At 33.3% G+C, this 235,256-nt stretch overlaps 33 protein-coding genes, 2 long non-coding RNA genes and 1 other non-coding gene across 68 annotated transcripts; 20 read left to right on the plus strand and 16 right to left on the minus strand.

Annotated features, from left to right (window-relative positions):
* Positions 1-2,573: 2,573 nt before the first annotated feature.
* LOC103493690 (protein BIG GRAIN 1-like B) lies at positions 2,574-3,872 on the minus strand. The gene has a single exon (XM_008454549.3). The coding sequence runs from the start codon at positions 3,870-3,872 to the stop codon at positions 2,574-2,576; it is 1,299 nt and encodes a 432-aa protein (XP_008452771.1).
* Positions 3,873-12,862: 8,990 nt separating this feature from the next.
* On the minus strand, positions 12,863-17,378 carry LOC103493689 (omega-amidase, chloroplastic). Its single transcript, XM_008454548.3, has 10 exons — positions 17,048-17,378; positions 16,843-16,959; positions 16,490-16,714; positions 15,818-15,911; positions 15,611-15,685; positions 14,974-15,052; positions 14,229-14,244; positions 13,577-13,657; positions 13,303-13,385; positions 12,863-13,219 (listed from the first exon to the last, which is right to left on the minus strand). The coding sequence occupies exons 1-10, from the start codon at positions 17,330-17,332 to the stop codon at positions 13,141-13,143; spliced, it is 1,134 nt and encodes a 377-aa protein (XP_008452770.3). The 5' UTR covers positions 17,333-17,378; the 3' UTR covers positions 12,863-13,140.
* Positions 17,379-19,687: 2,309 nt separating this feature from the next.
* On the plus strand, positions 19,688-23,018 carry LOC103493899 (uncharacterized). Of its 3 annotated transcripts, XM_051087837.1 has the most exons (8): positions 19,688-19,853; positions 19,967-20,116; positions 20,206-20,372; positions 20,849-20,904; positions 21,328-21,652; positions 21,736-22,001; positions 22,124-22,306; positions 22,608-23,018. In XM_051087837.1, the coding sequence occupies exons 3-8, from the start codon at positions 20,261-20,263 to the stop codon at positions 22,929-22,931; spliced, it is 1,266 nt and encodes a 421-aa protein (XP_050943794.1). In that variant the 5' UTR covers positions 19,688-19,853; positions 19,967-20,116; positions 20,206-20,260; the 3' UTR covers positions 22,932-23,018. The 3 variants fall into 3 exon arrangements, with proteins under 3 accessions (XP_050943794.1, XP_050943795.1, XP_050943796.1); XM_051087838.1 differs by having other exon boundaries at positions 19,691-20,116; positions 21,736-21,992; XM_051087839.1 differs by lacking the exon at positions 20,849-20,904 and having other exon boundaries at positions 19,695-20,116; positions 21,323-21,652.
* LOC103493688 (uncharacterized) lies at positions 20,966-27,361 on the minus strand. Of its 3 annotated transcripts, XM_051087841.1 has the most exons (6): positions 25,332-27,361; positions 24,713-24,972; positions 23,846-24,139; positions 23,256-23,438; positions 21,759-22,809; positions 20,966-21,645 (listed from the first exon to the last, which is right to left on the minus strand). In XM_051087841.1, exon 1 carries the CDS (start codon positions 26,481-26,483, stop codon positions 25,428-25,430), a length of 1,056 nt encoding a protein of 351 aa, XP_050943798.1. In that variant the 5' UTR covers positions 26,484-27,361; the 3' UTR covers positions 20,966-21,645; positions 21,759-22,809; positions 23,256-23,438; positions 23,846-24,139; positions 24,713-24,972; positions 25,332-25,427. The 3 variants fall into 3 exon arrangements, with proteins under 3 accessions (XP_050943798.1, XP_016901314.1, XP_050943797.1); XM_017045825.2 differs by lacking the exon at positions 24,713-24,972 and having other exon boundaries at positions 25,332-27,360; XM_051087840.1 differs by lacking the exons at positions 23,256-23,438; positions 24,713-24,972 and having other exon boundaries at positions 25,332-27,360.
* Positions 27,362-28,480: 1,119 nt separating this feature from the next.
* LOC103493687 (17.3 kDa class II heat shock protein-like) lies at positions 28,481-29,166 on the plus strand. Its single transcript, XM_008454546.3, has one exon. It carries the CDS (start codon positions 28,511-28,513, stop codon positions 28,982-28,984), a length of 474 nt encoding a protein of 157 aa, XP_008452768.1. The 5' UTR covers positions 28,481-28,510; the 3' UTR covers positions 28,985-29,166.
* A 1,139-nt stretch (positions 29,167-30,305) lies between these two features.
* Positions 30,306-31,345, plus strand: LOC103493686 (17.1 kDa class II heat shock protein-like). Its single transcript, XM_008454545.3, has one exon. The coding sequence runs from the start codon at positions 30,420-30,422 to the stop codon at positions 31,143-31,145; it is 726 nt and encodes a 241-aa protein (XP_008452767.3). The 5' UTR covers positions 30,306-30,419; the 3' UTR covers positions 31,146-31,345.
* Positions 31,346-31,638: 293 nt separating this feature from the next.
* On the minus strand, positions 31,639-36,227 carry LOC103493685 (25S rRNA (cytosine-C(5))-methyltransferase NSUN5). 2 transcript variants are annotated; one of them, XM_008454543.3, is made up of 13 exons: positions 35,941-36,227; positions 35,523-35,581; positions 35,278-35,328; positions 34,552-34,690; positions 34,375-34,460; positions 33,916-34,014; positions 33,755-33,808; positions 33,531-33,675; positions 33,240-33,295; positions 32,832-32,919; positions 32,645-32,725; positions 32,085-32,246; positions 31,639-31,980 (listed from the first exon to the last, which is right to left on the minus strand). In XM_008454543.3, exons 1-13 carry the CDS (start codon positions 36,185-36,187, stop codon positions 31,724-31,726), a joined length of 1,524 nt encoding a protein of 507 aa, XP_008452765.2. In that variant the 5' UTR covers positions 36,188-36,227; the 3' UTR covers positions 31,639-31,723. The 2 variants fall into 2 exon arrangements, with proteins under 2 accessions (XP_008452765.2, XP_008452764.2); XM_008454542.3 differs by having other exon boundaries at positions 33,240-33,301; positions 35,941-36,226.
* A 2,371-nt stretch (positions 36,228-38,598) lies between these two features.
* On the plus strand, positions 38,599-51,342 carry LOC107990275 (aminopeptidase M1-like). Its single transcript, XM_051087842.1, has 20 exons — positions 38,599-38,903; positions 39,421-39,566; positions 40,364-40,466; positions 41,039-41,225; positions 41,301-41,394; positions 41,475-41,625; positions 41,749-41,853; positions 41,940-42,056; positions 42,199-42,312; positions 42,404-42,586; positions 42,721-43,024; positions 43,096-43,217; positions 43,304-43,401; positions 44,106-44,281; positions 49,011-49,127; positions 49,211-49,278; positions 49,358-49,432; positions 49,859-49,936; positions 50,051-50,276; positions 50,919-51,342. Exons 1-19 carry the CDS (start codon positions 38,688-38,690, stop codon positions 50,234-50,236), a joined length of 2,640 nt encoding a protein of 879 aa, XP_050943799.1. The 5' UTR covers positions 38,599-38,687; the 3' UTR covers positions 50,237-50,276; positions 50,919-51,342.
* Positions 51,343-52,267: 925 nt separating this feature from the next.
* Positions 52,268-57,764, plus strand: LOC103493681 ((S)-coclaurine N-methyltransferase-like). Of its 2 annotated transcripts, XM_051087843.1 has the most exons (9): positions 52,274-52,647; positions 52,760-52,868; positions 53,573-53,797; positions 53,923-54,025; positions 54,109-54,219; positions 54,357-54,440; positions 55,984-56,042; positions 56,243-56,478; positions 57,089-57,764. In XM_051087843.1, exons 1-8 carry the CDS (start codon positions 52,461-52,463, stop codon positions 56,433-56,435), a joined length of 1,071 nt encoding a protein of 356 aa, XP_050943800.1. In that variant the 5' UTR covers positions 52,274-52,460; the 3' UTR covers positions 56,436-56,478; positions 57,089-57,764. The 2 variants fall into 2 exon arrangements, with proteins under 2 accessions (XP_050943801.1, XP_050943800.1); XM_051087844.1 differs by lacking the exons at positions 55,984-56,042; positions 56,243-56,478; positions 57,089-57,764 and adding an exon at positions 54,530-55,163 and having other exon boundaries at positions 52,268-52,647; positions 54,357-54,498.
* On the minus strand, positions 56,678-59,401 carry LOC103493682 (serine/threonine-protein kinase CBK1-like). Of its 3 annotated transcripts, none has more exons than XM_008454538.3 (7): positions 59,178-59,401; positions 58,829-58,913; positions 58,234-58,322; positions 58,017-58,101; positions 57,674-57,809; positions 57,158-57,205; positions 56,678-56,960 (listed from the first exon to the last, which is right to left on the minus strand). In XM_008454538.3, the coding sequence occupies exons 4-7, from the start codon at positions 58,080-58,082 to the stop codon at positions 56,740-56,742; spliced, it is 471 nt and encodes a 156-aa protein (XP_008452760.1). In that variant the 5' UTR covers positions 58,083-58,101; positions 58,234-58,322; positions 58,829-58,913; positions 59,178-59,401; the 3' UTR covers positions 56,678-56,739. The 3 variants fall into 3 exon arrangements, with proteins under 3 accessions (XP_008452760.1, XP_050943804.1, XP_050943803.1); XM_051087847.1 differs by having other exon boundaries at positions 58,822-58,913; positions 59,178-59,385; XM_051087846.1 differs by lacking the exons at positions 58,829-58,913; positions 59,178-59,401 and having other exon boundaries at positions 58,234-58,747.
* A 1,561-nt stretch (positions 59,402-60,962) lies between these two features.
* Positions 60,963-65,518, plus strand: LOC103493684 ((S)-coclaurine N-methyltransferase). The gene is made up of 8 exons (XM_051087845.1): positions 60,963-61,455; positions 61,569-61,677; positions 62,382-62,606; positions 62,719-62,818; positions 62,901-63,011; positions 63,142-63,225; positions 64,785-64,843; positions 65,060-65,518. Exons 1-8 carry the CDS (start codon positions 61,269-61,271, stop codon positions 65,250-65,252), a joined length of 1,068 nt encoding a protein of 355 aa, XP_050943802.1. The 5' UTR covers positions 60,963-61,268; the 3' UTR covers positions 65,253-65,518.
* A 2,449-nt stretch (positions 65,519-67,967) lies between these two features.
* Positions 67,968-74,906, plus strand: LOC103493679 (aminopeptidase M1). The gene is made up of 19 exons (XM_017045804.2): positions 67,968-68,246; positions 68,752-68,897; positions 69,534-69,636; positions 70,124-70,310; positions 70,385-70,478; positions 70,559-70,712; positions 70,839-70,943; positions 71,031-71,147; positions 71,302-71,415; positions 71,508-71,690; positions 71,824-72,127; positions 72,199-72,320; positions 72,407-72,504; positions 73,230-73,407; positions 73,500-73,614; positions 73,699-73,766; positions 73,854-73,928; positions 74,298-74,375; positions 74,490-74,906. Exons 1-19 carry the CDS (start codon positions 68,031-68,033, stop codon positions 74,673-74,675), a joined length of 2,643 nt encoding a protein of 880 aa, XP_016901293.2. The 5' UTR covers positions 67,968-68,030; the 3' UTR covers positions 74,676-74,906.
* Positions 74,907-76,253: 1,347 nt separating this feature from the next.
* LOC103493678 (uncharacterized) lies at positions 76,254-82,007 on the minus strand. 6 transcript variants are annotated; one of them, XM_051087850.1, is made up of 14 exons: positions 81,593-82,006; positions 80,751-80,925; positions 80,569-80,652; positions 80,011-80,252; positions 79,632-79,857; positions 79,091-79,170; positions 78,483-78,567; positions 78,143-78,274; positions 77,984-78,052; positions 77,512-77,559; positions 77,228-77,306; positions 77,075-77,119; positions 76,863-76,962; positions 76,254-76,784 (listed from the first exon to the last, which is right to left on the minus strand). In XM_051087850.1, exons 1-13 carry the CDS (start codon positions 81,733-81,735, stop codon positions 76,871-76,873), a joined length of 1,500 nt encoding a protein of 499 aa, XP_050943807.1. In that variant the 5' UTR covers positions 81,736-82,006; the 3' UTR covers positions 76,254-76,784; positions 76,863-76,870. The 6 variants fall into 6 exon arrangements, with proteins under 6 accessions (XP_050943807.1, XP_008452751.2, XP_008452752.2 ...); XM_008454529.3 differs by having other exon boundaries at positions 77,939-78,052; positions 81,593-82,005; XM_008454530.3 differs by having other exon boundaries at positions 76,254-76,962; positions 81,593-82,005.
* Positions 82,008-86,559: 4,552 nt separating this feature from the next.
* Positions 86,560-89,117, plus strand: LOC103493677 (RNA-binding protein 2-like). Of its 2 annotated transcripts, none has more exons than XM_008454526.3 (6): positions 86,560-86,744; positions 87,330-87,451; positions 87,520-87,844; positions 88,089-88,150; positions 88,367-88,448; positions 88,667-89,117. In XM_008454526.3, exons 1-6 carry the CDS (start codon positions 86,699-86,701, stop codon positions 88,765-88,767), a joined length of 738 nt encoding a protein of 245 aa, XP_008452748.1. In that variant the 5' UTR covers positions 86,560-86,698; the 3' UTR covers positions 88,768-89,117. The 2 variants fall into 2 exon arrangements, with proteins under 2 accessions (XP_008452748.1, XP_008452749.1); XM_008454527.3 differs by having other exon boundaries at positions 87,333-87,451.
* Positions 89,118-90,592: 1,475 nt separating this feature from the next.
* Positions 90,593-92,585, minus strand: LOC103493676 (protein ANTAGONIST OF LIKE HETEROCHROMATIN PROTEIN 1). The gene has a single exon (XM_008454525.3). It carries the CDS (start codon positions 92,299-92,301, stop codon positions 90,814-90,816), a length of 1,488 nt encoding a protein of 495 aa, XP_008452747.1. The 5' UTR covers positions 92,302-92,585; the 3' UTR covers positions 90,593-90,813.
* A 6,499-nt stretch (positions 92,586-99,084) lies between these two features.
* Positions 99,085-104,743, minus strand: LOC103493675 (peptidyl-prolyl cis-trans isomerase CYP57). 5 transcript variants are annotated; one of them, XR_007822574.1, is made up of 12 exons: positions 104,403-104,743; positions 103,816-103,994; positions 103,642-103,740; positions 103,390-103,496; positions 103,156-103,297; positions 102,668-102,887; positions 101,976-102,015; positions 101,145-101,340; positions 100,721-100,858; positions 99,974-100,332; positions 99,715-99,772; positions 99,085-99,639 (listed from the first exon to the last, which is right to left on the minus strand). XR_007822574.1 is itself a non-coding variant. In XM_008454524.3 (10 exons), exons 1-10 carry the CDS (start codon positions 104,620-104,622, stop codon positions 100,192-100,194), a joined length of 1,482 nt encoding a protein of 493 aa, XP_008452746.1. In that variant the 5' UTR covers positions 104,623-104,743; the 3' UTR covers positions 99,747-100,191. The 5 variants fall into 5 exon arrangements, 2 of the variants coding, with proteins under 2 accessions (XP_008452746.1, XP_008452743.1); XR_538498.3 differs by having other exon boundaries at positions 101,145-101,343; positions 104,403-104,742; XR_538499.3 differs by lacking the exon at positions 99,715-99,772 and having other exon boundaries at positions 101,145-101,343; positions 104,403-104,742.
* A 4,050-nt stretch (positions 104,744-108,793) lies between these two features.
* Positions 108,794-114,349, plus strand: LOC103493674 (conserved oligomeric Golgi complex subunit 8). Its single transcript, XM_008454520.3, has 12 exons — positions 108,794-109,118; positions 109,279-109,431; positions 110,209-110,357; positions 110,982-111,059; positions 111,154-111,247; positions 111,331-111,405; positions 111,524-111,820; positions 112,630-112,697; positions 112,796-112,850; positions 112,986-113,124; positions 113,450-113,634; positions 113,727-114,349. Exons 1-12 carry the CDS (start codon positions 108,993-108,995, stop codon positions 114,018-114,020), a joined length of 1,713 nt encoding a protein of 570 aa, XP_008452742.2. The 5' UTR covers positions 108,794-108,992; the 3' UTR covers positions 114,021-114,349.
* Positions 114,350-114,863: 514 nt separating this feature from the next.
* LOC103493673 (uncharacterized) lies at positions 114,864-119,946 on the plus strand. Of its 2 annotated transcripts, none has more exons than XM_008454519.3 (13): positions 114,864-115,040; positions 115,551-115,666; positions 115,738-115,799; positions 116,091-116,141; positions 116,242-116,268; positions 116,616-116,720; positions 116,903-117,010; positions 117,185-117,256; positions 117,608-117,658; positions 117,954-118,016; positions 118,100-118,224; positions 118,752-118,953; positions 119,097-119,946. In XM_008454519.3, the coding sequence occupies exons 2-13, from the start codon at positions 115,567-115,569 to the stop codon at positions 119,799-119,801; spliced, it is 1,671 nt and encodes a 556-aa protein (XP_008452741.2). In that variant the 5' UTR covers positions 114,864-115,040; positions 115,551-115,566; the 3' UTR covers positions 119,802-119,946. The 2 variants fall into 2 exon arrangements, with proteins under 2 accessions (XP_008452741.2, XP_016901356.2); XM_017045867.2 differs by lacking the exon at positions 114,864-115,040 and adding an exon at positions 115,071-115,370.
* Positions 119,947-122,597: 2,651 nt separating this feature from the next.
* Positions 122,598-122,703, minus strand: MIR156A (microRNA MIR156a). The gene has a single exon (NR_120690.1). It is a non-coding gene; the product is annotated as a microRNA MIR156a (primary transcript).
* Positions 122,704-133,114: 10,411 nt separating this feature from the next.
* LOC103493672 (uncharacterized) lies at positions 133,115-134,840 on the minus strand. Its single transcript, XR_538495.3, has 2 exons — positions 134,154-134,840; positions 133,115-133,351 (listed from the first exon to the last, which is right to left on the minus strand). It is a non-coding gene; the product is annotated as an uncharacterized LOC103493672 (long non-coding RNA).
* A 1,023-nt stretch (positions 134,841-135,863) lies between these two features.
* On the plus strand, positions 135,864-139,060 carry LOC103493671 (probable magnesium transporter NIPA9). 2 transcript variants are annotated; one of them, XR_538493.3, is made up of 10 exons: positions 135,864-136,122; positions 136,385-136,483; positions 136,888-137,017; positions 137,202-137,290; positions 137,471-137,527; positions 137,616-137,674; positions 138,044-138,164; positions 138,283-138,431; positions 138,537-138,828; positions 138,933-139,060. XR_538493.3 is itself a non-coding variant. In XM_008454518.3 (9 exons), the coding sequence occupies exons 1-9, from the start codon at positions 136,012-136,014 to the stop codon at positions 138,754-138,756; spliced, it is 1,035 nt and encodes a 344-aa protein (XP_008452740.1). In that variant the 5' UTR covers positions 135,864-136,011; the 3' UTR covers positions 138,757-139,060. The 2 variants fall into 2 exon arrangements, 1 of the variants encoding a protein (XP_008452740.1); XM_008454518.3 differs by having other exon boundaries at positions 138,537-139,060.
* Positions 139,061-142,584: 3,524 nt separating this feature from the next.
* LOC103493670 (cytokinin riboside 5'-monophosphate phosphoribohydrolase LOG8) lies at positions 142,585-145,151 on the minus strand. The gene is made up of 7 exons (XM_008454515.3): positions 144,334-145,151; positions 144,072-144,169; positions 143,918-143,948; positions 143,645-143,744; positions 143,422-143,492; positions 143,184-143,327; positions 142,585-142,842 (listed from the first exon to the last, which is right to left on the minus strand). Exons 1-7 carry the CDS (start codon positions 144,445-144,447, stop codon positions 142,750-142,752), a joined length of 651 nt encoding a protein of 216 aa, XP_008452737.1. The 5' UTR covers positions 144,448-145,151; the 3' UTR covers positions 142,585-142,749.
* Positions 145,152-149,779: 4,628 nt separating this feature from the next.
* LOC103493669 (protein IQ-DOMAIN 6) lies at positions 149,780-152,305 on the plus strand. Its single transcript, XM_008454514.3, has 5 exons — positions 149,780-150,231; positions 150,329-150,577; positions 150,789-151,016; positions 151,102-151,215; positions 151,316-152,305. Exons 1-5 carry the CDS (start codon positions 150,166-150,168, stop codon positions 151,994-151,996), a joined length of 1,338 nt encoding a protein of 445 aa, XP_008452736.1. The 5' UTR covers positions 149,780-150,165; the 3' UTR covers positions 151,997-152,305.
* Positions 152,306-152,449: 144 nt separating this feature from the next.
* LOC103493668 (cytochrome P450 711A1) lies at positions 152,450-155,352 on the minus strand. Its single transcript, XM_008454513.3, has 5 exons — positions 154,688-155,352; positions 154,042-154,194; positions 153,186-153,966; positions 152,999-153,094; positions 152,450-152,896 (listed from the first exon to the last, which is right to left on the minus strand). The coding sequence occupies exons 1-5, from the start codon at positions 154,921-154,923 to the stop codon at positions 152,567-152,569; spliced, it is 1,596 nt and encodes a 531-aa protein (XP_008452735.1). The 5' UTR covers positions 154,924-155,352; the 3' UTR covers positions 152,450-152,566.
* A 9,262-nt stretch (positions 155,353-164,614) lies between these two features.
* Positions 164,615-165,582, plus strand: LOC103493666 (glutaredoxin-C6). The gene has a single exon (XM_008454512.3). It carries the CDS (start codon positions 164,758-164,760, stop codon positions 165,163-165,165), a length of 408 nt encoding a protein of 135 aa, XP_008452734.2. The 5' UTR covers positions 164,615-164,757; the 3' UTR covers positions 165,166-165,582.
* A 2,937-nt stretch (positions 165,583-168,519) lies between these two features.
* Positions 168,520-171,925, minus strand: LOC103493665 (beta-fructofuranosidase, insoluble isoenzyme CWINV1-like). 2 transcript variants are annotated; one of them, XM_008454510.3, is made up of 7 exons: positions 171,550-171,925; positions 171,402-171,410; positions 170,434-171,284; positions 170,183-170,341; positions 169,804-170,048; positions 169,624-169,714; positions 168,520-169,165 (listed from the first exon to the last, which is right to left on the minus strand). In XM_008454510.3, exons 1-7 carry the CDS (start codon positions 171,674-171,676, stop codon positions 168,953-168,955), a joined length of 1,695 nt encoding a protein of 564 aa, XP_008452732.2. In that variant the 5' UTR covers positions 171,677-171,925; the 3' UTR covers positions 168,520-168,952. The 2 variants fall into 2 exon arrangements, with proteins under 2 accessions (XP_008452732.2, XP_008452733.2); XM_008454511.3 differs by lacking the exon at positions 171,402-171,410.
* Positions 171,926-176,723: 4,798 nt separating this feature from the next.
* On the plus strand, positions 176,724-179,615 carry LOC103493664 (zinc finger protein MAGPIE-like). 4 transcript variants are annotated; one of them, XM_008454508.3, is made up of 4 exons: positions 176,724-177,280; positions 177,572-177,816; positions 177,921-178,317; positions 178,864-179,615. In XM_008454508.3, the coding sequence occupies exons 2-4, from the start codon at positions 177,603-177,605 to the stop codon at positions 179,474-179,476; spliced, it is 1,224 nt and encodes a 407-aa protein (XP_008452730.2). In that variant the 5' UTR covers positions 176,724-177,280; positions 177,572-177,602; the 3' UTR covers positions 179,477-179,615. The 4 variants fall into 4 exon arrangements, with proteins under 4 accessions (XP_008452730.2, XP_008452731.2, XP_050943808.1 ...); XM_008454509.3 differs by having other exon boundaries at positions 177,097-177,273; XM_051087851.1 differs by having other exon boundaries at positions 177,102-177,280; positions 177,561-177,816.
* A 1,995-nt stretch (positions 179,616-181,610) lies between these two features.
* LOC103493658 (ATP-dependent zinc metalloprotease FTSH 4, mitochondrial) lies at positions 181,611-186,341 on the plus strand. The gene is made up of 7 exons (XM_008454498.3): positions 181,611-182,020; positions 182,428-182,521; positions 182,713-182,976; positions 183,290-183,526; positions 183,615-183,739; positions 184,020-184,496; positions 185,132-186,341. Exons 1-7 carry the CDS (start codon positions 181,994-181,996, stop codon positions 186,062-186,064), a joined length of 2,157 nt encoding a protein of 718 aa, XP_008452720.2. The 5' UTR covers positions 181,611-181,993; the 3' UTR covers positions 186,065-186,341.
* Positions 186,342-186,676: 335 nt separating this feature from the next.
* LOC103493659 (uncharacterized) lies at positions 186,677-189,763 on the plus strand. 3 transcript variants are annotated; one of them, XM_051087853.1, is made up of 8 exons: positions 186,677-187,072; positions 187,199-187,243; positions 187,443-187,561; positions 187,881-187,963; positions 188,670-188,791; positions 188,951-189,115; positions 189,226-189,281; positions 189,400-189,565. In XM_051087853.1, coding segments are annotated over exons 2-8 (576 nt in total). In that variant the 5' UTR covers positions 186,677-187,072; positions 187,199-187,242; the 3' UTR covers positions 189,430-189,565. The 3 variants fall into 3 exon arrangements, with proteins under 3 accessions (XP_050943810.1, XP_008452721.2, XP_008452722.2); XM_008454499.3 differs by having other exon boundaries at positions 186,690-187,072; positions 189,226-189,319; positions 189,400-189,763; XM_008454500.3 differs by having other exon boundaries at positions 186,690-187,072; positions 187,443-187,481; positions 189,226-189,319; positions 189,400-189,763.
* A 429-nt stretch (positions 189,764-190,192) lies between these two features.
* LOC103493661 (UDP-sulfoquinovose synthase, chloroplastic) lies at positions 190,193-193,286 on the minus strand. Its single transcript, XM_008454503.2, has 3 exons — positions 192,968-193,286; positions 190,857-191,942; positions 190,193-190,714 (listed from the first exon to the last, which is right to left on the minus strand). Exons 2-3 carry the CDS (start codon positions 191,904-191,906, stop codon positions 190,313-190,315), a joined length of 1,452 nt encoding a protein of 483 aa, XP_008452725.2. The 5' UTR covers positions 191,907-191,942; positions 192,968-193,286; the 3' UTR covers positions 190,193-190,312.
* Positions 193,287-195,919: 2,633 nt separating this feature from the next.
* LOC103493662 (NDR1/HIN1-like protein 6) lies at positions 195,920-197,051 on the minus strand. The gene has a single exon (XM_008454504.3). It carries the CDS (start codon positions 196,887-196,889, stop codon positions 196,116-196,118), a length of 774 nt encoding a protein of 257 aa, XP_008452726.1. The 5' UTR covers positions 196,890-197,051; the 3' UTR covers positions 195,920-196,115.
* A 6,160-nt stretch (positions 197,052-203,211) lies between these two features.
* On the minus strand, positions 203,212-205,140 carry LOC103493663 (pathogen-associated molecular patterns-induced protein A70). Of its 2 annotated transcripts, none has more exons than XM_008454507.3 (2): positions 203,886-205,140; positions 203,212-203,662 (listed from the first exon to the last, which is right to left on the minus strand). In XM_008454507.3, the coding sequence occupies exon 1, from the start codon at positions 205,022-205,024 to the stop codon at positions 203,891-203,893; it is 1,134 nt and encodes a 377-aa protein (XP_008452729.2). In that variant the 5' UTR covers positions 205,025-205,140; the 3' UTR covers positions 203,212-203,662; positions 203,886-203,890. The 2 variants fall into 2 exon arrangements, with proteins under 2 accessions (XP_008452729.2, XP_008452727.2); XM_008454505.3 differs by having other exon boundaries at positions 203,212-203,424; positions 203,886-205,135.
* A 7,584-nt stretch (positions 205,141-212,724) lies between these two features.
* On the plus strand, positions 212,725-215,103 carry LOC103493657 (GATA transcription factor 21-like). The gene is made up of 3 exons (XM_008454497.3): positions 212,725-213,100; positions 213,363-213,863; positions 214,559-215,103. The coding sequence occupies exons 1-3, from the start codon at positions 212,834-212,836 to the stop codon at positions 215,030-215,032; spliced, it is 1,242 nt and encodes a 413-aa protein (XP_008452719.1). The 5' UTR covers positions 212,725-212,833; the 3' UTR covers positions 215,033-215,103.
* Positions 215,104-216,088: 985 nt separating this feature from the next.
* On the plus strand, positions 216,089-219,303 carry LOC103493656 (uncharacterized). Of its 6 annotated transcripts, XR_007822579.1 has the most exons (5): positions 216,096-216,213; positions 217,319-217,708; positions 217,811-217,908; positions 218,496-218,686; positions 219,002-219,303. It is a non-coding gene; the product is annotated as an uncharacterized LOC103493656 (long non-coding RNA). The 6 variants fall into 6 exon arrangements; XR_007822576.1 differs by having other exon boundaries at positions 216,089-216,213; positions 217,319-217,908; XR_007822578.1 differs by having other exon boundaries at positions 216,089-216,213; positions 217,811-218,686.
* Positions 219,304-220,894: 1,591 nt separating this feature from the next.
* On the plus strand, positions 220,895-230,665 carry LOC103493655 (serine/threonine-protein kinase EDR1). The gene is made up of 13 exons (XM_008454494.3): positions 220,895-221,841; positions 223,290-223,730; positions 223,942-224,045; positions 224,976-226,099; positions 226,779-226,819; positions 227,039-227,107; positions 227,815-227,915; positions 228,600-228,678; positions 228,753-228,851; positions 228,944-229,012; positions 229,152-229,201; positions 229,295-229,471; positions 230,001-230,665. The coding sequence occupies exons 1-13, from the start codon at positions 221,386-221,388 to the stop codon at positions 230,101-230,103; spliced, it is 2,913 nt and encodes a 970-aa protein (XP_008452716.1). The 5' UTR covers positions 220,895-221,385; the 3' UTR covers positions 230,104-230,665.
* A 253-nt stretch (positions 230,666-230,918) lies between these two features.
* Positions 230,919-232,370, plus strand: LOC103493654 (uncharacterized protein ycf36). Its single transcript, XM_008454493.3, has 4 exons — positions 230,919-231,613; positions 231,712-231,740; positions 231,832-231,888; positions 231,974-232,370. The coding sequence occupies exons 1-4, from the start codon at positions 231,130-231,132 to the stop codon at positions 232,214-232,216; spliced, it is 813 nt and encodes a 270-aa protein (XP_008452715.1). The 5' UTR covers positions 230,919-231,129; the 3' UTR covers positions 232,217-232,370.
* The last annotated feature ends 2,886 nt before the right edge of the window (positions 232,371-235,256 follow it).

Below are 235,256 nucleotides of genomic sequence, written 5' to 3' on the forward strand. Positions count from 1 at the left end.
AATTATTATTATCAATTTTGTATAAATGACTTAAAACTCAACTTTTTACCTAAGAAAGTTCAAAATCACCATAAAAAATTGAAATGAAATATATGTAATTTTTAAAAACAAAAACTAAAAACTAAAATACTTATCATTTAACCACATTTTAATTTTACAATGCAAATAAACAAAATAAAAATAAATAAATAAATAAAATATTATTTATATATATTAATAATATGTAGGATAAGAAAATGGAAGAAATATTTTAGTTTGTGGGGATGTGATGTTTGAAAAGTATGGTTGAAGATTTTGGTTTGCAAATCACAACAAAGAAGATTAAAAAAATTGAAATCCAAATTGCTGTCCAAAGTTGTTAATATAAAGGAATTAAATTAATTACTTGTTGTATAATTTAATTTAATTTAGGAATAATGGGGAAGGGGTGGTTTGTTGAAAAAACAAACTAATGATTGAAATATGATTGTTAATTTTATAATAATCCTACACGTTTGTGAAATTAATTAGTAATTAAATTAGGTGAGATTAATGAGTTTTTAATAAACTTGGAAGGAATCCAACCTCCCCTTCATGGAATTTAGACTTCTTCTCTCCTCCCCTTTGCCTGCTTTTTGTGATTACAAGGTCTAAATAATATATATAATATATATATATATATACATTTTTTTTCTTCAAGTGTAATGTTTCATTGTTGTAATAAAAAGAAAATTAGTTTGTATTCTTTTAATAATCTTTAAAACTTTTATTTGTTTATTACAATTTATTTGTTGATTGTTTTGAAAAACTTTTTTTTTTTTTATAAAAAAAGTAATCACAAATTTTATTTTCTAACATAAGACATCTTTGTTATTTACATAATTTTGTGACTAAATTTAAGGATTATTAAAAAAAAATATGAATTAAAATGATTAGTTATAATTAAATTTGAGATGTATAAATATATAAAAAAAATATAAATTAAAAAAAATCATAAAAATAGAAAAATTGACAAAATATTTACTTTTAATAAATTTTATTTTCTAATTATTTTTTCAATGCAAATAGTTTGTTTTTCTTTTTGAAAAAATCCCAAAACCGCCCCCACAATTGCATATTTATATTAGGAAAAAGAATGCATTAATTATTTAACTTTATGAAAATCAATGAGAATGAACACATATGTTACGAAGACAGACATTAATTTTACGAGAACTTTAATTAGAAAAATCAAGAAAACATTGATTTTGACGGATAATTATGGACATAAAAAGTATAAAATCAATAAATTTAAAAACTAAAATTAAACTAGTAAATAAATACCTATTATTCATACCAATAACATTCCAGCTTGAAATTTTGCAAATGAATCTCTCATATTTATGTTAAAAAAGATATAGAAATATGGATAAATTTAATACCATGCTTTAGTATAATAGTATTGGTGTGTTATATTTTTGGAAAAAGAAAAAGGGAGAGAAGATGTTTGATTGGGATGGGGAAGGAAGTAGCAAGAGGGGCCAACACCATTAGAAATTGCAGACAAAATTAAAACACTCCCAACCCAAAAAAATCAATAATAATAATAACAATAATAATAATAATAATAATAATAATAATAATAATAATAATAATAAATTTTAAAAAATAAAAATAAGAAAAGAAAAGTTTGAAAATCTTTTACTTTCTCTGTTCCCATGGGGATGAAGATCTGCCTTTGCCTTTACCATCACATTCTCTTTCTTTGTCTCTCATTTTTCCTTTTCCTTTTTCCCTTTCCATTAAATTTCAATTTTGTTTCTTTTCTCCTTTTGAAATATCATTTTAGTTACTCTACTAGTTTTTCCCTTTCAATAAATCTAAAATTTAATATATATACACGATTTATTTTTTTGATAAACTTTTTGTTTTTTATTATCATATTGCATTGTATGATTATATTTAAAATTCATTACGATAAAATTAAACAAATTTCATTTTGCTTTTGAAAGATATCTATTATCAAATACAAAAATAGTAATAACATTTTGGACTAAATTTGTGAATTGATTTTTGATTTTTTAACTCTCTTCCTATTCCATATGTAATTTTGTTAATGTAATTTGTCCGTAACCTTAGTTGAGATGCGAATAAGATGTCGGGACACACAAGAAAATGATTTATTTTAAAAAAAAATCTCTGTAAATTTCTACTATTCGACTCATCTTCCTTTCGCTTCCATCAAAATCAAAGTGTCAAAAGAGTTATCCTCACAATCTTTCTTTTTCAGATTATTTTTTTAACGTTCCCACACGCTTTCCTCCTACTGTGTTTCCTTTTTCTTTCCATACGTTTCCAAATCCTCTCCTCAGTAACACAAAAATATTTCATCAAAATTACCATTTCAGTTTTCACATATTAAAATAATTTCATCCTAAACCCTAAGAAAAAAAAAAGAATATAAATTAATTGCCCAAGAAAGAACGAACGAACGAACGAACAGACAAACAAACAAACACATCAATCACTATAACAAATTTTATGGCCGAATCATTGTAATAATAATAATAATGATAATAAATAACCTATTATTCACTAATCGAATTAAAACCTAATTAGCAATGGCGGATTGCTCGATTTGTATCCACACGAGTGGTTGATTCGTACACCGGAAGTTCTTCACGGTACCGATTGCCGCAGCCGCCGCTCATTTCCCTCAGATGATCTAGTTCAAACAGATCTGAACTTGAACAACTGGCTGTTTCGTCGTCTTCTTCCGACAGATCATTGTCCGGGTGGTGAAAATTTCTAATCAGGAAATCGTTTTTCTTCCTCATTTGTTGTTGATAATCTGTTGTATTTTTTCTGCTTGTTGATTCTGTGGTTTCGGCTTTGTTCTTGATTTGGAATTTTGGATCTTCTTCTTCGTATAAGGATTTGTGTCCGCAAGGTCTACAATATTCGTCTACGATTGTACTTACTGGATAGAATCGGACTGTTCTTCTATCGGCATTGCGTAGTTTTTCGCTAGAGCATGGTGAGTTTTTGCTTAGACATGATCTGGAAAACGATGCGGCGGAAGAACAAGTGGAAGTTTGGCCGGATTTTGATTTTCTTTCTGAGTTTGGATCTTCAGAGACGGTGGTTGATGATACGGAGTTTCCTGTCTTCTTTGGTGTTCCTGCGGTGAAGATTGAATTGAGAAAACTTGAGAGACGTCCTCCTGGTGAAATCGGTTGCTTCACCTTCTTTAAATTAGTGTAAATCTTCAACGCCCTAGATTTTGATTTAATCATGGCGTTCTCGTCGAAACCTCGTGATTTCTCTTTGTTTTCAACGAATTGATTACTCTGTTTGGACTGTGGCTTCTCTCTACTCTGTCTTTGCTTTGCCTCCGTCTTCTCCGGCGGTGGAGCCGAGACGCTGGTTCGAATCGGCTTCGGCCTGAACTTTGCAAAACAAGACGGCGTCAACGATTTCGAACCATACATTGATTCAGTATCTGAAGATGAAAATCCGCCGAAACTAGAATCGGAAGAACTTGAAGTTGAACTAAAGAACAGAACGTCTTCTTCCCGATCATGCTGATACAACTGAAATTTTATCTCACCTTCCGTCAGAGATCGCCTCCTTTGAGCACTCACTTTTTCAGCAACCTTCTTCTCGATCCATCTCTCAATCAACAAAGCACGATGTAGACTCGCAATCTCCTCATCTTCAACATCATTCTGCGCTTTCCCAATCACTTTACCTTGTTTCTTCAACACCTTCTGTCTATAAAACTTCAATTCTCCACTTCTCTTATCACCTCCATCATCAATCGAACGATAAATTTCATCAAGCAAACTCGAAGAAAATGACTGTCCATTACCACATCCTCCACTCCTAAACCTCTCACCACTTCTCACACTCATGATTCCAAAAAAAAAAAAAATCCAATCAGGCAAACACAAACGCGAAATGATGATAATAAAGGAGAGAAAAACGACAATGGCGGAATGCTCCGTCACAGTATAATATCAGAGAAGAAGTAGTGTTTGAAGCTGTGTTTCATCTCTTTCTTGTCTCCTTCTGAAGGTTCAAAAGCTGCCATGGAAGATGACAGAAACTGTTCGAAAAAGAAAAAAAGAAAAAACTAATTACACATAATCGGATCAACACTACTTTTCTTCAGAATCCAAATTCTCAAGAATTTTGCTGAATCGAAGATGAACAGAGAAAAGAAAAGAAAAGAAAAAGAAAAGCGGTTGGGGTTGTAGTGTAGTAGAGAGAGAGAGAGAGAGAGAGAGAATAAGGTAAGGGTTAAGGTAAGGGAAGAAGAATAAGGCACGCTTGAACTGAAGGTGGAAGAAGGAACAGGAAAGAGAGACTTTATAAGGATCCTCACGCGCATGCTTTTTCTAATTATTTTTTTTTAAAAAAATAATTTTAAAGTATTCTTAATTTAATGACGTGGCATTGCTAAATTTACTATTCTGTCCTCCCTCCTCACTTTTGCTTTTCTTTTGTTTCTTTTGTAATGCAAAATTTTTAAAGGCTTTAGTTTAATCCTTCCTCCCTCCCTCCCTAACATTTCGAGTTTATGAGAGCCGTTGATTGGGCTTTGATCGCGGGATGTAATAACGGCTGATTTTTTTTAAAAAGGAAATTAATCGACATTCGAGGCTAATACTGAAATTTTAAACTCCTATGATTAGGTGTACTTTTCTTTTTTCTTTTCTTTTTCTCCCCCTCTTTAATTAAATAAAAATAAGTGAACTCAATTATTTTCTTAGTCGGTAAATATGTTCCTATTTTGATATTATAAAAATTAAAAAATAAATAAAATCTATTAAATTTTCTTTAGAATAATCGCAAATGTAACAATTATATTCAAAATAATTAAGTATATAACAACATTATAAAAAAATTGTAAATATAGCAAAGTCCGTCAAAATCTATTTATGATAGTAGTCTATGATACACTATGTAGTAAATGTTGGTCTATCACTGATAAAGCATAGGACATACTTTTATAAACTATTGTACTAATCGATTATTTACCCAAAACACCTCTAATGAATTTATTAAATATAAAGAGATATTTGAGAGGTATTTAGAAAATAGTTAAAGTTATTTTTAAGTTTAATTTTAAATATGTTTTTAATCATTAGAAAGCAATTTTCGATAATACGAGGGTTGTAATTAAATGTGAAATTAATTATTAGAATGATTTTAAGTGAGAAAAATATATTTGAGAGTGAATAAAAAGGAATTTAAACTATATCAAAAATCACTTTAAAAAATGTTTTATAAACATGTCATACTAAGATGCCATAAATGAAATTTGGACTTTTCTTTCTTTCCCCTCCCCTCTCTAGCCTACTAAATAAGTGAATTCAATTTTCTTTTAGCCAGTAAATTGACATGACACTTACGTTTATCTGATAGATATGTCGTATTGAGTTCTTGTTACTTCAATATTTGTACACGTGAAACTCATACGAGTTTATCCTCTATTCAATCTTAGTTGTGGTGATAGAGGCAAACATGGAGGGCTAAAACATTAGCTACGTTGTTCTCTTGTTGCTTAAACGTTGAATGTTGTCAACTATATTTAGTCACGACTCATTTTTTATCTTGAGTTTGTGATACTATTTAAAATTGACCTAAGAATCTCAATATCTAAACACTCAATCCTCTTTCCAATCAAAGAAGACAATCTGAGTATCAGTTCATTAGATTAATGTAAATATCTTTAACCAACAAGTAAAAAATACATCACTTTTCACTTCTAAACAAATTATTATTAGTCAAACCATATTCATTTCATTTATGACTTCCTTACACTAACATTAGTGTCATGTCGAAACACCGTCACTACAAGAAAATGGAGCTTTCCCGACGCCGAAAAGGACGTCGGGAATAAGGGCTTTCCCGACGCCGTCAACAACGCGTCGGGAGATGCGTCGGGAAAACAATCTTTCCCGACGTACCACGAAGACGTCGGCAAGAATACGTCAGGAAAAGGGTAAATTAATTTTAAAAAACGAACTATTCCCGACGCCGTGAATAGTGCGTCGGGAGCGGCGTCGGGAATAAGGGTTTTTCCCGACGCCGCATGAGACGTCGGGAAAAGTGTGTAATTTACAGAACCGAAACCGAGAGGGGAAATTAAGAAAGGAGAAGAAGTTGTCGCGATTTTCGTCGCCCTTCCGCCGTTGTTCCGCCGCCGTCCGTCGCCGCCCTCCCTCGCCGTTGTCCCTCGCCGCCGTTTTCCACTTTAGGTAAGTGGAATATGAAAATTTATTTAGTTTAAGTTTATGTTTTAGGGTTTTTTTTTATGAAAATTAGTTTAGGATTTTCTTTTGAAATAGATTTTTGTTTGTTAAATGTATTTTTGTATAGAGTGTGTGTAATTTGTGGTTGAATTGAAATTGAAATTTGAAATTTGAATGGTTTAGGATTTTTGTTTTAGAAAATTGAATTGGGGGGGGGGGGGGGAGGGGTTTATAGTTAAATGAAATCTAGAGGTTCACGCTTATGTTCGCTCGATCTAGAGATCTTTATGCCCAGAAAGAGTAAAGAACCATGACCTTACTAGTTTGCCGATGTAGTCGCTTGTGTTCTTCTTCGCCCCTCTCGGACCGGACCCCTATGAAAGTCGACCTTACTAGAAAAATGGATTTTCTCCGCAGTCCTTCGAAGTAAATAAATCCAGTTCGCATCTAATTTCAAGCCCAACGACATACCCAATCGATCGAACTCAAACTTCGAAGATGCGAGGAAGTCAATAGAGTAGAAGGATAGGGATAGATGCGAGGGAGAATGAAATTTTGCGCGCGAAGCTAGGTTGTTTTGCCGTTGGGTGTAAACGAAAGAAAAAAAAACGAAAGAAAAAAAAACTAAAAGATTTTAGGGTCGAACTCTTGACTTAAATGTCTATTAGAACATTACCAATTAGGCGTGCATAAATATTTAGTGTTAAAATTTATTTTTAATAAACTAAACAATATAGCTGATCCAATTGTCATTCCCAAATTCAATTCCATTGCAATCTTCAACAGCATAACGTTATCTTTCGAGCTTCATATCTCCATCAATACTAACTCAATTTATGCATATAACCACTTGATTTGATGCGTTTTTTTTTACGATCTTTACATCTATAATCATAACCGTAGCATTTTATTAGCGTATCTTGACCTTGAATTCCCTTCAAAATTTCGTAAAACCAAGTCAAAACTTTGAAAGACCATAACTTTGAGCATAGTTGTCCGAATTGCGCAAATTTTTTTATCTTCTCCAAGTTCCTCTATTGTGCTAATTTTTTTTATCTTCTTTCTTTTATATGTAGAAACAATACAAGGACATGAAAAATTAGGTGTGGCGGGTACCCATATGTGGCTACAGTCCATGTTCGAACCAAGCGCATGTAAACGTCGAGCGGGGATAGAGAGCGATATGTGCGGTCGAGGTGGGGGATGGGCTTTCTTGGATAATGCTTGCACCTCGTTGCGGGCGTGTTCTCGGCATGCTTTCCTCTATTCATTATGTTTATGTTTTTTTCTAAGCATATGCACCTCGTTGGGAGACTTTTCATTATGTTTATGTTTTTTCTATTTTGAGAACTATATTTTGTTGTAGTTAACTTATTCGTATTATTAATTTTAATTCTATTTTTTTTAATTTGTGTTTGTATATTTATTAATTTATTTTAATTTAATCCAAAACGTCGCGAAATTTTTTTGAGCAATCCGAACATAATTGTGAATGTTTGAGCAACATATTATAAGGAAAAAAGTAAAAATAAAACATTTAAAAAAATATATAAAAAAGATTTCCCGACATTCATTACGTCGGGAAAAAAATGTTGGAAAAGAGGTTTTCCCGACGCATCTCCCGACGTCGGGAAAACCTTTCCCGACGCCGTGTTGGTACGGCGTCGGGAAAGCCTCTCGCGACGCATTTCTCCCGACATTCTTCCCGACGCCGTTTTGTACGTCGGGATATCCTTTCCTGACGTACTTTGCATTTTCGCCGACGTATTTGTGCGTCGGGAGTACCCCGTCTCTTGTAGTGCGTTATTGTTGGAGGAAAGTTATCCGCTAACAATATATCATAGCCTGAAAAATTAAAGGCTTCATAAACTAACTAGTACTATGCATTCTCACCGTCAACAATTGGTATCAATATTATGTTTGAACAAAGCTATTTTTAGTACAAAATAATGTTCATCATAATTTTAGTTGTTTAAGTAGGTAGCTATTTAGCCTATAATACATGAGAGGTGCAAATAACTTTAGCAAAGTTAATGTATTGTTTGTACATTGTACCATATTGTTAACCACCGTATTAAAAATAAAGGCAACAAACATTTGTCAGCCCAAATTTTCAAGCATCATTGATTGACAAAAGGAAACAGCTTCTGAGCGTCGGTTGTGTAATAATAATACTACTACTCAACCACTTGATTCTAAAGCTAATTACAAAGGACAAGGGTACTTGTTTTTAGAAAAAGAAAACTCATGATAATTGCAATTATAATATAATTACACCGTGTTTGGTGCATGTACTGTGATAAATCACAATGTAATCTAAAACCCATATTTAGATCGAGCGTTTTAGGTTCGATATGTAATATAAAACTCATTCTATTCCAACAGTTTTCAACTAATCAATCTTCTTTTTCGTTCCATCTTTGATTATTCTCGCAATTCAGCACTTCTCTTCTGATCCTCGATAGTTTTATTTACATTTCAACTCACCAGACTCCTCCAAGTGTTGAAATGTAGTAAAAGTTAAACCCCACGTGATAAAAATTGAACCGGGCAAAACTTATATAATTAAAAATTCGAGTAGTTTTTGCAAATTGCCCTAAAAAAAAGTAAGTATGTTTGAGATTTTGAATCAAATCACCAAGATTAGATTCCTCAAATCTTTGAAAATTAGCTTATACCTTAAAATGAATTTCAAGGGAAAGAAAGCTTGAAAGTTGTTTAACTTAAACAGCTTTTTTCCATCATCATAAAAGTGTTCAACAAGCGTTGGAAGAAGCCATCTCATTCTTTTGTATTTTTCACATTTTCCATAAATAAAAGTGAAAATTTGTTTCTAGCTTTTGTTATTCACTAATAATTCTGTTCCATTTCATTTTATTCTGCAGTATACACTTTTGAACTGTTTGTTGATATGAAAATTTTAGGAAAGGAAAACTTTTTCTTCCCATTTCATTTGGATCTTTCTACTTTAAAACGTTAATGAACATGAAGGGCAAAAACAAGAATGGAATTAGATTTTAATAAAGTTGAAGGGGATTAAAGCAAAAAAATATTTCAAAATATGGATGATGAAAAATAGGGTAAAAAAAAAAAAAAAAAAAAAGAAGACTGTAAAAGCTTGTTTAATAAAGGAAATGAGTAAACAAAAACAATTGATAAAGAAGGCATAAATGTGAATAGAGACTATAGTAATGAGTCACAAACACAATGGTTCAAAAAAGGTAAAGTGGGATGGTAATTGTAATGCAACCCCTTATTGCATTGAGGAAAGTAAGCATCAATGATTAAGCAAAACCAAAAAAAAAAAAAAAAAAAAAAAAAAAAAAAAAACAAACAAACAAACAAAGGCTGTAAAGGGAAGGCAATTCAGGGTCTTTATTATAAATAGAAGGAATATGAGACCCCAAATTGCAAAATGTAAAACAAAAAACCACCACACAAAATGTGAAAGGAAGTGTGTCCCCATAATCCTTGCCAAAAGCACATGATTTCAACATCTGGTTTGCAAGATGTTAATGCATTTCAAGACAAAACATATATATATATATATATATCTATATCTATATATATGTATAATAATAAAATAATGAATGAGTAAAAGAAGAAGGGCAACATAGAAAGAAAGCTGCACCATCAATTGGTCTCCCCTTCAGTTCTAGATTGGTTTTTTTCTTTCTTTTTTGGGAAAAATTACTTTGTGACCACTAGAATTTAGGCCTAGTTTATTAGGTATGGTATTGTGTGTTTTTAAAAGGTTACAACTTTACTTTGGAAATTTGATTTCCATTCCAATTTTATCTCTAACTTTCAATATTTTCACTTTTAACCTTAAATTTTAAGGAAATAATTGTAACTGACAAGAATTATAATTAATCAAGTTTCACTATCTTTCATAAGTCATAACTCTGAAAATTAAGTTCAAAAAGTATAAATCTTAAAAACTAAAAATCAAATTGAAACAAAACTCAAATAAAATAAAAACATTTTGAAACTTAAAAACTAAAATTATGTGACCTGAATACCAAATGAAAACTAAAATTTCCCTTTTTTTTTTTTTAAATTGCTGAAGGATGGGGGGGGGGGGGGGGGGGGGAATGGAAAATGAGGGTTCTGTTAGAGACAGAAAGCTAAACAATAATCCCAAAGAAAATAGTTAATAAGATCAAAGAGAAATGGACATATGTAATTAATGGGATATTTGTCCTTGCCTGTGAAGGTGGGGAGGGGCTGCCAAATATTGCTCAATACAGACCAAATAATATATTGTCGTGCAGAGACCCAGCAGGTCCCTTGCTCTCAATTGAATGAATAAATGAATAACAATAATAATAATAATAATAACTAAATAGAGAGCTTCTCAAAGTGAGACCCACAACCCTTCAGCTGAGTTCTTAATTTTTGTGTATTACTTGCTTTTTATTTATTTATTATAGTCTTTGTTTCAAACAAAATAAAGAAAGAGTAGAGAGGGAATGTCTTTATTTTGATGCCTTTAAAGATTCATCAAGCCATCATTTCTGTATCTTCTTAGACATTTGTGGTTAGCCTTTTGACTAGAGCTTATAAAAGTGGGTTTAATTTTATTCACAATTGAACATGAAAAAGAAAGTTAAGTTACCATGGTTTGGACCTGAAATTTTGATGGGTTAAAAAGGGCAATAATTGTATCAAAATTTTATACCTAAGGTCAAATAGTAAAAAATAAAGGTGGGGGGAATGCTTCTCCATGGGTTATAGAATGGACATTAGAAGAGTGGGAGTGTAAAAATCCTTTACTGCTAGAGGTAAAGTTATAGAAATATCCTTTCATTGTCTTTTATTCTTCTAAGAAACAAACTAGTATTCAAGTAAAACAAACAACCTTAAAGTTATAGAAATGCCCTTCCATTGTCTTTTCTTCTTCTTCTTCTTTTTCCTTTTTCTTTTCTTTTCTTTTTTTTTTTTTTGGGGGGGGGGGGGGGGGGGGGGGGTTAAGGGGATTTTGTTCTTTATTCAAATTTTCTATAAGAACTTATTTTGATTTCAACACTAAAGTGTTTCCTAGCATTTATAGAAAATCTTATCTAAGATTTCTATTAAATGTAAAACATAGATTTAAGATGAAGATGAATTCCAATTGAGTTCAAAGCACCCCAATTAAAGCCTATTTGGTACCATTTCTGTTTTTGTTTTTTGGTTTTTAATATTATGCTTATAAACACAACTCCTATTATGTGGATTTCTTTGCTCTATTGCCTACTTTTTACAAAGTCTTTTAAAATCCAACTCAAATTTTAAAAACCAAAAGTGGTTTTAAGAATATGAGTTTGTTTCTAGAGTTTACCTAAAAGTTCCAGTGATTCCTAGAGAAAGACGCAAATAACGGTAAATGGTAAAGAATCTATGAGAAAATAAGCAAATAAAAACACAAAGAATAAAGGTTCAGAAAACAACCAAGTAAATACTAAATTCCAAGGGCCATCATGCCCATTACCTTTGGGTTTCCATACGGCTTAATGGCCCACCCAAGGATTGCAAAGTCTTTATTGTTGATATGTCTAAAAAAGATTAGTCTCAACAGACAAGTAAGATAATTAGAGTTCATATTAGTCTCATTAAAGCAATCGATCATCACCTGCATAAGCTGTGTCAGACTCATTTGTTAGAAAGATTCAACCTCACTTTAGACATGTTTCTCCTTTTGAATTCATTAAAACCTGGTCTTGAAGGTTAATCATCAAAATTTCAGAGAGAGTTAAAAGGGCATCACTACAAAACTCAGAATGTTATTGAACTAAATGATGAATATTGCAATTACTAAATGATGAATATTGTAATTGATCTAACATGGTTACACTTCTTTTTTTTCTAATATTCGTGAGTGTCCGGACCAGCTTATGCGCACCTTGACTAGTCTCATGGGACAACCCCTCTAACCCTAAACATTTACGTGTTATGGAAACTTGTAGGAAATTAACTCCTAGGTAGGTGACCACTAGGAATTGAATCTATAACCTCTTGGCTATTAAGACTATGTCTCTTTTTTACCATTAAGCAAACTCATGATGGTTAATACGGTTACACTTAAACTTATTGATGTACCGTATAGTGGGTGGGACTGTGTGATAACCTTTGCACATTGTTCACCATAGAATCTAGGGTTAGAACCTGCCTCCCCTTCCTCTCCCAAATGATTAAACGAACTTCTTAGTGGCTCTATCTACAACATGGTCCGACATATTATCTATGTGGGATGGGTTTTCCTTTATCTCTGAAAAAAGTAACAAATCCGGGATCAAATACAAGTATACTAAAGTACGGATTGGGATGAGAGCTTAGATTTAAAAAAGAAAAAGAAGGAAAGAAAGAAAGAAAAAGAAAAAGGAAAAAGGGGTGCCATAGTTTGGCTTAAAAGGGGTGGTAGATGGTGGAGATCCCAAGAAAGGGTTGGGATCGGAGACAGCGTCCAAAGAAAGGCTCTATTCCCAACAAAAGCCAAAGAAATAAAGACTATGAACTAGAACGCATTTGGCTAATCTATTCTTTTTCTTTCTGTCTCTGTTGAAGGCCTTGACGAATGACAGTGGCAAAGCTGTCTAGGTATGGATAAAATAGTTCTTTCCTTTCCTTTAGGCTTTACTAACCCCAGTTTCCACAATTTAAAATGGAGGGTAATACAGGTCCTACATAAACCTTTATTAAATCAAAGTTATTCCAGTAGTTCAGTAAATCATACAGATGTGGAACATTACTCATCAGCACAATTGAACTTTAACTGGGAGCTGCCTGTTAGCGCCAAGCCACAGCAGTACAGCACCAACAGTTGTAATCTGGACTCGCAGTAATTCAAAACAAGTAGGGACGGAGCAGTAGCGGAAAGTTAATTTACTCTAATCCGATGAAATTTTAAGCAAAGGAGAGTTCAAAGCAGTCCTTGCGCCTTTCATTCGGATTTCAACCTCTGAACATCTACCAACTGGTAAAGGTCACCACGCCTTTGTTTCAGAAGCGGTAGGTTAGTCCTGAATATAGTTTTAACACACTATCAATCAGAAAGTTGAATAATGTGAAAAACACTTCTTAAAAGGTTTGAAAGATGGATCACCTTCTAAGCTCTATGAAGGAATAATCAATCTCAGATATGACTATTGCTTCATCATGTTCCGTTGTAGCTAGCACTTCCCCAAACTGCAAGAAGCATTATACTGTAATGATTTTGTGGAAAAGAATACATGATAAAGCTAAAACAAAAGGCACATTTCGTCCATGAATAGAGTTGAGACATTCCAAAAGTGACCAATTGAAATACAGATATATAATGGCTTCAGTTGCATAACATAATTGAATTATGGCAAAGCTGAACTTCAGCATCAACTCACCGGCCCAACAAGGGTTGAGTGGCCCCAAGCTACATAACTAGCATCAGCATTTCGAGCAGGTGAACACGTTGCCACATACAACTGAACAACAAAAGTATTAAATGTAAGATTGTTCTGTTCACAGACAAGATGGAAAGATTCTTCCTTGTGTTTTTGGAGACTATACTACATTCAATGATGTTAAGTGCAACCATTTACTACGCATAAATACTGCAACTGCAAGACTGCAGCACAAATTGAACAGTGAGCAAGTATTTCTGAAGAACCGCATTATTAACTTCATGCAGGTTGTGCTTTGCGACTCCCTTTTGATGGTTTTTTTGGGGGGTATGCTCTCGTACATTTCTCATTTTTCTTAAAGGAAGTTATTTTTTTCTTTTTAATGAAAAAGATTGTATTATTATTACTATTATTATTACTATTATTATTATTATTATTATTATTATTATTATTATTATTATTATTGTTCATTATTTTAAAACTATGTAGTATCATGGTCAAAGAAATTCATCTACACAACCTCCTTCAACCAAAAAGAAAAATAGCCACACAACCAATCATGTCATATCAATGTCATTTTTTCTTCTTCAATATTGATGATGTGTTCGTGCATAACACGAGCAACAAGAAAAACTGAAGACTTGTCGCATACCTGATTATCTACAGCCCTGCACAAAACATTAACGCAAAAATATCAGTTATTGCAATCAAGTATTTCAATAAGCTACAGCCCTACAATGGAGTAAGCAATTTTATGCTCTTCCACATTTGAGTGTATCACTAATTACATGGGTCAAGATGTTAAAGAGTTCAGACTATTATTCACTATTCATGAGATTACATGGTAATCCTCTTAGTAAAAACAGAGGAAGAAATAACAGAAAATATAACAAAATAACAGAATACAAACAGAGTAACTGATTTACAAGTAAAACAATTTCTAATCGTCTAGAAGATGTCGTAGAGTAGACCCAAAAAAATATCTAAAGGAGAATAGACTGAAAGAATCAGATTATACAGTGGTCACAAAGTAATGAAAGTTAAAAAAATGTTTCCCCTTTTTCTTAAAGGTAACAATGGTTTTAGGGTTTTATGCCTGATCGTGTAGGGGATGGAAAAGGCTTTGGCTCATAAAAGATGACTCTTATCAATAGGACAACCCAATACCTCAGGTCCCAACATACTCCTGTACACAGAACTGTTTGTGGTTGTAGTCAATATTTCCCAGAAGGACTTGTTTCGTATTTTTAGGCATCAGATGCAGAGTCCCAACTAAAACTCACCCATCTTGGAGATCAAACCATCTCTACCCTACTTATCATGTTCACAACATCAAGACATGCCAGCAAACATTAGCAACAAAACGTGAAGGCAGAAATTTAGACAGAAGCTTTTACCTTGAACGCTGCAATAACTCCCAGTGCAATGGTCCAGTAGTCATGTTAAATGCCCCAGGATAGCAAATCAAGTGAGCACCTGATGTTAGGAATTTCTACGTGTCAAGCACCAGAACATGGCTCTATTGAGACAGCCAACATTAAAATTAAAACGAACATGATTGATTTTGTGTGGGACCACAACAATCTATGGGCTGTCTGATGAGTTAAGGTATACCATCAGATTTACATGTTAAAGATGCATCTTTTATCAGATCATATTTATCATGGAAAATTATGTACACACAATTTGTCTCTGCTCTAACAAAATGCAACACAAGAGATCCATAACTAACATAGATACTGAAAAGTCAAGTCCTCATAAACCATATCTGCTAATATGATAGATAGAAGCACAATTTTTAAAGAAAGGAATATTGTGGTAGAATATATAATTCACTGTATAGGATTAATCATGTCACAAGGAATAAAATATATAAAAAGAGGGAGAGCCACAGCTTTTGTCATACTGTAAATGATTCATACAGTATATGCAATAATCTGAAGTGCTAATGAAGGTGATCCTCAGTACGGAAAAGACATGATGTACATAGGAGACTGGAAAATTAGGAAAATAAACAGAAATAGAAGGACAAACCTCTTGCAGCATACATCATTGCTAGTTCTGGAAAACGGATGTCATAACAGATTCCTATGCCAATACGTCCAACTTCTGAATGAGCCAGCAAATAGTTAGTTTCTAAACACCATAGTCACTAAAAGAATGAGTGTAATTGCAGTTAAGCTTAAATGTCAGTTACACTTACAACCACCACCTTGAAGAGTAAAAGAACCACAAACCGACCTGTGTCTACAACAGTAGGAGTTTCACCCGCTGCAATGGTCTTGGACTCAATAAAAGTGATCTTTCCTGGGATATCAATATCAAAAAGATGAATCTGCAGATGAAAATGACACAATAAACTCGTGAGCGACGAGTTAAACAAAAAAAAAACCATCCTTCAAACAAATTTGATTAATCTAAACAACAAATTTGTTCTCTTGTAGAACACTTGAAGCATTTAGTAACCATTTTAAATCCATCTCCTAACACAAAATAAAAACTCGAAAGATGTTTCACAAGACAAACTGAGGAACACCCTAAAAGTGGAGATTTTAAGTTTTCTAGTGGATGCCAACTATGAACTCTTTAGTCTTTTCAGCATTATCGAGTTAGAAAAAGATGCATCAGTTTTATGAATAACAAGTCTTAAATCACCAATTGATAAAAAAAGAAAAAACTTAAGCTGATGAGTTAAAGTAAATTTAATATTATATCATCTAACACCAATATGTAAACATCAAATAAGTGAAACTACTAGGAAAGGAACACATTAAAAGTTTCACACTAAATAAACGAAGTACTCCATCAAGGTTTCCACACCCACAATCAAATGAGGAAATATTTCTAATGCCTCATTGAATGCTAGTATTCCATCACGGGATTTAAAAATCATGTATATATATAGTTTTGTACCTTCCTGTGTTTAGCTTTCAGCTTTCCGTCAGTACCAAAAACACAAGAAGAATTATAAAGTTCATCCCCCGAGCGCTCTACAATTGAGCCGCCGACTATTGTGACTTTTAAACGGCGAGAAACTTCCGACAGCATGGCTGTTGAAGGGGAGGCATCACCACCGGCTTCAATGTCCTCGGCATAAAGTGGTAAGCAATCATGTGAATAAGGACAATTCCATATTTCCTGTCACAGAAATATAGGACAGTAGAAAAAATCACGAGCAGAACAGGAAGCCTTAAACCACTGAAATACCACCAGGAAAGCTTAAATTACACCAAACTAACAATAACTTCAAAAACCTAAGAACGCACCGGCAATACAACAAGCTGGGCACCTTTTTCCACAGCCTCCTCAATGGCCTTACGAGCATGTTCAATATTCCTTTGCTTATCAGCCGTCACCGCCAATTGACATAGCGCGATTTTAAACTACGTCGAAACAAGCCAGAAATATCGACGCTCACATTAATTAACGAAACATAACCGAGCTGAGAATGAGTCAAGTTTACAAACTGACCTTTGTTACGGGAGGGATCGACAACGGAAGTGCCGGTGGAGATCTAGCTTGCTCGGGATTGAAGGATGATGCCATACTTGCCGAGGACTTGATGGAGTGGAAACGAAACTTATGGTGCAGGGTGATAAAATTGGCGTCTCCGCCGCCGCCGCCGCCGCCAGTGGATGAGACCGGAAAGCGAGACGGTAGAAGAAGGGAAGGCTGCCGGAAAATGGAGCGGGAGAGTGAGGATTGATGGAGATTGAAATTTCTGGAGCTTATCAATGAAGAAATGGCTGCTTTCATTTCAGTCTCTTGAGAATTTTGTTTTATACCAATCGAAGCTATTGATTGAAGATGATACGTCAGACAGTTTCCGAGTGGGTTTACCATTTGTAATTTCGAGACTAACACGACGTCGTTTCGATGATCAGTGTAACGACGTCGTTTCGAAAGTTGTTTTTCCTTTTAATTTAAGAAGATCAGTTGGTATATATTGAATCGGAGTAATGTTAAATTACCAATTTGAGAACCTAATGAACATTTTAGTAACTATGATTTTATAGACTATATTATAGTTTAACATCGTTTGCACTACACACTAATACATTATTTATAATCTCTAATCGCAAAACTTGATTAGGTCGAGAGTTTTTGCACATATAACCTTATAAACCATACAAAGGAATTATTAGGTTTTTCAAAACAAAGTTAAAATGTGTCCGTTGTGAGAAAAAAATTGAACCAAATTCCATTTAAACCGTACGTTGTAGTAAATATATCAAATTATTCATTGAACGGATGATACAATATTGTTATTCTAGACTTGGCCTCACCGAATCACTCCACGCAACCTTTGGAAGAAAAAAAAACCGCCCGCCCGGCGACCAACGGTAATAAACCACCTCCCGCGCTTAAACAAATTGTTAACTATAACCCTTCACTCGAAATTCTTCTTCTCTTCCAATGCAAAAACTCCACCAATGGCAGATTCAGGGAACGGCGAGTTCCCGTCGTGGAAATTCCATCGGAATTACCCTTTATTCACCGACGACATACTCAATTTCATGGCCCAAATCAAGCCCACCGCCGCTGAATTAATGGCCAAATCCCCCGCTGCAGACCAAAGTTTACTACCACCCACTTCCACTTCCGGTGAAGCCACCTCCGCCGCTGACGTGGATTATTGGAATTCTACTGTGGGACCCTCCGATAGTAGTAATTACTATTTCTTCTCCGGCGAAACTAGTCGTTGGGAATGTCAAGAACAACAAAATTTTCAAATTCCGGGTTATTACTACGGCGATGGCGGCGATGACGACCGCGGTGTTTACAATATGCAACTTCCTATTGCGCCTGAGAGTAATACGTTTCAACCTATAACCTGTAGTTGCTGCCTTGTTCTTAGAGAAATCATTCATACCAATGGTTGGTTACTATCATACGATCATATGCTATACTCCCTTCTTCACATTCCCAGTTTATTATAATTATGTAACAATTTGTTTTTGTTTTTTAAATATGTATTTTTTTTAATTTATTTTATGATATGATTGAAATTGTATGCAAAAACACACCGGAAGGATTAAGAATAAGTTATAGATCGATTAGACTCAAATAAGTTGTAAAGCATAAAAACGGTAAGAAAAAAGATTAGATTGATGACCATAAGAACACGATGAGTTTTGTATTACCAATAAGACCCAAAATAGTTAACTCAAACATGTGTTTGGATTTACATGACAATGCAAACTCATTCCATTAAGAGCTCCTTCAACACCCGTAGAAGCAAATTAGCCTTATTACATGTCCAAACTTTTCTTAGTAATATTTTATCTACATAAAAATTAAGATACGAACGTTGTGCCCTTATTTTAGGTCTTCAATTTCTATTCAATTCACTCTTAGGCAAGAGTTGAAATATTTATGTATAGAAATTTTTTGTATGTATTTGAAGTGGTGTGTAAATATACTACGGTAGGTATCAACACAAGAAAGCTAGAGATCCATGGAAGATTCGGAATATTGTGGCATGCAATTCTAGAAGAAAACTTCCCCATCCTCGGAGGCACCAACTCTTCGAGCTTCACCCAATACAAAATGTTCGAGTAAGTTTGATCATTTTCTTTTTCTTCATAAGATAAGTAAATTATAGATTTATTTGAAAATGTTAGAATATAAACTAAAACATAAAAATTGAATGGAAATTCAGCTTGTCGAAGAAAAGTACAGAAGAAGTGAAGAGGTTCATGATGCAACATTATTTGAACCAAATGGTTGAGGAGTACTCGGCTCTTCCAGAACCATTATCTGATTTTTATGATATTTTGTGTATTGGATTGGATTGGAACGATGATGACGCCCCTCTCGTATCCCACCCCCAACCACTCTCATCCTATCCAGGTTTATCTTTATTCTTACTTTTTTTTTAGGCTTTTTTAAATGGCTTTCTAGTCCTTTTGTTTTCATTCTAGAAATCTTTTGTGTATATTTGGTAAAATTTATTATTTTGGAGTTTCAAATTTTATTTAGGTTTTTTGGAATGTTTTTTAGTGGAATATATAAATCAAAATATTTAAATAAAAGTACTTAAAAATGGAAACTAAGTATTACACGTGTCAAATTGCTATTTGATATTGTGTGATGAAGAATTAAGCATAATTCTCTTTAGAACTCAAACTTTGCTTTTACTTGAGTGGCAGAGGGAGGAGAGGAATCCGATGGAGAAGAAGAGAGAGAAGAACAAATCCAAATGGAACAACAATCACATCCGCCGCCGGAATTTGGGGGTCGCCGTCGAGTTCCCCAAACACCTCTAGCAAGACAGGTCTGTAGAAACGAAATAGAAAAATACATCACATCATGGTTGCTCATAGAAACAGAGTAAAACAGAGTGACTCTGTTTTTCCTTTTCTTTTTTTCAAATCTCAATCGGAACAGAGACAAAGAGCTGGAAGAATGACGGTGAACGATTTGAAAGAATATCTTCACCTTCCGATCAGCGAGGCAGCGAAGAAGATGAACCTTTGTCTCACAGTCGTCAAGAAAATCTGCCGCCGGAGTGGGCTCCGCCGCTGGCCTTACAGGAAGGTCCTTTTTCTTTATCTTCTTCTATTTTTCTCCCCCAAATGTTTTCGTTATTTACGGGATTTTCATAGAAAATTGGAATGGGTTATTAGGTGAAGAGTTATCAGAGGAAAATGGGAGCTTTAGGGACGAGATTGAGATCGAGAGATGCAGAGACGAGGGCCAGAGCTGAGGCTGAAATGGAAAGGCTTCGCCAAGAATTGGCTCAGTTTTGTGCCGGAATTGTACCTGATTAAAACGCCGACGTTTTTGTTCATTTGTGAGATTATTTTTTATTTTTTGAAAGGTCTATTTGAGGAATTTTTAGGTGACGAACTCAAATAGAAAAAGAAATAACTAACATTAAGAATTTTGGTATCATGTATTTCTTTCCTGAGACATTATAATTTATTGAAATTTAGTTAGTAAGAGCCTGTCAATTATATCTATTCTTTTAGGAAGGAGAAAGGGACGTTAGTCTTTGGGTAGTTTTTCATGTAAATCCTTCTTTATTTTGTTGTTGGATCTCTCGTCCATTAGGACATTAGAAAGTCTCTGTTTTGTATGTGGTTGGAAGGACTAAAATTCTAAAGAAATTTGTTAAGTTTGCTTGGTTATTGTGAACCCCATCGATAGACTTGTTAGGAGGAGAGTCTCGCTTGTTAGGCCTTTTTGTTAGCATTTCTTTGAAATTGGCTAGTATGCATGGACTATGTAGAGCTCTTATCTATCAAGGTTTGATGTTAGTTTTACTAGGCAAAGGAGCGTTTGTGGGAGGATCGAAGAAGAACTTCCTCCTCCATCCTTCGCCGGTTAGTTTGCAATTTATGAGAATGTTGATAAAACTATTAATAAATAATGATATCCACTAAATACACAATTATGCTTATATATATTTAACATAGAGTAAGATCCTTGGTTTAGTCGATTAAGCATATTATTTTAGTATGTTGGAATCTGTGATTAACTACAAACCAAATCCAATTATAAATTGATACAGATCCTAAGTAGTAATAAAGTAATTGAAAATAGCCAAATTCCTAGGCGTAAAGTCCTAAAATCCCACACCCTTGAGATGTTCGAAACATATTCAAGAAATATTCAGATCCGATGCCACCACCATTTTCTTGAATTTAAGCTCAACAATATGCAGTCAATATCAAATTCACACTGATCTTTCAAAATCCTAAAAGATGAGTAATCTTCAAACGGTTGTTTGTGTTAAAAAAGTGAAGCAAGAAGCCATGGAGGATTGGGACGAGACGATGCCGTTACCTGGAGATGTAATTGAAGGGGTTGCAGAAGGCGATAATGATGAGCTGTTTGTTTCGGCCAAGGCCAAGGCTGATCTTAGTTCGCAGCTGGGCAGGATCAACCAGCAGTTCGAAGTTGTGTGGTTGAAGGTGAAGCGTGGAGATGCCACACTTAAGCTTCGAGCACGCATCATTCAAGAGAAGGCATCAATTTTGCAAAGAAAATTCACCATTCGAGCGGCAACTGATGATCGACATGTTGCAGTACTAGGGGATCTCACCCTAGACCAGTGCTCTGAACTGCAGGGTGAGTAGGTTTTACTCCATTGTTATATATAAATACAAGATAACAATTCGAATTGAGAAAATAACTAGAGTTTGATGTTGCAGAAATGAGTAGAAGAATATCAAACCTGAATGGTGGAGAATTTAACAGAAGAGGTGTGAAGTATGAATGGAGCAAGAAACTCGACCAGAATCTTCCTGATCATCGTTCGTCAATCATAAGCTCCATCCTGTTCATGCCATTGAAAGGCGAGCACTCCCTGGAGGCCACGACTAGCCGGTGTATGGCCTGGTTTTGTGCTGCAGTTTCTTCAGGAGCACCTCTGGTGTTTGTCAATATTCAATCGGAACAGATAGTTAATGTAACTCAAGTAATAAGCATATCGGTTTGATCTTTGTAGACCTTAATTCCAGTTGCTCCTTCACATCCCATATCCAAACCAGATGTCGAATCTCACTTGTTAGTTTTGTTATACATTTTTTTCACATGCAGAAGAAAAATAGGAACACAGGAAAAGAATCATGGTGGAGCAAGCAACAAAACAACACTCCAAACCTGCGGGTTGTGCATGGAATAAGGCTATGGTTTCTGCCTGGCGTATCAGAAGTTGGACTTGAAATGATTCCTGCACCGGGGGATGTTCGTTTCGGGATGGATATACAAAGAACTGAAGAGGTAACTATCGACCCAATTTGTAGCATTTTTGTTTTTGGTTTCAACTCCTTTGCTTCATAGTTCAGTTCTATGAAGAAATGAGAAACTAAAAACAGTAATAATACTGAAACAATCACATTTTATTGAGAACACCAAATGAGAAACAAGAAATAGGAACCATAAACATCACTATAAAAGCAAGGCATAATTAACTTTTTCAATCCAAGACATTAAATTTAAGAAGAGAAAGCTTGTATTATTGAAGAAATCCGAAGAGTCCTCAAGAAAAACTTGAGATCTGATGGATGGTGTTTCGATGCAGGGTTTCATCTGTGTCAGTTCGGTGACAAAAGGTTCTGCGGCTGACCGATGTGGGCTTGGCAGCCTCTTGGAAGAGGCAAAGTCAACCAACTATCTCCTGTTGATTTCCCGATTAGAAGGAAAGAGCGTAATCCCATCAAATGTAAGCTCTACTGGGCTAATTCACTGCTGCGACCAAGCCGAGATAAGAAGCACTCTTGTTTCTGCAATGGACAGAATGGATAGTGTTAGACTCCATATCATGGCTTTGCCTGATAGTTCTGATGCTCAAGCAAATGAAAAACCTCTAAGCTTCAAACAACCGGAAAATTTGTCCCTTAAATGAACCTCACAAGAATTCTAACATTCAACATATATAATGTGAACCTTTCAATGAATGAATATGCATGTAAAAACAGGTCGCATTTAAGAATGGTGTAATTTTTTTTTCGCCTTCTCAAAAACAAAATTTTGTTTTTTCATATAGGAACAGGTTTGAAGGTTTGTTTTAGTAATAATGAGTACATACCAACTCAAAAGCAGAGTAAACAAGTTCTTAGTAATGCAGATCAAGACGAATCATTCCTGAGATATAATCTCACAGCTAACAATCTCAATCAACAAGTCACAGACAAGAAATTACACTAAAAAGAGAGAGAGAAAGACCAACCAAAAAAACATCAGGCTGATTTCGACAAAGTCAAACTGAAGCATAAAGAGACCAAGAAACTAAGATCGTTGCCTTTCTCCAACAAAAACAGCAGGGCATTCACGTCTCATAAAGGCACCAGCTTGTAACATATAGAATAGGCTTGTTACTAGACTCCTCCAAATGAGACTACTTTACACAATCCTAATGAACAGAAATTCAATGAGCAAACATAGTATATAAGAGAAAGTATAGCATCAACCAAGACGTGAATTGAACATATATTTGCCACACCAGACAACCTAGTTTTCTAAATATTTAGCAAATAGACTCTGAACAATCCACACTCACATGAAAGATCCTCCAAAGAATAAATGGATACATTCTCAGCTCCTTGGTTAAATACATGGTCTCATGCAAACATCCTCTTTACAAACATTCAAACACGCACATTCCATTTTTGCTTGACCGATGTGACATTAATGAAAATAAGCAAAACCCTTGAATCAAACATAATAATTTCAAATTATATTTCTCTCATTTAGACTTCAAATTCTCAGAGTAAGTATAAAAGGTTAGGAAGAATAAAAGACATGAAGATGAAAGTTCACCTGTTGAGAGCTGTGTGTAGGCCTCCAACACTTCCTTTTTAAGTTTTATTTCCTGTCTGTTGTTACATCCACTTCACAGTAATTGTATCTTTGCAAAACTAAAGTTAGCACACCCTTAAAACTGAAGGATCTTGGCGTTTCTGAATTGGATAAAACTGGTGGCCTTAATTACTTTTAGGCTGACCCTTCGTTGCTTGCTTAGAGAGGATTCAATTGAAACACTTCATTATCGCTTACTGGGTAGACTAAATCATCAAAGCAGAGCACAGACCTTAGTTTTTCGTTATGTTCCCCCTGAAAATGAAAGGAGAGAAGAACTAACTAAAAGAAGTAATGAGTATCAATTTGTAACAATAGTAACGAATATAATTACAGAACATTAAACACGAGTAGTTAACGTTAACACTGCAGGACAAGATGTTGGAAGGAAGATCAACAGAAATTTAGCTTCTAAGATGTTCGTGATTAAACTCCTTGTTCTCGGACACTATTAAATTATAGGAAACAGAAATTTTAACCACAAAGGATTAGTAGTCACGACGAACTATCAAGGAAATCCAAGCCAGTGTTGAATCCATATAAATCTGATACTTTGGATCGTTTGGTGATTTCACTTCTGGACTTGGACAATTTCTTTTTTAAATTTAAATCCACTTGTGTTTCTTTCTTTTAAAAAGAGTGAAAAAGAACATTTCTCATATCCATACTACCTAAACTGTTTCTAACTGGCAACACATGAAAAAAGAATACCCATGGGGAGAGTCCAATAAACATCAAATTCATAAGGCAGTATGGGAACAGACAGACATTGAGGAAATAAGTAATGGGATTCTCACTTTAGAAGATGTTAAATTCAAAGAAACTTACGGATTCTGCTAATTCTACATCACCTAGGGGTGACCAAAATGCAAGGGCTTGTAATGCTTGAAAATTTAAGTTCCTCTTGATCTTCAGAGAGAAATTTTAATGACTTCTAATCATTATTACTCCAGGAACCGATCTTAGAGTGAATGACGCCTACCAATGTAAACGTAACAGTGGGGTAGGCCATGAGCACGAGGAGATGGTTGTCAAAGAGTTCCTCGCCCAAAGTCAATGTGAATAACAAGCCAATATTTTGAAAGTTTCTATATGAAAGAGGATTAATTTCAGAATTTAAAGTTTAGGAGTTGAAATACTAAAAGAACGATCAAAGAAAAATCTACAAATTTGAATTATCTTGAATTTCATCGTTGAAAAGCAACAGTCTGCAAGTGAGATAGGCCTAGTAGAAGATTATATTTCTTGGAATCATAAAATAAAATACAAATCATTGATAACTACTTTATATTAGCCCAAACGTTTGTACAAGGGAAATGAAAGGAAAAATGAATTGCCTTATTGATAAGGTATAAGCGGTACAAGTTTTCATGCCATATTCAGTATGACCTGGAACAAAGTGTAACCAACAACAGGGGAATTACTAAAGTAAAAGGAAAGGGCATACATTATCTGCCTCAAGGAAAATATCCAAACCATTGTAGTCTATGGTCAGAAAATGGCAATCATGTAACTTGCATTGTTTCCTTTTGTATATCTGTCATCATCCTCTGCTCAAACAATCTTGGTTCTTAGTAGACAGCCGTTTAAGAAACTCGTAGGTTGTGATCATGGTGGTTGCCGACATCGCCATTGAAGCCCACCTTGGTCCAAGCCCTCTATAACAAGCATTCAGTCCACCTTCCTTCATCAAGTTCCGTATGGTCTGCAATGCCGTTAGAGGGCGTCTTTGGCCATTTTCTTCTCCATCCAAAACTTGTAATCTAGTCTTGATGGTATCAAGTGGCATTGTTATGATAGCAGAAACTCCACTAGCCAAGGCTGCACTCAACCCTTGAACTGCCACTGTTGCCTTAGAATCTGTTTTAAACCCATAGCCACCATTAATACAACCTTCATCCTTCTTACTTGCATAGTATCCCAGACCACTCCAAATGAGTCGGTGAGCTACAGAGTAAGAAGTCCACCAAACTGCATTTGATGGAGCATATGTCAATATAGAAATCCCAAATCCCCTATATAATCCTCGCAAACCATCAGCATTTATGATTTTTCTAAATGCGTCGATACCATTTCTATAGACACAAGAATTACGATTAGAAACGTTGTTTTTAGCACTGATATTGCAGCCCTGAACCATTAGTCTTTGGCTTACAACATCTATTGGAGTCCAAACCAATTGAGCAGCCATGGCTGAGCTCAACCCTGCAGCAGCATTAGCTATAGCCATGGCTGTGGTGTCTGAAAAGCCTAGCTTAATCGTTGCACTTCCAACGCCACTCTTGGTAATTTCAAGAGCCCCCATGTAAAAGGCCCGAGCTGGGATAGTTCCCATTAAAGAGGTTCCAAACCCTCTGTAAAACCCTCTTAAGCCTTCATGACGCATGATAGAATATGACATTTTAAAGCATGATACCTTGGTAGATGAAACCTGAAGTCGAGTTTTCAAAACAACAATAGGATAAAGGGCTGTTGATACACCTGAAAATAAAGCAGCACCCAGAAAAAAGAATTTGGATTTGTCTAACATATCCCAATCAATCTCTGCTGGAATATGAATTTCAGAGGTTGATTCATCCTCAGCTGCATCCAGGCTCATCTTAGCCAGTTCTAAAACTGAATCACAAACCACCCCGGAAACCAGACACCCGCTTTCCTTCTCCAAACTATGTAATAACAGTTCCTACCTCGCCTAACAGAACTAACTCATGAAAACAAAAACAAAAACACTTCAAAAATGAAATCTAGAAAAAACCCAAATGAGAAGTGTCGTAGAAACGAAGAGGGGAGATCAGAAACTGAACTGCAAGACACGATAACAGCAATAATTGGAGTAATAATGTTTTCCTTTGGTAATAGATTCTGAGATTGGACTTATCTCACCATGAAATCCAATACGATCATGGGGTTTCTTCTCACAAGTTACAATCCCAACAAAGCAAAGGAGAGAAACAATGAAATCAGGTGATTTCGACAACAAAATATCACAAACCCAAATACAGAAAAACTCCTTAATTGGAAAAGAGAAAAACCCAGAAAGCAGAGTGGAAGTTTGAGAGCGGAAATGGAGGCGAAGGAAGTGAAATAAAGAGCTCAAGAAGGAAGAAAAGACAAGATTTATGGAGGTTCGCGAGGGTTTTGAGGATCGAGGAGGGTGGACACGTGTCCATCACCATGTCGAGGTCATTTTTAGACATTAGCCTCTTTTAAGGATGAACCCAAAAGCCAAAAACTCCATAATTCTGTGGGTTATCTATTCGGGTATTTGGTTTCTTCTGTTGCCATTGTCACTTCCAAGTTAACACTTCCTATAAAAATTCTTTAGTGATACCCATCAGAAATCAGATCCAAAGTTTTCATTTTTTCTATTGCTTCTCTGCAAAATTTGATTGAGATTCCATTTTTGATGTGGTGAAGAACCAGAGTCCGGCAACAAAATCAAATCAGCACATAGTTTTTTTCTCTGACACAATGATAATCTCCCCATTTTTCATCACTTCCGTACGGTTATGTTAAAAAGGTGACCAATTGGAATGTTGACGGCTTCAATTTTTCTCAATTTGTTTGCAAATCCATGGTCGGTTTCAGTGAGACTCAAGGGAAACCATTGGCTCATTGATTTTGGTTTGGGTCCACACTTTCAGAACATATTACGGAGAGAAAAGAATAGGGGAGCGTTTCTTAAGAGAAATGGAATTCTGTGGGCTACTAACCAACAAATATTGGGCCGGTAATACCTCGGGCCCATTTCTAACTGACCCATTCTTTAGGCCTGATATGAAGGCGTTTTTGGGCCATGGGTATTTGTTGGGTTAAGCTTGAAGGGTCCACACGTCGGAGAAATACTTTCTGACGGCTAATGCCACGTCGTTCCAGGCCCAGTGCCACGTTGAGGTACTTTAAGCCACGTATGACATACGTGGCATCTTGTAAGAGATAAAATTCACAGAAAGCTTTTTTGTTTGCAGTGTTGGCACATTAAAATCCATCATCCTACCTGAAATAATTTAAATTATCTTGTAACACTTCTGCTTTTTCTTTTCTTTTTTTTTTTTAATTAAGGCAAATATTTAAAATTTTAACCCAATTGTAAAACAAAAATTACATTTTTTTTTTCTCAAAAAAATTTACATTGTGTTTAAAATATTCATAAAATGTAAATAAGTTGAGAGTGAAATCAAAGTGGTGTTGAGGGAGTCTCCTCTTGTCTAACTCGACCCAATTTGATTACCAAATGAAATATTATTATTATTGTAGTGTTGTTATTATTTATTTAAGTTCAATGGTGGATAGATTTTGATTTTAAATTGAACATGAATAAAAAGAAAAAGGATGAGTACTAATGTTTAATTTCTAAAACTAAATGATTATCTTGATTCTAGTAGTGTTACATTTTAGATTAATCTTTATACATATCAAATAAAGTATTTCTTTACATTTTTTTCAGCTTCTTCCAACATCTCATTTTCCCTTTTTTTTTTTTTTTTTGTCGTTTCTTCATTATCCAATTTAAATTCCAACTATAACCCCATTTAATTCCAAATGAATGAAAAATTAAATTAACCCTTTATATTATTATATATACACATCAAAACCCCATTCCAAAATAAACACAAACCAAAAAAGATGGATGTAGCCAAAATGGGATTCGACCCATTATTTCTAAACGCCCTCCACGACCTTCTGGACTTCTCCGACGAGCCAGGGCAGAGCAGCCACCATGCGCCGTCACGAGCGTACCTGAGGGACGCAAAGGCGATGGCAGCAACTCCAGCAGACGTGGTGGAATATCCAAACTCTTACCAATTCACCATCGACATGCCTGGCCTGAAATCAGACCAAATAAAGGTGAAAGTAGAGGATGGCCAATTGGTTGTGAGCGGGGAGAGGAAGAGGGAAAGTGAGAAAGTTAAGGAAGGGAAGTTCGTGAGAATGGAGAGGAGACTTGGAAAATATTTGAAGAAATTTGAGCTGCCGGAAACCGCCGACACTGACAAAATATCGGCGGCGTACCAGGACGGAGTGCTATCGGTCACGGTGGAGAAGAAGCCACCGCCGGAGCCCAAAAAGGCTAAAACTATCGAGATTCATGTGGCCTGAGGATTGTTTCTTTGGGTTTTGTTATGTAATGTAATAGTAATGCAGCTTTGGCACGTTTTTATGTTTCTTTGCTTTTGAGGTTTGTGTGTATTTTGGTTTGTTGTCTTTGTCTAGTGGCGTATCTAAAAATTTACCGTCAACTCTTTAAACCTATACTAAATAAATTTTGTAATTTGTGTTAATTGGTCTAAATTTGGAAAGATGGGGATGTACATAAAAATGCATTCTACGTTCTACTACGTTTAGAGTTGTCAACTTTTTAAGGTTTTTCTTTTTATCAACTTCTACATTCAAATATGCCATCAACAGTGATAACGATTGGAAAGGTTTAATTGTGATTGTACAATAAATATTAAGTAGGAAATTAATAGGAAGATATAATTCAAATGTGGTATTAACGGTGAGAATGATTGGAAAGGTATCGTTGTAATTCGAAAAAAGTCTAATTGTATTACTTGTATTGTTATACTATTTTTTGTTACAATAAATTTTAAATATGAAACATGTAGATATGAACTTTTGTTGATTGATTAAAGAAAAAAAAACCAATCAATTATTAATTAATTACGAAGAAAAACTCAACTTTCGACTTTGATTTCGTGTGATGAGACGTAATCTACTATGACCTTAAAAAGAGTGTATGTGAAATACCATTATCACACACACAGTTCTAATTTAAGTGTTTACAAAGGTTAGTATTTATCACACAGAGTTCAATATGTTTTCTATAACTTAACATATAATAAAGGTTAAAATACCATTTGATCCCTATATGTTATCCTATCCAAGAAATGATTTTAACTTACTGAAATTATTTTATTTTATGTTTGATGACAATTGAAAAAGAAAATAATGACAATTGAACAATTGAAAAAGGAAATAATGATAAATGAAAAGGAAAAAGATGTATTAATTGAAAATGATAAAATTAATTTTATAATTTACTATAAGAAATAAAATTAGTTATATAATTTACTGTGAAGATTAGAAAATGATAAGATTGATTATATAATTTACTTCAAAATTCATAAATATATTGATTGAAAGTTAGAAAATAATAAGATTAATTATATGATTCACATTCATTGAAAATTAGAAAATTATAAGATTAATCATATAATTTTCTTTGCAATCACGTGTTTAAATTTGGAAAATAATAGGATTAATCATATAATTTACTTTTAAATCTTGAAATATTAGGTTATTCTGATTGGAAAAGTTTTCAAAATAAAAACAAATAATTTTAAAATAGAGAACCAAAAGTTACATATTAACTTTGAAATTTAAAAACTCTCAATCCCGAAGGAAAAAAGAAACTATTATTAGAAAAACAAATTAAAAGTTTTCTTCTAATTTTTCCTTCTCTTCGTAATATTCTCAAGTGAGAAGGACTTTATTGTCATTTGGTTCTCCGTCACCTTCCAGAACTCATACGATGAATGCGACAGAAGCTACTGGAACCTCCTTCTTCCAACTCTTCTCAACACTTCCAGAAAATTCCTCCTCCCATTCATTCCTTATTCACTCTCTCATTCACAACATCTATAAAATCCAACCAACCTTTCGCCATTTGCAACAACAAAAATCAGCTCTTCCGTTTACAAGAACGACTTCCATAACCAAAATTTCCTTTCCTACAAGCATTTCTAATTCCTTAAAAGACTCCAAAATTTCTCCACCTATCAAGAGAAAAATGGATTTCAGAATCATGGGCCTAGAGTCACCAATCTTCTCCACCCTCCAGCACGTGATGGACCTCGCCGACGAGGCCGATAAGTCTTTCAGCACACCTACCAGGGCTTACGTTCGGGACGCCAAGGCTATGGCAGCAACTCCAGCCGACGTCAAGGAGTATCCGAATTCCTATGTTTTCGTCGTTGACATGCCGGGGTTAAAGGTCGGTGACATCCAGGTTCAGGTTGAGGATGACAATGTGCTACTGATAAGTGGGGAGAGGAAGAGGGAGGAGGAGAAAGAAGCTAAGTATGTGAGGATGGAGAGGAGAGTTGGCAAGTTAATGAGGAAATTTGTGTTGCCGGAAAATGCCAACATTGATGCCATATCGGCGGTTTGTCAGGATGGTGTGCTCACTGTGACTGTGCAAAAGTTGCCACCACCTCAGCCTAAGAAGCCCAAGATCGTTGAGGTCAAGGTCAATTGATGGGGCTAGGACTATCGGGAATTCCTACTTCCTATCTTTGGATCACGAGTTTTCAGAATTTGGCACATGTTGTTTACTTTTTCTTCTTTCTTTTTCTTTTTTGGTGGCGTTTTCTATTGTAATGACTGTTATGTGGAGGTTAAGTGTGTAATCTGTGTTGATGGTTTATGTTAATGAATATATTAAGGTTTTATCAGAAATCTCTACCGTTGCTGTTATATAATATGATTTTTCCCCCTCCTCTTGGGTTGGTGTCGTATAAAATATGCAACAATTAATCAATCAGCCGCAAAGCAATATTCTAACAATGAAAATTTAGAGTCGAATTGTAATGTAACTTCCACTAACCTGAGGAGAGATGAGGGGAGTTGAGATATTTTTAAATCGCCAATCGTTCCAACTGGTTCCAAAAGCGCTTGTGGTGGAGTATCTTCACCAATTTAAAGATCTGCGATGCACTGGAAAGGTTATGATATGACACATTGCTATCAGATTAATGAAGTCCTCCTTTTACTTGAAACTGAAGCCAACCATTGATTTTACTATGTTTAGTTTTGAAAAAAAATCAAGTTATCGATCTAGTTTTGGATGGAGTGGTTCTTTCTCCATCGTGTCCTTGTCGAAAGTGCATACTGATACAACCGCAGTTTAGAGATCTTAGTAGGAGGGCATGCTAAAGCCCGATTGTTACGGACATCTCCACTACGATATCTTGAGCTTTTATCTATGTTTAAACTTCGGGGAAATGGGTTCGTCGTGTTCTGCTTCTTCTTAAATAGAGCTATGAAGAACCCTTCTTTGTCTTCAACAGGATCGGTTCGGAGTAAGTGGTTAGCTGCATAATGAGAAATTATTCATGAATATTTAGTTGTGCAATGAAGTTATAGCTAAATTGAAGTGGGTGAGTTTGAAAAACACAAATAATTTGTTGACACTTACCGCCGGCGAACACTGGGAGACCTCGTCGCTGCCACTGTGGGAACGGAGTATCTAGTTGAAAACCATGTGATTCAGCAAGAGGTAATAGTGACTGGACGACATCTTCATTTTCAATTTGATGAATGGAACAAGTGCTGTAAACAATTCTCTCTACGGCTGGAACTGCAATGAGATGATATCGGAGGTGTGGATTTCAATTATCAAGGGACGTTCAAGGATCAGGCAATGTAATGTTTATTTGAACGGGTAGAGTAAAATATCACAATATATTGTACAAGTACAAAGTGGAAGTTGAGACTGAGAGGCGAGGAAGGAAAGGACAGGGTAGTCCTTAAACCCTTCGAACATCAAGAACATGTGGATATTTTCTAATGTTCTTCAGTATATTATATCTATTTTGTTCTTAGCTCTATTCCCCAAATAATTATATAAACATATATATATATATACACATACATACATACATACATATATATATATATATATATATATATATATATATATAAAGAAAAAAAGGAGAAAGGAGAAAGAAAAGAAATAAACGACGGAATGTAACTCACAGGAAAATGCATGTGCAAGAGCCTTTCTCTGAAAGGCAGCGAGTTTGTTTAGTCGTTCAAGGTCATCTCCAGAGGTTGTCCCTGCAAAATTCATGACGATATAGTAGAGGTAGCAATCAATAACCAGAAGAAGATAGAGCAGATAATGGATTATGGATGTTGCAATCAAGACAAGGCTAAGAATTACCTTCAACATGTGACGGGAGCAAATGATCTAATCTGACAGCCGCAGTTCCAGATCCAGAGCAGGAAGGATCCAAAAGAATGGCACGGACCTTAAAATATCAATGGTGGATGACATCAAGAACATAACATTTTCCGGCTGAACATCAGTACGCTGTGGCAAAAGATTAGGCTTTTTGTCTACCGACCCAAGCAAATTAGAAATCACCAAGCATTCTAATCTCTAAGCAATAATAGCTATGGTTATTACTTCCATCGTTCTGGGGCAATGGGATTGGCCGATCCAATCCATCTAAGAGATCAGGATTTTTTTTTTAAGGAAGGGGGTAACTATGATTATAGTTGCATGCATGCAATAGCTTTAGTTATTTATGAAGAAAAGATGATCAATGTGGAGCTGAACAAAACTTACTTTGGATAACGAAGGATCTTTTGGACTAAGCTTGAGGAAATCCCCATGCAAAACGTCTATAACTTGCACCATTAAGGTTAATCAAAGTAACATGTAAGTTAGGACAATAGCTGGTAATGGCATAAATGAGATCATCGCCTTACTGTCAGTTTTCAATTCATTAAAATGGCAACCTCACGTGCAAGGCGACTAATCCAAATAGAGAAAATAATCACATAAGATTCCAGATAGATAGAGAGTTGTTGTATGGTATCAACAATACGGGCAGACAAAACTATCCAAGAAGGATACTAGAAGCGCCAGATAGTTTGATAGTATGTTGTAAGCGTTTGACCCTGCTTTCATTCAGTTCACATGCAATGACCCTTCCTTTTCCATTCATGAGAGAGGCAAGGTGGACAGTTTTGTTACCCGGTGCTGAACATGCATCAAGGACCTTCAATAATACAAACCATTAAAATGGAAACTATTAACACCAGAGAAATTACAGTAAATACAGGTAGATATGATCTTACTTCCCATCCTGGCTTGGGATCAAGTGCTACTGCAACCATGGAACTAGCCTTCCCCTACGAACATTAGTACTCTATTGTTATACAATAAAAAGAAAAAACAGCTACCTTTGGCCTTAAACATATGCTTCTTGGCAATGGACTGAACAAAACTAGATACTTACTTGTAAGAAGATACTTCCATCTGCAACCAGAGGATGATCATGTAAGTCACTGCCTGGGGGAAGTATCAAGAGGTCAGGAACCATATCATCCTTCTGAACCTGTTTGAAATGATAACCGGCACCATTTAGGAATTCTTCGCGAGTGTCATAATGGAATCGATCCTTACCAATAACAAAACACATAACAAATTCTATCCCTACATCCATATTATGAATTTTTTAGAAGGACTAACGGGGCTAGGAGGTACTTAGAACAGTTGATCATTTATATGTACAAAATGATGAAGTGTGCAATTCGTGAAGATAATCCCATTGTGGCTATTGAAATTTAGTCATTTGCAACGTGGGCGTATTGAGCTGTGAAATCCCTAGTCCTGGTTTCGAAAACCATTGTGGCTATTGAATTCTACTCTACTGGCATACACATCAATAATAATTGAGAAAGATGTTGGAACTCACTGGATATCTTTTGCCTAATTCTTTTATTGCTGTGTGAACATCCATCTTCAAAGTATTCACGCGAATAAAACGGGGCCTTGAAACACCTGAATTGATGATTATGTCTTCATAACTGAGTAGGCTTAATAACTAAGTTAGAGGAAACCCGCATAGAACAGACTTATACATAACTCTCACCAGGATCATCATCACCACGAGTTATTAAATCTTCAATACTGTTTGCTTTTTTCTTCGACAAAAGCTGTGTAACAGCAGATTGTAAAGCACTTTGCTGCCGCATGAGAAACTTCTCTGCATCGCCAGCTAGATGAGCTTTCTACGCACAGTTTCCATAAAATAATACCAATCATCACCAAATGTAAAATAGCAAGCTACAGCAATCTCAATAGACTAGCAGAAGCTTCTGCATATTCATTAACACTTTCTTGTAACGATAACTTATCTAAGTATTTTCTACTGCAAGCTTATTCTAAAGTCTAAACGTCTCACCAAAGGAAAAAAATCCTTCATTTATGAACTACATGATCGGGCCTCCAAACTCCTACTGGATCCAGTAGGCAGTAACTCTTGATGATAAAAAATTAGTTCAAACTCAAAACCACGCTCATCTATTTTCAGTACAACAGTTTGGGGTGGAGATTTAAACATTTGACCTCTTGATCAAGAGTGTGTCTTGTGTTAGTTAAGCTATCTTCATGCTGGCAAATTACACCCATATGTAGATTATTGAAAGTAGACAAAACTAATTTCAAGTAAATAACTTTTAGAATGTCCAAATATTCGATGTAATTTATTAAATACTCCTCTCCCTTGTTTAACTATCATAAAGCATCTTCAGAGTCGATCTTTTAAAAGGATAAACCAACGTCGTCTTGAGGTAAGATGAATGTGTGAATAACATACCTGGCCTAGGAGGATATCATACATGATTACATAAATTAATTCCTTCTGCCTCTGCAAAAATATCAGGATAGCGTTACGCATGTTTGGAGTAAGTGAGAGAACTATCCGGAAAGAATTAGCCCGAACTTGAGAAACAAATGAATTACAGAGGATCTCGAGAAACATGAATAACAGAGGATCATGGTAAGAGAATAACTGTCATCTGACCAAATCCAAGAGCAGCTATAAAGAAAATGCAAGAGTACCTTCCATTTGTTGCTCAATAAATCAGCAGCCTCAAGTACGTCCTTGATCACAGGGAGGTCTAACAACGCAACAAAAGCAAGAGAACTCAGAAAGCTACAAAATGAACCTTAATAATTATGCTAAATCACTGCAAACATCACCTGAGGACCGAGGGAAGCTAACTAGTAATAACCTAGCTTATCAAAGAATCATTCATATCAAAATACATGGAATTCCAAATTTCCACATAATTCATTGTTATGTTATCCATTTAGCTCGTTGCAGAGATAAAAACTGCCGCATAACAATATTAAACATCTAATATCCAAACGCCAAGCAAGATGTTCAACTTAAACCAATAGTCTCATTGACATCCACACGAGAATCCGTTTGAAAGACACTTCCCGCGAAAAAAAAAAATCTTTGTTCAGAACTTACATTTGAGAGTCTTGCAAACAAGAGCGAATGTGCCCTTCTTATTCCGAACAGATGGAGCATAAACGAGTGACTTGATGGAGGCTATGGCTCGACGTTGAGCGTCTCCCTCGAGAACACGCCGCAATATCTTCGCCGCCTCTCTCCTAGCGAAGTATGCCGAACGGTCGGCGTTGCTCATCTTCCGATTTTCTGATTTGTAGGCGGCTCTCGACGGCGATACCTTGGTTCTGTTGTTAACGCGCCCCATGGCTTCTTAGCAGCCACCTCGTCCGAACTACCTCCGGCCGATAGTCGATATTTATGAATGGTCATTGACCCAAGTCGTATTGCGAAACGACATCGTATCATATGACATGCGCTAAACCCCGTTAGAACTCTTTGGTTTTTCAAATTAATCGTACAAAGTGATAGATTTGGCGATGAGTGATTTACGATGGTCGAGTATTGTTGGGAATCAAAATAACCAGCATTTGAAGTAAGACGACTATTATAGTCATGGTATAAATTCTATCTTAGTGGTAGATTTTTATAGTTGGTATTATTATAAAATGTGTTTCGATGAAGATTATTATAATCTGAACAAAGGGTTGGTGAAGAAACGTACCCTTTCATATTATCGATTTTTATATTTTAATATTAATTTTAAAGTATCATATTGCATTATATATTAAATAATGTTTAAATTTATATAATAAATCTATGGTTATAGTGAAGTGATTATTATAATATGGTTTTGACCGTTCTTTATGTGTTCTTAAATTGATTTTATTAAATACTGTTAATTATTATATATAATTAATAAATTTTGCTTCAAACTTGGTTTGGTACATAAAAAGAATCTTCAAACTTGTTAATTACGATGTTTATTTCGTAAATTTAACTTCGATCTTATTTTTTCACTATCATTCTTTTCCATGCATATATATTGTACATGACATTTTTTTTTTCTTAAAATAGTTTTATTAAACCTTGTAGTTAGGATATTCATTTCATAAATTTAACTTCAATCTTCATTTTTCACTACTATGTTTTACCATACATATATATAGTATCTGAAATACACATTTTTTTCTTAACTTTATATCACTGAATCTCATTAACTTTAATCATAATTTAATACTTCCTAGGTTTTTCATTACTCTTTTTTGTCATGCATATATATGCTACATTAACATAATATAAATAACTCCTTGAGGTTCGTTAGATCATTTTTCTTTTGGTTCAATACTACAAAAATTGGATTACGTGACATTGATGTAATGTCAAGTAACAGTGTACTAGTATGTTAAGTAATGTCAAGTACTCATCTTTGAGGTATATCATTTGATCCCAAAACAACATTAAGTAAGATAGTTTTGAAAATAATTATATTTAAAAATATCTCCAACAAGTTTAATCTCCATATTTAGTAAAAAAAGTTATCTTTGAGATATTCATCAATCTATGTAAGAATTATTATAACATTTTCATCAAATGTTCCAAGATTTAATTTTCTTCCTTAACTTCATGATTTCCATAAATTGAACCACCATAACTTGTATTACACAGAGATTAACCGAGGAAAGACGGTGGAACAGACGAAACAGCCAGTCAAAGGCGAGTAATGATGTCGATGGAATGATTAACGTTGAGCCACATGGATAAGCTTGGAGATAAAACGATGGCTTCTATTAAAAATGGAGAAGTATAAAATTAATAATAAAAAGTTGAATGCAAAATTCCAATTAAAATTATTGGTGCATTTTGTAATTATGGAATATACTCTATATGGATTTGATGTGTCAAATTGAAGGGTTAAAAGTTTATACCATACATAACACGATAAAGTGAACAAAGCTTACTGTATTAGTTAATTGCATTGGCTTAGAGAATTGTCTTTTTTAATACAGCATCGTGGCCATCGTTGGATTTAGTGTATGCTTAGTGGTTCGAGCACCCCTAAACTTTATGCTATTTGTCACTCCCTAAACTTTATATTATTTATAAATTATATATACAAAGATCTGAAATAATACTAATACCAATGATTAGTATAGTGGTAAAATCGTCATCCAACATCTTTTAAGTTCAAGACCTAAAATATATTTTTAAGATAGAAGGTTTTGTTAATGTCATGATGTAATTAATATATACATCATATAGTTGTGGTAAAAAAGGGTTAAAAAATTATTAATTTTTTTTAATAATGTATGTATTTTTTGAAAATAATTTCAAAAATAGGATAGAAGGTGAAATATTGGAACTCGTGGACCTACATTTTCTTTTCTCACGTTATTTTGTATATATATATTTAATATTTAATATATATAGCAAAGTCCTGGTACACGACTTAGCCTAAATTGTTGTTAATAGTTTACGTTCTACCTATTTTTGACATTATTTTTAAAAAATATATTATTAAAAGAAAATATTCAAAAATTCTTTACTCAATGAAAAAAAGAAAGCTCTTTTTTTTTTCTTAAGGTCGAAAAAAGATGTCAGCTTCGGATTGAAATCATCTATGAAAATTTAAAATCAATCCCTAGGAAAAGGACAAGAAGAGTCTCCAAAGCATAGATCTTTGAGAAACCAATGTAAGATTGATACTCTAAGAGGACATTGCTAACTTTTTCTAACATAAAAGTTTCCAAATTATGTATAAAAGAAAAAACATTTCGTGTTCCTTATTAATCTTATAAATAGCTGGTTCATCTTCTTTGAGCTTCAGTGTTTGGATTTTCCACTTCAATTTTCCGATTCTTTCACCAATGGATCAATTCAAAGGTCAACCTCGGCTCCCGAAATTTGCCGTTCCGAAACGATACGATATCTACCTCAAACCAGACCTTTGCCTTTGCAAATTCTCTGGTTCTGTTGGAATCGACATCGATGTCCTTTCCGATACTCGATTTTTAGTTCTCAATGCCGCCGACCTTCTTGTTCATGTTGCTTCTGTCTCCTTCACCAACTGGAACTCCTCCAAGGTATCGAGTCTCTCTTTCTTTGTTCACTCTGAGACTCCGTTTTTTGAGCGTTTGGAGGATTTTAAGTGAGGGAACTGACGTAGATTCTTCGATGCATGTTTTCGATTTTGCTCTTCATTTGTTTCTACAAGATTATTGTCCATTTTCAGCTCTTGTGATGGAATTGGATTTTCACGGTGTTAAATTTCGGAGTGAATGATCGAGTCTGAACTTTCTGCTGTGTTTTAGTTTTTGAAATTTCAAGGTGACTGATGATGGTTCTTGTTGCCTTTGAGCATTTCGAAATTAGTATCTGGAATGTTGCCTTCGCTGGTTAATGGGTCACATAAAACCTTTCCAACTGTCTTGACGACTAAAAGTTATGTGAACAGAAGTTCAACATGTTTTCTAATGACAAGTGATTAGCAGCCGTGTGTTTCCTATGAAACTTTGTAATTTTGTTTATGCATTGTCGATTTTATCTGAAACTGTTTGGAAATAGTTTTGACGCTTCTTTGACGAACAATTGCTGGTGCAGGTTATCCAGCCTTCAAGCATTCAAGCGTGTGAAGTGAGCCAGATTTTAGTTTTGGAGTTTGCAGAGACGCTACCATTTGGGTTAGGAACATTGCGGATGGACTTCGAAGGAATCTTGAATGATAATATGAAAGGATTCTATAGAAGGTAATTTGGTTGCATGTGAGAGTAAGAACTATGGATAGAAATGAAAAAGAAAAAAATTGTTGAGATGAAAATGTTGGGTCTGTATTGAATAATTTGATTGCTTGATGCACACTGAAATATGTTAATGGAAAAGGTGTTAGCACCGGCGGATTTATTATAGGCCCGGGGCCTAAGCCGCCCTCAATTTTATCGTCTTTATATAATATATATAACGAAAACTAGTTATTTTTTAATATTTGTAGGTAGCTTAGTGGTTGCCCTTTTTGTTTGCCCTCTTCCAACCCAAGTTCAAATCTTACTTATGTAAGTTATTTTCTAGATTTTTCTTTTTTCCCCAAATTACAATCCTTCGATTCCCACCTAAGAAATAGAGCTCCCCTCAATAAATTTTCTAAATCTGCCACTGGGTGTTAGTGTTACTGGTTCCTTTAATAAGTTTCAACTCACCCAAAACTTGATATATAGTGATCATAAAACTAGCCCAAGCTGTAGGAAAACTAAAGGGATAGTACTTCTCTTCTCTTACAATAATTTATCAAATTTTTCATAGGATGAAGAAGGTGTTAGAATTCCTAATGTTCAAAATAAGAAACTGGTTAAGATTTTATTGTATTTTAAAGTTTTTTCCTTATGCGGTGCTTCAAAATTGAGCAGTGGCTTTCTGTGTGTTGAATCACACTCCTCCCGACTTGCGTGGAATAATTTTCTTCTGTTGCCTCAATTTCTTAACAATAGAAACTGATTATTGTGAATCTTTTTGAACTTGAATGATAAGGATTTTTCTTTTCGTTCACCAGCACTTACGAGTACAACGGTCAGAAGAAAAACATGGCTGTTACACAATTTCAACCAGTTGATGCTAGGCGTTGCTTCCCTTGCTGGGATGAACCTGCTTTTAAGGTGTTAGCATCTCACTTTCCATCCCCTTCCCCATCTCACTAAAATATTTAAATCGCCTTTATTTCTTCCACTAAGTAACTCTAGAAGGGACTACTCTGGCACCATGCTGAATTGACATGGAAATATGATATCTAGTCTATGTTTTTGTTTCTTCGAAGAATTATTTATTTATTGGCTATCAAGTTGGATAGAAGATTCAAAATGGAGGAATCATTTTGTGAAGCTTGATATTGTTAGAAGTGAAAAGCATGTAGTCCAGGAAATAGATTTCACATTTATAAAAGCTCAATATTAATTGCATTTTCTAACAATATTTGAGTTGTAGAAAATTTCATCCATCAAAGGAGTTGTTCCTTTTATAACTTCTAACACGATAAATAATAATACATATTGAAATAAATTCAAGACTAGTTTTGACCTATAATATAAATTAAGAACTATTTGGAACTATTTTAATAATACGGAGAAATTGTGAAAAGCGAGTGGCAGGAATGATGTTTAAACCTTTAGCTTATTTCTACCCAATTGACCTGCTAAGTCATTGCTTTAATCCATTCACTATTGATAAACAGGCTACATTCAAGATCATGTTAGATGTACCATCTGAACTAATTGCACTTTCCAATATGCCAATTGTTGAAGAAAAAGTGAACGGCGATTTGAAGACGGTTTCATATCTAGAATCACCAATTATGTCCACATATTTGGTGGCCATTGTTGTTGGTTTATTTGATTATGTGGAAGATCATACAACTGATGGTAAAATCATAAATCAGAATTTCTTATGCATACTAAGGGCACTGTTAGTAATAGAATGAATTTACATCTTAGAAGGGGTCAAAGTTCGTGTATACTGTCAGGTTGGAAAGGCAAATCAAGGAAAATTTGCATTAGATGTTGCTGTTAAAACCCTTGACCTATACAAGGAGTATGTTAATTCACACGGTATTATTTCATCCTGTTAAGATACTTTCTTTATCTACATGAACAATTGTGCAATTTCTGCAGATATTTTGCTGTGCCATACTCTCTGCCAAAACTCGACATGATTGCAATTCCTGACTTTCCTGGGGCCATGGAAAACTATGGTTTAGTTACCTATGGTGAGACTGCTTTACTTTATGATGATCAGCACTCAGCAGCTGCTAACAAACAGAGGGTGATCAGCATATCCGACATTTTCAAAAGCATACTTTACGTTCATAATTTAAATTAGAGTGTTGCAGACTCTAATTCCCTGATTTTTTTTTTCATTTTTTTCTTCTATTTTCTCATTGTTAAGGTGGCAATTGTCGTAGCTCATGAACTTGCGCACCAATGGTTTGGTAACCTTGTAACTATGGAGTGGTGGACAGATTTGTGGCTGAATGAGGGATTTGCAACATGGGTATTCCACTTTCATTATGTTTTCTTGATTTTTAACCTGAAGATGGAGAAATGCTAGTTGATATTCATTTTATCTCATTTGTGTAGGTGAGTTATTTAGCAACTGATAACTTGTTTCCAGAGTGGAAAGTATGGAATCAATTTCTGGAAGAATCAAACCATGGTCTTACTTTGGATGGGCTGGCTGAATCACATCCAATTGAGGTACATGTGTTACTGAAAGCGGGCAGCCATGACCTTTTCCTTTTCCATGATCACTTCATTTTTTTTTTCAGTATACTGGCTGTCTTAATTAATGACTGTTGTAATTAGTTGTTCAATTTAAAGAAGCATATTTTTCGTTCAGGTTGAGATAAATCATGCCAGTGAGGTTGATGAAATATTTGATGCAATTAGCTATGGAAAAGGTGCATCTGTTATTCGAATGCTACAGAGCTATCTTGGTGCGGACTGTTTTCAGGTTGTTTAGTGATTCTATTTCTTATCTAAAAATTGAATCATTTTGTGCCTATTAATCCAACCCATTGGACTGGGCTATATGACTTGATCAGAAATCATTGGCTTCGTACATAAAAAGGCACAGTTGCACAAATACAAAGACTGAAGACTTATGGGCTGCTCTAGAGGAGGGATCTGGTGAACCCGTGAACAACTTAGTGAGTTCCTGGACCAAGCAACAAGGTTATCCAGTTGTCACGGTCAAAGTGAAAGATGAGAAATTGGTGTTTGAGCAGGTCTCTCTTTGTTTGTTTGTTTCATTTGATCAAATTAATTTATGAATTGATTATTCTTAGTTTTAACATTCAAAGTTTTCATTTCATTTCGTAATTAACTCTTGAGGGTTTTTCATTGACATTGCAATTGACAGTCAAGATTTTTGTCGAGTGGTTCCTCTGGAGAGGGGCAATGGATTGTTCCCATAACATTGTGCTGTGGCTCCTATGATGGGCGCAAAAATTTTCTGCTGCAAACAGAGACAGAATCTGTAGACATCAAGGAGTTCCTTGGTTGCTCCATCGGCAAATGCTGTGGTGGAAATGATAAATACTGTGATTGGATAAAGCTTAATGTAGATCCGACTGGTTTTTACCGGGTGAAATATGATGAAGATCTTGCAGCTAAGCTTAGAAATGCTATAGAGAAAAAGCATTTGACTCCAACGGACAGATTTGGTAACTAACTTTTTTAGGTTCCACATTTTGATGGTAGTAACAAGGAGTAGCTAAGGTTATTCTTTCAACAGGTATTTTGGATGATGCATTTGCCCTGTCTATGGCTTGCCAGCAATCAGTTACCTCTTTGCTTACCTTGATGGGTTCTTATAGAGAAGAACTTGACTATACTGTGTTATCGAATTTGATCAGTGTAATGTTTTCACCTAGACTTCTTTTTTCCTCTTGCCGCTTTTATAATCATACTTAGAGAGCTTATTCTTGGCAATTCTTTTATAGATAAGCTACAAACTTGAAAGAATTGCAGCCGATGCAGTTCCTGAGTTGCTGAACAACCTAAGACAATTTTTCACCAACATTTTCCAATTTGCAGCAGAGTAAGATATTTCGTTTGTTTTCCTTTCATTCTTCGTAATCATCTATGCAGGATTTTTTGGCCAGGACTTAAATGATATTTTTGCATAACCCAAGTATGTTGTCATTAGTTATGATAGATATTATTTTATAGTTGAGTATTTGTATGAGATGCGGGCATTATTTTTTGGCGTTTAGAATATAGCATAGCACTGTTGAAGCTTTAGCTTGATCTATTAAATGATGTGCTTTCTTGCCAGCCCAAAAAACTTTGGGTGCTTCTGGAAATCTAAGTGACCCCATTGCTTAGCTTGGAGTTTCTGGATCCATCTTAATTTGTGATTTTCCCCCCCTAAATCTTTTGAACTGGCCAAGTTATTGTCAGTTGATTTGAACCATTAAATCTGGAAGACCAGACAGGAGACATTGGCTTAATTTCCCAAATTATTAGCCTCTACAACTTTATTGTGGTGATATTAAAATTAATGGGTTCAACGTAAACCATTGGGCCGTTCGTGTTGTGGTCAAAAGGGTAAGGCTTACTACTAAGATCTTTTGAAGTCATGATTTAGAAATATTGCAGTCATATCCTTGAAATATTAAAAATCTTTTGAGCGTTTCATTGCCTGCTGTGTACAAATACAAACTACATAAAAGTGATGTTCAACGTAAATTGTCTTGCACTATTTGTAGTTTTTTTTATTTACACGTTCAAATTAATTTGCAGGAAACTTGGTTGGGTCCCCAAACCAGGCGAAAGCCATCTTGATGCAACGTTGAGAGGAGAAATTTTGACTGCTCTTGCTCTGTTTGGTCATGAACAAACAATCAAAGAAGCGAATAGGCGATTCCTTGCATTCTTAGATGACAGAAGTTCACCACTACTCCCGCCTGATATTAGAAAGTGTTAAGAAAGTGCTTTAGGATTGAAACATGCTCATGTGTGTTTATCTTTGTTAAGTTAATTTAGTCCAAGTTTGTTCCTATTTCTTAGGAATTAGTCATTCATGATTTGTAATCATGGAGAAAGTCTAGGGTCATGTTGATTAGTGGAGAAAGTTTAGGGTCATGATGTTAGTGGAGAAAGTTTAGGATCATGATGTTAGTGGGTAGTTATTTTTAAGACTTTAAATACTGTATTTTTCTTTGAATGTAATTGAAATGAATTTGTCTTCAATTTGCCATTGCAATATTTATTTTTACTCTAGAAAATAACAATTGGTATCAGAGCTCTCTTCTTAAGGGATCTGTGAGTGTGAGTTGTTGTGTCATGGACGCCATAACAAGTTCTAGTTTCACTTCAATTTCTCCATTGATATTTGATGGAGACAACTACCAAGTTTGGGCAGTTCGTATGGAAGCTTATATGGAAGCTTTGGACATTTGGGAAGCAGTGGAAGAGGATTATGAAATTCCTGCTCTTCCAGACAATCCTACCATGGCACAAATCAAAGCGCAAAAGGAGAAGAAGACAAAGAAATCCAAGGCAAAGGCATGTCTGTTTGCTGCAGTCTCATCTACTATCTTCACTAGAATTATGACTCTGAGATCAGCATATGAGATATGGAATTATCTCAAGTCAGAATATGAGGGAGATGAAAGAATCAAAGGAATGCGTGTGCTAAACTTGATTCGAGAATTCGAGTTGCAGAAGATGAAGGAAACAGAATCAATTAAAGAGTATTCTGTTAGGTTATTGGACATTGCAAACCAAATCAGATTACTTGGTTCTGTGTTCAAGGACTCAAGAATTGTAGAAAAAATTCTTGTATCAGTGCCTGAAAAATTTGAGGCATCTATTTCTGCCTTAGAAAATACCAAAGATTTGACTCAAATCACTCTTGCAGAGATACTCAATGCTTTGCAAGCGCAGGAACAAAGAAGAGCCATGAGGCAAGAAGGTGCTGTTGAAGGAGCCTTGCCAGCGAAGCATCATGAGAACGTTAGGAACAATAAGAAGAAGAAGTTTTTCAAGAAGAATCAAATTTCTACTAGAGAATCTTCAACTTACAACAAAGCAGGAGTCAAGAAGGGATCCTATCCTCCCTGTTCACATTGCAATAAACAGGGTCATCCTCCTTTTAAATGCTGGAGGAGACCAAACGCCAAGTGCACCAAATGTAACCAAATGGGGCATGAAGCTGTAATTTGCAGGAACAATAATCAACAACAAGGTGTAGAGGCCAAAATTGCTTATCAGGAGGAGGAGGAGGAGGATCAATTGTTTGTGGCAACATGCTTCGTGGGTGGTGAGTCAAATGAAAGCTGGCTGATTGACAGTGGATGTACCAACCATATGACTCATGACAAGGAGTTGTTTAAAGATCTGAAGCCAACAAATATCACCAAAGTCAGAATTGGCAATGGAGACTACATCTCAGTCAAAGGAAAGGGGACTATTGCGATTGCCAGTTGTAAAGGTACAAAGCATATACAAGATGTTCTTTTTGTACCTGACATTAACCAAAATTTGTTGAGTGTGGGTCAACTTATTGAAAAAGGTTTTAAAGTTACTTTTGAAAATGAATATTGCTTGATTAAGGATGCAGCAAATCAAGATATTTTCAAAGTAAAAATGAAAGGAAAAAGTTTTTCACTTAATCCTTTAGAGGAGAAGCAATCTGTTTTTGCTCTCAAAGAAGATGAAACACAGCTTTGGCACAAAAGAGTCGGTCACTATCATCATCAAGGGCTGCTACAACTAACGGAGTTGGCACTTGATTTTCCCAAGCTTAGTGAAGAAATCTCAAGCTGCAAAGCGTGTCATTTTGGAAAGCAAAATAGGAAGTCATTTCCCAAGTCATCTTGGAGAGCCACTAAAAAATTGCAGCTCATTCACACAGATGTTGCAGGTCCTCAGAGAACACCTTCTTTAAAAGGTAGTCTCTATTATATTGCTTTTATTGATGACTTCACCAGAATGTGCTGGATTTTTTTCTTGAAGTTTAAATCAGAGGTTGCTCATGTCTTTTGGAAGTTCAAGGCAAGAGTTGAAAATGAAAGTGGTTGCAAAATTCAAATGGTAAGGTCTGACAATGGGAAGGAGTATGTTTCGGCAGAATTTGACAAGTTTTGTGAAGATTCAGGCATAAAACATCAACTTACAGCTCCTTACACTCCTCAACAAAATGGAGTTAGTGAGAGGAGAAATAGATACATCATGGAGATGACAAGATGCATGCTGCATGAAAAGAGTTTGCCAAAGAAGTTTTGGGCAGAGGCAGCAAATACAGCTGTATTTCTTCAAAATAGGCTTCCCACAAAAGCATTGAAGGAAAAGACACCATTTGAGGCATGGTATGGGTACAAACCATCATTGAAATTTCTCAAAGTATTTGGTTGTTTGTGTTTCACTCATGTTCCACAGAGCAAGCGTGACAAACTTGATAGGAGAGCTTCACCGGGTGTCTTTATAGGCTATAGTTCTATCAGCAAAGCCTATAAAATTTTCCAACCACAAACTGGAAAGATTGTCGTGAGCAGGGATGTTCACTTCGAGGAAGATGAAGAGTGGAACTTTGATGATGCAGAGAAGAAAGGTCAGACCTTGGAAAAGATGAAATTCAAGTTTTTTGATTCAAGCATTGAAGAGGAAGATGACAGGCAGAATGAAATAGTAGATGATGCTTCCGTGAGAGGAACAAGGTTGCTTTCTGATATTTATGAAAGGTGCAATGTTGCTGTGTGTGAACCTGCAAACTATGCAGAAGCAAAGAAAGATCAAAGGTGGATAGCTGCAATGGAGGAGGAGTTGTCAATGATAGAGAAGAACAAAACTTGGATCCTTGTTGACAGACCTCAAGATAGGAAGGTAATTGGAGTTAAATGGGTGTTTAGAACCAAGCTTAATGCTGATGGCTCGATTAACAAGCACAAAGCCAGGCTTGTGGTTAAAGGGTATGCTCAAATCTTTGGTGTTGATTACTCTGATACTTTTGCTCCTGTTGCTAGAATGGACACAATCAGGTTACTATTTGCAATAGCTGCACAAAAGGGGTGGAAATTGTATCAGTTGGATGTCAAATCAGCTTTTTTGAATGGTGTCTTACAAGAAGAAATTTATGTTGAGCAGCCCGAAGGATGTGAGAAGCAAGGTGAAAGAAATAAAGTCTATCTTCTCAAGAAGGCTCTTTATGGTTTAAAACAAGCTCCAAGAGCTTGGTATAGCAAAATTGATGAACATTTACTGAGCTTGGGATTTTTGAAAAGTCTATCAGAATCAACCTTATATGTTAAGCACAATGGTACTAACATTCTTATTGTTTCACTGTATGTTGATGATCTACTGGTTACAGGAAACAATGCAGATCATATTCAAAATTTCAAATGGGAGATGATGAAGATGTTTGAAATGACAGATCTCGGGCTCATGTCCTACTTCCTTGGCATAGAGATCAAGCAAGGGCAAGGTGAAGTTTTCATTTGCCAGAAAAAATATGCAAAGGAAATACTAAAGAAGTTTAAGATGGATGAGTGTAAGGCTGTAAGCACTCCAATGAATCAAAAAGAGAAGTTGTGCAAAGAAGATGGTGCTGACAAAGTTGATGAAGGATATTTTAGGAGTTTAATTGGTTGCTTGATGTATCTCACAGCAACAAGACCTGATATTTTGAATGCTGTGAGTATTTTGTCTCGTTTCATGCATTGTGCAAGTGAATTACATCTTAAGGCAGCAAAAAGAGTGATACGATATGTCAAAGGCACAAGTGATTTTGGTGTTAAGTTCACTAGGGGCAAGGAGTTCAAACTGATTGGTTTTTCTGATAGTGATTGGGGAGGTTCCATTGATGATATGAGAAGCACTTTAGGTTACTGTTTTACTCTTAGCTCTGGTGTTTTCTCTTGGAGCTCGAAAAAGCAAGAGATTGTAGCCCAGTCCACTGCTGAAGCAGAATTTATTGCTGCAACAGCTACTGCCAATCAAGCTTTATGGCTGAGGAAAATTTTACTTGACCTTGATCTGGAGCAGAAGAAAAGCACGGAGATTCTTGTTGATAACAAAGCGGCTATTGCTATTTCTCATAATCCTGTGTTTTATAAGAAGACTAAACATTTTAACATCAAGTTATTTTTTTTAAGGGAAGTGCAGAAAAGTGGAGAGGTGATTCTTGTCTACTGCAAAACAGAAGATCAAGTTGCAGACATATTAACTAAACCGTTGCCTACTTGCAAGTTCGAGTTTCTAAGGTCAAAACTTGGTGTTTGCAACTCCTAAAGCAAGGAGGAGTGTTAAGAAAGTGCTTTAGGATTGAAACATGCTCATGTGTGTTTATCTTTGTTAAGTTAATTTAGTCCAAGTTTGTTCCTATTTCTTAGGAATTAGTCATTCATGATTTGTAATCATGGAGAAAGTCTAGGGTCATGTTGATTAGTGGAGAAAGTTTAGGGTCATGATGTTAGTGGAGAAAGTTTAGGATCATGATGTTAGTGGGTAGTTATTTTTAAGACTTTAAATACTGTATTTTTCTTTGAATGTAATTGAAATGAATTTGTCTTCAATTTGCCATTGCAATATTTATTTTTACTCTAGAAAATAACAGAAAGGTATGCTCCAGAACATAAAGAAGCGCAAGCAACTAAGCAAGCATTTTATATTTATAACTGCTTTATCTTTTCCTTATCATAATGTTTCAGGCGGCGTATGTGGCCGTAATGCAGAAAGTCAATGCTTCAAACAGATCTGGTTACGAATCACTTTTAAGAATTTATAGAGAGTCTGATCTTAGCCGGGAGAAAACACGCATTCTGAGTAAACCACATATATATTTTTTTAATCAACGTATCAGTGTCCTTTTGTTTAGTATTCATATGATTATTTCTGTTTCTTCTTAGGATCCTTGGCATCTTGTCCAGATCCGAACATCATTCTCGAATTTCTCAACTTTTTGTTATCGTCTGAGGTACTCTAGTAGTTTCTTAATACACTCGAACTATTTGCATCCAAGACTCAAGATACTGATCTTTTTCCCACTTGTTTAGGTTCGTAGCCAAGATGCTATTGTTGGACTCGGTGTTAGGTGGAAGGCACGTGAAACAGCTTGGACTTGGCTGAAGGTGATACTCAAGAAGCAAAAAATATTACCATTTGATCAAAAGTTTTTTCTTACAATGGAATCACTCACACGTGTTTATACACACACATATATGTATGCATGTGTTTACATACATACATACATACAACTTAAAGAAACAATACGAGGGCATTTAGGAATACCCAAGCTCACAAAAGCCTCTAGCCCCTCTGTGGAAAGGGGACTAGAAAGAGTAATAACAAAAAGTCTTGGGAAGTCTTAGACATAGAAGGCCAAAGAACTTGCTGTTAGTAGCAAGTATCTTTAAAAATCTAAGTCCAAAAGGAACTTCACTCGCACAATATATTGTTGTTGTCTGTATTTAGCATGTCTCTATTTGATCAACACCATAGTTCCCAGGGTTGTATGTTTAATCATATCTCATCATAATGAAACAATGTCAATGCAGATAAAGTGGGAAGAAATCTCAAAAATCTTTGAGTCTGGGTTTCTTATCGGACGCTTTGTCAGTGCCACCGTCTCTCCAGTTAGTCCACCTCTCTTCTTTCTCTTTCACACTACTTCATTATTAATTAGTTTCTTCTCTAGTTCTCCCCTACAACCAACCTCTTTATCTTTTATTTTCGCCTTGCCATTTCAGTTTGCCTCGTATGAAAAAGTTAAGGAAGTTGAGAAGTTCTTCGCAAGCCGTGTTAAGCCATCGATAGCCCGAACATTGAGGCAGAGTATCGAGCGTGTTCACATCAATTCGAGATGGGTTCAGAGCGTCCAGAAAGAGCATGATCTTCCTGATGCTATAAACGAGCTAGCATGGATGCGATATTAGGTTTTATGAATATGAAGCATCTTTGGAGATAAGGCTACTGGTAAGTAACCGTTTATTCTGTTAGATTTATGAATGAACTCCAACCAATTTCGCCACCCCATAATAAAGTAGGCATAACCATCATCCCTTTTCTTTCGTCTTTGTCTGCTTGCCCATAGAAAATAGGCTTCAATTTGGTCGCACTATTAAAATAATTGAAGATAAAGCCATGATGTTTATTTGAGGTAAATTGTACGCTCTACTTCTAGTTCTCCTTTCCCTTTAGATTATACCTTATTTATCTATGGAAGGTTGCACCCATACCTTACTAATTTTTTCTTTTTTAAAATTTGTTTCATTGATAATCTCTGAGCATCTGCAACGTTCGAGTTGAAAGAAGTTTGGTGAACTAATTCCATAGATTAAAATATTGCTCTCCGTCATTTAGATAAATTGGAATAATACTGATCCAAGTAAAAGAATTACCCTGAAGCCCTCCTTTGACAGCATCGAAGTTCTTGTATGTATATCCAACAAAGCTGAGATCTTTGGGAGTCAATAGTATCTGGAACAAAGTAATACTAATTCAAACCTATACACTATACAAGCATTGCATACATTGAGAAAGTAATCTACCAAGATTATTGCTATATTTGTTTATGATGATAATGTATTGGTTTGACGAGGGTACTTTTTTTTGTAGGAAATATCCCCTATGGCCTATTTGCAGAATTACTTGTCGCCAAAAGAAGAAAACGCAACTGTTACAAACCTTCCTTGACGGTCCTGAGCGACGTCATAAATACATCAGAACATGCTGCAATTCAGAGCTCAAGAATAATAATGCATTATGCGTGTAAATTTGCTTGGAATTATACACATAGCAAAAAAAGAGAAGAGGCTTAAGATATTCAGTAATGCAAAGGGCAGGATCAAGATGAGAACATGTTTGTTTGGATTGCCACCCTAAGTCCCAAATTCTATATTGAAATTTAGAATAGTTTATATTCGACTCCAAATAAAAACAACAGTGACATTATTGGAAGTTCATGTGTGTAGTATTGTTGTATAATTTATCACCTAAATTAAATGTCAAAGGGGCAATGCTAAATTTGTCTTTGTTTCTATATGGAAAGTGTGACAAACATACGCATTGAAACTCATCATTATCGAAGTGGAGAGTGGCTGAGAAAAATGGATAAGAATATAGTTTCAGTAGAACAGATGATATAGACTACCTTTGGGTTAGCCATTTCCTATTTAGGAAGAAATTCATAAAGCAACCCTTTTTCCTTAATATTTTTTTAGGTTAATGATTAACAATTAAAAGTTAATGATTAACAAAGATAATAATTAAGTGTATAATAATATTTTTAAAATATTGCATAGTTTGGAGAGGAGCGAAGCCACTCGACTGAATTTAAATATTAAATGTTACTACTAACACTACAATAAGTGCATTCTGGTATCTTTAAATTGACAATTCATGTGGTCCATGTCCATGCATTTACATGTTGCATTAAATTGAATTACATTGAGTAATCTTGTAACTTAGACTCCCTGTTTGCAAAAATAATCTCAAATAATTGAAATTCAATACTATTTTAGATTATCAAATAACCTAAAATAGAAATTTGTCATTGAGTTCTTATTAGTATGATAATATAATTATGATAGAGACTACAATATCAAATTAGATTAAATTAAAATGGCTAAGCTCGTCATTTAACCTTTTAAACTACTGTGCTATAACGATAACAAGAGCTAATGGCCAACCATTTTCCTATTAAGAAGAGACATTTAATTACATCAAAATCTTAATTAATTATTTGTAACTAAAATTTAATTAGGAATGACCAATTAACGAGGTAACGAACACTGAAATTTCTAGTTAATTAATTGAAGCTTTCCATCTCGTTGGTTCAAGAAAGTAAGTTGACTAATACAACAAAAAGCACATTCTGCTACCCATGACATAATAAGTACGGACACCTACGTGGAACTTTAACAACAATCCATTGGCCTAACATTAACCGATGATTAACCGAGGAACGCCGGTGGAACACACTAAACAACCGGTTAAACGCGGGTACTGACGCCGACGGGATGAGGGAGTAGGAGACGCCATTTTTGTCAAGCCACGTGGCCGAGCTCGGAGATAAAACAGTGGCTAAAACGGAGAGACCGAAGAGTGGAGGTTAGAACTATAGCGTAATATTTGGGATCAAGCTTCACCCACGCAGAAATGGCGAAGCTTATTCAGATGACCTACGACGTTTCTGTTCGTCTTGCATTAGCTTCTCTTGAACGGAATTTGTTGCCGGACGCCGTCGTAAGAACGTTCACCCGCTTGTTACTCGCTTCTCGTCTTCGCACCGGTTACAAACCTTCCTCTCAACTTCAACTCTCCGAACTCCTCCATTTCGTTCACTGTAACTTCTTATACCTCTCCCTCTTTCTCTTTAAGTTATTAATGGAGATTCAACTAGTTATCAAATGATATTATGTTGCCCATGGTGGTTGTTTTTTTTACTATTTCTGCAGCTTTAGGGGAAATGCCCATAGCAATTAAGACTGATAAGCCAAAAGCTCAACACTACGAAGTACCGACCTCCTTCTTCAAGTTGGTTTTGGGGAAGAATCTCAAGTACAGGTAGTGAAATACTTGGAAATTCTTATTGCAGCTATTAGAAGAATTTACTTTCTATTTCATGCCACAGATATTCGTATAAGATGGATATGAATTTCTGATTTAATTATATGTAATGTGTACATGTATTGTAGATGTAGTGGTGCATGTTTATTGTATCATTGTAGTTTGATTTGAAATATGATATTGTAGTTCTGTATATGAGCAGAGGATGAATATTACTGTGATTTGTGAAGTTTTTCCCTCTTAAAAGTGGGCATTTAGGAGGTGTTTGGAGAGAGCTAGAATTGATCTGGATGAATGGAGATCAGATAAGTGTTGAAATGCACGGGATGGAAAAAAAATGAAATCGAAAAAAGTGTAAACGAAGAAAAATAGAGTTTAATTGAAAACTGTTGAAACGAAATAAGTTTAATATTATAATTCGGGTTTAAAATGTTCAATCTTAACATAAATTTTGGATTACATTATAAATGTATTTTAAAATTATTAGGGTATCCAAACACCATAAAGAGCGAGACTGATTTTGCTTGATTGGGGACTCTTATGGGCCCTTTTGATTTCTTTAATTCTCTCATAAAACGTTTGCTTTTTCTATTGATAAAACCTAGTGTGTATTGTTAGATAGATAAAACCTAGGTGATAAAGAGCTTCAACTCTCTTAATTCTAACAGTTCATTATCCACTTGCATGATCTATTGCTGCAGTTGTTGCTATTTCAATGACAAATCAAGTACTTTAGAGGATGCTGAGGATGCAATGCTACAAATGTATTGTGAAAGGTCACAGTTGAAGGATGGTCACACCGTTCTTGATGTTGGATGTGGCTGGGGGTCGCTCTCATTGTACATTGCCCAAAAGTATAAGAACTGCACGGTAACGGGAATTTGCAATTCAATCACGCAGAAAGCTTACATCGAGGATCGGTGCCAGTAATTAGCTTTCTTCCACGTGCTTTAAATTTGATTTCAGATTTGTTAATTGCTCAACACGAAGTTGGGTTTGGTGTCTTTTAAGTTCTTTTCCATAGTAGATGATAGTTGCTACGTGGTTTCAGGGATCTCCAACTGCATAATGTCAACATCATAGTTGCAGACGTAAGAAAATATGAAATGGAAACTGAATATTATGACAGAATATTTTCTATTGGAATGTTTGAGGTAACTAATTTCCTGTAGTAGTTCCATTTTCTTAGGCGAATTTCGACGTAGTATATAAGTTCTATTGGTTTTTACTCGAGCAGCATATGAAGAACTACAAGGATCTTCTCAAGAAAATATCAGGTTGGATGAAACAGGATAGCCTCCTATTTGTTCATTATTTTTGCCACAAGGTGTTTGCCTATCACTTTGAGGTATGCTTGATTCAGCTTGCTAGGGTCTTAAATTACTGGCTTCTTGATACAATGCTGCTCACGTTTTATGTAGTAGAGATCTTTATAAATAGGAAATATTATGTATTTCTGACCATTTTATGGCCAAATTTATGCAGGATGTAAATGAAGATGATTGGATTACTAGATACTTCTTTGAAGGTGGTACGATGCCTTCCTCAAATCTACTTCTCTATTTCCAGGTGGATAAGCCGCCTTCCCCTATGACTATTATCTCTTATTCATATAGGTTTTTTAAATGTGCATATGGGTCTTACAAAATGAAAAGAAGGGGCATTTTGGCCCATTAGGTGGAGTTAACAGGTCTGAAGTTAATATATGTTGTAGTGAATAAGTTTGTGTCGACCGTGTAGAGTTATAAGATGTACTTTTTCAATATAAATGTGAAAAGTAGAAAAAAATAAAGATGAAGTTGCGGAATAAATGTGAAAAGTAAGATAAGAGGAAAATAAAGTTCCTCAATAAAGGTAAAAAGAAGAAAAGAAGAGAAAGATGAAGATGAAATTATTCGATAAATATGAAAACTTAGTGTGTACTATTGAAATTGAGTTGTTTACACCAACTTAATTAAGTTGATGGGCCAAATATAGAGATGTCCAATTTCTCTACAAGGACCCGATTCCCCCAATTAGGCGTAGAATGGGGAGGTTATGGGGCAAAAATTTTCCCATGAACTAAATGGGAACGGGGATGAGAAATGCATTTCCCGACCCCACCATTGCCCAATTACCCTTTATTTATTTAATATAGTTATAGGTTATGTTGTTATTATTATATAAATAGTACATTTAAATTTGTTTGATTGTTTATTGGCCAAAAATAATGAGTGCCTCTAAATTCAAAATTTAAATTTAGACTTTGTATATGTGAATAAATTGACTTATGTTTATTTCCTTCTACTAAAAGGTTTAGTTTCTTTTTATCAAAATTGACTAATTTATCCTTAAATTCAAATTGTGAGGTAAAACTAACAATAATAAGAACTTTGTAATATATTTAATTATTTAATTAGAATTTTCTTACCTTAATGATTCAAATTAATTGGTTTTGTTAAAAAAAAAAAAAACTAACGAAACAAATTTCCTGTAGTGAATCCGATCCCTGCAAATTCCTTGTGGGGAATTTTCGCTCTGATCCCATGGGAATTTCATGTTGACGGGGAATGAAATGGGGAGTGGGGATGGGGACGGAGAACGACATCTCGACCCCATTGCCCGTGGACATTTCCAACCAAACGGTCTTGTCTTTGTTTGACTTTTCAAGTGTTTGATTTAGAAAATAAAGTCGTTTTGAAAAAAATAATAAAATATTCAACAATTACTTAAATAGTTTGAACATTTTTAATTTTATTTCAAACAATTTTTATAAAAAAAAGAGTTTAAATAATCATGATTTAGAAAATATTTTTTTCTCAAATAAGTTGAATTAGGATAAAGTCTCTTTTGATTGTGTTATACTTCAATGCTATTGCTAAGTGTTCGTATATCACATGTCATAACGATCTAACTATCATTAAAGGATGTCCGAAGTGTACAAATAGATAATCTATTCGAAAATCTATACTCGATTTTACTATTATTGTTGAGAATTATTTCATCATTTCTTACATTCCATCAAAATATGCCGACACTCTAACTAGGTGTTATGACCAACTGAGAATTTTATAATAAAGTTACCCACAAGAAGCTTTAACTTGAGTTGTACCATTTTGCTTGTTCCATTCAGGAGGAGGTTTCAATTGTAGACCATTGGCTTGTGAATGGCAAGCACTATTCTCGAACAAGGTAACACCAAACAATTTTAACAATTATCACATATAGTCGATGGAGTTTATCACTAATAGATTTTGCTGTAGATTTTGTTATATTTGTAACCTTTTTATAAATGTTATTACACACTTAATTGAAATCCCTACAAATGATATCTAATGCAATTACCCTTTTAGAAATGTGATAAAAAGAATATTTAATATATCCTAATGCAGTGAAGAGTGGCTGAAAAGAATGGACAAGAACACAGCTTCAATAAAACCAATAATGGCCACAACTTATGGGAAGGATTCGGCTGCGAAGTGGACTGTTTATTGGAGAACATTCTTTATTGCAGTGGCTGAGTTATTTGATTACAACAATGGTGAAGAATGGATGATTAGCCAGTTCCTGTTCAAGAAGAAATGATGCAAGCAACAAAGCTCCTGTGGTTAAGCAGCCATAGAACAAGGTGCGATTTTTATCATGAGCTTGAATGATTGAATTTCTTCCTTTGATCTATTAGTTTGGTGAAGTCATATGATCCAATATGTCCTGTTTATTACAATATTTGTACTTTTAGTCAGATTATTATTGGCACCACATAGTGTCCCTTAAGACCATACTCTTTTTATCTTTACTAATTTTTTTTTTTAAAAAAATTGTTTCATTGATAATCTCTGAGCATCTATAACGTTCGTTTGAAAGAAGTTTGGTGAACTAATTCCATAGTTTAAAATATCGCTCGTTCATTTAAATAAATTGGAATAATACTGATCCAAGTAAAAGAGTGAAGCCCTCCTTTGACAGCATCAAAATTCTTGCATGTATATCCAACAAAGCTGAGATCTTTGGGAATCAATAGCATCAGGAACAAAGTAATACTCCTTTGACAGCATCGAAATTCTTGAATGTATATCCAACAAAGCTGAGATCTTTGGGAATCAATAGCATCTGGAACAAAGTAATACTAATTCAAACCTATATACTATACAAGCATTGCATACATTGAGAAAGTAATCTATGCTAAACTTGTTTGTGATGATAATGTATTGGTTTGATGAGGGTATTTTCTTTTGTAGGAAATATCCCCTATGGCCTATTTGCAGAATTACTTGTCACCAAAAGAAGAAAGTGCAACTGTTACAAACCTTCGTTGACGGTCCTGAGCCACGCTTTCCTGGTATAGATGGATCCAACTGAAATCATTTTCAAAAAGTTAACTATTAGAATGAAGTTAGTTTACAAACATACATCAGAACATGCCGCAATTCAGAGTTCAAGGATAATTTAAATTTGTTTGGAATTATACACACAGCAAAAAAAGAAAAAAAAAGGCTTAAGATATTCAGTACTGCAAAGGGCAGGATCAAGATAAGAACATGTTTGTTAGAACGGTTCCTAACTTGAAAGAGGAAAGTATGGTGGGTGAGGATTTGAATAAAAGACTAGACATTAGAGAATACTACCAATGTCATGCAGGTGTGTTATGTGTAGATGTAGAATATAGGTATCTAAAGTTCTGGGTATCAAGCTCTCCATTGTCCTCAGGCTTAAATGCTGTCTCCATTTCATAAAGCCTATCCTAGACGACATCTTTGAACCATGGATGGGCCTGAAACAAACTCTGTATTCCTATAAGTTGCTAAGATTAAAAGAAAGACTACCTGTAAATGCTTGATTGTTGTAGTGGATACTTTGATTTGGTATGCTCCTCCAGTACAACCTACAAATGAGATCCTTTGCTTCAATTATCAACTTAGCATCTTCTGGGAACTTCAAGTGATTTTTCCAATGAACAATCTGTCAGTAATTGCTCGATTAGTATACTATTTATGTTCCACTAAATTACTATTGGTTAGGATTTCCATCCATTTCCAGAAATGTTATAAACGTACGGGAAAAAGAGGTTAAATAACAATTGTTTCGTCCAAAAGAAAATCATTAGATATTGAAGTTCGGGACTAGTGGGATTAAAGCTTCATAATATAAAGGTAAGGCCCATTTTACCTTTCTGCAGCTGGTGATTGGATCATCGGAGTAAAATGGAGGGCAATCCACGAGCATTTCATACATAATCGCACCAAGGGACCACCTGAAGGAAATTTGGTTAGACGGAATAACGAAGACATGCATAAAAATATGATTTACTTCTTGATAAAAAAACATGCGTAACGCAGTTTAGGGTGCTGTTCAGAAATAAAAGACATGATGGCAATCACCATACCAATTTCCTCTGGTTCATTTGCCAATGGTGTAACTCTTCACTGGGACTCTTTCAACAGCTGCTCCTCTTATCATCAACATCCATTGGTTCTGCCAAATTTCATCATCCATGGCTTTATTTCATGTAGTGCTGATAGGGTTAAATAATCCAGTGGCTTACAGAGACCAAAATCAGAAAGTAAAGATAGTTCATGACCTTGCAAAGTTTATATATAGCAGAACTCAAATTTAATTGTATAATTCTCTCATCCCAAAAAATGTATTTGTTTTAGTTGATTCAAATAAATATTCATGGGCGAGAATGAGAAATGTCGGAGAACATGATAAGATCGTCAAATTGGTGTGAGAAGACCACGCAGAATATGTTCCCATTAACAAATCTATTATTACCGAGTCCAACTAGATCGTTACGCCATGCAGACATTTCCAAGCATAAACAGCAATACCTACATCTAAATGCATCAAGCAGATCAACTTTTATTCCATATCGGAAAATGGTGATAGCTTGAACATAGTTGAACAGATGACATATAAATAAATAAAAAAAAAAAGAAAAAATAGAAATGATGAATGCTATCTCGGTAATCACATTTTACCTGCCCCCTCGTCAGCATTTCAGATTTCTTTCAACTTCTTCATTGCATATATATTGCCAGATTTCTTCTCACGACACAATCGAACCTGATATTGAGCCAAACAAAACAATAGAATAATGTAAGAGTCAATGGAAAAGAGAAAAGAAATTACAAGTAATTAAAAAAGAAAAGAAAATAATAATATATTGGAGATTAACATTTTAATAACAATTACTTCAATGTTTCACAAACTTAGAATATGACGATAAAATTAAAAATTAAAAGAAAAAAACACAATAATTAAACAAGTTAGAACAGAATCACAATGGTGAATTTTTTAAATCATGTTTTCATCTTCTCTTGTTCTTACTTCCAATAAGAAGAAGCAAAAAGCCCCAACCAACCACCCGAAAACAGTTCCATTTACTCAAAGCCATCGCTCCTTATTGTTCCAAAATATCAGATCCCCCAAGCTGCCTATAGGTTGGGTGTTAAAAACCATGACCTAACACTTAATATCATGGACGGATTCTCAACATCTGCCTTCTCAATTCAACCCTATTTTCATAAATACTTTTTCGAACTGTCCTATTTTTCTAAATAATTTTTGCAAATGGCCTATTAATATAAATATACGCTAAAACCTCTCAGCTTTGGTTGTGTTTCTTTGTTTTTTTTTTTTTTCTTTCTTTCTAAGAGTTGGATTATAAATTCAAAAATTCTTTTTAACCAAATAAAATTTATTATTGAAAGTTGGAGAATATACAAATATAAATTTTAAAAAATGATATCTTAAGCCATTTAAAATCTTAAAAAAATAAAAAATAAACTTGAAATCATACATTTATTTAGTTAAGATAGGAGCTCCTCGACTTTACGTCCCTTTATCTATAGTATATATATAAAAGCTCCTACGTGGAAAATTTTTTTTTAGTCTGTTTTACCCTTTTGATTATAAGTATACTTAATGATCATTTGATGACAATTTTGTCATTCAACTTCAATGATGGATAGTGGATGAATTTGAACAATTCCTTTCTGTCTCTTTAACCATTTCAATATTTAATTGAAAAATATTTATAACCCTAATTAACATGGTAGTGGAAGAATTTGTATAGACATGATAATAAATTCAAGAAAGTCTTTTAGAGTTCTCTGACCCACATTTCTACCAATTTATTCAATATAAATGTATGGTACCCTTGTTTCTTTATAGCAACAAATCATTATTAAATGGAGAGGGAAATGCTATGAGACAAGAAATATGATAAGAGGAAATTGCAACATCAATTAGGAGAAAAGAAAAATGCAAGAAGACAAAGATTTATTTCTTTGGTGTTAGAAATCTATACAAATATTTTCTTTCATTTTCTTTGTAAATATTATATATATATTTTTTTCATTATCTTTTAGTTATATAGATGAGTAGAATGAAAATTTTTCTTCCATGTTCTTTTCTATTTTATTTTTTCTTTTATTTTTTTTTAGCTAAAATGAGAAAGTAAAATGAACATAAGAACTTATTTTTCATTATGTTTTTATCTTAAATTAGTATATCTCTTTGTTATGTTTTCTAGATACATTCTAAAATTTTTCATTTTTTTCGGAGAACATATTTTTAAATTTAAAAATTAGTATTATTATATTACTTAACTCTCTTTTTCTTTTTTTTTTCTTTATAACTTCTACTTCTTTCAATAATCTTCAATGATATAATATAATTCAAAATTATGCAATAATTTAGAGATATAATATTAACTTTTAAAAAAAGTAAATTAAGTATTATCACATCTTAATTCATAGCTAAACTTGAAATAAAGAGACTAACAAAAAAAAGTTGCATCCACTATTTGATAGAAATTAATTTTGAAATATTTCTATCATTATCAATGAAATATTAATTCTAAATAGAAGTAAGAGTTAAAAAAAAAAAACTAGTATGTATATAAAGATACACTAAATTTAAATATTAAATGTTACTACTGGCATTACAATAATAACTATTAAGTGCATTATGGTATGAGCAAATGGCCAGACATTTAATTACATTAAAATCTTAATTAGGAATGACCAATTAACGAGGTGACAAACACTGAAATTTCTATTTAATTAATTGATGCTTTCCATCTCGTTGGGTTCCAGAAAGTAAGTTGACTAATAGAACAAAAAACACATTAATTCTGCCACCACGACATAATAAGTATGGACACCTACGTGGAACTTTTACAACCATCCATTGCCCTATCATTATCCGATGATTAACCGGGGAACGCCGGTGGAACACACTAACCAACCGGTTAAACGCGGGTAGTGGCGCCGACGGGATGAGGGAGAAGAAGATGCCGTTTTTGTCAGGCCACGCCACGTGGCCGAGCTCGGAGATAAAACGGTGGCTTAAAATGGAGAGACCAAAGAGTGGAGGTTAGCGTAATATTTGGGATCAAGCTTCACCCACGCAGAAATGGCGAAGCTTATTCAGATGCCCTACGACGTTTCTGTTCGTCTTGCATTAGCTTCTCTTGAACGGAATTTGTTGCCGGACGCCGTCGTAAGAACGTTCACCCGCTTGTTACTCGCTTCTCGTCTTCGCTCCGGTTACAAACCTTCCTCTCAACTTCAACTCTCCGAACTCCTCCATTTCGTTCACTGTAACTTCTTATACCTCTCCCTCTTTCTCTTTAAGTTATTAATGGAGATTCAACTAGTTATCAAATGATATTATGTTGCCCATGGTGGTTGTTTTTTTTTACTATTTCTGCAGCTTTAGGGGAAATGCCCATAGCAATTAAGACTGATAAGCCAAAAGCTCAACACTACGAAGTACCGACCTCCTTCTTCAAGTTGGTTTTGGGGAAGAATCTCAAGTACAGGTAGTGAAATACTTGGAAATTCTTGTTGCAGCTATTAGAAGAATTTACTTTCTATTTCATGCCACAGATATTCGTATAAGATGGATATGAATTTCTGATTTAATTATATGTAATGTGTACATGTATTGTAGATGTAGTGGTGCATGTTTATTGTATCATTGTAGTTTGATTTGAAATATGATATTGTAGTTCTGTATATGAGCAGAGGATGAATATTACTGTGATTTGTGAAGTTTTTCCCTCTTAAAAGTGGGCATTTAGGAGGTGTTTGGAGAGAGCTAGAATTGATCTGGATGAATGGAGATCAGATAAGTGTTGAAATGCACGGGATGGAAAAAAAATGAAATCGAAAAAAGTGTAAACGAAGAAAAATAGAGTTTAATTGAAAACTGTTGAAACGAAATAAGTTTAATATTATAATTCGGGTTTAAAATGTTCAATCTTAACATAAATTTTGGATTACATTATAAATGTATTTTAAAATTATTAGGGTATCCAAACACCATAAAGAGCGAGACTGATTTTGCTTGATTGGGGACTCTTATGGGCCCTTTTGATTTCTTTAATTCTCTCATAAAACGTTTGCTTTTTCTATTGATAAAACCTAGTGTGTATTGTTAGATAGATAAAACCTAGGTGATAAAGAGCTTCAACTCTCTTAATTCTAACAGTTCATTATCCACTTGCATGATCTATTGCTGCAGTTGTTGCTATTTCAATGACAAATCAAGTACTTTAGAGGATGCTGAGGATGCAATGCTACAAATGTATTGTGAAAGGTCACAGTTGAAGGATGGTCACACTGTTCTTGATGTTGGATGTGGCTGGGGGTCGCTCTCATTGTACATTGCCCAAAAGTATAAGAATTGCACAGTAACAGGAATTTGCAATTCTATCACGCAGAAAGCTTACATCGAGGATCGGTGCCAGTAATTAGCTTTCTTCCATGTGCTTTGAATTTTGATTTTAGATTTGTTAATTACTCAACACGAAGTTGGGTTTGGTGTCTTTTAATTTCTTCTAATTGATGTGTGGTTTCAGGGATCTCCAACTGCATAATGTCAACATCATAGTTGCAGACATAAGCACATATGAAATGGAAGCTGAATATGACAGAATATTTTCTATTGAAATGTTTGAGGTAACTAATTTCCTGTAGTAGTTTCATTTTTCTTAGGCAAATTGCGACGTAGTATAAGTTCTATTGGTTCTTACTCGAGCAGCATATGAAGAACTACAAGGATCTTCTCAAGAAAATATCAGGTTGGATGAAACAGGATAGCCTCCTATTTGTTCATTACTTTTGCCACAAGGTGTTTGCCTATCACTTTGAGGTATGCTTGATTCAGCTTGCTAGGGTCCTAAATTACTGGCTTCTTGATTCAATGCTGCTCACGTTTTATGTAGTAGAGATCTTTATAAACAGGAAATATTATGTATTTCTGACCAGCCAAATTTATGCAGGATGTAAATGAAGATGATTGGATTACTAGATACTTCTTTGAAGGTGGTACAATGCCTTCCTCAAATCTACTTCTCTATTTCCAGGTGGATAAGCCTCCTTCCCCCAGAACTATTATCTCTTATTCATCTAGTTTTTTTAATTGTGCATATGGGTCGCACAAAATGAAAAGGGGGCATTTTGGCACAGTAGGTGGAGTTAATAAGTTTGGAGTTAATATATGTTGTAGGTGAATAAGTTTGTATTTGTGGTGTAGAGTTATAAGATGGAGTTTTTCGATATAAATATAAAAGGTAGAAAAGAGGAAAGATGAAGTTGCGGAATAAATGTGAAAGTAGAGATAAAGAGGAAAATGAAGTTCCTTAATAAAGGTAAAAAGTAGAAAAGGAGAGGAAGATGAAGTTACACGATAAATACGAACACTTGTTTATTATTGAAATTGAGTTGTTTACACGAACTTAATAATTTGGTGGGTGGTGGGTCAAACGTAGAGATGTCCAATTTCCCTAGGGGACCTAATTCTCCTAATTAGGCGGATGGCCTAGGGCAAAAAGTTCCCCATGAACTAAATGGGGAACGGGGATGGGGAATGCATTTCCCGACCCTACCCCTGTCTGATTACACTTTTATTTATTTAGTATAGTTATGAAAAGTTACGTTATTATTATATAAATAGTGCATTTAAATTTGTTTGATTGTTTATTGGCCAAGATAATGAGTGCGTTTAAATTCAAATTTTAAATTTAGACTATATATGTGTGAATAAATTGATTTATGTTTATTTATTTCTACTAAAAATTATGTTTATTTATTTCTACTAAAAAAAGGTTTGGTTTCTTTGATCAAAATTTGATTAATTAATCCTTCAATTCAAATTGTGAGGTAAAACTAACAATAGTAAGCAACTTGGTAATATATTTAATTATTTAATTAGAATTTTGTTACCTTAATGATTCAAATTAATTGGTTTTTGTAAAAAAAAAAAAAGACTAACAGAACAAATTTCCTGCCAGAGTTCGATTCCCACAAATTTTCCATGGGGAATCCCTACTCCGATCTTATGGAAATTTCATGTCAATGGAGAATGAAATGGGAAGCGGGGATGGGGAATGACATCACATCCCTGTCCCTAACCAAACAACTTTGTGTTTGCTTGACTTTTTAAGTATATGATTTAGAAAACAAGTCATTTTGAAAAAGAAAAAATTAAGTATTCAACTCACTTAAATAGTGTTTGAACACTTTTAATTTTATTTCAAACATTTTTTTATCAAAAAGAGTTTAAATAATCATGATTTAGAAAACATTTTTTCTCTGATAAATTCAATTAGAGATAAAGTCTCTTTTATAAGAATTTAATGTAGATCCCTCTTTTGATTGTGTTATACTTCAATGCTATTGCTAAGTGTTCGTGTATCACATGTCATACCGGATAATGGATGTCCAAAGTGTACAAATAGATCATTTATTCAAAAAACTATACTCGATTTTACTATTATTATTGAGAATTATTTCATCATTTCTTACATTTCATCAAAATATACCGACACTCTAACTTGGTACTATGACCAACTGAGAATTTTATACAATAAAACCCACAAGAAGCTTTAACCGGAGATGTATCGTTTTTGCTTGTTGCATGCAGGAGGAGGTTTCAATTGTAGACCATTGGCTTGTGAATGGCAAGCACTATTCTCAAACAAGGTAACACCGAACTATTTTAACAATTATCACGTATATACTATACACTAGTAGAATTTTATTATCGATGGAGTTTATCACTAATGGGTTTTACTGTGTTTGTAAATTTTTTTTATAACCGTTACTATACACTTAATCGAAATCTCTACAAATGCTATTCAATGGAATTACCCTTTTTAGAAATGTGATAAAAAGAATATTTAATATATCCTAATGCAGTGAAGAGTGGCTGAAAAGAATGGACAAGAACATAGCTTCAATAAAACCAATCATGGCAACTACTTATGGGAAGGATTCGGCTGTGAAGTGGACTGTTTATTGGAGAACATTCTTTATTGCAGTGTCTGAGTTATTTGGTTACAACAATGGTGAAGAATGGATGGTTAGCCATTTCCTTTTCAAGAAGAAATGAATCAAACAACAAAGCTCCTGTGGTTTAAGAGTTCATAGAACAAGGTGCGATTTTTATGAGCTTGAATGAGTGAGTTTCTTCCTTTGATCTATTGATTTGGTGAAGCCATATGATCCAACATGTCCTGTTTATTGCAATATTTGTACTGTTAGTCAGATTAATTGGCATCGCGATGTGTCCCTTAAAGACCATTTTGCAAAACTTTTTAGCCTGTCATGGATATTATTAGAGGAAATTAGAATGCCAATTCGGGTATAATTTAATTAGTTTTGACCTTTGAACTTTAAAAGTTGAATCTCACTCTACTTCCACACTAAAAAACTTATAGAGAAAAGAAAAAATGTCTAAGTGTTATGATAATACATACTACTTCCGTTGATTATTTGACATGTCATCAAATGATTTATTAATTCATTAAATATTTATTGCGTGCAACTCAAACAATTTTTAATAGTTGTTTAGGTGGTCAACAATAAATGAAGTTGGTATAGGAAATTTTTCATACTGCAATATTACTAGAAATTTTCTAAAAGGTATGTCAATTATAGACCATTTCTTGTAAATGGTAAGCACTAATATGGAGGTGATTTGGGGTTGAATCGTTTGCACTAAATTTCAATTCAACATAGGTGTTTGTGTAACACTATTGTATGTTTACTTCTTTTACTACTCTTTTTTTTTACTTGGTGCGGATATTAGAGTAAATTAAAAGGTCAATCAAGCATAATTTAATTAGTTTTAGACGTTTGAATTTTGAAAGCCAAATCTCACTTTGTTTTAAAAAAAAAATTAAAAAACTAATAACTTTAAACCCTAAACCTCAATTTGATGTTTTAAAATATCTAAATAAACCTACCAAAATTTAATGTTTTAAAATATTTAAACAATTGTTTAAATGCTATACTTTCTCTAAATTTATATTAATAAGGAAGAAAAAACCTTTAGTTTCCTTCTTTAAAAATAGATTTAAAAATAATAGTGGTGTTGTATGAAAAATTGTGGTGATGTATAAGGAAGAAATGAAGCGATTAGAATCTAAACTTCAATGACAAAAATGAATTATATGTTAAAAGTTAAACATGTCTTAATTCAAGATAATTAGTTGAGTACTAAAATCAAATATATCGATGAACGAGAGTTGGTAAGCTCATGTATTACGGTGAAGTAAGTATAAAAGACTTTATATATTTAATACGCTTAATTAACTTGACAGTTATAGATCCACAACTATCATGATAATCCTAAAAAATGATTAGTCTTTCTTTTTGTTTAAGTCAAGGGTGTGAATCAAATTTGAAGAGTTTCTCAAATATAAACAACGATTTTGTTTCTTTTCGAATATTATATTCATCGTACGCTTCAAACGTTGTATCAATACATAAATTGTAAGCATAAATAATGAAATAATTGAAAGTAATTTTAACTAAAAGGTACAAGAATACATTGGAGAATAATATGTTTATATTCTTGTTGAAAATAAAAAAGGAGAAAATTAATAATTAAAAAGTTGAAGCAAAATTCTAATAAAATTGTTAGTGCATTTTATAATTGGAATATATTCTATATAGATTTGATAAAATAATATATTGAGGTGCCAAATTTAAGGATTAAAAGTTTATATTCTATGTAACATACCAAACTGAACAAAATTTACTACATTAATTAATAGCGGTGGGAATAGATCATTTAAGAGTATAAGTAATTTTTTTCTTCAAAATAGAGATCATGGCTTTGAAACTTTGTTTTTTAATTCAACATCGTGGACACAACAAATTCAGTGTAGACTCAGGCGTTCAGATATATCTAAACTTTATACTACTTGAATGTTATATATATAAATGTTAAGTGGTTAGTCTAATGGTAAAATTGTCATCCAACTCCGTTACATGTGCGTCCTAAAATTCACTTTCAAAATATAATATCTATTAATATATATTTCACGATCTCGAGGTTAAAAGTTTCTTTAATCATTAGAGAAAAAGAAGGCTTCTTATTTCTTTTCTGCTAAATGTAAAAGGTCGAAAAAAGATGTCAGCTTCGAGTTAAAACCATCCATGAAAATTTGAAATCAATCCCTAGGAAAAGGACAAGAACAGTCTCCAAAGGATAGATATTTGAGAAACCAATGCAAAATTGATACTCTAAAAAGACATTGCTATCTTTTTCTAACCATAAAAAATACATTTTATGTTCCTTATTTATTTATTTTATACTTATGTCTAATTCTTCCATTTTAGATGAATTTATATACTTTTAGTTTATAATAATTTAGTCTATTTAGTTATTATATTTTAAAATTTATACATCTATGTAGAAATTAATAATAAATCAATAAACTAAGTAGAAACATATTTATGTAAAATTATTATCAACATTGAAAAATACAAACGAAATTATTACAAACTTAAAATAGAAAAAAAATATTATAAACCCAAATTAGAGAATAAATTATTAATTTCGTAGGGAAAATTTATAGTAAGTTAATAAATGTGAAAAAACAATAATTTAGTAAAATTTGAAAACAAAATTGTTACAAAATTAAAGAATTAAAAGTCCAAAAGATTAAATCATTATATTATAGACCCAAAATTGAGAGTAAATTGTTTCTTTTTCTTTTATTTTTAAAAAAAGGAAATTGCATTTTCTTTTTTCTTTTTTTAAATATAAAATAAAGCGGTCATTTTTGTTCCGGACGCTCGTTAGTATATAAATAGCTCTTTCATCTTCTTCGAGCTTAGTGTTTGGATTTTCCGCTTCAATTTTCCGATTCTTTCACCGATGGATCAATTCAAAGGTCAACCTCGGCTCCCGAAATTTGCCGTTCCCAAACGATACGATATCTACATCAAACCGGACCTTTGCCTTTGCAAATTCTCTGGTTCTGTTGCAATCGATATCGATATCCTTTCCGATACTCGATTTTTAGTTCTCAGTGCCGCCGACCTTCTTGTTCATGATGCTTCTGTCTCCTTCGCCAATCAGAAATCCTCCAAGGTATTGTATTTCTCTTTCTTTGATCACTTGAGACTCCGTTTTTGGTGCGTTTGGAGGATTTTAAGTGAGGGAACTGACGTGGATTCTTCGATGCATGTTTTCGATTCTGCTCTTCATTTGTTTCTATAAGATTATTGTCCATTTTCTGCTCTTGTGATGGAATTGGATTTTTACGGTGTTAAATTTCGGAGTGAATGATCGAGTCTGAACTTTCTGCTGTGTTTTAGTTTTTGAAATTTCAAGGTGACTGACGATGGTTCTTGTTTCCTTTGAGTATTTCGAAATTAGTATCTGGAATGTTGCCTTCGCTGGTTATTGGGTCATATAAAACCTTTCCAACTGTCTTGACGACTAAAAGTTATGTGAACAGAAGTTCAACATGTTTTCTGATGACAAGTGATTAGCTTTCGTGTGTTTTCTATGAAACTTTGTAATTTTGTTTATGCATTTTCGATTTTATCTGAAATTGTTTGGAAATAGTTTTGACGAACAATTGCTGGCGCAGGTTATCCAGCCATCAAGCATTCAAGCGTGTGAAGTGAGCCAGATTTTAGTTTTGGAGTTTGCAGAGACGCTACCATTTGGGTTAGGAACATTGCGGATGGACTTCGAAGGAATCTTGAATGATAATATGAAAGGATTCTATAGAAGGTAATTTGGTTGCATGTGAGAGTTAAGAATTATGGATGGAAATAAAAAAGAAAAAGATCGTTGAGATGAAAATGTTGCCTGTATTGAATATATTGATTGCTTGATGCACAGTGAAATATGTTAATGGAAAAGGTGTTAGTGTTACTGGTTCCTTTAATAAGTTTTAACTCATCCAGACTTATACAGCCTTATTAATTTTAAGTATGTGAAGGTTCAAGAAATGACACAATTTCTAGTTCCTAAGATGTTGTTGAAAATTTCTCATTGAAGTCCTCAGGAGGTTTGATATATAGTGATCATAAAACTAGCCCAAGCTGTAGGAAAACAAAAGGGATAGTACTTCTCTTCTTTTACAATAATTTATCAAGTTTTCATAGGATGAAGAAGGTGTTAGAATTCCTAATATTCAAAATAAGAAACTGGTTAAGATTTTATTGTAATTTGAAGTTTTTTCCTTATGCGGTACTTCAAAATGGAGCGCTAGTTTTCTTTGTGTTGAACCACACTCCTCCCAGCCTGTGTGGAATAATTGTCATTAATTTCATTTCTGTTGCCTCAATTTCTTAACAATAGAACAGTGATTATTGTGATTCTTTTTTAACTTGAATGATATGGATTTTTCTGTTCATTCCCCAGCACTTATGAGCACAATGGTGAGAAGAAAAACATGGCTGTTACGCAATTTGAACCAGTTGATGCTAGGCGTTGCTTCCCTTGCTGGGATGAACCTGCTTTTAAGGTGTTAGCATCTCACTTCCCATCCCCTTCCCTGTCTCCGTCTAAAAAATTTAAATCACCTTTTATTTCATCCACTAAGTAACCCTAGAAAGGACTACTCTGGCAGCATTCTGAATTGACATAGACGTAGCACTGCCAAAAATATGATATTTAGTCTATGTTTTTGTTTCTTCGAAGAATTATTTATTTATTGGCTATCAAGTTGGATAGAAGATTCAAAATAGAGGAATCATTTTGTGAAGCTTGATATTGTTAGGAGTGAAAAGTGTGTGGTCAACGAAATAGATTTCACATTGATAAAAGCACAATTTTAATTGCATTTTCTAACAATATTTGAGTTGTATAAAATTTCATCCATCAAAGGAGTTGGTCCTTTTATAACTTCTAACATGATAAATAATAATAATATGTATGTTAAACTTTCAGCTTATTTCTACCCAATTAACCTGCTAAGACATTGCTTTAATACGTTCATTATTGATGAACAGGCTACATTCAAGATCACGTTAGATGTACCATCTGAACTAGTAGCACTTTCCAACATGCCAATTGTTGAAGAAAAAGTGAACGGCGATTTGAAGACGGTTTCATATCAAGAATCACCAATCATGTCCACATATTTGGTGGCCATAGTTGTTGGTTTATTTGATTATGTGGAAGATCATACAACTGATGGTAAAATCACAAATCAGAATTTCTTATGCATACTAAGGACGCTGTTAGTAATAGAATGAATTTACATCTAGCAGGGGTCAAAGTTCGTGTTTACTGTCAGGTTGGAAAGGCAAATCAAGGAAAATTTGCATTAGATGTTGCTGTTAAAACCCTTGACCTATACAAGGAGTATGTTAATTCACACGGTATTATTTCATCCTGTTAAGACACTTTCTTTATCTACATAAACAATTGTGCAATTTCTGCAGATATTTTGCTGTGCCATACTCTCTGCCAAAACTTGACATGATTGCAATTCCTGACTTTGCTGCTGGGGCCATGGAAAACTATGGTTTAGTTACCTATCGTGAGACTGCTTTACTTTATGATGATCAGCACTCAGCAGCTGCTAACAAACAGAGGGTGATATGCATATCCAGACCTTTTCAAAAGCATAATTTACGTTCATAATTTGAATTAGAGTGTTGCAGACTCTAATTCCCTTATATATTTTTTTTCATTTTTTTTTTCTATTTTCTCATTGCTAAGGTGGCAACTGTCGTGGCTCATGAACTTGCACACCAATGGTTTGGCAACCTTGTAACTATGGAATGGTGGACACATTTGTGGCTGAATGAGGGATTTGCAACATGGGTATTCCACTTTCATTTAACTTTTCTTGATTTGTAACCTGAAGATGAAGAAGTGCTTGTTGATATTCAATTTATCTCATTTGTGTAGGTGAGTTATTTAGCAACTGATTCCTTATTTCCAGAGTGGAAAGTATGGAATCAATTTCTGGAAGAATCAAACCATGGTCTTACTTTGGATGCTCTGGCTGAATCACATCCAATTGAGGTACATTGTTACTGAAAGCCAGTAGGCATGACCTTTTCCTTTTCCATGATCACTTCAACTTTTTTTTTTTTTTTGGTATGCTGGCTGTCTTAATTAATGACCGTTGTAATTGGTTGTTTCTTGTTCAATTTAAAGAAGCATATTTTTCTTTCAGGTTGAGATAAATCATGCCAGTGAGGTTGATGAAATATTTGATGCAATTAGCTACCGGAAAGGTGCATCTATTATTCGAATGCTACAAAGCTATCTCGGTCCGGAGTGTTTTCAGGTTGTTTAGTGCTTGTATTTCTTGTCTAAGGAATTGAATCATTTTGTGCCTATTAATCCAACCCATTGGACTTAGCTGTTTGACTTGATCAGAAATCACTGGCTTCGTACATAAAAAGGCACAGATGCTCAAATACAAAGACTGAAGACTTATGGGCTGCTCTAGAGGAGGGATCTGGTGAACCCGTGAACAAATTAATGAGTTCCTGGACCAAGCAACAAGGATATCCAGTTGTCACGGTCAAAGTGAAAGATGAGAAATTGGTGTTTGAGCAGGTCTCTTTTTGTTGCTTTCTTTCATTTGATCAAATTAATTTATGAATTGATTGTTCTTAGTTTTAACATTCAAAGTTTTCATTTCATTTCGTAATCAACTCTTGAGGGTTTTTCATTGACTTTGCAATGACAGTCAAGATTTTTGTCAAGTGGTTCCTCTGGAGAGGGGCAATGGATTGTTCCTATAACATTGTGCTGTGGCTCCTATGATGTGCGCAAAAATTTTCTGCTGCAAACAGAGACAGAATCTGTAGACATCAAGCAGTCCCTTGGTTGCTCCCTCAGCAAATGCTGTGGTGGAAATGATAAATATTGTGATTGGATAAAGCTTAATGTAGACCAGACTGGTTTTTACCGGGTGAAATATGATGAAGATCTTGCGGCTAAGCTTAGAAATGCAATAGAGAAAAACCATTTGACTACAACGGACAGATTTGGTAACTAACTTTTTTAGGTTCTGCATTTTGATGGTAGTAACAAGGAGTAGCTAATGTTATTCTTGCAACAGGTATTTTGGATGATGCATTTGCCCTTTCTATGGCTTGCCAGCAATCAGTTACCTCTTTGCTTACCTTGATGGGTGCTTATAGAGAAGAACTTGACTATACTGTGTTATCAAATTTGATCAGTGTAACGTTTTCACCTAGACTTCTTTTTCCCACTTGCCGCTTTTATAGTCATGCTTAGGGAGCTTATTCTTGGCAATTCTTTTATAGATAAGCTACAAACTTGAAAGAATTGCAGCCGATGCAGTTCCTGAGTTGCTGGACAACCTAAGACAATTTTTCACCAACATTTTCCAATTTGCTGCAGAGTAAGATATTTCGTTTGTGTTCTTTTCATTCTTCGTAATCATCTATGCAGGATTTTTTGGCCAGGACTTAAATGATATTTTTGCATAACCCAAGTAGGTTGTCATTAGTTATGATAGATATTATTTTATAGTTGAGTACTTGTATGAGATGCGGACATTATTTTTTGGCATTTAGAATATAGCATAGCACTGTGGAAGCTTTAGCTTGATCTATTAAATGATGTGCTTTCTTGCCAACCCAAAAAACTGTGGGTGCTGCTGCAAATCTAAGTGACCCCAATGCTTAGCTTGGAGTTTCTGGATTCATCTTAATTTGTGATTTCCCCCCCTAAATCTTTTGAATTGGCCAAGTTATTGTCAGTTGATTTGAACCATTAAATCTAGCAGACCAGACAGGAGACATTGTGGCTTAATTTCCCAAATTATTAGCCTCTACAACTTTATTGTGGTGATATTAAGTTGTACTGTGGTGATATTAAAATTAATGGGTTCAACGTAAACCATTGGGCCATTCGTGTTGTGGTCAAAAGGGTAAGGATTACTACTAAGATCTTTTGAAGTCATGATTTAGAAATATTGCAGCCATATCCTTAAAATATTAAAAATCTTTTGGGCGTTTCATTGCCTGCTGTGTACAAATGCAAACTACATAAAAGTGATGTTCAACGTAAATTCTCTTGCACTATTTGTAGTTGCTTTATTTACACGTTCAAATTAATTTGCAGGAAACTTGGTTGGGACCCCAAACCAGGCGAAAGCCATCTTGATGCTATGTTGAGGGGAGAAATTTTGACTGCTCTTGCTCTGTTTGGTCATGAACAAACAATCCAAGAAGGGAATAGGCGATGCCTTGCATTCTTAGATGACAGAAGTACGCCACTACTCCCGCCTGATATTAGAAAGGTATGCTCCAGAACATAATGCAGCGCAAGCAACTAAGCAACCATTTTATATTTATAACTGGATTATCTTTTTTCCTTATCATAATGTTTCAGGCGGCGTATGTGGCCGTAATGCAGACAGTCAATGCTTCAAACAGATCTGGTTACGAATCACTTTTAAGAATTTATAGAGAGTCTGATCTTAGCCAGGAGAAAACACGCATTCTGAGTAAATCACATATATATTTTTTTAAATCAACGTATCAGTGTCCTTTTGTTTAGTATTCATATGATTATTTCTGTTTCTTCTTAGGTTCTTTGGCATCATGTCCAGATCCGAACATCATTCTTGAAGTTCTCAACTTTTTGTTATCGTCTGAGGTACTCTAGTACTCTAGTAGTTTCTTAATACTCTCGAACTATTTGCATCTGAGACTCAAAATACTAATTTTGCTTGCACTTGTTTAGGTTCGTAGTCAAGATGCTATTTTTGGACTCGGTGTTAATTGGAAGGCACGTGAAACAGCTTGGACTTGGCTGAAGGTGATACTCAATCCCCTTCTACCAAGATTCAAAAAATATTACTATTTGATAGCACTTCGATCAGAAGTTTCTTCATACAATGGAATCACACAATACACACACGTATATTCAACACATACATATATGTAATGACGATATATGTATGCATGTGTTTATATACATACACACGTACAACTTAATGAAACAATACGATGGCATATAGAAAAACCGAAGCTCAAAGAAGCCTCTCTATGGAAAGGGGACCAGAAAGAGTAATAACGAAAAGGAAATCTAGTCTGTATTTAACATAGTCTCTATTTGATTAACACCATAGTTCCTAGGGTTGTACGTTTAACCATATCTCATCATAATGAAACAATGTCAATGCAGGCGAAGTGGGAAGAAATCTCGAAAATATTCGACTCTGGGTTTCTTATCGGACGCTTTGTCAGTGCCACTGTCTCTCCGGTTTGTCCACCTCTCTTCTTTCTCTATCACACCACTTCATTAATAATTAGTTTCTCCTCAAGTTCTCCCCTATAACCAACCTCTTTATCTTTTATTTTCGCCTTCCCATTTCAGTTTGCTTCATATGAAAAAGCTAAGGAAGTTGAGGAGTTCTTCGCAAGCCGTGTTAAGCCATCAATGGCCCGAACATTGAAGCAGAGCATCGAGCGTGTTCACATCAATTTGAGATGGGTTCAGAGCGTCCAGAAAGAGCGTGATCTTCCCAATGCTATAAACGAGCTAGCGTGGAGGCGATATTAGGTTTTCTATATATGCAGCATCTTTGGGAGATAAGGCTACCGGTAATGTAACCATTTATTCTGTTATATTTATGAATGTTCCAACCAAATTCCCCACCCCCATAATAAAGTAGGAACAATCATCGTCCCTTTTCTTTCGTCTTTGTTTGCTTTGCCCCTAGAAAATAGACTTCAATTTGGTCGCACTATTAAAATAATTGAAGATAAGGCCATGATGTTTATTTGAGGTTAATTGTTCGCTCTACTTCTAGTCCTTTCTTTCTCATCACATACCGAAGTTTCATTGGGTGCTGGTTGAGTTAACACAGGAGATGGGCGTTGCCAGACTGCATTCAAAATACTTCCATTTATTTCTTTGTTACCATTAACCTAATATAACCAAGAGTTAAACAGATTAATGGAATTTTGCTTTGCACGAGTTTCTCATGATTGAACGCTAACTATAGTTGTGTGCGCACGCGTCGTGGGCGCTTAACTACCTCTAGGTTATGTTTATGTGTATTTTCTTTAATAGGAAGAAAACAATGAATCTAACTAAAAGATCATTTGAGAAATGGACATGAAAAACTCTTAATCTTTGTAACATGCATGGTCACGCTTATTACTTATTCCTTTTGAAAGAACATTTTGACATTAAAAGGATTTATTCCATTTATTATTAATTATTTTCTACCATTATTCTGCAATTTCCAATTGGCTCGTGATAAAACATAAAATGAATTTACTATTTAATATGAACCAAAGATTCTATACGGGTACGCCTCCTAGAATCTTCAGTCTTTTGTAAGCAGAAGATATTTTTGACCTCTTTGCTAGCAAGTGATAAGATTCTAACATCTATATGGAATCTTCTAGAACTCAAACAGATAGAGCTAACTTTAATGTTCTTTGTCTTCAAATCGTAATTTTGGCAAAGACAATAATAATAATATGACTAAGAGAATATAATTTGATAAGACAATAATAATAATAATAATAATAATAATAATAATAATAATAATAATAATAATAATAATAATAATAATAATAATAATATGACTAAAAGGGTTTAATCGACACTAGTCATTAACCTAAAAATTGATTTTTTTTAATTTAAATTCAATTTTTTTAAAAAAAATTCGATGCATAAATGTTAAAGGTTGTAAGTGTAAGGTCGAGTAGATTGTTTTATAAAATTAAATGAATCGGGTATAAATCGGTCAAAACACCCACAAATATCATAATAATAATAATAATGAAATTTGTTTTCAGATTTATCAAATATTACAAAATTCAAATGAGAAAACGATAAAGAAAAAAAAAAAAAAAAAAAAAAAAGAAGATGGGTTGTCCTTGTGCTCCTATAGACAGCACAAGTGTAAAGCATAAAGTTAAAAGGAAAATATCCTCTACCCATGCTTAAGATATTTTCTTGTTTAGCTGACATAATACTTACATCCAAAAAAGACAATATCGAAAGTCCAGTTGCAATTAGAACACAAAGTGGTTAAAGAAATGAAGATGTAAAAAAAAAAAGTGGGCGTTGGTCTTAACCTCAAATCGACCAGCCCTTCGAAAATATAACATAAAAAAAAGAGCATACAAAATTTCACAACTAAAATATATAATATATATATATATATATGTTTGTTTGTTTTACACATAACCACCTCATCATCACACATGATCACAATAATAGTTTTTGTAGTAATGGCTATGTTCATTCAGTTCCCTTTGATAATTAGCCATTGATAAAAGAGAGAGGAAAAAAAAAAAGGAAGAAGTAACTTTGACCAAAGAGAACTGCCACAAGAGAAGGCAAAGTTTTCCAACATTGCCAACCTGGGCAGCTAAGGACAAAGTAATAACATGATGACTCTGCTCTAAGTTACATTTTTATATAATAATAATAATAATAATAATAATATAATGCACAAAACCCTACTTACCTTTCACCAAGTGGCTTTGATTACTTAGCTGGTTGTTGGTCTCTCTCATGATTAAGGAAACTCCTCCTCAGGCATTGTTGTTTGCTTTATATAATCCATTTTGTTGTATTGTAAAACTGTAACTGAATGGGCAGCATTACATGGTAAAACGAAGACGACTTCGACTTCAGGGATGCAATACCCTAATAATCCTAATTAGATTAGGGGGCAAATGAGAAAAGAAAGATATGCACATCAATCAGCTCGCCTTTTCGTTTTACCATTGTGTTTATGGCAACATGGGGTCTCCTGATACAGCTACCATCTGCATTTCGGCCTCGTTTCCTATTAGTTCAGTTGTGTAGTCTGCCCCGGTGCCATCTGCAGGAAGACATCAGCTTATTGAATCGACACATATATAAAATAGAGGTATACAGTTTCGACTGAGAAAGATAAAAAGTGTATAAATAATATGAAGGATAAGATATATTACTTAATACGTCTATTGGAGGCTGTTTCATTGATAATCTCTGAGCATCTGCAATGTTCGAGTTGAAAGAAGTTTAGTGAACTAATTCCATAGTTTAAATTATCGCTTGGTCATTTAAATAAATTGGAATAATACTGATCCAAGTAAAAGAATTACCATGAAGCCCTCCTTTGACAGCATCGAAGTTCTTGTATGTATATCCAACAAAGCTGAGATCTTTTGGAGTCAATAGCATCTGCAACAAAGTAATACTAATTAAAACTTATATACTATACAAGCATTGCATACATTGAAAAAGTAATGTACCAAGATTATTGCTATACTTGTGTATGATGATAATGAATTGGTTTGACGAGGGTTTTTTTTTTTGGGAAATATCCCCTATGGCCTATTTGCAGAATTACTTGTCACCAAAAGAAGAAAATGCAAATGTTACAAACCTTCCTTGACGGTCCTGAGCCACGTTTTCCTGGAATAGGTGGATCCAACTGAAATCATTTTCAAAAAGTTAATTATTAGAATGATGTTAGTTTACATACATACATCAGAACATGCTGCAATTCAGAGTTCAAGGATAATCATGTATTATACGTCTAAATTTGTTTGAAATTATACACATAGCAAAAAAAAAAAAAAAAAAAAAAAAAGAGCTTAAGATATTCAGTACTGCAAAGGGCAGGATCAGGATAAGAACACGTTTGTTAGTACGGTTCCTAACTTGAAAGAGGAAAGTAAGGTGGTTGTGGATTTGAGTATAAGACTAGACATTAGTGAATATTACAAATGTCAAAAAAAAGTCCAAAAAAATTACACGTGTCATGCAGGTGTGTTAAGTGTAGATGTAGAATATAGGTATCTAGAAAATACTTCATCAAATTTCATAAAGTTCTGAGTATCGAGCTCTCCATTGACCTCGGGCTTAAATGCCGCCTCCATTTCATAAAGCCTATCCCAGACGACATCTTTGAACCATGGATGGGCCTGAAACAAACAGTGTATTCCTATAAGTTGCTAAGATTAAAAGAAATATTACCTGTAAATGCTTGATTGTTCTAACAAGTGGATACTTACTTTGATTTGGTATGCTCCTCCAGTACCAAGTCTATGCTCAACATCGCACAGCAACCTACAAATGAGATCCTTTGCTTCAATTGTCAACTTAGCATCTTCTGGAAACTTCAAGTGATTTTTCCAATGAACAATCTGTCAGTAATTGCTCGATTAGTATACTATTTGTGTTCCACTAAATTACTATTGGATAGAATTTCCATCCATTTCCAGAAATGCTATAAACGTACGGGAAAAGGAGGTTAAATAACAATCGTTTTCATCCAAAAGAAAATCATTAGATATTGAAGTTTTGGACTAGTGGGATTAAAGCTTCATAATATCAAGGTAAGGCCCATTTTACCTTTCTGCAGGTGGTGATTGGATCATCGGAGTAAAATGGAGGGTAGCCTACGAGCATTTCATACATAATTGCACCAAGCGACCACCTGAAGGAAATTCGGTTAGACAGAATTACGAAGACATGCATAAAAATATGATTTACTTATTGATAATAAAGTTCAATGAAACCATCTCGTTCAAAAGTGAAGAACCAAACTAGTTAGTTAATCAATACTTCTCTTCCCCTTCTAACTCTATGTAGATAAGGTTCAAACTGTAAATGATTTCAATGTGTTTACAATCACTTGTCAACTAAATTTACTTTTTTTGTTTCTTTCCATAAAGTATATTTTCATTGTTGGAATGATTGAGCATTGTTGTTTTCCTATCATGATCAGCAGAAAATGTGCGTTATTGTTTGGAGAGGAAACGAAATGCAGGCATAAAATACGGACAGTAATAACATCAACCACAGATGTGAGAGTTATTAATTGAAATTTTAGTTTAGGATGATGCTACACTCCACAAATAATATTCAGATACAGTATCCATCAACAATCGTGGAAATGGAAGAACAGTTTTCCATGAGTGGAACTTGATAATTCACAATAAAAATATGCCAAAACTAACCAGTCACACTCCATCCCATATCCTTTTTTAAGCAATACTTCTGGAGCAATATAATCTGGTGTTCCAACTGTTGAAAATGCCTGTCCAAATGAAGGAAGGAAAAGATATGAATGATAACAGAGGCCAACTTTTTAACGACTATTTAATTGGCACAGTATAAACCAAGTTACTGCATCATTCGAGTCTGTGGCATCTCCAGTTACACATAAAGGTTATCAGAGATTAAGATAATATAAATAAACATGAGGCCGAAAATTTCAAGCAGCATGATGTCATATGGGGGCATCATTTCGATATTGATGAAAGTCAAACGTAACAACACCAATTACCCTCTACGACAGTTTCTTACTAGATGTTCCAAAAATACAATTGTATAACTATATCAATGATTTATATTCTAACCAGTATATCGGTAATTTCCTCTTCTTAGACAACTCTATCTAAGACTAACATATTGTACTTATCTTTTTGAAGTTATCGTTAGAATAACGCAGTTTAGGGTGCTGTTCAGAAATAGAAGACATGATGGCAATTACCATACCAATTTCCTCCGGTTCATTTGCCAATGGTGTAACTGTTCACTGGGACTCTTCCAACTGCTCCTATTATCATCAATATCCATTGGTTCTGCCAAATTTTCATCATCCATGGCTTTATTTTCATGTAGTGCTGATAGGGTTAAAGAATCCAGTGGCTTACAGAGACCAAAATCAGAAAGTTTCATGTGACCATTTTTGTCCAGAAGAAGATTGTCAGGTTTTATATCCCTGTGATAAAGAGTGAATTGAAATTGTTAGAACAACTCAAGTTCCACTAAGAAAATAAAAATAAAAATAACAATAAATTTATAAATATAAATGGTCACACAAATTTCGCCAAGCTAGCTCAACAGGAACATGAAATCAAAGCAAAATTAGAACCTGTGAATATAGTTGTGTCTATGGATGGATTCTATTGCTAGAACACTTTGTGCAATGTAAAATTTAGCTACATTTTCGGTCAATGTGTCTTCTCTCATAAGAAGAGTCATCATATCTCCACCTGGAAGATATTCCATGATCAAATACAAGTATTCAGCATCCTGAAATGAGTAATAAAGCTTCACTATGCAGTGGCTGGCAACTTCAGCTAGTAAATTCCTTTCTGCTCTAACATGTTCCACCTATAAAGCAACAAGAGATACTATTATAAAGCATAGCATTGAAGGTAAAAAAAACCAAACTTATAAAGGACACATATAGACATTTTTTTTTCTTTTTTTTTTTTTCTTTTTGTTTGATAGAAAGTACATAGACATTTTTCAGAGACTAAAGCAGACATCTCTGAGCATAAACACCAATACTTATATCTAAATGCATCAAGCAGATCAACATTTATTCCATACCGGAGAATGGTGATAGCTTGAACGTAGTTGAACATTACATACAAATGAAAAAAAAATGACGAATGCTATCTCGGTAAATGTAATCACATTTTACCTGCCCCCTCATCAGCATTTCAGATTTTTTCAACTTCTTCATTGCATATATATCGCCAGATTTCTTCTCACGACATAATCGAACCTGATGTTGAACCAAAGAAAACATAGAATCAGATAAAAATCAACGGAAAACTGGCTGTAGAAAATATAATATTATGTAGAGCTGCACGGTAAACTAACCTCACCAAAAGCCCCCCTGCCAATGATGGTTAAAAGCTCAAAATCATCAACACAAATCTTGTGCCTTTTGAGTCGCATAAACTCAGTTTCTTTCCGTTCTAAATCTTTGATAAGATTGATTTGTTCTTCCTTGGGCACATCCGATGAGGCTAACTTTCTTTCCAACATCCATCGCCTTCCATGAAAAAAATAATAATAATAAAGTAAGTAAGTAAGTCCAGAAGTCCAACTGTATATCTAAATTGAAAGAGTCCTGGCAAGAAGAAAAAAGTGAAAACAAATGAATCTAGAAGCACAATTCAAATGCTGAAGATCAAAGGCCGAGAAAAAGCCACATCCCCTGCGCTCATTGCACTCTTTCCATAAAGAGATTCAAAGCACCTAAAGAATTTTCTCTTTGGCTTAGTTTATTCGAACATTATAATAATCTTTCCTAATGGAAAGATTTAACGAAAAGGAAAACAAATACGAGCTAGGCAAGCAAGATAATTCAGACAATTAACATCTGCATAGTTTCTCTTTCTTTATTATCCCACATTACTAGTAGGAAGGCAAATTCAAATGAACCAGATACGGATGCTACGATCACTTAATCCGAATTTATAATTCCCAAGAAACGCAATAATTAATATATCAAAATTGCGAAGATACCACACACAGCAAGTGAAGTGCGAGAGAATACAGTGAGATTTCAATCTCATACCGACGTTGCTACAGTAAAACGAAGCGCCTAATTAATAAGCTCGTACGCAGAAACGAATCCAACAGCTCAGTTGAACCAAGTATCAGTTTCCTACATTTCCTCGGAATCAAAGAAACGCATGCTAAGGAAATTGAAGTACCTCTCCTTCCGCTCCTGAATGTTCTTCATCTGAGCTCTATAATGATTCTCTATAAACTTCTTAGCCGCCGCCACTTTCTCCATCGTCAGGCTGGAACCTTGCACCTCTTCCTCTGCCTTCTCTTCCTCCTCCCGATCCTCCATTTAAGATCCGTCGAGAAAAAATAAAACTCGACAAAAAAAAACACTCTATGCAACTGCCGACGAGAAAACCGACCAAATCAACGGCGGCGGCACCGACGAAGGTGCTGAATCGGAAGCTGTAATCTATAACAACAGGTAGAAGAAGTGGAAGAGAAACCTCAGTGAAAGCATAAAACCCATTTCTGAAAAGTTCTCTCCGGCTTAGCCCTCTTTTTTTCTCTTATCTGCTGCTTCGAGCGTGGATACACATTGAATCCCACTCGGACTTTCTCTCTTAAGCCGCTTGGCTATTAAATATTCAGCTCATCCACGTGGCGAGGTGCCATTGGGGGGACGTAGTTTAGTAGTATCATGTGGCGTTGTAGGGAATTGCAGCTCTTTTCAGGGGGGGGATAGTGAGATGGGACGAGAGAAGTTCACGCGCTTGTATAGCGCGGGTGGGGGAAAGTGGAAAGCGTAAGAAAGGAGAAGCATCGCTGTCGTATGATGAAATGACGTCTTAACGCATTTTTAGTACGTGAAAACTGAAAGACTTCACCCGCTCATCGTTTTCCATGATTGGAACGTGTCGTCCACTCTCTTTGCTCCCCCCGTCAGTTCTTTTTTTCTTTTTTTTTTCTAAAATATTTTTCGTGCTTTGGATTTGTTACTTCCACCGGGTTTTGTCTCACCTGCGTCGCACCACATGCAACGCTACTGTGCGACTTTAATATGTAACGTACAAATAGCCTGCCTACTAGAGTGAATTTCAAGACTATATCTATACGTCTCATTTTCATTCTATAATTAAATAAAATAAATAAATTGGAATATTTTTATTTAAAAAATAAATAGTTTTATTTTATAAGCTATTTTCATAAATATAAAAAATTAACCAAAATATAAACACATATTTATCATGAAGCGTAAATATTTTGTTAAATTTTCTATCTTCTACGATTTACCTTTATTTCAAAGAAATTACTCTAAGTGACAAAATTCTTGCAAGTATTTATAAAATAAAAAAATTTCAAAATTTTCAACAGTGAATACCAATAGACTTCCATCGATGTCTATTTAGACAGTGATAAACTTATACATAGTCTTTTATATACTGATAGTTTATCAATGATTATAATTGATAGAATCCAAAATTTTGTTATATTTATAAACATTACAATTCATTATATTAGACTTCGAAAATGACTCTTTGGTTAATATAAATCAAGCGTTTTTATTCTTCAATATAGTATTTCCACTTTCAAAATCCAAATTAACTAATCATTCCAATATTGTATTTCGTATGCAATCAATTTTATCTCCCTAAAAAAACATAACAATAATTTGTAAAAATAGAAAAATCAAGGCTTGATCAACCCTTTGTTTGTAAAAAAAATAAACAAATAAATAAAGTAGACAAAACAACTTTAAAAATCCACATTTATTAAAAAAAAGCAGCACAAACCCAAACACATCGTTTGCTTTAAATCCAACCAGTTGTTAATCAAAAAACTTAAATCGATAAAATCAAAATAAAATTAATTATAACAATACGTGAAATTGAAGTTTTTTGAAAAGAAAGAAACCAAATATATATATATATATATATATATATATATATATATATAAAAAAGAAAAAACAATACCAAACATAAATTGGTACATAACTAGAGTATATAAATAAACATGAAAAATGGGTATAATGTTAAAAAGGTTAATTCTTATTGTTTTGGAGAACTCTAGGTTTGTTGGTAAATGGATTTAAAATATTTTATTAAATGAAAAGGCAATGGAATGGGGGCATGACAGCCATCCCAGACTGTTACACATAGAATAAGGAGCTGTACAGTGAAATCCAAGCGAGATCTAGCTGTAATCCCGACACCTATCTCCTACCACCTCCATTTTTATCATGCTCTTCGTTGTACCTTATTATTATTCTCATTTATCCTCTACATCCCTCCCCATCATAACCATGTCTCTCCCCACCTCATCACATCGCTTTACTCTTCCTCCGACCCCACTCCATTTCCTCCCCGGTTACCGCATCTTTATACTATACACTCGGCAGCACCCTATCCCTACCTCATTTCCAGCGACATCCAAATTGCCTTTTTATTTATTTATTTATTTGTTTTTAAGTTTAGGGAAAAGTACGGAAAAAACAGCTGGTGATATTAGATCTGTATAATTTTAGATTAAATATTGGGAAATAATGAGAATTCGATGATAATTAGGGGATTTTAATTTAAATATTTTATTTGTAGTTTTATTATTATTATTTGAATTTATTTTTATGAGAATTGTAAAGTTATAGTGATTTAAAAAATGAAATTAAAAAGAACATTTCACGTGAGTTTTGTCTTTATAAGGCTCTAATGTAGTGTATTGCGCACATTGGCGGTCGAGTCGAATCATAACGGAAGTTTGTCTTTCTAGGGAAGTTTTTTTTGTTTTGGGATAATATTGTAAGGAAGTATTTACGGTTTACAAATTCTGTTACGGTGCTTAGTATTTGTAGTCATGAGATTATTACTGACTAAATAAATAAATAAATAATTTCGGTTCTATATTTTAAAACGATGGTATGTATGTGTCTAAGGGTACGTTTGGAATGAATTTTTTAAAAAAAATGCTACTCTAAAAAATGCATTTTCATTTAAATATTTTTTTCTAAAAAATTTTGGAAAGACAAACATACGTGTGTTTGACGGTTTTGTTTTTTCAAATGTGTTATTGGATAAAAAATTGTTTGATTTTTAATAGAGTAAAAGATTTATATGTATATATATAGAGAGAGAGAGAGAATTTGTATGTTGAGATTTTGATAGAAGTTCGACAACGATCATCGAGTATGGTGATTTAAGGTGGTCGGGGATATTCACCGTAAAATGATAATCAGAAGTTGGCAACAATGGTTATTGGAAGTCGAACAACGAAAATTACAAAAAAAAAAAAATCGTTGGCAGTTGGCCAATAACAAACATAGAAAAATGATTGACAAAAGTTGACTGGTAACAATTACCATGAAACAATTGACAAAAATAAGCAAACAACGGCCACAAAAAAAATGACCAACTTAGGGATATTAACCATTAAACACACATAAATTATTTTTCTAAAAGTTTGTTTTAGGTATTTATCTTAATCCACATTATTCTATAAATTCATTATTTCAAAATTTATTTTAGGTGGTTGTCAAACACGTGATATTTTTTTCAAAATAACTTATTTCTTAATTTAATCATTTGAGAATGCAATCCAAACACACCTTAAATGTGGGGTTATGTACGTTCGATTAAAATCGTTGTTTGCCCCATGTTTGGCCCAATCTTAAGGGAAACTACGAGGTGGACATGGACAACGTTGGTCCCAAAGTGAAAAACTTAAAATATCAAAATTTGAATAACTAAACGAGTTAGTTGTTGAAAAAACAAATGTTAATTATTGTGTGACGTATCGAACCACTATCTTGAAAGTAAAATTCAACGCAATATTGACGTTAAATCGCATATGCCGATTGCTACCCAATGTTAACTTCTCAACTCAAGCGTACGTTCGGGGAAGTAAAGAATGAGATCAAAAAAAGTATTGCTCCGAGAATAAATCGAAGTTTTTGGAAAGGAAGAAGAATCAATTCGTCAAACTCTCTTTCCAAATTAAAATCAACTTGGATATAAATTTTTTGTGTGCATGCAACCATTGAAATATGTAAAGCAGTGTATGTGCACGACGGAGGGCATTTAAAAAAGAATAAACTATGGTTATCATCAAATAAGTCTTACGTAAATTAAACTATATTCATTTTAGCAAATTTACGGTTTAGTGTAAATTTTAAATTTTCAAATACACTTTTTTAATTACTGATAAGAATTAATTCTGAATAATTAAAAACTCTTATTCGGAGTTACATTGAGAATGAAAAAAATAAAGTAATTTAACTATTCAAAAATCACTTTCAAACTTAATTGCAGTGGTGACCTTTAAGTGGATAAATAGACGAGTGATTTGTAAAGAACACATACATGCATTGGTGAGAGACATTATGGACCAAGCCCAATTACAAATATCATGGACTACTTAGGAGTTAGGCCCAAAGTAAAAAAATACACACCAAGAATTGAGAGGAAACCTCCAACATTATGGGACATTATGTCAAATTGATTCAAAACTATTGATTTGTTTTTAAGAAATATTTCAAACAACTTAATTTTTTTTTCATTGGGTTTTCTCCATTTTTTCTCATTTATACCCGACCAAAATATCGATGCCAATAAAAACTTAGTTCAACTAATTCATTTCAAAATCGAAGGTTTTTCACTAATATTCAATACAAAGTTTTAACGTTGAAAGTATAACTATAATTTCGCTTGAGAGATAATAGCAACCGAAATGTCACTATTTGAAGTTTCTTATTTTTCTTTATAAAAAAAGATGTCAATTTATATGAGTAGATTTTAAATTTTAGAAGTTATATGAACCTAAACACTAAACTAATGATTATATCAATTTAAACTCTTGAATTTTTGTGAGTCGTTAATTTACACCCATCGATTATTATAACATTTTACTTGAATTTTTCTAGTGAAAAAATTATTTTTAGAATCATCTGTACATTTTTTTTAACAATGATTTTCATAAATCAACATTTGAATAAGTTCACAAGTTTTTCGAAAATTAGTATGTATTAATTAAATTAGGACTGTCTTAGAGTCGAGTTCACTGAAATTTGATTTTGATATTTTTTAAAAAATAGAAAAATTTAATAAATCATTATACAATAAAATTACTAACGAGCAAAATTTATTAATATATATATAGATTTCCTTCGATTTTTGCCAAAAAAAGAAAGAAAAAACATATTATTACGGACCAAACTACGTCTTTGTTGGGGGATGGGGTAGTAGTGAAAGCTAGGCGTGGCCGTGGGGAGAGCTGGAGAAGAGACGAGGCCTTGGCCGGGGTGCTGTTGCAAAGCCAAGCCATGGGAGACGATGCTTATACCAGATACGCCGCTTCGGCAGATAGAGGTACTTCTCTCATCTCCAACTTTACCCAACCACTTCCTTATTTGAACAACATTTCACTGCTTTGAAATCGCTGAAGAAATTTGAGATCATGGAACCAATTTTAGTTTAGGTCAACTAAATCAATCTATAAGAAAGTTTGTAGTTCAACAAGATTTTGGCTAGTTGTATCTGAATTGGATGTAGGGGAAAACTCAGTTTACGAAGATAAACCATCCACTTCGTGGGAATCGATGCGTCAGAGGATTTTAGGGGTAAATTACATGAAATTAATTGCTCCTTGTATTGCTTGATTACTGTTACGTACTGTTTTGGTTTGAAAGTTTTTATGGATATTGTAGCATCGGTCTGTTGAATCATTTTGGTGAAGCAATTGCAACCCTAGTTTCTGTTCCTTTCAGCCGTGTCATTCTATATTTGATTCTATTTGAATACTTCATTTTTTTAGTCTGGTTTGGTCTGGGGATAGTTTAAGGGAAGGATGGGAAGTGGAAGAGTCTGTCTTATCCGTATGTGAATATTTAGGCAGTGCATGGTTTGTAGAGCACACTTGAAACTGATGTGATGTTCAATCCTTGGCTGTTGCAGCAGGAAGTGTAGCCAGGTCCGGCCTTTCAACATATTCTGAAGCACCTCCTTTGGCATCCTACCCTAATTCGACCTCTATTGATCAGTGGCACACCCCTCCTCCGGATTATATGCCTAGAGATGTAAGAATTTTATCTTTAGTGTAAAATATATTTGTTTAAGAAGTGCTTTACTCGACTTGAAACTGCAGACAAATTCGTTAGGACCTGGAGCTTATGGATATACTGACTTAGGAGGCAATAGTAAATATCCGGAACCAGTTATTGGCGGTGTGACATCTGGAGTGAGTGCAACAGGCTATGCATCTCCTTTCGCAGATTCATTAGCAAGTCAAAGACAAGATATTGCAGTGGGCAGTAGTCCAGGAGTGATGGGTAGGGCTGACATAGGTCATGAAAGGGCCAATTCTCTAAGTATCATCAGAACTGCTGAATGTGATCCGACTTCATTGCGGGAGTCAAACATTCTTTTCGTTGATGGACTACCTACAGATTGTACTAGGAGAGAAGTAGGTCGTATCCTTGCACCTTATGTGCTTTCTTTTCTTACTATTTCGCTCATTTTTCCAACTCTAAAGTCCAGTGCTTTAACTTCCTTAGGGTGTAGGCATCATCCCAAACAATTTATGCTTCAGTTAAAATTTAAACAAGATTATTGTTTTCTTGAAGTCGTTCTAGTCAAAGAAAATAGGATGTAAATTACAACAGACAGAACTATTGTTGTGGTCATGTTTTGTCATATCTTAACTTCGAGTTGAAGATCTCTTCCGTCCCTTTATGGGCTATAAAGATATCAGAGTTGTTCACAAGGAGCCCAGACGAGTAAGTTATCAGGTTCTCTTTACTTTAAAGTTTAAAATGTGGAGGCACAATTTTACTAATGACTAGACCTTCATTGGCAATTATCCACTGTTCGCAGTCTTTGATGTAGGGCCTGTTTATAGTTATTGTGCCCTTATGTTCATATATTTTTGTTCGTGTCATGTTCTTAAACGCCAACATAGATTCCCTCCGTTAAAATGAGTAATTGAACTGCAGAGTGGAGATAAGGCTACGGTATTATGCTTTGTTGAGTTTGTTGAAGCAAAATTTTCCCAGGCTGCAATGGAAGCTCTTCAAGGTATCTTTCTCTTTGTATGAGCGATAATCTTAGTCAAAACGTGGAGCAGTACTTTAGGCTTCTAATTATTGTTTGGTACATAAAAATTGTGATCTAGTATTGACGCCATTAACATTATATATGAACCAACACTCAATTGATGCATTTCTCTAACTGAACTGACGACTCTTGAAATGCTTCATATAACTTCAGATAATCTAATGTATGATTTTCTGCAGGTTACAAGTTCGATGACAAGAAACCTGATTCCCCTGCTTTGAAGATTCAATTTGCACACTTTCCTTTCCGTTTACCGTCTAACCACGATGATAGGCAATAGACCTCCATATCCAACACCTTTGGGAACACGTGGTCTGAAGGAACTGGCAGGTTTTTGTTTGGCACTTTCCTCATACAACTTGTAAGTAAGGTAACACAGCGAATCTATACACGGTTTCCTGTCGCTAGGTGCAGTGTGGACCCTATGGAATTCTTGTTCATTCCCAAACAGAATCGAGATTTAGATGGTTGTTCAAGGGAAGCGTATGTCAAAGTGGTTGCTATCTCTATCACCATGTCTGATCCTACAATTTTCAATTTTTCATGTGGGCTGGGATGAGCCCAAAGAAGAATCAAATGGGCTTTTTTCCTGTTTGGTATTAATATTGATCAGTATTGTTTTTGGGTCTCTCTTTTCGGCTTAACAAGTTGTAATTAGATGGCTTCTTTACTCTTTTTCTGCCTGTCAGGTTTCAGACATCATCTGCTTTGGATCATGAAAATGACAAATAGGTACAAAGATTCCTGAAGAAGGCAATAAGCTTCATGTGAATGATGATTATTAAACCAATCCATCCCCCACTGCATAAAAGAAAACATTGCAAATACAAGGAACAAAGGTGAGGAAATTCAACAATCCCCATAGAGATTTGACAAGAAAAAAAGAAGTGGAAAAAAAGAAGTGGTATATCGTGGATTGATTTAACTTAAAAAAAAAAAAAAAGGATAGTCTTAATAACTAACTAAGTTATGAGTCTAATCCATAGAGACTAGCGACCTACTTAGAGATACTTAAATATTGTAGGTTCAGACAACTTGTCTTATAAGATTTTCAAGGTACGTCTAAGTTAGTCAGATACTCATGGATGTAAAAAAAAATATAGGATTCCTGTAGGATTTAGGTGTAAATTTATAACCCATGTGAATGAGTATATGTCTCAAGAGTATATATTTATAACAAGGGGAGTCAGATATCACATTTTTCAAACTTGTGGGGTATGGAAGCATAAAATTGCCTATTGCAAGGGCTACAACAAATAAACCATTAAATCTCGTTATTGACCTTTTGTACTACAACGATCTAGTGGGGGCTGGTTCGTATTGCATTTTTCAATTATTTGAGTAACTTTTGGAATGATAAATATGTTTTTTGATAATTGATTTTATCGTTTGCATATAAATTTAGTTTTAAATATATAATAATTTGAAAGTCTGAGTACCATCCAAAAAAGTAATTAGGTTAAATTAAGAATTTGGTTTGATTTAGACAAAAGAAAAGGGTTTCTATAGTTGTATTTGTATTTAATCAACTATTCATGAGATAAAGGTTTTATCAAACTAGAACTGAATATCATATTTATTTTCAAATTCTAACGAATAAATTCTTAATTCTTTATTCGTAATTTAATAAATTAATTATCATGGAGTAATAATTTATTGACATCTAAGGAAGGGTTTTTCTTTTTTAATAAATGAACAAAATTTTAGATACATAAGACTAGCAATATCTTCATGCCAAATGGTCGCACTGGTGATATTGGGAAATGGGAATGATTTTTAAGCTCTTAGTTTAGTTTCATAATTGTGTTCACATTTAGATTCTAAGATCATAAACTTTTATTTATATCTAAAGTTTGAAATCAATAATTCTCTTTGACTTTTTTTTTTCTTTTTCTTTTTTCATCAAAAAATTAAATTATATAAAAATCCTTCTAGACCTGCCTTGGGCATGGGGATACCAATTCAATTAATACCAAAGCCTATTTTCTTTATGATTTAAACAGAGCTGTTCTAACTAAAACATTGACCATAATGGAAACCTCAAAAAATGGAGCTACACATAACAATGGCAAAATAATAAATAAGAAGAAAAGAAAACTTGGAAAAAAGAATTGAACATTCCATCTAAAATCCATTCTGTCATGTTTGGTAATATCTAAATTCTAACATGTATATGATCCTAAACTACAAATATTTCTTTGTAATTTCAATTTCATAACAAAAACATATGAAAAAATAATTTTGAGAAGAAAAAAACATATTAGTAAAATGATGAACAATTTTGATGAGGAATTACCCAAAAGGGAAAGAATCTTGAGTTGTTTCATTAAAGAAAAGAAGTCCCAGCGAGGCCATGGTGGAGCAGATTATGAGCAATGGCATCTCTTGCTTTCATGGAAGGTACTGACCTTAAAGCCATTTCAGGTGCCATTTCATCATCTTGAAGCTCTGTTAAAAGCTCTGTATCCATTTCTTGATTCCCCAATTCACAAATATTATGAAGAACACAACAAGCTCCAAGCACCACCGGCAAATCTTGAAGCTTTACCTCTGTTCGTTTCTGTAGGCAACGCCACCGTCCCTTCAGCCGTGCAAATGCATCTTTAGCCACCTTTTGAATCTCTCCGATCTTCTCGTTAAATGCATGTTGTGTCCATGTTAAATGTTGCTGTGTATAAGGAACTAAAACCCAATCCATTAATGGATAACTTGATCCTCCAACAATCCAAACCCCTTTCAATAATCCCCCATTTGCTCTTTGAAACAGAGCAGATTTCTCAAGAACTTGATCGTCCGGCATTGATCCTGGCCAACCGATGCAAACGTCTGTGAAAACTCCTCTTGGATCCACCACTCCTTGAACTGTAATTGAGTATGATGTTTTTTGATTTCTTTCTGTATGGCGTTTGTTGAAATAAGCTGCGACGCTGATTTTGGGAGCGATGATCGGAATGTGTGTGGTGTACATTGAACCAACGACGTTGGGGATTCCGGAAATTGATTCGAATTCTTCTTTGATTCTTCTGAGTGTTTCTTCTTCCGGCCATTGAAGATGCTTCGGCATTAGTACTGTTCTAATGGCGGTGCAAACCTCGAGAACTAGTTTGTGGCAAGTTGAAATACCTAATCCGAATTTCTTCGATACAACTCGAAGTGGATCGCCGGTGGCTAATCTCCATAGGCAAACAGCGACTCTTTGCTGCACGGGAATGGCGGTTCGGAGGGTTGTATCTTCTTTAGCTATGGCGGAATTAAGTTCTTCACAGATCATATCGAAAGTTGCTCTACCCATTCTGAATTGCTTCTTGAATTCTTCGTCGGGATAATCGGGACTGTTACATTCATCCCACCAAGCTTTTGACCTATCTTTTACCCAGAGTCTCCGGTGATGGCCACCACCACCGCTTCCTCCACCGCCATCGCCGCCACGTTTGTTTGATTTTTCGTTTTCGATTCTCTGTAATCCATCGGAAACGGCCGCAACTGCAACAGAGTTAGCTGCTAATCGCGATTTCTTCCGTTTCATTCGGTCGGATTCTTCAACTTCAGAATAGTAATCTTGAACTTCGGAATAGAAATCAACCATGGCTTTGGTCTTCTTCCTGTGATTCACCTCCATCGAAATCTTCGCCTCCACCGAAATTCTGTCTTGTTCATCCTGTTCACACTTGTCCTGTTCATCTAACAACAACAGAGAAGTAACCAACCCTTTCAAACCCTTTCCTCCGCCATTTTTTCCCATCAAATCGTCGTCTTCGTCGACTTCATCAGCTCTAGTCCTCTTCCTCACGTTTCCGTTGGTGGAATCATTCATTGGGAAGAACAGTGTCAGAATGAGGATAAAAAAACGAAAGAAAAAAAAAGGGTTCAGAAAATTTTGAAAGAGATGGAAAATCAAATTATGGGGTTTTTCTGAAATGGGATTTTGAAGAGAAAAATGAGGGTTTTTGTTGATACGATTCTTCTTCTTCTTCTTCTTCTTCTTCCTTCTTCCTTTGGAAGATTATGATTACAGGTTTGACTCTACAATGTGAACACAGAGATTACAAAAACCAAAACAAAGAAGAAAGCTTTTGAATATTGAAATATATATGAATTATATATTAGCAAAAAAAAAAAGGTGAATCGTTATCGTATGGCGGAAACCACATAATTGATGTGTGGTGGTCGGTGAGGACACAACTTTGTTTATTCCAATCTAAAATCCAAAATCAACATTATAAAATACAAAAAAAAAAAAAAAAAAAAAAGACATATAAATGTTATAAATTATATAATTTTGTTTTTGTTCTTATTGTGATGTTTGGAGTTAATTACCATTTTTGGATTTTTTCTTCTCCTGATGTGAAATATAATTTTCTTTTTAAGCAACTTGAGAAAAATGTGTGTGTGAAATCTTGGTATTTGAGGTATGTTTTATTATATTGTAAAAGGTTAAGCAACAAATTGTGAATAAACAAATAATATGTTTCTTAGATAGATAAAAATAAGAAAAATATCCTAATAAAAAAAATAGTAAATTTTAAGTTTGTTTTTTAAAATGTTCCTAAAGTTATTTTTAAATATGAAAAAATAAAAAAAAATACAAAATATTATGGATCGTATTGCAAGATAGACATAAATACTATTATATTTTGATCTATTAAATGGTAATATACTTGAAATTGATTTATCTTGTGAGATTAATCGAGGTCTGTGTAAACTAGCTGACTGATATAAAAATAAAAAAAAGAAAGAAACTTGAAATATTATTGTAAATGATATATTTGCTAAAAATATTTATTTTAGAATCTATTAATGATAAATTTGAAAAAGTCTCTAAAGAAACAATTATGTTTAATTCAACTCATCATTTCAAGTATTTTCAAATTTGAAGTTTCGATTTTTGTTTGTTATTTATATACCAAAATGAAAGTAGGTATATGGTCTAAAGATTAAAATTTGAGTAGATATCACTTTATACTGTCATCAGGCATCTTTGATAGTATTGAATTAAATACAATATTGAAATAACCAAAAAGTTAAAGAGGATATTCAAAATCTTTCAAAAGTTTAGTAGAAATGAGAGTTTTTTTCCCCCTTTTTTCCTTTTGTTAATTAGTTAATATTACACTTGAGTTTAACATATGGAAATATATATATATATATATATATATATATATATATATATATATATATATATATATATATATAATATAAATCATATTAATAATATTAACCGATTTAAACATATGTATATCTAAAAATATCAGGGGGCGTTTGGGGTAAGGGTTGGATTATGGGGGTTAGGGTTATGTAATCCAACCTCCGTTTGGGGGAAGGGTTATGTAACCCTAGTTTTAACTCCTTAACCCTTCTTCAACTTTTCCTTAACTCTTCTTCAACTTTTCCTTAATCCTACCCACATAACCCTTCTCCCAAACACATCTTATCACAACATTATCATAACACTTCATTCATAACCCTTCCTCCAAACACATCTTATCACAACATTTCCTCCATAACCCTTCCCCCAAACACATTTTATTATAATCCTAGGTTTATCAACACTAGTTTTATCATAACCCTAACCCCCATAACTCAACCCTTCCTCCAAACGGCCCCCAATAGATTTGAAAACCACGTTATAGAAAATTTAGCAAAAGGTTGAATTTGATGGAAAAATACCAACAGAAAAATGTACATTTTAGTCGTTATATTCATTAAATTAAAAAAAAATGTATTATTTTAATCTTCAATTTTTTAAAAATAGATTTAAAATGAGTTTGAAATAACTTTATATTTTTATTTTAGACAAATATATAATATTTTATATTAGATGAATAATTTTTAAAAATAAAATCCGAATAATTTTTAAAAATCAAATCCTCATAGTAAAGGTTTTAAATATCATATAATCATTATATTTGAAATGCATTATAAAAACTCATATTTTAAATGGGTAAATTTTAAAACTCAAAGACGAACTAAACATATTCACAAAGTTGAATTCAAAATTAAAATATATATATATATAAAATTTAGTTTGCATAATTTGAATGTTAGAAGTTGAAATTTTGTAGGACTTATTTAATTAAATACCTTAAAAGAAAAATAGATTTGATTTTTGTTAAATACCGCCGTTCACTGTAATAATGGAGACTGAGAAAGTCAAATTGGTTCCCCTGCCCTCGACTGTATTTTTAATTTTATTTTTTCAATCAGAACATCTTTTCCCTTTTTTTCTTTTAATGAATGAATTTTTAAGAAAGAAAATGAAAGGAGGGGGAGGTGGGGCCCAAGGGAATAAAAAAGATAATTATTTATTAATAATATGAAGAGAAATAATAATTATTAAAAAAAAAAAAAAAAAAAAAAGAAGAGGGAATTGGGAAGGGGGTTTAGGGAAATAGAGAAAGACAAAGTGTGAACGGGGAATGGGAGAATGTGCTTTTTGTTTACTCCTTCCTTCTCCTTCTCCTTCTACTTCTGAGGCGGTGACTTTGGATTGGGATTACCAACACAACACCACCCCACACCCTCACCTTTTTCTTTTCTTCTTCTCCCTTTCCCTTTCCCTTTCCTTTTTCTTTTAATATTATTAATTTTTTAACCCTAAAACTAAATTAAAATTATTTATCGTTAAATAATTTTTTATAAGTATAAATAATTCACAGACTAATTACATCTTATACAACAAAATTATTAAAATATAAAATTTATTACGATTGATTTTTCGATGAAAAGTAAATATTTTATCTAAATGTTACGATTTTTTTTAAAAAAAAGGTTATTGTTAAATATTTTTTTATTGATATATACATAAATGGTGATATTTTCAATAATTTTATGATTTAAAATAATTTTTAAATATTTATGTAAATGGGTAAATATCAATTATTACTACTAGATTTTAGAGGTTCGATTATTTAAAATCTTGAACCAACAATCATTTGAATTTGAATTCTAAACTTTTGTTATATTTAAATTGATACGACTTTTAAAATTTTAGAGTTGTGATTTGATATTTCATTTTTCTTCTTCTTTAATTTCTTTTGTGTTGTTTTAACTATACCATTTGGTTAGTTTAAAGTCTTACCAAACAATTTTTCATTTTATGAACTTTTTCGTATGAAGAAACTAATAAGAGATTGGAAAATTTAGACATACTTCTACATGTAATTAATAATGTAAAAATGATGATGATGATGATGATGATGATGATGATGATGATGATGATGATGATAATAAAAAGAAATGTATGATTTCAAAAGGTTTTATTATTTATTGCTATATTTTCTAAACAATTAAATTTCAAGAAAATTGTATATTTTTTTTTTCCATATTTAAACACAAAATGAGATATGAGTCAAAGTCTTCAACCACGAACTTCAAAACTTTTTTATCAAACTTTATTGTTTATTGTGAGACTCGTTTGAACATGTTTTATATATAAATCCTTTATCTTACTCCTCTTTCTTCTTTCTCATATATATATGTCAATAAAAAACTGTTACAAATAAATGTGATAGGAGACTTTGTGACTTTGATATTGTTTAATAATTGATGGTAAAAGAAAAGAAAGGATAAATTGGCTAAATGTAATAATAATTAAATAAATAAAAATCCTAAACATTATAATTTATTTTAAAAAATATCCATATGCTTAAAGCAAGTTTTCATACCTAAATTGGAATTTGAAAATGAGTGTAGTGGAGAACTATGGTGGGTAGAGGTGTTCACATTTCAACTTTTTGTCTCAAGTCATCTATATATATTATATACATATTATATCCTAAGTCTTGGTTTTAACTCTATGGATCTTATCATGAATAAGTTAAAAGTAATATTACAAAAAAAAAAATGAAGTTTTTAAAGAAACTATATTTGTAGTCGGACGATGCATATTGTGGAATAACAAAGCTACAAAACAAGATGAATATAGTAATCGCTAGAAAATTGCTAACCAAGATGTTCAACTTGAAAGAATTAGATATTAATATCGTACTATGTTTGTATATTTTGTTATCCTTCCGAGAACAAAGTTAAGTTTTGTTTTGGTTTAGTATTAAACAAGAAATTTAAGTATTTTCTTAAAATAGGTGAAAATATGAATAGCTCAAAACGAAATTGTCACTAAACGAGTCTCAACTTCTTAACCGTACTTTTTTTCTTTGTTTTTTGGATACTAAATAAGTATTTTGAAACTAGAAATCATTCTTTTAGAATTTAAATTTTAGGAGTTATAGAGCGTAAATAGTTTGATAAATTTTTTTTATTTCTTAAAAAATCCTTTGAATTAAACTAATTACTTTTTCCTACTTTTTTTTTCGTCGCATGGAAATCTCCAATCAAATAACTTTTTTTCTTTTTAATCTATCTCAATCCAACTGGAATTACGTAAATTTGTATGTATAGATATAGGTTGGAGTTTTTCTCTATAGACATTAATAATAATTTAGATTTTGATCTTTTGAAATTTGAAAATTTGAAAATTTAAATCCTCATATTAGTATATGAAAAATGGTTGGGACAACAAAATAAAATAAACAATATTCTTTCTCATCCTTTTCTGCAAAACGACAACACTCTACACTACACTACACTACACATTATTATTATAATTATGTATAGTATTATTATTATTATTATTATTATTATTATTATTATTATTATAATTATGTATAGTATTATTATTATTATTATTATTATTATTATGTACAGTATTGAGAATGATTTGATTTTAATTTTAATTTATACAAATTTCTTTTATGTGACGTGTCATCTCATCAGGAAAAAGAAAGAAAGTCAAATCTGTCGCTAAGTATCGTACCGTGTTGGCAAACTAATAACCCTTTTATGTCAACAAAATTTCAATACATCAAATTATTTCTTCATTTAACCCTCCATCCTTTGAGTTACAAATTATGTCACACTATAACAATCACTTACCGTAAACATTATTTTAAAATTCTCAATTCGTTATAATTTTTTTATTATTTGTTACAATGTTTGCTATTTTATTATCAGACTAAAATAGTCTACACACTAACCTTATGATATTATAATCCAAACTAAAATAAACTACATCCAAAACACAAACTATAGTAGCTTTAGACTATAATAACTACTTTTTGTCCCAAACATCCATTATGTGTTTTGTATCCCATCAATGTTACAATTTTAGGAAAACAGATAATATTTGTTTTTTCTTTTTATCAGCGGTAATATTTAGGTGCATCTCGAGATATACTTATCTTTATGCTTTTTACTTTTATCATTCACATCCGACAAATAATAAAATATTTCTTAAAAGCAATAAAAAAATAGTTTACTATATGACAAGTTATGATTAGATAATTTTACTTTAAAATTTAAATCACCCCAATGGTTGTTAGGAGTGTGAATGTGCGATTATCAAAGTATATAAGAGATGTACAGCAATGACGTTTAGTACAAGAACTTTTGAACATAAAATTATGTAGACTTATGTTCCAAAATATACAATATCATACTATTGTAAATATTTGTAGATAGTTCGAAAATTGTAACAGGTGTACCTGAAGCTATTCCAGTAATAGGGTCGCCTTTGGTAGAGTTATTACGCGGAAGTGCTAGTGTGGGACAATCTACCTTGACTCGTTTTTATAGCTTACACACTTTTGTATTACCTCTTCTTACTGCCGTATTTATGTTAATGCACTTCCCAATGATACGTAAGCAAGGCATTTCTGGTCCTTTATAGAGAATAGAAATCATAGATTTGTAATTAGTTATTTATGATTACAGACAATTTGAGACATAATTGTTCTAGGTTATATTATAAACTCATTGATCATTTTCTTTATATAACTAATGTTAAATTTTTGTAGCATATTCTACCATCTAAAGATGAAAGTCATGAACTTTGCGCTTGTATCAATTTAAATACTAAACTTTGAAAGTTGTATCAATTTAATCTTTAAACTTTCATGAATACTTTAATTTAAAACTTAAACTTTCATACCTGTATCAATTTAAATCCTAACTTTTATAATTGTGTCAAAGTAAAACAACTCTGGTTCTAAATCAATAAACTTGTACAAAATACAATAAGTAGTTTGAGGCTAAAATTGATAAACTTCAAAATTAGTAATTTAAATCGATACAATTATTAATTAAAAAATTCACAAATTTAAATTGATACAATTGTCGGATGGAAAAGTTGACGCGTTGTTATTATTATTATTATTATTATTTAGCTCTAGAAAGGGAAAGGGAAGGGAAGAGTGACGGCTGGATGGGCCATCCCTAAAAGATTGAGGTTTTAAAACTAAAAATAAGAATTCAAACTTATACGCTACCTTTTGACTATTTAGGGGCCGTGTGGCACGCCCCCTCCAATTAAACTTTGTAAGCACAAAGTCGACCCATATGCAAACAAAACAATCTTACAAAATTCATTCCCATTTCTTTCTCTAATTTTCTACCCTAAACCAAATGCCAATTCTGGAATTAGTTTGAGATTAGTGCTACTCAACCCTGATTAAAATAATACAAACTTTGTATTTCTAATTGAATCTTTCTCGACATAAACTACTTTTAACCTGGGGGGTAGGGGGAGGAACTTTCCAGTATCTTTCAAAAGGAATCATGAACAATAATCATAAGAATAACAAGACTAAGTTCAGTGTCACACATGAAAAATATGAAATCTTTCTTCAACAGTTTTTTTTTTTTTTTGGTACCAAAGTATTTCTATAACCCATTTCAGAAGAGGCCCCAAAACGCCCCCACCAAACACCGAAATTCTCAACAACCAAAATAAGTGTGAAATATAAGATGAGAGATCCGAGCCAATCACTTAGTCAAGGAATCTAAAATAATATAAAAGGTGGGTTAGGTTAAATCCATTTCCTTTCCTTTCCTTTGCTTTCCTTCCCAACGAACCAAATTTGAATAAAGAAAAGTAATTTTTTCCACCAAATTAATAAACGGTTGGGGTAAAGTTCCAACTAAAGGAGTAAATTTCCGGGTAGTATGACTGGGCCGACTATCTTTGCGCGTCTGAAGGCATAAACGACTGAGTAAAGAACGTGTTGTTGATGGATGACTTTTCAAGTCTGAATGAATAATGTGCGCTACAGCAGACAGAATATGATGCTTTGAAGACCCATCTCCTTCCTGAATAAAACTGCCAACAAAAGGAAACTCATTTATTTCTATCCAATGAATATCTACTTTCCAATTCTATGTTGAAGCATTTTACTTTTTTTATTTTCTTTTCCTTTCAAGATGAGGTTTGGCCAAATCAGACATCCATATACCTGCAAATTGTTTAAGCAAATGTAGAACTTAATCCATGGGCAATAATTACATTTGACGGATATGGGGTGGGGTAGCTTTTTTTTTTTTTTTTCTCCTCTATCTAGAGTCATTGACCAAGTTTTATAACTAAATGAAAAGGAAATTACATAAGGATATGGTGCGATGTGTAGAGAGAGAGAGAGAGAGAGAGAGTCGTATACTGTTTCTTTTTCCAAATTCAGAAACTTGCGTGTCTGAAACAATTGGTCATGGTTGTCAATAATGATGATTGATGAACCTCAATAAATCTTCACTGTTCCGTGGGAATAGAGATGTAGATTTGATCTGGTTTGATAGTAAAAGAATGGAGCCAAGTCAATCTGGGATTTAATCTACGACTCTTGAAACCCATTGTTTGTCCAGGGTCTTGACTGATGAGTCAAGTAAGAGATTTGCCAGCCCATTCCCGTTCACGTCGTTTTTGTTTGGCTTGCATTTTGTTGAATTTCTCTTTCCCTTTCTCGAGAAGAGGGTCATGTACAACATAGTCATTTGGATCATCACTACGTGACATGCGGTCCTGCATGATGTATGGTGAAAGTTAAGTAATGGATATTGATAAGGATGACAGTTCACACATTTCCATTTGCGATAAAATACAAGTTCCAACAATTAAAACTATTCATAAACCGGATAAAAAGAACCAGAGACCAGATTCATACCAGGATGGATATAAAGAATTTATGTTGTAAACATAAACATGGCATATACTTCAGAATCTACTCTCGGGCAAGGGGAAAATTATTGAGCAAATTGAAATATTTTGCAATTTTCTATAAGAATGTTAAGTGAACTTTATTTTGTTCGGAATATTTGAGCAAGTTTTTCAGTCCATTGAAGTGTTAATGTGTTGTAAGAAGTTGACAGTTAAAACTTTTAAGCGTGTGAATAAATTCAAAATTACTTACCTTGCCAGGCTCTGGTGTGAACTTTAGCCTAACAGATTTCCAGTCTGATAAATCATCATTGGCACCCCCGGAATCAGCGTTTGAAGGTTCTGGTTTTCCAGAAAAGCCTTTCTTAAAATTCTCAAGTTTTGCCAAAACCTAGAAGTAACAAAACAAAAAGAAAAGGTAAATACTAATGAAAAAATGCAAAACGAAGTTCCTCATTATGCAGAAGACCTTAGAGTTATTCACGAAGATGAAATCATAATCATAACCACAAACCAACAATGAGAAAGGAAAAAGGGAAAGCTTTGAAAACTAAGTTTAATAGTGTAATAAAGTTAAGATTCACAATTTAAATTTTTGAAATTCCCTTTTCAAATAATAATAATAAAAAAAAAGAGGTTAAGAATTAAAACAAACATGTATCGAAAATAAAACATACCTCATCTTCACGTCCTTGAAGTCTTCTCTTCTTCAATTTTTGCAGCTGTCTTCCTCTTTCAGCATCACCCAACAACTGCAAGTCTGAATCAGCATTGGCCATTCGCTCTGCTCTCGCTTCAGATCCAATTCCTTTCTTCTTCAAGGATAACTTCTCAACCTTTGGTTGCTCACGTTTAGTTTTCTCAGTATCGGGCCTGCTAAAAAATGATGTAGTTGCAGATGATTTAGTTTATTATAAAACCGATGCCCCCCACCAAAAGAAAAAGAAAGAAAAGAAAACATAACTTCTATGTGAAATGATAATATTAAATAATGATATGTAGAATCTTCAATCTACATAGTAAAATTCAAAAAATAAAGATTGTAATTAAGCTATGATGACCCTGTAAATCAAGATTAACGTCAATTATCATGGCATAATACTTGGATTGTAAACAAAATATAGATTGCATTAGCAGGTTCTATGTGGAAGAATAAAAGATAAAATTTCATAAACTACTTGTAAACTATAGTTTAGGGATAAGATAATGGCTCTTAGACTTAGAAAGGCAATTGCAAAAGCTAATCTTCTGGTTCAAGTAAGTGTAAGGTCGTTGAAAAAGAGAACTTGAAAGCTTTATACAACAAATCTTGATGATATGAACTACATTAGCTGTTGACATAAACTCCTGCCTTCTTCTGCAGCCTAAAGAGTAAACAAATACTCATGCACGGAATAAAAATTGTGAAGGCATGAAAATACGACAACTCCCCTTAACCAACTCTAACAAAAATAAATAAAGAGCGAGCAAAAAAATTGGAGCAAACATGAGTTTGATTTATATTTTACCTTCGAGTAGATCCTTCATGATTCTTTGAGTCAGAGGTCCCTGCACATCAAATTCATAACTTCAAGAAACTTAAACTTTGAGCAGTCAGGTCTTAAAGCCCTAAACTTAGATTCTAGGAAAACATTGGCCGAGGAAAGAATAAATGATAACGGTAATTACTAATAACTTTAGACCATTTATGCAAGAGTATCATCTTAACCTACTTTTCCATAAAATATTTTCATTATGTGAAGTAGAATACGTGCACCAACCATCTTTCACCAAAGCTTAATGAATTGCCTGTTCGTTCAAACTTTCTTTGTTTCTTTCTTTTTCCTGATCTTCCTATTTTATTAATACAGAGAATGTTTCCATATTATTCCCTATCCCGTTCTAATATTTGACTAAAATAGGAGTTATGCTTAGATTGGCACCCTATGCAAAATCTTTGATTTCAAGACAACTAAAGAAAACGTTGAGAAACACCTCAAGTTCCCTATGGCAGCAACTTAGACTCTTGCCATATGTCATTAAAATTTGAGCCAAGTACCAACATAAACTTAATTTTTTGAAAAGAGAAACACACAAGTTATACGGAAATTGTGTGAGATTAAAGGATCGTAGTTCCACATTGAAACCAATAAATTGCATAGAAGTATCCCTCCCTCTAGAAAAAAATTGTATAGAAGTATATAAAGAATGTTTAAGTCACCATTTTTAGACTTTTGGTGAGATGGTGCATCTCCCAACTCTGTTCTTTTTCTCAATATCTGTTGACGCATTCGGGCATCAAAGTTAGTTTCATCATCATCACTATCACTGTATTGAGGGAGATCAGAATTTTCAGCTTCTGAATCTCTGCGAGACTCTTGTTTCTTTGATGCTAAAGTCTCTCTAACAGATAGCTGCATCTCCCTCGTTCTTTTACTGTCCTGCATTAAAAGAATTCACCACGGTAAGCTAGAGACCAACAAATATCCTATGCTTCACATACATGATCATTTGTTTGTTTGTTTTCTTTTGGTGTGTGTGTGTGGGTGGGTGGGTGGGTGGGGAGGGGTGAAGAGAGACATCACTTGAGTTTTCAAGGGGAAAATTGAAATGAATCATCCAGAAGATGATTCATCCAATAGATCAAAACTGCTCTTAGTTTTTGGAAAATTGATAAGCAATGTAATTGAAAGTTGTTATTTTATTTACCAATTCACTGCTTGGAATCTCTGACTTTAGCAAACGTGGATCATCCAACACATCATGACTGCTCTTAATTTTTTTCTTCACAGCTGCCAGTTCTTTCTCGTCCTCTTCAGCTTCTTCTCCAAACGATAGTAAATTTAATTTTCTACATTATGCAAACATACCAAGCAACAGAGAAATCAGGGGTAACGACAGCATCTATCTCCAAAGAGAAGTTCAAAACGTATAAACTCTTACTTCACAGCTTTCTTCTTAGTGTCCCTGTTTTCAGAATCAACGGTGGATGTGACCACAAGCTTAGCAGGTGCTCTTGGAACAATATCATCAAATGGATTCCATAATACCTTAAAATAAATAAATAAAAGAAAGGTAGGCCCTTAAAGATTCGTTTGACATAATAGAAGCTTATAACATTAGGGAAATATGAAAGTAGTTAAAAACTATAATGATACTGTAACAAAGTTCAAAACTTGTATCATTTAATCCTACCTCAATTGATTTTATCTTGGGTGGATCCACAGGACGATCATCCTTGTCAGTTTCGAACTCACCCAAACTTGTTAGGTTATAGATAGAATCTCCAGTGACCTAAAACAACGAATGAACTCCAGCATGACAATAGCAATCAAAATCTAAACAATTGCATGATAAGAATCATTGTACCTTTCCGAAAATTGTATGTTTCTTGTCAAGGTCATCACATCGACTCAGGGTTATAAAGAACTGACTTCCATTAGAATGAGGCGACCCCGCATTTGCACATGCTACTAAGCCCCTGTGCTTGAATCTAAGCCGTGAGTGAAACTCATCCGGGAAAACACCCCCATATATACTTTCACCACCTGCGTAAAAATGCAGAATGCCAAATAATAAGAAAAATAACGATGCATAAGCACGATTTCTCTAACATGGTAGAGCTAAAATAAAATAAACACTATGGAAACACCTTCAAACAGTGGCTTAGGACAGAGCATAGCCCGTGACTACGTGCCACAAACTAAAATAACATTATCCATAGCTAAAGAACGCCACTCGAATATCAAGTTCTCTGAACTGTGAAACATCATTATGCAGAGAATGATACAGAGTAAACTTCATTAACTACAAATTCAATATAATTTGTTCTACTTTCTCCGTCCAATAACCCTAGATCAACATACTTTAGAAATATCAACGCCGAGTATAATACAGAGCTCAAAACCCTAACCAACAAAAGCAGTCAGATGGAAGCAATACAGAAATGAACTGACCTGTGCCGCTACCGGTAGGATCGCCGCCCTGAACAATGAAGTCCTTGATAATCCGGTGAAAGATGGTATTGTCGTAGTAGCCTTCAAGACAGAGCTGAACGAAATTTCTGACAGCTTTGGGAGCCTCCTTAGGCCAGAGCTCGATATCGAGCGGTCCGCATGTGGTATTCAGCACGACCTTCCCCCTCGTCGGCGGCTCTAATACGTAAACTGTCGACATTTTTACTCAATTTTCAGAAATCTTTCGCTGCTGCCAGCGCCACCCTCCGCTTCGTCGAAATATTCCCGCGGGGGAAGAAGGTGGAGGGAGTGAAATTTTTCCTCAGCTTTCGTTGACTAAACGACGTCGTTGTGAGCTTGTAAATTGGTCAGCGCATTTTCCAATCTCCATTTACCGCCACGTCAAAATTCCGTTAGATGAATTGTTATTATTTTTGCTTTAGATAAAACCCTAAATAATCATTGGTTAAATGACCCTCAATTAGGTTAAAATTACATATGATTTCTGTTTCAACATTTAATTTCCTTTTTTTTATTATTATTATTATGGTTGTTGTATTAATATAAATATAAGTAATAATTGTAATTTATATGTTTTCTCATTCAAAATAATTTCTCTAAATAATTTATTGTTTATGATGCATAAAAAAAAATCAAAATCCTTTTAAAACCATTTGAAAACAAATATAGTAAATTATAAAATAATAATAACAATAATTATATCAGACGGCTGTCGAGAAGCTATCGGAAGGTTATTTGCTTTTAAATTTGCTACTTTTGCAATTTATAAAACGTAGTGACATGATTTCTATTATCATAAATTTTTTTGCTATTTTTACAAACAACACATTAAAAAATCTTGCCTCTATGATTCTGTATCAAAATACCAATTCCAAATCTCAAAAGTTATTAAGTATGTATAATAACATCCTTACTATAACTAATATCTTTGCTTAATAATCTATCTTTACAGTGGAGAATCTTCACTGTAGCATCGTGTAAACCAAAACCTAAATCTTCGTATTGTAAGGATATGTAAGATAGGACCATGGTTTAATTATCTATTCCATATGTATTGTTCAAATTTTGTTCTCTTTTTTTTATAGTTCGCATGAATATTATTTTCATCGAATGTTGGAGTCTTCTTATTTATCGTCTGACAAATTGGCACATATGTAATCAAGATGAAATATGTCAAACCACCGTAAAAAAAAAAAAAAAAGATTACCAAGTTACCTAAAAAATGCTACCTATGAAAAATAAACTACATAGATAAGATTTAAACTTGGGTGGTAGGGGTTGACAGTTAGAGTAACCACTAAACTAATGATAAATATTAATAATAAGGTAGTTTTATTTATATATATTATATAAAGACAATAAAGTTGAGTGGGGCTCGAACCCCCTGGACCTATACCAAATTCGCTGGTGATTGTTAGTGTCTACTAACACTAATATCGGTCTCTTTAATAACCACAAATTAAATTCAACCAAAGTCTAAAGTAAAAAATGGTAAAAAAAAGTAAAAAATGGTAAAAAAAAGAAAAAAAGAAAGAAAAAAAAAACAATAATAATGATTGAGCATCAACAAAAGCATAATCAAACGAGAAATGAAAATTTTCAAACATGAAATGAATTATAAGGAGAGTGGCCCACGATCCCTCTAAAAGGTGGATTGTGTCTAGAGAAAGGTATTGCAAAAGAGCAAAGTTTGAAGACAATTATATATTCTTAGCTTTGCCAATACTTTGGATTCTTTCCCATTTCTCCATTCACATTCCCCCAATCTTTGACTTCAAATGCAATTACGATCCCTTTTCAAATATATTTATGCCCCACTCTCCACCATTTTCCTTCCATTTCGACTTTCGATAAAGTTTTATTTAGTACAACAATTATGGAGTAGAGTTCGAATAATTGAAAATGCAATTAAAGTTTAACTGATTATAATTATCTTATAAGAAAATCAAAGTTTAGAGAATTACTGTTTAAAACAAACAACATGATTATATCATTGTGTTGGATATTCTGACTTCAAAATATATAATGTATCGTCCAATCTTAATAACTTAAATTTTTATACCCTTATGAAAAATAAAAGACAATATTCAACGAACCCGTTACAATACCATGATAATTGTTGGATGTAAATTCGACGATACTGCACTTACCAATTTTCAATTAGATAATAAGGGGTATTTGGGCTCTTGTAACGACTTTAGGTTTCCCATAATAATAGTCGTTATTACAATTGACATTCAACTGCAATAAAACATTAAACACATGCAAATTTTCATTATTAGTGGTGTTTACTATTTTATACCCACCTCTTGTTATTGTTACTTTAAACTAAAGCAATTTTATTTTATTATACAAACTATATAGCTAATGAGTATAATTCATGGTGACCACCTATAAATTAATTAATTTTCATTGACACTCAAATGTTATAGAATTAGATAATCTGTCTCAGATTAATCGAATTGCATACGAGCTGACCTGACCTGAACACTCACAAATATAAAGAAACAACTTTATCATAGTAAGCCAATAAAAGATATAAGTGATAAAAGTAGAAGAATTTTTCCATACACTTTCTCCACCGAAAAGAATGACAGAACTTAGCACATAAAACGAACAAAAAGTCCTTTTGGCACGATCATTTCACGAGCTCCCATCATACCTCCAAACTAAATCCCAACCCAACAATAGTGTTCTTCCTTTAGTTCTTCGTTTAGTTCTTCCAACAAACCACTTTCTTTTCTCATCAGCAGTTCCTTCGATGTGTCATTCCAAATCGACGCCGTTTCCAGGAACAAGGCGAATTCTTGGCTCTTTGGGGCTTTGCATTGTCGCATTCGCTTTCTTTTCAGCATCATCCAAAGCCCAAATGGCTGTCCCCTCCACCGGACAGCTCTGCATCAGCGACTGCTCCACGTGTCCGGTGGTTTGTACGGCGCCTCCTCCTCCTCCACGCTCTTTCATTCCGGCTCCGCCCAACTTTTACGGTGGGTACAATATGGCCCCGCCGGCTACTCCGTCGTATTATTTATGGGGTCCGCCGCCTCCGGTTACAAATTATTTTATGGGCGCACGGCCTTCCGGTGAGATGCCTCAAACGGTGGGGCCTCGGGATTATTCTTACCCTTATTATTATTTCTATAGTTCAAATTCGGGTTCGTTCTCTTGTATTTCGAAGTTCATTGTGTTGTTTGTGTGTTTGCTTCATTTTGTTTTGTGATGGCGTTGACAAGAACCTGACGGATTGTTGTTGTTGAATGGCTTGTGTTTTGGGGACTTGATCAATTGTTTTGTAACATTTTGATGTTTTCTTTCGGTTAGGTCTTTGCTTTAACCGATTAAGCGGTTCCTGTAGGTAAAAGTGACGTATCGTTGTTGATCGGTTAGTTCGAATCTTCTACTAGTATTTGTAATGATAAAAAAAAAAGGAGAAACTATAGATTGATAGAGACTGCATGAGAGTAAGTTAATTGTATAAATATTTCAAAATTTGTATCAGTGGTTTTAAAAGACAAGTTGAATGCATTTTCATACTTAAATTAAGTTTTTCTTTAGAAAGTCTAACGAAAACTTAATCTCAACTAAAATCTACGTCGAGAATCAAAAAACTTTTGGTCAAATCCATTCACTCTACGTGTATTCATGTCAAAAATTTAAATCTCTCGCATCTAAATGTTGTAAGCTTGAAAAAAAAAATTGAATTAAACACATATCAATCATTGGACAAGTTGTTATTAACCATGACAAAATAGGAAATTAAGAGGTTGCTAAAGTTAAGTACGAAAATTGCAAGGACGGATATAATATTGCGTGTGGTAAGTTGCAATTAATTGGTTTTCTTAAAAGATAGATGTATAAAAAGAAGAATAACCAAATCGTATCGATTGTTATATATTATTATAAATCGTCCCTTGAAGTATACTAAACTCCAAGTTTAATTAAATCACTCCTCAAAATTTGATCAATATTATCGTTATCACTCCGACATGTTATCATTTGCACCATCTCGATACAAAAAGGAAAAAGGCTATACCTATTTTTAAATAATAAATTATAAATCTACGTGAAAATTCGAAAGGTGATTTATGAACCTTAAGCAAATTTAACATATTTTTGTACTTTATTTTAACAAATTAGTCAAAAAAATGAAGGTAGACATCGAACAAAAAATTTGAATAGTTAAAAATATAATAATTAGATTCAAAACAATTAAACATACAGTAACATATTTGAAAAATTACAAATATATGAAAATATAAGTATTAGTTGAACTTAAAAAAATGCATTTATTTTTGTAAATTTAGCCCAAAAATGATTTGTGTAGACCATAATACCCTTATAATTACAAAGAAAAAAATTGGGAAAACTATGCCTTTCTCTCTATCTCTCTCTCAGTCCTGCAAAAAACTGAAGTCATTTCAGATCCAAATGGTAAAACGATAACCGGTTTCGTTAACGAGCAGGGACGGAGCTCATCGGCTCGCCGGTAGATCTGTGATCCTACCTGATTTTCCGAACACAAATTTCTAGATCCGGGCTGTCGTACCACTCAATACGGAAGTCCGGAAAATGGAGACCGAGAATGCAGATGAGCTCGCATCGTCGACGGCTGCCACTCTCCTTCCACTCGCCTCCGCCGCGCAGCAGCCATACGTGTCGGAGCTCCTTTCTTTCACCCTTGATCGCCTAAACAAGGTAATTTGTGAATCTATCTCACCGGTTATGTGTTGCACTAGGAAATGGAGTGGTTTAATACAATCACAATGTTTTTGATTATTCAATCAATTAGTTTGGAGTTGAGAGGAAGTGCCTCAGTGTATACTGTGTAATTAGTGACGTATCTCGTTTTGTATAGGAACCGGAGCTACTTCAGGTGGATGCGGAGCGAATTCGGAGGCAAATACAAGAGGTGGCAGTGGGAAACTACCGGGCTTTCATTGCCGCCGCCGACGCGTTGCTTGCGATTCGAGAAGAAGTATCTTCCATCGATAAGCATCTTGAATCTTTGGTAATTTCAATTCCTCTTGCCTTCCCTTTCATTGCTTGCTATGTTCATAATTTGAGATCTTAATACCAAGGAAAGGTGTATTTTATGGCGATAATTGTTCAAATGATTATTGCCACTTGACTATTGACAGAGTGGAAGTTAATCAATTTCTGAATTGGACTTGCATGTCAATCAAAATTTTCTATTAGTTTTAAGTTCCTCAATTAGCTAGATACATTTGGATAACACATTCCTAGATACATTTCTAATTTCAAGTTACATGCATGTCTAGATAAAGAGTTCATTTCTTTCATTGGTAAGCAAGAAAGAAAAAAATCAAATCAATGGAAGCAAATTGAAGTTTATAAAGAAAACGAGTTTCAAGAGAACAATATTCTTCTCTTGTGCGTTCTTGAGTTCAGTAAGAGAACAAGTTTCTTTTCTTAAAAATTTGTGAGATTTAGAATGGGCTCGTCAACTCTTCCAACACCTTGGCTTGATAGACTGTATACAAAGTGGACTTTGGTTGTTTTGTTCATTTGTTTTATCTGTTAAGAGATCATCTCTCTGACGTTCCTCTTTTCATGTTTGATTTGTTATCATTATTGTCGATATTATACTCGTGGTTATTACTATGACTGCAATTGTTAGTTTACCACTGCATTCTCATCATTATTAGCGGTAGGAGGATAACTATTATGATGAGTCAGCGAAGCAGTGAAATTAACAGATCATACTGTTCTTACATTTACACTCTTAACAATTTTTGATATTGAGATATAATTTCCTCTTTTATAGATATCTGAGATTCCAAATTTGACATCGGGTTGCACAGAGTTTATTGAGTCTGCGGAACAGATTCTGGAGGAGAGGAAGATGAACCAGATATTGCTAACAAATCACAGTACTCTGCTTGATTTACTTGAAATTCCTCAGCTTATGGACACGTATGTATTTGAATGTTTAACCTATGCACTAAAAATCTTACCTCGTGTTGTGTCAATCAAATAGTTGGATATGTAAAGTACTTCAAAATGGTTTGTTTTAGACAATACGTTTCCAAGTAAGCTGCAATAGGAATATGTTTGTATTGAGCTAAACATATGTTAAATCAATTCCAATTCCCTTTGCTGACCGTTGGTAGTCTTCATAAGAATATGATTTTGTAGCTATTGGTGGCATGCTCCTTTTTATTTTTACTTGGTTCTGTTATTGATTTTATTTTTTGTTTTACATTCTAAATCTATTTGAACGCAATTTCTATAAAAGAAATTTTGTTTTAGCTGGAGCTGAGTTTAGTTGGACAAGTTTTACTCTACATGTGCGCTGAGTCAAGACGCCCACTAGACGTGAACTAGTGTGCTTCCAGCTCCGTTGTAATTTTCTTTAGTTAACTGCTCTAGACATGAAATATTATTGTAATTATAATGAAGAAAAGCATGCTTGTAAATTTGAAGCACGATCTTGCTTTAGGAATTAAGAATAGGATGAATTTCAATTCTGTTGCACATTATTTTGGTCTAATATTTTGAGAAGATTGTAAAAGGTTTCTGGTCCCACGTCCTCCGCAGGTGTGTACGGAATGGAAATTATGATGAAGCTCTTGACTTGGAAGCATTTGTTGCAAAACTTTCAACGATGCACCCTAAGCAAGTTTTTCTCCTACTAGTCACAAAGTGATTATCTGTTTTGGAAGCTAACGTTGTAACAAGTATCTTAACTAGACTCTTTTTTTCCCCATAGAATACCAGTTATTCAAGCACTGGTGGCAGAAGTCAGGCGAACCACCCAATCTCTTCTTTCTCAACTTCTCCAAAAACTCCGTTCAAATATTCAGGTAGTATTCATGAATTATGATTATGCTAGCACATGTCATAAAAAGCACGCTATACATATGATGATAATTTCCAAAAACTGCAGTTACCGGAATGTCTCCGCATCATTGGATATTTACGTCGAATTGGAGTGTTTAGTGAATATGAAATGCGTTTACAGGTAAAAGTCTGAATCTACATTGCACTTTATCTATTTTCATCTCGAAAATTTATAAAAAGTCAGCTGCATTAATTTTTTTCGAAGTTAATTATATGGGATTCCACTTACCTTCTTTCAGTTTTTAAGATGCCGAGAAGCATGGCTTACTGGAATTCTCGAAGATCTTGACCAGAGAAATGCTTATGAATATTTGAAAGGAATGATCAATTGTCACAGGACACATCTTTTTGACGTTGTTAATCAATATCGAGCTATATTTGCCGATGATACTTCCGGAAGTGAAGAAAATTATGACAGCGGACTTCTTTTTAGTTGGTCTATGCATCAGATAACTTCTCATCTGAAGACCCTCAAGATAATGCTCCCAAAAATAACAGAAGGTGGATCTCTATCAAATATATTGGAGCAGTGCATGGTAAGACGAGTTCCTTCTGCCCAATATTTGATTAATTTATGGAACAGTTATCAACTTCTAGTTCTGGGAATCTTTAAACAGATTGAGGTTAAAAAGTTGTCCTATGTGGCAATACTTTAAAGCCTAGTTCTGAAGTTACCAAAATAATGGCCTCAAAGCTTCAAAATTATCTTATATGATGAGTTTTATAGTGTTTGTTTTAATTTTTGAAAATATCATTTTATTATTCTACGTGAATTTGTATAGCTGAAAGGCTAATTTCTGAATGTATACAAATATGCCCAATGCATAATTACTTCGTTTAGAAGTGTGGAAATACTTGGATTTTTTTGGAGGGGGGTGAAGACACATTGGGGATGAAAAACACAAGGGAAGGTAACCTAGAGATAACGCAAACTAACTTCAAAACTGTACAAGTAGACCACAAGGAATGAAAAAAAGAAAGTTCAAAAACTGGAAACATCATCCTGAAGTGCAGAAACTTACATGATGCTCAAACTGAAGCGTTTATCCTCAACATGCTTGGCATTATATCAATATAACAAGGAAACTCTGAGCGATATTTAATCCATTATTATGTTCTGTCTGTGGACTTCAACGGTGAAGCCTCTTCATAATTATTCTTTACTTCTTGTTTTACACGATTCTATGTCTGGATTTCAGCAGCGGGCTTTATTTTTGCGTGTTTCATTTTTTCTGAATGAAATTTTAGTTTTTCATTTGGAAAAGATATTCAATGAAACAAAGTGACTTGGAATTCCCGCGGTTTAATTGATTTTTAATTATTCATTAATAATTGTCATTTGCAGTACTGTGCGATGGGGCTTGGCTGGGTAGGAATGGATTTTCGTGGTTTACTTCCTCCACTTTTTGAAGAGTAAGGCTGTTTTTTATTTTTGGTATTTTTGGTTTCTTGTTTTCCAAACTCAACATTAGTGACACTATTTTTATTTCCTTAACTTAATTACTCTACAGGGCAGTTCTTAATTTATTTTCAAAAAATATGGCTACTGCAGTTGATAATTTTCAGGTAATCATTTGAGGCATGTTTTTATTCTTAACCGAATTCAATTTTTCTAAGAAGGCTGGTGGTGTCGCCTGGCTGCAATCGTCGATGTCACTGTCACGACTCATGACTGACTGACTCTGTTCATTGCCTATGCAGTTAGTTCTGGATTCCCATCGTTGGGTTCCACTACCAGCTGTTGGCTTTTCGGCCAGTACTATTGGCGAGGAAAGTCAGGAAGACGTGACTCCACCTTCGTATTTGATGGAGCATCCACCTCTTGCTGTTTTTGTTAATGGTATGTCAGATGCTTGCTTCATTTTGGTTCCCAGAAAACTTGTCAAAAAATAAAAGAGGGAACAGCGCACAACTTTATTCTGCTTTGTCCGTACTAGTATTTTATCCGCATCAGATAGATTCAAAGCTGAAAGAAATTTGTGGTTTGCTTGCTTTTTATATTGTTTTTTCTAGTAATGCTACGAGTCGTTTATACATAGCTTGATACAACTTATTTACCTGACCATAGTTCAACCTATGAGACCAAAGCTAGAAATTCGTACTAGAAGGTTATGTTGTTGCAATACGATAGATCTGTTAATGACATTTTCTTTTGGTGGTATTAGGTGTATCGGCAGCTATGAACGAACTCCGACATTGTGCCCCTTTAAGCTTGAAACAAGTAATAGCTCAGGAATTAATAAAGGGCTTGCAGGCTGTTTCTGACTCTTTGTTGAGATACAACACAACTCGCATGCTAAAAGATAATGAATCCGGACTTTTCCTCCAGCTTTGCCGCGCATTCATAGAGGTGCTGTTTCAGTAGTTTTTTCTCCTTTGCCAATGCCATTTAAAAATTCTCTTCTAAAAGAGTCTCAGCTCACCTTGACCCATTTTCTTCAGGTTGCTTATCCACATTGCGCCACTTGTTTTGGCCGATGTTATCCTGGCGGTGTGACACTTATATTGGATGCAAAGAATTTATACGATGGCATCGGTCGTCTATTGACCGTCTCTTCCTCAAGGGAACTACCAAAAACAGTCAGTAACGCCGAAGAGAAAACCATTACAGAAAATGGCGATATGCCTGCGCTCGAAAATGGAGCTACATCAGATGCTGACAAGGACCAAAAAAGCCCCTCCTTGATCAGCAATGAAAAGCAGCACAGCGAAGGTGAAGCAGAGCAAAACAATTAAATTTAATAGCCTATACTTGATTTTGTAGCCCTCCACTTTTTTCTTTTGTTTTCTTTTTTGGGTCTATTCTTTTAAACCTTCGTTTGTAATTAGTCTCTTAGAATGAGTGACTGAGGCGAACCAAATTTTCAGCAAAAAGTTCACAGTTACATTCAGTAGTGTATGATATAGGAGCAGGTAGAGTTCATTAATGAAAATTATTTTATTTCCATAAGGCAAAACTGGAAATAAGTGTTTAATTAATCCTTGAATCAGCGTGAAACTGCTTTATATGTTTCACACCCATAACCCATTATATATTGAATCACCGTTTCGGTTGTGTTCTCGTATTATTACAATACATGAGTAGAATCGAATTTTTGATCTTGAGAATAATATAAACTTCACGTATTAGTTAATATTTATAGTGATTTTGTAATTTCCATCTCAGTTTACCTTGCGATTTGATTAAATCAAAAGCTTACAACGAAAATTAATACAATTGGTTGAGGTTAATGGTCAACATTATTTTTCTGCTAAAAATAGTTAATCAGAAGATTTGACATTGCCATCCCATAGTTTTTAGACTATTTATGCTAAACCCATGCTTTCAAAATTTGTTATTAATCTTTTAAAAAAAGTTATAACCATTTTCATTTACGATCAAGTAATTTTGGTTATCAACGTAAACAAATCATAAAACTCATATCATTACATTTTTTAAATTGCGAAAATACGTTTTTTTAGAAAAAAAATTGTCTGAAAAAAAGTGTATATATAGAAAATTCTGAGGAGTACGGTGCGTTTTGATTCTTTCTTCTCACTTGGCTTAGTGACGGTTAACCGTCGGTTTCCCGTTACCAAATGTCCCCGAAACGCTGCGTTTTAAGTTTCAAAAAACCCTCCGCCGAAACCCTGATTCCGCTCCGTGTCCTCTGTGCAACAAAAGCGACTACCCATATTGGCGGCAAAGACGTTGTTTGTTGCTCAAACAGACTCTCCAACTCTCCTCTTGCATCTTTTCGATCCGAAGCTCATCAGGTTAACATCAGTTTTCTACTTATGGTAGATTCTTTCCGAAACTTGTATTTCATCTATCGCCTCATTATCGTTTTTGATTTTGATCATTCTCCATATTCTGTTCTTTTCTTCTTTGTCTGTGTTCTTCTTACTGGATTGTTCTTTACTAATTCCCACTTTAATACTCAATTGATGCTCTTATAATTGTAATTAAAAGAGGTAGCTCAAGATTCCATGAAAGTTGTTTTTGGAGGAATTATACTTTGAGGTCCCTTTTCCCCCACTGGGTTGGGTTTGGAGGTGCTACGGAGTACTCAATTAATAGTAGTGTACAGATGTTTCGTATACTCTGTAAGTTTCTGTTAGATAGTATTACATTAAATACACCTTTCTTCTATCGGCTTAAATTTTTTGGTCGATGATTGAAGATGGCAAGTACCCAACTGAGGGAAGTGTTAAATGATATAAGATTAAATTTGGGTCAATCGGTGTTTTAAGGGTTTCTGTTATGAAAGTTCTTTTTTCTTTCAGTTTTGAGGGAGAGAGTATGGCTTTGAATGGACAACAGCCTGTGGAGCAACAGCCAACTGCTCAGAAGATTCAGATATACTCTACCTCTAGTACTGGAGTTTCTCCTTTCTGGAGAGGTCTCTCTCTCTCTCTCAAGTGCACTTGCACTCTCACATATATCACATTTAACTCTTTTCCATTATCGCAGAGAAGTATGAAAAGGATGCTAAGAAGTACTGGGATATCTTTTATAAAAAGCATCAAGATCGAGTAAGTTACTTCTTGGCTGAAATCCTTGCTCAACTACTTCACTACTCACCACCCATTTTGAACTCTAATGCTTCCAACTTTTGTGGAAAACCAGTAGTCGTATGCTCTGTCCTTGATTTGTGGATTTTGGAAGATTTATTTGGTTAGGCTTATTTTGTTTTCCGGCTGATGTTGTTCACTCACCTTCATAAAAATTTGAAATTTACTCAGAGTGTTCAATTTTGTTCTTTTACTACGTATAAGCATAGTTATAACATGGTAATGGTATTTATTTCCATTTTCATATTGTAGTTTTTCAAGGACCGACACTACCTGGACAAAGAATGGGGCCAATATTTTTGTGTGAGTTCAATACGCTGTAAGGTTTAGTTGTATCAATTTTTCCCCTTGTTTTATGGATGCCTCAAATGAACTCAATCGTTGCTATGTTGTGGATCTTCAGGCAGAAGAAAGAAAAGTTGTTTTGGAGGTAAGTGGTCAATTCTTGTCATTCAGTTCAATGTTGCCCTATTATCCTTGTTGTAAAATGAAAAGCACACTACCGTTATCTTTCTTTAGGTGCTAGTTAGTATTTCAAATTATTCAAAATAATATCTTTGGTCTCTTAAGCTTGATCATGATTGGATGATGGGCACAAGCATTAACTACTAAATTTTTTTACTTTCATTTATCTTCATTGAAAAGAGGAAGTTGCGATGTGGTGATGGGTTAGGTTATATAATGTCACATACTTTATTAGTATATTCTTTCGAAGTTTTTCAGTTTCATTCTTTCCATTTCTGAGTGCTTAGACCCCTTTTTTCTTTTTGGATTCAGATTGGCTGTGGAGCAGGAAACACTGTTTTTCCCTTGATTGCTACATACCCTAATATTTTCATTCATGCCTGTGATTTCTCACCTCGAGCAGTGAATTTAGTCGAGGTTTGATGGCATTTATGTCTTATTTTACGATAGTACTTTTTGCCAAGAAGTAACATTTTCATCATCGATCTGTTTCAGTGCCTTCATATTCTAAAGTTCTAACTAGTATTTCATCTGCTTTTGGAGTTTGATAACGATAAATGTGCCTTAAGTTGGAAAAATGGACTGGTTTGCTTATGCAGACACATAAAGACTTCAATGAGAGTCGTGTGGCTGCATTTGTTTGTGATCTTACTGCTGATGACATGAGCAACCACATTTCTCCGTCATCAATTGATGTAGTAATGATGGTAATTTACTGAAAATTGCTGACGTTCAATCTCTATTGAACATATTCTCGTTATTTATCTTGCATAAAATGTTGATAAATTTTTTCTGTTTTACCATTTTCTCAGCCATTTGATTCTCTACTTTATTTAGTCTCACTTCTAACATTTTTTTCAAGTAGCTAACTGATTAAGCAGATTTTTGTCTTGTCTGCAGTTTCTCCAGAGAAGATGTCCCTGGTGTTGCAAAATGTGAAAAAAGTTTTGAAAGTAAGAACTCAATGGCACTCATTAAGATGTTAGAAGTATAGTTAAGACTACTATGAGGTATATCATTAATTTTTTAGCTTGGAAAGTAGTTGTGGAGATTGGTTATAAATAAGAGAATGTGGACAGGGATAAACTTGGGCATGTGGTTAGTGGATTAGGGTTTGGGAGATATTTCAAGAAAAAGGGTCAAGTATCTCGAATTATTTGTATATCTTATAGTTTCTTCTCAATTTCATATAATTTCTGAAACACCTATCTGAAAATTTATTCATTTATTTTTATTTTTATAAATTATATCTTGTTAAGCATGGCTGATGAACCAATAAATTTGATTAACTTTCTTTTTTCCAGCCAACTGGACATGTTCTGTTTCGTGACTATGCAACTGGTGACCTTGCTCAGGTTTCTAATCATGTTTCTTTGATCTCTTTTTGCCGTGTGTGTTATTCTGCTTGTATTCATCTCAGATTCTTATGCCATTTGTCCTATCTCCTTTTGTATTATTGCAAAGGACCCCTTCCTTTAGATCAAAATGCTGAAAGTAGAATTTTCAAATGATAGCGTGGCTGCAAAATATATTCAACAATTTCCATGTTAGAAGTTCGAGGCTAGAGAATCGCTTTTTCTGTTATCGATTTTTTATCCTTTTGTTGGTCTTTGTATAAGAGTTTCCCTTCTCTTGGGGTCTCATTTGCAGGAACGATTTGATTGTAAAGATCAAAAAATCAGCGAGAACTTTTACGTCCGAGGAGATGGAACTGTAAGTAACAACCTTTTCGTGCTCACAGCAATATTCTTTTTTGTTTAGTCTCTTTTTAATCTAGATGTATCTACTTCGCTCAGCGTGCTTTCTACTTCTCCAATGAGTTTCTTACAAGTACGTTTAAAGCAAATGGATTTGATGCTAGAGAACTCGACGTATGCTGCAAACAAGTTGAGAACAGATCAAGGGAATTGATCATGAATAGGTAAATATTTTTGTACAACATTTCCACCTTCTTGAAAAATTAATTCATTTACAGTTGGTTTTCTTTCCTGGGATTGGAAAAAAAGGCTTGTTTACATGACCAAAATTATCACTGATTTTTATTGTCCATAGTTTTGGTTATCATAGTTAGTTAAATTGTTTTCTCAAATATCCACTTAAGTGGATTTGAATCGCCACGAAGTGCTAACCAATTATTGGCCCACGCATTACTAATTTCTGGCAACTAAAATTTTTTCAAGCTCTGATTGTTTTTTTGGATTCAAATTAGTTTTAAGAGCAGTGTAGCATTTTAACATTATAATCTTTAGTTATTTTGGTTTTATGTTTGGAAGTCAATCCCATTGAGCAATTTGCCTTCTCTTCCCTTCAATGTTGGGGGGGCTGGTCCAGGAGGCTCAAACTCACATCATCCTAAATCTCACTTCAGATCTTCGTTCCATTTGATCTACCACATAGAATTGCAACATTGAAATTCTTATTGTAATTATTTCTATTTGTGATTTTGAGGCGATGGGTTCAAGCTGTATTCAGCCTTTCAGAGTTTGCAACTCCAGAAGTTAAACTTACTGCAGGCTTTTCTGGTCAAGTCGAAACTGAACCTAGTCCGAAGGAGAATCGTTCGGAGGTGCCTGTCAATGATTTTGAACTTGACTTCTCTGAGGGTGTTGCAATTGACATGTTTGGAATTCCTCCTTCTCAGGATAACGAGGTATCTGTTTATCCCAAGGATAAAATTTTGACATTGCCCCCAGATCATATATATTATAATTGATCCTTTCATTTGTATCTTTGGATCTCTCTGACCACCCTTATTCTAACTTCTACTTGCGTCATATCGTTTGATTTGTGTAGATTGTTGAGGTGGATGTTAGAGGATGGAATTTCAAAATTAAAGTTCTCTCGAGAGAGTTTCAACATACCTGCAAATCCACCGGTTTGATGCTGTGGGAATCTGCTCGGTTGATGGCCTCTGTCCTGGCAGAAAATCCAACTATATGTGCTGGAAAGAGAGTGTTAGAGTTGGGGTGTGGCTGTGGGGGAATCTGCTCCATGGTTGCTGTTGGCTCTGCTAATCTTGTTGTTGCCACTGACGGGGATCCAAGTGCTCTCAACCTATTATCTCAAAACGTAAATTCAAATCTTGACCCACATTTCCTAACCAAACTAAATACCGAGAGACTAGAGTGGGGAAATAGCACCCATATTGAAACCATCAGAGAAATAAGCGAAGAAGGTTTTGATGTTATCATAGGGACTGATGTCACGTACGTTGCTGAGGCTATCTTGCCACTGTTTTCTACTGCGAAAGAGCTGATTTCATCGAGCAAGGATTCAGAAAGTGCTGCATTGATTCTTTGCCATGTCCTGCGTCGAGTTGACGAGCCAACAATTGTGTCAACTGCTCATCGATTCGGTTTTAGGTTGGCTGATTCTTGGACTGCAGGAGTCTCATCTAATAAGTCATCCCAAAGCATTGTGAGCTCTTGGTTTGCTGATAGAGATTGGGACATCCCCAGTACTGCTTTGAATATTATGTACTTCCTTCTTGATAACTGATTACATATTTCTTGTCTACCTTTTTACTACGTGAAGGGGTCTTGATATTTAATTTATTGAATAGGCGAAATTGTATTTGTACTGGAACGATTTGAGTTGATATTTGTACCTCGAAAATGGGAGAATGGACTTGGAATTTATGAAATACGCCATTGTGTGTATGTATTGATGATTGTTTTTCTTTACAAATACAACCATTGCATGGCAGGGATGGAGATCGAGTTTTTGAGTTCCGATGTCTAGAAAAAAAATACATATCAATAACTGTTGAATTAAACTGCTTGCTCCTAACCCGTGTGCGGACGAACGTTGTAGATGCACGATTAGCTTTGTTTTACATGCATCCTTTCAAAGTAATTTGACCCATATCAAATTCAACGATATGATCAAATATGGTTCTAACCCTTTATTTATTTATTATTTCTAGAGGCTTGTGAGAAACAATCAACTATGCTAACATCATAATTACAAATTAGTGCTTTTCACTTGTCATTCAGTTGTGAGAAGACATTATCTCAACTATTGATACTTGATGCAAAAAATTTAAATATTTTACTTTTCATAATTTTGATCCTTCTATATATACTACGCTGTCTACTTGAATTGAATTGAAATGTCTTCCTCTAACCTCTTTATATGTCCCTTTTATTAGCTATGGATGAAGCTTCTTTGACCCATCCCTTTAGAAAAATGGGTCTCTAAAACTTTTTTCAGGGAAAGATGCATATTGTATTTAGTGGATATATATGTTGACACATTCTTAACTTGCAAATCATTCCTCACTTCTCATTCATTGATATATATCTAAAATAATACAGATGAGCAGTCACTACAAAAGGGTCAGATGGGCTCAAGACCAAAAGTCCCCTAACAAGAGAAACAACATAAAGGTTACATGAATGAACAAGATTGAGAGAGATGGTGTGGTTGGGTTATAATATTCATTAAAATGGATCAGCAACTCCAATAACCTCTCAGTAGGAATGAGCATCAATGTACAGCAACAACCAACTATAGTTGGTTTAATAAATGTTCACTTCTCGTTCATTTATCGTCAAACGGTTAGTTTAAATCGGTTTAAGCCTTTTATATTTTTAAAAAATGTTGTCGGGTTAAACTTTATTTTCTATCATCCATACTTCTGCCAAACAAGTTCTCTATAGAAGTTCTTGGTTTTTTCTTTTCTTTTGGTATCTTTCTAGCAACTTCCTCTATGAAACGTATGAATGTCTTTCAACACAATGGCTTCATTCAAATCTCTTCATAATTCTAAACTTTCTGAAACAAATTAAAGCTACGTTTCTAACTTTTGATATGACTTTTAAAACATTTGTATATCAGAACTTAACAGTTTTTTATTTCAGAAACCGTACGTCCTTTAAACTCAAGAAGAAGTTTGAAACATATTCTAATAATAACAATAAAATTAATAAATCATACAATTACATCACATGTGAAGAGCATAATCATTAAAGGAGTAGGACTTTTCTTTTCTTAATATATTATATAGTTTAAATAAATTAACAGTACTTGAATCTAACAATTACCTCTTACACATAAAACCCACTTAAAGAAAACCCTAAACTTTAAATACTACTACTTCATTTGAAAAATTAGATCAATAGTACAATGTTAATATATACTAAAGTGAAAATGATTTGAAGCAAAAATATATGGTACTTGAAGAAGACAAATACCAAATTTAACTAAATCAAAGACTTTACTTACAATCACAATGAATTTATAACCCCAACAGGAAGAGAAAAACTAACTGCTATTTAAACATTTCATTTATCGAGTTTGTGTCTTAGATCAAAGCAAATTGAAACTGCAGTAACAATATATGTATATATATAAACTTCATTTTGTTAATTCTAATTAGTACATTAAAGTTGCAAACACACAATCATATTCATATAAACTCCAAATCTCTATATTGGGAGGGATATTGAACTTGAAGAATTAACGTCCGGTTTGATCAATAATTGGGTTTTTGAACACTAGTTTTCCTTGTGGTAAAATTGGGACAATTCAGGCAGAGATTTAAAAAAACAAACTAAAAACAAAATCGAATATACAATTAGTTAGATAATCAAAATCAATAAATCGGTGCTGTTTCTTTCCAAGAATACGTCATCTTCAAAACCCCAACAGAGATTTAAACCATTCATATTTAACAGTACAAGGAATTGTTCACTTTCTCCATTAATTTATAGTTAAAATGAGTACATATTGAAAGAAAGGGAAATTAAAGTGCTTTAATATTACATCCAATTAATTAGCATACACATAAGAACCAAATTACTTAGTTAAAGAGAAAAAGGAAAAGATTAAAATCAAAGAACAAAACACAATAAAGAAGAAGAAGAAAAAAAACTCAAACTCAGTTGCATGTTACATCAATTAGGTTAAATTTACATTAACAAACCCCCCAGATGTTATTGACAGATGAAATTGACAAAAATCCTTTGATTTTGATTTCTTCCACAATAATAATACTAATTAATAAAAGGAGATTGGATCTTTAGTCCTGTGAGAGAGCTTGTCCCATCCCAAAAGAGTTCCACAAGCCTAGCTAGCTAGCTAGGGCAAAATCTGAAAAATTCAATAACTAAAATTAGCAGATCTCATGAATGACAAAAATATTAATAATTTTGTATTCATTACTGTTAATTTCTACAAAAAGATCAAAACTTTAGATGACCCATTTAAGAAAAACACAAGAAATCTAAGAGAGAGAAAAGGTAACAATGAATTAAATAGAGAGAGAGAGAGAGAGAGAGAGAGAGAGAGAGATTTTGGTGGGTGACAGATAGAGAGTAAGCACATAAAGCTTCAAGCATGAACCCTAACATGCAAGAAAGTTACCTTATGTGCTCACTCTCTTCTGTCACCTCCCCTTCCCCATACCCTAAATTTCAATAAATTAAAAATTAACTATACAAACAAAGAAGAAACAAAAAAAAAAAAAAAAAAAAAAAAAAACCCTAATATTTTGTTTTTGTTTTGAAAGGAAAGGAATGGCCACAAAACCCAAAAGCTGTTCCACTAAATTGGAACAAATTGAGAATTGTGGGAGAGCTGTTGTGTGAAGAGGGGGAAGTACTGTGGGGTTTATATAGAATTCAAAAAGGAGAGGGAAAAAAATTAAATAAATAAAATAATTAAGAAAAGGGAAGGTTGCACAATGTATGGAATAAATGTTTTTATCTTTTATTGGGTGTCTTTTTTTTATTTATTTTTTATTGCCAATTCACAGAGATAAAGTATGGAGAAATATATGAAAAAAAAAATTAACCTATAATTTAATATTTTTATATAAGGATTATTATTATTATTGTTATCCCTATACTGTCCCATTTATTTGATTACTATTACCAATGCATTCTTCTTGTAAATATAAATTTGAATCCAACAGTGCATCTAATCTCTCCCATGCTTCCTGATCCCAATACCTGTTTTCTGCTTTTTCTTTTTCTTTTTCATATATAGAGTGTGGTGGTGATTCAATATTGGAACATTTAGGATACAAACTTTTGTATACAATTTGATTAGTTTGGAAAATATCTAGTGCTTGGGACAATTATTTGTTTCTGTATTACTTTTGTTCATTCTTAGGTCATTACCATAATTTTAATAATGTGAAGTTTATAAAATAAATTGATTTGTCAAATTATGAACGAGATAGTATTGAATATTTTTTTTTTCATTTTCCTTTGAAAATATTCATATATAAGATACGAGGGATTAGAAGATTCACGTATGGGGACATCTCGACTAGAGAAAAGCTAGCTCAAATTCTCATTACATAGCAGAAATGATTAGTCAAAAGTCTTCCAAATTGACCCATTTGTCAATTTATTTATTAAAATTGATTTTTAGAAAATAGGTGGTAATTGATTCACTTTTTTTGTTTTCTAAACAAAAAAAGTTGTTTTCAGAATTAGGAAGAAAAATTGAAAATAAACAAAAAAAAAAATGTTTTTCAAAAAAGGAATGCAACATCATTTACCAAATATATATAATTCTTGTTTTTAATAAAAAAAAAAACAGTAACAAAAACAAAAATAATTGAACAGGTTACCAAACAAAACCTAACGAGAATTTGTTTTTCAATTTTTGTTAGGATTTAAATAATTGTCTAACAATTTAGTTTATGTAAACCAATTACTTCTTTCCTTTATTTAATTAGTGCTCTAAACCTCTGACTTTTTCTTATTTATCAAATTTGATTCTTCTAAATATTTTTGGGGTAATGAATGATATGTCTCTGGACTTTAAGACACGAGACTCGGTGAGAACGTTAAAAATGTGTCAATTCAGTTGAAATATCAAGATATATTTATTATTGATTCAAATCTCTTTTATATATAGCTAATATAAACATATTATATTGGATCATACAACTATTCATGGGTAAAAAATTCCATTAAATTTTAACAATAATTTTCATCATATAAAAAAAAGGCTAGATTATTACACATATTATTTGAAGCATAAACACTAGATTGCTACATGATAAAGTTGGGAGTTTTTCAAATTCTTTTCAACCATTTTGACTTCTTCCAATTTGAAATTAAAGACTTAGAAGATGTTGGAATTCAACTATTGATATTATCCCTACATGCATGATTTTGTGACTTATTCGCTTGCTCTCACTGTTCTTAGTTGGTTTCGTTGTCTTACCTTCATCTTTTAATACATTAGGGTATGAGATCTATTGAGATTCTTGTTTTGTTCATGATTGATCGTCCTATATTCTCCCTGAAGATTTCATTATATATATATATATATATATAAGCTAGTAAGTGTTGCAATTTTCTACCAAGGATGATTAATTAACCATGAAAAACTTAGCCTACACTTATTAGTTTTAATCCAGAAAAAAAAAATTGTTCAAACGTCTTCTCATTCTTATATTAATAATATATATGTTTTATAATTCAGTAAATTTTAAAGAAAACTTCGAACAGAAACTTATATCAATAGAAAAAATTGATAGAATATGAAAATTTTAATATAAAAATTAACACCAACTTTATTTATCTCCTTCTGCTATGTCAATTTTTCCCATTCGATTGCCAAAATTAATTGGATGTATAGATTTTAACGAAAGGTGGATTTAGGTTATACGGTGTGGTATACAATGCAGAGTGGCTGTATATTATTAAAGAGTGAATTTGTAATTTCATAACTTCAATAATATATTAAATCTAACTCTCAATACATTACTGAAATTCTTTTGTTATTTAAAAAAACACGTCATAACCCTACATCGTATATATGACAAATATAAATAATGAGGTCAAATAACTTGTTATGTTGAATCTCTCAAAACGTTGAAAATTCGTGTGATTTATATTCATCCATGAGATGTTATTTTGTCTTACTATAGACCCTATAAAGCACAAAAAATCCATCATCTTTTGCAATTACGATATCTTTACCATGACACTCTCGTTGTATCTCAAGATCTAGAAACGATTGCATACGTACAAAAGATTAAAAAACGTCAAAGCTATGTAGAGGAGGGTTTAATTACAAAAATCTAAAATAAAAAAGGTTAGAGAAGAGTCTTGCAATTTAAATTCCCATCAGAGACATCATGATTAAAAAAAGAAAGAGGAGAATTTGGTGCTTTAGGCAGGGCCTAGTACTAACCAATAGAAGGATCTCATCCCACACATAATTACAACACCCTTTCTCATGTTTTCATCAGTATTGAGCTTTGTCAATTATGCTAATATTTTTTTCAACATGTTTATTTAGGAATGATTGAAGTTTTTTGATTTGGGCAATGCAATAATGTTTGATTTAAGGTATCAAAATTATGTTTGACAATAGCTCTTAGGGGTTAGCATTGTAATCTTCAATGGAACACTCTAAAGTGTTTGGAGAAAAGTATATAAATTATAATTTGACTGTTCTTTTAATTAAAGTTTTGTAGACTAAAATGAGTTTTAATTCAACAAATAATTACATGAACTTATTTCTTAAAATGTTGAAGGTTTGACAATTCATTATTGCAAGTAATTGTATCAAAAAAAGAAAAAAGGCCTTTTGACACATAGATAAGTATAATAAAAAATTATGAAAGGTAAAATAGTAAATTAGTTGATATATATCAACAATTATTTTAAACAAAATCTTAAAGTACTCCTCACAAAAACAAGTTATAATTGGGTGTTGGAAAATAGAAGATTATGAATCTTATTTAATATTTTAATCTTAGATATTTGTTGGACATATCATAGATTCTTTGTTTCGAATTTTTGTCGAACGGAAACAAAAAGATAGGAAAGACTACACAAGAGATGAAAATTTTCCTACCGATCAATGATAGATGAAAGACAAAAAAAATTTCCATATGAAAACCTTACTTTCCTTCTATCTCATTACTCAAACTTCGACAAAGAGGAGGACGAACTACCCTAACCTTTGTTTTTTAAGTAGGGCTTAAGTGACTCATTTACTAATTATTATTAGATTGACTAATTATTCTTTATATTGCAATGGTTAAATTAAAGAGTCAAATATTTTGGAGTTAGTGTTTTTAATTTCGAGTAAGATTTAAAAGAAACCTCCAACTTAAGAAGGTGGTACGAAGAATCAAATAAAACTATGGATTTATAAGGTTAGTACATTGATATTGATTTAAGATTGGATTAGATTAGATTAATAAGTACATAGAATTAATAAAGTTAATACATATATAATAATTAATTACATTATTGGGGGGGATGCAGAATTGATGAATTAGAGAGTATATAAAAATAATGAATGGGGGTGGTAAAGTTAAGAAGATAACATTTGATGCCCACCGATGAGATAATTGAGATTAAAATGTGGGGATTAAAGGTAAGTGTGGTATTAATTAAGAAGTTAAGAAAAAAAGTAATTAGCTTTAATTAAAGAAGAGAGGAGGGGATTATATTAAAGAAAAAGGGGAAGATGCAATGAATGAACCAATGAGATTTGAACAGAAGGAGAAGGCCACGCAACGGCGCTAAAGTATATATGCTTTACAATTTATTAATCCAATCACCTCATAAAGCTAACATTATTAAGAATCGTTGACTATTTTATATCTTTTATTTTCAGCAAATGCATGCGACTGCGACCTTCATTCTTTGCAGATGCCCCCCCCTCAACAGACCTAACTTTACTTTTATAATCTACAAAAAACGAAACCCTACTATCTCCATAAAATGTCTCATATCAATGAAGATAGCCGTCCTTGCTTGTATACTCAAGATCATTCCAATGTCTAACCGATGTGAGACTTTGGTCGAATTCACGTAGAAGAACTTGTAAACCAAAGAATTTTTTTTTTAATATCTTTTTCTTTTTATATTCGTAATCAGATATGGATCGATGATAGAATGAAAGAGAAGTTAGAAGTTTAGGTTCGGTATTAACATTTGATCAAGTATCTAATAACAACAACGATGTGTATTTTGTTAGATGATCATATGATATTGAAGTTTAATTCACCTATCGGTTTAAACGTTCTTTTGATATATTTGGTTAATTTTAATTTTCACTTGTTGATTGTCGTTGTATATATATTTCAATCAATGATTTAAGATATGTGTATAAAGAGAATGATCATAAATTGGAGGAAGATCAACATGAATTAGGTTCATATCTAATAGGTTCGATCATTCGTCATGTTCGTCAAATTTACCCAATGCCTAACTTAATTTTTCACTTCATTTTCATAATATAATGGCATTTGGCTATGTTCTTTTTTTTTTTACAATGTGAAATGGGGAAATAATCGTATGGTTTTAATTAAAGAATTTGGAGAAATTAAGAAGTATGTTTTTTTTTTTTTTTGATTTCCAAAAGGGGAAATGTTATGGCAACTTTTCATAGTAGGGTTTCCGTTTTGGGACAGTGGGAAATGAGAGAATGCTTGCGTATAGACACATATCATGATTATTCTTCCCCAACACCCAACTTCCCAAATAAAATTAATTAGAAGGACACTTTTCTTTTTCTTTTTTTTGGGGGGGAAAAAAAGATTATACCCACTTTGAATTGGCAAATATTAATAATGGAGGCTAAGCTATGTAAAAAGGACAAATGGACAAAGAGCATCCTATAACTCCTTCTAGTGTTCATGGTTTCACTTTACTCATATAGAATTTAATCCCTATTATTTTACAACCTTTAGTTTCTTTTTCTGTTTTTTTATACATTTATTCGTGTTCAATTTCTCAAAATTTTAATGTTATTTCCTCTCTAACTTAAGTTTATTAGGAAAAAGAAAATTATATGTCCGATCCACTTTATATATATGAGAAATTCAGATCATGTTTGCTATCTTATATGGTTGTTTTATCCTACAGTGCATTGGGTTCGAGAGGAATTGAACCAAATGACTCTTCAAAATTTTGAGAAAAAGCTTCCAGGATATTTTGTTTTGTTGTTGTTCATGATCATAGAATGCCTTCTACCCATCTCTTTGCTCTCTATCTACATGCATATTCGGTCTCTTTCATTGTTATGGATGAATGCATTACTCTAGATCGAAGGTATGATGATAAATATTGTTACAGCTGTGTCAACTTAATAATTGAGACAACTATTCCGGTACTACTGCACTTCTTGATTTCATCTCAATTTGTTTATTGCTCAAGATCCAACGTTAAAAAAATCAAAGGGACCACACACTTTTTATAAGATAGATGAACAACATACTTCTCTCGCAACAGTCAATTGATTTTGAGATTAAATCTCATATATTATCCGATTCATACAAATAAGTTAGATTCGAAGATGGGAACTATCAATATTTTAAAATGGTAACAAATGTCATATATATATATTGTGTATTGAATTATGGTTAACAAGGGAAGATTAGTACATATAGCAACTTTAAAATGAGAAAAAGAAAAGAAAGGGGGGAAAAAAGTGGCATCTTTTTTGGTAACCCTAAATGGAGGCAGAGTTGGCAATATATATATGAGATTGGGTGCATTTTGATATCTCTGCCCGCATGCACTTTCGGCTACACCCTACAGGCCATGCCACTCCGCAACGTGGGGGTGGGGAGAGGGGCAATACAATATATGCCCACACACACAGACACACACAATTAATAAAATAAATAAATTTGGCTTTTGGGTTGGGTTTAGAGGAAACCCAAAGGATCCCCCACCCACTGGAATCAATATCATGATCATGATGACGACAATGGCCATATAGATATATATATATATATATATATTATATCAATTATATATTATTATTGTCAATATTATTGTCCTCTTTTTTTTTTCTTTCTTTATTAAGAATATCATTCTATTTGTGGTCCTGAAACTTTCCATATTCTGTGGTTAGGGCTTCTTCTCCCCATTATTATTCATCTCTTCTTTTGAATAGGATTCAACACAAATGAGGGACCAAAGAGTGAAATGGGAATATATATTTTTTTTCCACTTCTCTAGAAACATGGATGATGTGATGTGAGAGAGTGAGAAGACTTGTAATTTCTGATCCTCTTTTCTGTCATGTGTGTAGTTAGTTGTGTGTATGTACCTCTACCTTCTCTCCTTTTAAAGATACCCTAAATAATTTCTCTAGATTTACTTTAATGTGTTCTCTTGTGTGTGTGTGTGTGACAGATTTAAACAAAAAGAACCAAGATACCTTTCATCAACTATAGGGATAGTTTTAATTATACCCCCTACTATCCGTAGCTATCATATTTAACTTTTTGTGATATTCGAGTCAAAACAAAGAAGTGGAAAATCTTGAGAAATAATATAAAGTTATATGTTTGTTTGTGTGTGTATATATGGATGATTCGAACAAGTCAATGGACTTACTAGTATGCTCGATCTAGAGCTTTTTGGTAAAAGTTGGATGGAGTAAATGCATGACTAGAACGTGTTTGTTGGATGATATAATATTAAATGATTTACCTTCGCTCAATAATAATGCTAAGCAGCTTTTGAGACAATTAATGATTTAAGATGATATTATTACCAAAACAAGTGGTTAATTGAGGATGTTTTTGTGTTCGATACAATGTTATTTCCTTTGCAATTAAGACGTGACTTAAGAGGAGAAAGTCTATTTAAGGCATGAAAATCGATGGTAAGAATGCAAACTCTTGAGATCTTTTTATATAACTCACATCTAAAAGATAAAGGGAGAGATTTCACACATTTTTATCCATGCAATTTGATTAACTATGTGCTAACATATTTTATAGATATATTTGATATACTTGTCAATCATGCATTCGTTTATATTGAATGAACAGTTGACCAATCATGTACTCGAACAATAAACTGACTGTTGAAAAAATTAGTAATAAAGTGATGTAATTAGAGAATGTTAGTGTGTGTAAATGTATATACGAAAGGGAATATCAGAGGGAGAAGCAAAAAAGGCCAAATAGAGAAAATGACAATTGATTATGGGAAAATGGTAAGAAATGGGCAGAGAAAGATGATGATGATGATGATGATGGTGTAGTAGTCAAAGTCAAAGATGATGGGCATGCACAAATAATGAAGGAGAAGCTGTATGTTGTGTTATTGGCTATGGCGGACGCATGCATTTCTGACAGTTGTCGTCGTTGACGACGCCATGCAACTGCCCGCACCGCCATGTACGGGCTGCCTCCGCCACTGCCTCTACTGTCACCCGCCCACCAACCACTTCTCTTCCTTCTTCATCTTTTCTCTTCTTATTGGTTCTCAAATTAACCTCAAACCGCAACCATTTCAGCTTTATAACAATTTAGTTAAACTAAATTACGTAATTATAATTATTAAGTACTCTCAATTTATAGCAATATTCTACAAAACGTTCATCAATTTAGATGTCAATTTTTGTTATTTTATGATTTAAACTATATATGTATTGAATTTCTAACTAGTTTCTTCAATATAAACTAAATCAAAGACCAAATTTATACCAAAATTGATAGTATAATTACTAAATGTCATTGACTAAGTTGTTTTTATGGAAGGTTAAAAACTAAAACTGATTTTTTAACCTCAATTTTATTATCACTAAAATTAAACTTTTAATCCAAATTTTCAATTTATTCCTTTCAATTCTATATTAAACTCCCACTAATCATGCATTGGAATTTTACTGTCGACTTCAACGTAAAAAATTTGATTCATCCATCCTATACATTGTAGAAACCGATAATAATAACGATAATTGTATTTTTAATTTAGCATTGCTTTTTAGTATAACAAGAACAGAGACGACAATATTCGAACTATTAAACTTTACGATCGTTAATACATACTATTTAACTAGACTAGCTTTTTAGACATTGAAAAGAAATATTCTCCCTCATTTCCATTAACTATATTACATCTATTTTTCTTCCCTTGCTAAAATTAAAATATATTAGCGATTCTTTTTTTAAAAAACAAAGTTCATTTTTAAAATACGTAAAACAAATAGAGTATATAGTTCACATAGATAAGTAAACTTTCGTCAAATTTTGGAACAATGTATGATTATTGTTCTTTAACTAAATAAAATTAGAAAAAATGTGTTTTATTAATAAACTATATGATCTATATAAATATAAAAAGAGAATATTTTCAAAAACATCAAAAACCAATCAAAAAATAACAAAATTTATTTTGATATATGGTACAAATATATTTTTTTTAATTTTATCATTTATAATAATTTCTCATGTAGGGTATATGAAATTTTCAAAATTGAATTCAAAATTGAATTGGTTTGAATTTCTATATTTTGTTGTAATTTTTTCCCTTTAAGGATGAGAAAGAAAAATTAGAAAATTTTCTAATTTGGAATTAAATAAACAACTAATTAATTGTCACTAACATGGTACCAAAAAAAGAAAAATAATTAAATTGATAAAACCTAACGAAAGCTTAAACAAATACAATAATTGGAATAGAAAAACAAAAATAAAAGTTATGGATCCACCAAATTCAGAAATATATTAATAATGATATTTTCAACCATATAATAAGAATGATTCTCAATTTTGTCACATAATTAAGACCCACAAATCAAATTGAGAGTAAGCTTAGCTTTCATTAAGTAAGTTAATTTAGATTATAATTTGTTAGTGAAGTATATCCATTTTCACTCCATTCTATTTCAAAACAACTCAAAATCATCAACAAAAAGAAATGAAATTATCTTTTTAAAGAAATAATATACTAAAATTGCAAGAAATTATTTATAAATAATTAAAGATATACAGAGGAAGGCAAATAATTGTAATTTAATATTGACCTTGCATTTAAATATGTTTATGTTCGCGAAAGTTATATATCAACAATTTTAAAACAAAATTATGTATAAATGATTATTAATTGCGAATATTAATTGATAAAACTCCAATATTAATTCTCACTCTTTTTTTTAATTAAAGATGCTCCCAAGTTTTCCTCCTCTTTTTTCCATTCCTATAACAATTGCATTGGGCTTCACTTCCTAATTGGAAATGGGCCTAAAACAGGCTAGAAATAGGCCCAATTTGGCCCAGACAAATCTCTCAGTCTCAAGAGCTTGAGTCCAAATTGCTATTGCCCAGCAAAAATTTTGCTATGCTTTTGATATTATAATAAATAAATAACAAAATTCCAAACAAATCATCCAAATGACAATCACAATGGTGTTGGTAATTTAGTATTGCACAAATCTAAATCATTTACTCAACTATTTGGTTGGAAAATTTTTCCCATTTTAATTTTTAAGCAATTTTTTAAAAATAATTTTATCATTCCTCTTTGAATTTTAATTTGGTAAATATATATAATAGGACGTCATACAAGCAATCCCATCACGGCGTTTCAAATTAAATTTCGGATAAATTATAAAAAATAAATGTCCATAAACTTTAGTTTGTATAAAAAAAAAACATTTAAACTTTCAATGAAAATTCAAAAATACCCTTAATGATGGTTGTTTTGGATGGAAACCGTTAATAAATTTTGTTTCAAAATTAACTACGAGCTCTCGAAAGTTTCAAAAATACTCTCAACATAATAAGAAATATCTTTAGACCGTTTTTTTTATACAAATGGAAATGTAAAAAAGACTATTCTTCTTGGAGGAAATTAAGGGGAACTGAAAGCTATATGGATATTGAAAAAAAGGTCTTACATGGCTTGATTTCCAATGCTAAATTTATTTGTCTTCTGCATTGCAAGAGGTGATAAAAAAGAGAGATGGCATGTGAGTTGAAGCCCACCTAGGCATTTTGTTGATTGAAAATTCAGTTGAAACTCAAGAATATGAACAAACAGCAGCAACAGGAAGAAAATTATAGTACAAATAGAAGAATCTAACACAAGTGATTTGTACTGATGAATAAATTAACACAATCAATGTTTATAAGATCTCAACAATGTGCATTGTTCAGGGCATGAAACCAATGGTTTAATTCGACTATGGAAAGCAATTCTCTCAGTACCATCGAACTAAAGAGCGAAACAACTCAAAGTCTAAGGTTGAACTGGTGTACGTTGTATATAAACGTCAATCTTCATCAACGATACTCTACTTGTTGTGGCTAGTTCAACCTTTCAACAATGAGTTCATAAACTTCAAATACTATGTTAATGGCTTTGATAAACAATAGTATGTAAAAATAATAAAAAAAATGTCAGACCAACTCATGGACTTAGCAAGAAAACTACATCAAGCAATTCAACATAAGAAACTAAAGCACACATGATTTTGATTTCTAAATTAAGACAACACATCTCTCTCCTTGATTGATTTCAATATGATCGGACTTTGTTTCTAGATTCAACCAAACAAACCAACCAATGGAGAATTTTCCCTAACTTATAAATCAAGGAGTTTAACCACTTCTAACCACTATATGAGATCGTTTTTCCATTCAACAACACAATTCCAAAGTGGTCTCAAACTCTATAAACCTTAACTTCTTCACACATTCTAGATAGAAACATATTGTATGAAATGCAAACCACTGAATCAGTCATCAATATCTGTCCACGAGAATTTAAAAGAAAAATAGGTAAAGATAAATAGAAGATATGAAGTTTTAGTTGTTGACAAAATAACCAAACAGACATAGATTCCAATGCATTCTTCTTCCAACAAAAGCTTCATTTATATTCCAATATTCAAAGTTCTTACTGACATTCGGGAACATTACAATTGCTCAAACTCCTCTTCTTTTTTCCTCTCTTTTAATCAAATAACAAGACATACAACATAACTAGTATCATCTAGAAGAACTATGATACCCATTAATTTTCCAAGTTCCTTGTAACTAAAAACTGAAAAAAAAAAATCACCAATACTTACAAGAAAGCACTTGAAAGGATTAGAGAAAGAGAGATGAAGACTCACCAAATTCAAATCCGAAGGGATCACCACCAGCCATAAACGACATGTTCGCATTTACGTTTCAGCCATCTAAAACTGTTTCGGAAAGAACCCTTCATTTTGCCTTCAACAGAATACATCTTGTAGTTAGCAACTCTCTTCTTCCTCTGAAATTCCGGGTCCGAGAAACTCCAAGATTTTGAGACAGACCCGGAATGGGATTTCCCTTTCTTGAACTGGGAATCCCTGATTTCCATCTGGGTTTGTGCGTAAGTTGCAGAATATGATCGCAATTCGTAAGAATTTCGAGAGTTTGTGGCATAGTTGAACTCTGTATTGTTCTCTCCACTGAACCCATTTCCATGGTACCTGTAATCTTCCATGGGAGATTGAGAGAAAGAGAGAAGATTTGAAGGGTTAATCTAAAAGGGGAAAATAATTTGTCATAAGGCGAATTTGAAGAGGAAAACAACAATGGGGGAAGGGAATGATGGGAAAATGTGGGGTCAAAATCGGAGAACGAAAGGGAGTAGAGCTTGGGATATTCTTAATCTTGCTTTTCTTATTGCTTGGCTGACTTTTTGGAATTAATTTTCGGTGGCGTGTTCCTTTGCACTTCGTAATGAGCTTTTAAGGGATTTTTACCGCTGATTTATTGTTGTTGTTGTCATCATATGCATTTCAATTTGTTGATTGTCGTCAACTTTGCTGTTTGGAAAAATATGAATTAGCTTGACTTCCATTGCTTTATTATATTGGAAAATAAAAACAACTTTCTATATTTCATGAACACGTTTTTTAAGATCAAATTCCAAAAAGCATCCATCAAACTTACATACTTGTTCAAAAATATATCGACCATATAAGTTTGGCTATTCATTCAATTTGAGTTCAATTTTTACGATTATAATAAAAATTGAAGTCTAATTTTAATACTTTTAAAAGTTCAAAAATCTAACTATTAATTTTAAAATTGAAACACGTAGTTGCAACTCTTACACTTAACAAATCAAATTATATTTAAGTTAATAGTAGTGTCTAATAAGTTATTAATAGCAGTGTGTTCATACAGCAACAAAGGGACATATCAACCTTTCTTTAATCTATTAATCTATTAGACATTCATTTGACTTGTAAACTTGTGATAGATAACTTGATTAGAGCTTTCGTGATTTTAAATGTTGGTAAAGATATTGGTAGATTGGTTTAATTAAATTAATTTTAAAGAAATTATTAAAAATGACAAAACTGCTAAAAATATTACAAAATATAGTAGTATATCAATGTTTACTAAATACACTAATAAAGAATACTAGAAGTCTATCAAATTTCTATTAAATATTTTAATATCTATCATTGATAGAATCGAAAATTTACTGTATTTTGTAAATATTTTAGTTAATTATGTTATAAAAAAAGTAATTGACAAAATCAAACCTCGTAGAAAAATTAATTTAAAAGTTCAATTTAATTTTAAAGGTAGAAAACCGAATCAAACCACCAAACCGACCGGTGATTATTATATTGGTTTGAAGTTGAGATAAATAATAAAAAACGGTTCGATTAGGTTGAACCGGAAACTTTAATTAAAGGGAGGAAAATGATTAGCCAATAAAAAGGTAACACGTAGCAGGTAAAAAAAATGAAGGAACATATGAGTCGCACGTGATTAGATCCCATGGCTTTGTTGGTGGGCCTGGTTTCGTTAGAAATACAAGAGAGAAAGGAGAAGTCGAAAGGACAAATTTCTGTCGTTGGCGCAAAAATTTTCGAGGCAATGTTCTTCTAACGTAAATCCTAATTCTCCCTCACATTTCTTGATTTATTCTTTCTTAATCTCTTTCTTTCTTTTGTTATCTGCGTTTCGATTTTTGAGGAAGATATGTGGGAACCGATTTGCTTAACTTTGGCCGCCGCTGCCGGCAACAATATCGGCAAAATACTTCAGAAGAAGGGCACCGTCATTCTTCCTCCTCTCTCTTTCAAGCTCAAGGTTCGCTTTCTCTTTTTATTTCTCTTACCTTTGTTTTCTTTTTCACATTTTCTTCTAGGTCATTTAATTTCATGCGATTCGTTTTCTTATTGTTCCTTGAGCTGTCCGATCGCTAGCTGTATGGTGTTTCTTTGATTCTCAATTTTTCGGATTTCATTAAGGATTTGAGCGAATTTCATTTTCTTTTTCTTCTGGTGAATTCCTTGAATGAAGTTGTGAATTCTTGTTGGTTTTTTTTTTTTTTTTTTTTTGTGTTTTATAGGTGATAAGGGCTTACGCTTTTAACAAAACTTGGATCATTGGTTTTCTGATGGATATATTCGGAGCCGTTTTAATGTTGAGAGCGCTATCCCTCGCCCCTGTAAGTTCTTTTATTCAGCTACATGCGCCATTTTCTTTTCGGTTTTTTGATTGGCATTCGATGATTGGATCTTGGCATTATTGAGCGAATGTGCTTTTTTTGTTCTGAGATCTAGATGAATTTAGCGCCCCTTATAGTCTCCCTACAGGCTACATTTGATGGAAAATATCAATTGCTGTTTTGATGGCTAACTGTCTCCTCTTTTATTCAGCATCGCCTTTATAGTCGTATTTATTATAGCGTATCTATCTCTATGAAAATTACGTATAATCTACGATTCTAAATATTTCATAGATTTTCCCCCATTCCGTACCTCACAGGAAAATTTGTACGGTTCTGTCGGTGTATGTTTCGCACATTTTCGTCTCTAATATGCATTTCCTTTCTAATTTTTTTAATTTCAGGTTTCTATAATTCAACCAGTTTCTGGGTGTGGACTTGCCATCCTCTCTATTTTTTCACATTTTTATCTGAAGGAAATTATGAATGTTGTCGATTGGATGGGGATTTTGCTTGCTGGTATTGGCACCATAGGTAATGTAAGTTCATCTTTGTGTCTTTAATCTAGTTATTGTTTGATCTCTTGATCTCTATTTTATGCATTTCAGGTTTGGCCATGCCTTGTATGCCAACTTTTTATTAATCTTCATCTTCCTTGCACACATTTGTAATTTATTTGGCTATTTGCTTTTTCTCTCTCTTTTTGCTCCATTTCTAGGGGTTGGTGCTGGAGGCGAGGAGCAAAAGGCCTCTGCGATATCAGTTTTTCATTTGCCATGGCTAGCATTCATCATGACCATCTTGTTTGTAGGTATCTTATATTATTATGACCCCACGTTTTATAACATTTTCTGGTCATTTATGTTAGAAGTTTTATGGGCTTGCTTGCAGAAACAAATATAACATACTAGTACTTTGTAAATAAGGCTGTAAAAGATGAGTGAATTGACATCTAGAAATGATTGGCTACACATATATTTTTATCAGGTTCTTCTAAATGGCTGGCTTCATTTCTACAAACGTCAAAGGAGAGAACAAGAGTTGGTAAATTCATTGCTTTTATATTGACATTTCAGTTGTTTTCTTTTTCCTTCCAGAAAAATTGTATATTACATATGTATATTTGTTGCAGATGGAATTTGAAGTTGTTGAAGAAATAATATACGGCTTGGAATCTGGCATTTTGTTCGGGTACTTTTCATGTTTGCACTCTACTTGATGGATTACATTTCCTTAAATCATTAAGGTTGCTTCACTGCGATGATGACTATTAGGAATTAAAATTTGCTTCACTGTGAGGAATTGGGCTTCAGCCTGACCGTGGTGGTATTCTAGTTGTTTCAAATTCAATCTTAGCCAGCTTTTATTTTGACCATGTACTGGGCATTGAAAAGAAGAATTTTGAATAATTGTTATTGTGGTTTTTTGGAACATAAGCATACCATAGAATTGTTAGTTTTGTCCTTTACACATATATGGCATAAAAATAGAATGGAAATAATCCAATTGGCCTTTTAGATTCATAATAGCAAAATTCACAAGTTAAATCTGCAATTGCAGGATGGCGTCTGTAATATCAAAGATGGGATTCTTATTCTTGGAGCAGGGTTTCCACCAAATATTGGTTCCCATATGCATCTTGATAAGTATTTGTTGCAGCGCTACAGGATTTTACTATCAGGTACTTCAAATGCTTGGTGATTTGATCTCTTTACAATTCTATTTTGCACTCAGTGTTCGTTGTTTTATCAACTTCTGTCTTTACAATTCTATAATAATGTTGTCTTCTTTTTTAGTAGACTCGGGGACTGAAACATGGGAGAGCAATTGTGGTTTCTACATGTGCCGCAGTGGCATCCATCGTCACTGGTGTCCTTGCTGGCATGCTCGCCCTGGGTGAAGAATTGCCCTCGTCACCAACTGGTCGCCTTTTCCTTCTGCTGGGATGGTAAACCACCTTAACTATAATTCCCTTTCGAGTTTACAAAGACTTACCAAACTTGACGAAGAGTGGTTTCTGGCCATGTGAATGTGTTCATCTTCCTCTGTGCAGGCTGCTAATCATCATAGGTGTTATTCTGCTTGTGAGTTCCTCACGTCTGATCCGACGTCTTACTTGGCTATACCGGCGCTTTAAGCGAAATGGTGTTGATAGGAACTTCGGGCATAGATCTGGATCAGGTGTCCGCTTAAGAGATTCGAGCCCAAGTGCAATCATTCAGACAACGACGTTGCAAAATTTGTTATCTTCAAAAGCAAAGGCTGACGCTTGATGAAAACCACGAAGACAGGCAGAGAGTTCATTTCATGTATAGAAAATACTCATATGGGAGAAGAAGAACCAGGTATGATGAAACCGTATATACGGATCTGAGTTGGAATTTGGAAATGCACTCCACTTTCTCATGGGTGTACTTTTTTTAATGTGATTTTTCTTTTTTCTTTTTAGATTATACATTCTTGCTTAGGTACGGTACGACTTACTGTGAATTCCCATTGGATTTGATTGTTTCAATGTTGAAGACCATTTTCCTAATATTCATTTACCCGTTTCAATAAATATATAAGTTCTGAAAATTGATGATCGTTGTTATGAGTCAAACATAATGAAGATGTAGCCGCCATTTTGACATGTGTGGAGATCGCTTTATACGTAAATTTGTCCGATTTAAACAACCGCTTAGATAATGATGTGAATAAGCACTCTGGTTGCTTCGGTCATTTTGTTGCCATTTTATAAATGAGAAATTCGTAGGAATGAAAAAATTGGAGGTGGCAGTTGGAAGGTGTGACATGCATATGTCTAACCTTTCGAGTGTATTTTAAATGTATCTTTATAATTATAACTTAGTACATGAATAAAGTAGTTGAATTTGTGATAATATGTATACTAAGGTAGCTGAATTTTTGAATGAAGTCGAATTATTGAAATAACATGTATTTTGGTCCGTTGGTTATGAAATTTTAGGTTTAGGAGGCGTGGTGGTCTTGAAGAGAGGATGAAGAAGACGGAAATAAAGAAGTTTGAGGAAAAAATTAGGAATTCGAGGTAGGGGTTGATTGTTTTGGTTGGGGATAAATTAAATTGCGAGCAGATTTGATTGTATTTGGAAGGTGAAGTGTTTTCAGAAAGGGCATTTTTTTACAATTTTGTATCAGTATTTTCTTTTTATATTTTTTGGCTCACCATATTAACAATAAACGACGATTATTTTTCTCATTTATCGAAAGTAAACTTTAAAAATTGCTGTTTTCTTTAGTCTATCCTTCATGAAATATGTTAAAGTCTCTTTATTGAAAAGTTTTAATCCAAACAGATTCATTTTGAACAAATTGAATCTAATGAGAAATTACTTAGTAGAAGTTAATAATTATCTTCTTGGTCACTATAATCGGATAAAATCACTAATTTAGACATTTATTATCTTGGTCAGTCATTAAACTACAAAAAAGAAAATCTTAAATATCATAATAATAATAACCACCACCTGACAGTAATTAAGAAAATACTCTAATTACCGATCAAGAAGTTTGTTAGGGCTGTTAACAACAAAGAGGTTGGTAGGGTCTTTTATCATTCTAAAAAAGAAAAGAAAAGTACTTCCCCATTGAAGTTTTCTTCTTTTTCTAGTCCCCAAACCAAAAAGAAAAAGGGGAAATAATTCAACTTTTTTATTTTTATTTTTATTTTATGTTAGCCTCTGCTTTCTGAAGCCTAAAGCTTTTGAAGAGTCACCTCTTAGTTTCCAAATGTTGACATATTTTATGTTTTTCTATCTTCAACTTCAATACTTACCTAAAAATAAATTAAGAGTCCGTTTGGAATTACACTATAATAAAGAGGAAAAAAAAAATGCACAACTAGCCGTACTTACCAAAATGTTAAACAATACAATAATAAGTGACGGATTTAGATTTAGTATAGGTGTAGAACTCGTTCTACCTCAATTTTTATGATATTTATATATGTATATATTTTTTTCAATTGGTTGATTACGAAGTCTCCTGTCAACAAGATTTTTGGATCCGTTGCTGATATTTACTATTCAAACTCACTCCATCTGATGGAGGAATCTTAACTAAGAGAACATAGACAATTGGGATGCACCAAAAAGCTCTTGGAAATTTCCTCCTGTCTCCACATTTGAGACTGGGAAATGATTTGAAAAATGGATTCAACAGTAACAAATCTCTGCTTCTGCCATTTCTTTCAAGTTTAAAATCACAAGAATTAACCAACCAATCAACCATTCTTTCCTTTCTTTCTACTTAGGACACCAATAATTCAAACATCCATGAAAAGAAAAAAAAAACACACAACTAAAGGAAAACAGAAATATCTGTGATCAGCAAGTGCAAGGACAAAGTTGAGAGAGATGGATCCATAATCTGATAACTTCTGATTTCTATCATCTCCATTATTGCAAACAAACATGTCAAGCATAATAGTAAGCAGTTCTATAATCTGTGGGGACTCATAGGAGAAAGAAAGGGTCCCTTGAAAAGAGGGGAATTAACAGCCAAAATCATTAACTTTCATTTACACCACATATAGTACACACAGGCCCTTCATGTTGTTTCTTCTGATTGACTACTTTGTATTAGCAACATCACTTAAATGACAAAGAAGCAGAAAAATATGGAACGTAAACAAACCCAGCATTCACAAACTCTTCTTTCCTAAGCTTTAAGATCCAAATTCCTTAGTTTATGATTCTTCTAATCACAACCAGACAAGTGATTGATAGCGAAACTTCGTCATAGGGACTACTGGAAAGATGCCCACAACACAAGAACCCTACATCTGCGGCGGGAATGGACGATAACCTGAGAAACCCATGTGACACTTTGGTAGACTGACTTGAGGCCAAGCTTGTCAAATAAAGCTAACTTATGATGAAGTGGATTTCTAGGGGTGGTGACAGAACATAGGATTTCCTATAATTTTGGGACCGGCTACATTTGGTTTGTTAGTGTATGGACATCTGGGTGCCTCTTCTAATGGGAAGTTAAAGAGGATTTTTTGCAGTTAAGTTGTAAATTTTCAAGCTTCAGATGAAATGACATTCCAAAATTTACTTAATTTTCTAAAGAAGCAATAGGAGAAAAAGGAAGTCACAGAAATCGGAGACTTCATTTCTTTTCCTTTCGTCCTGTCCTATCTGAGAATCCGATTGGATGAAGTGGCTTTGATATTTGTGTCTATTAACTCATGAGTTGAGCATCACAATTAGGAAAAGATATATATATTCTCTTTTGTCCAAGAAAAGAGCACAAGACATCATATCCATTCATTTTCAAACTGAAAGACAGCTGAATTATCTAAACCATTCAAATTTGTCAATCAAGCTCATTATAAATATGTACCTTTAAACAAGTTGAACTACAAGCTGATATTATAATCAGAGAAGCACTCAACAAGATAATATGAAAAGTAGGTAAACTCCCCAAAAACTTTGCCACTATTCTCACAAACAGTATAGTTTAGGAATCAACTAAATTTGTAAAGTGTAATCATCCAGATTCGTCAATTCAAGCTCAGTATAACTATGGGCGTTTGAAGTATTGAAGGTATAAATATTTTACAATATACTGAGGTTGACTTCTACCAAGTGTTAGGTGCCTTGTTTTAACTTCTCTTCAGCTCAGTCAAAAATTCGGCAACTACAACCTGGCACTGACACTCCAACGCTACGGCATCAGTTTTTTGGGCCCAAATTAAAGGACTAGTCCCTTTCCTTCTCAAAAAAGTTAAAAAGTTTGGCACTTGATATCGACTCAAATGGAAGAATATGCCTATTGTATTTAAAATAAGGGCTTTTTCAAGGTGGTCATTGTAATTTATTAAAACGTTTTTCAAAGTGATGAAACCAATTTCCAATTATTTGGATTCGTCAATCCCTTGAAAGGATGTGGTCTTCCTTTAACTCTCTTGATCAAGTCCACTAGAACATTATATGTGTGGGGCTAGGCCTTCAAAGTGCAAAGAAAGTTCTGCACTAATAATGCTTGTTTAATCTGTTTTACTTTTCCTTTTAAGAAGTGGTGACCAGTCCACTAGATATTATGATTGGTGTTTTGATTGACCACAAACCAAGCACTTTGTAAACAGAAAGGGGGTATTTATTAAAATTCCAATCACAAAGAACACAAGTACACAATGATGAACCACTTATGGCCCCATCACAACAGGTTCCCATTCATGATTAAAAATGATGATGGATGACATCAGGAATCTCAAGGGAAGTCCCATTAACACTTATCTGTCATGGTTTAGTTTCATGGCTCGGATAATCACCAAGGTGCTCCATTTCCCAGCTTTCGTGAGGAGCAACATGTTCACGGAAAGGAGTATGTTCCTGGAAAACAAAATTATCGAAAACAGAATTAGAATGGCTTTATAGAATGATTAAAATTGTGGTGAGCAAGCAGATGTGTAATTGCCATTTCATACAAAACTGAACTTCTAATTCAATTTTAGAGGTCGATACAAAATATTGTTACACTCCGGTAAGAATCTACTCATTGCGGGATCTCAAAGATATACAAAAATAATCAAAATTGTCTGCAGGAACCTTAGTCTTACACAAAAAGTTTCAAAATCAGAATGTACGCTTTGGTTTTATTTCATCCTATATCTTTTTAGTTCTCCTACATTGCTTTCAGCAAAAACTGGAATGAGGAGGGTCTGGTCAGATACCTCCATTTTTTCCATTAGTTCCTTTGCTGTTGGAGCAGATATCACAATTTCTCGAGCAACGGGTTTAATGAAACCTTCAATGACGCCGTTATCAAATAGTGCCAACAAAGAGTTGTAGTAACCATCAACATTAAGCAGGCCAACCTGCACAGAGTAATACCCATAGTACAAGCTTAAAAGAAAGTTGGCTAGGCTCAATAGGACTTCAAACCATAGAATTAGCAGAGTTTACGCTTACTGGTTTCTTGTGGATACCGAGTTGGGCCCACGTTATCATTTCTAACAGCTCTTCCATCGTCCCATATCCTCCTAATGCAAATAATAATCATACATCAAATCAAGCAAACTATACATCTAATCCTCCTAGCTAATGAACTGACCAAAAAAATGCTGCAATAATTAATAAACAATAATGTACAACTATGTAGAAAGCTGTTGGCACGGGTTCTCCATAAAATTACCAGGAAGAGCAATAAAAGCGTCTGATTCTCGAGCCATGGCAGCTTTGCGCTCATGCATGTCCAAAACTGTTCTTACCTCCCCAACAGTTTGTCCAGAAATCTACCAGGATCATCATCCAAAACATTTAACAAATGGTCAAATTATTTTCCATACTTTGATAAAAGTAGGTGAAACACTAGTAAGAAAGACAAGTTCTAAGAATAGAGACAATAAAAAGAAAAAGGAATAGTAGTTTAGCTAAATGAAGAAACAAACAAGCTTATAGGTTATACCTCATGAGGCATCAGAGCTTTTGGAATGACCCTGGCAAGTAAACATAAATCAAAAACAATTCTCATTAATGTGCACTTCAAATGCGTTCAATTCTTGCAATATTAATGAAAGGCACGGAATACAAAAACTGCCCAAATTGTGATTCTATCCTACCCAAGGACATGGCAGCCTCCATCGTATACAGTTTGGGATATCAATCCCATCAACCCAACACTTCCTCCACCGTACACCAAATCAATCTTCCTCTCCACCTGTAATTCATGTAAACAGGAAATATAGAAATAAGAACAACAAGATGACTTTTGACAAAAACCCAATGAATCGTAGGGTAAGAAAATAATGGAACATCTCCTAATAACGCAATCAATGATGAACATGAAACACAATCGCAATCGAGAATGTAAAAGAAACTAACCAATTCATTTCCCAAATCAAGTGCAGCATCGCTGAAAACTTTTCGATGACCCGAGTTGCTGCCGCAGAAGACACAAACCCTCTTGAACTTGCTCTTTGAATTACTCTCTTCCATTCACAATCCCAAGTGTTCCTTATTATAATTCGAAAAGAAACATTGGGAAAAGGCAAAAACTAACAAAAGGGTATGTGGAAAAAAGAAAAACAGAAGCAGCAGTATCTTCTGCAGAGTGTATATATATAATAAATACCCCTTTTAAATGGTGAGGAAGAACTGAAACTCTTCCCAAAAAAGGAGAAACAAAACAAAAGAGAATTTCAGGACCATTACCGAAAAAAGACAACAAGAAGAGGGTATGATCTTCAACATAAATGGGAATTAGAATTGGGAAAGGCAGAAGATGGCAATGGGGGCCTTTATATAACAAAGCAAGAGCAGCCCACATGGCTCCATTACCTTTTTCTTCTAATTCCCATCTCCATTTTCTTGCCAATCACAATCAATCATCATAATCACAGTGTAATTAATTAATCAAATTAAACCTGAGAATTCAGAATTAAAACAGATAAAAAGAAAACTACCCTTCAATTTCCCGAGTCAAATCACTTCAAAAATCCTTCTAAAAGCAAAGCTTTTTGATCATAGAAGAAAGGAAAAGAGGTGACAGATATTTGAGTTGACTCAGCATCGAGTAAAATTTAAAACTTTTCACTATTTAATTGGACCCAATTTCAATATAATCGTCTTCGATTAAGATTCTGATAATTTCCTTGCCACGCTATGATTTGTAATTGGCTCCTCTGCTTTACATTTAATTTGGCTCCTCCTTTTTCTTCTAAAGATTATTCCTTTTTTTTTCTTTCTTTTATTTTTCTTTATGTTCTTGTTGGATTATTAATTATTGTCCCATCTCTTCGTTTGCAATAGATTTCGTAAAAGGATTCATAGATGTTTCTTTATATTAAAAGATCCATCATTGTTGTATCATATGCCCAATAATTTATCCAATAGCTCATTTTCTCTAAGTGTGACATCATTCACTTTTCTAAGCCAAAAACAAATACAATTTTTCCTCCTTTCATTCCCTTCAATCTTCCTTACATTAATTCTATCCAAACTTATTATATAACATTTTAAATTATGGTTTGTTTGTTGTTAATTGTTAAGATAGAAATATTAATCCGATCATGGGTTTGCTTTATATAAAAGGTCGATGTAATACAATATATGCATATAGCTTTAATATCAAACTACTACTACAATTGAAGTATTGAATGTGACAAAATGTTTGAAAAGATTATAATATCAATATCTACATGAAATGCTATGATTAAAAATGATGAAGGCATTACTAAAAGAAAGTTGTTATGGTTTTCTAGTGGAGCTAATTTGTATTTTTTTAATGTGATTTAGGGCTTAATGCCAATTATACAGATTTGACTTTAAATGTCAAATGACAGTGGTTGTCTAATTCCTCATCAATGGGATATATATTATTTTTCTAAAAAAAAGTTATAATTAATGGAATATATTAGACCACTTATATGATAAATATATATTTTTTATAATGTTAGAATTCATTATTCTATATTTTAATTAGTCTGTTGACTTTTTTATAAAGATTAGTTTCATATGAAAATTCTATTTGAGTATATATTAGTAATCATAGTTAGGTTGGTGTTGGTTTGGTCGGAAAATTGACCTTAACAAACCAATGTTCATCCCTAATACTGATTTAAGTTTTTCTTTTTTTTTAAATACATCTAAATTTTGAAATTGTTAAAAATAATTGTTTCTTAAAATTAAGAACGAAACAATCGATTTATTTAAATTAGAAGATAATTGAAAACATAATATTATTATTTTCTATTTGTTTCATCCCATTAGATATCGTTAATATTCACATATATAATCAAAGTTTTAACCACAAATTGTCACATTGTATCAATTTCCATCTTATTAACAAAGAAAACAAAACATCTAATGGAAATAACTGTTTTATATATTATAGAATCCAATCTTCTAGTTTTTAAAATTTTGGTTAAAATGTAGAAAATATTTAAAATACAGAATATTAGTAATCATCAACAACAACAACAATAATAATAATAAATTTTCAGAAGCATTAATAAAGACTATATAATTGGGTATAAAATATGTGTAGGGATGCAAAATTAAATCCAAGATTCCTTTTTTTAAATACAAAGTGTACTTACTTATTTAAAATCAGAGGCAGTTTGGTACTTTTAATAAATGAAAAAATGTGAAGTAAATGTGGGGAATAAAAGACACTAAATTCTCTAATTTTGTCACCATTTATTGCTACTTTTCTTGTTCTTACATTTACAATTATCATTTTATTGCAATATATTGAGATTTAATGTGGTTGGAAATTTGATTAAATCTATGAGGATAAGAGATCTCATCTACCCATAATTACAATGGTAAATTTGTGATTTAGAGTATACATATTATATTATTGTATCAAAATTAAAGATGGAAAATTGTGGAATGAATAATAAGTAAGGGGCTGTTTGGCCTAAAAGTTATTACTATTGGGTTGAGCTACCATAACTCTTGTTTTAGGATTATCATAACCCTTTTTACTCTCGCTTTTTCTTTTAAAACCTTTTTCAACTCACTATAATCCTATTTCTTCAACTCTCCCATAAAAGGTGTATTTTAAAACTTTTCACCTAAACACATCTTATCATAAAATTAGGTTTATCACAACACTTACTCTCCATAACTCAATTCTTTCCCTAAACGGGCACCTAAAAGTTTTGTTCTCATTTAGGAAGATAATATTATTTTTACAGGGATATTGATTTGATCTTATTAAACCCAATAGTCAGTGTGATACTGAACTTATCTAAGTGCATGACTACTTTCTTCTATTTCGTACTTAATTTTATTAGTCTTTTTTTCCCTTATATTTGGCCTTGTTTCATCCATGTTCAAATTTATCTATAGCATCGTTATTGTTTCATTCTTATCTTTAAATTTTTAGGATGTAAATTTTTGTGCTAAAACATTAACAAACGATTGCTTTTTTTTTTTTGGACAGTTTGATATTGTTTGTGTGGTAGATTGATAGACTGTACACATTGGCCAACATGACTCCTTCAGATTCATTAGAGTTCAATATGATGGGTTTCGATAAAAATAACAGTAAAAATAAAATGATAGCGGAAAACTAAAATATATTTTCTAAAAGATTTGTGAATTCAATCGAAACTTAATAAGTAAATGACAATAGAGTGGTGGGTAGCTAGTAAGTGAAAAAGCTACCCCCAATTGATATTTAATTTCCTACCAAAATTTAGCTTACCTCTATGTAGGTCACTATAAACATTCATGACCTTCCCAATGTATTTCTTTATCAAATTCAAATTTATTAAATAAAAAAAAAACGTTAGACACTATTACATAAATATATCAGATCAAAATATCACAGTTTATCTATAATTGATCGTAATAGATAACTATTTTATATCTATCTGTATCATAATAAACTCAAACGATAGTTTATCATAGTCAGTCACATATACACTTTAAAAATTCTCGAATCTTTTATAATTTAAAATAATTTTTCACTGCATATCTTTCAAGATCAAAACAACAAGTTTGAGAAATGAATGTAACGTATTGAATATAAATGGAAGTAGTCCCCACTTTAATATCAAGACAAATCCACCGTTAAAAAGAGTTATCACGAGGTAATTTAAGTAATTAAAAAAATCAAATATTTGTTAATAATATACTTAGAAAAGATCCAATGTAGTATTAAAATAAAACTCAAAGTATGAACAATTTGACTTCATTATAAAATCCACATTACAAACCAACCAAATGAGAACAAAACAAGAGAAAAAATAAAAACATTTTACTGACCACTTTGTCACCAAATCATAATTTTCATATTTCTTTTTTTTATTTTAAAAAATTTATTATTAATTAATCGATCGAGGGAAAAAAAAAACAGGTGCCGTTGGATTTCGCGTTGTTTTGACTATTGGTCGACTCAGATGTTACCACCTCAGCTGGCTGTCCAATTGAGATTAATCCTCATACCAATACTAAAGAAAATCAATTTTAAATTAACAATAGGGATATTTATTTTATTTTATTTTATTTTATTTATGAAAGTGATATTTGCATAAAGTATAATTTGAATTTTGAAATAGGAAAGGTTTTACTTTTAGTGGTGTATTCGATAACGACAAAAATGGACATTTCAAAGGAGAGCAAACCAATTTTGTAACTCAAACTTAAATTATTTGGTCTTCTTCTTTCTTTTTTTTTTTCCCCTTTTAAATCAATTTGTCTGACGTGGAATATAGTTTGTAAGAAATATTACAAAAAAAAAAAAAGGGATATTGACTCTTCTAACCTTTTTAACCATTTTTAAAAGTATGATTTCTTTTCTTCATACTTGTTTTTGTATACTTTTCTAAAATCAAAATATTCTAAATATGTTTTTTTTAATATATAAAATTGGATTTTGGCAAACTAGCTATGAGTTCGTCTTCTATTTGGTTTGTGATATGTGAAATTCTTTGATGTATTTTTTAGTTTATGACTATTGAATGTAGAATTTTTCAATGGGCTTTTCTAAATTTTGGAATATAAAGATAGGGCATTGTTATCTCTATGATTTTAGATAGGACACGATAAAACACACATTGTTTCTACGTGAGAGTGAGTAAATTTATAATAGGATAAGAGAGAACATACGGAAAAAACGACTCTAGTGTCAAAGTAAAAGATGAAGAGCTTGTTAACAAAGTCCTAAAATTTTGTAGTTATACATCAAGTTGAAGTTGTTCGTATATAGTCATAGTAAATGAATTAATGTCAATTTTATTCAAATGTTTTAAAATATTCATAAATATAAAAAAATGTACGAAAAACCATGATAGACTATTATCTACTGTTGATAAATTGTAACGTTTTACTGTACTTTGAACAGTTTTATGGATTAAAAGAAATTTGCTACCAATAACTACAAACTTTGATGTCACAGAAACAAAGGGCTGATTATCAAACTCCAACCAATAGCTTCTCACCATCATTGTTTTTCAAATATGTGAAAAAAAAGAGAGAGAGATAAATTTGGATGAAAATATAAAAACAAAACAGAAGAGACAATAGTGAAACTTTTAGAAGCAGAAAGTGGAAATTCAAGTAGAATTTAAATAGAGCATTGGATTCCAAAGGAAGGGTAAGATCGAACGGTGGGGATTTCACAAAGGAATTAATACAAACTTAGTTTAGAGGAAGATTTGTCAGATTGCCTTTTGGTCTCTATCCAATAACCCTGCCCTCTTAGCGTGCCTTTTCATGATATATATATATATATATATGTATATATATACTCTCTTTTTCCTTCTAGTTAATATATATAGTTTTTTGAAACAAAATATCAAAAATACCCTTGAGATAGTTTGGTAATATAGTAAAAATAGAAGGGTAAAAAAGAGAAGTTGATGGGGGTGATGAAATCGAGCGGGAGGAAACCCCACTAAGTGAGCAGCATCGTTAATTTTTTGAATTTCAAATGCGAAGCAGTCGTTGGTTATCGATGAATCTCACTTGAATTTGCTCCACTTTCCCACAAAACTAAACTGAACCCATTTCTCTTTCTCTCCCCACCACCCACAAAGTTTTTGAAAGTTTGCCATTTCAGTGTTCTAACATTCCAACGTTTCTCCCCCCCTTACTACCCAAAAAGCTTGGATTTTTCTTTTTCTTTCTCTCCTTAAAATCAACCACTGCCTCTAAAGTTTTGACATTTGATAACACTCATTGCTCTGTTTACTCTCTGATTTGATGGGGGGTTCTGGGAAATGGATGAAGGTGTTTATAGGACAGAGGAAGTCTGATAAGGAAGACAAAGTAAGCTAAATTTTGGGGTTTTTGTTTTTGCTCTTGTTCTTGCTCATAATCTGTTTTTAAAGGTTTGAAATGGTGATGGTTTGTTTGTGCTTTACAGGAGAAGTTGGGTGGTACTAAAACTAAGAAATGGAAGTTATGGAGGAGCCCATCAGGGGACTTGAGCTCTGCTTGGAAGGGTTATAAAGGAGGACATAAAGCAGCTTCTGAAGGCTCTGATTCTCCTAGAGCCGCTGATTCTTTTACTGCTGCTGTTGCCACTGTCCTCCGTGCTCCACCGAGGAATTTCCGGGTTGTCCGCCAAGAATGGGCTGCAATTAGGATTCAAACTGCATTTCGTGGTTTCTTGGTACATTCCTTTTCTCTTCATACTAATAAGTTTCCATGTGTTTGATATGAAACTAGAATCAAGTTCACTTCTCAAGCTTGTTGTTAATCTTAGAGAGAGTTTGTTTCCTTGTTTAAGATTAGTTCCTTGGCTGTTTGTTTTGTTTCTCTATCTTAGCATTAGGACACCTTGTCAAGTTCTTTTAATGATTTGGTAGTGAAAAATTTTGCAGTCTAGGAGGGCTCTTAGGGCCTTGAAGGGAGTGGTGAGGCTTCAAGCTCTGGTGAGGGGTCGTTTGGTGAGGAAACAGGCAGCTGTTACACTGAGGTGCATGCAGGCTCTGGTTCGAGTCCAAGCTCGTGTCAGAGCACGTCGTGTGAGGATGTCGGTCGAGGGGCAGGCCGTACAACAGTTGCTTAACGTACATCGCAGCAAGGCCGATCTCTTGAAGCAAGCTGAGGTTATCATAATACAAGGAGAATGCGCTATTATGATTTGTGTGTTCAAGCGATGGCTTTGAGAATAACAATTTGGTTCATTTGCAGGAAGGTTGGTGTGATAGCAAAGGGACATTGGAAGATATCAAATCTAAGTTACAAATGAGGCAAGATGGAGCATTTAAGAGGGAGAGAGCAATTGCATACTCTCTTGTTCAAAAGGTATACATGAGAAGCTTTTGATTGAATATCCATCGTTAATTTTTCTTGTGAGAAAGCATATTCAGTTTGGTTTATTCCTTGTTTATCTTTTGCTCTCCAGCAATTGAAGGCAACACCAAACTCAACTTCAAGAACAAATGCTTCGATTTATGCTCTTAAGAATTACGAGTTTGACAAGAACAATTGGGGATGGAGTTGGTTGGAGAGATGGATGGCAGCGAAGCCATGGGAAACAAGGTTGATGGAACAATCTCGCACCGAATCATTTGATGTCACTCCGCCTTCAAAGACCTGTATAGACTCTGCTGTGTCTAAACATTCCAAAGGTTCTGAACCAGGTTTGGTGAAAGTTAGGAAGAACAATGTATCAACTAGGATTTCTGCTAAACCTCCTTCAAGTGGGCAAGCTCGTTCTTGTTCTAGCCCAAGTTCTGATTTTTGGTATGATGAAAGCTCTGCTTCATCTTCAATCTGCACGTCTACAACTCCCGCATCGGGGCATGCTTTCTCAACCATTGAAAGAACAGAGAATGGCAGTTACAGTAGGCCGAGTTACATGAACCTTACAGAGTCAACAAAGGCGAAGCAAAAGACAAATAGTCATTTATCGCATCGAGTTCAAAGGCAGTCGATGGATGAGTCCCAGTTCCTTCAGAAGTCAGCAGCTTTCTCAAATGGGGATTCTAAGAGCAGTGCCGGCTCTGATTCATCAGTCAATCCCTTTAAGCCAATGATGATGCCAACACGGTCGGATAAGAATGGAACAAAGCTAAGGTCATGAGCAATTCGCGGCTCGCTTAATCAAATCAGCTTTGGGATGAAATGTGTTTTGGTGATTCTAGAAGAGATCTGCACTGTGCCTTGTTTCTTAATTCCTACCATCAAAATTGTGTAACATTTTCGGTAGAGTTGTATTTGTTTCATGTCCAGTGGAGAATGGCTCGTTCTTTGTATTATAGCTTCATTAGTTTTCATCTTGTTATTTTTTCACCACTTCTGCAAATTTTGTTTAGAACTCTTAGCCAAAGCTTATCCTATCTGGGATGGAATAGACGTGCAGTACAATAATGTCAAAATGATCTTTATCTGAGCCTGATTTGTTTGCAAGGATGCTTGCATTTTCAATGGATGAAGTATGAGAGTCCTTTTTGACAAAAGATGATTCTCTGTTTATGTAACATCAAATAGTAACCAACGCCAAAGATGGCGGTTTTCTTGATGGTTATGATATGCGAATCCTAAATCGATAATTTGTATATTAGGAACGTACATAAACATCTTTGGACACTGTTTTGATGACCGATACTTAGCATACAAACTGATAACGAAACTGTAGTGATTCTGACGCCCTCTATTTACGGTTGATCACTCTGAGCTTGACACCATTTTTGAAGTTGAGAATGACACCATACTCAAGTTCAAGAGGTTGTTCCATGGAGAGGGAATGCCGAAATACAAACTTCCTATACAAATGAATCAAAGAGAGCTTCAATTCCTGAAGGGCAAATTTTTGACCAATGCATGCTCGAGGACCAATTCCAAATGGGATTAAAGCATAGGGATGCCTTCGTTTCTCCTCTTCCTCATTTGGATCAAACCTTTCTGGCTTAAATTTATCTGGTTCTGGAAAGTTCTTTGGATCCTTGGCAAGAACTCCAAGTGCTAACCAAACCCATGTCCCCTAATCTCATCACAAAGCAGTGTTTTTCAATTAGTTACACTGTTCGACTAAGTTGGTTGAAAACAAAGATGCATCAGGTGGTTTTTTTTTTCATTGAATTACCTTTGGAAGAAGATATCCACCAATCTCCACATCTTTAGATGTCTCTCTAGCTACTAGAGGGGAAACAGTGTAGAACCTCATGGACTCTTTAATCACCTGCACTCATTTGATTATGAAAACAATGAAACTCCTTCATGTGCGAGGTCTAAAAACATAGAAACGAAAACAATAGCGCATGTTACTTAACCTGATCAAGATATGGAAACATCTGCTGAAGATCATTAGCTGTTGGTATCTGATCTGATGGACCAAAGTTGTCAATCTCTTCAAGCAATTTCTTCTCGACTTCTGGATGTCCAGCAACTAAATATACAACAGAAGACAATGTGAATGCTGTCGTAGCTGACCCAGCAAGTAGGTGTTCGTACGTGACTGCACTGATGTAGTCTGGAGTGAAGACATTCCTTGATACCGTCTCTGACTCTCTTGCTCTCAAAATGAGTGATAAGAAATCTTTCGAACCTCGATCGTTACATTTCATTCTCTTGTCCACAATCTCATTAAGTCTACCACTCAACTTCTGATTTGTCCGGTCAACTTTCCAGTCCATGGTGAATGGTATTCTCTTCAGGACTTGTCTAAATGGCTCTTGGAGTACAGGGACAAGAAGTCCCAAAATGATTGAGAAGGAACCCGATAAATCCATCTTGAGCTGCGTTGTGGAGTAGATATGTTGATTGATGAAGTCCGAAACTTCATCATTTTTACTGTCTTGGTCATTGGTACCACAGGTTTTGGTTGCATGTGGATTAGAGAGCCCAAAGTTGACACCGAAGGCTGCTGTTCCAATAACATCGGTGGTCAATTTAAGGGAGAGATTAGAGAAAGGGATATCTTCCTCGACAGAGGAATGGAGATTTTGAGTTGCAGTTTCGATGATTGATTGCATAGTGGGTATTAATCTCGTTAGATGAGAGGGCTGATAGACTGAGAGTATTGTGTTTCGCATTGTCGACCATCTTGCATCCCTGTAAAATTAATTGGTCATTAAGCAGTAGATGGGATGTTTTTTTATTCCTTCTTAAGAAAAAGATCGAAAGTACCTTGTGAAGAAAAGACCTTTCTGATGAAGCGGGGAAGCTGATATTGGAGAAGGGACACTTCTGTTTGAGATGTCCTTGAATTTCTTGATACCAACTTCTTTACAAAGCTCAGGGTCTGCTATAATTATCAATGGCTGTCTACCCATATGGAACCTGCTTTATTAAAAGTAATTGGACATTAATGCAAACAAAAGCAACACTTCTTCCCCTAGGCACAGGTTTCCACGGTTTCCACTCATCACTGTATGTTTTGTAATTATTAACGTCGGCAAAACGAATTATAGTGCAATCCCATCAAAATCTTAGGCCACTAGCATATGATTCAATCATTGAATATTGATATGTTGTTATTCCCTTTTCATTTCACATCAATAGATATCAAATTCCCCTTGTCTATCACACAGCCATCCATCGAGTTTGAAATTTACAGGGGATATATAGAAAATTTTGTCCTTTTACGTTCACAATTTTACGAAAAGAAAAGGCTTTTTTTCGAGCGTGCAAGTGAACAGAATCAGATGATGCCTAAACTAGCCCTTTAATTGCACAGTCAAGCTAAGGCAAGACAAGCGACGTCGTTTGAGTACCATAAAAATGAAGGAGTTTTGAGATAGGAAAAGTCAGATGATGAAAACAGAAAACTCACCTGAAGATAGGACCATATTGGGAGGCGAGGACAGAGAAAACGTCTGGGCCGTACTTAGCCAGCAAGGGAAGGTGTCCGACCAGCGGAATAGCTGGTGGACCAGGCACCCTTCTCACTCCCCAGTACGGTCCATAGAAATAAACCAAACCCCCTCCTACGAGGCAAAACGTCGTGAACAATATCGTACCCACTCCCATAGGCACACTCGCCACCATTGATTGAAAAAGATTATCCATTTTTCTCTATACCCGAGCAGTGGAAAAGGGAGATTGAGAAAGAGAAGAAGAAGGAGAAAGGGAAAGGGAGAGAGTGCGTTGACTGTTTGAGTTTATTTTTGTTGTTGTGGAGTTTCGTTTGTGTTTAAATAAGGCAAATGGTTAGGGAAATGAAAATGGAAAGGAAGCGGGGTGGCAGTGGGAGTTTCACTAAGGTTGGTACTTTTGTCGGTACACGAATGATTAGAGGAGTGGAAATAATGAAACGACCATTGAAGTCCTTTTTATTCTTTCGTTATTCTGCATCGTTGAAATGTTTGGATGGTGAAGAATTCATCATATTTTGCACCCTAGTTCTTTTTTCATAATATTTAACACAAAATTCAACTCAACATTACTAAACAAACTCAGCAGCAAAAGAAGCCTCTAGTGGAAGAGTAAAACTCAATCCCATCTCAATTAGTGGCAGTTCTTTTCTTCTTCTACAACATCTAAAAAAGAAGGTAGAACTGAAGACATTTTATTTTCAGAGATGATCTTAAGTTTCCACGTTTGTACTAATCCATTTAATAGTGTATATTATAACTTTGTATCCGAGTACGCCCACGATGGGAAAAGAGACAGCTTATTCTTAATCATATAGAAGCACTTCCAGACAGCAAATCCGTAATATTCCAATTTTAAAGGCAAAGAATTAAATCCTATGCACATCGTTCATTTCATTGCACATCGCGAATATTCTTATACGCATGGATCTGCAAGGAAAATGAAGATTCTCTTGATGGCATTTTTGTCGTAAATGGTAGGAGAAAGAGACAAAAGGCGGGTGTTTCGGTTTCTTTTTTATTTTTTCTGTGAGCAAATTGTGAATTTTTCCCACCAGCAACAGAAATATTAAATTATAGGGAAAATTATCTTTTTCAGTTTTGACTTTTAAGTATATTTTTGTTTTATATTCAAGTTAATTTTCAATTAATGAATAGTTTTCAAAATAGCAATTAATGAATAGTGTCATCTATGGACATCATTATCATTGATAAATTTTGAAAATTTACTGTATTTTGTAAATATTTAAATATATTTTTCATTAATTAATTAAAAATTTGTCACATGCTTATTTTAAATTATTGATTAAACAGAAAAAAGAAAGCTAATTGAAAGTTAAGACCAGAGACAAGTCAGCATTAGTGTACAAATGTAAGTTTCTGAAATTTACAGGTCAATTAGCTCAAAACTTAGTATACAGATGTAACATTCCAAATTTAGGCGCTAAAAGAAAGTTCTACTCCAAATCTGGAGACAATGGATGTATGGATGAGGATGGGGATGGGGATGGGGATGGGGATGAAAATGGGGAATGTGAGAAAGTGAATGGATAATGGTATGATAGGGCCAGGGTATGTAAAGAACAATATAAAGATAAGAGAGTGATTGAATCAAAATGGTGGATTTTTGAGTTTCAGAAGATGGATTGGGAAAGATTTCAGATTGTCACAGTCTTGACCCGCACGCGCACTTAGTCATACAGATAAAACCAGAGTGGTCTTGGGCCAACAATACTTCACCACTTGATGGGATTGGTAACTGGGACACTTTTCTTAGAAGCAATTAAAAAAAAAAAAAAAAAAACAATATGGGAAATTTACTTATAATGTCTCAAATGCTAAATGGAAGTAGGAGGTACTGCAAAGAGTACTAAAAATGTTCCACATACATACTTCTAAAGCTCTAGAAAACAATGGTTTTTAAGTAAATTGGAATACATTTGTGGCCACATATGAACTATAATGCTCATAAGCGTACAGGAAAAAAGAACGACAAATAAAAGACAAAAAGAAGTTAACTAACATATTGGAGGCCACGCCATCAATTCATTAAAAGAACAAGGTAGGACATGACCCCAATTTAAAAAGCTTAAGAACTCAAATGGTTAAATTGTTTTTCTTTCCCCATTTGACAAAGTAATTAAATTATTTTTCTCTAGATTTTAGTTAGGTTTCTATCCAACTATCATTTTAGAGATTTAAAGAAACAAATAACATCAGTTTTTCTGTTCCCTCTTTGTTGGGAGTGTTTCGTTTAAAAAAGTGTTTGTTGTCTCTTTTAGAGACTGTGCACACAAATATCTAAAGCACAAGAGTAGAAGCAGTAGAGAACCAATCAATGGAGGAAAACTAACTTGGTTGGCCCCTACTCTTGGATTTCAAGACATTGCAAGTTGAATTTCCTACAAAATAACCACAACAGAAAAAAAAAAACAAATCAGAATTTTAAAATGTGGAAAAATCAACCATACATTCAACCACTTATGTAAAGCAAAACATTCAAAGACGTCATTTCCACTCCCACTCCACTAACCGACGTAAGAGCAACCATCTTCAAGAACAGTCATAAATACATGATGCCTCTGCTTACCGGGAACAGCCGAGTTAGCAAACTTCCAACGATCAAGATAACCTTCAACCAAACCCTACAGTAAAAAAAAAAAAAAAAAAAAAAAAAATGCATCAGAGAAAGTGCCATAGATTCAAATTACACAAGTAGGATTCCAAAAATTCCAAACTATAACTTCTCTAATCTCGAATAACTAGCTAGGATAAATTTATCAAATCATTGATCAAAACGAACGGAAGTCCTTTCTGCAAATACGAAATCAAAGCACTAAATTGATATGGTTATGAAGCTGGAGAAATTACCATGCTCTTAATGTAGCAACTAACAGCATCAAAGCACCTCCAGGCGTACATTGTAGTCGCCATTAATAATATTCCTCTTTCCGTAGCGGCAAACGGGCATATTTGAAAACCGGTCTAGTAAACTATTACAGAAGCAATACTTTCGAACATTGCTCGGCTTCAATCGGAGACAGAAGATAGAACACTGATCGGCGGCTGATCGGAAAGTTGTAGCCCGGTCCTTGGAAAACGTGAAATATTCATCCGGGCCCTCTAGTTCTTAACAATTGTAAATGGGCCTGGGCCTCAATTTACTTCGATCAGATTTCATTCAAACAATTTGAAGCCCAAATTACCCGATCTATTGGGTAAAATCCAACGGGACAGCAATCGTGGCAAATATCCCATAGATTAAGCTTCAATTTCCTTAATGCAAGCTTCGTTAAAAGAAAAAGAAATTATACCTCAAGGTTTATATTTGCTTGGTCTCTAGAATTTCGATTGAAAGATAATAGATTTGAAAATTTTTAAATGAAATTGACAACAATCTAACTGTAAACTACTATTGGCAAAATGAAGATTCGAACATTCTAATGTTGCCGTCTTTGAATTTGTATTTTGGGGAAGGGATCACTTGCAACACTGTGGTGCAAGTTAGTGTTCAGCACAAATGTCGAAGCAAACTATTTAGGGAAGAACATGAAGTGAACTACTTAATTGATGTGGAACTATGGTGCTCTGTATAATAGTGGCATTCATCCTTTTAGGAAAATAACTCGCATATCAAATTATTCAGTATTGAGTTGGGGCACACAACAAAGCCATATAAAATCCTACTGAGAACATGCTATAGAGAATGGGATAAAATAAAGTTGGCATCAATGGGAGGAGGAGGGGGAGGGGGGGTTCAGACAATCAGCCCAATTTCTTTTGTCCTCTCTTTTTAACATCTTTTAAAACATAATTGCAACCCTTTTAAAAACAAATAGGTAAGTTGGCTTCGGCCTCCAAGGCTGAGGCAAAGCCAATTGGACAAAACAATGACTCAATTGTTTCATCCTTTTTAAGTTTTATTAATCTACCTTATGACCCTATTTTCAATTTGTCTTCTATTCGATTGGGATGAGACCACCACCCTTGACTTTAACCACGTGTTTAAGAGGTGTCTTCCAAAGTCCAAATCTACCCCCAACATAAACTAAACTTATGATTTTCACATCGGTTTGATTAAAGAAGCTAATAGATAATACTTAACTTCACAAATAATTAACAATAGGGGAAGGGTTTCAGTGGAGGAAAAAGGAAAGAAAAACAAGAGAAACTCAAAATAAAACGGTGGGTAATTGAATTAAGAGAGAGTTTTGTTGGTTAGTGATTAATAATTTAAAAACTTGTAAGCAAGAGAAATAAATAACAAAAAAAGTGGAGGGGAAGTGAGTGCAAAAATGTGACACAAGAAACCCAAAAATACGTCCCCACTTGTGTTTATAAAAATCCAAATGCAATAGTCTGAAACTTACTTTATATATTATTAATAAAATCAAAAACACACACAGACAAAATACCTTAAACCCATCACATGCATTTCAATAACCTTTCCGAATATGAAGAGTCCCTTCTCCTTCCCTTTCTTGTCGCTTTCTCCTCCGACCCAAATTTCATTCCCTATTTTCTTCAATTTAGATGAAAAATAAAAAAGAATTTATGGACCCGTAAATGAAAAGCAAGCAAGCAATTTCTGTGGAGTAAATAATAAATAACTACACAAATTTCCATGTCTATTACTTGTGTGAACACGACAAATCTCCATACCAATAAAATTAAAATCGTTTACGTAAAGTCACGACTTTACACCACAGTTTAATCTAAATAAACATAAAAATTTAAAAAAAGGGTTTATGTGTTTGCAACACTCCCACGTTACGGACTTGAAAGTTGACGACACGTGTAGGGTGGGGATGGTGGTGAAGATTGGAGCTCCGGTGGTATGGGGAGGGGGCTACCGGCTACATGGGTGAGGAGAAGGGAAGGCCGACAGAGATCTCAGAGAAATGCGTAAGCGGGAACAAACGGTGACCTGTGACTGTCATGTCAGTTAGCGTCACCCATGTGTCATGATAAGGCAGTCAACGAAATTGAATACTTTGTTATAAAATTGGTGGTGTATAAATTGTATATAATATATATATGTGTGTGTGTGTGTGTGTAATGTGTGTATCGGGCCATGTCCAACGGCGCCGACAGATTTTTAAGGAGAGATGAAATGAGATGAAAGCAACCACTGAGGAACACTCTCCCTTCTTCACACGCATTTTCCCATTATTTTGTAAGTTAATGGGCCGAATCATTTGACCCGACCCGGATTGAGGGAGTGACGTGTTTGTGTGTGTGTCTCCACGTGTGGGTTGTATTGTATTTCTCTTTAACTTATTATCAAAATTATACCATATGTTCTATTATCCAATATTATATCCTTTCCAAAGTCCGCGACATACGTTCGTGAGTCGAGTTGAGGTCGAAACCAATTGTTCGAAAACGAGATCTTGTGCTTATGGTCAATAATATAATACTAAGTTCATTTAACACCATATACGTGAAGAAGAAGAATGTCAAAACTAGGGTAAATTAAGAAGTCAACTAGTTTCGATTTATAAAAATGTCATGACAGTAAAAAATAAATTCACAATCAAAAAGCTATGTCAAAATCACAATTGGTTACGAATTTGTTGCAATAATCTTTTCTCTTCCTCGTGGTATTTTTCCTTCTTGAACATTGTAATTTCGTTATTACTCTTTTACCTTCAATTAGGTTTTGATTGTATAAACCGTAAATGTACCTTCCTCATTTTATTAAGTGGAATAAAAAAGAAAATTCTCCCTAGAATTCAGTCTCTTTAATTTTTTCGATCCTTGAAACTAACTTCTAACTATTTGAGTGTGTGTTGAATAATATACTATATTGACGTAAAAGATCTTTGTCTTGCAAACCGTCTAGTTCACTTGAAAGCGTAGATTAGATTTACATATCGACAAATGGAATTGATGGAACTATTTTGAATGATAATAATGATTGAATTTTTGTTGTTTAGGAGGGAGAGGAGACAAATATATATATATGATAGAGGTAGGGGAATCCTATAAAGTAATACTACGTGGTACTTGGTCGGCATTAGTATTCTCTTTTTTTCCTCTTGAGGGACAACTTGTAAATAGCAAAATTAAAAGACTTTCCATCTTCCTTCTCTCTACAATATCATAAGATCATTTTCCACTCTCCCAAATAATTAAAGTGCTTCACTTTCTAACCCATTCTAAATTCCCACTTCCACGCAACTTGCCTTCGAGGAAAAAAATATCTCTTTAGTCCTCAAATCATTTGGTTTCTTTTTTTCTAATTTGAGTTTGAAAATATTAGGTTCATATTTCATATATTTTTTTTTAATTTTCAAATCCGTTTTGATTGATTTAAGAAAATTCTTCGTTGGAAGATTCGCTTTAATTTATTTAATTTAAAAAAATCTTTAATTTACATCTCAAAATCAAACGATATTTGAATCTCAAAACAAAACGATATTCGAATGGTTTTTAAATACTCTTATTTCTTCAAAAACTACTTATATTCCAAACACATCTTTAAACATTTAATTTTAAAAAATTCAATAAGTATCTTCTTTAAATTGCTAAACAAATCGCAATTTGATTAAATTTTGCTATTTTTTTTATCATCGATAAAATTTTAAATTTTAAATTTCATTTTATTGCGTTTTTTAGCTTGCAATTTTTTTTTGCCATACATATTCTTGAAGATCTTTCCTTTTCTTTTTATTGATGGAACTGTATGGAATTGTCATTTTACTATGGCTTTGGTTTTAAACAAAATAAAAATCCTAGCCTATTCTATTGATTGGAAGATTGTTATTACCCTTTTGTCTTTGACCTTGGACATACCCTTGTTTGCTTTTGACAGAAGATTGTCTCTTGAAGCATTGTTCGTGCGTTCATTGGAATATCTTATGAGAAATATCTTTGTGTGATGTGTGTTAAATACCTTGTTATTTACTCCATGATTTACTAGATTGAGAAGATTTGAAAATATTTGGGAGAGCTTGAACTTTGAAACGTTAAGGATTAAGCATGAAGAATATGTTATAGAGAGAGCCTAGATCGATTCCATTGTTCACACTTCAAGTGGTTTTGGAAAAGCCTAAACATTTATTTTGTGAAAGTTGTGTGAATAGTTATTTTTTGATAAGTTATGTACTTGTAAACCCTTTAAATCTTACTAAATGATCTTTTCAATCGGGCTTAAGGTCTCCCAAATGTAGGGTGATTATACCAAATTGGATTACCAACTTTTGGTTATATTATGTCTTATTCTTACGGTTGCTTACTACTCTGTTAATCGCTTTGGCGCAAATATAATTTATTCATGTTAGCATTGTGTTTTCCACGCTTAACAATCATTTTAAAATGAAACCAAACACTAAAATTAAGTCTTCAATGAAAAATCGACGTAACATTTAGAAACCTATAAACTATATTAAAACCAAATTTAAAATTGAAAGTTAAAAAGTATAACATTTTAAAACCTAATCACCCAATAAAAAGTACAACCTTAAGTACAACAAAAAAGTGTATTTCCCATTCTTTCTGTATTACTACATTTTGTGTTAAATCACCATTAAAATAACTATCACGAGTTACCTAATTAATGAAAAATAGAAACAAAAGATCATTGTTAAATTCGTCAAATTTGCTCATCGTATCAGTTAAAAACGCAATGAATGCAATATCACTGTACCAATATAAATTACCATTATTGACAACAGTCAAAGAGGAAGGAGTACTGAGTATGGAACAGAAGTTGAATAAGATATCAAGTGTGATCACAAACAAACATTAAATGAAGAAGAAGAAAATGAGGGTTTAGCAATAAATAAAGATGATGTAGAGTATGACGAATGAGAATAGTTTGTAGAGTTATTTTTAATATCATATGCGTGTGAGATTTGACACCTTTTTGGGTGGATGACGCCACACACAAATACAATAATACTACACATACAAACACCGCTAGCCTTCGGTTTTGGGAGTTCCATCTTTAGAGTCTTTACCTAAAAAAAATAAAAACAAGAAGAAGAAGAAGAAAGAGGAAAACTATAAACTTAAAATATTGGAACAATAATTAAATAATTAATGGCCTCTTCTCATAAAGTCATAAATAACAATGGGCGATGGTGATATGTACAAATTATTTAAAAAAGAATTTGTGGGGTAACCATAATGAAATAGTGAAATGTACTGGAGGGGGTTGGAACATGATTGGACAGAAAGAAAAGGAAGGGTGAGGAAAATTTATTATAAACTGTGGGGATGAAATAATAATTTATACATAACGTAGTTAATGATGGTAGCTAGCTACTGAAATTCTGGGATTAGTATTATAATAACAATTAGGTTTAATTAATGTATACCTTAAACTTTCTTGAATTCTATTTTATTTACTTTCCAATAAAGCTTTAAACTCATTGTTTTAGTTCATTATAAAATTTATTTTGATGTAAGAATTAAGAAAATATTTATGATTGATTCGTAGTAAACTATTTATTTGGATAATTTAATTGATTTAAGAAGGATGGATATGATAAATATGCAATGTATCTAATTGTTTTTTTAATAGTATTAAAAAGATATAATAATAGGAAAAAAGAAAATTTGATTAAGTTTTGATTGGGGGAGAGGGAGAGGGTCCAAAGTGACGTAATGGAGTGATCATCACATCCACATATGGCAGACACACTAGTTGCCACCATGGACGGTGGATTTTGAAGGTGGACTTTATGGGTAGGGTCCACGCCAGCCTTATGAACATTTTAAGTTACCATGCTGGGAATCCACGTGGGCAGGGATAGATGGGAAATGAAATACCCTTTAGTTTAATATTATAAATAAATGAAAGTTTTTTCTTTTTTTTTTCTTTTAATTTCTTTGCTTTTTTTTTTTTTTTTTTTAAACTATGGAGAGGGAGTGAGGGTGTGCGGTCAGCCCCAGGATTGCTCCATGAGGAGAGGAGAGTAAATGGGGAAGCCACGTGTAAGGGAATGGGGGAACGTCATGGTGACGAACAAACTGAAGCTTCTCTCCCATGATTATGTCATGAGAGAGAGAGGAGAAGTGGGGGGTGGGACCCATTGCCACTGGTTCGCATGTAGTCCACGTCAGATGACTTTTTTCTTTTCTTTTTTTTTTTTTTTAACTGGGGCGGGTTTTATGTTTTGGTTACGTCAAGGAGCAATCTTTACCGTTCGACGTCGAAGTCAAAGTGACGTCATGGTCATTTACTGCCATGTGATCTTCTTTCTTCCCACGCTAGTAGTAATACTAATGCACGGGCAAATATCTGCTGCTTCCTGAACCACCGTTGTCTTTCCATCATCATACACCAATTCCTCCACCCTCCTTTTACTCCTTCGTGTTATTCACGCTCCTAACTACGATTCCACTTTTGTTTTTATAAATAATTGTATTAAACCCTTATTTTATCTTTTAAAATGTTTTAAATTAAAATATAGTCTCTCACCTTCTTTATATTTGTAAACTTTTGTTCATGTACATATATTATTATATGTTAATAGCCTTCTTAAATTATGTCTGTATCTTTAAACATCGAAAATTTTATATGATATAATTTCAAAGTCTATTTATAAGAAAAAAATAGATTTAAATAGTTGACAACGAAGTAAAATAAAATTACATAACTGACATGACAATATGGCCAAACTATTTATGGAATAAATTTTGTTCTTTAGTAATTTTTGGTTATATAGGATAAAGAGTTTGTTTTTTATTATTATTTTTGAAAATATATCTATTAATTTTGTTCTTTCAAACTTTACAATTACAATATTTAGGTAGCGTGTGTTGTACACGCGGAGGAGAGAGAAGTATACTTTAAACCAAGCTTTTGATTTTTTGATGAGTAGTGGAAAGAAAAAAGAAAAGAAAAGGTGTATTATAAAAAAAGGATTAGACGATGAAAGAGTGATGTGAGCAAAAGCAGTGTCCACTCTGTTTTTTATAAAACCACTTCCTCCTTCCATTCCAATTTCTCCACCCGTTGACATAACAACAAATAACCCATTATTTCTCTCTGAATTTAACTTACATATTCTCTCCGGCGATGCAAGGCCTCCGACGCTGCTCCAACGACCTCCTCCACCTCGACTTATCTCCCCCACCCTCTACCACTCCCTCCCCTGCCTCTCTCTCCATCGACGTCGCCGAATCCGCCCACACCCGTATTCGCCGCCTCATCTCCGAACATCCCGTCATCATTTTCAGCCGTACTTCTTGCTGCATGTGCCACGTCATGAAGAAACTCCTCGCCACCATCGGCGTTCACCCCACCGTCATCGAATTAGAAGACGACGAGATCCACGCTCTCGCTTCTTTCTCCTCCACCACCACCGCTACTCCCGCCGTCTTCATCGGTGGCGCCTTCCTCGGCGGGCTTGAATCCCTCGTCGCTCTCCACCTCAGCGGTCATCTCGTTCCTAAGCTCGTCGAAGTAGGCGCTCTCTGGGTATGATCATAGTTGAAATTACTCAATTGCCCTTCATTTCTAAATTTATCCTTGTAATTTTAAAAAGAAAAAATCCCTCTTAATTAGAGGGATGGAGAGAACAAAAAAGAAATAATGGAGTTATCTAAGCTTGGTTTGGTGAAACTAATAATTAAGAAGAAGAAGAAGAAGATGAAGAGGAAAAAAAAAAAAAAAAAGAAATCTAGATGATGCCGGGAAAAAGTCCGGTGGGGTGGCGGCGAGTAGGGGTTTTAGAGGGTACTCGCGGGGAAAGGTATGAGACGTGGTCGGATGAGGATGAATGAAGTGAAAGGAGTGGGTGACTGAGTGGGTCCCTTATTAATTATTAAGTAATCACAACCGTTGAATGTGTAGACTTTTGTAATCTATTATTATTCTATTCTATTCTATTCCTTTCTTCTACTCTTTGGTACTACTAATTCTAATTTATTTCTTTACTGTCATATGGGAGAAATGAGGGAGGATTAATAAATTTAATGGGAATTTCAATTTTGAATTTGAGGAATATTAGTTTAGGAAAATTAAAAGAAAAAAGGGTGGGAATATGTCATATGTGGTTTAGATTAAAGGAGAGATGAATAATTAAATGTTATTATTTGTTTATTTTTGACAATGACGAGGTAATAGTGAGGTAGTACTTACTGTTCTGTACTTGAGATATTCTGACACCAATTTTCTCCAAATAATTCTACAAATATCTTCAAGCTTGGAATAATTCAAAGGGGGTTTTTTTTAGTTCAATTTAGAAATTTTAAAATTATTTTTTTGTTGAATTCCATGTTTTTGGCAAATCTCTCTAAATGGGGTAAGAATTTAAATTAACAATCTTTAATTGAAGTTAATTCTATTTTTCTTGTTTTTATTTTGACTACCATGCAGGGAGTTTCAATTACAAACATTTTACATTGGAACATTGCTTAATTCTAACAAGCATGTATCAGTTCGAAGTATTTATGTCGAGTTATATACTAGCAAGATCTCATCAAATGTTAACTGTGGGAAAAAAAGTTAATTGCGATTTTGATGAATGAATTGAAATCAACTTCATGAATTCATAAACGAATTTCGTTTTTAAGCTGTGAAGTGAATTCATTGTTCTTACTTAGAAAACTTTTCTTGGTCAAGAAAATATTCGGATTTTAACACATCAGGAAAATAGTTTATATTATTAACTATTATTTCTTTCAAAAGTTATAAAAACTTTGAGATATACTCATGTCTTTAAAATAAAAGATCTGTTAATATATTGTTATTGATTCACAGATCGAGGTTTTTGTTATAATGACATAGTAAACACTTTGAAGGTGATCAAATATACAAATTTCACAAAGATTATGAACTAAATTTAAAGTTTTAATATTGTTATTAAGGTTTAACAATAACGTGTGGATGGAAATTCTAAACTTGTTAATTCTCTACCAGATATAAATATAAATATATATATATATATATATATATATATATATATATATATATAGATTTGATATATTTGAACATAATTGTCTATAATCCGTTCAAATAAATTTTTATTATATGAAATTCGTCTTTAGAAATGTCAAACAAACCTTAATTAGTATTCCTCTCCCTAGAAGTTGGATTAGGTGGTAGATGCCTAATTTATTAGATGTAGTAGATCTTTTGTTAAATTGTTAATAAAGAATTATGTTCATAATTAATTAGACTTTCAAACTTGGCCTATTAACTCCTAAGAATACGAAGGGAATATATTACATAAAGATCAAACAAAGTGTTTACTTTTTGCAATAAACTTTTGAAAATCGAAGTTATTAGAAACGAAGCATAAATAAAACTTATTTGGTTTTACATTATTATTATTATTATTATTTAAGAAGAAGATTTTTGACGATAAGTATCCCAATTAAGGAAAAGACTAAAGAAGATGGGAGTATTAGGAGATGATAATTAAGGGTAATTAAGTGGGTCCCAAATCCTCCACTATCTCTCATTTAATCATTTCATTTATTTAAAATTAAGTATAGATGATATTTTTAATTAATCTCTCTCTCTCTCTCTCTCTCTCTTTCTCCCCTTCTCCTTGGAAACGACACCCATCGGTGATGACAACAGCGTCACCCACCAAAGAAAACAGTGCATTTTGGGGTGTCTATCAGATCGTGAAATCCACGTGGCGAACATGCAGTGGGTTGGTGATCAAACACGGTTGTTATCGTAAATGGAATCTTTGGAAGCATAACGTAAGAAGAATCTAATGAAGATACCGCCACAATTATAAAAGAGAAGAAATATATATATATATATTAAAATTTCAAACCCAATTATTGAGTTTTTTTTTCTTCCAAATTAATCAATTTAAATATTTCCCACCACCACTACTACTACCACTTTCACCCTTCACATCAATGTTCATAAAAACTATGTAATAAAATTATATAATATGATTTATTACTATTATTATTATTATTATTAATGTGGGTCATCAAACTCATCCTCGTGACAGCGAAATTTGAACCAACAAAACATACCAACTAGGCTCATATAATATAATGTCTTCATCCCCTCCCCACTTTCACTTCCTTAATGCTAGGATTTTAGGTTCTTCCTAGCTACTTTTCCTTTTTATTACAATGTCCCATTAATTAAATTCCATCTCCTTTCTTTCCAATAATGTCATCCCCCCTTTTGGATCTTGTCCTTGTCATGGAATCTCTTTTATTCTCTTTTCATTTTTTTAACCATAAACTACATGTTACTTTCTTGTCGAGTTAGAGTGTATTTAAAAATAAAACTATCGAATGAGTTTTTTGAAAAATATTTTTTTTTCCTCAAGTCGGTCTTAATATACCCTTAAAGACGAATTCTTTAGTTTAGTGAAGAGATTTGGTATGTTTTTCTTTTCTTTTGAGTTAGAGGGGAAGAGGGAATTTTGGTTTTGGGATTTGAGACTTGAGAGTGATCAAAGTTGGGTCAAAAAATATATATAAAAAGCCCATTGTGTGAGGCCCAGTGGATAAGGTTCCTTGTATTACCTTTTGGAACATTATTGTTGGCTTTGCTAAATACTAAATACATCAATTCAATTGTTAGACATAGAATTCTTGTCACATGTGCTATTTTAGATGTTGTGTTGGAAAAGTATGAGTTAAATTATAGTTATCTATATACTATTGCAGTTCATGTACTTGTTTCGTTAGTTCATTTGGTTATTGTAATTTTAGAAAGCGACTAGTTTGGTCGCATTCTCATTTTTAAAGGATCAAAATGGTAGCATTCGAAAGTTCTCAAAGCAAAATTAACTAAAATCAAATGTACAAAGACCAAATTAATATTAGATCAATTCCATATTAAAAATGGGACAAATTGCAAAAATGTTTTCTGAAGTGAATTGTTATAGTAGTGGTTGGAACTACATTCTGAAACTTTTACAAGTGTTAAAATTGGACCCTTTAATTAACTTACAATAGTCGTGGAAATTAGGCCCCCAGATGATAAAGATCGGATAATTGCAACTACTATCATAGTAGGAGTGTTTGTAACCATTTGCCCTAAAAAATATTCTGTCTTCTACATTTGCTTCCTCACTTGCTTTTAAGAATCTGTTGTATTCTTTACTTTCTTTTCACTCAGATGCATGATTGGAAGCACAACTATACCAATTTGTTCACTATACTATACTTTAATCTCAAGTTTTTAAATGATTCTAACTTTGTGTTTAAAAGAGAATATGTGTGTGTGTGCTTGCTTTATTGTTTAAAATAATATAACCTAAAAATACGTTTGGAATTTTGATATCTCAACCAATGGATGATTTTCTTCTCTTCTGGATGGGAACAACTTGGGCTCTCTTCATGCTCCAACCACTTAGTCTTGAAATTCTTACATCCATACTTCCATTGTTGAATGCATAAAGATGGGCTTCTTGGTTTATGGCTATCTTTGGATATACTCTTGCAGTGATGCAGGCTTTCCCATTCCCACCAAAACTTTCAATGATAGAATGGTCTATCTGCAAAATACAACACACGTAATTAATCAAGGCTTTTATATCGAAAAGTTGAATGAGCGATATTCTCAGTTCTAACCTCTTCGCTTGTAGAAAACCAAAAAGTAGACACAATATTAATTGGGGAAAGAATGACGATCTTTCAAGAATTTGAACACGTTACAATTTACTGTTATTTAATCATCTCCATCAGTTTAGAAGTTTTAAGTTGAAGGATTATAGTGAATTTAATTATATCAACGGATTTATAAACATCACGAAAGTGAAGTTGACTTAGTGATCTTGTGTTTTTAGAAGTCGGACGACCGATCTCCACCTTGCTATTGTTGTACTAGGCATGTTGCCATAAAACCGACTATCATAATCAACTGATAATGTTTTTGTTTACTTTGCTTAAAGTGTTTTCTCATTTTCTTTTTTATTTTCTAATGTATATGGATATCAAATGTGAATCAGCTTACCAGGCTTCTTAAGGATATCGTTTCACGAAGAGGGTCCATGTCGACAAATGCTCCGTAAGTGGCTTTCTCAAGCCCTTCCCTCTGAGAAGACCTGTTGGAATTGTGACTCTCTGCCTCACTCATAACAATAACACAAGCAGTATATAGAAGAAAATTTAAACAATATGTAAACCAACAAACCTGCTTTGATCACTGCACATGAGCACAACATATTTGTCATATTGGTTTCTGAATACTCGAAAGTAGACTGCAGTTTGTTCTGTCAAATCCTTAGAAGCCAAAACCAACAAGCCAAAGGGTCCAATTGCGCCTTTCCCCAATGCTTTATTATTCTCTTTGCAGAGCAACTGTGGATCATTCCAACTCGAATTCATCTCTTCTGCTTCTTTAAGACCAGATAAACGGAACGAAATTTCGATATCGGCCTTTGTATACAGGAAACACATGTGAAAATTTTATCATTATTCAACTAACATTTCTGGTCTTCTCTGAGGGTGAGTTTGTGGGGGGAAGTTCAGGTATTTGAAATTCTGAAACAACGAACAATCAAGATAGTTACCTGTGCGGCTGTAATGCCCGGAACTTCGAATACGGAACCACTTTTGAGGTCCACATCATTAAAACTCACTTGCTTTGTACGTAGTTTCTCAAGTTCTTTAATTGGCCATTGTACCAATTGTCTTCCAGATTCACCAAGTAATATGGTTCTAGGAATTGACTGTGAATAAAGTAATTTAAATGTAGTAAGCTATTGATGTAACAAGAGACTCAATAAAGTTAATAAAGGATGAGACAGAGACAAAGGATTACCTGAAGGCCAGACCATCCTTTGGTAGTATCATCACCTTCACTATCAGATTCTTTTATCCATCCCCACAATATTCTTCTCTTCTTACCACTGTCATAAAACGATTTGGAAGCATAGAATTTCCCATAATCATATCGCATATCAGAGCCATTGCTCAAGAAGTTATTCTCAACTGAATATGTGTCTGTTCCTGGAATGTAACTCCCCAATACGTAGTGATCAGTATCATTAAAACTTGCCTTAAGCACATGCTTGATTAAGCCATCGTGAACAGAAGTGTCAAGTCCATTACTACCGTTGATACTTACTGGATAAAAATCAGGGCACTCCCACATCCCAGTTTCGTTCGACGAATGAAGCGGACTCTTACTTCTAGTCCAATTCACAAAATCTTCACTTCGATACAGAATCGCCATTCCACTTCCCCCAATCTCCCCTCCAACAATGACCCTCCACAACCTGTCTTGGCCCAGCCAAGCAGTAGTAGGGTCCCTAAAATTTGAAGGATCAATATCATCAACAGGGGCAATCAGAGGATTTTGAGGTGATTTAATCCACTCTTTCAGTAAAGGGTCAGAACGATTCTTTGGGAGAGCTAAATTTTGAAATTGCTGGTTTTTAGAGTTGGCTCCAGTGTATAAGATAGATGGTTGTTCATCCAAAAGAATTGTAGCAGAACCAGACCAACAACCATTGGTTTCATAAGGTTCAGTTGGAGACAAAGCATGTTCCAAATGAACCCAATCAACAAGGTCATATGATATTGAATGGGCCCATGTAATGTTGCCCCAAATTGCACTATAAGGATTGTACTGATAGAACAGATGATAAACTCCCTTATAATACATTGGCCCTGCAATTATTGACTCATTACAACTTGTCTACAGCAAAAAGAGGGAAATAGTGAACAAATTTTTTTTTTTTTTTTTTTGGGGGGGGGGGGGGGGGGGGGGAAGGGGAATAACTGTACCATTGGGATCTTTGGAGTCATCATCAGCCAAAAAAAGCCCAACAAAACACATCAAGAAATAGGATCAATAGGGTAAATTGTCAACTTCCAAATAGAGAAAAATAGCAAAAATGCCAAATGAAACTAGAGACTTTGATGAGATTTTTACCATTCATCCAATTTTTAGGAGGCTGGAAGTGAAAAGCTGTTCTATAGGGCTGATTTGAGACTGTTTCAACTCCATTATAAGCCAACAAAAAGCAAAGAGGAATCACCCAATTTAAGGGTTTCCTCATCCTCCTATGATTTTGATGGCGAACCCAATTGAAAGGTGCTGATTTGCTGTACTCTCCGGCGATGGGTCGCCGGAATCAATGGAGGGTCAATCGGCTGAATCGTTGATTTGGTGTCTTTCACCTGATAGTTCTTGAATTTGCAGTTGTTTTTTTTTTTTTTTTAATGAAAAGCTGAAATTCAGAAGAAGATGGGAAATCCGTGTACACTAGGGACCGGTCCATGAGTGGACAGATTTGACAAAATTACTTGTTTATTGGAAATAATATAATGCTTCTTTCATATATTAAAGTATAATAGGACAAATTTGTTTGAATCTTCTTACAAAAAGAGCAAAACAGTGAAGAAATTTTTTTTATAAAAACAATGTAACAAAACAAAAAGGTTATCCTATGGCAAAATTCCACGTTGGAATATTGTCGTTTCTTTTAAAGTAAAATATCTGATGTGATTCATTTGCAATGCTAAGCCAATAATTGATTATCTTTTTGGACTATGGCATGTTACATGTTACACTATGTTTATCAACATACAATCCCCTACTCATCCCCTATATATATATATATATCACATTGATAAAAGCAATTTTGTAAAAGTCTATAAAAGTTTATCATTAAATTTAAGTTAGTTTTTTTATTTTATTTATTTTGAAAGGTTGAGACCCATTCAAAGAAAATAAGAAATAGGACAATTTTAAGAATAAAATAAATGCCAAAAAAGAAAAATATATTATCAAAATCAAGACATTTTTTTTTTTTTTTTCTTTTCATAATAGAATTTTTGGAATAAAGTATCCTTGACTTGTGAGACTGATAATTAATTAAATTAGCTAAGTAACACTAACAACAATAATTAAATTTAATTCCATGTGTTTGAGGGGTAAATGAAAGTGTCACGTGGGATTTCTTAATTAATATCTAAAGAATATGGAATTATTGAATGCCACGTTGGTGGTCCACGCATCTCAACACGCTGTCGTTTTGCAGCAATTAATTCCCCTTTCTTCTTATGTATTTTTTATATATAAATTATTTGTAATTAATTCCCACGTTCCTATTTGTATTTAGGGTTTAAAATATTGATATTGATGTATGTTTTTTAAAAATTTATAAAACAATTTTTATGAAATAAATAAGTACATAAGTATTTTCTTATTTTTCTCTTACACTGATGTTTATGTTATTCATTTCGTGGATTTTTCTATGATGTAATGAGAGTATAGTATTGATTCATCTCTACCAGTGTCGAGCTTAAAGAAACATGAAAATATCGATATAACGATGAAAATTTAATACTTTGATTACATCTATTTAAAAAATCCCCGAGTCATGTCAATATTATCATTAATTGCTAATAGTAATTATGTAAAATATAGAAATGATATAAACTAAATTTGAAAGAAGTAAAAGTAAATGAAAAAAGTTTTGAAATTTAAAGATAAAATAAAAATTAATATTAAAATTTACAATTAATAAATCACAATAATTTTATAACCTAAGAAAACAAAAATAAATTATAATTAAAGCTTATGTCAATTTCGTTTTAATGTGCTCACTCCTTCAAAAAGAACTAAAAATGATAGTTTGATTTACATATCTTGTAGGTTGATATAAGTATGGAGTAATTAGTATATAAGTGTGTTAGTGATCATCGTAAAGTTTGTAGGTTAAAATTTTTTTATTATTTATTTAACTATTTATTTTTAATAAAAAAATCAATCCAAAATTTTGAAAAAAACGATATTATTTTTCAATTTTTATAAATGTTTCGAAACTACTATTGAAATAAAAATTCAAGAATTTTTAACAAAAATCAATTTGATAGACGGAACATTTTCAAGTATAGAAAAGTTTAATACGTTCCAAAAATGTGTCTAATAATATTTTTTAAAATTATCTTTTAAATTATTAACCTATTTAATATTTCTTAAGATTCACAAATCTATTACAACATAAAATTGAAAGTTTAATACCTCGGTGAGTAAACATAAAATTGAAAGTTTAATACCTCGGTGAGTAAATTTAAATACCACATTTTAGTGATAGAAATTCACTGTAATTTCATTTTAGTTCTTCTATTCTTAATAAATCTCTCATACTTAGTTAAATGCTAACGATCATTTTCACGTGTATAAAATATATATTTTCCAATGTTATATAATGAGACGAAGATTTATTTGTTGAGAAACAATAGACCCATCCTGGTCAAACTTTGTGAGGTTCGACCTTCCAAACTTTGGGTGAGACCCATACCATCTTTTTTTTTTTAAATCTAATCTTGATGTTATCACTTTTTGCCCTAACCTTACCATCATCTTGACTATATTTTTCTTTTTTCTTGTTTAGTTTTTGAGGTCAATTGTGTGTTTAGCCACAACAAAATCAATCAAAACAATAACCAATCTAAAAGTGTTCACCAACGCTAATGTCTTAGAGGGGTGAGCATTGATATTAAGTCGATCTCGATCACAAAGGACTACAAAACAAAACCAACCGTTGGTCATCGATCAACTTAAATCGATTTAAGTCTTTAAATTTTTTTTAAATAACGTCGGTTTGAATTCTTCCAAATTGACACCAACCGGAACCTTTCAATATCTCCGACTAATCGCCTTCGATTCAACCGGGTATCGGTGGGTTGGTTCAATTTTGGATATGCTCAGTCTAGTCTTAATCAGGGTAAGAGGGAGAGGGAGGAAAAATATTAGACAGAGAATGAAGCAATAATTGAGAGAGTTTTCACTTTTAAATTTATTTCACCAAAACGATCTTCTTTCTTTGTCAACCGCCATTATTGACCTCTCAAGCCTGTCTGGTTTTCAAAGATGATGATGATTAATCTTTGAACCCAAAAAAAAAAAAAACAGTAATCTGTAAATTATAATTTTAAAGAGTATGGTAAAAAGAATAAAAATTAGAAAAAGGGAAGAAAACAAAAAGAGGCATCCTTATCAGAAGAGCAGAGAGTATTGGGTTATGGGCTGGGCAGTACCGCCGCGCCGGGGACCGACCTACCCCTCTCTCTCTCTCTCTCTCTCACTCTCTCTTTTTTCTTGTTTATTTATATTTACCTGATTTCCATCTTTCTATTTATTCGTTTTTTTCTTTCAATATTAATTAAGTCTTGAAAATGACTTCTCTTGGGCTTTTTTTTTTACCTTCTTGATTTTGCAGATCAAAATGAGTAAATGGAAGAGAGACTGTTGATGTTTCTAAAACGATAATAACTCAACGATGAAAAACTTTGTAATTTTATAGTTCCAATCTCTAACTATATGTATGTATAAGCTTTCATTCAAGTGTCCAATTGATTTTTGGTTAAATTCTACATTTTGTTCTTGAAGTTTTATGCTTCAGTTGGGTAGGTTTTTTTATTGAAGATTATTTCAAATTTTAATTTCTCGTAGTACTTTTAACCAAATCAAACAAGTCCATCTTCACTACGTCGTGTGTTCGTTTTTTTTTCCGGTAAGATTAAAAGCTTATTTACTCTCTATGTCTTGCAATAAGTTACATAAAATGCATCGATTGAATTATTAGTCGAAAATTTAACTTTTTATATCGAACACATTTGTGTGTATATATAGGTCATTGTGACTTGAAAATTTGTCAATTGATACGAATTAAAATAAAATTTTAAGAGAATTATTAGAATTTGAGATTTAGGATACTTTCTTAAATAAATACAAAAGGAATAGTTTAGACTAAACCTAAAATTTAACTTTTGATATTTGAATTCTTTTCAATTGTAAGTGATTTTAAAATAAAAGCTTCCAATCACCATCAAAATCTTCCTGTTGTATTAAAATGCCTTTCAAGAGTTTCATGAGTTGTCTACAAAAGTAAATGTAAAAGAAAAAAAGAAAAACTTTGTTAACTTTCTCGCTAAAATCCAAATAAATTTTGAGACAACATTTGAATTTTAGTTGTATTATTGAAGCTCTTATGTTTTATGGTTCACTAACAAAATAATAATAATAATAAACAAATAAATAAAATAATTATAATAGATAACCATTTTAGAAATAATAATTAAGTATATAGTAATAATTTTAAAAAACTCTAAATATATAGACTCTTATGATTTATTAATGATGATGGACTCCCGTCATTAATAGATTTCGAGAGATTTTACTATAATTACATTTTTTTTAATTATTGTTTTATACTTAAGCTAATTCAAATGTCATATTAGCAATAATTCTAAATAAAAATGTATCGGTGGGGTTTTGTTTTGTTTAATTTTCAACAAAAACAATGGATATGACAATCTAGATTATGATTGACAACTAATTTTTATAATCTACAAAGAACAATAATTATATATATATAGTGTACTAAACTCGACATTCAAAACTTTGATGTATAACTCATAAGTAATAAATAAAAATCAATATATACTCAATATGAGAATCAAATCGAAGAGCTTTTAAGTTGTTTGTAGTGTCGTATAATACTTAAGACATTTCAACGCATCAAATAGAGGAAGATGCAAACACTCCATTGGTGTTCTAAAAAATTTTGATCGTATTATTATAGTTGAGAAATTTATAATAATGTTGGTGAACATATTACTGTCTAAATTAACTTTGGAGATTATGCATATCAATTAGAAACATGAATTAATGATTGTATTATCAATATAGACTCCAATTTCTTTTGTAAATACATTAATTTACTAACCAAATCAATTTAAATTTAGTCGGAAAAAAATATATATGCTAATCTGTACAGTTAAGAAAATTTAAATGGTTATATATAACTAAGTAAAAGTAATTAATTAAATGATTTTAATTAAGGTGTGTGGGATAAAGAAGAGCAATATATATTCTTTGACAAACATTAAGCAATATATATATATGTCTGGAGAGTTTCAATCACTGAACCAATCATGCATGACAGAAACATTATAACTTTTTTTGTTCCCTTTTTCTTTCTTTTCACATTTTATTTTTCACTATACTTTGCCCGTGAACATGTTCAAAAGGTCCATATATAATGAACTGTTTTCTATTTCATATTGTTTTTTCATATCATCATCAGCTAGCTGTGTAGGAATATCTCCATCATCTCTTTTTCTTTTTCATATTCTATGAGTTTCTCCTTTTTTTTTTTTTTTTTTTTGTGTTGGTAACATAAATCAAAGCTTCATCATTTAACCCTAGAGAGTCAAACGTGGATTATTATTACATTTACATTATTAATTATCATTTCTTGTAGGGTTTAGGGTTTAAAAATCAAAGGTTAATAATAAAGTTGCTACTGTAATACAATTATTAGAGGACTAATTTTTTCTTTCTTTAAATAAAATTCAACAAAGGAACATGACAAGGAAAAAGACAGCAACCTAGCTCACATCAGAACAAAGCTTTGTGTATATCTCTCTCCACAGGAATCTCTCTCTCTCTCATGTTTTTTTTTTTAACAGTAATTTTTTAAAAAAGATTATAAAAAATAAAATATTTTAAATATTTGGTTTTTTGAGCAAGGAAATGGGGCTTTTTTCTTTTTTGGTTTTTTTCTGAAAGTTTCTTTGGTTTTAGGCTTTTAGCAGGAGGCAGCAAGAAAGTTTGTTGAAAAACATTCAAGAAGGCCAGTGGGTACAAGGTTTTCTTTTTGTTGCGAAGTTCCCCCACCTTCAAATTTTCATTTTCTTATTTAATTTTCCTTTCTCTTCACATGCATATACCAAACCTCCCTTTTCAATTTTAGTTTTAAAGTGAAGGAGATCTTAAATTAAATCTATGAAAATTGATATTCATGGATAATTAATATTCCTCTCCCAAGTTTTTGATTTTTGAGTTTTATTCTGAATTAGGGTTTCTTCAGATCTATCTCTCTCGAGATAGAGTTCTTTAATTTCACTATATGTTTCTCATTTATGAAGGGGTTTTGCAGTTGGAATTTAATGAAGTGAAAGAGGATATTGATGATGATGATGATGAAAGGTAATTTAATGGTGGATGAGAATTTGTCTGTATTGACTTGTGCATCTGGAGAAACAGTGACAAGAACTGAAATTTCCACTACTACGACCCCTATGTATTCTCATCAATCATCTTCTTCCATAAATCAACCAACACCACCGCTGCCACCGCTACCGCCACCGTCGAAGAAGAAGCGAAATCTTCCAGGCAATCCAGGTCTTGTTTTTGTTAAGAATACATGGATAGATGTTTTGATTTATCTTGTGTTTTCAAACTCCTGTGTAATATTAAAAAAGAAAAAAGTTTGAATTTTGAATCAGACCCAGAAGCGGAAGTGATAGCCTTATCGCCAAAATCACTTCTGGCGACGAATAGATTTATATGCGAGATCTGTAAGAAGGGGTTTCAAAGAGATCAGAATTTGCAACTTCATAGAAGAGGACACAATCTACCATGGAAGCTAAAGCAAAGAGGCAACAAGGAAGTGAGGAAGAAGGTGTATGTGTGCCCGGAACTGACATGTGTACATCATCACCCGTCGAGAGCTCTCGGCGATCTAACCGGAATCAAGAAGCACTTCTGCAGAAAGCATGGTGAAAAGAAGTGGAAATGTGAAAAGTGTTCAAAGAGATATGCAGTTCAATCGGATTGGAAAGCTCACTCCAAAATTTGTGGCACTAGAGAGTATAGATGTGACTGTGGAACTCTCTTCTCCAGGTAAATTACTTAATTTGAATATGCATAATTCAATATAAATTTCAATCTCAAATTAACGATAACTATTATTTAATCATTCCCAAATTTAAATTCATATGATTTTGAAAAAGTTAATGTCTATTCCATAGATGATTTGGTAAAAGTCTACTTATTATAAATGGTCTTATAGAGATTGTGTATGAATATTTTATTAAGCTTATAGTAAGAATCAATTATTCTAGTTTTTTCTAAACCATAGAAACTAAATAAAAGGACAATCTTTGAATATAACAAAATGGACCAAATTTTGTAATTAATCGTAAATTATTATTTATAGGTTATGGTTTAAAATGTCTCAACTGTTGAACTATGCTAGAAGAATATAAAAGCATTATTGTTATTATTATTATCATTATTATTATTATATTTTGTGAAAAGTGGGAGAGAGAGAGATGAATAGGGGATAATAATGTGGGAGTATTTTTGAGTATGTAGTACAGAGAAAATTTATGGGGCAGTGATAAAAATTTGTTTGTTTATGTGTTGTATTGTTTTGAACTTTGGCAGGAGGGACAGTTTCATAACCCACAGAGCATTTTGCAATGCCTTGGCTCAGGAAAGTACCAATTTTAATAATAACCCAACTCCTAAACTTACATCCCACCTTTTCCCATCTATTAATTTCCCTCTTAAATTTGAACACCAAGACCCTTTTTTCCCTCCTCCTCTTCCTCCTCCTCCTCCTCCTCCCCCTCCTCCTCATCAAAACCCTAGTAACCCTACTTCTTCAATCGGTCCGGGTCATCTTTTTGCTTCTTCTTGCCCTGCATGGGAAGTTAATAACAACAACAACAGCAATAATAATTCATGTTCAGCTGAAATTGCTCCATTTTTCCATCACATGGTTGGTTTTGAAGAGGCTGCCTCGTTTGAAGAAGCTCTTAATGGGATATTGATGAATAATAACAATAGAGGTAATAAAAATGGTGGCAAAGGTGGTGCTGCCGGAGAAATAACGAGGGATTTTCTCGGGGGGCTGAGACCGGTGGATTCTTCTATGTTTCAGAATCATGAGATGATAAATAACGACATGTCGAATTTGGATTCGCCTTCTCCTTCTCCTTCGACGTTTGGACCGCACGGCCAGAACCAGAATACGACATGTTGGCGTCAAAATTAGTTTTTGTTTTTCTTTTTTTGAATCCAAATTTAGTTTTTGGATCAAACGGAGGAATGGGCGGTGAAAAAAATGTATGTATTTATTATTTTTTCTTTCTCTGGAGGAATTTTCATGTAACAATTTTCGCTTTGCTCTTAAATTCTCTCTCTCTCTCTCTATGGATTGCTTTTTTTGTTTCACAATAAATTTTAAAAGGATCATTAATTATGATAATCTTAAATGATAAATTTATGGATAATAATAACTTAACCCAACCAAGATTTGCATGAATATAGCATAAATGAAAAATAAAAATTTACTATATCCGTAAATATTTTTAACAATTTTGATATTTAAAAAAGATTCGTCAACAAATAAAATTAGATCTTATTAATAATAATTAATGTGCTTTATAAATATTTTGACATTTTACCAAATTTAAAATAATTTATTTTTTAGTTATAATTTAAAGATAATCGGATGGTTTTCAATTTTAAGTGTGAATTTTGAGCAAATCTTAAAGTTGAGTCAGTTACTACTTAAATTGATATTACATTCTTATTCTTAAATTTTGTGTTTTGTTTGACTGGTGCACTTGTGATTTTCTTCTTCTAGTGTCTAATTTTAATAATTTATGTTGATTTTCTGCTAATTAATTTTTAATTAAATTAGTTTCTATTAATTTTGTGCTAATTTGTTCTATTGTTGACTCCTTTTACGTGTTTCTACACGAATAATTTTCATTTTCTTCTGTTTATTGTTGAAATTTCTCGATCGAATTTGAGGGGAAGACTTTATGTTATTCAATTTTGTAATTTACATCATTGCATTATTTGAATTTAGTACATTTTTTGTTAGTGATATTCCTTAATCAGTGTTTGTGTATTAATATTCCCTCTTAGTCAATCTCTAAACATTCAAGTGTTTGGCCTTAATTTCTGCTTAGTTGAACTAGGCAATATAGTGTCTTTAAAAACTTACATATTATACCATACTAAGCGCTTTAATTAACCCGGTTTACGATATAGAGTTTAACAAAGCCCAAGTTGGGTCGAGAAAACACTAAGAAGCTAGTAGAGCATCATGACATTGTCAAAATGAGAAAGAAATATATTGTATTATCGTTGTTTCATTTGATTATTATGATGTATATATACTGACTACAATACTATTGTTGTTTTTTTAGAAATACTATTTGGGTGCATGATCATGTTGCACCTCTAATTTATTTTTATATGGTAGTCATATAACGTTTAGAACACATGAGTCACCACATGCGATTACATTTGAATGAAAATATACAAGTATATAGTCTATCGAGTATTGCTCTAAAATATTTAGTTTAGAGATTTTTGTTATTTCTTTGATAATCTCTTTCTTTAGTGTAAAGTGCGGGTGAGATAGAGACGTAAACTAAACTGGTAACCATACATTTTTTTTTTTTTATCACTTGAACTTTGTGGTGTTTGGAAAAGTAAAGTAGTCATCGCTAAACATTTTGTGAAGGATAATTTGAAGTACGAGTAGTGTTACGACCTAACTTAACAGACGCTATTATACTAGAACATGTAGTTGTAAAAAGTTCAGTATACTTATAAATCTAGAGTGAACGAGTATAGATCTCAAACACTCGTTTATCTTTTTTTATTGTCTCGTTTATTATTGATTGGAGTTGTTATTTTAGTTCATCAAAATATGTGAGGGTGGAGGATCCGAGCATTTGACCATTGGTTGGATGTCTATGTACCACAAGTGTATTTCTACTCAAACAAGAATGATTCGAAGTTTATTATAAAAAAAGGTATGATCCAATTCCCATCAATAGTAAATGAGGTTAAGATAATGAATAATAATAGACCAAGTTTGAGGATGAAAATAAAATTTCTAAACTCTTTAGATTTAAAAAAAAAAAAACATTGGAAAATTAAAGAAAAAATCTATATTTTAAAATCTATAAAATAAAGTAGAAAGGCCGTGCGAAGAGAAAAGAAGCCCAATAGGCCCAAATTTGAGCCCAATTAAAAAAGAAAGCAGGGGTTCGTTCGGCCCAAATTGGAGCCCAATTAAAAAGGCACAATAAACCCAAAGAGAGAAAAAGTGGCCCAAAGGCCCGATTTGGACAAGAGGTGAGAATTGGCTCAAGGGAAGGAGAAGAAGGTCGGTGGAGAGAAATGGAGAAGGGGAAATATCTTGGAAGGGTTAGGTCAGGATCAAGCTTCTTGTCCTGTGGATCCAAATAACGAAAGGGATTCGAAGAAGGATGGAGTCAAAAGAGAGGGGCATAACCGGCATTTACAAATTTTGATATTGCTCTGTAATGGTCAGGAAGCGTTGCGACAATTGCAGAACCCATCTGACTGGAGTAGATTTTTCCCACAACCTCTTCACCTTCTTTATCTCAATCCCCATTTCCTTTGTTTTCGCTCCTATTTTTTTTCAACCCCACAACAAATCTTTCTTCATCTTCGAGCTTGCGTGAAGACAGGTCCCAGGATTGAGAACTGCGAAGATCGAACCTTTTTCCTCATCGCGTAAGGAATGGCTTGGAGGCATCTCATAACCCGGGTGGGTTTAATTTTTTGCTTAATAATTTGATCAGATCCTTATTCTTTCCTGATTGTAATCATATTGGGCGCCGGCGACATGGGCTTTTTTCTAACGGAATCCTTTGATTTTGGGAACCCTAGTTTTCTTCATTTTTGGGATTTTCGGCTTAATCGATGATTATTGTTGATTGGATGTTGAGATTTTTTTTACGTGTATGGAGGTGTTGTAATTTGTTGTGTTTTGTTATAAAGATATGTGTTTTAAGTTCTTTGTTCGTGTGGGGTCGTTGGGCGGCAGCTTCCTTTCATTCCTCGTTTGCTAGCTTCTAGGGTTACCAAAAGGGTTCGCGGTGATGTTGAACACTTTAGTTTCTCGATATGTTATTGTTTGTTTCAGTGACTCAAGATGTGTTTTCTACGCTACAGGTTTCGAGGAATAATTTGGAGTTTGGGCAGCTAAAGAATGCGTTGATCAATACATATTTACCCCTCAATAAGGGCGGAGTGGGTAGCGGTGGAGGTAAGTTCATTTCTGCTTTTGCCCATCAATCTCCTCGTGTTCTTTGATATGTCAAAAATACTTGTTTAATGTTTAAAGTCTAGCTTTTTTTCGATTCTTACAACCGTCATACGTGCGTGGTAGTGCTTTTGAAGTCAATATTGTATTTCTTGAAATAAGTTTATTCGCTTCTTCTCCTTTTTGGTATGCAGTATATAAGTTCTTGACGGCGCAGAAGAGATATCAGTCGAGCTATGTTGGGAACCTTGCTCGAAGAGTGCGGGATGCTGATGAGGCCAGCGAAGTTGCTCATCTCAAAGAACTCTTCCGTAGAAATGATCCTGAAGCTGTTATAAAATTATTTGAAACTCAGCCATCATTGCACCACAATGCTACTGCACTTTCTGAATATGTTAAAGCATTGGTGAAAGTTGACAGACTGGATGAGAGTGAACTACTTAAGACATTGCAGAGAGGTGCGTATACTACTTCTGTATAATTTGTCAATTCGTCATAAATTACTTCTGTTTAGTTTTAGCTTTATTATTGTCAATTTATCCTTTCCCTTATTGTATTCTATATCTTTTTTTTTTTCATCTTCCAGTTATCCTAAAATTTGACATTTTAGGGGGACATCGTGAAAGCTTTTGTTGTTCTATTGCTGAATGAAATTGCACGTGCATGTCTTTCCCCCATCGTAAAAGATGCGATTTCATGTTCCTATCCATATTATCGCAGTGACATATGATGAAGTTCATTAAGTAACGTGTATTTGACTTCTTTTTGTAGGCATTTCAAGTGCATCTAGGGGAGATGAAAGCATTGGTAGCATAGCAGCTTTCAGAAATGTTGGAAAACAGTCAAAAGAAGGCGTTCTTGGAACCTCAAGTTCTCCTATCCATATGGTGGCTACTGAAGGGGGCCACTTTAAGGAGCAGCTCTGGCGTACGATTCGCACTATTGCATTGGCCTTTCTCTTGATTTCTGGTGTAGGAGCACTCATTGAGGATAGAGGAATTAGCAAAGGTTGGTTTCTCTGTTTAAACAGCTATGTTTTAGAAATATGGATTGAAACCGGGGAAATAATCTTTTCTTAATTGTCTTGACAAAATAGGTCTTGGTTTGAATGAAGAAGTGCAACCTAGCATGGAATCTAATACAAAATTCAATGATGTTAAGGGTGTGGATGAAGCTAAGGCAGAGCTTGAAGAAATTGTTCACTACCTTCGAGATCCTAAGGTAAATTTAAGTCTACACATTGTGTGTATGTGGGTTTTTTTAGTGTGTCCCCTTTCTTGTGTTTGCTTTTATCTCCAGCTGAGTTTAGTTCTATATTCTATTTCTCAACTAATTTATAATTATATCAGTATTCATTGCATGCAGTTGGTTCCTTGATCAGCTCTACTAAATACTAGTTTGGTTGGCAATTAATTGGCTAGTTAACTTCTTCAGCAATTATTAATTATTACTGTTGTTATTATTATTTAATTTTATCTTATTTTAATTGATTACCTTGTAGCGATTCACTCGTTTGGGGGGCAAGCTCCCAAAAGGTGTCCTACTTGTTGGTCCACCTGGAACTGGCAAGACAATGTTAGCAAGAGCAATTGCTGGAGAAGCTGGGGTACCATTCTTCTCATGCAGTGGCAGTGAGTTTGAAGAGATGTTTGTTGGTGTTGGAGCTAGAAGAGTGAGAGATTTGTTTTCTGCTGCAAAGAAGCGGTCACCGTGTATTATTTTCATTGATGAGATTGATGCCATTGGAGGAAGCCGAAACCCCAAGGATCAACAGTATATGAAAATGACTCTTAACCAGTTACTTGTTGAACTTGATGGCTTTAAGCAAAATGAAGGAATAATTGTCATTGCAGCAACAAACTTTCCCGAGTCTTTGGATAAGGCATTAGTAAGACCTGGTCGATTTGATCGCCATATTGTTGTGCCTAATCCTGATGTTGAAGGACGTCGGCAAATCCTGGAATCACATATGTCGAAGGTAGATTTCTATTCCTTCAAAACAACTGCTTTGCTTGTAGTATCTGTGCGTTCAGCTTAGTCTGCCAGTGCCAATCTATACTGAAATAATAATATAGGTCTATCTATCACATATCATATTTAGGGTAAGGTAAAATACTTCTGCTTCATGCTGCCTGCTTTGTGTCTCCCTTTCCCAATATAAGGCTGTGCATTGGGTTATACATTCGTTCATGTCTTAGATGCTATGTGATGATATTTTGACCACGATCTCAAACTTGGCTTATTGTGTTTTGTGTCATTAGGTAAATTTGTTGATTATTTGAATTTTTAGCTAGGTCTGAACCATTTAAACACATAGTTCTGAATCCTGATCTTGACTGAACTTCTGTCTCGTCTAGGTGGTTTTGAGCTTCGGAACCATATTTTGTAATAAGTTTTTTGGAAAATAGCAACTTCATGGCTTGCGAGGGACCATCTAGTTTTCAGTTTCAATTTTAAATCATAGCTAGTTTTTAGCCAGCTACCCAGTTTTGCAGTTCCCAGTTTGCTTCCTGAAACTTTATGATGCCAAACAATGTCATATCTTTACGGTCAATTATCCTACACATACCCTTCTTATGCTCAATAATTACGGATTTGACATTACCTTTTCAGATATTGAAGGCAGATGATGTTGATATGATGATCATTGCGAGGGGGACTCCTGGTTTTTCTGGGGCTGATCTTGCAAATTTAGTTAACATAGCTGCTTTAAAGGCTGCAATGGATGGTGCTAAAGCTGTGAGCATGGATGATCTAGAATTTGCGAAGGACAAGATTATGATGGGAAGTGAGCGTAAGTCGGCTGTTATTTCTGATGAGTCACGAAAATTGACTGCATTTCATGAGGGTGGCCATGCCCTTGTGGCAATCCACACTGATGGAGCGCTTCCAGTTCACAAGGCCACAATTGTTCCAAGAGGTATGGCTCTTGGCATGGTTGCACAGTTGCCTGATAAGGACGAAACCAGTGTCTCCCGAAAACAGATGCTTGCTCGCCTTGATGTTTGCATGGGAGGACGGGTTGCTGAAGAGCTCATTTTTGGAGAAAATGAAGTAACTTCCGGTGCTTCATCTGATTTGCAGCAAGCAACTTCTCTTGCCAGAGCCATGGTTACCAAGTATGGTATGAGCAAAGAAGTTGGACTCGTTGCCCACAATTATGATGACAATGGGAAAAGCATGAGTACAGAAACAAGGCTTCTTATCGAAAAGGAAGTGAAGAACTTCTTAGAAGCGGCCTACACAAATGCAAAAACAATTCTCACTACCCATAACAAGGAGCTCCATGCCCTTGCAAATGCTTTGCTTGAACAAGAGACTCTTTCTGGTAGTCAGATCATGGCTCTTCTTGCTCAGGTGAACTCGCAACAGCAGCAGCAACAACAACATCAACAATTAGTTTCTACACAGAGTAGCTCGCAGTCCAAACCTGTGCCACCATCAGCACCAAACCCTGCTGCGTCGGCAGCCGCTGCCGCTGCCGCAGCAGCGGCAGCAGCAACAGCTGCAGCCAAGGCTAAAGGCATTGCTCCTGTTGGATCTTAGCCGTATGTCGTAGCCGTTGCAGCTTTGTTTTTAATTTTTGAGATTCATTGTGAATATAGTAACTTGCTGCCTTGTTGCCTCTTTTTTTTTTATGGTGATTGTAGCCTGCCACTAATTTATGTATCACTATGCATCTAATTGTCGATTGGTAGCTGTAGAAGAGGTGAATGCAGAAAGTGTAGCGGTTAGAGGAGTTCATTGTCTTTTCCTTATGCTTCTCTTCCATTGTTTCGATACTCAAAAAATAATTTTTCTTACATACATACCTTGAAAAGTACTTGTAAGGCTCTCCCCCTCCAATCTCAGCTCATTCTTTGATATGATGCCTTTGATTTATTCTGCTTTTACATCAAAGAATGGAGTAGGTTTTGGAACCACGTTTCTTTTCGGATGGACGTCTATTTTCCTCCACGTTTCTATGGCTTGTATTCCCTCAAAAAACATATTTGTCGGATGTGCATAATGCTCATCCTAAAATAGGGTAAATATATTTAGTTTCTAGCAATCTTTTAAAAGTCGTGTCGAAATATCTCTTCGAAGTCCACTTTTTAAATTTTTTTAGAATTTGGTTAAGAAGTAAAGGGTTATTTTTTATATGTATACACACACATATAGAATTTGGTTTAGTATTGTGTTGTTTTATATATATATACACATATTAGAATTTGGTTAAGTATTGAATTGAAGTGTTTTTTCAAATTGATGTTTCTTGAGTAGTTAGGAATGTCGTGTTAAAAACAGAACCATCATCCTCGCCCACTCTCTAAAAAAAGATGTTCCACAATTACATATCAAATCAACCAACAATCTTACCACAAAACTACTCACTTGGAAAAAAAAAACCGGCAAACTTTTTTTGTTGTTGGAAAATTTAATGGACGGCGCGAGGGGTTGAAGAATCGGCTTGGATGAAGAGCGGTTGAGATATGAAGTTTCAGTTGAAGAATTCAAATTATTCATTCAATAAGGGCTTTTGAGACGTTCTCAAAATTTGGAGGAGAAATCTAGGTTTCCTTTGATTTTTTCGCAGTTTCTTTATTTGATCATTGCTTTGAGATCCATCTTTGAGTTACCCATTATGATATTTGTGTTCATTCTGCTAATCAAACAATGTGTTCGATGTGGGTCTTCCAGGAAAAGTGTCGCGGACGAATCCGACTCCTTGCTTGATCTATGCAAGTCAGTATAGTAGGAATCAGTGATCAATTTATCAACTGAATTTAACGATTCTTACTTCATTGTGTTTTTGGAAATTTTGAACTGATTATTACCTAGGAATTACTTAATCTTCAATGATCAGTATTAGGCTTGAACTTTTCGAGCGGAGCAATTTTCAATAAAACAGATTTTATCTAATTTTTACTTTTTCCCATTGTAGTGGCTTGCCAACGGAGAGTAGTGATACAGAATAACCATGGTGAGAAGCTTGTAGGGATCCTGCATGATACGGGGTCAGATGAGCTTGTTATTGTCTGCCATGGATTTCGGTCCTCGAAGGTTTTATATATAAGATTGTTTTTATATGGTTTTGAGTGTGTTTTTTCTTGTGGCATTCGATTAGTAATTATCTATTTGCCTTTTTGGATTCTCATGTTCCGGATGTTTTCCATTTCCATTTAGAAAAACACATTAGAATGGCTTTTAAATCTGTACTCAAAACTAAATTGCGCAATTGATTTCATCCGTAAAAGAAACCATCTTACTTTTACTATCCAAGATACGTTGGGATTGTGTTCTTAAATTGTGATTTTGAGATGACATTTCTGAATGTGTTCTTGTTGTCGGTTGAGTTGTTATCGTCATCTTTCATTTGTAGGAACGCATTCCTATGGTGAACCTCGCCACTGCTTTTGAGAAAGAAAGGATCAGCGCTTTCCGCTTTGACTTTGCTGGAAACGGGTAAGATCTTAGAATGGATAATCAATGGGGTATTGTAGCTTTGCATGTAGTCAAGATCATTGTCTCTTCACCTTATGATTGGAAATTGGTTGTTGAAGTTTACCGGTATGATTAAAAAGAAGGTGCTAACTGCAAATGTGAAAAGTCGTCCAAATTTACAATTGTGTTCATATATATCCTACTTTAACGATGATTTTCTTCCATTTTGATTCTCAAGGAACAAGCATATTTGATTTCCTACAACATTGAAGTTCCTGAAGTTTCTTGCAGAAGTATATTATCATCAAAGCTTCTCAATGTTTATTCGTCCATACTTCTGTGCAAACTCTGCTCTATAGGCCATTGGTTGATCTTTATTCCCATGTTTTCTTCATACTCTAATCTTAAAAAAAGGTTTTTGTTATAGTTCTCGTTTCTTTGGTGTTTCTGGTTGTTTCAAATTCAGGTTGGGGTCTGCTTCTCTGGGCATTAGGACTTGCATCATTTGATTCCTTATATTATATTGAGTATCTTGATTTGAAGAACTAAGTTTGTTAGGAAAAAGAAAGTTGCCTGTTGGGTACAAACATTTATCCTCTAAAATTTCTTTCTTGAAGATGATCTAGTTTCTAATTACTAGAGAAACCATAATTTGCCGTAGAACTTCCCAGTTATATACAATTTGCGAATGGATCACCAAAACATTTTTTTGTTCTATATTTGGCAGAGAGAGTGAAGGTTCATTTCAGTATGGCAACTACCGCAGAGAAACTGGCGATTTACGTTCTGTTGTTCAATATTTCCATGGAAAGGAACACACAGTGACCGCAATAATTGGACACAGTAAAGGTCTTTATCGTTGGTCATTCTACAAAAATCAATCTTTAGTATAAAGTGAAATTTTGTAATTCGTGTAGTGTATTTAAGACATAATTCAGCTCTTCGAAGACATTTCTGTGGGAAGGAACATATGGTAGCTGCTAATTTACTCATATTTTCGTTGCACAGGGGGGAATGTAGTTCTCTTATATGCTTCAAAGTATAGAGATATTCATACGGTCGTTAATATATCTGGCCGATTTAACCTTGATAAAGGAATTGAAGGCCGCTTAGGTAGAGATTTTTTGCAAAGAATTAAGCAAAAAGGATATATTGATGTCAAGAATAGAAGAGGTAAGCCGTCAAATTCTAGTTTCTGTTTCAACATCATCAAGATTTCATAAAATCACGCAAGTACATAAGCAATCTTTCCCGTTTCTTCTATTTCTTGTTTTTATAATCAGGGAAGTTTGAGTATCGCGTCACTGAAGAAAGTTTAATGGACCGACTAACCACCGAGGTTCGTGCAGCATGCTTAGCAATTCAGGGTGACTGTAGGTTAGGACTGTAGCTCTTCTGTTTTGTTGTTTCTGTTAGGATCATGGCACTGTTCATATTTATTCACTTTTCTATTTCAGGGTTTTGACTGTTCATGGATCAATGGATAAAATTGTACCAGCTGTAGATGCTTTTGAGTTTTCAAAATCAATTGCAAATCATGATCTATGCATCATGGAAGGGGCAGATCATGATTATACTTCTCACCAAGATGAATTGGCTTTAGTTGTTGTGAACTTCGTTAAAACTAATCTTCATCTGCACAAAGATAAGTCCGAGCTGCAGCAATGTAGAAAGCTTAGAGGTAGTCGTTCACGGTTGTAATAAAATTCCTTCAAGATCAACAAGAATACTAAGCACATTCCTTACTTGTAAATATTGTAGTTAGATTCTGATGTTGTAGACAAATGTTTCCCAATTTCTAATAATATTATATTTCTTAAATCACAAATTCAACATAAAAGTTTATTACTCTGGCGAATGAAGACAAATTTAATATAACATTTAACCGTCTCCGTTACTTAGCTTGAAATATCAAAAAAGACCTAACAAATAAAAATCAATATTAAATGGAGAGGAAATAACGTTGAATTTCTATAAATCACTTGCTCTGATACTATCTTAAATCAATAATTCAATTTTAACGATTAAACTAGTAGGGTGAAGGTAAATTTAATATGATAGTCTAACAATATTTATGATCTACTCGATGGTTTTGACATTTTTTCATTTTGATGAAATCCTATGTTGGTTTAAAAAAAAGAACATTTTAAGGACAGTAATAAACTTCAACAGCTTCAATCAAAATATAAAAGAAAATATTGACCTCTATTGCTCTACTTGTAAATATAAAACTTACTATTCTTCCTGAAATTCAGATAACTTATGGGGAGCTTTCATTAAGATATATATGCTGCCTACAAAAGACGAGAGAGACAACTCAGTTTGCACAACCTACAAGATATGGCTGCTACATATAAATTAAGTACTTGGCTAGGCAGCAATAGTCCTTGGCTTGACTCCTATTTTTCTCCACGAAACACTTGGCATTATTTGTTTGGTGTCGACACGATCCTTATACTTGATAGCAAAGTTTAGCACTGAATCAAGAAGAGAATCTGACAGAAGATGAGGTTTTAGACCCAACTCTATGAGTTTGGTGTGCTTGGCATTGTAATAATGTTCCTCTGCCTCTACCCTTGGATTTGGCACAGTTATGGTTTGCACATCCAACCCAAGCTTCTCTCCCGCTTTAGTAACAAGAGCGGCAAGTTCATTGACAGAAAACTGTTCTGTAAATTGATTGAACACTCGAAACTCTCCCGGGTTCGCTGGATTTGCAATGGCCAGTTCTACGCACTGTACTGTATCTCTTATGTCGAGGTACCCTCGGGTCTGGATACACGATCAAATAAATAAAAAACATAAATTAGTCCAGCAAAGATATCAAAAGTTAAACGAGCTTTAGTTAATAATAATTCTTATGAGGAGAATAGATGCAATAGTCAGGTATAAAACTCATAGACGTGGATTCTACCTGACCACCTTTGCCATATACAGTGAGTGGATGGCCTACGGCAGCCTGAACACAGAAACGATTCAATGCAGTTCCAAACACTCCATCGTAATCAAACCTATTATACAGCTCTTCATGCAAAGCAGTCTCATCTGTCCGCAATCCATAAACAACCCCTTGATTTAAATCCGTGGCTCTGATCCCCCAAGCCTTGCAAGTAAAAGCTATATTGTGTGAATCATGAACCTTACTTAGATGATAGAAAGAACTAGCTTGCTTGGGGTAAGGCAAAGTATCTGTCCTTCCATTATGAGTAATAGTAATGTAACCTTCTTCAATGTCGATATTAGGAGTTCCGTATTCACCCATAGTCCCCAGCTTTACCAAATGACAGTCTTCTCTAAACTCCTTAATAGCAAAAAGTACATTCAGGGTTCCAATCACATTGTTGTGCTGAGTAAATACAGCTCTTGATCGATCGATCATAGAATATGGAGCAGAGCGTTGCTCACCAAAATGGACGACAGAATCAGGTTCAAATGATTTGAAGGTCTCTGTTAAGAACTCAAAGTCACAAATATCGCCAATGAAGAGTTCAATAGTCTTCCCAGTAATAGATTTCCAGCAGCGAATGCGATTGTGGATGGAGGAAATGGGAGTCAATGAGTCAAGACCGAGCTGATGATCAAAGAGACGACGGACAAGGTTATCAACAATGGCAACCTCGTAACCTTTCTTGGAGAGGTGGAGAGCAGTAGCCCAGCCACAGTAACCATCTCCACCAATGACCATTACTCGCTTTGTCTTAGACAATCCACTCGAGGCATCGAGAGATCCAGAGCTGGATTGAGTGGAAGGGGCTTCCTGGTTAGCTGGAAGTGTAGTTGCTCGGACAATGCACTTTCCTGGGAGTTCCTTTTCTTGCCAGACAAGCCTTGGCATTGGTGATTTACATACTTTTGAAGTAAATGACGAGGAAAATGAGGTAAAATTATCGGTTGATGGCTTGAAGTAAGATTTCTTGCTGGAGGAGATCTTCAAACAGCATGAAGTTGAAAGAACATGTGCCATATCAACGTGTTCCACAGAATATTAATGCTTCTGAACCTGCAGAGCAATACCAAATTAATCGACCAAGTTTCAAACTTAGCTGTTACAATGGTAACTCAGATGAAAGTTACTATTTATGTTTCTTCAATAAGTCCACCTAGACGAAAACATGTGAGAGAATGCAATCTTGGGGTAAGTGAATAATGTTGAATATGCCTCCAGAAAGGACAGAACAGAATACACGCCTCTCTACAAATGTTCGTTCCTTTCACTTTTAGAGGCGGAAAAATAGAAATTTCATAAATCTTCGTTAGCACGAATCATGTAATGCACACTTAAAATTATAAAAGAACTGAGAAAATACAATCATTTGGGAAAGGTATAGCAAGTCTTGAAAGAAAAACGGTCGTAGGGATTGAGCAAAATGTAAGCAGGGGGAGGGTGATGAAATTTGTATATTAGAGGATAAAAGAGATCCTTGTAGAGAAGGCTTGCTTGCACATGCCAGTGAATATTCTATAACGTAGATAGCAACCAATTATCTAATCGATGGTGAACGGTCATTATAGCATAGGCCACAGGTCATCTTGGCAGTGGGAATAACCGATCAATACACATCAACAAAAGATTGTTTCTTTACAGAGAAGAAAAAAAGCATGCGACGGTGAAAAAGAAAACATCTAAATTATAAGTGTCTCCGTTACAAATGCGGAGACAGGTATCCCCACAGCTGCAGAAGCAAAAAAGAAAAGTGCAACTCGCATTCATGGGGTGTGATAAAGCAACACTCCTATACAGCGCCAAGTAGAAGAACGAAAGGTGTTTTCTTCATCAAACCATAAAAATGTACCAAAAGGGTAAAACTTTACAGAACTAGGCTTATGGGTTAAGCTAAATTATCCATTGGGACATTAAGACAAACACCTAAGCTGCATAAATGAAGTATGACGCAAAATGAACATAACCAACGACAGAATGACACGAATAGTAAAAAAACCAATTCCCAACAATTGAAGATTCTTCCTCCACTTCTCCAGAGGATCATTTTCAGAAAAGTAAATTTGGGGGAAATTTGGGCATACCGTAATTCAGGGTGTCAGAAGAAATCTTCAGAAAGAGTAAACTAAAGCAGTGAAACTGATCGAGATGCTGAGAAACATGAAGTGCGGAAGATTGGGAAATTGGTTGAGGCAGGACTTTTGGTTCGCTATCTTTGATGAGAAAGAATCCAAATCGTAGCCGAGAGCATATTCGGCTTATCCGATCCTTCTAGCATCGTACACTGGGCTCAATGTTCAATATGACTAATGTCAAAAACCTAAATTACAAAGTCACTCAAAGTTATTTTTCAAAAACTTCATTTTTATTTCAACATTCTTCATAAAAACCCGTTTAAAATACATTCTTATTTCTTTAAAATTAAACCCTTCAAATTGTATTTCAAATATATCATCAACTTTAATCGTCCGTTTAGAAGAAGGATTGGATTATGGAGAATTAATCTCATGATAAACCTAATTTTATCGTAACATGTGTTTGGAAGAAGTGTTTTAAAATATATTTTTATGATAAGACGTGTTTGGGTGAACAGTTTAAAAAAATAGTTTTAAAAGAGAGTTGAAGAAATAGAGATGTGGGGAGTTAAAAAAAAAATTAAGAAGAATGAGAGAGGGGAAGAGGTGTTATGATAACCCTAAAAACAAGGGTTATGATAATCCTTCTTCCAAACAAATCCAATAGTGATAGTCATTGGGCCAAACAACCCTTACACCTTAAAAAAGGACGTCACCGAAAATCATAAAATTAAACTTTGAATTTTGTGTTATCTTTAAGCTTTATTTGATAATTTTTTATTTTTTAATAATTGAAACTTTGACGATAGTTTTTTCGAAAATAAAAATTATTTTTAGTTTTCGAAACTTAATTTAAATTTCAATTATTTTTGAAAATATTGATAAAATTAGAAAGAAAAACAAGAAAAAACTCACTAGTGTTAAATGGACTTAATTTCAATGATTATAACTTAAAATATAAGAGTCATAGATATAAAAATTGGAAATTGTCTAAAACAACTCTCATTAGTTTAAAATATTAAAATAAATAATGTTTGTTTGTTTAAGATAAAGTAATAGAGAAATTAAGTGTAAGTGAATCTCCAAATTTATGGATGGATATTTGTATGATGATCGAGCCCACCCATTAATATTATATGGCACATGCTTGGCATCCAATTATTTATCACAAAAAATTTCAAAATTCTCGTGTTGTTTGTGCAACGTATATACAAGTCGTGACAACGCACAAAACTTTAGGCTTCGATGTTTGATTCATGTTTTAAAGTATAATTAATCTTAGGTTAGTCGGTTGAATAATTGGATTTAGGATTTAAAGTTTAAGGAAGGAAGTTGTTAACTCCGCACCTTATTGGAAGTAGTAAATTTGTAGCCTGTCATATCTAATAACATTAATTTCAACATTAAGCATTTGATTTAAAGATATTTTGTATTCTTTAAATGAATCGTGAAAAAAAATTATGAATTGTTAGTATCTAAATATTACTAATTTGATATTGTATTTTTGTTACTTCATAGGTGCTGTTTTAAAATTTAAAAGATAAATAAAAATTACATTTTTTTTTAGTTCCCAACTTTACGATAATAATTGCATTTAATTTCTAAAATGTTTTTCTATTGAATTTTAAATTTCAAAAGATATTTTTCTATAAATGTTAAAACAAACTTATTTCAACAGTAATTAAAATAATCTCTCACAAATTTAAAATTTAAACACTCAAACCTCCGATTATTGTAATAATTAAAAAGTCATTTATAAATAAAATTTTAACAATATATTACTCAATGTCCAATTTAAAAAATAAATAAATAAATCAAAGACTAAACGAATACATCTCAAAATTTTAGAGACCAACAAAGAAAATATTTTGGTTTTTATGTTTATACGGAAGTAACGATCTAATGTACGATAATAAATTGATAGTTGTATTTTTAAATTCATAAATATTTAAACCCTAAAGTTATAAATTATATTGAAGGTTGACAAAGAAATTGTTAACCATATGGAAATTTGTACTTTTTAAAGACGGATTCATGACTTTTGCACCCACGACTCCAAATCATTTAATTCTATTGTATTTTTTTCAAGAAGAAAAAGTCGACTACCACTCACCCACCAACCAATACTCACATGAGTCAACTTGTCAATGTCTAATATATAAACAAGTAGATTATGAGTCCTCTTAATACAATCATTAAACAAAAAAAAACCAATCTTAAAATTTAAAACCTAAAATTATTTTGATATAATAATTTTAGAAGGTTTGTTATTTAAAATAATTTAACTTAAATATATATATATAAATAATTAAAATAAAAAAGATAAAGATAAAGAGAAAAAAAGAGAAGAATTGGTTGTAAAGGTTAAGAAAAAAAAGAGAGAGAGGAACCCTAAACCAAACCCATCTCTGACATTATTCCAACTGCCCTTCCTTCCCACGGCATCATCACGCCCTACTCACGTGCCTCCTAATTTTAATAACTATTATTTTATTTATTTATCTAATCTTATATAGATTTCATTTCAATCTTAGTTTATAGTTATTATTAGATTAATACACATGGAAGGAAGCATCTACCGTCTTTTAATCTGATACCCTAATTTCACTATAAAACTATAAAAATCAATGTCTTTCAATCTCACTCTTCTCCAAGTTTATTTTTAATTTTTAAATATTGGATTCGAGTTTTAACTCTCCACTTATTATTGTCATAAATCTATACGACATGATATTTAATTATTCACCTAATAGGTAGATAAGTGTTGGAGGAAACAAAATCTATATCTTAATTTCAATATTTTCCATCAACATAGTTAAGTTGGGAATCACCGTTTAACATTGAATGAGCTATGAAATTTCCAATCACATTGTACAACCATTAATTGTATTAACTGAAAAGGAAAAAAGAAAAGAAAATGCTGAAAGTAGAGGGAAAAAAAAGGATGGTAACTTTTATAAGGCAGATAAAAAAAAATTATTAACCATTTAACCCAAATTACCCAATCATTCATTCTCACAACCTTAAATTTTTTTAAAATTTTTACTTTTTATCTCTCTAAAAAATTCTCCAGAAAAAAAGAAAAGAAAAGTACAAAACAAAAGCAAAGGTGAAAAAAAAAAAAGAAAGATATTATATAATATTTGTTACCGAGTAATTAGAGAGTGAATATCCAGATCTTGATTCGGAGATCAACCTTGCAATCGGCGTCGGAAACAGAGGCCACCGTCGGCGTCTTTCCTCGTGGCGGAATTCCTTTAATTCCTTCACAGCTTACTCTGATTCCGACTTTCTTACTATTCACTCGTCCAATTTTGACTTTCACTTTCGTATCCATTTCAATCGTCAGAGGAGTTCCCCCTCTCTTCTTCAGATCCGATCTGAGACTCGTAACGGAATCCGCATCAAGATCTTCGGCGCCGGACATCAACGTTCGAAACACCGTCTGATTCTTGGTTCCACTGATGAAAGCCGGGATGGAGCCATTGGCGAGGAGGACGGAATTGGAGAAAGTGGAGATAAGGAAAGGGTCGTAAGAGAAGGTAATGTGGGAGTTGGGGTTAAAGGATGAGAGAGTGAGATTGAAAAGAGATGAGAGGTGAGAGGCGGAGGAATCCGGGGAGGTAGTGAGATTAAGCTTGGAAATTCGAAGGGAGGAGATAGTGAATTGAGGGCGATGAGGACGGTACAATACGTAAAGAGCAGCACCGGCAATGGCAGCTAGAAGAATGAGGCCTAAAACGATAATGATGGTCCAAAAGCAGAAGCAGCAGCAGAGATTGCGACGGGTACGGTGGTGATTGTGGTGGTTCCTGTAAGGAGGGGGACGGTAAGGGTGTTGACGGAAGTTTGGTTTGGAAGAGGAAGGAGGGATAGTGCCGTTGGTAGTGGCGGCACCGTTAACGGAGGGTTTTGGAGCGGCGTCGGGCATGGTGGGGAATTGGGAGATTTGGGAAGGGAGGAATTGAAGAAGAAGAAGAAGAAGAAGAAGAAGAAGAAGGAAAGTAGAGAGAAAGAGGAGTAAGTGGTTTGCTTTGTGTACAACTAAGAGAATCTGTGAGTTTGCTTGGGATTGGTTTCTATCTTCTTCTTCTTCTTCTTCTTCCTCTTTCTATCTCTTTGTAAAAATAAATAAATAAATAATAAATACAAAACAAAGGAAATTTAATTTTGGTGTATTTTTAATTACTTGAATTCCAAGCTTTCTTTTTTTTTTTTTTACTTTTGCAAAGCCTTTATGTTGTTCATTCCTTTTCTTCAATCTTATTTCTAATCTCTTTTCTACAATTACCATTCTACCCTCTTCCTACTCCATCACTTCGAGTTTTTGATAAAGTTGAGGGGGCTTGAGCACTTCTTAAACCTATACTAAATCTGTCAATGTTTGAAGACATACATCTCTATGGATGAATTCTACGTTACTTTGATGATTTTGTTCAAAATTTGTAATGATCATTGGTTTTACAGAATACTTTCAATAGGTTTAAGATTTGTTTTTTTTTTTAATTTTTGATTTGTCTGTATTTTTAAATGTAACAAAGTGATAGATCACTATTATCGTTTATCATTTATAGATACTAACCACTGTTGAACAAAAATTTGTTATGTCTTATAATTCGTTTCAGTAGTTTTGTTATTTAAAACAATTACTTGTATAAATATTATTAAGTGCCTTATTTTAATTTTAATTTAGTGTTACTAGCAATGATTTTATTTGACATATTTTTGTTGGGTCAATAGTAAACGATGGGCTGGATCATTTCGAACTTGAATATGCTCTAAAACAAATGTTCGGTTGAGACTAACCTTATTTTATAAATTTATCACAAATTTTCACGAATGCTCAATTTTAATTGGTATTTAACTATAATCACGAGTTAATTAACTAATTATAATGTCAAAATCCATAATCATTTTTATTAGTTATGAAAAAAGGAACAACTCAAAAATAAAAAAAGTTAAAAAAAATAAACGGTAAATCTTGGAAATCAATAAATTAACATTTTAAAAGTAGTAAAACTTTAGGAGAATCTAATAATTAAAATCTTATGAACAAACTAAATATAAACTAATAATTTAGAAGATTAGAAATAGTATATTTCCTCTTTTGTTTCATAAGCAATAGTTTATAGGTTGAATAATAAAATTATATGTTTTCATAAAAATAAGAGGCCACGTGGACAGTGAAGAGCTGTGATTGGACAATGTTAAAGATATATGGAAGGTGGGGCCCTCCCCTGTTGTTTCTTTTTAGATCAAACGGTTACAAATTTACCATTTCACTTTACTGTCCATTTTCTTTGGTTCTTACTAAATATTAATTATAATTAAGGTTCCATTCTATATCTTCTTCTAAAGAACGAGAACTTATTTCCATCTATATTTGATTTCGTTAACTCCTTAATGGAACAGTGAAAGTGCTTTCGATGAATTAATAGTTCGTTGAATAAGATAAATCACTTTTTCTTTAAGATTTTGATCTTTTACGTCTACTGATACTCTGCTCCATTTTCTCAATTTATGTTATATGCAATTTTCTCCCTATACAGATTTTGTAGTGTTTTGATATTATGTGATTTGTCGATATGTTCTTTTTTTTTTTTCTCTTTCTCTCGTTTTTTTTCTTCTTGTTTTGTGATTTATTATGAGAATATTTATTTACAGTTTCATGAGTTTACTTTCTATATCAGTTGATTTAATTTGCTTCAAGATTTCAATTTTTTAAAAATAAAATTAAACATGTGAGAAAGCCCAAGAGAGAACATGAAAGAGTTGAGTTCTGGGGAGAGAAAAAAGAACAAAATTATTTTTTGAGTCTATTCTATTCAATCGTATTGATCGTGTTTATTGTTAGATATAAAATATGAGAGTTTTTAGTTTTTATCAGTTTAATTAATACAATAAATACAGAACTTAGTATCCAAATATAAAAGTCACCTCATAATTCTATTAAAAAGTCATTAAAATCCTAACACAGTATGAACCAAAATAAACTTTTTTATATAAGTGTAGAGACAAAAATCGGTATTTTTAAAAGTTTAGAAACCAATACACAAATTTGAAGAGAAAAAAAAAAGAGAGAAGATTTAAATGGAAAAGAGTGGGGTCTAGTAATTAGCTAAGTAATCGTAATCAGTGGGTTGGATTTGCTTAAACACAAAGTCAATAATTAAAACTATAATTAAGTTATGGTAAGTTAAGAGGATGAGATTTCATTATTTTTCCCAAAGTCCAAGTTGAAGTAAATCAAAATATTATATATATATATATATATATATATATATATATATATATATATATATATATATATATATATATATATATATATATATATATATATATATATATATATATATTTGTTCTTTTCCTTTTGGTTTTCCAATGTAATTATTTTTTCCTTTTTGGGTTGTACTTCAACCACCGACACTTTTTCAATCAGTAAATAAATAAATTATATATATATATATATATATATATATATATATATATATATATATATATATATATATATAATGTTTTTTATATTTTTGAAATTGGGGTTTAAATTATTATTTTTAAAATAAAAAAATAAAGAAAGAAAGAAAGAATTGAATGTTATATGTATAGGAATGATTATTATGAGATTGTACTTTATGTAAATGAAATGAAATGAAATATTTTTGCAAATAACAGTAGTGATGGTAATATTATAAATAATAATTATAAGGTAGTAATGGGATTATAAAAAGTGGATTAACTTTCTTTTAATTATTATTGTTGTTATTTTAATGATGATGGATAAACTTTTAATCCAATTCTCTCTTTTTTCTTTTTTTTCATAATTAATGGTTTGATTTTGTTGTACTTTTGATGACATAAATTATTGATTTGTGAGTTTCACCCATTTTCTAGTTAGCAATTTTAGATATATCCAAAAATGCCAATTTTATTTTCTAAAGAACACATAATTTTAGAAATTATTATTTTTTTTATTTGATTACAAGAAAAGAACATTTTTGTTATTATCCTACGCGAAGATTTAGAAAAGATAGGTGCAATTTGAGAATCATTTAAGTATTTTTATCCATATTTATTTGTCAATTAGATACAAGTTTATTAAAAAAAAGAATGCATATTTATATAATTTTAGAGTCGGTGAAATTTTCATTTTTGGTTTAAGGTATTTATTTTTACTTTTATTATCGTATTTAATTAATATTTTTTAAAAAAACTAAAATGGTTGAAAATATTTATAGAATATAACAAAATTTGAGTTTAAGCAATGTTTGGTTAAAAAAATTATTTAAGTAATACCTAAAGTCAGATTATCAATTAAACATATAACATAATGTTTCGATCATATCTCATGATTTCATATTTCATATACAACAAAGCCCAATAGTTCTGGCCCATAAGTGTAGCCCAGCTGTAAGCCTTATTAATTAGGGAAAAATTGGATCTAATTAGCAAAATTTTAGATTTGGAAAGTTGCAATTTGTAAATATAGTAATTAAACCTAATGTAATATATCAAATTTTTTAGATATAGAAAACTATAGATTCATCTCTCAAGATCTAGTGGTGATAAATTAATCCGGGATGATATCATTGTACTGCTCGATGCAATTATTTTTTATGAATTTTAATTTTAAAAGATAGCAGAAGAACAAAAAAGAAAATGAAAAACCATCAAAATAATTGTTGTTAACTAACAAATTTTGGTCAATTATAAATTGACACGTTATTTAGTTTAACTAATGATTGATCAATTTGATATCAATTACAAATTTATGTGCGTCATTTAGTTAAATTAAAAGACATAGAAGTTGACAAATCAAATAACGTCACTTCTTCATTGAGAGCAATGTTAATTGGTCCACCCAAAATTGAAGTCGTGTGGCGATCGATGTCAAACCTAAGGGTTGGGCTCATAAAATCGCCCAAGGCTAAGTACGATATCCAAAACTCTATGAACAAAGGTAACCCTTTATTTGAATATTAAGAATTCACAAAAAGAAGAGGATAGATAATCTTAATGAGTCATAGATCAATAAGTAAATGGTCGATGATAAGATCAACAAGTCCATGAATATTGTACTCCAATAACATCATCAAAGCAAAAATGCCCCAAGTAAACTATTGTATTATTTTCTCACTCAATAAAATTTTAGCAATGCTCATTCAATCATTAGTCTCCACATATATATAGTCATTAAAGATAAAAATGATATTTTTTCCAATAATTCTCATCAACTTTCTAAAGATTAAAAATGTCAATAAACTTTTAACAAATTTTTTAAAAAATATTGTTAGTTTTAGATAGAAATCATTGAAGTTTTATCTTAAAACATTCTTTCATTCTTGAAAAGTTTCAAAAATATACTTGAGCTTAAAAAAAGTTAAAGAAATACTTTCATTAATCTAAATTATAGACCGATATTCTCACCAACTAAAATCAAAATGAAACTTTTAAGTTAAAATCATAGTTTTAAATTTATAAAAAAAAATATATTTAACTATTAACACGAAGACCTATAGGTTGTTTTAGTATGTTTTGAAGAGATTTTTTTAAAAAAACTTTTGTGAAAATGTGTAGAATTTAATGTTTTTATCGAGGTTTAAAATATCGATGTTGATTGATATATCAAAGTCTTATGATTTTAGAACAACAATTTCAATAGATATTTCTGAAAAAATATAAAAACAACAATTTCAAAAAATGATTTTAGAATAGCAAATAAATAAACACGTATGTTCTTTACGGTTATATTTATTATAGAGTCATTTTCACATTTATTTTTCGTGATTCGTAAATTTTTTATGATGTAATAGAAATATCGATTCATTCCTTCTAACGACATTGAACCCATGGAAATTTAAAATTATAGTTTTAACTTACAAATTTGGTTCGATTTAAAAATTAGATTAATGAAAATAATTAATTTTTTTAAATATAAATTTAAAGGTTATTTATAAAAAAAAATTCAATAATCGAGAAGTATTTATAAAGGATATTAAAATGTTGTGTTAAAAATTATTAAGACTATTTAATAAATTTTAATAAAAACTAACCTCTTATAAATTAAATTTAAGATTTCAAGGTATGAACGAACGTGGTGTGTTAACCTTCTTCTTCTTATTATTATTATGGATTTGGAAGTTTCTATATTGGAAGAGTATGGTAGGCAACAAAATTTGGATTTTGTTGCAAATTTTTTGTTTCTTCTAAGTGTACAAGTACAAAGAGGGTCCTACATCTAGTTATGTTGATATCTAAATAAATTTAAATGATTAGCATATAGATAGATACATAGATAGACAGTCTAGAACTAAATGTTTCCCAATGTTATCCCATTTCATCTCTTCCAAATCTTAACCACATTTTTCTAATTGCTTTTGTTCTTCTCTCATTTACCTCAACCATATATTTTCCTCAACAACAACAAATAAATAAATACGTCATACACATGTTTTTTTTTCTTTTATAATAATAATAATAATAATAATAATAATAAACTTTCATAAACAATAAAATTTTAATGAATCACTAAAACAAAATATAAGTAAACTGCTGTACACCATATTACCTACTGAGAGCTATTTGGTTCAAACATTCTCTATCTTTCTGTACTAAGAAGAACATTTAAGATGGATCTAAATATGTGTTTAGTTTAGCTATTTAAAGTATTTCACAACCATTCAAGTTAAGTTTCGAAATTAAAGTTTATTTTAAACAATAGAACAAAAAAATTAGGAGCAATAAAAGATTAGATTTGAAACATTCACTTAATCACAAATTAAAATTAGAATAATCGAAAGCAATAGAACAAAAAATATATATAATCTAATTGCACCAAAAGATTTAGTACAAGTCCAATTGAGTCGAGCTCTCTCAACTTTATGCTATATATATATACATACTCTAGAGATTTATAAATATTTTATAAAATATTGCTGTATATACTAATATGTTGAATCTAATTTATATATTTGTAATTGAGTCATCTCCTACGATAGTAACAACATGAGAATCAAACAAGGTACATTTTGTCAAGAAGATTTAAAGGAAGTTTCACTTTTAGTCTATTCAATGCGTTGCTGCAGATATAATAACCATTTTCTTAAAATCTAATATAATTTAGACAATACAATACATAGAATATTTAAATAAAAATATTATAGAGAGCATGTTAGGGCAAGATGGATACAACTGTAAACTAAAAAGTAGTAATCATAAAATATGAGCTAAAGTAGAAAGATTAAACTAGTAGGATAAAATATAATCGAAACATAAATGATTTGGAAGCATTAAAACTTTAGTAATGGATTTGGAATAATCTCCATTCCTTTAGGCATATCATTCGTTAAATGAAAAAAAAAATGCATCTCAAATATATAAGCTAAGCTTAGCTAAGCCAGGCTGTTTCAATTTCCATTTTTCTGACACACGTTGCTTCCACCACAATTAAGCATATGCTTTGGCTTCCCCTACATTTAATTAATTAATCAAATTTCCCTAATGTTTCATAATTATTCAATTGCCAAATTGAACAATAAAAACAAATTGTTGTTACGTTTTGACAATTAAATGGGTAAATGTGAAGGGACGGTTTCCGCTTTCCCCCACGTGCGAATATGAGACGCAACGTCTATTTACTAAACTACCCCCCTCCCCTTCCCGTCCTCACTCCCTTCTTCACTATGGTTGGGTGATAAACTGACCTGGCTGTCAGATTATCAAAGATGAAGCAATAAATGAGAGGTTATTATTAGATGGGGAAATATTTGTGAAAGAAAATAGTTGAAGGGCATTTAAGAAAAAAGAATTCTGGAAATAAAGAGTTCATTCTATAAAACTTAAAATTTCAAACTAATCCTTGAGAATATAAAAAATTAGAAAAACTCCACCCCAAAAGAGTTGAAAATTACTTTCTTTTATTTTTATTTACCTTGTCTATTTTGCGTTGCCTCTACCGACCATCTCCTTGTACTTGAGAATGGATTCCAGCCTTTGCAACTTCAACTGTTGCTTGAATTTGTTGATGAAGTCATCGGCTCTGGCGTCCACTTCGTCCTCTATTTCTGTTATTTTCTCTCTTCCTTCTTTCACCGTCGCCGGACGGCGGCTCTCCACGATGTCATCCGCTTCGAAATGCGAGAATGTAGATTTTGAACTCGCTGATTTCTTCATTTTCTTTGATAATTTCGTCGGAAACTCACCGGCAGTCGGCATAGTGTCGGATTTCGTCCTGTTGAAGTGATCTCCATGGAGTTTACTGAAAACCTCATCCATTGTCGGTTCCTGATCTCCATCCGTTTGCTCATCCTCCATCCGTTTCGATTCGTCGTCCTTCCGACGGATCTGAACCTCAGAAACAGTTGGAGGTGGAGATTGGAAAGACTCCTCCGCTTTATTATGACCATAGAAGTTAAACTTGATCCGCTGAAGCATAGAAGGAGATCTAACCAGTTGCGGATGTTCGAAATTAGAATAATGAGCATCTCCTCCAGCCGGTTTCTCGACGTGAGTTACTGGCGGTGGAGATTGGAATGATTCCTCCGGTTTGTAGCCCGAGAAACTAAACTTAAGCCGCTGAAGCACAGAAGGAGATCTAACCAGTTGCGGATGTTGATAATTTGCGGAATGAGTGTCGATTTCATGCGCTTTCTCGAAGGTAGTCGCAGAGGGCGGAGATTGAAAAGATTCTTCCGGTTTGTAGCTTGGGAAGCTAAACTTAAAGCGTTGAAGCATAGAAGGAGACCGAGCAAGTTGGGGATGTTCATAATTAGCATAATGAGCGTCGATTCCAGGCGGTTTCTCGAACACAGTAGCCGGTTCTTCAGATCTATAAGCGTAAGGATTCATGGATTTCAACCTCTGAAGCACAGAAGGAGATCTGTGGAGATAGTGAGGGTAGTCGGGGTCGGAAGGATGGCGTTGATTAGGTCTTTGAGAACCGCCTAAGTTGGAAGCAATAGCAATGGTGCCGATCACGAGGTTGAGAACGACGAAGAGAACGGTGGGAGTGAACCAGCTGTTGAGGGAAGTCCATATGGAGAGAGTGGAAGAAACGGATTCGGCGAACATGGCGTAGTTAGGGCAGAGAGATGGGAAGAAGGAGATTTGTTGTTGGAAGAAGAAGAAGAAGAAGAAGAAGAAAGAAGAGGGAAAAAGGGCATTATGAGAAATGGGTTTTTGGGTATTAATTATTAATGGGTTTGGATATTTTTGGTAGTCGCTTTTAAAAATAAAAAAAAAAAAAGAAAAAAGAAAATGGATTATTGGTGCACGAATTTTTATATTGGGAGGTGAGGAGGGTTACGTGTTTGATTGTTATTGGTCTGTGAGAAACGGACAAAAGAGAAAGAAGTAATGGTGTAGGGTTTTTATTTATATTTTATTTTGGTAAACGTGAGGTCGTAATTGGGATTTAGTAAAGTGGAGTGATGGGGACAAGGCATCGACTGCGGCCAATGACTACAAAACGATGCGTTATCTTTCATCGTCATCGCCATTATCTGTTTTTAACTCCTAATTAATTACATACTTTCTTTTAATTACCAATATTCATAAAATTGTCCCTTTTAAGTTTTTCATCTTCATCTCCATTTATACTAAAAGCATCCTTTTCTAAATAAAGTTAGATTAAAAACTTATTTTTCATCTATCTATATATATATATATATATATTTTTTTTTTTAATTTTTATTAATAATAAAATTCAAAATTTTATTAAATTTTGTAAATATAAAGTCGTCGAGATATTTGAATTAGTAGGGGGGGGGGGGGGGGGGGGATTTGTAAGAGGTATGTGGATAATTTAATAGAGATGGGAGAAATTTAGTTCTGTGGGGTCTAATGGGATCTTGTTTGGGTATGGTTGGATAATGGAATTTTAGATGCCATTTTCCTATTTAGCCCTTCCCAATCTAAACAAACTCATCTCGTTTTTTCCATTTGGATACCATCTTTTCCTCTTTTGCCCTTCCATAAATATATATATGTGTGTGTGTGTCATAATAATTTTTTGTTATTTATTGATTTGTATCTAATAATATAGACACTAATAGAAGTTTATCAGAAAATTATTGTCTAAATTTATTATTGATAGAATATAAAATTTTACTATATCTCATAAATATTTTAAACTCTTTTGTCATTTACTATAATTATATATTTAAAAATGGAAAATATGTCGATTTATGTTTGGGTTTGTGGTGATTGTTGGCACATTAATGCCAAATAATTCAAATCTTGGACACCTACAAAGTTGACTTTAGATCACTATATAGAATAATAAACTAAGACAAAAAAAAAAAAAAAATGCAACTTCTTTTTACTATATGAACATATTAAAAATTGGAAATGTGTAAGATGATAAGGGTAATGAATATTCTAATTTTAAAGTACATTGCCTTGTGAAGTGCCGACATCTAATATATATTTTTAATTTCACATGTCACACTCTTACCCATCACTGTAACATGCTTTAACTTATATCTTACCCTTCCAAACTATATAATAAAATGAAATTAATTATAATAGAGATCATTTACGTAATTAGTTCTGCCAATATATTCTATTTTAAAATTATACATCATAAGATCTGTTGTCAAATGATGTGGTTGACAATAATTATTATAATTCGTAAAAGATTAGAAGCAGTGTTGATATAATTGCACACTATTTGTATAGATTAGAAAGAAAATGCCAAATATTATATGTTTCTATATTATATCATAGGTTTTTCTATATCAATTTTATCGTTGATATACTTTCTACGATTTTTATCATATACTTTGTTAGACACTTGTAGTTATATTTAATTACTATAACTTGTAAATAGTTTGACTTATATTTTTATATTTAAAAAGTTTGTATCGATAATTTATAAATAAAAGAAAAGTATTATGTTAATATTATTTACGTGAAATTTTTTAATCTTAATTTACTTTTTTTTTTTTTGAAAAAAATTATTATGAATAGAAAAATAAATAAATAAACAAACTATCTAAAAAAAATGAAAAACATTTTATACTATTCATGAATTTATTAATGATTATTGGTGTTTTGCCCCCTACTTTTGGGTATTGAGAAAAGGGTCCAAAACAAGCATGCCGAAATTTACTCAAATTGCTCCCTAGTCCCTAAGGACCTAAACGAAATAACAATAGTCTTCTAGCCCACTGTTTTGGTATTATAATTACTATCTTAATTTAAATATTCTGTGTTGTGTTTTCTTCCTAAATTAGTATTCATGTTATTTCATTCTCAACTATCTTCGATTTATCTTAGCTTAAATCATACTTCAAACTATTTAAATTATGTATAGAAATTGGAAGTTGGTGATCACGAGAGCAAAGGAAGTTATTGGAGGTTGTAAAATTACGACCCAAAGGGGATGGAGATGTAAGTTTGGTTGAAGCCAAAGCGTTATTGCAAGACTTATGTGTGTGATTGAGTGAGAGTAGTTCCACGACAACTTTTTCATTGGAGTCGAGAGTACTTTGAGGAGTTTGGAGGTTTGCTTATAAACTTCTAAACGGGAAGTTGGATGTTTTATTTGACTAATTAACAATGTGATATTTTAGAGAATATATTAATTCATTATGTTTGAGACATTATCGTTGATATAGGACTACGTTCTAATCATCTCGAGAGGTAATATGAGTGTTCGATCTAATATGAGTTCTTCCACTCTTTATGCTTATTCTCGAAGTTTGAGAGAGATTAATTAATGATAATGTTACCAAAAAAAAAAAAATCAAAGATTATAAAATTTCAAACCGACTTACTATTCTTGAACTAAAAGAATTGTTTTTCTTCGTTTCGTACCCAAATTAAAGTTTAGATTTTTTCTTGAAAATATATATATATAAAAATTGTTTTTGTTAGCTTCATACACAAATTAAAGTTTTTGCTTTTTTCTTAAAAATATGATTCTTAGTGCTCATTAATGAAGATTGTACTTTTTAAGAATTAAATTGAAATTCATTCCAAGAAACATAAATGAATAAATTTCATCCCACTAGATCTGACCTAGTGTGGATGTTAGTGAAATTATTGTTCCCTGCCTGTTGGAGTATGTGACATATTTATGAGTATTCAAAAGGAGACTCGAAGTGTAGCTCTCGTAATCCTATCTCAACTGATACATGGAGCCGATATGTATTGATTAGTATCAATAGATTTTAGGTTCATATTCTCCCTCCAATTTGTACTGAAAAAATTTATGTCGTATGTACTGCTAAAAAAAACAAAGACGATGAAAATTTGCAAAAAATCATTTTTAAAATACGATAACAAAGATTGATTCTATAAACATTTATACGAATATTAAACTTGGACCCTCGATCTTATACGAAAATTAAAATTAGGCTGTAATTACATATAAGTATTAACTTTTGAAAATTATATATACTTTAATACTTGACCACAATTTTTTATGGGAGAGAAAATATCCAAGCCCTAAGAGATATTTATGTTTCTCTTGATTAGGCCCATTAGGCCCATTCATGACCCAGGCCCATATCTCAACAGGGACTACCTTTTATTTATTTATGTGATATTTCAATTATTATTGTTACATATACGAAAACAATAATCATCTTACTTAGTTTTATATATATATAAAAAAGGGAAAAATCTATCTCATAAATATTTACATATTTTTAATTATTTTTGTAGAAATTAAATTAAGAACGTAACACGGGTAAATTACTATTTAATACGACGAATGACGGTCTAATTTTATTTAAAATGTGGAAGGCTCATTTTGTTAATGTCGTGATCTCGTAAAGGCCGTATGGTATTGCTATCGTTTCCTTTTTACTCTTCTTCTCCTCCACACATCGTTCTCTCAGTGCTTTTTAATTTCTTCCTTTTGTATTATATGCGTCTTCTTCTCGACACGACGAATCCACACGAGTAGCTACTATGCAACCAACTCAAGTGAAGGGAGAGAGGGATATAGAGTGTGAGAGACGAGATTGAGTTAGTAAGAGTAGTGATTTGTGAGTGAGAACAAAGAAGAGAGAGAGAGAAAGAAAGAGCGAGAGCGAGACTGTGATTATTTTCTACTTGCTCGTAAACATTTAGCAAATGGTCATTTGATAGTTTTTGTCCAATTTTCGAGTCATCAATCCAGGGAACTATTTAAATACTCACTATGATTTAAAATAAAAAAAACGTTTATCTTATTAAAATAAAAATAGATGTACATACCCGAAAAATATATTTCGAAGACATGTTTGGATCGGAGTGAATATCAAATGCTTCTAATTCGATATATCAAAATTGGATTTAAAAATATAAAAATATGAAGTATAGATGTTCATCAAAAACATGTTTCAGTCGTGTTTGGGAGCAATTCTCAAACGCTTCAAGTTCAATATATATATATGAAATAAATGTTTCGTATGACATTTCGTTAAACATAATAATATATCTTATACTCATAGACAAAAAAAATATTATATCATCGATATATTTCTAATTAAATTTTATTGATACATCGTACTTGAAAGAAAAAACTCGATTCTTTTTCTAAGCTCTCTTTCGCACCGAACAAAATAAAATCATCCAAACCGTATTGTATTAGTCTTTTCGAATAATTTTCGCCACAACTACCCATCATAAACACAAACAAATAGATGTTTGACAAAAGGGTGGTTCATCAAAATCTGTCCAAAAAAGAAACACATAGAAATTAATTAAAAGAGAGAAAGTTAAAAAGGTAAGACACCAAGGCTAAGATTGTCATGTAGTATAATTCCAAATAAAATCCAAGTTGCTACACAAAATCCAACCTTCATTCTTTCTATGTATACACAAAATAATATTACATATATACAACTATATATATATATATATCTTTTGTTGCTTTTTGATCCCTTCTTTTTCAATGACAACCATTAATTCTATATAATTTTCCTCTTTAATTATCACAATATGTGATTCTTATTTCCCCATACGTAGCATCCTTCTCCTTCATATAAATTCAACATTCCATCAATTCCTATACTTAATTAACCTTGATTCTAATTCTATATATATCGTGGAAATACGAGTGATTTTTGACCAAATATCGATGAACTAGGCATGTATAAAAACGATAATGTTGAGAGAAAAACAATAAGATCGAAGCTAAGCTTTAAATAGTATCTTAGGATCAAAGGGCATGTGCCAAATCGATGAGTTGGGTGATTGTCTTGATTTAGTTTCGGGAGAAAATAAGTTTTGTGTCCGCTTGTAATAAACTTTTAATTAGTTTATTACATTTTCTTTCTCTATTTGACTTGAACGTATAAGGCGTTGTTAAATAATATGTGAGGTAGTCTTTTGATATTTTTTGTGTGAGATCCCGATCAATTAACATGATACCTCTTTGGATTTATTATTATTGTGCACGTGGTAATTGTATAGTTGAACCTAACGAAATAAGCCATAAAAATATACTAACATAAACTTCTAACATCTCGATATGAAATCTCAATTTCGTTCTTTTACCTAATATCTGATTGGGGTTAATAAGCTTTGAAACCTTCTTAGATAATTTAAAATTTTTAATCTCAAAATCAATTGACAACAAAAAGATCAATCTAATCTATATATATTATTAAGATCACACAACTGCGAGATTTTCTTGATTTTTCTTAAACTCAAGTGCGTGTGACGGCGAACATTATCACATTTAGCGTAGAAGTCTCCCCATTTAAATTTACCGTTATTGTAAGATGATCGATGTCAAATTCTTTTTTTTTGTATGAATTTTGACATCAACATACATATAAATAACTCATTATTTTCTTTCTTTCTTTCTTTCTTTTCCTTGTTGCACATTCCAATGTATTGAAACACTTGTATATTTACATAAGAAGAAGTAGGGTTGTTCTACAAATACACCAATATATATATATATATATATGTCTGATAAAGTAATCATTGCTTTTGCCCAACTCTCTCATGTGATCACCTTATAAGAGCCAGCTTGGTTCGACGTTGCCTTTTCTAAACAAAAACATTTTGTTTTCTTCTAGTCATTTCTTTTCCATCTTTATGAGTAAAAATAATGATATATATATATATATACATAAAGAAACTCTAATCTCTGAGAAAGGAGAGGGGATGTTTTTGTTGGCTGTGTTTTTTGTGGGGACAAAGACTAAAAGAAAAGAAAGATGTCAGCACTCTGTCCATTGCGTTGTCGTAGCTAAATTTATTGTCTTTTGGCTACAATTAAGAGCTAGGGCTAAGGCTGAGATGATGCATGCATTCCCATATCTATCCACACACCATAGTAGTTTTCATTTCCTCTTGTATTGTATTTGTATGTACCCAATCTCATATACTTTTTAAAGACCTTTCATGTCTGTCATCTAATCATATATATTTCTTATAACTCTAAATAATTCTTCAATCCAAACTTTTCTACATACTTGATTGGATTAGATATACAAATTAAAACTTATAGTTTGTGTAACGTCATGAATTTAACACAGAAATATGAATAAACGAAGATAACATTCAAATAAGAGAGATCCAATGACATAAAAGTATGATTAAGAAAATCTTAAAAAAATTCAACGATTCTTAAGTAATTAAGCAAGCTTAGCTTAGAGCAATCTTACGTTGATTGATCACTCGAAAATTGTCCAGTATGACAAATTAAAGCATGATGAAATGACTTGTACGTGTTGATTTGTGGAGACATTCTCAACCTTCAGAAACTTTTAAAGGTGAAAATGCTAGAGTTTGTCGGTTGCCTAATTCGAATTGTAGGCATATGAAACATTACCATTTACCACATATATTTTATGTCATTTACATATATGTTTTCATATAGTTTTTTACAAGTAGGTACTGTGTCTTTATTTTGTGAACTTGGATATGATTAACCTCAGAAGCGATTTGGTAAGGGTTAAATGAAATTATTTGAAATGGGATATCATGAGTGCAGAAAGGAAGTTATATATATATATATATATATATATATATATATATATATATATATATATATATATATATATATATATAGAGAGAGAGAGAGAGAGAGAGAGAGAGAGAGAGAGAGAGAGAGAGAGAGATGTATATATTAAAATTATAAGATGGAGAGAGTGAAGATGATGATTGTGCAGATAGAGTTGTGGAATAGCATATTTGGGGGTCGAATTGTAGTATTCCATAACACCTTTTAGGTTGTCCTTTCATGGGGGAAAGGCCTTTAAACCAAAGATTACTCACGTGAAGCACTTCTCTCACCAACTCTACCCTTTTCATTTTCTATTTTTATTTAGTAAAATATCTACCCATTTGAGTAATAACAACCCTAATACAATGGATATAAAATCATAACCTTCACTCCATCACATTTCTTTAAAGAAAACATGATTGAGAATATAACTGTGTAAGCGAGTCTTCGACTTTATTCCGATTACAATAATTGATATTTTTGATTATCATTATCACGAAGTATAATAATGACTATTAATAACTGTAGTAAACAATTTAACACGTCTTAAATATCTCTTAGAAATTTGACATAGCATTCCAACCCTCTCGTAACTTAGGGGTGTAAATAGATTTTTTTCGTTGGCCTTTAAGGAAAATACTTAGATTCGTGATCTTAAACTACACTTGTATTTGTGTATCTCATATGATTTTTTCTAAATTGATTTTTTTCGTATAAGATTAGAGTATGGTGCATAAAGATAGGACGGACATATGATGAAATTATTTTTATTTTAAATTAAAATTTGTGTTCTTTTTATAGGGTCTCCCCATCAAGCCCTTTTGTTTCGTTTCATTACCCTATCACCAAGTGCCCACTTTTCTGGACACAAATAATCAAACTTCCATTGCTCTCTTTTCTAGATCTCTCTTAGCTTTCTTCTTCCCATGAATAACCCTCTCTATCCATCATCATCTTCCTTTGTGGAAAAACAAAAACAAGAAGAACAAGAAGATCCCAACCTTAAACTCTATATTTTCTCTTCTTCTTCTTCATCTAATACATCTTCACAACTTGCTTTTTCCACTTGCTTTAGTACTAATACTCCCACTACTACTACTACTCAACATCATCATCATCAAACAGTAAATCTTCATCTTCACCATCATCTTCTCCAACAATCTCACCACCAACTTCTTCTTCACCATCACCAGGCAATTATTACTTCCCACAAACTTCCCTCTCTTGATCAATTAATATTTGATTTCTTTTTTGTTAAATTCCCACACAAAACCATTATAATTTCATCACTTTATAAGTCGAATTTTATTGTGTTCTAATACCCATATTCAGGAATTACTCTTATATATATATTATATGTTTATTCTTTATTCAATTTATAATATAGTTATCATGAGGTTTTGATTGTTTTGATATATGATATGTGTGTTCTTTTTATGGTGTGTTTATAAATAGGATGAAAAATTCAGTGGTGGATCAAGGGAAGAAGAGAGTGAAGTGATATTATCATCATCTAGCATGAAGGAGGGGTGTGAATCAAGATTATTAGAGAAACAAGTAGAGGAGGATGATGATAATGATCACCATCAAATTATGATGAAGAAACAAGATGATCATAGTGGATCAACAAAATATTGGATGTCTTCAAAGATGAGATTGATGCAAAAGATGATGATAAACACAAACCATAATTATAAGACGAAAGTCATTATCAATGGTACTGATCATGGTGGTGCAAATAATTCAGATCATCATCAAAAAGCTACAAGAAATTACAACAGTAATAATGAAGGAAACGGTGGAAAATGGGAAACGATGACGGGCAAATCATCATCATCATCAATATCTTGTAATTCTTCAAATATTGGATCAGTACAAAACAATGGTGTTAGGGTTTGCAGTGACTGTAACACTACAACCACTCCTCTTTGGCGCAGTGGTCCTCAAGGCCCTAAGGTCATACCCCTCTTCTCTCTGACAAATTTATTTACTTTATTTTTTGCCTTGCATGTACGTACTGATCTCCAACAAAAAAAAAATCCTTTTTGTATATTTTGCATTACAAGTTGACCCATTTCTCTGTTTTTTTTACCATAATCCAGAATTTTCCTTCCAAAGGTCAGTCCTTTCGGTGAAAACACTTTAGGTGGTGAATATTTAAAATAATAATGGTATAGGATATATGGTAAAAGTTACTGCTTTTTCTATATTCATATACAATCATATGTTACTTATTTGAAGTACTTATGCATCATTTGGTGTGGTAGGTTCAGATTTTCATTCTAATTAGCTACGTTGTCTAACATGTGTCTTGGAAAAGTCGATTTCTTTTTTAATAACATATGTTATCAACAAGTCTTTTTAAGATTGTTTCTTTAGACTAAATATTCGTTTCTGTTTTATAAGCTTTTATACGCTTCTATTTTAAAATTCATTTATCTTATGGAGATCTCGTTACGTCTCCTTTATTTTTAATGTGGAGTTCATCAATCAAAATGGATCGGATGTGTTTGTTCTTCTCTTCATGTATTTCTATAATGACATGATATATATATTATTGTTACGTCAAATTTCTTAATCTTTCAAGAGATGGGTCTTTCTTTGTTTTTAGGCGATTATGTGATTGTAGTTTTAGTTTCTTTTTGGTGCAGTCGCTATGTAATGCTTGTGGGATTCGGCAAAGGAAAGCAAGGCGAGCGATGGCGGATTTAGCTGCAAACAGCAGTAGGGGGTTGGTTGCTGAAACGACGGAGGCAGCGGCGTCGGGGAAGAAAGAGAAGCACAAGGAGAAGAAATCGAGGTTGAGCTGTGAAGGAGATAACAATAATGGTGGGAATAATAATGTTGGTGATCATGCGAAGATCAACGACAAGTACTGCAATAAAAATACTGATGATCATATATCAAATAACAATAATTTGAAGTCTAAAAGTGAAATAGGGATGATGAATAATGAGGTTTCATTTGATACTACTCATAATTTCACATTACGTTTGAGCAAAACTACTTCTACTACTACTACTACTAGTGGCCCTTCGGCTTTTGGGAAAGTGTTTCCAAGAGATGAGGAAGAAGCTGCCATTCTTTTGATGGAACTTTCTTGTGGCCTTCTTCACACTTGTTGAGACACATCTTTTTTTTTTTCTTTTTTTCTCTTTTTTGCTTGAGAAATAAAATTCAATGATTGAATCTTTAATTGCGAGAAAGCAATAATTTGGTCAATGTTTAAGTCATGCATGCTCAAATTTACATGCATGTTTCTAACTTTTGTTTATTTGTTTTATGATAGTGTTATGTTATAATAATTGTGTAGATTATTAAATATAATTAAAGATTGTGACGTCTTCCATGATATATTATTTCAAAATTATACAATGTTTAAATGTTCTTTTTATGAACAATGTTTTGAGTGTTTTTAATTATAACAACTTGATCGATCAATTAGATTTTGTATTTTATTATTCTTTGAATTTGAGTTATAATTAGTATAATAATGATTAAATAATGGCCCAAATTTGAATTGAGCTCGTGGGTTTTTGTTTTTACAAAGAAATGTTTCATCTATATGAAGAAGAAAAAAAGAGAAAAAGACATGCTCGTCCAGTTCTATATATATATATATATTTTTGTGCTCAATTTGGGAATAATTTTTATAGATTTAAATTTTCTAAATCGAAAGAGAGTAGGGTATGTAAATAAATTGATTTTTTTCACAAGTAACTTTTTTTTTTATATATATATATATATATATATATATATATCACACCATTTTCAAATATATATAAAAAAAAGCTAAGATATATCAATTTTTTTTGGGATAATTGCAAATGTACCAATTATATTCAAAATAATTAAGTATATAGTAAACATTTTAAAAAAATTGCAAATATAACAAAATCTTTCAAAATCTATCAATGATAGGATTTTATCACTCATAGACTTTGCTATATTTGCAATTTTTTTAAATTTTACTACATACTTAATAATTATTCTAAAAATTGCTACCTATTATAATTACTCAATTATTTTTTTGCATTTTATTAAAAAAAGAAAAAGTAAATGTGGATTTATATTTTTTTAATAAATTTCTTTTTATTTGGAAAAAGAAAACAATTAAAAAGGTCAAAATTGACTTTCAATAATTTATTTATGATGCATTTTAGAAAAATTTAAAAGAGTAGAAAAAACCAAATTTAAAATTAATACTAAAAAATGTAAACTGAAAAGAATCGACCAATGGGCGGAGGCAGTCAGTTGGGGGGAATCGGCTGCTTAATGCAATGGTCGAATCTTGTACGCATTTGAGGTATGATTCGTCCTTGTCCTCACTTTTAGTCATTGCGTGCTTATAGTTCTTGAATCGGATTCAGTACCAAAGCAGAGTCGACCGGCTTCTTTCGACGCGCTTGTATTCTCCTCTGCCTTGAAAAAATCTAACCAATGTTGATGCCTCCCGCTGAATTGGGGATGAAGAGGCCTGAAGTGTGGTGTATGAATGGCTATGGAGGTTTTTGATCAATTCGTGGTGCGAACCTTACTTTCTTTAATGATGAAGTCAATTAAGGAAAACCCATCACGACTTCTTGTCGCTCTGAACAGCACCGATGGATTTCTAAGTTGATTTGTGAATGCTGATTTTGGGTTCTGTTTAGATCATTAGCTGCTTAGATTTATGGCGGGTAATGAAAGGATTTTAGTTTTGTCACAGTATAATTCTAAGTTAATTAATGGCATGTAATTGGCCAGACAACCCTTTTGACCATGTTTGAAGTTATTTGGTGATTCCATTTGCAAAACTTTGATTCAACCCCAGAAATGTTAAACAACAAACTTGTTGATCTCCAGATTTATCGATTTATTTTGTATATGAAAGAACAGGCAAGTTTTATTCCTTGTTGAATTACAACTTTGACGAGAAGTTCCGAAGAATCTACTTTGTTCAACGCTTTCCCCTTGCTGATACATCGATATTTCTTTTTAAGTTGATCAACTTTCTATTTGGTTCATTCAATTCCCTAAAAATGAGAGAGCTATACCGTTGAATTCTCTTTTATGCTTGCGCTACCTCTCCCCTTTCATTGGAAAAGTCCAATAAACGAAGAAATAGAGCAGATTTAGCCTTAGACTTCATACTTTCTTTACTTTAATATGGTTGATACTCTGCTGAAAGGGATTTAAACAGCGAAAAGCTCTGAATTCACTCAGTTAGATTTTTTATTACGAACTACGTAGTTTCGTTTAATCCATTTCAGTACACTTGTATCTGTCATTTAGATGAAATAACTTGTTCGCATGTCTTAGCCATTTGGAATATTGAAGTTTAGAGTTTTCTGTTATTTGTTTGTATTGACATTGACTTTTCATAGAAGGTCCCATTTGAACTGCTCAGCTGATGCTATAAAATGTTGCAGGCCAGACGGGACCATCACTACAATTTGTTGGACTATTTCCGCTGGTACTACTTTGTTTTAAATGAAATTCTCCTCAAAATTCCTTTCAAATGGAATATCAATATGAAGAATAAAAGCAAGACCAATGTATTTTATACATCTTTGCCTCTGGTGGTACAAATTGCTCTGCTATCAGATAGGCATCTGAATACTCGGATATGATATGTGGGTATTCTTCTTTATCTTATCCTGTTAGTGGGTGATATTCTGCTGTTATACTGCCTATTTGTTGTTTTTCTGTCTCGTAAATGTCTTTTAATTCATAATAGTTCCCACAGCTGCTTAGATAATGTATAGATGGGATCGTCTGAGGTTCACTGAGGCATCAAAGATTGTAATTCTAAATACAAAGTACTAACAATATTTAGTGGGTCACGATTTTTATTTTCTTAATAGTTTTTGTGATCTTCCTCCTGGTCCTTACTCTTTTGTTTCCTTCGTATGGCTTTTAAGGTCAGAGGCATTTAGAGGCATTACTTATACCAAACCGATCCCTTAAAGAGCTTTTCCTCTAGTCGAGAGAAACGCGAATGTTTATACTTGTGATTGTGGTGAGGCAACAACATCTATGGAACTTTCCTCTTCCAGCATATTTTGAGCTCCTATATCCAGTGCCCTTGTAGTTATAGCATTTTTTCTTTTTCACTTTGCTCAATTTTAAAAAACTCTTCCATGAAATCAATGAATGACATAACTTTCAAACTTCTGACTTCTTAATCATTTTCCGTTCCTCAATTTAAAAAAGTCTTACACGAAACAATTGAATGACGTAAATTTCAACATTCTGGCTTCATAGCCTTTTTCCCTTTACTTTAAAAATCTTCCACGAAATGATCGAAGGATATAACTCTAAAAACTCTGGCTGTATGCTATTTCATACCAAAATTTCAGCTTGAATACTGCTGTGGCGCCAAACATTTAATTGGACCACAGGTTTCTCGCACCAATTTATGTGTTGCCATTTCTAGGCACTCTTCTCGTTGGTATCCATTGGAAAATTAAATTAAAGAGTCATCCATTGCAAGAGGAACAACTCTCCTTCTCTCTCTCTCTCCGCCCCCCCGCCCCCCGTTCAAATTTGCTTTTATTGCTTATCGTTTCAAGTACATTCTGCATCGTTGACAGTTTACTCGGACAGGTTCAGGTGCTTCGTTTTCATACGAGAAGTTATCAATTGCTCCAATTCAGAAAGGAGAAGGTGGCTGATCCACGTCTATTCATGATGGTAAATTTGACCCAATTGCAGGGTGTTTTGGAAGAAACCATATCTTTGGACTGGCGAAAATCAACAGCTTGTCCAACTTCGTGGCTATAAAATCCCAAGTTTTGGTTGGTTGCCTACTTGCTTGCTATGGCTTTTCTTTTAATATTTAAACTATAAACTATTGGAATTAGAAACATGGGTTCTGTTCACATTTATACCTTTCATTGAAATCTTATCAATGGTGTGGGCTTAATCAAACCACAACTCGTTCAAACATTCCAATATTATTAGTTTCATGTTGGCTTAGGACACATTATACTACACGAAATCAGGAATGGTTGGCTATGCTTAAATATTGAGATTTGGTTTACCTACTTTTACTGACAATTTAGCTTCATCTGCAATGATTTAAATCTCATTACATGTTCATGATTTTCCAGGCCCAACATCAGCACAGCTGGCCATCCCTACCGTATACGACTCTCATAATTGTTCATGAGACTGATGTTTAACATCTTACTTGAATTCTCTTAATTATTGAGCATTAATTATTGACTAATTAAGTCATATTTAGGAATGCACATGAATCTTTGTAATACCACATTAATTTGGAAATCATGTATATGTCCTATTAATTTGTATTCATTCTTAGTAATATTTGTGGTAGTGGCAACTTCAACGTGGTAAGTTGTATTGTAACCATTCTCCTCTTATCCGAAGATATATCTTTTGTCTCTCTTAATTTGTAGTATTTTTGGCTTATATTCTAAACTTTGCAAATTATTTTTGTCCTTCATTACCCATTTAATTAGATTAAGAGATCAGACATTGACTACTTCTTTCTTTCTTTCTTTCTTTCTTTCTTTCTTTTCTAGACCTAGCTTTGTTACATAATTTAGGAAAAACATCCTTTTCATCCACATTTCTAGTCCGATTCAGTTTCAATTGAGTCCGTATGTTTCAAGAGGTTACCATTTAAGTTTATTTTAATTTCTCCCTATAATTCAATATTTATACTTTTAATTTTTGTTTTTTATTAATTATGTATTTTTTTGACTCTATGTTAATGTCTATTAATTAATTTAAAAGAATTACAATTAATTAAAATCTATCATTTTATTACTATTAAAACTAAAGTTAAAAATTTACTTTAAATTTATTAAACCACAAATTCATCAAAAAAAATTTGTTGTCATTAAAGGCAAATTTAATTATATATCACTAACAAAAGTTTCTTTAATTACACTAACTTCAAATACTAAAACTCGATATTTAGTAAAAATTAATTGGATAAATCTTCATAACTATATGCTAAGATGTTACGAGATTCAATCTTGAATGATACGTTTTATAATCTAAATTAAAACCAACCTTAAAACAAAAGTATAACGTTTTGAAAATCTAACAAAAACTAAACATTTGACAAAATATTTACATTTCATATAAAAAAATCTAATGCAATAAATTTTATCTTTAGGTGATTTTGTACAATAGTTTAAATATTTCGTTAAAATTTTGTATTTGTGAAAAAAACAATCGTTAAAAAAAAATATATATTTTTCTAATATCTTACAAGCAAATGAATGAAAATCCCATATTTTTTTTTGTTAATTGAAAGTTGACAAGGGATGATCGGTTAGGGTAAAGGATAGTAAGAATGAAAAAGGAAAAGAAGACGAGGAGGGTCGTAATTGAAAAGTGGTTATCCATTTACATGGTCCGAGGTTTGGGAAAATTTCGAAAATGGATATGGACACGTAAGAAATGAGCTGGCAAATCCCTTGTAATGCCAGCTTCACTCTACTGTTTTATTCTTGCAAATAACCCTCAACACACAAACGTGGCTTCATCAGCCTCAAATTCTATTCACAAAACTAATTTCTAATTTCATAAGTGCTTAACCACAAAAAATATGTAAATGGTTATTATAATGATATGTCTTTTTATGAATATAATATTCCTTAGTCAAAATAGAGGCAAAATTTGAATTTCAAGTTAAAGGGAGGTGACTACTTTACGATTTTATTTAAAAGAAGAAGAAGAAAAAAAAAAGAGTCACTTCTTCTTTTTTTTTTTTTCTCTTGATTTGGTACATTTCAATCTAGTAAACTTATGTATCAATTAAATCGTATCATGTAACCTCAGATGATGATGATGATGTTACTAACACTTGGATCCGCTTACTTTCTTAAGATTCCAAATTAAATAATAAGAAATCCCCAAATTGACTGTTTTTTCTTTTTTCTTTTTTTTGGTTTGCTTTAATTCTCTACTTCTTTACATCGATGAACTCGAATTATTTCTATTGATCAGACGGTGGAGAGAAAGATTAACCGACAGATTTGGGGACACAATTGAAAATTTTCATGTGGGTACTCATAAAGGCGTGGACTTGGAGGAAAAAATGAAGGGTCAGGATGAAGAGAGGTAAATGGAAGAATGGTGGATGTGATTACAGAGGATCGAGATGGCGTCATTGACTTGAGAAGAGAAGAGAAAGAAAGGGCGTGGAAGGTGTAGGATTGTAATGGAGGGAATGGGTGAGGAGTTTTAAGTGTATTGAAGTGGGTGTTTGCTTGAAGAAGACAGAAAAGGGTAGCCATGTTTAATCGAATCTGTGGTTTTCCAGAGTTAAAGATGAGTGTAGGTTTTTAGCGTAATAGAGATAGAAATAGAGGAAAATAGAAGGAAAAAGAGGGGAAAAAAAGGCGTTTTTGTGAACCTTGTGTATGAAGAGACCAGTGAGATAGAGAGAGAGAGAGAGAGAGCGAGAGATTGATAGATAGATAGAGAAGGAGTTTTGTGTGTTGCGGCTTGATGATCGATGTCGAAAATGAAACATCTTCTTCGAAAGCTTCACATCGGTGGAGGACTTAACGAGCATCAGCGATTGAGCGATGCTCGACCTGTAACACGACCAAGTTCGAGCCCCAGTCCAGGCCCAAGCCCCAATAGTAATCCATCGGGTTCGTCGTCATCTGGGTCTTCTTCGTCTTTGTCTATGGCGTCTTCTACTACAATGGGGAGATTGGAGGCTGTTGAATCAGTCGTTGATCCGGCGGCTTCTGGGGATGTTGTGGGCGGTGGTTGCGTGGATTTCAATGCCTTGGAAGAGGAGTTTCAGGTGCAATTGGCTATGGCGATTAGTGCTTCCGATCCTGATTCTAGACAAGATACTGAATCAGCTCAGATCGACGCTGCCAAGCGGATGAGTCTTGGCTGTTCGCCTTCAGTCTCCGGCAGTAAAGCCCTCGCTGAATTTCTCTCGCTTCAGTATTGGGTATTTTTCCATTTAACTTGCCTTTAAGCTTTTTGAATGAATTTGGGCATTTTTTTTGTTCCCATTATTCATCTTCTAGGTTTTGATTGATTTTCAATACTGCGAATTGCAATTTCGATTATGTTTCAATTACTATGCATCATTCGATTCTGGGGACTTTTTGTTCTCCCTTCTTGGCAATGAAGTTTTGAACAATTGCCATTAGATTAGCGATGTTTCATTTTCAGTTTTCATAAACTTTGAATATTAGGTTATGCGTTTGATAGACGAGTAGGGAATTACTATCTTCTATCTTAGGTACTCTCCATTGCTTGAATTGTTTTGCGGTCATGTGATCAATTACTGCATTGTTGTTGTGAGTGCTGTTCTGATCTTTATTTCAACTTTTGGGTGATTGGTGGAAGCTTACTCTTTCCAAAGTATAGTTAATGGAACATAGTTATCACTTGGAGAATCATCGCATTCCATTTTAGGATGTAGATGCAAAACTTCCTCCCTTTTTGCAATTTTCAGTTCATTGGACTGCTACTAGATTGGGGAATTATTGTTATGGGGCTTTCTCACTTTGAATCTATGATTGTCAGAGTGAGGTTGGGACCAAGTTTGTCAATTTTAGTGCAGTTTTAGTTTTGAAATTTCCTTATTTTCATCACTTTACTTTCATTTTTTTAGCACAACTTCTCCTTTTGGATCTTTCAGTTATATAAGTTTTATTGTAGCTTTAGTTCCAGAGATAATGATTTTATGGTTGTTACTCCTTTTGCCATTAGGAAGTCGTTCTTTTCTGGCTTGTGCCTGTCTTATCCATGTCAAGTTTGTTTACGGTCCAATATGTTTAGTTCTAAGATTGTTTGTCTGGTTTGACTGTTATTTGTGTTCTTTTCTATGTAGAGCCAAAACTGCCAATTACTTGTTTTTGTGCAGTATATTCAGAATCAATAGAAGTTCTTCCTTTATTTTCATCACTTAGTATACACATACACCTGACACCATATGCAAATGCATATATCTTGCAAAATTGCTTAGTGCAATGTTTGTTTGCTAATTTAAATGATCCTGTGTTCAACGATGTACCCTTTAGTTCTTTTTTTTGGTTTAGGTCCTTGGAAACAGTGCCTTGTTTTGTTATCGAAATCAACGATCAACCTATAATTTTTACTTGAAATGATACTATTGAGTATTAAGGCTTTCTTCTGAAGTTGTGTTGCCAGGAATATTTTGTAATATATCTTGACTGCTAGAAATCGAAGGAAATGGGATTATCCTTCAATTTACATCCTTCAAATATTATTAAATAAGAATTAGTTACTAACTTCTTTTATGCACACAAATCTATATTTCTGTGTTATCAATTTGTGAACATATTGGTAAATGCAGTTTGTTATTGTTGTTATCTATTATTTATCATGGCAGCTGCAATTGCATAACTATTTTATTTACCAATGCAGAGCTATAATGTTGTAAATTATGACGAGAAAGTGATGGATGGATTTTATGACTTATACGGCATTACTGCAAATTCTAGCACCCGTGGAAAGATGCCACTGTTAGTTGATCTTAAAGAGATATGTGTGACAAGTGATATTGATTATGAGGTGATTTTGGTAAATCGCTTGCTTGATCCTGAGCTTCAACAGCTGGAGAGACAAGCATATAACATATTCATGGAATGCAGAGTTTCTGAATATGGCTTCATTTTAAGTGGCCTGGTTCAAAAAATTGCTGATATGGTTGTTGCTAGAATGGGTGGTCCTGTTGGTGATGCTGAAGAAATGTTGAGAAGGTGGACCCGCAGGAGTTATGAGATGCGTAGTTCTCTGAACACTATTATTCTACCACTTGGTCGTCTTGATATTGGACTTGCACGTCATAGAGCCTTGCTTTTTAAGGTTGAAAACTCTTCATTTTATACCTTTCACCATTTATTTTCTTGAACTAATGTGATGTGCTTTAATAATCTCGGCCATCATGGTTTCTTAGGCTTTTCAAACTTTGGCCCTTTTTTTGGAACAATTATCAGAAATGTTGTAGTTCTTGCTGATATCATTTTCTCTTTCATATCTTTGGTTCAAGTTGCTTACTTCATAATTTTGGTATTAGGTGCTAGCTGATAGGATTAATCTTCCATGCATACTTGTCAAAGGAAGCTACTACACTGGTACTGATGACGGAGCTGTGAACATGATCAAAATTGATAATGGAAGGTAATGATAAATGGTTGAATCTCTTTTAGTCTATTATATATTATCTAAAGAAATGTAGTGGATTTCTCTATCTGGACTCTTCTTTCTTCCTCAATCTGCCGCTGTTCACATCTTGTTTCCATTTTGTTGATTTAAGTTTATTTGTTCAGTTGTAATGATAACATTCCATTCGGTAGTAGATAGGAAATACTCCCATGCGATTCTGTTGGTGACGAATACATATAGGATGGCTACACAACTCTGATGCTTCTTACCAAAACTAGCATCTATTGATTTTTTTCCCTTTTGACTTGGTTTAATTAATTTTTGCACAATAGAAATACTATAGTTTGTGCTTTAAAATGAAAAAGAAGAGCATGCTGTAGATTACAACTAGGCATAGGACAGGGGATGGATTTCCAGAAATTTTTTCAACGTAGCAACTGAAATGCAGTCACATTTTTCTTATATCTGCGTTTGGGCAGCTTACCTGCACCTTGTTGACCTAACAACATTAGGATGTCAAGGAAACTCGTAAGAAATTAAGTTGTAGGTAGGTGGCCACCATGGATTGAACCCATGGCTTGTTATTCAGACTGTCTCCTTTTTTACCCATAGGTCAATCCATGATGTTTCATCAATTTAATACAAAAATAAGGGTACCGTTGCCAATTGGAAAACATTATCTTACATCTTTCCCCCCAACAGTCCTAATCTTGTGCCTCACTGCCCTCCCCACCCACCCACTCCTCCACCCACACACAAAAAGCCTCTCCCTTCCGGTTCTAGGTTTTCTGGAAACTAATGTACCGTGCTCTCCTTGTCCGTATGTTTTTAAAAAGATGTTGAAGTGGTTGCTCAATCTTTTATATTCATACTAATCTAGTCTAAGAATATCTTATAAAATTACTTCAAGCTCTAATATGTTCATATGTTTATTCTATGATGCAGTGAATATATTATTGATCTTATGGGTGCTCCAGGCACGTTAATTCCCTCAGAGGCGCCCAGCTGTCAATTTTCGAATTATGGATTTGATAGAAGGCCAGCAGATGTTATAGAAGTTCCTGAAGATACACCAACATTACAAAATGATGGAGTCGAAGCAGTGTCAATTTCATCTACTCAAGATGAAGTAGCAAATGTTTGCAACTTAATATCCAAAGAAGCTTCAGATTTAGATGCTCAATCAAAAGAAAATATTAGGAACTTTATTGAAGAAATTCAAAGTGGGAGTTCCGTTTATGATTTTGCAAAGCTTCTAGAATCAGAAAGCAGTGCCTGTGAAAGTTCATTGGGAGCATTTGCACAGTCTGCTTCTGCACAAAAGAAGAAAGTGAAAAAAGTGTCTAAATATGTCATAAGTGCTGCAAAGAACCCAGAGTTTGCTCAGAAATTACATGCTGTCTTGTTAGAGAGTGGTGCATCACCTCCTGCAGATTTGTTTTCAGATATAGAATCGCAGGACAACGGTGAAAGGAAAGAAACTTTTCAAATGTATCCAATCAATGGAAAAGGGATCGATGTTGGGATCCAGAGCCACTCCTATATTTTAGCAAGCCACGGACAGTCTTCTGCTACTTCTACTGAAGCGGAGTATTTGAACAATGTTGTCCATGAAAATAAGCAGAAAGTGTCTTCTGGGGGATTGTCTCAAGAACAAACGGCCAATACAAATGCTAACAACCACAGCATTTTTTGGCCTCACAGTATGAAAAACGAGGGATTTGTGTTTGTCGATGCTAATGGTGAAGCAGGAAAATTGGTTGATGTTAATGGAACTTTTCATCGTGAACATATGGATGGTGTTTCATTGACATCTGATGCCGACTCTCATAAGAAACTAGGAAGTGCCTTAGTGAGTGAAGAAAGAAGATTGTTGCAAGATAAGAACAGTGGAAGTCTTCAATGCTTTGATTTATGTGAAAAGCCACTTGAAAATTTGTTAGAAACCGATGATAGTAAACTGCATGCTAGTGATGAGCACAATGAGACAATTAACCCAATATTAGGTGAAGTTGCAGAATGGGAAATTCCTTGGGAGGATCTTCACATTGGTGAACGTATTGGTATTGGTAAGAAACATGTCTAGTCTCTATGACTTCAATTACAAATTTGAGCCTTATGATTTGGAGAAAGTTAGAATTTTGTCCCTATGGTCCGATAACCCTCGTAAAAATATTAGGAAGTGAGACTATTTATGGGACTCTTTTCTAACTAAGAACTATTCATGAGTTTTTTTTTCAATCCACAAAGATGAAATTCTAACTTTTAAAACCATATGGACTAAATTCTAACTTCTCTCAATCATAGGGACCTAATACACAATTTAACCTATCTCATTTCGGTTGTGTGTTTATCACTAGATCCCTTCCTTAAGATATCACTGGGTCCAATCAAATTTTAGGGGAATATGTACTGCAGGTTTAATTATGACTTTTAATGATTCATAGCTGAAATGGTTTGTTTGGTAAGCCACAATTAGTTTCTGTTAAACTAAAACTGTGGACTCACCAAAGAAGAAAAGGATGCTGGTAAAATAGCTGTTATCTAAATGTGTTTCACTGATGTTTCAAAAAACAGAAAGCTATTCTGAAAACTGCTTTCAGAATAAGTTCTTGGTTTTCTTAATGTTATAAAAGGTGGACATTGTTGTTCAATCACCGTTGTGCTTTCAATCTATTCATAGTTTTGTCTTTCTTGATATTCTTGAAGTTTTTGGAATGAAGAATAATGGTTTTCTTTGTATCCCAGGCTCATATGGCGAGGTTTATCGAGCAGATTGGAATGGCACTGTAAGTTTCATTATATATATAAGTATAAGCATTGTCATATCACATAGTTTTTCTTTTGTTTATTGCTTGAAAAACCTCCATGCATAAGAATATGGAATATTAGAATAAATCCATAACATGTTTCTTTGTTAGGAGGCTGAACACTAAATTTCTTATTGAACATGTATTTTGAATATTTTTGTTCGAGTTGGAGTTAAATTTGGATATTTTAAATCTCAGGAAGTTGCTGTGAAGAAGTTCTTGGATCAAGATTTTTCTGGTGCTGCTTTGGTTCAATTAAAATGTGAAGTAAGTTGCGGGGTCCAACCTTTAGGTTATTTATTTGGAAAATTTGCTGGATCTATCTATATTTTTCTTAAAGTAAATGCAAATGCAGGCTGTTTTTCCAACCTATGAAATTAACATTTTTAAGACTTGAATACCCTGATTTGGAATTGGAAAACATCAAATAGGGGAAATTGAGGAAAGCAGAATGGAACAAATAGATAACTGTAGCTTAAAATTAAAATTAGTTACGAAAGCTTGAAGACAGGAAAAAAATTACTTAAATGGGTTAAACATGGGGTGAGGGAATTGGATGAAGGTTTGTTGGGTGGGGGTTGTATTATGTCATGCTTGATTAGGACTCGGTCTAAATAATTTGGTATTTTGAATTACAAAAATGAACCTTATGTTGATGGTCACAATCACAATCCATTAGTGACTGGCTGGATCTGGTTACTCAATGAATTTTTGGATCTATCAGCCATTAACATCATCTGAGTTGAATATTGTTGATTCAATCATTTATCAACATGTATCTTAAGAGTAGATGATAACTACTTGCGTGTGTTCAAAATTTTGTTGTATTTACAAATCCATTTTAATGAGCTTGTTTTCTGCAGTATGCTATATTTGCAGCCGGCCATAATTTGTGTTTGAGAAATGAGTTAATTGATAACAATCTCTTTAAGGGCTTTTCTTACAGATTGTTAAGCTTCTGCTTATTCATGCAGGTTGAAATCATGTTAAGGCTGAGGCATCCTAACGTTGTCCTTTTCATGGGCGCTGTCACTCGCCCTCCTCATTTCTCTATCCTTACGGAGTTTCTTCCCAGGTTGATTATGTTGCTTTTTTCTCCCTTTCTCCTTTAACGTCATTTTAGCCTAAAGATACCGTGTGTTCTAAAAGTTAAGCTGCGGTGTAATTTAATTGCTGTCATGAGTTTGTATCAAATTTACATTTTTTACTGAGAAGCTGCGAGTCAATGTGGTATTATGCATATTCTAAATGTCAAGTTAGTTTCAGTTATCACAAAAACTACAGTCAAATTCAATCAAATTGTTATGTTAATACAAATATGAAGGGAATTTTTTGGGATGATACAACTTATCGCCTTACATTAGACTGCACACATAAAGAAGCACAAACTTCTGAAAAATCTGCATAAATATTCATATTCTTACTGTATTATGATCTGTTAGTGAAAAAGTGGAAAGGTATCAGGAAAAATATTTCCAGCTCGGGTATTCTTTCACCAAATTATTTGTATTTGGCCAACTGGCCAACACTTGAATATTGAAGAAGCACTTAGTTTTCTCTTATCCTTGATAAGTGGTTATAGATACGCTTCAGCCAAAAATACTGCCTTTACAAGCTACCTCAAGCACTCTTTTTAGCTATCTCTGTTATGTCATTGTCGAGAAGCCTCATGACCATGAGTATAGTGCTGTATCTAAAGAAAGTCAAGCTATATCCTTCCTGACCTAATCTTTTTCCTATGTACCAACAAACATTGCAGGGGAAGTTTGTATAGGTTACTGCATCGGCCCAACTCTCAACTAGATGAAAGGAGACGATTGAAAATGGCTCTTGATGTGGTAAGGAGTAAGGAAAAAAATCCTCTCCTCACGAAACATGGTTATCTCCTTTTAATGAATCTTTCTTTTTCCAGGCCAAAGGAATGAACTACTTGCACACAAGTCATCCGACCATTGTTCATAGAGATCTAAAGTCCCCCAATCTCCTTGTTGATAAAAACTGGGTTGTCAAGGTATTTGAAACTATTTTGTGGATACTATTTTTTGTATGTTCCAATTAAGGGAGATTGATCTTTTTTAGTATCTAACTTCCGTTGATTCATAGGTTTGCGATTTTGGTTTGTCTCGTGTGAAGCAGAATACATTTCTGTCTTCAAAGTCAACTGCTGGAACGGTACTACTAACCTTGATAGTTGTGCACTGAAAGTGGATATACTACCTTACTATTTCATTCAAATTGCAACCTTCATAATTTGCACATCTGGTTTTGCAATAGTAATCAATCATGCTAATTGTTTTCTGTTTAACTGTAGCCTGAATGGATGGCACCAGAAGTTCTAAGGAATGAACCAGCCAATGAAAAGTAAGTTTTGACGAGGCATCAAGCTGGGGAAACGTATATTTTGCTCCAATTTGACATGATATTGACATTGCATATATGATATATGTCATGCAGGTGTGATGTGTATAGTTTTGGTGTAATATTGTGGGAGTTGACGACATGTCGCATACCGTGGAAAGGTTTGAACCCAATGCAGGTCGTAGGAGCTGTTGGATTCCAGAATAGGCGCCTGGAAATTCCACAAGATGTTGATCCAGCAGTTGCACAGATCATTTGCGATTGTTGGCAAACGTAAGCTTAAACATCCAATACTCATGTTTGTCTTATTTTCATACATCTGCTTTCATTTTCCAGTACTAGTAGAATTTACACACTAGAGCGTTTGAGACACTGAATTAGTTATATTATAGTCAACGAGTTATAATAGTTTGTGTCTTAGTTTGGATAGAAAATAGTAAATACTATAGTTATAATAGTTTGTGTCTAGTTTGGATAGAAAATAGTAAATACTATAGTAAGGAGGAGGGAGAGAGCATGAGTAGGAATTAGTAAAAACAAAGAGAGGTTTCAACGTGGGTTATAATAGGTAACAAAGAGAGGTTTCAATGTGGATTATAATAATCGAAAACACAAGCACTGCACCCAATTGTAGCTGGGGGCCTAGGCAGCCTCAAGAATCCAATTGTGGCTGGGGGCCTAACCAGTCTCAAGATTATCATTTCTCACCCATATTTGCAGTTCGTTTCATTGTGTGGTTATTTATCATTCATTGGGTCACTTCTCTATCTTGAAATTTCTGAAGTTTCACTCCTTTTTGCAGGGACTCACAATTGAGGCCGTCGTTTTCTCAGCTTATTAGTCGATTGCGGCGCCTGCAACGGCTTGTTCAGAAAACAGACTCCAGGAATCAAATACCGGAGTGAACAGAAAAGATTTATCTGCATTTAAATTGAAGTTGTTCGATGGCTCGAAGAGTCAGAGCAGCCAATGTTGGTTTTTTTTTTTTTTCAGTAAAGTTTGGAAAACACAACTGAATAGGGAAGGTGCTAGTTCATTCAAAGTGGGGGCTGAGCACAAACCTATTTAGGAGTGAAAAATGGAAAAATCCTTCAAAACAACAGGTAGCTGCATAAGTTAAAAGTGCAGCGGAGGGATTTACCATTTTATATATTGTAGTTCTTAATGTGTAGTAGGTTGTATTAAATTCACAAGTAAGAAATTTCCCAAATGAAAGGGGAAAAAAAGAGAGAGAAAAAACAAGGAGAAAAAAGAAAGAAAAAGAAAAAAAAGAGAAAAAGGCAAAATAATAACTTCCAAGCTCAAGCTGTGTGTCTTGCCTGTGGAGGCCTTCGGGGAATTGTAAACATTTGGTCTCTACAGATTACTGTGTAAAAGAAATTTAACCCCCCACCAGAACCCTTACAAAAAAAAAAAAAAGAAAAAAAAAAAGAAAAATTCATATGAATTTTTTTGTTGTTGTGCTCATTTATCTACTTCTCTCCTTATCGATTACTTATAAGTTTCAGCCAACACAATGGCTATCAGATGCTGTTTATACAAAGAATATAGTTAGATGTATGTTGAATTATAATTGTTATGTGAACAAAATTGAGGAATTTAGATAATATCATTCAAACATGAAATCCAATGGCCAGGTTCTTTTTATTTCAAGGTGACAAATTTTAGAATTTGTAGTGCATAATTAGAAGATTTTATGATATTATGCACAATTGTTTTAGCTGAAAAGGAAGTAACTTTTATATTATGCACACATGGGATATTATGCATATTGCTTCACATCTAAAACAATAAAAAGAAAAGGAAGAGAGAAAAAACAAAACAAATGACTTTCAGTGCTAAAATGAAAATGAAGATGAAAATCTAATTGTTTAAGATAGGGAAATTATTGGGCAACCAGAAATAGATGAAAAAAACCGTTGGCCGGAGTCATGTACATACTCTTGGGAACAGCGCCGCCGCCGACTTTCCTTCTGTCCGCGCCGAACTCCAGACCGTTAATTTTGCCGTTCACAAACACTAGACCTCTCCACCTCAGAAATTCCGTTTCTAGGATATCCCTTTCATTTTCTTTTCGAAAAGGAAGCAACGTGCCACCGGAAACCGGCTGCCCTGTTCCGCCGGAACAGCTGCCGATTAACGAATATCAGACTCTCTCCACCTCTTTCCCCTTCTCATGGGCCGCTGGAGACATCGTTGAGTACTGTTCTCGATTGGTCGCCACCGGCGCTTCCTTCGCTCTCTTCATCGGGCTTCCGGTTGCTTGGTTCGGCACCGTGGGAGTCGAATCGGATCCGTTGAAACGATTTCTTTGCGCTGTTTCGAGTGGGATTTTGTTCGTCACGATTGCTGTTGTTAGGATGTATCTCGGTTGGGCTTACGTCGGTAACCGTCTCCTCAGTGCGACTGTCGAATGTAAACCCTAACTTCTGTGTTCTTACTAACCCTAAAATCGTAGTTCTTCGTTCAAAAAAATAAAATAAATCATCGTTCTGAAAATTTCCTTTATACAGACGAAGAGACCGGATGGTACGACGGACAGGTACTCTCAGACACTTCTTCTTCTTCTTCTTCTTCTTCTCATAGGATCAAGGTTCCATTTCATCCCTGAAATTAAAAGGTTATGTTTGCAGATTTGGGTAAAAACCGCCCAAGTTTTAGCCCGCGATCGCCTCCTCGGTTCCTACACTGTAAGTAACCAATCCCGATTTCGATTTCCGCTCCATAAATCCAAGTTTCAGTTGCGATATAGAAACCTTATAGCGTTTAAAATAGGTGAAGCCGGTGCTCAATAGGCTGAAGTACACCCTGGTTAGCCTTGCGGCATCTCTGTTTGTGTCCATTGTTGTGCTCATCAACATTGATGGAGGAGAATTGCTAGGGCCTTTCTTCACCGGAAAATCTGCAGCGAATGAGGACGGCGGTAGAGTAGTTCCCGGTATTTATAGCGATGAATCCGCTAGATCTTTCGAACCTGATGCGTTCTGTGGACCTGGGGAACTTGATCTTCTTCATTGATCTTCATTCTAATTCCCCAATTGTTTGATTAATGTTTTCTTAATATATCTTTTAAACCATAGTTTCATACGCAATTACACATTGGTTATTGTAGATAATTGATGATTATTGTAGTGATTGGAGATAATTGATGGGTATTGTAGTGATTTTCGAAGGTGGTCTTCTGCAAGGATTGGTTGCCAAAGTGATCGTCAAATGTGGTTGTTAGAGTTCATCGTTATAGTGTCCTGCTAGAGTAGTTATTTGTGAATCACCCATGAAGGTTGTTGAGTGAGTTAGTCACTAATGGGTGCAGTTGACTTGAGTTGTAAAAAGTGGTAGGTGTGGTAAAACAGAGTTTTGAAAACTATAGTACAGATGTGTCAATATGTTATTATAGTTCACCCAACCCATTCTAAATTGGGGGCAAGTGTCCCATTCAGATTCTAAATAAGTGGTCGCATAATTCTAACACACATGATTAAAAATGTGAAACAAGGGTTGAGAGGAAGGAAGCGGTTAATATTAAGTTTGAAGCCTTGACGTTTTGAAAAAAACAAGATTTCTAACTAGATGACACGAGGAAGGGGTGGTTTGGCATTCTAGCTAGGCGACATGAAGAAGAATTAGTTACGTGTTCAAGTGAGGCGATCCTATGAAGAGTTTAAGAGTCCTTGAGCTAGGTGAAGCTGAGATCCACTAATCTGAGTTTGTCAGTTGGGTTATATAGGTTAAGCATGGTTAGAGAAAGAGCGTTGTCTTAGGAGCTGGTAAAGAGTTAAAAGTTCTGGAGCTTAAGTTTTAGTTTTATTATGATCATGTTTGGAGGAAGGATTATAAAAGTTTGGGAAAAGGGTTATCATAACCCTAATTTTACCCTATTAACCCTTTCTCAATTCTTTCTTAATCAATTTTCTCTCATTTATAATTTCTATACTTATGAGTTTTGTTATATTTTAAAAACACAACTTACTTTTAAGTCATCAATTTGGTACAATTACATTATTAAAATTTTAATTTTTCTTTTATTCTTAAATTAGGTAATTTATTGTGATTACACAATTAAATTTTTTATTTAATTACCTTCCATCAACTCTATGTTCGAACTTATCAATATATTTGTGAAATTAAAATTTTGTTATGAATCTCGAATTATATTTATGAGATTGATATCAAAATTGTAATTTCACAAATATATTGATATGAATTCGAACGTAGAGTTGATTGAAGGTAATTAAATTTTGATATCAATCTCAACCTCATTGTTTTTGGTACTTCGTATTTCCAATTGTTATTTGCACTTATTTACATGTTTACGAGTTGCGTGACACATTCATGAAACCAATTTATTGAAACGTAAAGTATATTTAAAAAAGGTTGAAAATGAACCTCGTAGTTAAAAAAATTAAGACCAATTGTTTTACGAAAATTAGAACAATTCGGTAAGTTAAATATACAAAACTTGTGTATTTGATTTAGAATATGAATTTTTTATAAAAAAAATTATTCGCACGTAATTACTTAAGAAAAAAAAAGGTTGAAAAATGAACGTGGTATTTAAAAAAATTAAGGCAAATTGTTTTACGAAAATTAGAACGATTTGGTAAATTAAATATACAAAATTTGAGTATCGTATTCATAATATAAATTTTAAAAAATATATAAAAATAAATTCCATAACACCACCTATATAACTCTTCCCGAAAACACATCTTATCATATTACTTCTTCCATAACTTTTCTTTCAAACATATCTTATCATAACACTTACTTCATAATCTTTCCTCCAAAACACGTCTTATCATAACCCTGATTCCCATAATCTCATAATCCAATCCTTCCCAAACGGCCCTTAAAAATATTACTTGTATTTGTATCAAGATGTTTAAGGAAATTATTAATAAAGTTGTTCAGTTATTCTGAAGTTATTATTATTAAGCATATTATTAAGAAATTAAGTTTAAGATAAGACGTTTTGACACTTCATCAGGGGCATCAAAGCTGTCTAAGTTTGCGTTCGCACCTAAAAACGTGAGAAAACAACGCGTTCCGAATAAAAGCGTGACACAAAATATTTAGCTAGATTTTCAACTTGGACCCTTCCACCACTAGGCATAGACATAAATTCTTCTTGTTTTAGAATGTCAAATAGTCTAAGCCACTATCTAGCGGTGGTTGTGCTTTCATCACTTAGTGAGATACTTTATTTGTTTTTTTCTTTTTAAGTATATATATATAACAAGATATTTGTCAAAACGATGACGTATTTGATTTGGATATACATATGGTTGATTGGTTTTCTTTGGATAATTCTATTGGAATGAATAAGAAGTTGAATTGATTTTGAAATGTCATATTTGAAAATCATTCTACACATATATCTCTTTGCACAACATCTCGTGGTTAAAAGTTTAAGTACAAAGTTTAGAAAACTAAATATAGAAATACTTTGATATGTTATTTTTCAAGTTGAAAGAAGTAACTTTTAATTACGATGACTTTTAAATATTAGTAAAATAGATCAAAATATTTACAAATATAACAAAATATCATTGATAGAAGTTGATAAATATTAATAAAGTACGATAATCTATTAAGATGTTGATAGACACAAATAGATGACTTCTTCTAGTGTCTAGCATTGATAAACTACGAAATTCTACTGTATTTATGAATATTTTCAACAATTTTGTCGTCTAAAATAATTTTTTTAAAATTAATTGTGAGGATAAATTTTAAAATCTATTATGTATTTTAAGACTAACATAGAATGAATTCTTTCCGACCAAAATAATATTTTGATCACACTTGTACTTAAAATGAAAACTTAGAAAACTTGGTATAGAGATAATTATTGTTTGGGGGAGGATGATGATTATGAGTTTTGTGGATGTTTTGTAAAGTGAAATGAATGTGTTATGTGGTGAAGGCTATGGCTATCGGTCATTGGTTTGAAGAAGGCTTATTCAAATGGTGTTTCTGATGATTTGTGAGATGTTGGTTCAACCTACTATTCTTTCCATTAATCTGCTACCATCACCTGGTGGTATGCATCATTTTG

Source organism: Cucumis melo, chromosome 7, assembly GCF_025177605.1.
Source record: "Cucumis melo cultivar AY chromosome 7, USDA_Cmelo_AY_1.0, whole genome shotgun sequence".
Classification (NCBI taxonomy): Eukaryota; Viridiplantae; Streptophyta; class Magnoliopsida; order Cucurbitales; family Cucurbitaceae; genus Cucumis; species Cucumis melo.

Bases quoted from the DNA above. Each gene is read 5' to 3' on its own strand.
- LOC103493690 (XM_008454549.3), bottom strand. From the start codon at position 3,872: ATGAGTGTGAGAAGTGGTGAGAGGTTTAGGAGTGGAGGATGTGGTAAT.
- LOC103493689 (XM_008454548.3), bottom strand. From the start codon at position 17,332: ATGAAAGCAGCCATTTCTTCATTGATAAGCTCCAGAAATTTCAATCTC. The intron at 16,960-17,047 runs GTCAGTTTGTAA...GTTTCGACGTAG, and splicing joins CGATCCCTCCCGTAACAAAG to TTTAAAATCGCGCTATGTCA. The intron at 13,220-13,302 runs GTGATCCATCTT...AACTATATTCAG, and splicing joins TCCTTCATAGAGCTTAGAAG to GACTAACCTACCGCTTCTGA.
- LOC103493899 (XM_051087837.1), top strand. From the start codon at position 20,261: ATGCAGAGACGAGGGCCAGAGCTGAGGCTGAAATGGAAAGGCTTCGCC. The intron at 20,373-20,848 runs GTGAGATTATTT...TAGTTTTACTAG, and splicing joins GCCGACGTTTTTGTTCATTT to GCAAAGGAGCGTTTGTGGGA. The intron at 22,002-22,123 runs GTAATAAGCATA...TTTCACATGCAG, and splicing joins AGATAGTTAATGTAACTCAA to AAGAAAAATAGGAACACAGG.
- LOC103493688 (XM_051087841.1), bottom strand. From the start codon at position 26,483: ATGAGCCTGGATGCAGCTGAGGATGAATCAACCTCTGAAATTCATATT.
- LOC103493687 (XM_008454546.3), top strand. From the start codon at position 28,511: ATGGATGTAGCCAAAATGGGATTCGACCCATTATTTCTAAACGCCCTC.
- LOC103493686 (XM_008454545.3), top strand. From the start codon at position 30,420: ATGAATGCGACAGAAGCTACTGGAACCTCCTTCTTCCAACTCTTCTCA.
- LOC103493685 (XM_008454542.3), bottom strand. From the start codon at position 36,187: ATGGGGCGCGTTAACAACAGAACCAAGGTATCGCCGTCGAGAGCCGCC. The intron at 34,461-34,551 runs GTGAGAGTTATG...TCATCAATTCAG, and splicing joins TCGTGGTGATGATGATCCTG to GTGTTTCAAGGCCCCGTTTT. The intron at 34,015-34,374 runs GTGAGTTCCAAC...CATTTCAAACAG, and splicing joins AATTAGGCAAAAGATATCCA to GTTCAGAAGGATGATATGGT.
- LOC107990275 (XM_051087842.1), top strand. From the start codon at position 38,688: ATGGATCAATTCAAAGGTCAACCTCGGCTCCCGAAATTTGCCGTTCCG. The intron at 41,854-41,939 runs GTATTCCACTTT...TCATTTGTGTAG, and splicing joins ATGAGGGATTTGCAACATGG to GTGAGTTATTTAGCAACTGA. The intron at 43,025-43,095 runs GTAACTAACTTT...TTCTTTCAACAG, and splicing joins GACTCCAACGGACAGATTTG to GTATTTTGGATGATGCATTT.
- LOC103493681 (XM_051087843.1), top strand. From the start codon at position 52,461: ATGGCGAAGCTTATTCAGATGACCTACGACGTTTCTGTTCGTCTTGCA. The intron at 54,026-54,108 runs GTAACTAATTTC...TTACTCGAGCAG, and splicing joins TTTCTATTGGAATGTTTGAG to CATATGAAGAACTACAAGGA. The intron at 54,441-55,983 runs GTGGATAAGCCG...TGTTCCATTCAG, and splicing joins ATCTACTTCTCTATTTCCAG to GAGGAGGTTTCAATTGTAGA.
- LOC103493682 (XM_008454538.3), bottom strand. From the start codon at position 58,082: ATGTATGAAATGCTCGTGGATTGCCCTCCATTTTACTCCGATGATCCA. The intron at 57,810-58,016 runs GTAAAATGGGCC...AATTACTGACAG, and splicing joins CAATCACCAGCTGCAGAAAG to ATTGTTCATTGGAAAAATCA. The intron at 57,206-57,673 runs GTAGTCTTTCTT...AAATGATTTCAG, and splicing joins CAACAATCAAGCATTTACAG to TTGGATCCATCTATACCAGG.
- LOC103493684 (XM_051087845.1), top strand. From the start codon at position 61,269: ATGGCGAAGCTTATTCAGATGCCCTACGACGTTTCTGTTCGTCTTGCA. The intron at 61,678-62,381 runs GTAGTGAAATAC...CTATTGCTGCAG, and splicing joins GGGAAGAATCTCAAGTACAG to TTGTTGCTATTTCAATGACA. The intron at 62,607-62,718 runs GTAATTAGCTTT...GTGTGGTTTCAG, and splicing joins TACATCGAGGATCGGTGCCA to GGATCTCCAACTGCATAATG.
- LOC103493679 (XM_017045804.2), top strand. From the start codon at position 68,031: ATGGATCAATTCAAAGGTCAACCTCGGCTCCCGAAATTTGCCGTTCCC. The intron at 68,898-69,533 runs GTAATTTGGTTG...TTCATTCCCCAG, and splicing joins ATGAAAGGATTCTATAGAAG to CACTTATGAGCACAATGGTG. The intron at 73,408-73,499 runs GTATGCTCCAGA...ATAATGTTTCAG, and splicing joins TCCCGCCTGATATTAGAAAG to GCGGCGTATGTGGCCGTAAT.
- LOC103493678 (XM_051087848.1), bottom strand. From the start codon at position 81,735: ATGGAGGATCGGGAGGAGGAAGAGAAGGCAGAGGAAGAGGTGCAAGGT. The intron at 80,926-81,592 runs GTACTTCAATTT...TTTTCATGGAAG, and splicing joins ATTCAGGAGCGGAAGGAGAG to GCGATGGATGTTGGAAAGAA. The intron at 77,560-77,938 runs GTATTTTCTAGA...AAATGATTTCAG, and splicing joins ACTTTATGAAATTTGATGAA to TTGGATCCACCTATTCCAGG.
- LOC103493677 (XM_008454526.3), top strand. From the start codon at position 86,699: ATGGGAGACGATGCTTATACCAGATACGCCGCTTCGGCAGATAGAG. The intron at 86,745-87,329 runs GTACTTCTCTCA...TGGCTGTTGCAG, and splicing joins CGCCGCTTCGGCAGATAGAG to CAGGAAGTGTAGCCAGGTCC. The intron at 88,449-88,666 runs GTATCTTTCTCT...GATTTTCTGCAG, and splicing joins TGCAATGGAAGCTCTTCAAG to GTTACAAGTTCGATGACAAG.
- LOC103493676 (XM_008454525.3), bottom strand. From the start codon at position 92,301: ATGAATGATTCCACCAACGGAAACGTGAGGAAGAGGACTAGAGCTGAT.
- LOC103493675 (XM_008454521.3), bottom strand. From the start codon at position 104,622: ATGTCGACAGTTTACGTATTAGAGCCGCCGACGAGGGGGAAGGTCGTG. The intron at 103,995-104,402 runs GTCAGTTCATTT...ATTTTTACGCAG, and splicing joins TCCTACCGGTAGCGGCACAG to GTGGTGAAAGTATATATGGG. The intron at 101,344-101,975 runs GTAAAATATAAA...ATCATTTTTTAG, and splicing joins CATGAAGGATCTACTCGAAG to CAGGCCCGATACTGAGAAAA.
- LOC103493674 (XM_008454520.3), top strand. From the start codon at position 108,993: ATGGAGACCGAGAATGCAGATGAGCTCGCATCGTCGACGGCTGCCACT. The intron at 109,432-110,208 runs GTAATTTCAATT...CCTCTTTTATAG, and splicing joins ATAAGCATCTTGAATCTTTG to ATATCTGAGATTCCAAATTT. The intron at 113,635-113,726 runs GTGCTGTTTCAG...CATTTTCTTCAG, and splicing joins TTTGCCGCGCATTCATAGAG to GTTGCTTATCCACATTGCGC.
- LOC103493673 (XM_008454519.3), top strand. From the start codon at position 115,567: ATGGCTTTGAATGGACAACAGCCTGTGGAGCAACAGCCAACTGCTCAG. The intron at 115,667-115,737 runs GTCTCTCTCTCT...CCATTATCGCAG, and splicing joins AGTTTCTCCTTTCTGGAGAG to AGAAGTATGAAAAGGATGCT. The intron at 118,017-118,099 runs GTAAGTAACAAC...TACTTCGCTCAG, and splicing joins ACGTCCGAGGAGATGGAACT to CGTGCTTTCTACTTCTCCAA.
- LOC103493671 (XM_008454518.3), top strand. From the start codon at position 136,012: ATGTGGGAACCGATTTGCTTAACTTTGGCCGCCGCTGCCGGCAACAAT. The intron at 136,123-136,384 runs GTTCGCTTTCTC...TGTGTTTTATAG, and splicing joins CTCTCTCTTTCAAGCTCAAG to GTGATAAGGGCTTACGCTTT. The intron at 137,018-137,201 runs GTAATGTAAGTT...CTCCATTTCTAG, and splicing joins TGCTGGTATTGGCACCATAG to GGGTTGGTGCTGGAGGCGAG.
- LOC103493670 (XM_008454515.3), bottom strand. From the start codon at position 144,447: ATGGAAGAGAGTAATTCAAAGAGCAAGTTCAAGAGGGTTTGTGTCTTC. The intron at 143,949-144,071 runs GTAGGATAGAAT...TTTACTTGCCAG, and splicing joins GGAGGCTGCCATGTCCTTGG to GGTCATTCCAAAAGCTCTGA. The intron at 142,843-143,183 runs GTATCTGACCAG...TTTGTTTTCCAG, and splicing joins AACTAATGGAAAAAATGGAG to GAACATACTCCTTTCCGTGA.
- LOC103493669 (XM_008454514.3), top strand. From the start codon at position 150,166: ATGGGGGGTTCTGGGAAATGGATGAAGGTGTTTATAGGACAGAGGAAG. The intron at 150,232-150,328 runs GTAAGCTAAATT...TGTGCTTTACAG, and splicing joins AGTCTGATAAGGAAGACAAA to GAGAAGTTGGGTGGTACTAA. The intron at 150,578-150,788 runs GTACATTCCTTT...AAAATTTTGCAG, and splicing joins CTGCATTTCGTGGTTTCTTG to TCTAGGAGGGCTCTTAGGGC.
- LOC103493668 (XM_008454513.3), bottom strand. From the start codon at position 154,923: ATGGATAATCTTTTTCAATCAATGGTGGCGAGTGTGCCTATGGGAGTG. The intron at 154,195-154,687 runs GTGAGTTTTCTG...TTAATAAAGCAG, and splicing joins CAATATGGTCCTATCTTCAG to GTTCCATATGGGTAGACAGC. The intron at 152,897-152,998 runs GTAATTCAATGA...TGATGAGATTAG, and splicing joins GTGGATATCTTCTTCCAAAG to GGGACATGGGTTTGGTTAGC.
- LOC103493666 (XM_008454512.3), top strand. From the start codon at position 164,758: ATGCAAGGCCTCCGACGCTGCTCCAACGACCTCCTCCACCTCGACTTA.
- LOC103493665 (XM_008454510.3), bottom strand. From the start codon at position 171,676: ATGAGGAAACCCTTAAATTGGGTGATTCCTCTTTGCTTTTTGTTGGCT. The intron at 170,342-170,433 runs GTAATCCTTTGT...CTTTATTCACAG, and splicing joins AAGGATGGTCTGGCCTTCAG to TCAATTCCTAGAACCATATT. The intron at 169,166-169,623 runs GTAAGCTGATTC...TGTATTTTGCAG, and splicing joins CGATATCCTTAAGAAGCCTG to ATAGACCATTCTATCATTGA.
- LOC103493664 (XM_008454508.3), top strand. From the start codon at position 177,603: ATGATGATGATGATGAAAGGTAATTTAATGGTGGATGAGAATTTGTCT. The intron at 177,817-177,920 runs GTCTTGTTTTTG...ATTTTGAATCAG, and splicing joins AAATCTTCCAGGCAATCCAG to ACCCAGAAGCGGAAGTGATA. The intron at 178,318-178,863 runs GTAAATTACTTA...GAACTTTGGCAG, and splicing joins TGTGGAACTCTCTTCTCCAG to GAGGGACAGTTTCATAACCC.
- LOC103493658 (XM_008454498.3), top strand. From the start codon at position 181,994: ATGGCTTGGAGGCATCTCATAACCCGG. The intron at 183,740-184,019 runs GTAAATTTAAGT...ATTACCTTGTAG, and splicing joins ACTACCTTCGAGATCCTAAG to CGATTCACTCGTTTGGGGGG. The intron at 184,497-185,131 runs GTAGATTTCTAT...TTACCTTTTCAG, and splicing joins TGGAATCACATATGTCGAAG to ATATTGAAGGCAGATGATGT.
- LOC103493659 (XM_008454499.3), top strand. The intron at 187,562-187,880 runs GTTTTATATATA...TTTCATTTGTAG, and splicing joins ATGGATTTCGGTCCTCGAAG to GAACGCATTCCTATGGTGAA. The intron at 189,320-189,399 runs GTTAGGACTGTA...TTTCTATTTCAG, and splicing joins GCAATTCAGGGTGACTGTAG to GGTTTTGACTGTTCATGGAT.
- LOC103493661 (XM_008454503.2), bottom strand. From the start codon at position 191,906: ATGGCACATGTTCTTTCAACTTCATGCTGTTTGAAGATCTCCTCCAGC. The intron at 190,715-190,856 runs GTAGAATCCACG...TCGTGTATCCAG, and splicing joins TATATGGCAAAGGTGGTCAG to ACCCGAGGGTACCTCGACAT.
- LOC103493662 (XM_008454504.3), bottom strand. From the start codon at position 196,889: ATGCCCGACGCCGCTCCAAAACCCTCCGTTAACGGTGCCGCCACTACC.
- LOC103493663 (XM_008454507.3), bottom strand. From the start codon at position 205,024: ATGTTCGCCGAATCCGTTTCTTCCACTCTCTCCATATGGACTTCCCTC.
- LOC103493657 (XM_008454497.3), top strand. From the start codon at position 212,834: ATGAATAACCCTCTCTATCCATCATCATCTTCCTTTGTGGAAAAACAA. The intron at 213,101-213,362 runs GCAATTATTACT...GTTTATAAATAG, and splicing joins TTCTTCTTCACCATCACCAG to GATGAAAAATTCAGTGGTGG. The intron at 213,864-214,558 runs GTCATACCCCTC...TTTTTGGTGCAG, and splicing joins GTGGTCCTCAAGGCCCTAAG to TCGCTATGTAATGCTTGTGG.
- LOC103493655 (XM_008454494.3), top strand. From the start codon at position 221,386: ATGTCGAAAATGAAACATCTTCTTCGAAAGCTTCACATCGGTGGAGGA. The intron at 226,100-226,778 runs GTAAGAAACATG...TTTGTATCCCAG, and splicing joins TGGTGAACGTATTGGTATTG to GCTCATATGGCGAGGTTTAT. The intron at 227,108-227,814 runs GTAAGTTGCGGG...TTATTCATGCAG, and splicing joins TGGTTCAATTAAAATGTGAA to GTTGAAATCATGTTAAGGCT.
- LOC103493654 (XM_008454493.3), top strand. From the start codon at position 231,130: ATGTACATACTCTTGGGAACAGCGCCGCCGCCGACTTTCCTTCTGTCC. The intron at 231,741-231,831 runs GTACTCTCAGAC...TTATGTTTGCAG, and splicing joins CCGGATGGTACGACGGACAG to ATTTGGGTAAAAACCGCCCA. The intron at 231,889-231,973 runs GTAAGTAACCAA...CGTTTAAAATAG, and splicing joins GCCTCCTCGGTTCCTACACT to GTGAAGCCGGTGCTCAATAG.